Raw genomic sequence first — 288,358 nt, 5'->3', positions numbered from 1 at the left:
GTTTAAGCAGTCTGGATTGAAATAGCAGTAATTAGCTATGTCATGCTATTACTCATTGTCCATAAACTTGCTGTTACCATTCAGATCATGCTTGAATTTACTGGCAGAGCAAAACCTGAAAAACATATCAGACAAAGTACACTTCATAGACCGGTTTTAGTTTTTGCTTATTCTATTTTCAGAGGGAAGACATACTGCAACACTATGAAAAGTTTTTAAGTCTAATATGGAGTAATGAAAGAGAAAGAGGAAGGAGATAGGACCAAATTTTATTTGTTTTGGTTAATATGTAGCTTCGCAACCAGGAATAGTTTCTGGTTTTCTCTGTTTAATAGTCCATATTAAAATTTCTAAATTGACTTCCTGGGTGCACAGAGTTGGTCTTTGCCTTTTACAGACATCCTAGTCCAGCAGTTTACAGGCACAAGATTTACTTTCCTTCTCACAGATGTTTTACTTTGCCTTGCTTTTATATTGACTTTTTTCTTTTTAGCTCTTTTATAATGAGCACATGAACTCAAGAAACACAGAATAGCTTAAATTAAGATTTAGCTAGTTCATTTAAAGCAATACAAAGTCAAACACAGAGGAACTAGTACACCATGCTTACTGTGATTCAAGTTATTTTAAGAAAAAACAAAGCTGAACAAAAATGCCAGTGTTTTATGTTCATTTACACAAACAAGTGCCTATTTTGTGTATAGTATACATTTTTTATTCAAATGAAAAGTCATTTTCTAGTTGTAAAAACCAGGCATTATCAGATCCCTAACCTCATCTAAAAGCAATAACTCTGCTCTTCCCTGATGCTGCTTTGTGCTTCAATGATGCACCAGCTTGCTGCTTTGGTGTGAGCAATTACTGTCATAAGGCATAAATCTGCTTCATAAAGCGACAGTTTAAGCTCAGGATTCTTAATGCTGGGCCGCTTAGCATAATGGTTTCTCAACACTTTCAGAATTACCCATGTGGATCAAAAAGAATTCTTGAGTGAAAGAATTGTTCTGTCTTCCACAGGAGTATCTGATTGGCTTTATACTGATTAGGCATATAAACTACCATTATTATACTAAAATTTGTACTGAGCTCATACAAGAGCCTCATTTAAAGACACCAAGAAGACAGGAAAGAATGAATGTCTGTAGTTTAACAGACTGTCTTCTCCTCTTACACAATGTTTTTATATAAAAAAATAATTAATCAATGGAGAAGCATAACAACAAACAGTAACTCCTCCTTTAAGACATGAGCCTTCTGCATTAGTTGGGAAAGCTTCCATATGTGAGACATGTTGATATGTGTGAAGAATACATTCGGTTAAGCTAGAATCCTCTAGGCCTTCAGTGTGGGAAAAAAAAAAAAAAAAGTAAAGCACTCCACTCACAAAAAGTAGGTGTCACTGAGAAACTTCATTAGTCCTTATGTAGATGATGTAGTGAAGGCAAAAGGGGTGTTTATTGCTCTGTTTTCTTGTTAGGACTGTAGGACATGTAGTTTTTTATCTGTCATTACTGAATCCTGTGGAAATTTCCAGGTGATTGGATGTCATGGTACTCAAATTCTAGTCCCAGTTTGTTTTTTGACTTGCTGATAAGCTTGGCAACCTTCACTGTCCTTCCCTAATCACAAAGGAGAAATATTGGCCTCTTGAGTAGCTGGTGGAATTAATGTCTGATGATTCTACGATTAATGTAATCTTTATGCAGCGATTTCCACTGTTGTCTAATATCCAGGATGAATCTCTTCATAGTGGCTATCAAATATTTTAAGAAATTGTAACTTAGTCAAGAGCATGAGAAACACATCTAATCAGAACTTTCTGAATGTAAATCATATTCGTTCAACGCAGACAGATTTCCTTGGTAAAAGAAGTCAATAACACTAACTAGGAAAAATTCATTCTGTTGAATGTATTGTACTTTTAATGTGGTCCAATTTTGTTGGGTGCTCTTAGACTGTCTTTTTAATTTAGATTTCCAGACACAGCTAAACCGCATCCTGGATGCAAACTGTACCACAGCTATACATAATTTTGATCCAGAAAAATTACTCACAACCATCAAGGGCTACATGGATGTCTTTTTCTAATTTTCTTTCAATACTATTGACATCCAAGTAAGTCTCAGCAAATGTGGTTTAGTCAATAATTTCTACTGGTGTTACTAGTATGGCTTAGAAGAGAGAGAGTGAGTCACCTACCAGACATAATAACTGTATTAGGAAGGATGCTATTTGTCACACTGGTATTTGTCTGCCTGCATAGCAGGAAAGGAGAAGGCAGCTTGCCTGACTTTCAGATATTTTAATATTTTTTTTTCAGTCTCTATGATTTGGCTAAATCTAGTTCTACTGAAGCCAGTGGAAATTCTTTCCTCATCTCACAGAGCCTTGGCCCATGGTAACCTTTCATAAATGTCTATTTTATTTCTAAAACTTGTTTTTAATTCATGAATTGCAGCAAATATTGCAAAATCCCTAGCATTTACACTAAGTTATAAAGGAAACCCTCCATCATTTCAAAAACCTACAAAGCCTGTAGTTAGTATCTGAATAACATGAAGCAGATGTGTCAGGAGAAGATTTTTTGAAAATTCAGATCAAGCCAAGACTCAAAAATCGTAAGGCTGAAAGCAAGAATGTGTTATTTCCTCCCTTACCTTCCACAATTGCTAGTGCTGGTTTGGTATAGATTAGTTGCTGCAGGCTGGCATATAAATTCACAACTTTGTCTCACTGGGAATTAATTTTTTGTATTTCTAGTATATTTTTAAATTAGAATTCTGAATTCTGTGTTCAAAGTTTTTTTTTCTCCTGTTTGTGTTTTTATAGGCTAAACAAGGGAAAAAACCGCAAATACTTGCTTTGGTGAATCATAATCTGTTTTATTACTTTGGTGGTGGAATATAGGGTGGGATGAGATACACAATGGATGAGCTGCCACTTTTTCTACAGCTGAATGTCGGTAAGACGGAGACCTTCCTGCCTCAGGGTCTCAGCATTAGCTAAAGAAAATTTCCTTTAAAATAACACATGAGTTAGAGCAGTATAAACAGTAAGGCTGCCAATTCATTGCTTTAGACTTCTGTCAGGAATCTGAGTGAACTTGGTACTTGATTTTGACATGCATGGTAATTTTACACCACAAGGTTTGCTTTTTCCAATCATACTTCTCCTCGGGGTTTATTTAGTTTTGCCAATACTAACAAAACTATTTGTGTGGTACCTGCTGGATTATTATCAAAGACATCTAGCAAGTCATTCTACACCCTCTTCTTAACGTATTTTTAACTCAATTACATAAACAGTTAACTTATTCCTGAAGTAATTGCCTTCCAAATCCTAAGTCACTTAAGCATTCTCTGATTATGTATTTACTAGATGTCACTTGTTAAATTTTGTTTTCTCAACATTATTAGAATGAAAGGCTCTGGCTATCAGAACGTACTAGGAGTGTTCCATACACTGCAGTCATCCCACACTTGTCTGGGCCTCTCATCCTTCTTGTACTTGTGTACTGCTTTTCTTTGTCAAAATGTTCGTTGAAGACAGTCATTTGCTAAACATTTCATTTGGCATTTGCTGTTTGCCTTTTTTATTTTGGTGGGAGTTGTAATTGGCCACTAACTTTAATATATTTTAGGACTCCTGAGATGGACAAATAGAATGCTTTTTCATCTTGATAAACCAGAAAGACTTGTTTCGTGTCTAACAAGCAACAGCCTATTTGCATGCTCTTTCTCCTTTAGGATATTCTAAATTTACCAGCTCTCCAAAGTAATCTCATTTTGAGCTTAATATATTTAACAGTTTATACTGTCTCTGCGTTACTTTCTGCTGGCTATCATCGATCAGTGTTGAGAATTCCTACAGACACTTGTGTATTTTAGAATTTTTCTATTATGATTATGCATTGTGTTTCCCAGGGACAAATTCACATGGGATTGGTGAGCCAATGCTTTCTGCCAAATTTCATGAGTGTTTGGCAAAGTGACAGTATTAAGTGAAAAAACCTGCTGGCGGTTCAAGCATGCTAATGTAAACAGGGGCACCTTTTGTTTCCAGCCATGTATTCTAGCCATTTAGTGGCAGGACTTTAATCCCTAGTCATATGAAAGCTCTCACGCTGAATGGCAGGTAAATCTTCCTTCAGGAAGAATATTATTTCTATTCCAGATGAAAACAGATGCGGTCAGCTGAAGTTGTTCCCCTTCTTGAGAAGACTGAGTTTGATTCTGTGATTTGGGAGGGATCTGAGAGAAAGTAGAGTAGGTAAGTTTTCCATTGAGGTCTTCATCTCCAGGAAAATTAAATGTGTGAGAAGACATATAATTTTCCATCACTAGACCTTGAACAGGGTTTCTCAGATCTTCAGTGTTGGTGTTCCTGCATCATCTGCTTAGAGGACAAGTGCAGGCCTATATACCATCTTAGGCTTAAGTGATTTACAAGGTGTAGGATAACAAATTGTTGTTGAAATTCTCTTGAGCTGGCTACAACTGCAGTCTCTCCTTAAGTTGATAAGCAGGTTTCTATTCTGCTATAAAGGTGTGCTGTTATTTCTAGTTGATAGAATATTTAAATTCAGGTTTGAAAATAACAGACCATTTATTATGAAGAGTATGATCGTCACATGAGAGAATTAAGAGCCTGCATAAAGACTTGTATTTTCCTTGCTACAAGTGCAAATTCTCATCTGTTAGCATCTGCTGTGTTTGCTGGGACAGATGTTGATGTGCAGCTGCGATGTGGTCCTCCTTTCCCCTGCAATTCTAGGGAGAAAAAATCACCACTAGGCGAGTCCGGGGCTCTGCCTATTTACCTACTTTGGCACCATTAGCCTCCAGGCCCTGATACTTGTACTCTGCTCTCCAACTGAGTAGACTTTCTTGCAAGCGAGGAGGCAACATTTAGAGCCAAGCAACCTCACCAGAATATTTTAATATTTAGCACTGAAAAGCTATTTCTAGTTCAGAGCGGGATTCTAATTTAAAGTAGCCCTGCTGGTTTTGATGGGACAGGGAAAACACTTAAGCGCTGCTTTAATCCAGTTAGTCAGTCCAGATATCAATGAGAAAGTTCCAGCCAGGACGCAGGATAATTAGGCTATGTATTTATGTGATGCTTTTTTCCTTTTGCTAATACCTGAGCTAGATGTCTTCAATTCATCCTGGGTAAGGATACATTTGCTGCAGCCATGCTTCTGACTGTGGTGTAGACATAGCCTATGACTCTCATTTCTCAAGGGAAATAGGCAAGCTTTCCTGCCATAAATAGAAAAAACTAATTACTGCATCTACTTTTCTTCATTATCTGCATCATTTTGCTGCTGCTGTTAGGGAACATGTCAGCATTTAACCATAAACATCTCTGCCATGTAAAAGATGTATGCTGACTTACAAACATCACACTATATTGCAAGCACACATACTATTTGAGTGTTTGGGTTTTTTTCCTTCATGACTGCAGGGTTATTTCTGTGGGTGAGATTACTTATGGGTCTGCACCCCTATGTTCTTCTACTTTTACTAATTGGCCCTTGCCGTAGAAATAAATCAAGCTGCACAGATTTATTTCGGATTTAAACAGTGAGTATTTCTGGGAACAAAAGCTACTGTTTGTGAATTTATGTGCTCAAAAAGAGAGAAGCACAGAATTGTTATTATGACAATTTGATTTGATGTAAATTGATGTGAATCTTTATGAATCCTACTAAGAAGGAAGAAGGTAACAAGACTTGACTTGTTTGTATAGAATCCCTGTTTGTGAATAAGTTTTCAAAAACTAATGAAAACTTGATCCTTTTAATTAAGCTGGAACTTAGCAACTGAAGCTAAAAATTGTTTGGAATTAATTGATTAAAAATGTAGAAAGGGCTATTATGGAATTTTCCCTGAACTTAAATCTTATGATGTATTTGAGTCAAATCGTTATGTGCCACATTCACAATTTATACCAGCTGACTTTAAGTATACTTCATTAGTGTAATACCAGCGAGAATTTTCCACTTACTGAAAACCTAAGGAATGTAGAAGAAGATTTAACAAGCTTTTAATCCACATTGATCTAAAACATGAAGAATCAAAAATAACAATGAAGTTTTCACTTACAATGCAATTGATCATGTTAGTGATCCACATAGCCTAGAATTCTGGTATCATTTTGAGATCTTAAGCACGTTAAGCATAAGAAATTTGTATAAGACATATTCCTTGCAATGTTTCTGATAGGAAACTCAAGCCTGGCTCTGTTCATAAGCTACCTACTTAGAACCTAACCATTAGTTATTACAGCACCGCTAAAATCCATCTTAAAAACAGCAACGAATCTCTACAAAATAAATTCTAGTGCTTCAATACATCAGTCCTTAAGATCAGTTTTGCGTGATCTTGAATAAGCTTGTGCTTTGTAGAGGCAATATGCTTATTTTATGCAATGCCAATAGTAAGTCGTTTTTCTGTAAAATGTAAATGGATTCAGTTTTTGTTTTATTGCTGTCTCTGGTAATGATTTATTCTTTGTTTGTGTTAGCAGTGAAAGACTTCTGAAACTGAGACTCTTAAACTGAAAGTTTCCTTTTAACCTTTCTAGATAAATGGGCTGATTCTGATCTCATACTTTTTGTACTTGAGTGGCTTCAATGTTGCTGCTATTGTTTTTATGTCATCCAAAGTCATGATGTGGCTCAGCGGGAAGCTGGAGACCCAAGGTTCAAATCATTAACATTAGTTGAACATTATTTGGGGATTGGTAGTATTTCAGACTAAGATTTTTTAATCTTATTAATCAATTAATTAAATTTCATAGAGAGACACAATGAATACAGGAGTAGATAGTCCTGTTATGTTATGTGCCTGCATTCAGCTTTAAAGCCAAGTTTGAAATTGTTTCCTGTTTGCAACTTTTTTAGCAGTCAGACTGGGTTAAGCTGGTTGAATAAACCCACAAATGTCAATAAGTAATGATAGCTTACCATAATCGTTAAAAAATCCTAATATCGCCAAAAAGGAAAGTCATACGCAATGGACACAGAAATCACAGAAATTAGGATACTCTTTGAAAAGCTTCTGAAGTTTCTTTACAGCTCTGACACTACAAATCCATGAATATGTAATCAATTTTTTTCATTAACATAAATCTTTATGTAATGAATAAATGACGTAATGTCAAATGACTGATTCCACAGATGAGTTTTAAGCATTTTGTGAGAGAAGTGATTTAAAAAGGGATGATCTGGTGACAGAGACAGGAATCTCAGTCTACACTCCATTAATCTGAGGCAGTATCTTAGGCAGTATAATAATATAAATCTAGTGACAGGGAGAGCCAAATGCAGGATTCTTTTTCCATGAAGGAATATTGAGAGGTTTCAGCTGTTTTCTGTCATAAGCTAAGTTAAAATGTTGAAATTTTTAAATTGTAATTATTTCTGTAGAATATTCTATTTATTTCCAAATTGTAACATTATTGATTATATATATATACTTATAAAAGAAATTTGATTTTTAGGGAGTGATTCAACTGGCAAATCGCAGTGGTCTGGCATTGCCTTAGAAGCACTGCACAATTACATCTGGGCTTCAAGTGCTGCTGCTCCAGAAGGGTGGAGCCTCTCAACCATGCATGCTGGCACAATATGAGTGTGTTATACACCTTAGAGGATCTACAATAACGTTAGATGTGTATGTTTAGGCAGCTGAATACCATCATTATAATCACATGTGTAACATACTTATCATTTCTATTGCTTTGTTTTCATATCTTGCGAAAGGATAAATTCTTAAGCTATAAAATTGATTCTATAAAGAACTTAATGAAATAGAGCATTTGATTATTTAACTCACAGTTGGTTTCACTTAGAACAGTTTGCTGTAGGAAATTTTTTTAATCTTTAAAAGCTCTTCGTATTTCCTTAGATACTTCAAATGACAAACACAACAGTAGATATCAACCAATTAGGTAGTTTAAATTTATGGGAAGTTTAATATAAGTAGTAGTTCAAGAAATGAAATTCAGCCATGACTGAAATTTGTACTTAACCATTTTCAGACAGAATGTTTAGCACTGTACAGATGATACTATACGATGAGCATACAAGACACATAGATGTTTAGTTTCATATAGGTAGGAAAATGAGGATATTTATGAAGAAAATGAACACTGAAACGAAAATCAGGAAAAAATTGGAAATACGTTATGCAGAAAAGATCTAATAGAGACGTCCAGTCCTATGAAGACGCAAGTACAATAAACATACATTTGAACATTTGTGTGACTTCCATCAACATGTTGTTTGGCTGACAGCAAAAGGGTTGCAAAAACTTCCTATAAGAGATCAATTTTATGGCCTTCACTTTGGCTATGGTTAAGGAGAAGATATGGAGTCAGACTTAATGACTGTGAACATATGTTACTGGCAATATGAAAACAGAGGCAAGTTATGTGAGTCAAAAATTTCTTATGGAGCCAGGGAGCAAGTCAAGCCTACAGCGTAGTCGTAGAGCCCCACAGCCATGTGGGCAACAGCCACCTCAAACCAGCTGTAAATGTAAGCCAAGACCTCAGAAAAGTATTTTCTACTGCCTGGTGTTGTAAGAAAAATCTGGAGAGCTGGTGGAGAATCCTTCATTACTCTGGCAGCCTGCCACTGTGCCTGGGAGTGATGACTGCAGACAGGCTTGTGCGTGTGGAATCATGCTGTCACTGTTCCATGGCCTTCAAAGGCTTTCTGTCAGTGTTGGCCTACTGCACCTGCTCCCTGTGGTTCTGTGTCAAGTAGTTTGTATTGTCTTAGTCAAGTTGACAACTCCTGCAAATTTGGGTCCAGTCCCCCTCTGTGGTGACTTGCATATGACATGGGGACAACCCAAGACAGTACTAGTAGTTTACCTCAGAGGGATGTTGCAATGTTCAACATCTACAATAGGCTACGTGTGTAGACTTACCTGATTAGAGAAGTTTCCACTGCAGCTTTTAATTTTTGAAGCATTTTACAAGCCTTACATGAGGTTACCCTCCCTCTTTTATACTGGAAGAGATGGCCTGGCTGGTGATGTATCATATGTGATGTAATACATCCTACTGGAACAAGAACAAAAAGACAATGTGAATAAAGGAGAAGCCTATTCAGAGATTAATTCCCATGAGAAAAATCAATGTTTTAGCACAGGAAGGAGAAAATCAAGAACTGGTTCTCCAGTACACGGAAGTGAAATCTTGACAGAAGAAGGTGTATAAACACAGATGGAGTCACTTTATTTTTCTTAAAATTGTGGACAGTAGTTTTCATAGATAAAGCATTAAAATTAGAATGTAGTAAAGGCAGAGAAGGTAAATGTACGGGTATATACAGCTGCTGTATTTAATCTTTCACATGGAGAACACAATAAGGAGAGTACATTGTGAAAAGATCTTTGTTGAGCATTGCTGATAGAAGATGTAGCAGAAAAAGCCGATAAACTTAACATGCAAATAGAGGCTTTCATGAATCAGCCCAGTCTCCTGTTTGTCAGTGCAAAAGAAATACAGTATGGTAGGCATAGGAAATCAATGCTACTGCCACGCTTTAAATACTCTGAGCTTCTAAAGGTCAGACCAGCGTGGCTATTCTGCATTCACTCACTTCTGTTACAGTTCCCTTCTCCCTCTGCTGAGTTTGTCTTAAAAAAAAAAAAAGAAAATTCCTTAACCTTATGTGGGTTTTGTCCCTCCCTCAATTTTTGTAATGCTGATACTTACAGCAGCTCAGTAAATAACTTTTGTCAGAAATATACGATGCAATCTTTTTTTATTTTTCCCTTAAGAAATCTTGTACTCAGGGAATTTTTGGGAAACTATGCCAAAGGGTCATCTTTTTGTGGAGTGTTTGTACAGCACCTGCTACTGCATCTGTATGTAGGGGTTGCACAGATATCGAGATATGCATTCTTGATACTATGGCTATATTAATAATAGAGAGGCAGAACTGAGTTGGCAGTTGGATTTAAGCAGCGATCATCATTGGAGGTCCAACCTAGCAACTCTGCTTAATTTTTGAGGGAACCACTTGTGTTTCAGTCAGGCCACGGTCATGCAGTTGACAAAAGGATTGGGAGTGTCTTAATATTTGTACAAGGGCGTCCTTGACAAGCATGAAAAGAGAAATCTTATTGTGGACAAGGGTGTTTAGACAGGAAAATCATGCTGCACTAGAAAAGAGAGCAGAGGAGATGTGATGTCAACTTCTAGTTCACATATGAGACTGATTTCATAACATACAATCATGGAAGAGTTGGCTGGAAGGGACCTATGAAGGTCGAACCATATGCTCAATGCAGAACTGTCACCAATGATTAGCTCAGCTGTGGCTTTGTCTAGCTGAGCCTCAAAAATATCTAAGAATGGAGATTCCAGTATCTCTCTGGGCACAAAAATAAACAACAAAAGTGCTCTATAAATCCAACTAAATCCAGGTGATTCTGATTAGTCGTTTCTTTGTGCAAACTGGAAAGAACATGTACAATTAAAAGTGAGAATTTGTTCATTCTGTTTGTTTTAATTTTCACAGATACATGGGGATCCATAATATGTTCCTGAAGACATGCACGTTTTTTGACACAACTATGTTGCTTCACTAGCATCAGAGTAATCTATGCATAGCAGTAGAAGGCATTGTCAGTAAGGCATAGGTACAATTCGGATGAGTAGGTGAAAGTTTGGTAGAGAGCAATCCTTTATGCATGCAACTGCCATTTGCTGAAAGGGGCTATATTCATACATTGTTGTGGGCTGCAGAGAATAGACGTCAATATATAGAAGAGAAATATGACAAATGTGAGTTTACTTGTACTTTTCAACCGGACAACAGACTGATCAGAAGGAGCTGTGTATGGCAGTGTGGCCGTGTGTGCAGTGATCCATGTTGCAGGTTCTGTTGGATCATTTTCCTCTTTTGCAGCAGTGACAGTTATCTGGGTGGGTGAGTGTGTGCTGTTCACGTAGCTCAAGGATTTTATTGATTTATGCTGCTGGTAAGAAGCAAAATGTGGGGTTTTTTTCCCTTACCTCGTGCAAAAAGTATGCAATATATGAGTACCTCTACTCAAATTCTGGGGTTTCCTGAAGACATAGGAGCTAAAAACAAGGTTTAAAAATGTGGTTGTGGAGAATAGAATAGGAACATGTATGCTTCAATGTCACTTAGCAAATATTTTTCAATCATGTTATTACTTTTCTGTTTTGGATCTGAAACCTTGTTTCTACTTGCTGTATCTGAATGCTGTGAAATTTTTGTTGCACAACAAGACAGTTAATTTAAATGACTGTTAATAGTATTTCTACACAACTCGGTATGAGCTTTAAGAGCTACGTGGATGATAATTACTAATTTCACATCACTCTTACAAGATGTGTGCAATAAAAAGAGAACCATAGTGCTGCAGTTATGAGAGTAAACTAGAGTATGTTGCTGAAGCAAATTGATAAAGTTGAGGTTTCCTGATATAGTACTGGTGTATTACTTTGTCTTGCTTTACTTTTGTAAACTAGGAAAAATACTTATTCAGGTATGGATTCTGATGTTGTTTGCAAAAGAGACCATCCAGTTCCCATAAGATTAGAAAGATATGAAGAGCAGAACGAGACCAAATTGTCACCAGGGAATTCAAATTCAGAAGCTGGGGCTTTTATACCATCACATCTTGCAAACACTACTTAGCAAACCACAGTAATATTTAGCTGTACGCGCCCTAACCAATCTTGCTGAGTTTTGGATAAAATAATTACTGGAGAGCTATTTGTAAGTTTTCTCACATTTCTAAGGATGTCAGTATTCTCAAGCTAATTGCAGAGGGCCATAAGAATTACTGAGTTTTTGATGCTAAACCAGAAACAAAAGCCACTTTAAAGAAACAAAACAAAAGCACAACAAAAAAACCCTTGGTCCATGGAAGACAGGAAATACTAATTCTGGTATCTTTATCACTTCCATGATGTTTGTGAGTATCATAGGACATAGAAATATGAATAAAGAATGAAGAACACGAATAAAGAATGAAGAACCACCCACTGTAGGAGAGGATCAGGATTGAGACCAGCTAAGGAAGCTGAAGGGGCACGAGTCCATGGAACCTGATGTGATGCATCTGCGGATCCTGAGGGAACTGGCAGATGAAATTGCTAAGGCGCTATCTATCATATTTGAGAAGTCATGGCAGACTTGAGAAGTTCCCGGTGACTGGAAAAGAGGAAACATAACCCCCATATTTAAAAAGAGAAAAATGAAAGATCTGGGGAATTAGAGGCCAGTCAGTCTCACCTCTGCACCTGGCAAGAACATGGAGTGGATCCTCCTGGAACTATGCGAAGGGAAATACACACGGGAAATAAGGAGGTGACTGGTGACAGCCAACATGGCTTCACCAAGGGCAAATCATGCCTGACAAATTTGGTGGCTTTCTACAACGGAGTTACAGCAATAGTGGATAAGGGAAGAGCAACCAACATCATCTACCTGGACTTGTGTAAGGCTTTTGACACTGTCCCACATGACATCCTTGTCTCTAAACTGAAGAGACATGGATTTGATGGATGGACCACTCAGCGGATCAGGAATTGGCTAGGTCGCACTCAAAAAGTCACAGTCAACAGCCGATGTCTGAGTGGAGATCAGTGACTAGTGGTGTTCCTCAAGGGTCAGTATTGGGACTGGTGTTATTTAACATCTTGTTGGCAACATCGACAATGGGATTGAGTGCACCCTCAGCAAGTTTGCCAATGACACCAAGCTGTGTGATGTGGTTGACAAACTGGAGGGAAGGGAGGACATTCAGAGGGACCTGGACAGGCTGGAGAGGTGGGCCCATGCAAACCTTGTGAGGTTCAACAGGGCCAAGTGCAAGGTCCTGCACATGGGCCAGGGCAATCCCAAGCACAGATACAGGCTGGGCAATGAGTGGGTTGAGAGCAGCCCTGTGGAGAAGGACTTGGGGATGCTGGTAGATGAAAAACTGAATATAAGCCAGCAATGTGTGCTTGCAGCCTGGAAAGCCAATCACATCTTGGGCTGCATCGAAAGAAGTGTGACCAGCAAGTTGAGGGAGATGATTCTTCTCCTCTGCTCTGCTCTGGTGAAAGCCCACCTGCAGTATCGCCTCTAGCTCTGGGTCCCCCAGCATAAGACAGACATGGACCTGCCCAAGCGGGTCCAGAGGAGGGCCACGAAGACGATCAGGGGGCTGGAGCACCTTCCTTACGAGGACAGGCTGAAAGAGTTGGGGTTCAGCCTGAAGAAGAGAAGGCTCCAGGGAGACCCTACAGCTGCCTTCCAGTACTTAAAGGGGGCCTACAGGAAAGGTGGGGAGGGACTCTTGATCAGGGAGTGTAGTGATAGGATGAGGGGTAATGGTTTCAAACTGAAAGAGGGGAGATTTAGATTAGATATTATGAAGAAATTCTTTACTGTGAGGGTGGCGAGACACAGGTACAGGTTGCCCAGAGAAGCTGTGGCTGCTCCCTCCCTGGCAGTGTCCAAGGCCAGGTTGGATGGGGCTTTGAGCAACCTGGTCTAGTGGGAGGTGTCCCTGCCCATGGCAGGGGGTTGGAACTGGGTGATCTTTAAGGTCCTTTCCAACCCAAACCATTCTATGAATATTCTGCATCCTATTACCTTGCAATAGTCAAGTGATACTATCCTCAGCCTAAAGATGGAAACTGAGGTAAAGTACAGAAGCTGCTAGTTTTAACTATGTTTGATTTTTTAGAGTAGTGTTTTCAAACATTCAAGTCATATGCATGCTTTGGAATTTCACTTTCAGCATTTTTGAAGTTCCCGATTCACAATCGAAGTTATCCTTTAGTGCTCCCAAAACCAAGAGAATTTATATAAGTGTGAGGGTATTCCCACATCCTTGACTGCTTTAGTCTTTTATCTTCCTGATTGAGATGTTAAATTCAGAAATATTTTTCTAAAAATGTATTTTACATAGTTAAAGCTGGTGTAAATTCTACAGAATTGCTACTCTAGACTAGTTTGAAAATTGTAATCTACAGGTAAAATGATATTCCCAAATTGCTTCATATTTGTCTTTGGTAATGGGATTTTATATAAGTGAATACTTAGAGCTCTGCTCTGTATTTGCTCCAAGTTGGACTAAAAATCTCACATGAAAAGAACTGGCTCTGCTTGTGTTTTGTTGGGAGAAAGAATGCATGGTTTTGCTTGATCTGGTTGTATTTAGGTTCATTAAGTCTGAAAAAAAAAATCTGGTAAACATAGTCATGTGTAGTTTTGTTCGTTTATTTGTCTTCTGCCCAAAAATGCCTGTAGCAGGATTTTGTCTATCTGAAACTCTCTCAAAACTGGGTTTTCTCTTGTAAAGTGTGCAGAAGTTACATTTTCTCTTCCTTGATTTTTGTTCTTCAGATTTTACAACATTCTTTCTGGTTGAATAGCTGAATAGCAAAGCAGAAAGTCAGACATTTATAACATGTAATTAAGCTCTTTATGTGCTGAACATTTGTCATTAGTGTAGGAAAAAATGTTTGCATCTCTTGTGTAGTGTCCTGACAGCAAATACTGTGAATACTTTTCTTTCATTACTACAGGTGGATTTTTGAGACACCAACATTTTAAACAGAGCTTTGCTTTTCTTTGTAAAGGAAACAGCTGAAGTATAAAAGAAGAAGCTGCAAATTAGAAGTGATCTCTAATGCAAGGAACGTAACAAAAATCACACTTTCATTGCACATCTTCACAGAACGCTGTGTGTTACAATTTATGACAATCAGTGCAAATCGAGTACCATGCACCATGCTGAGCTTGGAATCGGCATTCACATGCAGCCCTCAGGACAGAAATAGGGGGTACTGGTGGGGATGAAAACTGGTTTGGATGAAAACTATGAAAAGTAGAAAAGCAGATCTCCTAATGACAAAATCACACCTGGTGTTAAAGCCTAGCCTTTCATTAAGCAATGATTATTGCCTGCTGAGTATAAAAATAGCCAACACAAATAGCACAGCTTAGCAGTGCTAATTTAATAGTTGAATGTGCTTATGGGTGTTCAGTGGAGCAGAGCGAATAATCCGGCAGGAGTCGTATGTTGAATGATTTTAGTCCCTCTTTTCTACTTATGGAATAATCACAAACAGATCACAATTTCCTTGAGTTCGTCTCTTCAAATATTTTTTGTTAACAGCTTTTCCCAGATATATTTTACTGAGTTGATTGATCATGAATATTCTGAATTTAAATCACAGTGCATGCTTGTGGTTAATCAGATAAGTCACATTTTATCATTCTTGTTTTCTGACTGGGTGAGTACATAACAGCCTTCAGAGAGCTCAACCCAGGCATATGTAAAAAGAAACAAATGTACAAAAGAACACATGTCTAAAGTATGTTATTTCCTAAAAGACATTTGCATTATTTATCTTCAATATAAGCAGAATAGAATCTTCACTGTATGCATTAACTATAAAGTAGAACGGGACCCATAACTTTGTGCTTAATGAAATGTTATGTTTTGCTGTTGCATATGTGTATTCCAGTGGGCAATGTACATGCTACGTTTCCTTCACAGAGTAAGGTGAAACAAGACTTATCCACTGGCTTTCCAATGTGGGAAGGAAACGTCACACTGGTAAGGCATAGAAGACAAAATTTAAATACTGTCTCTTTAAATAGAATGTGAAACTCATCTACCAGCTGATAACCTGCGTGCCCAACGATGAATCACAGCCAAGAGAATAAGATGATGCAGGGCCGCAACATGCTGGGATTCGCTTGAGAGAGTGTTAAGTCAGCAAGGAATATTGTGCGATTAACGGCGCTGAAAGCAATGGTGAGGACCCTGTGCAGAAAAAGAGGTCTGCTGGTAGGTTAGAAGGGCCCCATGGCAGATCACAGGGCATCTATATGGTCCCATTCTCTTCATTTCTTCTGCTTTAACTTTAGGTGTGTCGTTCCACCTCCAAGTACATACTTCATAAAGTTTTATAAAAGCTAACCCACTTGGACTTGGTGAGCAGTTCAGCTTGTGCCTTAGAACGTGTTCACATATTATGAATTTACATGGTGCTTAGACCTACAGGGACCCAGTCCCATTTGAGTTTTTGGATGCAATCAACTGATGCTATAGCCACTAAAACATAGCACAGGTTGGGGCTTTGCAGATCATTTATGTGATTTATGTATAGTGCGTATCACAGAAGGGCAAGGCTTTTTTAATACTCTTTTTCTCAGTGCTTGAGCCAATGTGGAAACCTGGGAGGTATTTTCCTGTGAAAATTCACTGTACCTCAGCTATACACAACTTGCACATAATTAGTGCTAAATTTTATCACTTGTAACTGCTACTTCTACGCCCAGCAGATGTTCAAGCATATTTTCCATAATGAGTATAAAACAAAATCATGGATACATCATATATTCTTCTCTGTTTAAAAGGGGAAATCTCCAAGCTCTTGATCCTAGTTTTACCTGGGTTACTTGAAATCTCAGAACGATTACTGCATTGAATATTTCTGTTGTATGCTCTGACTTCTGCCAGAGCAATACTACAAACAGTTAACAAATGTACTGTTATGTATATGTTATCCCACAGTCATGCTTTCATCTGAGGCTGTTGGAATAAAGTAAAGATGAAATAAGTGAAAATAATCTTGAAATGTAGCTAGTATTGATTGTTTCATTTAATGTTTTTACAACTCTTTCTACCTCCAGAAGTTGCTCATAATTTATCATTACAAAAGGCAGGAGGTACACGTACAATAATTTGGAAATAGTTTCTTCTTTCAAGCATCCTTTTAACGTATTATCAGGGTTGTTGTAATATTTAAAGAAACAAATTTGAAGCATCACTATAGACCTCTGTTTTGGCACATAAGGATTGTTTTAATTTAGCTTTCCAGTGTCTTCCTAAGTTCTTTAGGTAGTTATTCAGCTGTAGGAATATAGTTTATTTCAAAGGGTCAGGAAGGGGAAAAAGAAGCCAGGAAGCTCCTAGGACATTGGAAATCGATGGTGCTGATTTTATAGATACTAAAGGTAAAAGGTGTTGTCTGCTTTCATGTAGTGCATAACTGTAGACCATTTAAACTCTTTGGCTTGTTAGGCTGATTAAGTGTTAGATGTGGCTCTGCAGTGACTAGAATGAGACTTAGATCTGTAACTGTGTAATATTTAAATTTTAATTTATAAAACTGGGAATACTTACTCTGAAATCAAGCTAAACACATTTTTCTGGGAACATTTCTTTACTGATAGTGTTCCCTTCCACTTTCCTCCACTTGTATCCCCTTCCCCCTTTAAAAAAAAAATAAATAAAATATTGCAAAATAATTTTTTCACAGCCACGTGCATTTGCTGATCCAATTTGCTTCAGAGTGAACTGTGTTAGCCCAGCAGGAAAGAACAAGCATCAGAAGATGCTTCATCTGGTTTAAAGTTATTTGCACAGCCCTTTTCCCAAATGTATGACCCAAATGAAACCACAACTCCAGCATCTTTTGACACAAGGTAACATAAGAAAGAGTACCATCAAATGAACGGCTTCCTCTGTCACAAGTAGGACAAAAATTGAATTTTTATATCAAGAGGTGGCCAGCAGTTTCTGTATTAAGTGATTCACTGACAAATATTTGCATTCCATGCTTCCTAATCCCAAGTTGCTTTTATTTGCAGATTTAAGTTTGAATTTAACATTCATTTCACTGCAGGCTGAAAATGAACACTGAGATTTGCCACTAAGTAGAACTTCAGTTCCAATTACGGCAAGTGAGTCTTTAAAACATGTCTAAATAGAACCACCACTGACTAGAGATTTAGTACTTCAAATTTCTCTTGCTTATTTAGACAACTGATATGCTTTTCAAAATGTGGATAACAAGGGATAGGCACAGCTGACTTTGCTGTAGCAGAAATGAAATGAAGGAATCTTGAAACTGATCTGTATCAAAGGTACAGTTTCACATAAAAAAATAATACTCTGAATTAAATAATATTAGCTCGAATTACTGTATGATTTAAAATACAACCATAAGTGTAGGAAAGTCTCTGTCTCAGTGAGCTCAGCCGTATGTATGCACCATCTTTTCTCAGATGCCCCCTAGTCATTAATTAGCAGCTGGTCTCTTTCAGCTAAATCTGGTGGGAACTTTGGGAGTGAACCGCAAAATCCTCTCTCCATTCCTATCCTCCTTATTTGAAAATGATTAAAACCCATTCATTCAGAGGATGCTACAAAGCTTGCTCTCCCATTTACCCTTAGGAGAAAAATGCTTTCTAAGGGTGGGTGACAGATCATATTGTCTGTTTCCTGGTTTTGGAGAGACTTTAAGTTTATTTACGTAGCTTTCCTTTAAAACACAAACACATTTAGAGTTAGATAGGTGCCTTTTTAAGTGAATGTGCTACAGAGGCAGATATTTGATACAACTGCTCGAGTCTGGGTTTACAGTACATTGTAATTTCCCATTCCCTTCCTCCCACTAGTATCCCTGCATTGTTTATGCTACTTTTTCTCACCTTTTCCCCCCCTCACTTTTCTCCCTTCCTTCTCCATTATCCTCTTTTAAAATCTCCTAACTTCACAGGTACCAAATAACTCTAACTTTACTCAGAAAAGTCACAGCTTTTATTTATCTTAGCTTTGTCTTTTCTCTTTTGCCCCGTATTTGCCTTTGAATACGTTGCATCTATTAAAGACCGGAAGAAACCTGACTAATTTTCCTAACTGCATCTGTTGGCCTTATAAAGATTTTTCTTCTATCTTCAAATCTATTAAGTACTGAATTTATCCACATGAATTTGTATCATGCATATACTCTCCTTCTTCAGGAAGATAACATCAAGGTTAGAGGCACGTCTTTAAAACTTAATTACAAGTATCAAGAGGAAGATGGAATGATCAAGACTTTCAGCTGGCTAGGCCATAGGTAAGATGTGATATATGACAAACATTAAAACTGGAGATGATTCACAGTTCATTCAGGAAAATTTAAACACTATAGGATGATGTATACACAGATGACTGTTTTCTAGAGCTGTGATTTATTAACTTAGTGATTTCTAAAATAAGAAATGAGAAGCTTTCATGGAAAGCTGTCTTTACTCTTCTGAATGAATAACTGACAAATGAAATAAGCCAAAGAGGTCTGCTGTCAACACAGGTATGGGTTTACCTGAACTTGTGTTGTAGTGGACAAAACAAAAAACCCTTAATATTATTTTAGAGTGCTTTATGCTGCACTTATTACATCACTCCTATTTAATTTGCCTGAACTAACTGAGAGCTCATCGGTGAAGTTCTAAAATTGTGCTTCATTGTCTTTTCTAATTATCTATGTAGATAGCTATTGTTAATTTGGCTAAAACTGAATTTCATTACATGTGGAGGAATAACATTAATAGAAGAATGAACTCTGGTTTTGGTTTTGGTTTTTTTTAATATGTATTAAATTTCTAGATTGGCTCAAATAAGACTTTTCTTAGAATTGGGAAAAAGAAATCTGAAACAATACAGCTTTGACTAGTTTTACTTGATCTGAAATCATCATTTCATCCTGCTCTGTAGACTTTGTATAATTTGACCTTGAGTGAAAGAATTTTCATTCTTGATAGAAACTAATTGTATGTGTGGTGTTCAAATCATAGTGTTAAGATTAAATTAGTACTGCACAGAAGGGGATAATACAAAGAAAAACATACTGTCTTAATGGGCTATAAACCTTCTGAGTGAAGCACTGTTTTCAAACCAATGAGATAGCTGTAAAGTCATCTTTACTATCTATGATTCAAGTATACCCCTGAAAGTTATAATTTATACCTTAAATAAAAAGACTGTGGAGACTGAAAACTACGCTCTGAAGCTGCAAAATTTCTTCCCCTGGGTCAGCACAGTCAGGCAACGTTTTTGGGCTGCTCAGGAACTGCAAAAGCTTCCTAGAAAAATTAGGTAGGAACACACATACCTTGTGTCACGGCATTTGCTAATAACCTCCTTGCAGCCAATTCTCTGGTGCAGAAAGACGCTGTAAGGTTCTGGGCAATGCGCATGCTTCCGTAACACGACAATAAGCCTTAGAGAATCCATGACAGTATGGATTACAGTTGAGATAAATTAAGTATTTTACCAAATTTTAGTACCAAGGATTGATGTGTAAAGTTTTTAATATGATCTTTGAAGGAAAGTCAGATTTCATTATATTAATATAAATCTTTGAGTTGTGCTCTTTTTTTCCTCAAGAGCACATATTGTAAATCAATGTGGTTTCCGTCTTCCTTTTTTTTTTTTACAGCACTCTTCACTTTCACAGTGTACACAGTGATCTGATCTCAGCTTGTTTGCTCTGAAGATAATGTAAGTTTTGCCAATGACTTTGACAAAGAAAAGCACTTTGCCCAGTAATTGCTTGTAATATGCAGATATAACTATCTATAATAATACGTGCTGTATTTCAAAAATAGAAGGAACAAGAAATGTAAAGTCATAATACTGAAGAACTCTGGGGCTTTGGTTCTCATTTGCACTACACCCGCCTTTTATACTGGTTAGCTCTGGGAATGCAAAGCACTCTTGAAATGGTACAATTATCAATTTGGATCACTTCAAGGTTGCTTTACTGTGACACGACGTAAAGAAGCCTTTGCATATTAGGGGAGGAACACCTAGGAACAACTGTTGCCCCATCCCTTCCTTAGTGTACCTATCAATAGATTTTTAGAACATATTCTTTAGGCTCAGTGCACTTCAGGTAGTTGCACTTCCCGTTGCAGTGATATCTTAGGTAAAGTGATAGAACAGGAAAGTACAAGAAAAATAAGTTTTAAAGATTTTTTCAAAATTTGGAAATAATTTAGATATTGTCTTCAAACTCTCTTCATCTGTAAATAGCAATGTGATACTGAAGACTGTGTATTACAGAAAAAGCGCTGTCTCCACATCGCAGAAGCCCTTGTGCTAGTGAGTCTATTCTGTGCTCTTGCATCAGGTCAAGATGGTCTTTCCTTACCTAACTGCCACCCTCATCCAGAAGAGTCTGCTGCTATTTCAGTACTTATTGCCCTTTGGATGGGCTTGACTCAAACAGTAGTAAACCGTAGTGGACAGTAACTAAAAATCCATTGGTTTAAAAGAAAAAAATATCTGAGCTGTAGACCACTGCTGCTTCCACACTGACGAAAGGAGACTTCAGAGGATACACAGAAGCATTACCTCCTCCATCGGGAAGTAGCATGCCCAGCCCTCCTGCTTTCCAGTCACTTACGCTGAAGCACAGTTTGGTGGAGGATAGCTGCTCCTTGTGACTGAATTGCTGACTGTGGTAGTGTGTAGTGAGCACTATCACCACATCTCACTGTATTTTAACTAGAGTGGATATCATCCTAGACAGGGCTCATGGTCAGCTGGAAAAAAGCATCGGCTGAGATGTTCAAAAACAAGCAGCAGGTGTATGTAAACTGAAATTATTGTTTGGTAAACCCCATAAATGAGTATGAAGATCTTTACTAGTTTAGGGATGGGAATAAGAACCTAAACTGACATGTCCTTTGTGTTTTCCATCCTCTGTTTTGGAAATATTACTCAGCAGACTGAAACAGGATGAAGATTGTACTGCTTCTGAAAACAAATTCTAATGTGCAGTGTAAAGGTAGCTTTCTAGAAAGGTTAAAATACCAGATATGATATCCTGCCCTCTGGAATATTCAAAGACATCTAGAAAGACTACTGTACAAGAATTATACCTGTTGCCACTACTGTGCTGTGCATTTAGTGAGGATTTTTTCCCCCCTTTAACAGCATATTTCTGAGTCCAATTGTTAAGTGGAAAAAGTATCAGCTTTTATTAGAACAAACTAACATATCTTCAGAGAAAGATTTGCAAGTGTAAAAGCAAACTGAAGGCAAGAAAACTAAAATTCTTGTCTTGGACTTTTGTGTAGTGTGTTTCAGTTTAAGCCGGTCTCAATATTTGTGCATGCTTAAGGCTGACAATACTGATTAGGCATAGTCCTGAGACTGTAGAAAACAGACATGACTGTTTGTTTTGGGTCCTTCCCCTTATCTTACTTTATTGCAGAGAAAGAGCAAGAGAAATGATAACAAAATTACTTCCTAAAATGTGGCTCTGGCAGACACACCACCTCTGCAGAGTTTCTGATCCAAACCCGCTAATCTGATTGCTGGAAAGGACGGGATCCCAAGGCCGCCTTGCTGGTATGTCAGTACACTTGCTCCCTTTTTGATTCTACTTTTTCCCTTCCTTGACACCCCAAGTGGAGAAATCTGGCAAGATGGCTAACCCAGGGAAATCAGTATCATTTTCCCTTGTAAGTTTAGTAAAGGAGGGAATCTGCTCACCAATGAATTATTTGGATGCCCTTTTTCACCCAAGTAACATCCATTTATTGTCTGAGAGTAAGAAAGCACACAAAGTAAATTAAAGAGTTGATGGCATGAAATTAAGGTATCCACATCCATTTACACCCATGTTTTTAATAAATGAAGCAAATTAGGATCCTCTTTCTACTTCTCTGTTGTGAAATTCTGCTGTTGCAAATGTATTTAAGAAAGAGCTTGGACTAAGTGCTTCTTATCAGGAAAGCCCTGATCCTGCAAACTTCTCCTGAATGACTAATCCCTTCATTCTCTTGGGTTCTTTGTAGCTCGTTCAGATTGAATAAAAATGTCTGGACAGGTCTTTAAAAATGTAGTCTCTCTCCCACATACTTTCCCATTTCTTTGGTTTCTCTCATTCGGGGGAGATGTTCAGAGATTTTGATTAAAACTTAAAATACATACTATTAATATACAATTTCTAACAGGAAAAGTGTTGCTAAAGTACAAACTGTACCGGTTCACATCTCTGGACTCTTGTTTCTAATTTATTTCTTGTCAACAGCACAAAATATATTTGGCATCTTTGTTTAATATTCACACATCTGAAACTGCTGCTGTGGCTCTTTCCAACAGGCACTGGAGTTACGCTCCAGTGAAATTAAAGGGATTTCATTTGCTTATATCTTTGGCAACTGGACAAGAGAGTTGATAAGACACAGTCTTTGCCAATTGTATAATAACTTAGTAGTGATACAGGATAGTGTATGTGAGGTACATCTGTGAATCAGCAAATGATTGAATGAAGTGTATTTGTCTGTATTAGAAAAAAAGAAACAATGTATTTTTTTTTTAAATTAACGAAATTATACAGGATCTTTTGGATGAAAGAAGACGATTTCATTTCCATATTGTAATTGTCAATTTACAGTTGAAGGAATTTTTGTTAGCACTGACTAATAACTATAAAAAAGAAATACAGCAGCTTTAAGTGATACTTTCCTTTCTCAATATTCAATCGTTATTCTTCTAAAAACAAGAATTGTTTTGTAATCTACAGATGCAAAAACATCACTGTTAGTAAACAAATCATTAACATCAAATGTCACATTTTGAAAAGCCATAAAAATAATAGTCATTGTTTCAAACTAAAGGTTTTCTTAACTTTCACAATGCTGTGAACTGTCATTAACTCCAATGGGATCTGAATGTATTTTTTTGTTGTTACTTTGCATTTCAGAGTACCCGAAGTGAATTGCAATCAGTGTTCATGTTGAGAGGAAAATTGGCTAAAAGCGAGGATATAATCAAAGTGCAGTATTTTCAAACAAAGGTGGGTTTATTCCACAGAAAATGGTGGAAGTATGTAATATTTAATTATATGTAAGAAACACTTATTTTTTTTACTCTTTAATCAAATAAGGACTACTGTAAAATCATTTAGGATCTTGAAAAATAACATTGGCATGTTATGAAAAGTATCTTAAGAAACATTTGGAAAAGGTAGTTCTATTCCTTTAAAAACAAGTGAACTACAAATAATGGGTTTGATATAGGTTGACAAATTACTTCAGCTGATCTGAGCATGAATGTTGGTGTGGGCAAACAGCTGGACTGTACAAAAATGAAAATGTGCGTATTTTCAATTTTAAAAGAGATCTGGAGAACGTAGATACCCTCTAGACTGAAGTGCATAAGATGAAATTTAAAACATATTTATGGAAAAATGCAAATATTTTGCGCATGAATTATAATGTAGCTGTAACTCTATTGTTTATAGCTGAAATTTAAGATATGTGATATACCCAAAGTGAAAACAGTTGTGTGTGAATGGAAGATTTTTCTTCATTCTGCAGAAGTATTAGATAGATACTGACAGTCAGCAAAGGAAGTCCTTGAGTTTCCAATCCATGTCTAGAGCCATTAGCTCAAGTCAGATTCCACCAAGCTGTTTTACCATGGTCAAGGGCCACACAAAACGTCACTTTCAATAGCGGAGCCTAAAGATTTCTGTTATATAGCAACACCCCAAGGGTAATTGAAACACAAAAAGGATACACATTTCTATTTCAATTGTTGGAGAAAATTTTAGGAGGATTAAAACAATTGTACTTAGTGAAATTAGCTGGAATTAAAGCCATGTTAATTTATTCAGTTAATTCTGAATTCATTGAAACCTATGGACAGCACTTTCTGGGAGACCTGCAAATAGCAATGCACAAGCTAGGAGAGGTTTTCTCTTTCTAGTCTAAGCAGTGGTCTTAGCTAAAAACCTCAAAAAGAACAACTCTACACTTTTAACACTGTATTTTGATTTTTGTGATGATTTGAGAGTAATCTAACATCCAAATTGGCTTCACATTTTTCTACAGGCAATCCATGATTAAAAAAAAGGAAACTAAGGAGATAGGAGCGTTACCTAAATGATATGAGAAAAAACAGTGGGACATCCAAAGGAATCACATTTACCCACATCAATAATCAGAGCAGTAGTATTTATGATTGGCATATGTTAACCTGGTTTCAGAGCATAACTCAGCACATATTTTGTTTCCTTTCTAAAAGGAACAGAAAATCTTTACCAGTGTTAATTTAGTTATAGTACAGTGTGAACTTTTAGAGACGGAAATACGTCAAAAAGTTTTGAGAGTTCTCAAAAGGGAAATATTCATGACAGTTCCAAATTTTTTTTTTTTAATAATCTTATTATGTAGAAGTGAGAGATTTCTGAAAACAACATTTTCCCTTAAAAAGGAAAAAAATGTGGTCACTTTCTCTTACAGATGGGAGGTATCAGGGAAGCAGCCTTTACCATGGAAAGCGGATGGGTTTGCTCCAAGGGGTAACATAAGTCAGATGTGTCTTCAAGATTAATTCCACTACAATTTTCTGCCACTAGTTTCAGAATCTAGGAAATATAACCCATAAATAAATGAAAAAGCGGTTGGTTTGTACCTTGAGGATATAGAACAGATTAAATTAATTTAATTAGATTAATCTGCTGCTTAAGTGGAAAACATCTTCTTGGCAGAGTAAACAGACAGGAAGGCTAAACTTCTGAAACTTTGTTAAAGTCCAAGTTAAGCTACCTCAAATAAGTTTCCTTTCAATTCCTCAAGAAAGAAGGAAAATTAAAAAAAAGAACACAGAATATTTGCCATTCTCCATGACCACAGAAATTAATTTTTCTTAATTGTACAGAGCTGTTACCCTTTCACGTCTTTTTGTCTTCAGATTCAGTATGTATTCAGTTTTACATTTTACTTTTTTCAATAACACAGTCACGTCAACTATTGACCCTCTCTCTCCAGTAGAGACATGCAAGATAGTGATGAATGTCAATATTTACCGTGACTTAAGGTTTTTCAGACAGGAGAAAATGCTATTGGAATGCCTGTTATGACTATATCATAAAATTATTACTTTTTCATTAAAGCAAAATGGGAAAAATGTAACAACAGAGACATCATTATGTATCAAAACTTTCTCTCTGTGAAACCTACTTATTTCTTATTTCTGATGTTGAGACATTATCCAGAATAAGAGTCTTGCATTGGCTGCAATTTTTGTGTATGATTGCAGTTTAAAGTTTTGTGTTCTTTTAGTGCTAATGAGAAACAAATGATGAAACAAGTTTTGTGCTCACACAAAAGATTTCATCTCTTAAAGCAGAATTAGGGTGAATTTCATTCTCTTAACCACTATAGATCTTTGGTTTGTCTGTATACTTGATTTTGCCTGCTTGAAATCAGCTCTAAAAGAAACTTACTGTGTTCTATCTTCACCGTTAAATCTGGCACAGAGTATGGAAACAATGCTGGGAAAGATTATTTCTTGCAGAAATAATGAAGCATTAGGAACGTTGCGCTTTTTTTTTTTTTTTTTTTTTTTCCTTCTTTTAAAGTGGATTTTAATATATCCAGTGGTTTGAAAAGATCATATGCTGAAGTTTCCATGAAAAGTCCCATGAGAAATTAGGTGCTTATTCTTGGATTTATTTGAAAATGCCAGCTCAAGTTCATAAATCTGATCTATGGATAAGAAATCATATCAAAGGCAGAATAATTTCACTCAGGACAGCAAGAAGTGTCCACACCTAACTCAGGAGATACAAAAGAGGAAATATAGTTAGTGATTCAAACTTATCATTTAGGAGTATTGATGGTACTGCCTGCTTAAGAAACAGTTCTGAACAATTTCTATGAGAGTCCTTTCACATTCAGTATTTCTCGATAGATTAGTCACAGTCCCACTCCTGTTATTTAGTCCATTATTTCATCTCTCTTTCCTCCTTTTTTTCATCTCCTTTACTCTGAATAAGTTTCTCTTGGACTTCCCTTTTTAGCAAGGATTAATTTATGCTCTTTTTCAGAATAATTCTATCTCTTTACAAAATTTGTTTAATCATGCCTGCCAAGTCCCTACCAGCTATTTCACAGGGCTTAGGGTTACCTGGATCCACCTCAGCGTGTAGAAGCTGTTTTGATTTCAAGGAGTCTTAAAGTCCTAAAAAGCCTTTGCAGATCTTCATCAAAGGTACTTCTGTGTAACTAAAAGTTAGATTTAAATTGACTATCACAGAATAATAAGCATTGCCACTGTGGAAATGTGCATCTCAGCACAAATCCATCTGTTCTTCTACACAAAGTGTCTTGACATTGGCACAATGTCTGTGAAATCAGTTATTGATCAGTTCTGGGTGACTTCAACTTGCTGCCATGTGAACCCTCCATCAGCACTGTTAGATCATCATTCTTCTAAACCACATGAATTGTATGTGATAGTGTTGGCCCATGGTATCAGTAATGTTAGTTAAATAACATTCTGATAATCTTTTCAAATGGGTTCATTTTGATTCACAGAGAAAACAGTACTGTTGAAGAAACATTGTTTGCACCTCACATGGCTGATGCTTTTCTGACTGAGCAACATGGATGATCAAAATCCACTGCTTATTCTACATTCCTCTTAAATGCTATGTTATTTTTGTACTTTTTATTTAAAATCTTGAAGTAAATTTATATTAAAAAAAATATTGCTGGAGAAAACTCTGAAAACTCTTCTACTAACTTCCATAATGTAAAAAACTCTGAGACAGATGTTGCAAGCTCCCACCTTTATCTAAGAAAATTAAAAAAAAAAAAAAATCTAAGGTGTCCTGTGGAAATTCTGGAAGTGCAACTGAAGACTTGTGATATTAGCAATACTGCACACAGTCCTAGAAAAGCTCTGAAATAGTTACTCAGAACAGTACGTAAGTAAAGATGGAGAATTGAAAGACTGAGGTGGAGTGATGAAGAAAATGTCTTGGCAAAACCTACTGGTGTCACCATGGTTTTGTGAGGAAGCAAGTCTTGCAATTGTCCAAAGCAGATGAGGAAAACTTGTAAATGTGCTTTAAAGCAATGAGGAATTATAACACGTAAAAGGTGTTTGACCTCTCAGAGCAAGATGACATTTAGATCCTTCACAGTCTTCCTTGTTGGTATCGTTTGGGTTAAGGATATTATGGGGCAAGAAAGATCCTTAAAACCTCTCTTCCCTCTCAGCATGGTATGAAGAAGTCAGAGCTAATAACAAATTCAGTGGCTTTGCAGCAGACTCTAGATGTAACGTGTAAAATATGTGACATAATTATCTGTATATATCTCCTAAGCATATGTGTTTTCTCATTTCTCTCTTGTCAATTGCTAATTTAATTGTGAGCCACGGTATAGGGAATGAAATCTTCTTGAGGTCAATGCAAATGTACTTTTGAGTGACTAAATGCCCTAATTGAGTATGAAGTACCCTGCTTTTGTTTGGGTTCTGTGTCTGATCTAACTCAAGGCGTAGAAAGGCAAATGAGGTCATTCTGTTCCTCATTGCTGCACAATACTGGTGGGAGGTGTTTGACAACAGAGCTCTAAGGGCATGTTTGACTTCACTGTGTTGACAAGGGTCATGACTTAACTGTGAATCAACCTAGTTACACAGGTAGCTTGTTCATCTATATAAAACAGGAAGGAAAGCACAATTGCTTTCCAGTGTACTGCAGAGAACAATAAATGCAGCTTTAAAGAGATAAAAATGCAACTAATGTGTTTATGAAAATACTGAACTGCCCTGATTAGTGTTTAGAAGGTTGAAAATTATTTAGGGCCTGCCTGATGAAAATATATTTAGCAATTTCTTTGCAAAGCAGTATGTATTATCTAAATATTGCAATCAGAATATTCTGCCATTCTTGCCAATTTGCTGGGTTCTGTCATGTTGCTGGTGAACAATGACAAAAATAAACCACAGCTTCGTTAAGACTCCTGATATATTTGAGCTTTTGCTTGCTTGAAAGAGGCAGGAGAATAAATCATGTGAATCTTTTTCCAAACGTGGTCATTATGCCCCACAAACATATTCTGTATTTTAATGTACAAATGTTATCCTTTGTGTTGCTGCTGATGGTGACTGGATCAGATGCACCAGCAAAGACAGTTATAGGCGCAAGACTCAGATCTTAACAATGGATCATGTCTTCATTAAACATGAAGTAGCATATGTGATAGGTAGAGACACGGACAATTTAAAGTGTCAAAATCCAATGCGAATTTTATTATATTAGCAAGTGAACAAGAGCAAAGGCAGCGCTGGGCGGCCGGGGAGTCTGCGCTCCGCCAACGGCTCACAACTTCCCGCCTCGTGTAAGCACATTATATACAGTCTCATTTCCTGCATTCGTGATGTCGCAATCAGGTCGATACTCTGCGCATGTTCCTTCTGTTGCTGGGGGGTCTTTCTCTGCCTCCTGGTGATTGTAAAGATGAAGGCTGAAGGTCTTCCTCGTTGCCCTGTGGGTGGACTTATGCAAGAATGTGACTACTCAACCCCCTCAGCTACGGGTCCTGTTGACTTATGCAAGAATGTCCTTCGGTTGGGCTATCAAGCCTTGCGGCCACATAAATCTTCCATCCATACCTTCCCATACAGGTTTAATGAACAAAGCACAATATGTTACTTATTACAGCATATACCTGGTTATCATTTTGTTTACAGCCCGTTCCTAGGTAAAGGATGCCCAACTTTACAACCTTGTTTCAGAATACCAGATTCCCCTGTTTCCCTTAGGGGAGATGTAGAGCAAAGAATTAGGAGACCTATATCTGTGGTTCTCAGAGCCCACAGACCATGTGCTGCCTTGGGATAGCCCTGGATCAGCACTCCAGGTTCATATTTAAGTATGTAGGAATGATTACTTGGTTGCTTACAGTCACATCCTTTAAAGTTGTGGTATCATTGACAAACTTGTCAAGCAGCTCCTGCTTTTTCTGGTACTACAAAGAAGCTAGGAGTCCTGATAGCCCAGTGAAGCTTGGTTTCCCATGAAAATTCTGTTATGGTTCTGCCATTTCAGGTAGTACCATCATGGTCCTACATCTGGGACCTACTGAAGATGAGTCGTGCAGCTTTGCAAGCTGACTACATTGACCTCCACGTTAGTTAAGGTATATCAGTTCTTTCTCTATGCAACCATTTCTTCACTTCAGGCCCCGTTAAGGGAGTGGACATTGCAGTAATAGTGACGCACTTTGAATCGGGGCTGCCTAGCTATGTCATTTGCTTAAGGCAGCCAACCCCTAGACCTGACATAGTTTTTCTATTGCAATCAAATGAAACAGGGAAGTAAACAGCCAAACAGTATGTCAGCAGTCAGAAGTAAATATGACAAACTCGGCTTAGCATATAGAGGTTAGTACAGTTCAGTACTGCTATTCTACGAAGAAACAAATGGGAAGAATAAGTGCAGAACAGTGCAGTTTGTAGTTTGTCACCTGCCTGTATTTGTGAAATGCCACAGCCACTAAAAAGCACAGCAGGGACGTTCCAGGAACATGAAGGAGAGGCAGAAGAAACAGAGCACCTGATAACCGGAAACTAAAGAGCCTGGCAACTGCAGATAAGCAGATGCTTATTACTTAATCTATGGAGAAGTATCATGAGACAGGTAGTAGGGCTGCCACGCTACAGAATTTATTTAATATGTCATTTTTTGTTTCGCTTCCAATTCCTCTTTAGATCTTAGAGCTACATTTTCACAGAGACCTGCCTATTGGTATGGGAATGCACTGACTTTTGTGCACTTGTGTTATGAAGCTTACAGACTTCCTTCACAGCTTGTGGGTTCTGCTGTGTCTGCAAATAAAACCGAAGGCCCAAAAGTTCTTTTTTTTTTATCCAGAGGCACCTACTGAGCCACAACTTTTCTGTCAAAACCGTGGTCCTTGTCAAACAGCCTTAAAGGAAGAAATTCCACACATTTCTATAAATATGCCTTTTTGCAGGACAGCTGCAATGTGGGCAGAAATAGAATCTCCTGTGCCATATAGCTAGAAAATAATGTGCCACATCTGTTTAAAAAAAAAAAAAAAAAAAAAAAAAAGACTCTTACAAACTCTGCTGTCCCTTAATAAATATAAATAGTGATAACAATAAAAAGCTTGATGTAATTACGCTCAATCCTGTTCAAAGCTTCTTTCTGTTGACAGAAACATGAAAGACTTGGTAGCTACAAGAATGCAGGGAGAGAAAGATTCTTTCAAAAGCATTGCAAACGGGGAAGAAATAAGCGAATAAAAAAAGGAGACACATTAAGGATTTCAACCACAGAAGTCAACACTGGAGTATTTAGCCCTGGGAAATCCAAAGAAGGGGGCATCTACTATGAATTTAAGAACACTGTGGTTACACTGTAGTTTGTATCTTGTGTCATTCAAGTAATCCAGTTAGAAACTGTGTTTTCTGTGCTTAGCAAAAAACATAAAAAAAATAATTTCGCTTTGTGCTTTGTAATGTTGAAAGCATTAAGATCCATAAACAATAGCATGGTTTAATCAAGTTTTACAGTTAACTCCTAGAATCATTCCAAAAGTTCCCAAATGTTCTGGCAATGTTTCCCCTTTCTCATCTGCACCCACAATCCTCACAACATTCTCTCTAGTCTCATCTGATGCACACAGGGGTCACCACAGAAATCACTGTCTCTTTGATCACAGTTCTTCACTGGTGAGACTACTTTTTAGTATGAACTTAAGTTTTTGGGTAAATGAATACCTAGTTTCAGCTGTAGCCTTTCAATATCAACAGGAGTTGTTCCACTGAAGTAACTCTGGGATGGTATCTTTTAAAATTCTTGTAGTCTTGAAAGCATCTGTGGTTTTGCCTTTTGTGTTTTTATTGCAAAACCAAAGGTATGCCATAATTTATGTTTCATGTAGAACACATTTGATTCACATAAAGCTAGATGTCAAAATAGCCACATTGTAAGGTTAATAGCACTGTTCTTCAATTTAGATGATACACTCTCATTTCTTCAGTTGTCTTTATCCTGTAACATCTCTAGTGAGTTTCTCTTCTTGAACCTTCTCAGATGCTTTGGTCAGAGGAATTTCCAAACTTTGTCAACACCATTGTCAAGGGCTGGATCTTAAAAAATGTAATTTCATTGTTAAAGTGCTTACAACAAGTACACAGTCCAACAAGTTTATAATAGATCCTATTTTACTGATTTATTTTTTTAAGTTTACATTTAGAAGTAAGGAATTGGTATATTGGGAGACTTACTGCAAACCTTGACTTGCAGCGTTTCCCGGTACACAACAGTATCAAAAGTCAGTTCTGATTTTCTTCTCAAAGTTCTGTCTGTCCGTATGAAATGCTTTACAAGCTTATTTTGTCTTAATGTTGCACATCCCTTTATTGGTCACATGATTCGCTGTTCTACATTTACATGTAAAACACTTAATGTTTGCTAGTATAAACTTCCCTAAAGAATCTGTCTGAGTCTACTAAAGAAAACATTGAGGGGGGGAAACACAAACTTGTGTATTTCTGGTAGAGAGGGTTTTTTTCCCATTGTCTTATATCTCTGTTCTGAAACAGGTGTTCTGAGGGGGTCTAATTCTTTGCTAAATGAGGATAGTATTAGTTATCAGCCCAACCATAGCTTTATTTTTGCTATGATCAACGTAGTTAAATGCTTCTTAAATTTTTTCATTGAGAGAATAATTTAAATATTATTGTTAACAGTTGGTAATTGCTTTATATACTAAAAACATTTTGCTTTCCTTTTTTCAAGTAGTGAATATCAGAAGATGATTTTGAACATGACCAAGAACTTGTATTTTATAGACCAAGTCAGAATAAGTTTGCTTTTGTGCTAATTACAGGATAGTTGCTTGACTCAAAACGATATTTAAAAAATGCAATATTAAGATATAGGAACAGTTCTTCCAGGTGACAGGGCATGTTTTCAAATCAGATGAGCTTAGCATATGTATTCCTTTAATATAAAACAGAAAATACTTGAAAACTTAATTATCCAAAATACACAGAGAAGGTTTGGATACCTTCATTACATAAGTCCTTATATCTATGTCAGTGCATCCTAGAACTCCTTTCTTCCCGAATAAGGTTTCCAAGATCTGAACAAAGAAGAAAATGCCTTCCCTCTCATCTTTCTTCTTGCTCCTACTGTTTTTAATAATGTGTGTCTGACATGCTAACAATCAGGCACATGCTCTTTCATTGTTGTCTCATCTCAGCTGCCTGATAATGGCTTAAGAGGGATGATGAGTGGAACTGCACATCAAGGATCTCCTTTGTTGGTGGAGTAACCAGGAGCGCGCTTCCAATTTGCAGTTTGGCTCTGGGGCTTCAGAAGCACCACAGATGGTTGATATTCACTTGGTTGCTTGCCATCAAACTTGGGGATCAATCACTATGTTGCGAGAGGATGCATAAAAAAAAAATAAAATTAAAAAACATGAAAAGAAAAAAGAAGGAAAACCATGACTTTTATTTTTAAAAATAGTAGGACATCTCACAGATTAAGAACTTTTCTATTACAAAACATGTGGAGGAGCAAGTGTGTGTGTGTGTATGTGAATGAGAGAGAGGGAACATATGTATGTCTGCATTTCTCTTTCATAATATCTCAAAGACAAAATAATTCATAATTTGATACCACGGACTGTTTTTGAGTTAAACCAGGGATTATGCTGAGACATTCTTAGACAACCATTTCCATCTTAGTTCAGGACTCCTTGTGGCAAATCTGCATTCTTCTTTATCACTTGCAGACAGTAAAATTTTAATTTGTCTTTGCCTTCAGCCCTGCAAAGTTTGGGCCTGGAAATCCCTTTGCTTCAAGAATCAAAGAGTATTTTCCCTGTGTATGTCAGGCACACTTATGGAATGCTCTTGTGTGTTTGTTTAGCTCAATGATTATTCCATATTAACAAAACCAGATCAGTTCAGGAATGTTTTTTCAGAACAGACTTTTTGAAATGTTTCTTTGTTGGAATTATGGCATGTCCAGTTCTGTTATGTTCCTTTTGAAATACATTGTAGGAATTCACTACAAAATCTATAAAAACCCCAGTCAGGCTTGAATGGCTTATTCTGCTTCTTATCTTGTTAATCAATATTGTTAACTAGCTGTGATGAACATAATTAATGGAATGACCCTATCACTCCCCCCCTAATTAAAGATAATCACTTTGTTCAGTCACAGTCAGTCTTCAAAATATAGGTGTGTGTGAGCATAAATCTCATAATTTGTTTTGGGCTTTACTATGATCATTACGTATTCCCCTTTCATGTTAACAACTCATTTTAATTTTAGCTCACCCAGCAAAGTTGAAAGCCATAAAATGGCCCTCTTACCTCCCTGAGCCGGATGGTTAAATAACACATTGCTGTATTGCATACTTACAGTCAGAAAGGGTCGATGAGGGTAAAACCAGTATTCCAGAACTTACTGGACTCTGATGCTGGCTTGAATCCATTGCCCAACAGCTTGGTAAGATGCTGCCTGAAGAGATACATGTCTTGGCTTGAAGTTAAATGGCGCTGATATCAGAACAAACCTGCTGGATTTTGTTATGTCTTTCATGTATCCTTTTATCAGCTTTATTATTTGTTATGCTTTTCCTGAGCTTCCTTGAATAAGAACAAAAGGCTACACATTATGCAGCAATTTCATGAAAGCTATTTAAAATAATACTTGAGGAGGAAAAAACAAATCAAAATGAATAAAAGCCTAGGAAACACATGATGAAACAGAATGAATGTCAGAGCTATTAAATTAATAAGCTTGCAAAGCATTATTTATGGCATCTCAATAGAAGTTTAGAAATTGATACTGACTTTCCAAAATTAATTGAGTACCTTTGTTGTATTTCAGGAATACATATTCAAACTCACTGTACTGTTTCCTTTTGGGGAAAATTGTTGCACCTGCCAAAAACCTCATGAGTTTCATCTGATTTTCAGTTTCTCAAGGTAAACAATTGAGGTATTAACTCAGTATGGCATTCATTCAGTGAATCCGTACAGTCTGAGATTTTCTGTAGATAGATGTCCTTGTTTTCTCAAGGCCCATTAAAAGAGTGTTGGAAGCTGTGCAGAAGCAGTAGTCTGAAATAGAGACTTAGCAACCCCACAGCCCCACAAGTTGTCCTATCACAGTGTTTACTTTTGGATACACCCTCCCATAACAAGTACATATGCCGCTCACACAGCGGCAGAAATGCAGATAAAGGATTTGGTATTAAGGACTGATGCGCTCAGGAACACTATGGGCTCAGCTTAGATGTCCAGCCAGATTGAAGCCCACCAGTATGTTCCTGTGGAGCAACTCATATGCCTGGGGCTGGAAGACATTCCTTAGTTGTGTCCCCAGTTCCCAGTGGCCTGCAGAGAAGCACAGGGTCGGGCTCAGCTGCACCCTGCAGTACTGCTACAGGCAGACCTATTGATAGGACTGGAGGGCAAAAGACTGAATAAATGGTCATGGAGCCTCTCAGTACAGGTTTCTTTGGGTATTACCTTTGCAGTATTGACTAGTACTCAGTAGTGCAAATAAGATGTAGATGCAGGTGTTCAGTTCTCTGAAAAATGGGTGTCAATAAACCAGAGCTGTCCCCTGGGAGTTATCTGGCTGCTTTCTGACAGATTTGAGTTGCAAGGACTGGCTGAAATTCTAGTCCTGTTTGCTACAGCTATGAAATCTCCCTGATTACCCACATTTCAAAATTAAAAGTTCATTTCTTAATTTTTCCAGGACAAATTATAATCTGTATGACAATAGTCTGCCCCCGATTTACTAAATTGTCTATTTCTGTTACAGCTTCTCATGCAAGAGGGACAGTTGAAATCACCCACTAAAAAGTGAACAGGGAAGATTTCAGGAGTACTGACAGAAAGAATCCCACACCTGTTGGTTCAGTTTGTTATTCCGTTTCTCTTCCCTTTTTCTTTGCCTCTTCTTTTCTCTGAATGAGTTTCTCTTTCCTTTTATTTCAGTGAGGCCTCTTTTCTATTCTTTTTCAGAAGAATTCTACTGTGTTACAAAATTTGTCTAAATCATGCTTGCCAAGTCCCTAGCAGCTGCATCTCAAAGCTTACAGTAACATAAAAATCCAATGCATAGTGTGCTGCAGTGTAGGTCCTCATTTTGTAGTGTTTAACTATTAATGGAATAGTAGCTTAAGCTTTGCATCATTTTTTCTAAGGCAATTGGGTGCTGTGGTGGATCAGGGAGCTTGGTGTGAGAGTAGCGCACTTGAAGGATTGTTCATTTGAACCTGTTGAAGATGGACACCTTGTGTGCAAGCAAGTGCATTATTGTCTGTGCACTCTTCTTGGCCTCCTTGTGGCTGTTGAAAGAATTAACAGGATTTTCAGGCTGCCGAGGTGCTCAGGCCAGCATTACGTGACTCTATCTCTTTCAGGCAACCTTACACGAGGGCCTTGCAAAACTGGTGTGAAGACTACGCAGGGAACCAGGCTCCCCAAATATGACCTCTAAACAACAAGTTGGATGGGAGCTTATGATTTTCAGAAAACATTCAGGGATATGTAAAAGAAGTAATAGAGTGAATAATAGCACAGGAACAGCCAGTTCCGTATATAATCTTTCATGCAAATCTAATTCTGCAACTATTTGCAATTCTGCCAATAGCTGCAAATGTTATTTGTTAGCGCAAGACATCAGTTCTTAGTAAGCTGTAAAAGTCTTTTGTACATCAAGCTGTTTTTTCTCCCTCATTGTCCCTCTTAAAATAGTGACAGCTTAGTTAAAAACAGTGTTGTTTCCAACCAAAATTTCAGAGCTTTATTTCTTTGATTGGTAGTCATCACCTGAAAGGTGTTATTCACTACCTAGTGACTAGCGCCATCTCCCCGAGTCCTCCACTGCTTAAATGGAGAAGCTTGCAGAAGCCTGCTACAGACAGCTATCAAAGCTCTTGTCTTTGTTTCTTTGTTCTGAGACATTATCGAGGTGGTATCTTTCCCTTTTAATATTGTCTATGCAGCATCATTTTTTCTGTGATGTGTTCCTAACTTGAGCTTCTGAGATTAACTAGTGTTTTAACTGCTTGACGTTGTTGTCCGTAAGGGTGAAGGACCTAGTAATGTTTTGGACTGAAAGAGGCAGAGAATGGATTTTTACAAATCCGGTTTCTATCTGCACACTATCAATGAACAAATGCTTTGTGCTTTTGTTTCTCTTTAATTTCTTGTCTGCACCTTGCATGTCTTATTGGGTTGATACCAAGGACTTTACAGCTAAGGTCTATTCTCACAGATCACAGCTCTAAAGGGTGTTGTTCTTGGTTGGTGTCTCCAGACACTGCTATAATGCAAAAAAAAAATGGGTAGGGTAATTTTATATGCTGTTTATATTCATGCTTGTATATGTAGGGATGTGTTGATAGGGAAATGTGCTGAAATGATAAAAATGTTATGAAAGGCACTTATTTCGTTCTGTGAAATAAGGAAAAATGACGGCACCAATTTAATTCCTGGGAGCACAGTGAAAAGGACAAGGACTATATAAAGGTAGCACAAGAAGGAATTGAAAAATAATAATGGAAAAATCTATATCTAAAGCACTGGCAGGAATATATTTATGCATGAAGAGTATTCCATGATTGATCTACAATAAAACTGAGTGAGGCACAGAAACAACGCATAGATGTTTGTATCACTCCACAGCCTCCACTGGAGATAAATATGAAATATAGTCATATTTCATAGGAGATCTATTTTAAGCCTTCCTCATTCCAACATGCCCTTCACTTTTGTAGTGGATTTGTAACCACTTCCTTGCTTCTGATGGAAGTGTTCATCTTTTTGACCCATGAAATGCTTTTGGAGAATAAGTTTTGTCCTTGATATTGAAATGGTTACCTTAAACTACAAAGACTATAGTTTTCAAAATGCATGTGGAGAGACAGCAGCACTGATTTCTCTTAGTCATATGTCTCTACTCCCCTATTTTATGTTACACAAAGACAACCTTCTGTCACACTGTCACTATACTTGTTTTTCTATTAACCACGAAGTGGAAAAATGTCCAGTGAATTACAGTTGCCTCAGTCTTTCACTGGGGTCATTTTTGTTCAAGTATGGAAAAAAAAGCCCAGATAACTCAGTTTTTCTCCTCTCCTGTGTGTAAAAACAGGAAAGTGAACTAAGTTTTAGTAGATTCAGTAGATTCTTCTTTTAAATTTCAGGAATACTTGGGGATGGTGAGGACTTAAATATTCTCATTATTAATCTACTTTTATTTGAATACACACAAAATTTAATGCACTGAAAGACCTATTAAGCAAAACCACAAGGCTTCTGAAATACAGAAACTGACAGTCAAAACCACCACCACGCCTCCTGAGTTTGAAACGTCGAGGTCATACTCCCAGCCTCAAATTTGACATCACATGCCTTGAAGGTGACATCATATGCTTCTTTAGGAAAAACTTTAAATATTCCATTTCTTGGTAAATACCTGTGCTAAGTATTATTTAGTTAGTTTTTCTAATCAGATACAAAAAGAAGAGATTTGGCTTTTTATCACAAATTTATTTGTGCGTATTCATTTCCTAAACCAGATTACCTGTTCAGGCTAAAGAGGATCTGGTCCAAAAATGAGACATACAGGTCAAAGACAGCTTTGTGTCTCTTAATGTTCAGGGCCTCACAGTATTCTTTAATGGGAAGAAATTAGGCTAGTTTTTCAGCGTGTAGAAAGGAGAGGAGTCTACAGATCAGGAAAAAAATACTTTCCATCCCATCTTTCTTTGATATTTGAAATCAGATCAGTAGAACTACTATTTTCTTTTTCATTTCAGAGCCTATAAAAAATTAATTTAAAAAGGCAGAAATGGACAAGCGAGTTCAAGTGAGACCTGATATGTACACTCCAGGTGGAATGTCCAAAATGAAGAGCTGTGTGATACAATAAATGGCACCCATGATTCATTGTCCAAAATAGCAGCTGACAAAAGAGATGATATTTGAGATCCCCATGAGATAAAAGGAAAACCTTCTGTGATATGATTGGCCTTTGCGTCTAGAAAACAGTGTGATTTATAAAGCATTTTGTATTAAGGCAAGTTTTGGAAGAATCAGGTAAGACAATCAGGTGACAAGGTTTTATGATAGAAATCTATTTTCCATCTAGGCTTTTAAGGTTAACGCTCAAATTTTGTAATATTTACACATAATTACTTTCAGAGAAAACTTAGTAGTTGGTGATGCATAAGAGGAACTGTATTCCCTTTTGAGAATTTGCAGCCCCACAGAAGTCATTGGAGTGTCTGTAGGCTGAGACACACAGTGAGGCAAGTCTCTAGAAGGCAGTATTAGCATAAAGCCTTACATTTAATGCATCATATACCATAAGATTCATGGATTTGTTCAGCATTTAGGGAAAAAAATCACAAATGAGATAATTGTTCTGCAATTATTGATGGAATGGAATACTCAGAAGTAGAAAAACTAATCTAAAATTCAAGTCAGGATAAGGGAAAGTCATTAGCTATGCTGTGTAAAGCAGACATATACAATCAATGTGTGAATGTCACGTTTGTCAGGCCAAAGTGATGGGAAAAGTCTTCTACTAACAGAGAGAAAATTGAACACATCTATAACAGTGGAGGATAGTTCATATCCTGTTGTAATTGCAGTGCACTTGAAGCAGAATGAGAATAGCAAGAAAAAAAAAAAAAACCCTTTCCTGAGCTTTAGCAGCAGCACTGCCTGAATGTGTGATAAAGGTAAAGACTTGAAAGGTGATGTGAAGAAACCTGAAGCCAAGTGAAGAAGCTCGGGGAGATGCTGTGAAAAAAAAGGCGCCAAATCGAGCTTTAGGCAGCTAGGAAGAAAGTAACTGTAAAAGAAGCCCAGATGGTGCCAGGGAGAACTGATAGTTTTGTTCCTTCTGTCTATTAAAATGTGTCAAGCGTGCAGGGTCAGAGTGCATATGATGATTTCATGGCAAACAGAGACATGGCAAAGAATAAAAATACTTTGGAAGTTTGGATATGCATTATTGACATGTGTGTATTGGATAAGATATTTACGTACTGCTGCTCACTGTTGTGGTATGATGTGAATCAGGTGTCACCAAGGTCAATTCTTTACGGAGAAAAAGGCTGAAAACAAGAGGAAATGGAAATAATATTAACTTATTAGAAAGCCATGAATCCCAGGTTTATTTCCATCTGCGTGTGTTAAAAAGTCCAAAAGCCTCTGAGTGTGCACAGAGCAAGGAAAGTTTGAAGGCATGAAATAGTTCTTGCTTGAATTACTGTGATACACTAGAAGCTATAGTCATGGGCAAGGATCCCATTATACAGCAATAATAATAATAACAATAAAAAAACCTGACAATTAAAAGTCCAAAGCACTAAACCACTACATACAAAGCAAGAGAAATAACAAGTACGCACTTGACAGCTGAGTATTAAAAAAAAAAAAACAAAAAACAAAAACCAAAAAATGACAATATTGTTCAACAAGACAGCTGTTTGTCCTCCAGTTGCATCACAATGCACCAACTTATTTTGTGGTTCGTTTTTTTTTTGCTTGCTTAGTAGTTTGTGAGGGTATAGAGCTGGGGACAATTTGATTCACTGCTACCTTTAAGACTCTGCCATTCTCTGAAATCATTGGTGCTGCTGTGGGTTAATCTAATGCTAAAGGTGTTGAGAAGAGGTGCAAGACAGAAGAGCAAGACGCCTGTATTCTGTGCATGAGTTTCTGCAGTTAGTTTGGATAGACTGCTCACTTCCCTGAAATATTCTTTCTTTTCACAGGTTACTTCATTGTCCAGAAACATAAGCAGCAGCTTCTGTGTGTTAAGAGACTGAAACAGTAAATTTTACAGCACAAGTCATCAATGGCGTCAGACAGATTTAAGAGAGCGAGCGTGTTTTTGCAAAACTGCAGAGATTGCTGAAACTGAGGTCAACAGCAAACTCCTAGTGCTTTTAAAAATTGATTTTACTGAAATCTTACTCCATTTTCCTAGTAATAAAGGCCTCCAAGGATTTAAACTGCTGTAACTGAGAGCAGTGTTTGGCCCTGTTCTCTAGTAGGTGCGGTGTAGCTCCATTACAACTCCAGTGCAAATCATAACATCCTTTATAAATGGAATACCCCTCCTAATATTTTAGTAAGCAACTTTTTGTTTTCCCTTGTAAAAGCTAGCAGGTCATAAGCTTAAACTTCTAAAGCTTCCAAGAAACCTATTTATCTCCTTTTTAAAAGGTCTAAAATGAAATAAGAAAATGTATGTGACAGGAAAATAAATAATACATTTGCTTATCTGACAAATCCAGTGCAGATTGCTTCATCAAAAAACTTGGCAAAATCAACATGGCTTGGTTATTTAATTCTAGACAGAACATCTGATACTGTATAAAATAATAGATGTTGCCTTGATTATTCTGGAACTCACAAGAATCTGTCACAGTTTTCTTAAGGAAAGCTAAAGGGCAGGTGCCTCGGCACATATCAATCTGAAATTTATAGAACAGCAAATTATTTAGAAATTAGTAATGTTATAATTTGTATTTAAAAACAAACAAAAAAAAAAACCCAACCCCAATCAGCCCAACTGTCAGGACCCACACTATGAACGATCTGACCCCATCTTCTGGTTTTGAATGAATGTCATCCCCTTTGGGTCATGGATCTCAGGCTCTTGCATTTCTCTGAAGGTATTTGCAGGGTTCTCCATTCTTAAGCAGGGATGGAGGTTACAGTCCTCCTTCCACTTTCCGTGATTTATCTCAGCAGCTCTTACTTCTATACATGCTGCAGTTCTTTTTTTTTCTTCTGGGCGATGGTAATAAGTCACCCAACTGCTGCCTTAAAGCAAAGTATTATTTAAAAGAAAGTCACATCAGAGGAAGCATAACCATAAAACCAGCAGAGTACACTGTTTGCATATGTTGTGTTTCAATAAAGCCTTCTCCTCTGCAGGTCTGGCTAGTCCCTTGAATTTTTTTCACAGACCCTCTGCAGCGCATCTCCTTCTTTCATTTTATGTAACGTTCTCATTTTATGTCATTTTTGATGAGTGTCCTCTTTTCTTTTCTCAAGAAATACTCTTTGACTCCAGTGGGTTTTGGATTTTTAGTTTCGCAACTTGTTAGTGTCAGTTCAGCTTAGAAACTGAATGTGGACTATTTTCTACTAATTGTGCCCAGCTTTTCCAAGTTTTTTTTTTTATTCTTGTCCCTTTTCTGTGTGTGTTTTCTACCGCTGCCTGTTAAGCTAGAACGTTGCATTCATTTAGAAAAATCCTGCAACCATTTGTAATAGATTTCCCCAACCCTATCGTCCAAATTATTTAATTGTCACATCTTTCTATTCATACTGCTATTACTTCCCAGTTCCAAAGCTGATGCAGAAGACATCTGAGTGAAATGGGTGAATACTGGATGGTTTATTTCTCTTACTAAAGCCTCCAGAGAGACAACTAATTTTAATGTTAGTATACCTTTTACTAGCAAATTTTCTTTAGTTTGATAATACAAATGACTAGGAACAAAACAGAGGCTTTCTCCATTTCTGGTACCGTAAAAGTAACATAGACATTCATCCATGTTTCAGTGACGGTTCAAAAAATGAGAAAAGCTATTTATGCAAATGTTTAAGATAACTGTTCCGTTAAGCCTTGGACTACCTACGCCATGAAAAATAACACTGATGAATAAAGATGTTTTAAAGGTCAAAAATTTCATTCAGATAAACTGAATCTGCTGTTACAGTGCGAAACACCGTTTTTTCCATGTTCAAGAAAACAAGAAATCTTTATAAGACATTTTCCTGACATAGATAGCATATCTCCAGCACAGAATAGGAAATGTTTGCATTTATAATGCAATTTGGTGGGCCTTCTGAGTTAGAAAGATGCAGGAGCTCCATCCTTCACTACGAGGAGCCCCGTTCTTCACTGCAGAGATGCTGCTGGCAAAATATCCTGTTTAATGAACAAGATTTGCTTGACCCAAGGTTGACAGACTGTCCTGCTATGGGTGTTTTATTTCCTTTTGGGCTAGGATACAATACTAATGACATATAATTATTTATTGCATGTGTTGTATAATAATTATAACAACGATATTGTAAGGAATAATATTTAGATAATGTTAGCTTAGTCTTTCACAGAAACTGCAATTCTTCATTGCCCGAGTGAATATAGAGGATTAATAAAAAGCTATCTCATCTGTTCTAGCAAGGTGATTACCTCATTATAATTAAGAAGAAAACACTGGAAGACTTAAGAGCACACCCAGGGTCAGCTGGGATGATGGGTCAGGAGGACGGGGATGTTTCATACCCTGTGGCAGAAGCTGAAGGCATTCAGCAATACAGGTGAGACTGCTGACAATTTGTTCTGTGCCCAAATGCTGCTGATTGCAGTTGAGGGCAAGTCTGGTTCAGGGGGCGAGGATGTGGGGTTTCCCTCAACTTTTGTGCTCTTACTCTTGCTGTATTTTAATTGGAGGCTCAGAAATTTGGGTGAAAGCTGGGTGTGTACATTTGCTTCCATGAAGGAATTTCCAAAAGACTTGTACCCTAACAGGGGTTTGTTCTGAATTTACATAGCTCTTATTCATCATACATGATGCTGTTCTCAGTTTCTGAATTAATTACTCTCTCCCCAAAGACCTGAACTGTGCAGTTTTCGAAGCAAATAAGAACTCTTCATCTCCATGCTGTCATTGGAGTTTGTGATGAGTCTCTTGGAAAAGGTTGCCACCTTTTCAGTTCTGATTTTCTTCTTGGCGGGAGGCATTTAGTTGGGAAGTACTAATTATACATACACCATGCAATCAAATACATATTTTGTGATTCTGAGCAAAGGTGTGAAATGATTTCATACCTTTGTGCTAGATGTGAAGTTTAGGCTTCTAAGATAATGCTACTTTATGGCCTTTTACCTGTCTTATTCCATCCTCAGGTGCTTCCTTGGACCATGAATAAAACTCATGGTGCCAATTCCAAGGGGTACAGAGGAGAAAACCCCATCTTTGACTACAAGGGAGGACATAAGAGGATTTGAGAAAAGACAGGAAATGCACACAAACTATAAAAGGACCAAAGTTATGTATGGGATCTCAGATATTTACTACAGCTAAAAAGTATGCAATAAGATAACCAATCAATTGTCAAATGCAAAAAGTGGAAATGAGATTGTTAAGGAGTTTCCACATGTTGTGAACACTGACTCTTCAAATTATTTGCATTATGCTATTTAAACTTGCAGTTTACAATAACTATTTCTGCTGTTAGTTTTTTAGCTAGCAAAAATAGACAACCTATTTTGCTGTCAATGTGCAATCTTGGCTCTGCAAAGACAAGGGAATACTTCCAATCCGGCTCAGCCAGATCATAGAAATACATCTGTGCACTCTCCAAGTGCATTCCCTAAATTGGATCCTGATCCCCAGTATTAGAAGTACTGTGGCATTCATTTTAAAATGTGTCTGCCTATTTATTGTCCAATACTTCCTGACAGTATCTTCTGAAAGGAAAGAAAAAAAATAGTTATTTGAAACACATGAGAATAAATAATTTCATTTCTTGGTATTTTTTTTTACAACGGAATTTTCTTTGAATATTCTTTGTGATCTGCAAGAAAAAAATAAACTAGTCAAACTTGCCATTATGCACTCTGCTGGAGGTTTGCCAGTATCTCCATAATACAGTCTAGTTTTACAGGTTTCATAGATTTCTACTGTAAATGCTCAGTCGAAGCTGAAATTTAACAAGCTTTTTCGTGATATAGTAATACTCTCCCCTGCACATAAATGTTGCTTTTCTCTGCAAACTGGCAGTAATGCTAGTGAAGCTTTTCTTTTATGGCTTCTATAGATTTTTGTTTACAGATAGGTAAATTCAGTCTAAGTGCTTGGAGTGTCACCTTTTTATTGCATACTTAACAAATGATTCACCCTTTATGGGGAAAATTTGCAGCTAAACTGCATTTGCATTTTGCATGCTTTTGTACTGTATTCCGTCTCCATAATAAGTCATGCTTTTTTTTATTATGGAATTGGTGTGCAGTCGTTTCATAATTACAACTGCAGCTATGTTGCTGCTCAAAGCTGAATTTCGTATGCTATCTAGTTAATCCATTTTTCTGGATTTTCACATAATTATTGTGTAAGTATTGATTAGAAAGTGCTATAGCTTAGCTTTAAATAACTGACTTATTTAAAGTAACTTTTCACACTTCATTTATCACTTGTTTTTATTGCATCCTGTCTTTTATTCCTCCGCATTCTGCACTTTCTCATCTGCTTGCATTTTCAGGGCAACGTTGTACATTAGGACACCTTTGGGTTATGAGATAAAATCTCTCCCAAAGAATACCTAAAATAAGTAAGTCTGATTACTTGGTGGCTCGTGGGAGGGTTCTTCCTCCTTGGTCACCATTACCAAGACCGGCCCATGGTGGACTGCTGCCTTATGATGAATCTGAGCAGCAACGCTTCCATTTGTGATATTTGGAGCTCAACACTTAAACAGTTAATCCCAAAAGATATGCATATATTAGGCACTTATTCGGAGGCTGAAATGATCACTGAACGACTTGAAAAGCTGCCGCTGGTATGATTTATGTGGAAACATTGTGTCAGTCCAGATCTCTGTGAAGAAGTGTGGGGGGGATATCAACATCACAAACAAGAACCTTCATATATAAGTACCAGAAATTGAGGAGGAAATGTTCTCACGCCTCTGAACAATCCCATCGAGTCACAGACGAGGCATCTACTGATGAGGAGCATTGTTCTGCTGTGCACGTTGCCTCCTTCCTGGATAAATGGGGGTTTGTCCAGCCACCTTTCTTTATAAGTAGTGAACTTATCATTAATTCTTTTTTGTTTGTTTTTAAGGAAAACATTTTATCTTCAAACATCTAAGATTAGAAGTTTCATGTCATTCAATTAATTAAACAATGCAACTCAAGAGCTGTAAACATTAAAAAGCCTTCTTGGAAGCAGACTGTGGCCCAGTCCATTGGATAAATTGATTGATTACTTCTGTGGCTGTTCCTAATAATCTGTAACATTTTTTCATTAGGCAGAAAGTTGTTTTCCTATTTAGTATGCAAACGTGAGATCTGGAGCGTTCTGCCCATGTGTTATGATTTCTTTTTTCCATTATGTAATCACAGAATGTGTCACTTCCCTGTTTACAAAAGAAAAATGTAAGAGATAAAATTTGTGTTTAGTAAGGATTTTGATCTTCAATATATTAAAGAAATTCAAGTCCAGAGTTGGCAGAAAATCATAAATCATGGTTATGTGTTTTTCTAGAATGATTTTATGGATGCTAGGGCAAAGATATTACCATCTGCACTCTGGATATGTAGAAATGCCACTAGAGGCTACTTTCTTTCTTCAAAGGTGCCCTTTAAGCTCACACAAAATTACTCTTAATAGAGTAAACATGCAATTTGCACAAAACTAACACAATGCGTTCCAGGTTATGTGTCACAGAGAAAAAGCGCAATGAAAAATTTGTAATGAATTTTATCTTTCCTGCTGAGAATTTTTTCCCAGAACCTGCAGTTTTCTAAAGCACATTCTTTATTTCAATTTTTTCCAAATATCTCTGCTATTCATTTTGAGCTTGAAAAGAGTCCTTTGTAAAGGTTTAATACTAAAAATTTGCATTACATGGATAGTGTTGTTGAATATTCTTTTTTTCCTTCTTTTTTTCCTGGGTAGGATGAGTTTTCTGGTGCTAAGATATTTACGAATTCAGAACATGTTTACCATGAGTAACCTCAAAATATTTGTTTAAGGTAGTGCTTCTCCAATCTGCAGGAAAAATTCTGCAGAGTTCAGCTTTAGTATTTGGCCATATTATCTATGTTGCCCATTGTCTCTAACAGCTATTCACAATATGATATGAAAATCTGATCTCTCATGTTTTTCTAAGAGGTGCATTTCTAACCCTTACAAGGAGAAAAGAAGGCTGAAAAATATACTTGAGGCATGGATGGTGAAACTAACCCAAAGTACGTGTATATGCATGTGTGTATGTGCACACTGTCGTGGGGCAGACTGCGGAATTCTCAATCTGTTTTTTACTGTATAGATCTTAATTTCTTTCTCCCTTTCCTCCTTCTATCTCATTTTTTTTAACAAAATCTTTACCTCCTTCTGTCTCCTTTACCTTTACATTGTTTTCATGGAAAAAGTTGCATAGATACTTCTCATACCCATCTTTTGTTTTCCTACAACCAATCAGTGAAGAAGTTAATGGTGACATTAATACTTTGAGCACAATCTCTTGTAACATGTATTCTTTTCCATGATGTTTTCTCACCAGCTCCTTTCTGTCAAGCTTGCTTACCACATTTTTCCTTCTTTTTTTTTTTTTTTCTTTAACTTGGATTTGTACATGTAGAAAATGACATCACAAATTTGTACCTGGAGAAAATGACAGGTACAGACAGATCGAAGTGGTTTCTCTCAAATGTGGGCTTTGTGGGTAAGTTATGAGAACGATCCTGGACCTACAGGTGTAGGCTTGGGAGCAGTTCAAAAGCAGCTACCATGCTGACGTGGTACCATGCCCAGCCTGGAGGGATGCTGGTCAATGCAAGCTTCAGAGAGTGATACAGGGTCGAGTAATGTGGGGGAATGCCGGGAAGGAGCTCTTCTCCTTCCTGGCAAAGGAAGCTGTGCAGTATGCGTCCTGCGACCACCAGCCGTCTGGCAGTGTTAATATGTGTCTCAGAGAGTCAGGAGGATCCCATGAGCTGGCGGAAGGAGAAGGCTGCGCCCCAGCCCTTGGCAAAGTGCTCTGCCCTACTTGTTAGGAACCAGCCAGACAATATTCACCTCTCTGTGGAATCTAAGGAGTTGCCTCTCACCTCTGCTTTTTATGTGTTGTAAAGCTCCTCCTTTACAAAGCAGTAGCATGGGAAGGGAAATGCTGAATGCTGCGGCTCTTCCCAGGAGGAGCAAAACAAGGTTTGGCAGTTGAACGTGGTTGCCTCTCCTTTTTCTCTATTCCTTCTTCAGCAAATCACTGTTGTGTGGTAAAACCATGATGGGTGCTCAGCCTTCCGTTCCCAGAGGGGGAGCAAGAGCAGAATCAGGTGCTGCAGCTGGAAGGTGCAGATGTTTTATACACACACAGCTTGAAAACTGGAAAACAAAAATCCTTTTCTTTGCTTCTTTGAAAATATTTTTTCCCCACTAACTGAAAACAGAAGTACTTCTTTTTAGTCCACAGATTTGTTATCTTTCTTTATCCTTTTTCTTCCAACTTAATAAAAAAATATTTACCTGAAGTAGTGAAAGAAAGATGTGGCTCCACAGAGGGCGAAACTAGTAGTTCTTAGAATCTACTGGTGTTTTAAATAGCAGACTTGCTTCCGCTGTACCAAAGAACTCAAGGAAGACAGCTGTATGTTCTAGAAAAGATTAGGAAAATATCTGAAAAAAAAAAAACCAAACCCAAACCAAAACAGTTTTCATTACTAGGGAGAGTAACATTTTGAGGAAATTAGTGTATATTTCTGGACTTTTTGCTGTGGAAAAGCACCTTTGTCAAATAAATGAAAAGGCATAATGAAACGAGTCTTGAGAAAGACAGAGGTGGGCAGGAGATCCCCTTCTCTGGGTGGTACACTGTTAACCATACAGCCAGACCACCCTGCTCTTCTCTCTGCCCCTGGAGGTGCCTGCTCAAGAGCCCCGGGCATCTCCCTTTCCTTTTGGGGGTTTGACCAGAGAGGAAATAGGTAGGGTAGATGGTAAATACAATTGTAAGTGAAAGGAAGGGTTGGAGACATCAAACAGCAGATGCTATTAGATTTAATGATTCCTTAATCTGATTGATTGAATAATCAAACCTGGAAACAAGAAAGGAAGAGGAACGTAACTCTCATGTCCTCAACTGTACTCCCTTGAAACAAGTACCTGACTGAGACTGACTTCTCATGGCCTTATCTCTCCTTTGGTTTTGCTTAATTACATTTCCAACCCCTTTAGGACAGTGTAAACCTAGTAGAGCTAAACCAGATAGTTTGGGGTATGCAATATTGTGCAGGAGAGACATTGGCACAGGCCCTGACTTGAAATCAGCCCAGCACCTCCTCCTCTGCTGCCAGGGGGCAGGAAAGGTGCGTCACTGCTGAAGAGAGCTGGCGGTACCGGGTTGCAGCGTTGCCCCACAGGCAGCATTACTGTTGATAAACTTGGAGCTTGGATGCAGGCAGCAGTTCTCGGATGTCCTGCTGATACTGGGGACCCCGAGGACACATAGGACAATTCTTTTGTATTCATGGAGAGGAAGGCTGTTCAGGCATTTGACATGCTGGTTTGGGAAACATGGGGGTTCAGTTCCTGTGGTATGAAAGATTTTTGATGTTACTTCTGCACTGTAGTTCCACATCTGTTACTGAAGGCTCCTTTCCTTCCAGCCTGTTGCTTGTTGTCTGTGCAGACAGCATGTGCATTCAGAGCAAGACCCTGCACAACATGGATGCATAACTTTGGAGTAAAACATTTTTTGATCTCAATATTATTGAAACATTTTCCCATTTCCACAGAACCACGCTGGGTGGCTCTGGAGACCTGAGACGAGTCACTTGTGAAGCAAGATACCCATATTCTGAAGAAATGATCCGCAGAAGGGGAAGGTGGGGAAGTGCTGCTCTGCAGTGATTCCCCCTGGGAGTGGTGGAATAGCAGTACTGCATGTCTGCTGCTCTGCCCTCTGCTCTGACAGGTACTCTGGGGCCTGTGATGGGCTGAGAGGACTGGAAGTGAGGTGCACACATGCGGAGAATGCTTCTAAAATACACATTTTATATGGCAGCTTCTAGAGTAAAGCTGCACACCCCTAAGAGAACAGTGTCGGGGATGAGGCCCCTAACACTGCCAAGGCTCCAGTTTGCTTTAGTGAGGTTAAAGTAAGTCTGCTCTTTGGGGTCGGAGTTACGGTCCCACGTGAAGCAGACTGGGATAGAGTCACTGTGGGCAGCAAAGGGATGAATGACATAATTGGCATTTTTGTAGCACGCCTGCTATGGCCGCCGTCTGAAACTCTGAAGGCTTTACCGCTACTTTGCGGTTGTGTTCAGTCTGGGAACGATCGGTAACTGGACGCGATCGGACTGTAGCCGGATAAAACACCCAGCCGAGGCTTCCGAGTCGTGCACCTTATGTCACCCCATGTTGCGGGGACCCTGCCACACTCGCGCCGCACGTAACGGGGCATCTTTTCGGGCTGATGGGCAGGTTCGGCGCTTTGCCCCTTGCTTCGCAGCGTCCAGAATTTGGCACCCGACCCTCCCCGTGAGACGGTGCACGGACGGCGACCTCCGAGCGCGCAAGTCCCGCGGAAAACCCGCTCGGGAGCGCCCCCCCGCCCCGCTCCCCGCGGGCAGGCAGGTGGGCGGGGCGGCGCTAGGGCCCGGGGCGGCGCGGCGGCGGCGGCGGCGGGGCCGGGCCGGGCGGGGGCGGCCCCTCCCGGGCGCAGCGCGGAGGCGGGCGGGCGCGGGGCATGGTCCCGGTCCCGGCGGCGCGGCGCAGCGCGGAGCGGAGCGGGCGCGGAGCGGTGGTGGCATGCGGCGGGAAGACATGCGGCTCTGCCTGCGCGCTGCCCCGCCGACATGGACCGCCGCCGCCTGCCGCCGCCGATGTTGCTGCTGCCGCTGCTGCTCTGCGTTGCCCTCGGCGCCGCCGGGCGTCTGAGCGCCCGCCCCGGCAACGAAGGTGAGCCGCGGCCCGGCCGGGTCCCGCCGGGGACGAGCGGGTGGGGGACCTGCTTCGCGCTCTCCCTTCTCCCCCCACTCCCCCCGCCCTTTCCTACTTATATATTTTTTTTTTTTTTTTTTTCCTCCTCCCCCGTTAAGGTGGTCCCGGGCGGCAGCGGCTGCTCGCCTCGGGACCGCCGGGCTCTCTCTCTCGCGTTGCGCTCTGGCAGCCCCGCCGCGGCCCCGCTCACAGCCGCGCAGGGGCGGCCGCCGCCCGGTGCGATGCGGGGAGGTGGGGGGGGGGGAGTGGGGGGCGCAGCCGCCCCTCCCGCCCCCCGAGGAAAGTTGGCGAGGGAAGGGCAGGCTGTGCAGTCCCCCGGCTCTCCGCCGGCGGGGCGGCAGCGCCAGGGACGAGGTGGGGAGCAAAGGGGGCGGCAGGGAGGGGAAGGGGCCGGGAGCGGCCGCGGTCTCCCCGTGCCGGGGGATCCGGAGCGCCCCAGCCCTGCCGCAGGTACCCTCCGTCCCCGCGGGCGGCCGCTCAGCGGCGAGCCGCCTCCTCGTTCCTAGCCTCAAATAGCGGGCTGGTAGCTGACAGCGGTAGGAATGGGATTCGCTCGTTCATTAGTAAAAATAAGCTATAAAGCCTAACGGGTAGCCACCGTCTCCCTCATCCCAGTGATAATTGAGCTGTGAGCCCTTTTGTACGTGCAGGGGTGGTGGTTTCATTAGTCGTCCTGTGTTTCAAAACTTTTAATTAATACAGAAAGAAGCTTGCTCCCCTGTAAAAAAACTCCTTTTAGTTCCGTAGCAGTTTCGTATCAGGCTTTTTTTAATGTGTTAAAATGGTCTGTGTATATGTGAATGTGTGTAAATTTTAGGGAGCAAAGCATCAGGGGTTTGTTCTTATTTGCTGTGGTATTTTTTAAGATGACATTTGGTGAAAACACACATTACAGAGAAAAATAATGACCTAGACAGCATTTGAAAAAGTAATTTAAAGACTTTTAAGAAAAAGATAAATTGCTCTTTCCCTGTTAAGAAAGAAAAGAAATTCAGCTTTTGCTGACTTGCACAGTGGAGGTGGGTGGCATGACCAAGATGTCCAGTGTAATCGTCTTTAGGGACAAAATCTAGAGGCCAAAGGTTGTGAAGAACTTCTAACATCAACCAACCACATAAAACTTGCGCCTGCTTGAGCTGTAGCATTTCTGTAGAGAAGCAGATATCAGAGCTGTTAGAGCAATCATTTCTCCTGTACGAATAATGCTGATGTACTTGAATAATGCTGATATTCTGGGTGCAGGATAAGGCAGTGAGATAACTACTCTGAATAGTTTCTGGAAGGGAAAAGGAATATAATATAAAACAAGTAAGGAAAGATCCAAACTTTACAAATCCTGGGTAATCTTAGAGCAGTTGGGTTTATTGCTAGCAAGGAAGCTCTAATGCCATCATACCCCAATAGCAGCATGTAATCTCTTTGTACATTTTACGTAAATTTGTTTTGCATGCACGGTGCTTTATAGGATTTTTGAAAGACTGTGTGCTTAGCAGTTGGTCACTTTTAAGCCTTCAGATATATACTATTTTGTAAATACTGACCTCTTTCACAAATGATTTTCAGAAATGAAAACAGGAGTGTTGGTAGGGTTTACTCTTGTCATATTATTAAAAGCTTTTTGGGAACGTATGTAGTTCTGCCAGTCAGCAGAGCAGCTCTGCCTCCATGGCAGTGGTAGACAGATGCAGTCTGTAAACCGAGACTAATTATGCAAAAAAGATATTGGAGCATTCCAGTTCTCAAAAAAACACTTTTTGTTTCTTTGTTTAAAATCACTGATACTGATAGTTGAGAAAGGAGGAAAAAAATTGGTATCGTACAGGATGCGCATGAAGCATACTGGTCCGAGTCAGCTTTCAGCAGATGCTGCTTCCATTCTCTCTTTTCAGCTTCAAGAATGTGTACGATATGGGCAATATTTTCAAAATGGCTAGTGAAAACAACTGTGTAAGTGCAGTTGCCGGACAGTAACCTGCTTTTGCGTGCTTACTTTTTTGAAGTGTCTATTTTGGTATTCCTTTCAAAAAAAGGGATACTGATAGTTTCTTTTAAAAATGAGCTCAACTTTAAAGGACCGATCTCCCCCCCCCCCCCCCCCCTTAAGAAACCTCAGTAATTCTTTTATCTATTTACAGCTTATTTAGGCAGATCCTGCGAATTTAGAAATCTGAATTATTATAATTTGCTGACACACTAATTTGTTTTACGATCAAGTGTTAAGCATGCAGCTTTAAATCATGTTAGAAGATTGTGCTTTCCTCTTTTAAATAATTTTTTTTCTCACCACTTCACTTACTTCTCTCCTGTTGTTACCATAAATTTCCTCCCAAAACTAGAGAGATGTGTCTGCATTTCTGTGGGGTGTTCAGAAAAGTTTTCATTTTACATCACTGAGAGTGAAAAAGATATGCTTTGGACAGAGATTGTTAGTATAGGCTTATAGATAAAAATGTGTACACTTTCCACCCACACTTTATATTAAAGCTACTGTTGAAACTCTCCTTATAGATTGTTTTAACTAACAAAGGATGGAACTAATTTTTGTTGTGTTTATATAGCTTTGTCTAACTTCTAGGGGACATGAATGTTGCAGTAGGCACGTTATAAGAGTATGTTCAGAGCTACTGGTAACATTTCCTAAATTTATTTGACTTGAAAAAATTATTTCTATTTTTTAAATATAGCTTCAGTTGACATTTACAATTAATTAATATTAAAACTGACGACTGTCTGAGTTAACACTAATACTGCAATGGAAGTGGATGGGATGAAGGGAGAAAAGGATGAAAGAGTGACTGAAGGCAAGTTGTTGGCTTACTTCACTTTGTGGTGTTAAATTCAGTCCCTTTTTTCTTTTTCTTGGTGTGCTTAAGTTTTTGTTAATTTGCTTCATCCCAGAGAAGTTTTATTTAGAGTTTTTCCTTGATGAAATGTAAAATTTTCCACTGAGTTTATTTTTAAACTATCTGCTGTTCTATCATGAAGCTGCATGCGTTTTACCTACGTAATCACAGGAGCTCAAGAAGGTTCTCTAAAGTTCAGATTTATCTATGTGCAGTGGTAAGGTGCATGCCATCTTCTGCGAGGCGGGAAAATGTCAGGAAGATTTAGCATCTGACTTTTCCAGTTTGAAGTCACAAACCGAACCCCGTAGGTGCACAGAAACCACATGTTCTCCTATTCCATTCTGTTGGATATTTTCCGCTTAGGGAGGGTTGTGGGGTTTTTTCTTAGAAGGATGCAGTTTCTTTCTGAGTAATTCCTACAGTATCAAGAAATCGAATGAGTTATATAATTATGTAATTTAATAATTTTTCCTCAATCTCTTTTGTAACTGTATTGTCTGCCTGAGGGTACCAGCCACCTTAATTTCACTGTTTTATAACCCACAACAGTTAACACTTGACCTAGGTCATTAACAGGATTATCAGCAAATTTGTTTAAGCTTTTACTGACAACCTGAATTGCTTCAATAATATTTTGACTGTGCAGACAGGAAACTTCTTGTAACCTCTCAATCTAGCATAAAATTAATTTCTTGCGAACACAGCTACCATAAGATCAATACAGTAAATCTGCTTACAGTACTTGGTTTCAAATGATGTCTGTTTTGGTTTACAGCAAGAAGGTTCCAATCAGCCTCTCTTTTCAGTCTGTATTGGATTTGGAGATGCGGTTTCATCTTTTATTCACTGATTACCCTCTCAGAACTTTGCGTAACTGCGCAATTAAATGCACTGTTTTATCTGGGCTGGTCTCTGTTAACACTTAGTCGCTAAAGATGACTTACCGTGCCTTTGTAGTAATGACAGCTCTTGGCGTGGTTTTGAAACACGCGGTGTTTGCACATAGAGCAAAATACCTGCCCAACTTTCTCATGTAATTTTGGAAAAGGCTGGCAATACTGGGAACTTTTCAGTGGAATCAAAAGGGATTGCACGGGGAAATGCTTTTTAGACATCTCGCCTCACTGTATGTCAGGTATCATTAGGTCAGGATAAGTCTTCATTTATTGTGACATAATTCCCGCTGGTGCCTCCAGCTTGCTCCTGAGTGTTTATCTGCAAAAGAAGTTAAAAGTAGGTTTAGAAATCTTAATGTGATACCTTTTAAAATTTAATTTCAGAAAGCTCAAAGTAATGGGGGTCTAGAGGGCTGTTTTTCATACAGCTGTATCTTATCCAGAGTTTCTGATCTTAATCCAAAGCTGTACGATTCGACAAATAATGAACATGCTTTAAAATTCACACCATGTTGTTTTTAAAATCCTGTGCAACAAGAGAAGTAAGTTGGGTAAATTCCTCATTTTCTGTCAACGTTTTTGGTAGCAGGCTGTAATTTATTTTCTTCTCTGGTTGTTGCTGAAGTTTGTCTTGACTTAATGCTGATTTCAATACGGTATATTAAAAAGAAAAATCACTACATTGTCTATAGCAAACTTAAAGCAGATGTTTGAAATACAAGGATGTCCAAATTGGACACAGCAATTAGTTCTTATTGCAGTTAATTTGGATACAGTGCATTTGCTACCCAGCGAAGCAGTCAGGGCATAGAAATGGGTTAAATTGTTCTGTACTCTCAGCCTCTGGAAATTAGGCTTCAGAGGCACTACCAGAAGGGAAAGCATTAAACAGATAATAGGTACGCTAGGTTTAAGAGTTGTTTACATGAAGTTGTTGCAAATCAGGAGTGCATTCTTATTGAGCTTAAATTTTTCACTCCTGTCTGGGAAGATATACAAATTAGGTTTTTTTGGGTTTTTTTTATTATCTGTGGGAGTTAAGGAAATTGCTATTAGTATACTTACTTATGATTCTGTTTGAGAACTTATAAGTTTTCCTCTAGGACCGTATGTAATGGCTCTTGTTCTTGTAATCCTCACTTGATGAAAGTTCAGAAATACGGATGCAGGTGTTCATTTTCTTGTTTTCGGAGCTCTGGATTTTATCACCAGTGAGGGTCACTACAGAGCTGTTACCGAATACAACAGTACTATTTTGCAGATTTTTGTACAGACCCTCAGTTAGTTCCATGAGGTACCTGTAATTCATATAGGTACCACCGCTTTGTAGCTGCTCTTTGATTTTTCTGTTAAAAACCCCATAAATAGCTGGAAATATAATCATGTCCTTACTTTTGTTAAAGTTCAACGCTTTACTCAGTGGGGCTGGTATTGGAATACTGAAAGGTCATTTTGATACCCTAAGGTGCAAAATTGACTGGACTTGTCCAGAGGTGCTAGATAAAACTTCAGAGGTGGGGCAGAGGGCTCTCACTAACCCATCGCCTTTCTAAAAGATAATTCCAGCATCCAAAGAGTTGTTTTTCTGCAGTGAGATGTAGGGATTTTAAAATTTTATTTTTTTAACTTTTCCTTTCTGATGAAAATGTATTGTTTCATTTGTTGCAGCATTGTTGAGAATTGTTGAAAATATATTTATGAGGAGGAAAAGACTTGCAATAAGAAACGACATAGTGAAATGGAAGATTTTTTGTTTACAAATGCATGTGACTACTGTTAAGTGATCCATTTTGCTAAAAATTCACTGCAGTGGTGTAGCCCTTCTTATTTCCATAAACACTTTAAAGCGGTAGCTTTTTTTTTTCTTAATATATTTAAACTGTTCTAAACAAGAACCAAAACTTAGAAGAAAATAATTTAATTCAGAAGAGTAGATTGAACTCCCAATGGTGTAATTTTGCAAACAGAACGTGGTAGTAATTTGCTGGGCTAGGATTGTATTCCCCTCCAATAGTCTTGTGCTCCTTAGTTTCTTGGGCGCTTAATAAATCCTAGCGTAAGTACTTATTTTGCAGTGTAAGTACTCATTTTGCAATGTGAAACTGATATAAGATTAAAATTCAGTCCCTCAGACTAAAGTTTCCTTTTAAATTTCTGCAGTGAATGAATGAAAGAAATAAAGATTTAGAAGTAAAGATAATCCTGCCTGAAAGAAGTCTTGGGATGGTGACAAAAAATTACCAGTCTGTGAGTGTGATGGGTAGCCTGAATGAAACAGACCAGCATGTATAGCCTTAAATTTGCGGAGATGTTATTAAACTAGACGTGCTGTAAGCAGAAACGTTAGTGCTACGCTCCTTTTTTTTTTTTTTTTTTTCATCAAACTACTGTGTCCTGCTGTTTTCAGGGAAAATATGGAGGAAAATCCCATTAATCTGCTGGAAAAATATTGATGAAAGAAGAATAGCAGACCAAACGAACAGTATTTGAAACTTGGTAGCAATTAAGTGAACAATAGGATGAATGTTAAGGTTCAGTCAGGGCAGTTTAGTGTAATAAGGTGTGGGAATGGTGCTTTTTTAAATTTGTAGCTATTTTTTCATACCATTTTTATATCTACATTTGGATGGAAAGGTTTTCTTGCATTGATTCATTTTTTAAAAAAAATAATAATTAAAAAACCCTGCTAAAGCATAGCTGCTTCACATAAGAGGACAATGATTAAAAACTTAAACTCTTAAATTGATGCCTAAGAGAGGAGGGTTTGTATAAAATCCAGAGTGATGAATTACCATTTAAATAACTCATAATTGAAGGACAAAAATATGTTTTAATCTGTGGTAGGCTTCCCAGAAACTTTGTGCAGTCATAAATAGCAACTAGTGATGCTGGGTTTCTTGATTTAGTTGTTGAGAAGCTAGAAGGCAGCTAGAGGTTTTTTGCTCTGGTCGATTTTTTGAGAGACAAGGCTTTTTGAGGGATCTCTTCTGGAGGAGGAGAGGATTAAAGGAAGCGGACAGGTAGTCTGAGATGAAGTGAAAGTTGGACCTGAATCTTAGAAAAATCAGTCCAAATGCCAGACTTTCTCAGATTAATGATAGTGTTAGGAACCCAGAATTTAGTGCTGAGAATGATCTGAACACTGAGCAAAGCACAAATTAAGACATTCCTTGCCTCCCTGAAAGTCTAAGCTTTGTTTACATTAGTAAGCTTCATGACTATGATTTACCAGTGGTGAATTTCAACAGAGGCTGCAGTTAAGACAGGGTACAGGCATTTTGACCGTTCTAGTTAATCTTTCTGTGACAGTGCTTTTTTTTTTTGCTTTTTTTTTTTTTTTGCCTTTTTTTTTTGCTTTTTTTTTTTGCTTTTTTTTTTGCTTTTTTTTTTTGCTTTTTTTTAAAAAAAAAAAAAAATAAAGGCAAGTTATGTCTGTGCAGCCTTAATGTTTGTGACCAGCCATGGAGAACACCCACTGAGGGCATTTATATCAAAACAGATTTCAAGATGGTGAGTGCCTTATCCTGCAGAAACTTTTCTCCCACGAGTGATTTACCTCAGAGAGCAAATGTCCTAGCAATGGTTCAGTCTTCCTCAAGAATGTGGTTACAGCTATGGAAAATGTACAGGGCTCACCCAAACCGTCTAGAGATAACCCAACTGTGGGGAAACCTCATCAGTCTCTTTTGTTCCTGGCACACCCACCCACACTGCCCTGCAGTCTTTTCTGTCATACCTTTGCTTTTTCTTCTTATCTTTTCCTTCCTATAAATCAACATTCAGCCATGAAGAGTAGAAGGCAAAGATCATCTTTTCTTTTCGTTCCTCAGTGACTGGGAGGACCGTGTGTCCGTTCCTTCTTGCTAAATGCCGTTTACGATCCTGTAGATGCCCATAAAAAAAGACACAGGAAAAGAATTATATGTTTGATAGCATTGCTTTTTCCATAGTTAATTGGTTGTGTTGATGTTGAAAGTTGGGTTGAAGCTGGACAGAGGGTGTTCAAGAAATCAAAGCAGAAGTTGTCTGTGTTAACCAAGGAAAGCAATTCTGGAGAAAACGTGTGAGGGACATGCTTAGTTTGTGGAACATAATGGAAACCAGAAAAGTTTGTGGGAAGGTGATGGAAGTAGAGGAATAAGCAGAAGACATGAGTCTGAAAAATTGTCTTGTGGGTAGATGGGAATAGAACAGTCGTTGAGACATTTACCTTTGTTATAAATATTTGTATTTCTCACATATGGAAATAGTGAAAAAAGATGTTAGTGGGGCTTTTGTTGCAAAGGCAGCAAATGAAGTCAGGGGCAATTCCATTTTTCATACGGATAGCTCAGCACACATGTTCTGCATTAATTACCTCCATAAATTCTGTTGACCTGGCAAACAATGAAAATATCATGTTGGTGACATCACTGTACTGGAAAATAAAACTGGTTTTAGCATCTTGATTTTCTCAACATGACGTTTGAGGAGATTTCTTATGCTATTGGCGTTTTACTCCCCCAACTTGCACCAAGACTTTAGTCATTTTCTCTGTGGGTTTATTTTATCTGTGGAGTAGCTGTGTAAGGAACGAAGCATTTCGTAGCCCATGCAAGCTGGAGCTCTTGATTCATGGAAGTAGAGGAGAAAAGTTTGACAAAACTCTGTCTAGGCGCACCTGAACAGGTGGCTTTCTAATTGTAGTACTTGAGGATTCTCAGAAAATTTTTTACAAGTCTTAACTTCTGTGTTTCAAACTTAAAACAAAACACAACCAAAGCCAACACAACTATATTTGCTTGCAAAGGGTTTTGGTTTTCTGTGCCCCATGTGAGGAATTTCTTAAAAGCTGCCAGCTGATTGACTTGGTGGGTGTCACAGCCTTTTTAACAAACGAATGGTCGTTTGCTGGACTTATGCTCTGGTCCCTGTCTCAAAAATTTCTGTCCTCAAAGGCGTATGGATTACTTGCTGTGATTTTTGGCGATTTCAGGACTTCGAATATGTTTGAATTGCAGTAAAATTTGTGGGAACTTAGGAACTTTTAGTCATGGGTGATTCATGTGCCCTGGTGGCTGTTCTGCGACTTTTTGGTGTCTAGAATTCTAGAAACTGAGCATGTCATACTATGTTTTAAATTCTCAATTTACCTTTGGTGAACATGGATACTATGGTGCAACACTTTTTTCCTCTCTTTACTTTGCTAGGAGCCTTTCCAAGGGGTATCTTTGTGACACTCTGGTAGACCCCAAAGCTGTCAGATCCTCTGAGAGCTCAATTCTGCAAACTAGTGAATAATGAATTTTTTTCCCAAGAGAGGAGGAATGGAGAGGTAAAAAGAGTTGTGCAGTGTGCTTAAGCCCTTTTGAGAAGTGCTTTAGAACTTATTAAAATTATTTGAGTAATGTTTGCTGTTGAGTTTTGGCTAGACATAGGCATATGGTGCCATTTTATGTGCCTCAGGATTTGGGTGCTTGATGGGACTGGCAAATACAACACATCCTGTCAGAAACTCACTTCTGTTCTGGGCTGGTGAAAGGCATGGAGTGGCTGGATTTCGGTAACTGCATCTCATCCTTAGTTTATGGTATATATATATATTTTTCCTGAGAAAGGTGAACTTGGGTTTTGCAATTGAAACTCCCTCTTAACACGTTTTGCTGCCATTTTGCATTTGCTTGTTTAGCATGGTGCTTCACTGATGTCATATTTAATGCTATGGTAGTAGAGCAGAGTGAGATTTGCAGGAGTTGGATTTAAATGCGAGTTCAACTGAACAGTAATTCAGTTATCTAATGGTTTATGCCTCTTGTAGGAGGTAGTGGAAAAGAACCAATTGGAACAGTTTTAAAAAAAATGAATGCAAAGAAGTGAAAGCGACACAGTAATTTGGAACCCATTAGGTTAATCCATTTTTAATTTTTGTATCCTTGTCTTAAAGAAAAGAACTGGCACATATCAACTTACAGGAAATAGCCTAATAAAACTGAAAACTTATTAGGCCCCTTTGATAAACATTGCATTCCAGCCCACCAGTCATATGTTTTTGCATACTTGGAAATTGAGCGTTACACCACTTTAACAATATCAAGAGAACTCTCATGTTTCAAACTAATAAAAAAAAGAAATAAAATCTGTTTTGTCTGTTCATTCATGAGAATGGATGGATGTCTGTAACATAATGCAGGTACTCCGAGAAAAAGCAGTGTACAGCTTTGTCACCTCACTCCTACAAAAAGAGCTGCTAGTTCTTATGTCATCATTGGTGCGGAAATGGTTTGTCTTTGTTTTCTCTTTACAGTAGCCAGAATAACTTCTGCAAGGGGCTAAGTTAGGAGGTTTGAGTGTACCTGCATACCTGTATGGGCTCGATACAGACTGACGAGAGGGTAAGATGAAAGCTTTATCTACGCTGCCTTGCCTCAGCTATCACTTGGAGTCCCTCCACAATAGGATGGAGTGGAATGGCTTTTGGTGTTAGGTGAACACTCCTGAGATTTCTAGCAACAAAATGTTTACTTGTTTTCTGTTCCACTTTGAAATCAGTTCCAGTTTTGTTTGCTAAGAACAGCATAGTTCTGCAGTTTTGCTCTCTGAAACCTCTCATGTGAGGCTGCTTTTTTCTGACCTGACTGTCATTGTCCTGTCTGTCTGGGAGACTTAGGATAGCGTTGTCCCTTTTGCGCGTGCAGGCTCCATACTTGGTGAAAGGACGAAGACTGCTGGAGAGCTTCTGCTTGGTGTTGAGCGCAGGTGATGAGAGCCAGGTTGGCTGGGCTGAGGTGCACATACAGCTGTGGCTGCTGGCTGGTAGAGTCTTAGCCACCGTGAAGGGGGCACAGGAGTGCTGCTGATCCCTAGCAGTATTGAAATTCATGCTGTGTGCAGCAAGCAGGGAGAGGGCTGCTATGGTGTTGTAGAGCCTCCCTGCTCGGCTCTGGTTTACAGTTTACAATCCATGCTTTTATTTATGGGCATTCCTGCATTGCTTATTGCTGTCCTGTGTTCCCTCCTTCGTGGCAGCCTTTTGAGAGAAACTTGCAGTAAGGTTCCTGCTTTGCCTACTTCAGTATTCATCTGTAGGAAAAACAGAAGTATCTAAATCCAGTCTCAGATCGTCTTGGGGAGTGTGTTTGATGAGAAGAGTAAAATCTGGGAGGAAAATGAAACTGTTCCTCTTCAAAAGCTGAGGGCAAGTGCCATAAAAATAGAATTTGCCAAATAACACAAATTGATGTAGGAACCTTGTATGTTCTATAGAAGCAATAATCTATAGGGTAACTTTACGTGTATTGCTAGTCTTTTGTCTTTTAATCTGAAATTTGTAATATAATCTCTTAATTTTGGAAATAGTTATTTACTGAACTTTTAAATGAAAATAATGAAGGCTTGGGCTATCCAGTCATCTTTTGTGAAGATTCCTATGTTCAATATTGGAACAAATGTATTTTAATTCATTTTGGTTTTCCCTTGTCTGTTCATCTCCTGCCCCCACCCTGGTGGAGTTCTTCAGTCAGCAATTTAACCACAGATTGAACATGACAGTTGCCAAATTTGGAATGTTCTGCACAAAATCATATTTGTATTGTACAGTATAACAGCACAGGCAAGAAGGGTTGGAAGTGCAGACCTCACAGCATTGTTCCTCTCGAAGGACTGTAGTCTGGCTTTGAGCTGTAGCAGAAATCTCTCTGAGAAATCTTGCATTTGGAAAAGAGTTATGTAGCAAATGAGCCAAACTTTGTTGGCACTTGGGTTGGGTATGCATTACAAAGTATGTTCTATTGACTGTATTTAGGAGACTACTCTGTGTAGCTTAGTGTCGCTTTTGCTTCCTAGGGTGTCCCAGGCTGAAGGGAGACAAAGCTGTAAAAGCAGAGTTAGTAGATGGGGACCTAGAAGATCTCTCTTATGCTAAGGTTGTTTTCTTCAAGCAATAATAATGTCTTCACTACAACACTTGAGGGGAAACGCAGGACCCTAAAGTCACAGGAGACTTGATGTTTGTTAATGGACAAGCAGCAAATCAGGCCCCAGGTCTGCTGCTTAAAACCAGGCTTCACTGTTGGACACCCTTCCATGAAGGCAGTATTGCATTTGTTAGCATTGCTTCATGGAGTGGTTTCTGATCTACTCATTTTACTTATTAATTTATTTATTGTCCCTTCCTGAAGATGTCATGGTCTACCTTAGCAAATTTCAGAGTGATCTCAGCAACATCAGCATGATAGCTGATCCTAATTGGCAGTTATGGTGAATGTACCAAGGTGCAACTTCGGCCTTGCCTGGGCCCAGCCTGTCTGTCTGTAGATGTTGCTTCTACTGTTAGAATAAAGCAAAGACACAAAGCTGGTCTGCTGCTGCTCTTATTTCACTTTTGCCACTGCTGGGGGAAAGAAGAGTTGGGAATACTCAGATCTGCACTCGTAGATGGATGAAAATGCAGGTGCAAGTCCCCTTTGCTGTTAAGACGCCACCACTCTAAAAATGTATGTCAGGGTTTGTGCTGACTCCACTCTGTCCCACCCCAAAACCAAGTTCTGGCTGACTTCCTGCCGCAAAGTATCTTGTTTGCTGCTCAGGATTATATGACACGTTTCAATTATGGGCATTCACTTTTTTTTTTTTGGTTGCATAGCAAATTTAATTTTCCCCATTTGTTGGCATTTTTTTAATAACTAACGTATTTCTAAACTGACAGTTTGATGCCAAACAGGAAAATACAAAACAGTGGTGGTTTCTTCTTCTTTGGTTTATTTTGGGGTTTTTAAAAAACTTTTAATTGGAAATGTTAATTAATTGAAGAAAAAATATTTGGCTATCATTGCCTATTGCTCTGTCCTTTCTTTGTAAAGAATATGATTTGGAAATGCTTTCCAGTGGTGAAGTTGTTTGTGGGTTCTTCAGATATTGCAAGTTGCTTCCTAGCAGGCTTTCCTCACCGTTTCTTAGGCAGTGAGGGGGATCTTGGGGTGGTTCTACCTGGCACAACATTTGTTTGCTTATTTTTTACTGGGGGAGGTATTTATCTTGTGTTCAGTACCTTGTAGCAGTCGTTATTCCACGTGTTTCTGGAAATGCTGCTGCTTCCAGACTGTACTCAGTTGTCTTGTTAGTTTTACAGTTCTCTTTCTTTCAATGACGTTACTCCTGATGAACCTGGCTGTTAGTGAGCCTCGCGGCAGGCCCTCTGCCATCGCTTTCAAACTGGAAGCAGTTTCTGGTAGCATGAGCAGGCCTGTGTGTCAAATTCCACCCAAGCCTTCATTTGTCCTCTGTGATGCCGCGAAAAGGAGAATGAGTGAGCTTTGCATTTCATGTCCACGTCCCTGTTCCAGTTGCTGAAAAGAACATCTTTACAACCTGTGCAGAAGTGCATACTGAGGGAACTAATAATGCTTTCTCTTGCGGTTGTGAATGGGGAAGGCCAGAACAGTTGGGAAGGAGACACCTAAGAAGAGAACATGTTCTTAATCAGCATTTTGCCAGTATGCTTGCTCTTGGCAGGAATAACTACAGTGTACTGTATGATGAGCAAGCGTGTTGTACGGAAGGACCAAGTCACTGATTTTTCAGATCCAGAAGTGATGTTTGCTCAATTTGTATAGCACTGCAGTATTTTAAAACCAGTAAATTCTCCCTCATACCACTAGTTTTAAAGTGAGTTAATTACGTGATGGGAACAGTGCAGCATAGTGAGATTATTAGACAGAACTTCATTTATTTACTTAAAGTTGTTTTATGAGAACTCCATTCTGTCTCCTTAGCTTAACCAGTGATCCTTCTCAAGGCATTCTGTAGGAGTGAATCACTGATAGCAACAGAACTGTTCAGCTAGTTTAAGAGTCATTCTTTTAGTAACCAGCCGGTCAACCTCAGAGATTTCTGTAAGAGCTAGCTGAATGATACTCACACAGTTTTGCAGGAGGAGGAGGTACAAGAAGAGCAAATGAGTTGTGTCAGAAATGCATAAGCTTCAGAAAGAGCTTGGAAATCCTGTTTCTCTTGCATATGGACTGACTTGTAAAACTACCTCTTCACTTTCTTCCAGACAGCAGTAATAGGAGGGAAGAAGAGTTATTAGCTTTATTTTTGGGACATTATATGCCAACCTTTCCTCTTCTGTTCCCCAATACCCCATTTAAGAACATGAGAGTTGTGGGTAATCAGCCTCCAAAGTCAGGACCAGCTTGCACAGCCATGCTCTTCACTGGGCCAGTTGCTTTGGACTACCTGGCTGTTATACTTGCAATGAAAGAAAGTGTGTTGCCACACGAAGTAGCTTGACCTTTTTTTTGTTGTTGTTGTGTTGTTTCGGTTTTGTCTCTTCTTAAGTTGTATGATTCCCTTCATGCTAGTGTGGCTAGGGCTACACACCTCACACTGGACAGTGCCACAAGAGAGGTTAGAATGGTCTTCTCTCCAGTTCCATCTTTCATTTTGTAAACATGTGTCTATAGGCATTTGTACTATGTTTAAATGTCGGCTGTCATTTAACTTTAATTGCATGTGGAAAAATGTGAGGGTCACGCTGATACATGCCTGCTGCTGCTGATCTGACTGAATATGTCTTCATGATACACTTCATGAATGGGTCAGGTCACATTTGTGAAACAAGTGTTGCCTTTTGTTACACTAGAGGATATATCAGGGTTGAAAGAAATTGAAGTGAGTCACTGTATGAATCAAGTGCTTGTGTAAAGTTTCCTTTTTGCATTTTACCTACCCCTACATATCCATGAAAAAAAACCAAACAAACAGACAATGAATATCGAATCCATTCTTTATGTATTTCTTCAGTCTTAGTGTAGGGAAATGCTATTTTCTCCATCAATTTCCAGATTAAGTTGTCATATTTGTTAGGACATACAATGACAATATGTAACACTACCCTTCCCTGTCATTTTTGTCTAGAGACCATGATCATTGCAGCCTGTAAGTTTTGTATTAATTGCTTGCACTCTGTTGAGGTGTACAATTCTCTCTTGAAGTCATAGGAAAAATGACTGTCATAGAAGCTTTTTCCAAGGAGAGGGAAGCAGTTTTTTCAGGTAACTACCGGAAAGGAGGATGTTTTGTATTTTAGATACTATTAAAGAACAGTACCCTTTCGGTGAAAAGCATTTTTTTTCCAAAATTTTAATAGGGAAAAAGTAGTGTATGTGTGAATTTCAGTTGGATTCTAAACAATTTCAGCATTCGGGCAGTCTGCCCTGTGTTGCTGCTTGCCTGTAATATAATTCTTACTAGAGAAATGATAAAGGTATACAAGCAAAGTGACAATTATCTAGTTTTCTTTCTTCTCCCTGCCCCCCCCCCCCCCCCCCCCCCCGTCTTTTATTTCTCGGCATTTCACCAAAAAAACCCACCAAAGAAGAAAAACAAGTCATCTTTATAATCACTGAAGACCATGTGGCTAGATAAGTGAAAGAACTTCAGATTTTCTGATCTTACTGTGCTAGATATTAAATAGTTACTTGACATGACAAGCTTTGTTCCTTCTTGCAGAAATGAAGATGGAGGAAGTCGAAGATTGTGCAGTATGAAAGCGTACAAATATGTTTAGCGCAAAGTTACAGGCCTGGAGCATAGCTTTGCTTTTGATTTTTTTTTTTTGTCAGTAATGGGAGCATTCATACCACTCTTTAGGTACCTACTTGCATTCTCTGACTTGCATCTGAGCTAGAAGCCTACTGTAGTTAGTGTGAAAACCTCCCTTCAAGGATTTCTAAAATGTAGTGAAACATATGTGAGCATGGAAAAGTAGCAGTGCCAGTTTGAAGGAGTTGAGGAACAGAAGGAAGATGGAATGAAGGAGAGAGGCTGAAAATATATTCTTACTGTTGTAGATTTGATCCCAATGTATTGCAACACAAGTTGCCCCATGGCCGAGGCATCTAGCTGTCGTGGGGCACATGTGGCTTGTACTGAGTATGTAGTTGCCTGCCATGGCCCTGTCTGTAATGCCTGTGAGCGCTTCCTGTAGGAGTGCCTGGTAACCTGTTAAACCTGCTCTGAAAGACAGGCAGGCAGCAGGGAGTTGGCCGTTATGGAGTTGGCATAGAGGGATAAGCACAGTGATGCTGAATGCTCATCTTCTGCACCTTGAGGGTGTGCTGTAACTGCTAGGCTGCTTGGCAAGTTTGGAGAAGTAAAGTACCACCAGGTTGTGAGTCTATTGCCTGTTTATTTTTTCCAGATGAGACTTATGAATTTGGACTGAATTAATAAATTTCAAAGTGGCTGCAATTGTGTTTTCAAGAAGCTCATTCTTAAAGAATAAATGTATTACTTAAGTTTACTCCTGAGTGATTTGCCTTAGCAATTTATTGCCAAGTAATTTACCTCAGAAGTCATACTGCCTTCACCACCATGTATTGCAGATGCACAGCAAACATATCTGTCTTATCCCAGGAGATCCATAATCTGTGGGAATTTGTAGTTGCAAAAGCAAGAAGTGTACTTTTTCGTTTTGAATTTTTATTAGTATGTCCTTTTTATAGATGCAAACCTTGCTTCAGATTAGTCTGCCTAGGGCCCTGCGCACTGAATGAAGGGCTGACTGAGTTTTCTTTGTGTAGGTGATTGAGAATTTAATTATTGATGAATTCAGAGCTAAGAAGTATGTAATACTGGATTATGTTATTTCTATAAGATTAGTGAAGAGATTTTGTTTATTGATGTAGGCAGCTCATTCATGGTAGTATAGCACGTCACATATACACATACACAATACAAATGTGTGTGCGCATAAACGTACACAAATTTGTGTATTTCTGGTTGTTTATAACATGATCTTATTTCTAATACTGTACACCTGTTTTACCCTACTGTGTCTCCTTCTTTATAACCCAACAGCAGGAAAAAATATACCTTCATAGCTCTCTTCTTTTTAAAGTGATGTCCAAAATTAAACAGCAATTAAAAGGAGAATGATGAAATAATACAAATAGCTTAACTAAGCAGATTCATATATAATTTCCCTCATTTTTTTTCCCTTCTTAGTCCTATTGTTTTATTTTCTCTGAGCACTAATACCCAGACAATCTGTTTCTGGAGCAGTGACAACCTGTCAGGTTTACAAATAGAAGCTGAAGCTGTTCAGACTACTACAGTGGCCACCTCTAATAGATCTATCATTCTTGGGTGTTAAAATTCCCTTGCATATCATGGGATTTATTTCTTGTCGCATTGTCAGTAATTTCTATATTGAAGGGAAAAAAAAAGGGGACACACACACACATGGACAATGAAAGTAAATCCAAATTGCAGATAATTAATATTGAAGGTGCACAGATTGGTGCAGTTGCGAGCAGCGTTGTCATGTTGTGTGCTAATACTTCATTGGTTTGTATTTATATAGAGGCTTTTTTTTTCTATGATACTTTGTATCAATTCACCTGTTTGGCTTCATGTTAATAAAGAGTTAGGGAACTGTGTGATTAAGCACTTGGAGACTATATGGCCAGGATAATGAACAGAATTTATTTCCGTGCTTGTAAAAACCAAATACGTAAATACAAAGAAAAAACACCTTTCATTTACATTTGTTTGTTTATTTAAATGCTTGTCTTGTTTCAAAATGGGTATAAACCCACTGTGATTTGATTGACTGGAAAATGCCTGTATCAGACTGTTTACAAATAAAATCTTCCTTCTTACTCTGAAAAGTGTTGCATGCCTCTAAAAAAAATAAGATAACAGCAAGATTAGCAATTAATTGATGGCCCTCTTTAAGAGTAGGTTTGTCTGAACTTGTAACATTGTAAATAATTACTTTTGTATCTAATATGTTACACATGACATTTAGAAAACAATTCGCTACTGCAAAACAATTTGAGAACAAATTAGAAGAAAGAACAAACTGCAGGAAAGACTTTAATCAGTGTTCATTATTTATTCCTGTATTCTGAAAAAATTATATATGCCAAATACAGGCCTTTAATCAAATAATGATTAAAATATTCAGATCTCACCTATGTAGTTAGATGCATTGACCCAAATTTCAGGCGTCCAAGGGGAAAACACTGTGGTTTGTGAAGCTGATAGAAGCACTCTGTTCCCACCCCCTGCTGCAATTAATTTGGTCAGGGAGCCATTGTTTGGTTTTTGTCACTTTTTTTTTTTTGTTTTGAAAAGTTCTGTCTGCTGTTCATACCATGTTTTAAGGTAAACAAGAAGATCCTTTTTGTTTGTCTGTCTTTTTCTTCTTTGTAGCTAACTGCCAGGCCACCTGAACAAATCAACTGCTCACGAGGTCGCCAAATAAACACGTCTTTTGGTGCGGGTAACTGAGGTTAACTGGACAGAGGCAAATGAAACTCATTCCTCTTCATTTTATCTTCTTTTGTAGTTAATCTGCTGGATTCAAAAACAATTCAAGGGGAGCTGGGCTGGATCTCCTACCCATCACATGGGGTGAGTTCACTAGACCGTGAAATGGAAAAGTGCTGCTACAGACCAGTGTGCTATTTAACCATTCTTTCCTCTTCAGAGGATACCGTGCAATAGTGCTGGTTCTTTGGAGCTTCAAAAATAGTCTGCTCTAAACTTGCGATATGTAGCTTCCATAGCTACGGTGCCTTCTCTTTAGAACATACATTGCGCTGCATGTAATCCTCAGGAAGAGCTCACCCTTATTGGAGAAAATGAAAGCAAGAGGTGCATTGAACAAAAAAATGATCCTTTTTAGGTACTCTTCCTTCTTCTATAACAATGTGTATTTCTAAAAGATATTATGGGACTGTTTCATAGTGTTACTTGGTAATTTATTTAGATTGAAGTCGTGGAAGGTGAAAAATATGTGGATGTAAGCCGGTGATGTAAGTACTTATTTGGTAACTTTTGTGCTGAATTGTTCAAGTACTGTTCCTTATCAGTTAAAATGTTACTAAAGAAATGTCTAAATAATGTTCTTGAGGGTTGGTTGGTGGTTCGTGTTCTCTTTTTTTTTTTTTTTTGTAATTACTTTGTATCCAGATTAATGAAACTAAACGTTCTATTTGGAGAAGCAGAACTGCAGTCTTAGAGCATCTGTGCTTTCGAACTTGTTAACTCCATCATGTTTACATAGCATTCGCCAACAGTCTCTTTTTAAAATTTTTGATGACTTAATATCAGTGGATAGCTGCCCGGTGGTGCTGATACCTGGTCACTCTTCAACTTCTTGTCTCTGTGGAATGTGTATGTGTGTTTTTGTGTAGGAGCAACCCATTACTCTCTTTCTACATTGCATAGCGCAGATATGCAAGAAGACTCTTGCATTCCTGCATTCTGTCCCCCGAACAAAAAAGGCCACTTGGCAGGCTGAAGCCCTGGTGTCTGGAGCTTCCCTCACCCTCAGAGAAGGCTGTGCCATCAAGTCTTTGCTGGAAGAAGGTGGACAGAGACCTGTGGCTCCTTCTCTTGTTGTCCTGTCACTTGTGCTTACCCTTAAGGGGCTTTGTTTTCTTCCTCTCTGACAGTCTTATTTTCATTTTCTACCTTTAGGGTGACAACTCCTAGAAGTTTTAGTGTGTCTCTGCCTGTGTCTTCTACCCAACGAGTAAACAGCTGCCAGAGAGTACCGCCACTTCAAAGTCTCTGGGAAACGTTGTCTCTAGTCTTGATAAGGGCAAGGAGTTGCTAGCTTAGAGTCCAGCAACTGTCCTTTTTCCAAACCAACTGCATTTTGAGTTCTCAGTGTTGGCAGGTATTTACTTATTGGTCTGTAGTACCGTGAACATCTGCTTTTTGATTCTTTTGTGGCTTTGGGCAAGCTGTTACTTCACCTTTATCACTTTTACAGAGATCAGTGGTAACAGTACTTTTGCACCTCTGCCTTAGGGGATTCAGTTGTTAACATTTAAGTAGTGCCTTCTTGATATTAACTGTTATGCAGGTGTTTTGCAGTATTTAAGGATTAAGGCTTAGTTTATTTTTTTTGAGTTGATACGTGGGTCTCTCTCTATGTCTCTGAACAAATTGTTCCATTCTCATGGGGAAGAAGTGGGAAGAGGGTTCATGTTTCTTTCTAGTGGCTGTTCCTGCTGACTTTTCCCAATAAGAAACCTTTATAAACAGGATGTCCAAGAGGGAACTCTCCAGCAATTCCTAGCTCATCATTTTTTTTTGTCTTTGCTTGCATTTTTTTCTCCTTTTTTTTTTTTTTTTTTTTGCAAAGCCTTTTTTTTTCCTCTCTCTCCCAGCTGCCCTGCTTTCCTCTGCTTTACTCTTCTGCTCTGTTCATCTCCTTGCAGCTGTGCAGATCTGCTGCTCTGCTCCCTGCAGCTGTGCCTGTCTTGCCTTGGATGCCTACAGCAGTTGGTAGGGAATGATACAGGGTATCTTGGGGGCTATAAGAAAAACATATGTGCTACATTACCCCACCAAAAAGGGGCCCTAGATGCCTCAAAGCAATTTTATTAGCTTCTGCAAGTTTTTGTCAGGTAAATCCAGCACAACTTGTTTATGTGTGTCTCTGCATGCTGTTCCTGTTTACTGTAATATCCATGGATATCGAAGGCGAAGTAAATCATGGAATTTTACTGGTGTTCTTACAAGTTAATGAAATTCTTAGTTAAAAATCACATGATAGTAAATTAATGTAGATCATGTATTGTGAATGTTTTTATAAGAAAACTGAGACTCTGAGCTGTAGCCTTCAAAATACTGTGAAATTTTAAGCTTACATATTGAAACATGAATGTAAAGTACAAAATAGTAACATTTATCTTATCTGAATTGGCGTTTTGCTGTAAAATTATGACAACTTTAACTTCTTGTGAGAGAGATGTCTTCTTTTTACAGCCCTTTATTTATAGTGAATTAATTAAACCTGGTAAATACGGCTGCATCTGTCTCTGAGCTAACTAAAATATGAACTTAAACTTTAGCAGAAAAACATTATAATAAAGATGTCACATCATATTGAAAGATTGCTAATAGCGTGGGATGATTTACGAGGTAAAGCTAATAGAGCTACACTTGAGGCTGTGATTCACAAATGAGAATATTGGTGCTGTGCCAGTTCTTCTCCAGCATGCAGCAGTGTTCTCCTCTGAAGCCATAAATATCAGTATACTAAAGCCAATGACTTACAGAATTTTAAAAAATAATTTAGCCAAAGTGTTTAATCAACCTCTTACTAGGTTAATAATTTTATCATATCGATACATGATATTGATTGATTTCTGGAAAAATGACCCAAATTGATTGGTTGACATTTTCAGTGTTCAATGGTTCTTCTTCACTCTTTTAGGTCTTGCCTTGACTTGGACATATATAATAACAGCTTTCCAGAAATTCCTGAATATTCATGTTAAGATTTACAGCTCATTTGTATTCGAAGATTTGTGTCCCACATAACAACACTCTAATGGCAGTGTTTTAGACCATGGTTAATATCACCCTGTAAGAATGTGATCTATCCTTGAACCATCCCACACAGCCACAGTCTTGGCATCAGTAATACCGATCTGGTCAAGCTCATTAAAATCCCTTAAGTACAAAACATTGGCCCCTCTAGATAGCAAGGCAATGGAATTAAAAAATATAATAGCGGGCTTTGCTGATGCTTGAGCATGATTGACAGCAGCCACAAGGCCTGTATCCTGTACTGCCATCTCCAGCACCTGCCTAGGCAACCTTTTTGTAATGCCAATCAGTCAAATACCGGTTCCATTTCTATAGGTTTCATTAAAGAGGAGAGAAAGAAGAGCTGCTTAGTCTGTGCAGAGTATGTTATTGATATGCTGATTAAGCATAACGCAAGTGATCATTAACTGCAATTCACGTAAATTACAGCAGCACAGATGTGGGGGTTGGGAGGATAAAAAAGCAAGTCACTTTAATAATATACAATAGAAATGTTATGGATAATTCATACAGAACAAAAAGAGTACAGTCTAAATCCCGCTCCGCGTATTCATGCGAGTAGTTGTATTGGTTTCAGCATAATTTTTTTTTAGTAAGATGTATCTAATTTGACTCTAGCTCCATGTTCCTTGGGAAGCTTGAAAAAATAATTCGTGAACATAATCACAGTACATCATTCTGCAGTTACCCAACTTGTGACTTGACATGTTTATTACTAGTATTTACAGGCTTGAAATTTTTGGGCACTTTTTTTTTACGTAGTCAGTAGAAAACTAAAAGGGGAACCATGCTTATCTTGCTTTGCTTGTAGCTAGAGAAGAGAATGCTCTGGCATTTATAACTGTCATGTAACAGATAATTATAGAAAAAAAAAAGAGACAAAAAAACCCCAAAAAAATAAAAAAACCCAACTGCAATGTATTCTGCATGTGACCGAATTTAGTAGATTGTGGTCAAAATTTTAAAAGACTGGTTGGGAAATCAAGATACTGTCTTTGATTGTGACACTTTTCTAGGTCCCCAAGTTTCTTCAGAAACATCTGACTTCTTTGAGAGCTGGCCATGTTCAGTACCTTAAACTTTTGGCCGCGAACTTGAGCTGCTGACTATATACTGAAGTGCTTTGAAAAACTGGTGTGAATAACCACTTTTTTGTAGTGGTCACTCTCATGATCATTTGAACAAAGCAAGCTGTTTATCTCAGTAGTGGAAACTGGTTCTTAAGTACTAGAGGAGAGAAGGGTAAAGTTCTCTGCTTCTGTACTATTTTGTGTTGTGCTGGGAAGGCTAGAAGCATGCATGAGAGTTTTTTCCATCAACCAAAATTGGGTTAGAATCCAAAACTCCAATTGAAAATGAGGAAAATGTCTCCTTATATTTCAAAGGCCTGAAAGTAGTTTGTCACGTTAGACTGTATTACTGCCTACCCTTGACAGTGACAGTCTCCCTGGCTGCATTTGTTCTTGTTTCAGTAGTCTGCTAATGTGTAGCACTTATAAACTTTTTGGCCTTTTTTTGTGGGATATCATCACACAGAATGATTTGGGTTGGAAGGGACCTTAAAGGTCACCTCGTCCCATCCCCCCTGCCATGGGCAGGGACACCTTCCACCAGACCAGGCTGCTCCAAGCCCCATCCAGCCTGGCCTTGAACACTTGGCCCCCCAGGGCGGGGGCAGCCACAGCTTCTCTGGGCAACCTGTGCCAGTGTCTCACCACCCTCACAGTAAGGAAATTCTTCCTAAGATCTAATCTAAATCTCCCCTCTTTCAGTTTGAAACTGTTACCCCTGGTCTTGTCACTGCACTCCTCAATCAAGAGTCCCTCCCCACCTTTCCTGTAGGCCCCCTTTAAGCACTGGAAGGCCACTATAAGGTGTCCCCGGAGCCTTCTCCAGGCTGAACGACCCCAGTTCTCTCAGCCTGTCCTCGCAGGGGAGGTGCTCCAGCCCCCTCATCACCTTCATGGCTCTCCTCTGAACCCGCTGGGGCAGGTCCGTGTCTGTCTTATGTTGGGGGCCTCAGCACTGAGTGCAGTACTCACGGACACAGTGACTGCAGAAGAGTCTGACTAAATAAGCATTTGGATATCCCTTGTGACTAGATAAAGGTAGAGCATAACTTCTGCAGTTGCATCTTGCCTGTGGTGAAGGTGCATTCAAGTAAACTGCATTCAGGAGTCAGTTATTCAGGCCACTGTGAAAGGGAAATTTCTCTGTTTATAAGGAAGATGTTTTGAAGATTAATAAGTATTTCCATGAACAGTGGAAATAATGAGGTTTGTTTTCCTGCAGCTTTGTGTCTTGTGGTTAATTGCGTCCTGTGATTGAAGGCTTTTTGCAGTAAATCCTTAATGCCAGTGGGTTTCCTGCTGTCACGCTTCAGTCTTCCCCTCAGCTGGGCCCACAGAGCGTTTCTCTTCCCTACGTGTGTCTCTTACGTTCACACTACTGCCAAATCTTAGAACAGCTGAGCCATCAAAAATTGAAACTGGTCAACAAATACAAAAATTTGTGGAACAACTTAAGTTTAGTTCTCTTTTGATACTGATTGACATCTTAAGTCTGTATTCATTTTTTGTCTGAGACACCAAACTTACCTTGTCACCTTCTAAATGATACTGTATTTGAAGTGGGGAGTATTACCAAAATCACCAGGTGGTTGTAAGAGCTTTAAAGTAAAACAAATGATATCAAACAATCGATATGAGACAAAAGATTGAAACTGAAAGGTATCTTTGTAAAATAAAAAATTAAGTACATTTTTCTAAATGAAAACAGGCATGTTTAGTGTTATGCTATTATACACTTTCTTTTTTACTATTCATTAGCAGTGGAATTTCCTTAGTACTTCTTAAAACAATGCATTCTGTTAAAACCAAGATTTATCTATGTTTTGCCTTAGCTCTGGTCTCCTTAAGTCTTCACATATTTCCTATTGTCACTCTGCCTTTCACGACTTGTGTATCAGGTCTGAAATACAAGCAGACTATTTTGGCGATTGAAAGTCAAATGAACCAGTTGGGATTCTGTTTCTGTGAATTATAGACTTTGTTTCGTTTTAGACTGAATGGCTTAATTGAGAAAGTAATTTTTGTTAATATACTCTTCCCCCCCCCCCCCCCCCCCGTCACTAAGATATTTTCTCTTGGGGTGCACTGAAAGTATATTTGTTTCATTTGATTCTCCTTTTTTTCAAAATAATGAGTTTTAAAAAAAATACAGCTTTTCTAAGTTTTTCTCTTCCCCTCCAATTTTCTGTAATCCAGCATGTGCTATTTCTCATTTTTTGACTTTTTGATTTCTTCCTACTAGAATAAAACTATTTGAATTTATTTTTATTACTGTAAAGTGAATGATTTTGCTTTGTAGAGGGGCATTTAAAAATCTGCCTCCTTTGAACTAAAATATCTTTGTTCACAGAGCCTTGAATCACAATGCAATGGTGGTTTCTTCAGCCTGTGGGTGCTGCTTTTACACGAAATCTGAACATGATGAAAAATATATTTGTACTGTACTCTCCCCCCCCTTTCTGATAGGTATTTCTTTTAGTAATAAAAAGCTGTGAGATATGCCAGATGAGTGTTTTAATTATATGAATATTGTTAAACTGATGACAGCATTGTTTAGTACTGCTTTCTGAATATAATACAAGAGTTTTGTTGTTGTCTTCAGAAGCAGTGTGTGAGTAGTCAAGGGTAGAATGTACTTTTCCTGTACTTTAGCTAGCTTTGACTCGTGTTTCATCCGCTCACTATCTTCAGCTGCTTGCATTAAACATGCATTTGAAATGGAAGTTGTAACTAAAAAAAGGTGTAGTGGACTAAAAAAACGGGGGCAATGATTTGAAAAAATAGAGATCACGTGTATTACTTCAGAATTGTATTTATGCCTGTCTCTTGTTATGAATTGTTACCAGAAAGAAATATCTTTTTAAAATGTGGAGCACTGTGATATTCTTTAGATGTGTTGTTTCGATAATGGTGTCTGCATTGCATTCACCTAAAAAATTCAATATGATCATAATGGTGCTGTGTTTTGGTACATTTTAAAAACAGCTTTTAACTTGACATGAAGTGTGCTAATTTCTACTCAGATCATCACTGAAGGAGAAAGACTTCCCCCCCCCGCCCCCTTTCTTTTGAAACTAGCAGTTTTACTATGTTATTTCAAATGATGAGATTTCTATTAAAAAAAAAAACCTGCAACAACAACAAAAAACCTAAATTCATGATAAGTGCAATGGCCTTGTACCATTTTTTTAATAAAGAAAAATACGGACACCCCCACCTCCCACCCCCGTATTTCATTAGCCTCATCATGCCATTTTACTTTCTGGTAATAGGTTGCTGAAGGTTGGGTATCAGCTTTCTGTGGTTTCAAACTAAAAAAAAAAAAAAAAAAAAAAAAGAGAGAGAGAGACCAAGTTTTGGCTTCTATTCCAAGAGTTAAAGAAAGATCTTATTTAGAGTTGGAATTGCAGATACTTCAGCTTCCAGTTTTTCTTTTTAACTTTCAAAGCTGAGAAACAACATCGTTCTCATTAGCAGAATTTTATTTCTTTCAGCATAAGTCCAGGCCATTTGCAGAGAAGTTCTCAAATGGCTTGATTGCCATGAGATATTTTTCCCTTTGTAAGAAGCGCTTACTTTATAATTTTATTTTCTTTTGTGAAGAATTTATTTGCATAAACCAGAATAGAACAAAGTAAATACAGTAACTGTCATGAAATGCAACATTATTTATCACCGGGGCACACTACAGTCGATTTCAAGACTGTTTTTATAACATCCAAGTTCATAAGAAAAGTAACTACAGTCTCCAGTTAAAAATGCTCGTAGACGTTTTTGCCACGATAGCATTGCTGTGGTTGTGGAATATTTTTTATGGTCTAAATAGTTTTGGTAGGTAACTTATTCTGGCTATATATATTTTTTTTTTCCCCCGATTTCTGAAAATACTCAGTGTGAGATGATTGTCCGTGTAGGACAGTATTTTCTACGATTTAAAATTGTTCTTTTAAAAGGTGTTGGAAAGCAGGCGTATAGGCGCACCGATGGCTTTCTGCCTCTGAAGTAGCGAGACTCAGAAGGCGGTGGTTTCTGGGCAGGAGACCCTCACGTTGCTGAATTTTCCCCCCGGTCTCTCGGAGCTGTTTGTGAAGACAGCCCGAGGATCCTGTTAATTTTTTAATTTTGCCCGCTGGTTTCCCAAGCCCTCCCCTCAGCCTTTCGGAAACGTGGGCAGAAGCAGCCCGCGCTCCACGGGCGGTGTCGGGGGGGCGCGGGTTCCCGGCCCGGCGGCCGGTCGAGGGCCAGCGCTTCTCCTCCCCAATGCCGGCGGCCGCTCGGGCCCGGGCGGCGCTAGGGCTGCGGCCCAGGCCGGGCCTGTCCCGCGGCTGGAGGGCAGGTGAGCAGCGGCGGGGAGGGGCGGGGGGGCACCTGGGCGAAGGCTTGGGCGGGACCGTCCTCCCTCCCTCAGCGCCTGCTGGCTGTTACCGCCCCACGGCGGCCGTTGGGGCGGCGGTCCCCCGCAAAGCTGGCCGGTACGCGGAGGACACCCCCCCCCCCTCCCGCGGGACCCTGGTGGGGTTCGGGGCCTTGCGGCAGCCGCGAACCCGCTCTGAAGTTCGCGGCAGGCGCCCGCCGGGGAGGAGCGCCGCAGGGTTCGGTCGGGCGTGCCCACTGCTCTCCGGGGGGGTCTGTTTGAGGAGGGGTACGGCGGGGCGTCCGACCCGCCTAACCGCTCCCCGAACAGCCCGGCCGGGTGGCCGCGGTCGAACCCCCCCTCCCCAGGCGGCGGTGGGATTCCGCTGGGGTTCCTCCCTGGCCGGGAGGCCGCGAGTTGCTTTGGGGGAGGGTTAAAAGCTTTGGGGGCGGCTAGGACAGCGTTTCAGACAACACTTCGCACTCGTGTGAGGGCCTCCTGTTAGCGGTATCGTTCAAAAGCGAAGCTCCGAGCGAAACGGCCCAGCGCCTCCGACCTCCCCGTCCCGCCCCGTCCCGTCCCGTTCCGTTCCGTCCTGGCGGTGGGGGCGGCCCGGCAGGTGGCGCTGTTCCTTCAGCGCGGCCCCCCGCCGCTCGCCGCGCTGGGCCGGGCCGGGCGTGTGCCCGCCAAATGCCCCCCGGGCCGTGGGGGTGCCTGGGCTAACGGCCGGCTCCTCCGGGCTCCCACGTGGTTAGGCTTGCCACGTCCTTTTGGGCGTTCCGTGCCCCTTAGGTGTGCCGTCCGGCTCCAGAACACAGCAAGCGGCCGGTATTTCAGTTCTTCGTGTACTTGGTTTGGTGTGGAGTGGAAGGTGTTATGGTGCAATGCACATTTCATGCTTGTGTTCTGCTTTTAATCAGTGGTTGAGCTCTATGAAGGATACGCTGGGGTTAAGGGCTCATTGCACTGTGTGTAGATACTATCTTATATGTAATGCGGTGATGAAATCTGTGAGTTTGCCTCTGTGACATTTGGTCCTTGCATCTGTGTGTTAGTTTTCCCTGCCGAGCTGCTATTCCTCGACATCCCTCAGACTAGAACTTTCTTTCCAGCTGTTGGATTTTCAGAGGTCCCAAAGGGTAATTAAGACATGAAGATTGATGGCTAGTTATCTGTTAGCACATGTACGTATGGATGAGTGCTGCGCTGCGATGTGGGTTGTGTGGTGCTATTCCATTAGACAAGTAGGGGCAGTCAACAACATCCTTCCTCAAGGCTCTGACAATTGATTTTAGTTAGACTCCAGGGAAAAAACTGAATCACTCTTTTAATGTTCTTGTTTTTAAACAAAATAAAAACCAAACCCCAAAGTGAATCTTTTAAATCTGCAGGACAGTTACCGTTTACAGTAGCTGAAGCTTAGTTTCTAAATTGGATGTCAACATTCACATACAGTGCTTGCTGTATAGAAAAGCTAGGGAACTGTAGGAACTGGGGGTTTTGTATCCTTTACCAATTGTTTATCTTAGAACATTGCAGATAGATTTTGACCACCAATCCTTTAATTAGTGTCCGCTTAGACTTCATGGATACTGACAAAAAATTTTGGTTAACTAACTTGTTTCAAGTTCTGATGTTCCTTCAAAATCACATCTGATGGGAGAGGTTGATAAAGTTATTGTTGGTTATGGATCAGGCTGCAGAATGGTGTAAATCAGAATCTACTTTTCACTTCAAATCTTTTTTTTTAAAGTTTGTTACTGAAACGTGTCTCAGTTTCGGAGATGTAGGTTGTCAGAGAAATAAAAAAAAATGTTTGGAAGAGTTGCCAGGAGTCTATCTAGTCCATCCAATCTCCTGCTCAGTGCAGACTATTGTTAATGTTGTATCAGGTCAACAGCTAAGGTTTTGGATAGTGGAGTCTAAGAAGCCTCTGAGGATGGAGATACCCCAGCCCCTCCAGGCAGCCTGTTTCCATGCTGCACAGGCTTTTAGTGGACAGAATTGTGCCTGATACCGAATCTGAATCTCTCAAGACACAGTTTCTGGCTGTTTTCTCTTCTGACACCATCTGCTGCTGCTGAGGAGAGTTTGATGGTGTTAAGTCCCTTTCAAGTGGTTGCAATCTGTAATTAGATTGCTCCTCAGCTTTTTCTTTTAGAAGGCTGAACGATCCCTGCTTCCTCACATCATGGGGTTTTGTCCTCTAATTGTCTTGGTGTTGATCAGTCTTACTAGGAATGATGCCATGCTCATTGCCATACTAGCTTCCTTAACTCGGCGAGCTGAACATATGGGAAACCTCTACTAGGATGCCAGAAAAAAATTCAAGAATGGGATGAAGTAAGAATGTAGGTGCCTTATCTCTGCAACTGATCAAATGTTTCAGTCTAGAAACAGTTCACAAGCAACATTATATTTTATTTTACACTCCTTTTACCACCCAGGGATTTGACAAGTAGAAGCTGATGGGTTCTGGAGGAGTTGAAATTTCTTGGAAAGAGAAGGTAACACATCAGTTAAGAAGATAAGCATGGCTTGCTTCCCCCCAGCTCCTAAAAATGAGAAGTCTGGTCCTATACAAGCTTGTTATCCAAAGGCTCTCATAATAGGAGATGTGTTTCTCTAGAATCTGAATACTTTCAAGGTCTTTTCCAATCTTAAGAGCTTTTTCCATGGTAGCAAAAAATCTTAAGCTTGTATTTTCTGCCCGAAGGGGGGATTTTATTTGTTTAAGATTCGATAGCAGAAGTGCCTTTTGGATTTGTGTGTATTCTTATTTCAAAAAAAAAAAAAAAAAAAAAAAAAGGCGAACATGTTTTCTGAGGGTTAATAAGGCACAAAAAAGGAGAAAAGTAATGGCAGCTGAACTGCAGATAAGAAATCTGGTTAGAATGACATTAAACAGTCAAGCCTATATGGAGAGAGGTGTCAGGTGTGAGGGTGAGTGAAGAATCAAGATTGAAATCTGCAGAAATGAACCTGGATTTAAACTGCTTGTGGAGCTATTCCTGCTGCTTTCCAACTGGAAGACTTGGAGCTTCCTTCCCATGTGACAGTAGGGAATAAAGATGCCACAACAACCTTCATGTTCCAGAGGAAAGGCAGGACCCTTTGGCTTCTGCAGGAGGGAGAGAGCTTGGATTAACTCGTAGCTTCCCTCTGACTGACTCCTTCCTTCATGTTGCAGAGATTGATTCAATGATGTTTGTGCCTGTCATCTGTTTGAAACTCTGCCTTCATGAACTCTGTGTAAATAATTACCAGAAGTTCAAACAAACAGGATTCTCGCTTTTCCACTTTTCACTTAATGCAAAATTAAAATCCCAACCAGAACTTCAGACGTTAATTTTCTTCCTGGCATTGTAGTTTGATACATAATGTGTGGTGCATTCCATCAAACTTAAGGGATGTGTAACCTGGCACAGCAAACATTGCTACTGGAACTCAAGCGTTTATATTCCCTGTTAGCCTTGTGTTACCTGTTTAACTTTCACTAATATTTTTGTGACACTTTATTAATAAACATAACATATCCATGACGGCAATTTAATTTTACTCTGAAACCTGGTAATAAATGTTTGAACTGTACAGCATTTGTATACAAGTGTTTTAGCCTAAAGAAATGTTTAGAGGAGAAGCTGAGCTGTGCTTCTCCTGATGGCACTGTAATTTAGCAGCGTATATTCAGCAGTAAATGGTTTTTGGATTAGAACATCCTTTTACAATGAAAACATCCAGAGAGGTGAACATTAGTAAGATTGGTAGAAAGGTACTATGTGGATGTAGGATGGGCAGGGGTGGTGAAGTAGCGCACAAAATAAATGTGCAGCCCAGGTGGAAACTTGCCCTCTACTGAGCGACTGATTTGCCAGGACCACAGGGCTCCTGAATTATGATTCTCTTGCAGACTGGGAACTAGCTGGAGGTATCTCCGAAGTACACGTGACTAAATGGAGTTATTGGCTTTAAAACACAGAGGATGGGATTGGATGGGCAGACAACAGTTGCCAAACCTTGTGACAAACTGCTCACTGAATGTCAGTACTGTCACATCCTTAATTTACACAGAGTTTTAACAGAAGACTGTGCATTGCCCGTCTCATGCTGTAGCAGAGGGTGGATTATGGACTACCCCACTTCAGAGTTCCTGAAGAGTTTGTGATTTTATTTTAAAGTATTGATAAATAAAATGTAAGCAGAAACTTGAGAGAACAGACAACATTTTGGGAATAGAAAGGAAATGCCAATTGTTGGCGTTCTTAAGATTTTAGGAAAACTAATGGATATGTGGTATACTACACCTTGGAAATTCAGTTGTCGCATATGACTGCACTAGTGCAGTGTCTTGAGATAGAAGTTGGGGGGCAGCACTGAACTCATAGAGCTGATTTGCTTGGTTAAACCACTATTAATAGAGATACAAAGTGAAAGATTTACAATTTGTGTTGTATAGGTTGAAATGTAGTGACTTTGAGGACTGAGCAGGGAAAATAGTTGTACTTGACTAGGAGTTGTGTTTTAACCTGAGGAATGTCAGGTCTCCATGTAGAAGGTGTAAAAGAGTAACACAATCTGTTATTCAGTAGATAATCTGTTTGTGTTTACATCCTTTTAAAAACGAAAGGGATTCAACAGTGTAGCAAGGAAGTATCTGAACTGAAGGTAGGCCTCTGGACTCTTGCAGTGAGTGATGTACACAAGTTTGCAGGATACATCTGCCATCGTATTTTATATTAAATATAAAATGTCTATTTAATTGTTTCTGGTGTGTTTGAAAGTGAACTTTTTTAAACCATGTACATTTTAACTGGTGCGTCTTAGAGGTATTTACAAACACTGGTCAAACGTGATGGAGGGTTGTTTAACCTAGTTTACTAGTTGAGTTAAAGGCAATGCTGTGACCAAATGTAAGTGAGTTTTGGCATGACCACTTGCAATGTGTTTTATTTAGAAAACAAGTTCATTTAAACTAGGGCACTGTTTATTTTTTTTTTTTTTCCTCTTTGGTTATGCCTTGTTTAGAAAAACTGATTTAAATATACAGATTCAAATCTTCCTCTGGCATTTTTCTGTAAAACAGAGATTTTGAATTAAAGCATTATAAGTTCTTTTCCTTTTATTTGCCTGTTCAAATTCAGCAAAAGGTACTCATCCAGGAAACACCTAGGAAACGAACAAGAAGTAGTCTGCTTATAATTTCTGTGGGTTTTTTTTTTTAAATAAAAATGTTTTTATTTTTTAAAAAAAAGGCAGGAGGGGGGAAAGAGAAAAGCAAAACTGGAAGTGATAGCATTCCATTCAGCTTCCTTTTTACATTAAATTTCCCTCCTTCACCATTGCAGAAGGAACAGCCCAGTCTTCCTGTCTGTGTGTCTGGCCAGTGAATGCTTTGGTCCAGTTGTTTCCTCTTGTCACCTACCACGAGATGCTCCCAACTGTGTGGGAGGAGTTTGCGGGATAGAGTTGAATGCCAGGGCTGGAGGCTCCTGAAGCCCCTGTAGGGTGGGAACAGTGTAGAGGGCTTCTTCAGTGCTCTGTTATGGATTGTGCAGGATTAACTGTGTAGGTTCTCAATGTCAGGTGTTCTGGAAGAATGTAATTTGTATTGCCCTATACCTCAGCTGTTTTTTTAGGATGCAAGAGTTCTTGAGTTGATTTAGTGACCTTCTGTCAAAGGTTGAAAGGTCCTGTAAGGTGTGTTGTCAGTTGTCAGTCAGAACAAGGATGTTCTTCAGCTGTGGTGTTGGTGCACATCTCTGGAACATGTGTGTATACAGGTACGTGCTGCTGTACACTGCATTGCTAAAAATGGTGGTAATATATAATTGAAAAAAATGTCCATTTACACAGTTATGATACTAGAATTGAATCCTGACGTGTTTAGCATGATCTATTAAGGAAATTTGTTTTCGTAATAGTAAAATAGATATAAATTCTGTTATTTTTCATCCGTCCCTAATAACTTTTGAAGACCATCTGTAATTTCAGCCACATTTGACTGGAGGGGGCCAGGCAGCATAGGTCTCAAACATACTTAATTCCTATGTTTCGTGTAAAAAGGACTTAGTCTTCTGTTGAGTAGCTCTACTCAAGCTGTAGTTATTAACCATTGCAGTATCTGCATAGAGGACAGCCGTTATAAAAGTCCAACTCAGGAAAATCTTTTGGATAAAGCTCTGCATCCCTAAACCTGAAGTCGCATGAGCACCAGATAAAAATCTGTATGAAGCCAGGCTTCCTTAGTTCTCGCATGCAAAGGAATTACTTGTTCTAGTAAGCTTCCTTTTGACTTTGGAGATCTAGGGCGTGGTATGTGAGGTGCAAAGACAAGTGATAGGTATGACCACCCACAGGATGTACATCTCTGTTTTACTGCATAAAACCATAATATGTGGGTAGTGTTTAAAAAGCCTTAGAAATACATGTATGTTTGAAAGTCGATGTTTATATTCCTAGCAATTAAAATCCTTTGGATTCTGCATTTGAGAGAAGTGCCTTAGGGGCAGGTGTGTTCATGCTTACTATGTTTAGCACTGAAATGTTATTCTCTATCCTAGTAAAAAAATTGCACTGAGTATTAATGGTATTTGAAAATTGTGCAAGAACAACAGCTTCTACAATATCTGCTGTTGATGATATAGGAGTAAAATATTGGATGTGGAACAAGTAACCAGCTGCTTCTTCATACATATACATGATGCAAACCTTTTTATCTTAGATACGCCAGATGACAAGGTGATGTTAGGTGGTCTTCGCTCCCTAGCAAGGAATATCAGAACCCTTCCCATAGCTGACATAGTTACTTCTCATCTAAGTGCTTTTAACAGTGTGGAGTATATGAAAAGGTTTGTGTAGAAAAGCAGCAGCAGCAGAAGAATGTAAAGGATGCCTAGAAGAGTTACCCTGATAAATTTCCTAAACTTAATTCTTACTGGGAGACAGAATCACTTTTATCCTAGCAAGCCTCTCACTCTGGACAAAGTGAAGGCTGGACAGAGCTCTAGGGTCCATAGTGTATTAAAGTTTTTGTTAACCTACCTGTGAAGCCATTTTAGGCATAGGAATTATGTTGGATTTACATCGTAACTAAGAGTAAAATATGACTTTATGCAAGCAATGCTCCTGCACTGAACATAACAGAGACTAGTTAATGTAGTCTTCCCCCTGCCGTCATCCTAAATGTGAGCAGTGTCTTGTAAATGTGATGAACTGAAATGAATATAAACTGTTATAGTTTGGCACCACATGTCATGTGTTTGGTAGGATAAAGTCATAGCTGGAAAGGACAGAGGTGAAATAAGTGGCTGAAGAGAAATCATTGTTTCAAAATGGCTGTAGATGCCTTTGTTGTGAAGAGAGAATGAATACAGAAGTGCAATAAGCAATCACTGGTGGCTGGTGTGAGCCATGTATATAGTATACTAGGCAACTGGAAAGGTTATGGAATGGTTAATGATAATATTAAAATGATAATAAAGTAAGAGTGCCAAAAGGCCAAAAAAAATAATAAAGACGTATTGTATTATCTGAGAGAGAATGGGCCAATTGAAAAAAAAAAAAAAAAGTGAAGAATCTTAGAAATAACCCAGAATAATTTAATTAATGTGGAATTTGCATAAAACCAAAATTAGATTAAAGAATTGTTTCAATGTCCACAAATCTCAAAGAATGTGTAAACCAAGAATAATTCAAGAAAGATCATACTGGGCTAGCTGCCAGTGGGAATGGTTTAGTATTAGGGGTTTTTTGTGACACTTGGCATTTTGTGCACTGAAAGGAACAGAGATATGGGGGAAAACAGTAGATAACAATGTAATAGACATCTCCAGCAAATGTTGCACAGAAGGAGATGGAACTAAGAGCAGCTAAAGAGGAAATTCAGGAAGAGGGGAGAAAAAAGAAAAACGAAGGATGCATTCTTTAAAATATATAGCTATGTATGAGCAAGCTGTAAACTGAGAAAGAGTGCCGTGTGGCTTACAGATTAAGTATTTATTTCCTGCTGTTTCTTAAACCAGTAGAAGAGAATCCATGTTTGCTTCGTGCCCTGTGGTCTGTATGGTAGCGCGGTCCTTTCTCTCCAAAGGACTGTCTGTGTGCTCTCTGTGCTCCTGGGGGGTCCCGAAATGTGAAGGTGGGCAATGGGCTGCTCTCAGAGCAGTGACTCCTTCCACAGCAGCCCTCGAATTCTGTCAGGAGCTGTAGGCAGTTTCACTGGGGTGTTACTCTCTGGCTAGTTGCTGCATCCTTTTACTGGACCTGTAAAGTATCTGTGGGGTGAGAATGGAGTGGTGGGGAGTAGGTGGGAGAGACCAGAAGGTGGGGAGACCAGAAGGTCGGCAGGCAGCAGTTGCTGGATCCAGTTGAGTAATGCCTGCCCCAAATGTAACTGCCCTCGTGTCACCTGCATAAAATTTGAGTTTGTTGATAAATTAAAAAAATTACCATCAGCTTTGAATTTTAGTGTTAAGGCACAGTACTTTTGAAAGTTTACCAGTAGCTTTAAAACAGTTGGCATTGCTCTGTATTTGCAAGTCTCTTGTTTCTCTGTTGTTCAATGAAGAGAGTAATTGAAAAAACACCCAACAACTGAGACTGCCTGTGCCATTCCAAAACACTGTTTTTGCTGCTGGGAATTATCTTTTTTTCAAAAATGACTGTTTTCCAAGGTTCAGCAGATACCTTAATGGGTAGAATGAATACAGAGTCCTGGTCAAAAGTATTACAATATAAAGCAAAGTTGTAATAGTTCCTTTCCTTTACTTTTATAATCATAGTATAAATTCCGTGGTCTTATTTTTTTTTGCTATGAAGGTCACCCAAATGCAGATAGCTTTATAGCCATACACACACGGACTCTTTTGCCTGATAAAGCAGTTGAAAAACAGATCATTGTGCAAAGTTGCATATATTTATGCAGCCTTTTTTGTCTATAAACACACACACCTATTTCAAAGCCTTACAGTATGTACTTGCTATCTGTGAGCTGCGTAAGTTTGACATTTTTGGTCTATAATGAGTTTCTTTAATGAATTAATTTTCAAGCACTTTCAGCCATGGCTTCACAGATAGGTTGTCTCTGTAATGCTGAAGAGAAAACCCTAAAAGAAAGTAGTTAATTAGTGTCCTATATACATTGTGAAAATTAAATTTTTGCCCAAATTGACTCTGCTGGAGACAAAAACATGATAATATGGTCACAGCTGTAAAAGGACTGGATGTCAGAACTTGACACTGAACTTTTATGTGCAGTGTACCATGTATCCAGCTGGCCAGCAAGGAACTGACCAAATCCAGTTTGCTGTGGAAAATTGGTATTTTGGCTTTCTTTAAGCAATTTTCAAATTTCTTTCTTGGTTTTTGTATGAGAAGGCTTTTCTGTGGATGTGAGGAAGAAATATAAACCACTTTGTTAATGTAAAAGATACCATGTCTTCCTTTTCCACATGGCTAGGTAGCATCTTTTGTCTGTCAAAACTAACAGCACCTCCCTTTAGGGGTGTTCCTAAACTCTAGTGGTGTGATCTCAGATCTCAGGAGCAGGTCACAGAACCTGGTAAATGTGAAACTAGTTCTCACACTTAACTAAACTCTTTAAATGTCAGCTTGAGTTCTTCTGGATGCAAGTGTTTTTTCTTCCATCCCTTTATTTTTCTACATGTTTCACTTTCCTTGATAAGGTTTCAAACTTCTATGGACATGACATTTTTGAATCAGCTTGCATATTTTGTCATGCAAAGATTTCCAACAGCTCATTGTGAGAGATATTCTTGCTGCATCAATGTGGTTTATGCTGCAGGTAGGAAAGGGTGCTGGGAGCAAAGGCAAAGGACTCCATGTTTATGTAGGATACAATAAACAAGAAGGGAGAGGGAGAACTGAGTATGCAGGGAAGGCATGTGTGCAGTTTGATGACATGCAGGCTGCCTTTTCTACGGAATTTGCAAAAGTGACACTCATGTTTGGATGCTGTGGGAGTTCCTTCTCTGCATATTTTTATGGATATCTGTGGTACATACAAGAATGCTGTACTCCTTTATTAAAAGTATTATTTTAGGATTTTAACCTGGATGATATTGATTGTGTCATGGAGACATAAGTTCTCTTTCCTCCTGTCTTTCTGTTGCATCTACCTAGTCCCCAAGAACATAAATGGAGGTGAGGTTTCTGCTTTTGAATTTATGAAGTAATCAGTACCTTACTGCAAGGGGGTCTTCTGTCATTTTTTTTTTTTTTTTGTGAAATACAGTTTACCAATTTAGAACTTTGGGTTCAAGCATTTAAGACCAATTTTATGGAAGAGGAGTTTGTTCATATGTATTATTTAGTTCCTTTTTTGTTTGGTTGTGATGTGCTAAGCTGGCGAAAGATCTCTCTCAGCTGTGGAATAGGGTCTTGCTTCGTGTTGCGAGGGTGGGAGCACCAGCAGGTATCACAGTTACCATTCAGTAGGAGTCTCAGGTGCCAGCACTTTCAGAATTTGTAAATTTCTTTTGAGAACAGGTCTTTTTGTCTCTCATTTGTGTTTTGACAGTGGTCCATGTCAAGATAGAGTCCTCGTGCTGTCTGTAAATACCTCTGTTCTAGTAATATGTATAAAATAAAAAGCTATTCTCTAAGTTGCTGATTCCCATGACTGGCAGCCAGTAGAAAAAGTCCTGACATCTGCTAGCAGTCGGCAACGGGCAGCTCTATGTAAAGCATTTTAATTTCCAGCTCTGGAAATACAGGTAAGCTTTAGGGAGACTGTACAGTCTTGATTCAGTGATTTTATGAAATCAATAACAAGGAAATAATGTATTTGAATCATTTTCATGACAGAAAGTTGGTCTTAGGAAGTATTTCCTGCTGATCAACTGACCTTTTGGTGCTTGGTGCCAAATGCCAACATGTTAGCTCTACTTTCCTATTAGGAATTTCCCATAGGAAAATGAGCTGTTACTAGTGATTTAAAAAAAAAAACCACTAACATTGCACTCCCCAGCTCTAGAAGCATAGTTATACTTTATAGCATTCAATTAAAAATTACATACTGAATTATCTGGATTATATGGCACAAAACACAGAAGTATCTCACTGTACTGGTTTGACTGGGACAGAATCACAGCCCAGCCATGCTGGGCAGCCTGTTAGCAGTTTCGAGTCAGCCAGGGCAGCTGAGCTGAGTGAGCTACAGGTGTAACCCATCCCATAGAGTCATGGCTGTTGTAAAGCGGGAAGGCTGGCCAAGGAGAGAGAGCTCCTGTGGAATCCCGCTGAGGTTCCTCCTGCTCCTTCTCTGGCTTCTTCTGAGGACTGGTTTCTGGTTGATTGTGAGGACTGGATATTCATTTGGCTGAGTTTAGCTCTGTGTATCTCTGTTGATATTGGTGGTGCTTTCATTAAATCTGTTCCACTTCAACCCATGGGTCTGCTCTCTTTTTTTCTGGATTCCCATCCCCAGGCTAAATGTAGACACTCACAGATCAAGGGGTTTTATCATTGCAGTCTGCCATACAAATCTTGTCTTTTCATCATGCAAATTTGTCCATGTTTTGCGTTATTTTAGTATATACAAACTAATTTTAAAAATAATCTCCTGAAAGAACATGAAGTATGTGTGCTTTTTCATAAACTAATATTTATTACACTAGGACCTCTAACGCCAAGTAGTGTCCCAGTATATCAGAGTAGCCAAATGCAGTGAATGTGAACTTAGGGAAACTGTCAAGTCTTGAAAATCGGATTTTTATTTTACTGGAAATTAAAAAAAACCAAGCCTAACCATAAACCAGAAAAGTCTTAACATTCCCTAAAAAAGCAGTAAGTATTAAAAGAATTCAGTTTAATTCAAATGAAGGGTATATTATTGTATTGATATCTAGTTCTTTATGATTTATGGTACAAGAGTGAATATGAAATTGTCATTGATCCTGTACTGCAATGTATTGACAACGTGCAATGTGATATCTGTCTTCCAGAGTTTGACTGCTTTCTTATTGCTCTTAAAATAAAGGTTATTCCTTATTACTCTACTTCTTACTTTTTTGTTAGTATGAAGGAGAAGAGAGCATTCTGACCTTGCTCTCCTGCTGTTTTGAGTCACTCGTTTGGTTTCACTAGCATTAGATGACTTGGCCTGGACCACTTTCTTTCAAATTTACATTTGAAAAATTAAGTCTTCATTAAATGCCTTGCTCCTGAAGTCTTCATAGCAAAATAAGACTTACTGGGTGTCTATATGTATAAAAGTTTCACCAGGAACGCAGAGTTAAAGTCTTCGGTGATAAATTCCTCTTCCTTGTACTTTGGACCAGTTTACTTGTTCTGTATTCTCTAATCTATCTCCCTTAGGTCTATTGCCTTCATTCCACAGCTCTGAATAGTTTTAAATAGCTTCTTTGAAAAGTCATCAAACCACATAAATATGATTTTATAAACTCTGGAATTTAAGTTGCCGTATAGGCAGCATTTAGACATGAATACAGTGTTGAGTTCAATGTCAGTTTTTCATGTTATTACCTTTGGCTATTTGGTGCTTGTAGGCATAGGAAAACTGTTGTAGATACTAATCAGAGCTTTTGAGTATTCCTTGAATTTTTCAGATTTGCTTTAAGGGCTGGCTGCAAGGAGTAGCCATATAAATATCTCTGAAATATCACTTTGATAGAGAAACAGAAAAAACACAATAGGATCTATCAGGAGTGCAAAGGAAAGTAGTCACATACTGTACAAAATCCTTTAATGATTGGACTTTCTTACTAGAAATAATAGGCATTTCAGGCTACATAACAGTTTCAGGTGAGACATAGGAATGTGGTGTGCAATGGGGGAAAAAAATCAATTTTGTCAGGCTTAGAGTCATAGTATTTATGAGCGTGGCAACTTAATTTTAATAGACAGTGAGTGATGCTCCATATCACAAACCTGGTCAATTCTTAATTTCTGGTAGTCGGATGTAGTAGTACATCTCAATATTTCTTGAGGGAAAAGAAGAAAGTATTACTGTTGTACACTAGTAACTTGTAGTGATATGTGACATCAACTTAACAGCTCTAATCTGAATTGATTCAGAATCGTTCTTTGGTAGGTTCTGGTCTTACTAAAGGTTGGTAGATGGGACTAGGTTCACTGACCATTCTGTGAACTCACAGCACTGAGTTTTCCACTGGTGTTAAAGTAAATCCATATTTAATATGAAAGTCATGAGAACAGAATGTGCCTGTGACTGACAGGTAATTTGCAATGAGCTTTTCTAGGGCTGCAGCATAATTTCAATAGGAGCTATAATCATAGTGTCTGAAGAGTTTTGAATACGTGTGTGTGTGCTTTAGTGATTTTTTTCTCCTTCTTTGTTGATTTAAATATTCATAGTAAATTCTTTGGTTGCAAATCTGATCTCAATTTTACTGTTTTTTACTGTAGCATTAGTGTGCTAATTTCAGAGGAACAGCTCTCATGCTGTGGTTATATCACTGTATAACCAGAATAAATGATTATTTTAGAGTATTGTTAATGAGATCATGTTTTCTTACCAGATAATCACTAAATCTAAGTGAGTGAAAGTGTAGTAACAGCTAGAAACCTAACTTAATGAAGTTTTGGTGGTGTTTTGAAACTTATTTATGTCAGGCTAATCTGAAAGGTTTGATTATTCTTACAACTAAGAACTATATTCCTCCCCCCCGCCCCCTTTTTATTTAAGGTATAGGCACGTAGTTGGTTAACATGAAGCACTGCTGTTTTCTGAAATGAAATGAGTAGGCTGTGTTATTTAGTGATAAATAAAAAGAGAAAATTAGTTCACTGCATGTCTGCTACATGTCTCACTAGCATGTTTTCTTTGAAGAAAAAAAAGAAAGAAAACCACAGCCAGGGGCTGGCAGAAAAAAAATCGCATAAAAATGTAAGTTTTTTTGGGGGTGTGAGAAGCTGAGTAAGAAAGTAATTTTTAATGAGAGAGTAGTTTTCAGTTTCCTGCCAATGATTTGTGCCAGTTCCTGCAGTATAAAATAAGAATTAAAATTAAAGAAATGGTACACAAAGTAAAATTATTGAGGTATGGAGTTTTCATCTGAGCTTTTAAACTTTGAATTGTGACTTTTACTATATCATATCTCAAAATATAGAGAGTCTTGATATTTGGAGATCGATAACTTGTGTAACTTGTTGCTTTACTTCCTGGAGTTGATTTTCAGATTTTCTGTAATGTCATTTTGAGCAGAAGTTCTTTAATCTTCTGTTAATATGGTTTGACACATTCTAAGCTACAAAATAATATTTTATTGTGGAGGTGTTTGTCAGTAGTAAATTGGGTGCTGGTAAAGAGCTTCAGGTAGGCATTTTTGTTCAAAATTAACTAGTAAACTGCTGTTGAAGGGTGCCTCATGAGAATCATTAACTCAGTTTAGTAAGGTATTGGACCTACACTTGCGGATACTTCTTGTGTGAGCTATATCCTTTGACCTCTCCAAAGATCTGTCAAAAGTGTAATTGGAAGCAAAATCCATGGTTTTGAGCTTCTGTGATAAATTGTGATCATTTGTCCACATTATATACAATGTACCATGGGGGTTTGCACAGAGTGGAATGCTATGGTACCTGAAAGCTGGGGATGTGAAAAATAAGTTGCAAACTTCAAAAGACACCACACTGCTTTAGTAGGTATAAGTTTGGCTGGAATTGACAGAAGGTAGAGTTTCAGTTCATCAAATACATGTGTTTGAATTTGGTGGAATTATCCCAGCAAAAAGTAGCAAAATTTAAACATTTTAGTGAGGGAGTGGGATCATTTTAGAAAGAACTGCATTTTATCACTGAGGACTGAGGATTGCTGTCCATTTTTTAAACAGTGTTATGTAACACTTTGGTTTCCTCCACAAAACCACATTTAATTTTAGTTTTCATTTGTGGTATGCGATCTGTATGCCATGACACGTGATATGTTTATGGCTGATACATTTATCAGCTGTCACAGTGACACATCACATTTTTGAGTTTTCACATTTTAATTGGATGTATTGGACTAAAATGCTTATGGATCTCCTTTCATGGTCAAGTTAACTGTATATCATAAATGACAGGAAACCAGAAAAAGCGTCATCTTTGGTGTTGTGTCTTTTATGAATTGGAGTTTGGGACTAAAATAATTTTCTTGCTGTTTTTAAATTTGCATGACCCAGGTGTTACTTGAGTGTAAAGAACAAATGAGAACTTCCATAGAATATTTTGGTAGGAGCAGCGTAGTTAACATTGTGTTTCAATCACATCCATAGCTGTCAAAGTTTATATCATTTGAAAAATCTATGGACAATATATTACAGGGGAGGACTGCAATGTGATAAGAGAGCACAAGATATTAAAACAGATTATATATCAAAAAAAAAAAAGAAAGAAAAAGAGAGACTTACTGTACTCAGAAACTGCAGCATGGATGTGGAAAAATGAAAATGGAAAATTAGCTTGCAGATAACAAAGAAAAAACTTGCAACAATTGAAGGTCAAACACTGACAAATTTTGCATTTGAGTGATAGATGGGGCTTTGTCACTCTCTCCAGTATTCTCCTGCTATCTGTGCTCACTGCATAGCAAATGCTGAGATAAACTTCCTTAGTCCTCTCCTAAGGCAGTCTATAAATATGTTCGTGTCTGTGGCCATGGTAAATAGAGGCAGCAGTGCAATGCAGAATTGGAGTAGAGTTTTCCAGTCTTTCCCAGAAAATGTTGTATGATCATGAAATAAAATAGCCGTCCCTTTTTGGTTTTGGTTGGGTTTTTTTTGGGGGGGTGGGGGGGTGGGGGGAGTGGGGTGGTAGAGTGGTGGTGGTGTAGTCTTTTTGTTTCTTAACGTCAGCCAGTCTTTTTCACCCTAAATTATGTGCATTTCACTATGTTTAACTGACACCATAGTTTGCAGCATCTCTGAGTATGTTCCAGAGTTTGTCATAAATACCTGATACTTCATTGTCCTGTTGTTTTTAGCCTGCTTGAGCAAATGCAATGAACAAGATATTATCTTTTTTCCTATAAATATTGGTTTACTCAAAGCAGATGTTTTGTGGCAAATAATTTGAGGGTGTAGCATTGAAGAGGCGTGAAATAAAGCCACTTGAGAGCAGCATTGTCCGGAGAAAAAATTGAGGCATATGCGGAAAAAATAATCCAGCAGTATTGGTGCCACTGTAGTTGAAAAACTGAATGTGTTTATTACGGTAAAATTTACTGAGAGTAGTTTATTTAAGGTGACTGGTATTATAGGGGAGTTCACAATATAATTTATTGTATTAATCTGTTATGGTAAGATTTCATTAGTTCCTAAACAGTATCTGGATGTAATAAAACATGGATAAAATATTGGAAGGTAACTCTAGTACTAAAAATGAGTGCTGAGAGGACTATAAGAAACAGACTTGAATTGAAAGGCAACAGGTGGATCGGAAACAGGGGAACTTTCTGGAGACCAGTACAAAGGCTCGTTGCTTATGTTCCACCCCCACCCCCCTTCCTTTGGGCTTGGAGTTTTCAGAATTTTGGAACTAGGAGAAATGTGCTTTGTAAGCGCAGAAAAGCAGGAAACACCATGCATTACTGTGGAGGTTTTGCCTGACGTGCTACTGTACGAGTGGTGTGAGACCTCGTAGGTTAGAATAGTGTGAGTGTTTGTGCTTGGATCAACAGCAAGGTATTTCACATACCTGTTCCTGAAAAATGCGACAAAGTAGCTAGTACTTCAGGCAACGGAGTTGTATTTCAATGCTGTTGTAGAAAGTGACAGTATAGAATATGCCTTCAACTTTGCATCTCTCTTGTGTTGCCTGACACATAGAATATATTAAAGAATGCTACAGATAGAACTGAGGCCATAACTGGATATTCCAGCCTTGTAGACCCCCCCACCCTGGGAGGGGAGAATGCAAACAAGCATCAAAACCATTCCTCTAAGGGACTGATCACTGATAGTTCCACCTTATTAATCATAGAGCTACTCCAGCAATATGTAAAAGATCAGTGGAAATTTGGTAAGTATCTATATTTTCAATAGTCCACCTTAACTATTTAAATCTTGCTGTATTTGGCTTCTTGGAGAGAAGCTAATAGGCTTCTAAGAAGTGTGGTCAGGAGGTGCTCTTTATGGTTTAGACTGTTTTCTAGGTGTGTTTTTTTCATAGGGACAGGAATTTGTAGTATGTAACTGCAATAAAAAAGATTGTTCTGTTTAGCAATCAGAACATAAACATGCTGGAATAAGCTGTTTGGTAAAACCTAACTTGGCCTATTCTCTGTTCTTTGAAGTAAAGCAGGTAGTCATACTGCTTGGCTTTCTTCTCAGTATTTTTCTCGTTTCAGACCTTCTAAGCAGGTATCACACAAAGAAGCAAAATAGATCCAACTAAACTGAGGAAGTAGGACACTTGAAAGGGCATCCTTTCATCCCCTAGGTGAGCAGGTTGGATCCCTGAAGTATGTGTTCTTATATGTTGTTCAGCCTAATTTTAAAATTCCAGCTAATGAGGTTACTCTGGGATATCATTTTGCAGCCTGCTTTGTATCTCTTGCTGTTATGAATTATTTACTGATAATGACTGCCCTGTTTCTTAATGTTTTGTGGGTTTTTTTTGGTGTGTTTTTTTTTTTTTTTTTTAATGAAAGCTTTTTGAATTTTACCCTGGTAAATCATATGAAATAATCCTTTTGTATTTGTTCGGTCTTTAAATAGCTGTTATGTGATCATTTTGGTTTTATTCAGTTCAGCAAAAATGTGTAGCTCTCAACTATTTCTTTCGTCAGTCTGCCCAGTTTCCATTTCTGTTTTTTCTTTGGGTTCTCTGCCATTGTTGATCCCTTTCTGTAGCTAACAGTGAAAAGCAAACTCACTGGTCAGTCTCCTAGTTTTGAACTGATGGGAGCATAGGTACCATTTGAAGTAATTAAACAATTTTCCACCTGTAATAAATGATGATCAGCAATGAAGAGAAGATCAAATGACTGTTTATGAGAATGGGAATGTGTGATTTAACAGTGCTTGCAAAGGGACTGCTTGAATGAGTCCAGTGAATCATGTAAAGTGTTTGAAAAGTAATAATTCTCTTTGAAAGTAATAGTTATTTAATTATTTATTTAATGCTTGCATCCAGTGTGTAAAGAAGCTGAAGTTACACTGAACTGTGGTAAATTAGAAATATGGAGATGGTAAAAGGGGGAAAACCCTTTGATTTATACAGTAAGCAGGAATTCTAGGAACTATTTGTCACTTGAAGGGAAAATAACTGATATTTTGATATTGTGGAAGGAAATCCTCCTTGTCAGCGGGACGTAAGAACCCTTCTAACTCTGGGCTTTGACAACTTGGTTATCTCTGACTCTAATAAAATTTCCTGTTGTTCTACAATGCAAGTATGCTAATGTTTTTCGTGAGCATTTTAAAGTAATACTCACTATAATTGTAACCCTGCAATTTAAAAAATGCAATTCCCTATAGAAAAGCAGATTAGGCCAGATTAAGGTTTAAATAACCGATGCTACTTGTTGTCCAATTTAACTTGTAGTTTTTTCATTTTATGAAAACTATATATTTTTAATTTGGTTTTACTGTTTTAAAATCACAATGTGACAAAGAGAAAAAAATACTTCCTACTAAACACGTTTCATTTATTCTTCATACATAATTCTTTGTATTGGTTGAGTGATTAGCATGTGGATGTTTCTAAATTTCATACCACGACTTCTAAAAATTAATATGAATGGACACTAGTTTCTGTGTGTGTATGTCAAGTGTAATTTCATGCATGGTAGTGCGAAAGAAAAATTATGATTATTGGTATTAATACTACCTATTGGTTCTAGTTGTTGTGAAAACTTCACTCATGACAAAGCCTTCAAGTTGTTCATAATAAAAATAAATCTGCTTTGAGGAGCATTTAGCAGTTGATGCCTCGCATTGAAGGGGTGTGTGTGATGGATAGAAAACAGCTGAAAGATGAGTTTATGCCTTTGTTTTCTCTATTCTTCTTTATTTATGGAAAATAAAAATTAAAAAAGATTACTTGAATCCCAAAACTTATTCCACCATGGCTGCATTAATTCAGTCTTGAGGGACCTGGAGACATCTATTCTACAAAGTGTAAAGCACTAACTCTAATCAAACACAAGTAGATTGGCAAATTACAAACTTCAGTAGTATGAGATCCATAATAGTAAATCAGCCACAACTATATTTGACACAGACTTGAGACAGACATTAGCGTTGTTTCTCTCAGCAACAGGAAATTTGTTATGTAAAATGGCAGATGTTCTTAGGATTGGGCCATGACATGGGTAAGATGGCAAGATATGGAAATGAAAGTTCCTGAACATTATTTTCTGATATGAAATATTTTTATAATACTCACTTTATACACGCAAAGTCAAACAAGTTGTATCAATAACATACTCCAGAGACTTTAATGACATGGCGGTTGCGAGGATACCAGACAGAGGGGGTGAATTCACGTTATTCCCTTTTTCTGTATCCATTCTTCAGTATTCCTGCCCTTTTTCAGTTTGCTTTATCTGAGGGTTAGAAATACACAGTTTGCTCCACACAATTCAGCAGGAGATGCCCTAATACAAAATAATGCAGTGCAAAGACATCCAGTGCAGCTATCTTTCTAACTCAGTGGTGATACCAAAGCATCTGATACTCAAAATGGACTTAGTAAGCACCAACTTAAAACACGTCAGCTTGCTTTGTCTGCTGTCAAAAGTCTGTTAATGATGCACAATTGTGCATCAGCTTTAGAACTGATTGGACCAGGTAAACTTCGTCCATTAATATTTTAGGATTATCTGATTTTAATAGGAGAGCTCTTTGTAATTAATGTTTTAAGTAGCTATCCAGAAGAGAGTTTGAATGCATGTTTTCTTGTGTTTGTTTCCTCTCTAATAATACCTTAGATTTTGTTACTGAATGTAACCTTTTTTTAAAAAAATTGTCTCTTGCTTTGGTATGTTTTTGTTGTCTTGAATTGGGAAAGTACATTAGCTTAAACAGCTTCAGAACTTAGCTGGAGTGGTTTCTGATGTCTTACACTGTTCGCTGAACAGTGGTGTATTTGTCATCCCTGTGAGGTCTGATCTTTGTGTATTCGTACCTGAATGGAGGAATTCACAGATGGTTTTCCCTGAGTAAGCAACATTTGTAATTTGTGCATTGATGGCTTTGGCTATTGTTACATTATTTTCTGTTGTCTCCAGAACTGAAACATCTGTATTGTGTTCCCAAACTGGAGTAGTGTCTAGGAATTATCAATGCTATGTACACTTAGTTTTTGGTATGATGGATGTTTCTTCTCCTGGAAATATTTAGAGTGGGTTTACTTTCTTTCAGCTGTTCTTGCTTTAAACCTATAATTTTAATAGCTAAAGCAGCACAACAACATAGAAGTGTATTCATTTTAATGAAGGAAATAAGGCTTTAGTTCTGCAAAACCTTTTACACCTGCATCGCTCACCTCTTTGGATCCCATTGGAATTAATGAGTTTGCTATCTGTGAAATTACACAGATACTTCTGAATTTGCAGTCCCAAGTGTTTTATCAGGTTTTTTTTGTCGGTGGTGTTTGAAAAGTCAGTGTTACGAAAGTTCTCTTCTCCATGGGGAGTTAGAACTGTAATAGGGAAAGTTCTAGGTAAGGACTGAAATGGCTTTAGTTTTGGAGCATCAGAATTTACATTGAGGTTGCAGAAGAGGAATTGTGCTTTTTTAAGAACCTTGTTCCACAGTCTTACAGTTAGGTTGCATGTGCTGACCTTGCCTGTGAAGTTTTTCATGTTGGCAAACTTGTTGTCAGGTTGTGAAATACAAAGGCATTGTTAAAATAGAAGGAAAAGGAGGAACCTTATTGGCATTTAAATGGAAATGTTTAAAGCATCAGAAAATAGGTTAAATGTTGGCATTGTATTAAAAAAAAAAAGTAATCTTGAACTAATTTGAAGTCCACAATTAGCCTGGATCACAGGTGGCAAGAAGAAGTTTTAATGGTAGACTGGCCCAGGTCTTGAGGTAAATTATGCATAATTATTCCTAACTGCTATTTTTGGCTTGCTTGCATTTGTCCTAGACCTCTGCTTGCGGAAACAATTTGAAATAATTAGTCTGCGAGTGCACTGACAATGATGAATGAATCAAATGCATCTGGTGCCAAACATGGATCTTGATAAGAAGCAGATAACTTTGGCAACTGTGGATTTTTTGTTTTTAAATCTCTGAGACTGGGAACAGTTTGTTCATTTTATTTGGCTGACATGCTCAAGGTAGAAAATTACCACTCAGTGGGCCATGATCAAAGTGGGGCTAGGAATTCTAGCATTGCAAACATGAAACAGGTCTGCAGACTGTGTGCGCAAACATTCAGGGCAAAGAAAATGAAGGGGATATTAAGGTGGAACATTTTGAACACAGAGGTCCGAAAACCCAAAAGTTAATGTTCCAACAGCAAAATGCATTGCTTATCTTACACAGGTTGCAGGCACATTCGGCAGCATAAATACAGCTGTATGTCATTACTAAGGGAAAAGCAAAAACAGAAACAAAAAGATTCTGTTTGGATTCATGCACTATAACTTAGTTAAGAACGCTTCTGGAGTCTTCAGGTCTGTTTGTTTGAGTGCTTGGTTTCTTGTCTGTGTAATTGACTTTACGTGGTTCTAGATGCAGATGAATATGAGGCTTCTCTTAAATAAGTCTTTATTGAAGAGGGGAAACAACACATTTCAATTAGTATGCCCAAGACAGCTCATTTTATCTTGTTGGACTAGTGGAAGAACTGTCTATTTTTTGAGTTTGCTCATAACAAATTGAATAAAACAAGAAAGCGGCACAAGATAGCGTTCAGGTCAGTGACTCAGTAACTTAGCTATGACTGAGAGTCTCTGAATGCAGAGGTTATGTGGCTGTGGTAGTAACTATCTTGAAATTATAACCTTGTGAGTGAAGTTCTCTGAAACAAATGTGTCTGTAAAGAAACATTTTTTCAGACTGAAATGCGAGGTATAAATTTGACAGAAGAGCTGATAACTTGGGAGTTGAGCTGTTTGTTCGCTGTTGTCTCTAGATGTTTCAGGTAAAGTTGTTATAATGAGGATTTATATTTTCCAGCTTGTCAACTGCTGCTGCATGTGCTGTCTTTTAAAGGAGTTTCTCGGTGCATACACACATTGTATGGCTTCTGCTTCTATATGTAATGTTTTTCTAGTGATTTATAGTGATTTTTCTAATGAGAATCCCAATGTTGACAGAGAAATTTAACACCTATGTGGGTAGTACCCACTACAGAGCTCTAATGTGTTGTGGATGTTGTTGGCAGAATGTGGATAGAAGGAAATTTTTGGCGTAAGAGAAGTTCTGCTGTGATTATATGTTTGTATGATCAGATATTTTTCTTGTAAACATCTCTTGGGGCCGTGTTCAAATCCCCTAAAATCACTGAAGTTTTTTGTTTGTTTGCTTATTCTTTAATCTCAGTGGTCTCTGGATCTGCTGCTTGATATTAATGTGGGAGGAGGTTAAGGAAAGAAAACATTGTGAATGACTATGTTCAGAGTCTTTAACTGATCAGATCAGAAACTTTAAAAAAATGAGCCCTAGTGTTAAATGCTGACTCACTGCATAGAATGAAGCACCATTCAACTTGTACGCTCAGAGGCAGAACAGATCAGAGACTAGCACGGATCATCTTATATTCTTTTCACTGACAAAGATCCCAGAAACAAAACTCCTCACAGTCCTGAGCCTACCAGGTAACATGCCAAATGAATGCTTGAGCAAAGGCTGTGTCACAGACTGCTGTCATTCCCTTCATGCTGGGTTCTGCCTCTCGCCGTGACTGGTGAGCTTCTGTGTCCAGCTCATGAGGCTGATGCTACTCAGGCATTGTCTCTCTGCAGCCTGGGCTTTCTGCTGAACAGGTGTCCTAGGGAGTATCCACTTAGATACCTCTTAGCCACTGTACCAAGTCCAGAGGCTTCTTGACCTGTGGCCAGAAGTTGGAATACAATTCTTGGTTGCCCTGTGAACTGGCAGGTCTGAGTCCAGACCAGATCTTAACATTCAGCACGATTTCCCGCTCTCCTGGAACACAAAGGCCCTGTGGGGAAAAAAGGTGTATAATCACCTAATTAGGCAGTATCATAACACATATGCACAGTGGAGCACAGTTAGATTTCCATGTCTCAAAGAGCATACAATTGGTTGACATTTCAGTGGCTCTGTGAAGAATGAGAGGAAATTATGTTATTTTCTGCATTCCTGTCTTTTTGAGGATCTAGTGGGGAAGCTTTCTTTCAGAAGATGTTACCAGCATTTTAGTAAAAAGTTTGCAGCTCTGGAATCAGCCCACCGTTTGTCTTCTGCACTGTCAGAATCTTTTGACCTGCAAGGCAAACCCAGCATCTTGTTTCATTCCTGCTTCCCATTACCACTCTGTTCCATGGGACATCGGGCAAGGACAGTGTTTCTTGGTAGGCAAAAGTGTTAGCTGATAGTACAGTAGTTTTTGAAATGTGATGGTTGGAGCACTGGATGTCTTCTTTCAAACTAGCAGGACTAAGATAATTCAAAAATAGATTTTGATCACTTGTGAGTTATTAAAGCTGTTCATAATCACAAAGTTTATGTAGGTTTTTACTTTCTTGGAAACCTTGCTACATTTTGGAAAATAGTAATGCCTGCTCCAGTTCATTCAGCTGTGCTTCCTTATGTGCTGTGGCTTAAAATGTAATGAAATTCAGATTATTTTGTCATTGTTACTGAATTATATCTGAACAATTAAATATAGTGTCTTGTTCTACAAGCAGCAGAACAAAGCCATTTTTAATTTCTCTAGATTGATGTCCTAACCCAAGCTTGCCCGCAAACGCCCTGTGGCTTCCCTCCTTCATAGCAGTGCCATTACTCTAGCATCCATTGTCATCCTTTTCATGGAGTTTCAAATGGAGTCCTGTGTACACTGGCTTTCTCACTTTGCACTTGTCATCTTCTTTCACTGCCCCCTAAACTCCCATGGGCAACTGTCAGTCCTCTTATGTTGGCCTTAGCTCCTGAAAGTGTGTGTGTGCATGCATGTATGCTTGTGAATGTGAACTGGATGACAGGCTAAGCAGCTGTTAAGTTACACCATAGCCTTGCCCTTCAAAATGGGCATTGTATTTCTTTACCCATCCACTGGCTTTTACAAGGCCCATAGAAATCCTTTGAGACCCCAGTCTTCTAAAATTTAGTTGAAATTGGCCAGTAGTTTCTAAAGTTAATGGGAGCAGTGTGGGTGGGAGAGGGGAGAAAAAAAAATTGGTTGGCATAATTCTGTAAGCCTTGTGTCTTGAGGAGCCCGGACTATATATCTGCCTTTGGCAGAGGAAGTCATGTGTGATTAGCTGAATCTTATCTGTTAGTTTGCCATCTTAAAGTTCTACAAAGTGTGTTATGTATCTGTCTGATACCATAAAGTGTTGAATTTGCATGCAGATCTGACTAGAACTGAAAGACGTGTGAAATCGCTTGTGGTAGTGAGCTGCGTAATCTCTGAATGCCTGATGAGTTCATGTAGGGTGTTGTGGTGGGTTGACCCTGGACAAAATGCCAGGTGCCCACCAAAGCCACTCTATCACTCCTCCTCCTTAACTGGACAGGAGAGAGGAGAGGAAAAAAAATAACAACAGGCTTGTGGGGTTGAAATAAGGACAGGGAGATCACTCAGCATTTACCGTCACGGGCAAAACAGACTCCATTAAAGGAAAAATGTAATTTATTGCCAGTTAACTCAGAGAGGAGTAATGAGAAATAAAACCAAATCTTAAAACACCTTCCCCCCACCCCTCCCTCCTTTCCTGGGCATAACTTTGATCCCGACTTTCCTCCCTCCTCCCCCCAGCGGCACAGGGGGAAATCAGGGAATGGGGGTTGGGGTGAGTTCATCACACTTGTTTTCTGCCGCTTCTTCCTCCTCAGGGGGAGGATTCCTCACACGTTTCCCCTGCTCCAGTGTGGAGTCCCCCTCACGGGAGAATGTCCTACATGACTTCTCCAGCATGAGTCTTCCCACAGGTTCAGTCCTTCATGAACTGCTCCAGCGTGGGTCTCCTCCATGATGTGCAGTCCTTCAGGAACCGACTGCTCCAGCGTGAGCCCCCCTCACGGGGTCTCCAGCAGCAAACCTGCTCCAGCGTGGGCTTCTCTCTCTCCACGGGCCACAGCTCCTGCCAGGAGCCTGCTCCGGTGCAGGCTTCCCACGGGGTCACAGCTTCCTTCAGGTATCCACCTACTCCAGCGTGGGGGCCCTCCACGGGGTGTAGGCAGTCATCTGCTCCACCGCCCATGGGCTGCAGGGGGACAGCCTGCCTCACCATGGTCTTCACCACAGGCTGCAGGGGAATCGCTGCTCCGGCGCCTGGAGCATCTCCTCCCCCCCCTTCTTCACTGACCTTGGTGTCTGCAGAATGTCTCTCTCACATATTCTCACTCCTCTCACTCCCTGCAATTACTGCTGCGCAACAACGTCTTAAACACGTTATCACAGAGGCGAAAAACGCTGTCGCTGATTGGCTTGGCCTTGGCCAGCGGCAGGTCCATCTTACAGCCAGCTGGCATTGGCTATATCTGACATAGGGGAAACTTCTAGCAGCTTCGTAAAGAAGCCACCCCTGTAACCCCCCCCCTACCAAAACCTTGCCACGCAGACCCATTACAGGTGTGTATACGGAGTTGCATGGAGTATATTTTATTAGTGGAATGTCATCTCTCTAGACACCCTAATTTTTCTGCTGAGTTTGGATGGCATGCAAATACCTTGTGAAAAAGCTTAAAAGCCTTTGCTTTGAGTGCGTTCTTTGGAGAAATTCTTGAGAAAATTTGTGTGCCTTCAACATAAGCAAATACTGGAGCAAATACCACTGCCAGTATTATGTGCATAAGAATCTTTGTGAAACATACAGTTTGCCTGACAAAAGGATGTTTTGGGGGTTTAAGAAATTCAAACTTGTTCCGTTACCTTTGTTTTATAACAATTCAATCCTGCTGTTCTTTGACCCAGCTTCTAAAAGGAAACACTTAAGAAATTTTTGATTGTAGGTAGATGTGTGTTTCTGTCAAGTTCCTCTGTTCAGATGTTCATAGCAGGCTTGCCTGCTGCCCAAAGAGGTGAGTCTTGGTGAATATTTCTCTTGTCTGTGGGTTCAAATCATGCAAATATGGATTTCTGAGTTGGTGGTTAATAAGACCAATTGATACTTCTGGTAATTAAAGCATGAAAATGATATCGGGAGTGCCTGCTGTCCTGAGTAATGTATTTGCAGGTGGAAGCCTGGTAGGCTTGATTTCATGGTGTCTCAATGTGAGTCCATCTGTGGAAGAAGAATCAACTGCTGAAAATGATCAAATGTGAACTAATCAAGATGAGCGATGTTTTCTGAGGGAAAGAAGTGAGTGCTGTCACGCTGAATAGGAAGAGCCAGTTTGGGATTTTTTGGTGTGTTTTTTGAACTCACCATAATTGATGTTTGATTCTTCAGGGTTTTTTTTTTTCTTATGGAAGGAGTGATACTGTGAGGATTTGATAGCTTAGAGGCCTAATTTGCTTTCTGGAGAAAAGGACTGAACCCTGAGTTCAGGGGAAATTACTATTTCTCTTTTACAGCAATTAAAAAAAAAAAAAAGTAGAATTTTCAATGTAATGAAAATGGGAAGATTAACAGACTTTAAGAAAATAGTTTAGCCTTCAAAGGCTACTCAGTGGTCCTAAAACTAACTAGATTTTTACTTGGTCCTAGAAACAAGAGTAATTTACTCTTTACCTGTAAAATGACTCTTCCCAAGTCACATCTACATACAGTATTTCACATGGGTTTTGTTTTGCTGTTGGCAAATATTTTGGTGTAGGTTTTCATGTAATTTGAAGTTACTAGATAATTTTTTATTTTACAGTATACTGATTTCCCAAAAAGCAAAATGAGAAGGATAATTTATCTGAGGCAACAGAATCAGACTGTGTACTGTTTTTTTTTTTTTCCAGATGGAAGTGTACTGTAAATAAGAAACTTCTTTGAGGAGGAGAATATGAAAAGGTTTTCTTTGTAGTGGATAAACCTATCTTATTTTTTGTGTCTGAAGCTGTCACTGTCAGTCTGTGGACTGAGTACAGTAATAGCTAGCTTGAAGGTTATTAGCATCATCTTATAGATGCTGACAGCTGCACAGACATTGAGGATGGTGGTGGGTGGGTGCGTTTTTTTGGTAGTAGTGGTTTTTGGTGGTTGGTTTTTTTCATTTTGTTTTGGGTTTTGGTTTTTAATATGAGCCTAAGCTCATCCTGTATCCCTGCTCTTTGTTGCCCTGTCAGGAGCCTACCGCAGGGCTAACCACACTCACCTATCACTAGCTGCCTAATCACCTCAGCTTGGTGTAACAGTTGAACCTAACTCAGCTGCACCATGCTGCACCGGCAGGCCTGTACAACAAAAGGCACACATGTGTCCTTCATAAGCTTCATTAACTCTTTTAGAAGAGAGGGTGCTACTTTAACATATTAATTAGTTGCCATGCTTGCTTTTACTCTAAGTTAACCTTTGCTTTGGTCACTTGATTCAAATTACTGATAATTGCAAGGCTGCTAGAGGTCTGTTTATGCAAAGTGTACTTAAAGGGGCTTTGCTGTCTGGGTGAACAGGCAAATGTTTCATATCACTTGAGGGCTGCTGGGTTTTGCTTGCCCCACACTTCTTGAAAAGAGAAAGAGTGACCAAGGAGAAACAAAGCAAAGATAAACCAACAGAATACCAGAAGAAGTTATTGCTAAGGAAACCAGTTCTTCTTCAGTGGAAAAGAAATGGAATAGTGAAAGAGTGGTCTGATACTAAGTTGTTAGACAAAATATTTCCTATGTTATTTCCTGTGTTACTGTGCTCAGGAGTTACTGACTTTCAGAAAGTTCAATGCATTTTTTAAATTTTTTATGTTAGTGCTGAATAATGTATTTTACTCCCACAGAAAAAGAGTAAGATATTGGATTGTTTGCTTGAAACTTTCTGGTTAAAGACCAAAAAAAATGTACAAATTAACGTAAACTGGTTTAGTTTCATGGATCTCAATTTTTTTTTTTTTGTTTGTATAAATGTTTAACGTTGTGCCATGTTTAATATTTTCCTTAACAGGTGTAAGATAAAAAACAATGACCATTTATTGTAACATACTTTTTTTTTTTTTTTTTTTTTTAAACAATGCTTTTGACACTTCTGTTTCAACTTTTTTCCCTGATTTTGGTCAAAGCTAGTGCCTAAAATCTCTATATGGTTTTGATTGCTCGCAAACAGGATCAGATTTTTGGTTTTATTGATAAGTTATTCAAGTGGAAAATTTCACTCTGACCTAATTTCTGAGTTTATTTGCAATGTGTATTTTCTGTTAGCTGAATATTGGTTGATGAGTGCTGGTAGCACAAAGAGAAAGATGGTTTTATCCAAACTCTGTCCAATTATGTCTTCTTGGCTAAGGTCTCCATTTTCAGAAAATAGTGGCATAAAAGTTGACTCTATCTGTTTGTATGTACAAACATTTGCATTCAATTGTTACAGAAATGTCTGCTTGAGCTTTCTGATTTGTAATTCCTTTTAAACCAGGACATTACAGTTACTGTAAACGAGGACACAGACTGATAAAAGGCGAACTTCTGTTTTGAGATGTGCTATATTCTTCTTGCTGTGATAATTAGCTGTAAAAAGGCGTGGGACCTTCTTTCTCAAATCTGTGCTATAAAATAGCATCTACCATTCAGACTGGAAGCTTTTTTCTGGACAGAGATGAGTCATTCTTAGGTATTCCTATTATGCCTTACACAATGGGATTGTTCCTTCTTAGTACTACCGCTTTTCAAGTAATAAATGTAGCAGTAAAAATACTTTTCCCTAAGCTTACCTCCCACAAAAAAGTGCCATTACCTTGCTGTCAGGAACATTAAAGTGGTTGTGGTTTATTTTTCTTTAGGTGACCTATTTTGTAGGGTAGATGCTTCTTAGAGTTCTTCCTTTTTCCACAACCGATCTGTCTGTATTTTACTGTGTAAATCTCAGTTTCTTTGTCATTTAGTATATTGTAAATAATTTTAATTCTAGATTCAGCACTAACTTAAATTTTAAGATTTATTTCATGATCATAAAACAGGAATACTAACATGGATCTTGGGAAATTACTGTGAGACAGGTGGTTTTAATACAAATGTGTATTTAAGATTATCAATGTAGAGAATAAGATTGTTTTGAAAATTTAGAAATTAAATTTTAACTAGCAGAGTTTTATGCTAGGGTATTTACATTGTTCATTGTAGGAGATGTGGTTGATTGTTATTCTGACTGTTAAAAGATGTAAAGCCCAGGAGCAGGTGTTATATGCCGAAAGAAATGTTGTTTGAGTACCTAAAAATAATGTACTGCAGCATTCTAAAGTGGAAAAACTCTTCCAATCTCTTCATGATCTGCTGCTCTTCCAGAAGACCTGCAATAAAGGGAAAGTGACCTCCAAATGGTTCAGTAGTGATATGGGAAAATAAGGGCTTTTTATAGTGACAAGACGGCCTGAACTAAAATGGCATAGGCTCCTTTCCTGCTAGCAGATTTAGCTGCTGGTTTTGTGCTGTGATTTCCCCCAAGCTTGGTAGGAGGTAGGTAATTCAAACTACTTTTCTGCCATTACACATTTTCAATATTGCAGTAACTCAGCAAGGCCTCTTTTCATGTAACTGTATAGTGTTCAGTGTTGTGTTCTAACATTTGATGCAAAGGATCATTTTGGCACAGGTATAGCATAGCCCTCCACAGATACATATGCTATGGGTGATGGCAATTAGTCTTCACTGTAAGGAGTTAGACGATATTCCTTATGATTCTTGAAATTACTTGTTGGATGCTTATTCTTCAGGGCCGAGATCTGTTGAGTATTGCTTTTCATTTCATGTGCTGTCTGTGAAACAATTAGCCCAACCTTATAAACGAAACATGTGATAATAGGGCGTGTGTTCGCATGCAGTTGTCTTACATGACCATCATTCATATGTTCTGACCCCTCAACTTGTCACACTTCTGTTTTATTGAGGGGCATTCTGTCACACTGTGGTAAAGTTATCATCTTTCTCTCCCCCCAGTTAAAAAAGAAAAAAAAAAAGGTCTGCCCATTGCTGCAGGGCACTCTCAGTCTTTGTCTCTTACACTTTTCTCTGTCAAAGCAGGTGGCTGTCTATACTGTTGATGTCATGAGTTTGGCCACCCCCAAAAGTGATGTGTTTTTTTATCTCTGGTATTATGCAGAGAATGTCTTTCTATTTGTAAAAGATACTTGATCTGTTCTTTTTTTAGAAACCCTTTCTTACATCTCTCAATTACCTTGTATGGGCCAATGACTACAGAAATCTGTTAAAAACCAAATTGTCTTAATTAGGAGAACAGCTGGACGTACTTTCTCGTACTGCTCTTTAGAGTCATGAATGAGAACTTTTTAAATGCAATCTAACTTACATTCTTCCCTACTTGGATCACACATGTGCAGTCACCCCCAAATTGCTGTCATGACTGAATTGGCACTGTTTAAATAAATGCCTGCCAAGCATAGCCTGGAAAGAGTTAACAGAAAATGTATTCTTACTATGAAGTGAGAATACCTTCCCTGCTGATGAAGGGGATGGTGCCCTTAGGGTACAGATTTGTAGAACAGAAAATGTTGTTGATTGGGTCTGAGGGATCATAGAAGAAAGCGCCTGTGAAACGGCTTTTATATAAGAACAAAAGACCTTGCACAAGTATTCTGTACAGACTCTTGTTTCTCATCCTTGATTTAGATGACCATTCTCTCATCACCATTTAAAGAAGCAACTTGGTGACCTGTATGCATACAGATGCTATAAAGTGCAGTTACCAGCTTACTGATTTAACCTTAAATCACCTGCTAGCTGGTGCTGTTTTCCTGAGGTTTGTGCTGTACTTGCTGGTACTATTGCTGAGATGGACATCTTCACTTGCACGCTCAAATGGTTTGTGCCAGACACAGGTTGCTCTTCTGAGAATCAGAATGAGGTCGCTCTGTAAATTATGCAGGAAACCAGCAGTGCTGGACCCATTATAAACTCTTTGCTGCAGTGTATAGAGTGGTATCAGAGTGGAAAGGGAAGTAATCTAGAAAGAAATATGTGGATCTAGGTGTCTTTTTACCAAAGCTAGCTGCTTATGTTTGGGTCATGGTGAACTGATGATGTGCTTGTGGTCAGGGAAATCCAGTTTTCCTAGGCAAAAGTTTCAAGTATGTTGTTCCCAGGTACAGGACTTGGAACTTCCCTTTGTTGAACTTCATGAGGTTCCTGTCAGCCCATTTCTCCAGTCCAACCTGTCAAGGTCCCCCTGAATGGCAGCACAAACCTCTGGCATATTAGCCATTCCTCCCAGTTTTGCGTCATCATCCAGATCATTAATGAAGGTGTTGAACAGGATTGGACTCGTTATTGACGCTTGGGGTACACTGCTGGTTACTAGCCTCTGGCTAGCCTTTGTGCCACTGATCACAGTCTTCTGAACTTGGCTGTTCAGGCAGTTTCAGTCCACCTCACTGTCTACTCATCTAGCATATGCTTCATCAGATTTTCTGTGAGCATGTTGTAGGAGAAAGTGTCAAAAGTTTTACTGCAGTCCAGGTAGACAATCTCCACTGCTCTCCCCTCATCTACTAGGCTGGTCTTTTCATCATAAAAGTTTATCAAGTCAAGCGTGGCTTCCCCTTGGTGAAGCCATGCTGACTCTTCCTGATGATGTTCTTGTCCTTTGTGTGCTTGGAAATGGTTCCCAGGATTAATTGTTCAATCACCTTCCCAGGGAGGGAGGCTGACCAGCTTGTGGTTCCCCCAGGTCTTCCTTACTCCCCATCACTGTTCCTGCCCCAACCTTGGAATTGGCATTAATACTTTGTGGTCATTGATCATAGTAGCCACTCTTGTGGCTTTATTTAGGGGTTGGTTTCTTTTTTTCCTTTGGTCTGTTTTTGATATGTTTTTGCCGGGTTGACATTCAGACGGATTTTTCCCTTATCAGCTCACTGCATTGCCACTTTAAAACTAATGCAGGGAGCAGAAGAGAAGGTAAGAGTAGGGCAGAGCAGAATCAGCAGTTATGCTGTTGTAGAGCCATGGCTTTACTTACTGTGCAAGTTCAGTCAGTTTTCCGTGTGGTGATTAGGGGTCACAGGCACATTTCTGTACTCTTCACAAGAAAAAGATATCAGAGAGTATTTTGGCAAGGTATTTTATTTGTGGTATTTCAATTTCAGCTTGGTGTTGCAGTAGTCAGGTGGTGGTTATTTCTGAAGGACAGTGTCTTGGCAGTATGTGAATTTTAAATTATGCCTTAGAACATTGTGTTAGACAGTCTTGAAAAACACAAAGTCATGTCTAAAATGTCCCATCTTTAATATTGCAAAATTGTCACTCTTGCCGCGCTCTGCGTGTGGAGGTGTCCAGTTTGCTGTAGTCAGAGTACAGTTTGGCTGCAAAGAACATGAATATATTGCCTCCATTTTATGTCACCTTCACAGCCTTCTGATTTAATTAGGAGTTGTCTTCCTAGCTTTTGGAAAGCTGCATGAATTTGCTCCACCCTCTTTCTTTGTCTCTGGCCTTCATAATGTCTATTTGCTAATACAGACCTTGGTGTCTCTGCTTCTTCCCTACACTTCCAACAAGCGGCTGGGAATAGTTCTTGTACAAACTACCACCTTTATGTTTACAATGATGAATTTTTTCCCCAACTTTCATTCTTTGTTTGGTTCTAAGTAATTCACTTGATTAAATTACAGCTTGCTTTCCTCGACTCCTTTGCCCATAGGTTCTGAATTATACCCGCTTTTGCATTAGATTTTATATCCTCAGTTATCCTTTTCCCTTTTCTGATTGCGGCAGCATTCTTCTTTCCTCATTTCTTGTCTTTTTCTGTCCTCTTTGTTGCCTGTTCTTGTAAGCTTCACATCCTTTTGTCCCTTCTTTTTCTCTCCTACCTAGGCTTCTGATACTTTTATCTTTCTTTTTTTTTTCTTTTGTATTTCTCTAAAATCTGTATTTTTGTTTTCTTTCTGCTTGGAAAAAAATATCATTGGCTTTTAAGATTGAGCAGTACAAACAATTTATAATTTTGTTCTGTGCGTATAGGATTCTTCTGTAAAAAGAGTTTGTTCAGACTGGGATAATTCATAAGTGTTATTTAAATGTTTTGTGTGAACAAATTTCAGCTATGAGAGGCTCATGATGAGCCTTTCTGTACATTGCATGCTGATATTTCTGGGGTTTTTTTAAGATTACAAAACTTCGTCAAACACCTACCTAGAAGAATGTTTTGCTTGCTTTTCTTGTCTTTCCTACACCTCTAGGAAATAAAACAAAACCATTGCTAAAGCCATGTAACCACAGCAGCAAGAGTAAACACAGACTAAGTTTGGGCTTTTTTCTAAATACTATTTGCCTGCTAGTGCAAAAAGGAAAGAAAAAAACCCCACCCTCAAGAATAAAATTACAATTTTATACTTGAATTCAAGAACCTGCATGTGTGAAAGGTAGCATAAATCATAACTAAATTGTGCTTTTACTGTTGTCACCCTTTTTCAGAGCAGAAGGCTTTTGTCTTTTCTTGTCAGTCCAGCATTTTTTGTGGCAAACAGTTTTCATAGAGTTCAAAAATGCATTAATTAAAAGAGAAATTACAGTACAAAGTAGGTGTATGTGGGATATATATTATGTCCTTTATAATGAAAAATGATGCTTGATTATTTAAAAAAAGAAAAAAGTTCCTGTATTATTTTTAGCTACTTGGACTCTCTGTCCACAAAGTTAACATTTAGTGATACTTCTACGTCTTAGCAATGCCTTCTAAGACTGTTGTGTAAGTAGGCATGCAAATAATATTTTACTATTTTCTTTCCAAAATCTCATGTAGTGAATGAAATGTTAAATCTGGATAAACTATATTCAGGCTTGGGAAGCATGATTTTTCAGTATTTTTACTGACTTTTTATATTCAGTTTAAGTAAATAATTGTTGATTTATCAATAATGGCAACAGTGATTTTCGTGTTGGAAGTATTCATGTTTATGGAGTGAAATAGGTGCAGTGTAATTACAGAAAACACAGTTTTTCATTTACTATGAGAGAATATTGCATTTAAAATTAGTAGACCAGAATATTCCAGAATGATTAAAGCATAAATTATAAAACTTCTGGGCATAAAGTGTGTATTTAGCATCAGCTGCATAAAATACTTCCATCAATTCAAAGGCATGTTGTTGGGTTTTTTTAGTTATAAAACCTGCCTTTTTTTTTTTTAATATCAGTTCTTTTGTTGTGTTTTTTTTTTGTTTGTTCTGTTTGTTTGTTGTGGTGTTTTTTGTTTTTTTGTTTTTTGTTTTTTTTATTCCTGATGAAATAGAGACAAACATTTGTATTTTGGGGCTGTTTTGGGGGGGCAAATTACTGTTTCATGACTGTTAGTCTTACCACTTGTTATTTTGGTACATGAAACACGAGTTTTGGTGCCATCAAAGATAATGTGTGTATTTAACATTTTATTTTTTTGCCTAATTGCTTTGGTTTTGGGTATTGCACCACGGAGCTTTCATCGGTAATAATTTTGTTCATTATAGTTTTAAAATGGCATTCTATGTGTTTTGGTTATCGGCTTCCTACATTCTCCATCTCATTTTCTGCTGTTGTAAGCTGTAAGTGGCGTATAGGGTTCAAATTGTAGTTCTTATTTCCCAAAACATTGCCAGTTAGGATGTTGACGGGACATGTGAATATAAAACAACTATGAAATGCACTTTTGAACTTTATTGCATATCAGTAAATCTGTATTACTAGCTGTATTTCATGGTTATAAATCAGTAGCGATACCGAATTCTTCTTGTTTCCTGTGGCTTGAAGCACATTCCAAGTATTTTCATGTGACGGGTTTCTCACTAGGTCCCATCCATCCTGTAAGAGAGAGTTCTGATTCCATCAATGGCAAGGATTCTTGACAGCTCAGATTCTCAGTTAGAAATGTGTGGGCTTTGAATTTTGTTCACACAATATGTTCAGATGGACACTGAGAAGCAAGTGAGTAAGGCACTGATCTGAAAGACAGTTACCTACATATGGCAGCTTTCCTAACCAAGTATATTAAAAAGTAATTTTTATCTTCTGGTTTATGGGACTTTAAAGACTTAACTTGCATAGAAAGTGCGTGATGGGTTTATTTGAGAGTCCTGAGATGGAGTAGTCTTTATCAGAAGCGTAAATAACTTGACACAATTGCTGACCTTTGGGCAGAAAGAGCCCAGGGGAATGAGGCAACATGAAGGTTAGTTCATCTCTTATCCTTGGAGTGGCGATTCACCCATTACTGTTGAGGTCATTGTCAGGACAATATGGAAGACCACATGGTTACTACTGCAGGGCTACGTTGTGGGCAAATAGAGGGTCTTGTTGTATTATGGTTCTGCATAAACTTAACCTCTGGAGCCACAATTCCTCAAAATAAATAAACGGTGAAATCCTTGTCTGATCCCCACCCCCAACCCCAGCTTCTCCTGGCCCCCATGCAGTCACAAATGCGGAGGATGGAGTCAAACACATTCTTATTTATGGATACACATTCCAGCAGGCTTTCATTTATGTTTAGTGTTGTAGTTTGTGGAAAAAAATCCGTTCTTCTCTGCAGTTGTTTTCATTTTTAGCTTTTCACAGTATGTAATCAGTGTCTTACTGAGAGCAGTACAAGGTTAACTTTCTTTTTTTAACCATAGGACATAGCAGTGAGGCAATTTGAATGTGTGAATACAAAAGCTGCAGTGCTGTACTATTGAGTATGTTTATAGTTCAGGTAGTTATGGCAAAGAAATGAAGCTTGAGTAAATAAAAGTAAGCTGTAGAAACATTTTCAGCTGTAATGCTTATGAGCCTTGTTTAGCTTTAGAGTAATTCTCTGAACCATGTTTAATCTTTGCAGTAAGGTATTGATAGTACTGATAATAATTGGTGTAGCGTATTTCCTGAAGCACGTTGTGCTCCCCTGTACCATATTAAGCTAGAAAATGAAGTGTAAGCCTCATATTTACATACAAGGTCTTATGATGGAATTTTGTAAGTAGAGTTATAGGTCAGGAGTTTGTGTTCCTGCTAATGTCTGTCAACCTCCCACATAGTAAGTATACAAATAAACTTACATAAAGAGATTTGAATTTGAGCTTCTACGTAAGACTTCTCTAAAATATGACAATACTTCTAGTATTGCATGTATCCTATTCCCGGGAGAAATTTGACTTCTCCTTGGGCTTACAATAACCTATGACCTAGGTCTATGGCAAAGATGCTGTGCAAGATAAAGGTAATATGGTGTGAACAACAGATTTCTTTAAAGGTTTTTTTTGTGTGTATGTGTTTTTGGGCTATTTTATCTAATGAGCTGCTGTTTACCTAAGACTGAAACTGATTGAATCCGAAAGCTGCCCAATGGCTATAGGACTATGGTTAACTTTTTTTTTCCTACATGTAAAACTACTAATTTCTGTGACATGCTTGCCTTTTTTTTTTTTTTTTTTTTCCCTTCAGTTGCCAGTGAGTACAATTTCTCGAATAATGAAGGGTATTTAGAAAATGATGCATCTTCAACTTACTGCTATAGTATAGAACTGTGAAGATTAGCTAATGCCGTTTCTTCTCAAGAGTCTTTGGTTAAAGTCCTGATTGAGTTACTCCTGTTTATTTATCTCATATTAAATTAGGCATGAGTTCCTCTTTCATCCCTAGCTTGACATATGAAAAGTAATTGTTTAATAATGTTTCAGAGCCTTGAGAAATTAAGAGCAACTTAGCCAGAGGTTGAGAAGATATCTGGACTATCTCCAAAATTCCCAGTATAAATGCTTTCTTCTTGTTGAACTGAAGTGAATTTATCTTTAGAAAATGTGAAATGTCAAAGCTATGAGTTTCTGCATTAAACATATTTTTCAATTAAAATAACGATGGAAATATGTGCATAGAACTAAATTTTTCTAATTGCATGATGAGAAAATAATTTTCGTAGAATTACAGTAAAAATATAATAATTATCATTACTCTTTTGACCCAGCAGTTGACAAAAGAATAATAACCTTTTTAGAGGTATTTTTAACTTAGCCTTTTAAGCATAATGACTCTTCTCCGATTTCAACACACGCTTAGGTTTCAAGATCCTATGTGATAGTTAGTACGAGTATTTCCTTTTAAATCTATTTTTATTTATGACCATTTTTGCAGTACTTCCCAAGCAAGGAATTGGAGGAAACAGTGTTACGCTTTTCAGCTACGTCTCATAACTATTTCTGGGCTATCCCCATAAAGCGAAAGTGTGAAGGCAGAGGCAGGCTTTCAGATGATGCTTCCTTTAGGAAAAGAGTGGGTGTGTTGTCTTGTACAGGAATAAAGAGGCAATCTTGGGAGGAAGAATGTTGAGTTTTATTGATGACTTACAGGAGGATCATAGTAGTAAGTACTTCACATACTTTGTCAGCTGTAGAGCTGCTGATGTTACAGCTGGTGTCACAGGTTCAGTCAGTTGATTCTGAGCTGATGTAGGGAGGTGGGGGCCATATTAGTCCTTAGATAAGACCTTTTGTGTACCAGATCGAAAGCCATTCTGTGTGGGGAAGGATGCTGGTTCTGAATACAAGCCTTCCTCAGTGCCTGAATAAACAGATTGAAAGATAAAGCTCTCAGTGTACAGCTAAGGTAAGGTAGACAGTGTAGGCGGTGGCTGTTGCTACAGCTGAAATGTGTGGCAGGGATGTAGGAGAGGTAAGTCTGGACTCTGGATGAAGAAAGAGAGCATCTAGGCGATGGAATGCCGTAGCTGTTTGCATCACCTGAGCTGAAGAAGTGGTGGTTGGTGATTAACATTAGTGTATGGCTGTTTAACATTTTTCTCTTGGTAGTCATGACAGTGGACTTTGTGGTTTAAGTAACTATACTTAATAATGCAGTTTTAAATGAAGGTGTGAAATGATGAATATAAAGAATGGCTCTTCAAGTTGTTATTAAGGTATGATGCTGAAGATGGGAGCATGGAGATGTGTGAGTGTGGAACTCTGCTTAGCTGAGGAATATCCAAAAAGAGCATTGCCATGTAAAAACAAAACATTCCAAATGCCTCTAAATGATGATAATTACACTGAGCAGCCTTTTATGGGTTTGTCTGTGGGCTCCATCTGTCATGGAAGTTGTTTGAGTTTTCAGATTAAATTGTTCTCTCGTATGAAGTTATGAAGCATTAACTATGCCTCACTCACACAAGTTAAACCTTCCCATTTCTAGATTAGTTCTCCATCTAGGTTGTACCAGGGAGTTGAAGAAGGTTTTGAGGGAATCAAGGTCTTACAGAAAGGAAGGTGTTACAGTACTTGCCTTCCACTGTCTGCTGTGTAGGATTACATCCAGTGGTGTGATCTTAAAGGTGGTTATCATGTCAGAGGCCACAGATCCTCAAGCTGTTCTCAGAGTCTGTGAAGCTGCTTGTAATGGGGCCCAACTCTCTGGATTTGCTGAACCTCTTGAGTTGGAGGGAAGACTGCTGTATTCAGCAGTAATCTGCTGCACAGGTATTTTGGCAACAACGTAGTGGCCTTGCCAACATCAAGTCTGCCAGAGAGCTGGAAATGGGGACACAAGTCTTAGAGCATGTCCGTGGGGCAACTCTGTTATGTTTGCATTCTCAGGTGCATTGTACTCTCCTTCCACTCAACGTGGAGTTAATCTGCTTGTGAGAGGTAAAGTTGTCCAGCACATGCATGGAAGAATTGATGGTGGGAAAAGTATTGCTTCTGGACTGGCTGGTGCTGTCTAATTGCTTTCTGGAGTGATCCCACACTTTCTCTGGGATAACGTCCCCCACTTGTGCTGTGTCCTGTCTCTGTACCTCGGCACACTGTCCTTGACATTTTCTGTTTATTCATGGTTTGTGGAAAACACTGGTTGAAGGCTACGTTGGTCTCAGAGCAACTGGCATAAAGATGCCTGGTGTTTTTTTCTGTTCAGTTTTGTGCTTAAAAAAACAATCAAATATTGTTTGGATTAAAGAAAAAAGGCAGCTCTCTAAAATTTGCTCAGAACTCTGCATCCGTCTTTGGTTTAATCATCTAAGAACAAATCAGACTTTTCTGTTGGGGAGTATGTATTTGTGTTACTTGTCCTTGTGCGGTACTACTGCCAATTAAATTTATTAGCTCTAAATATTAAACAGCTGGCAGGATTCCATTGTATATAAATAAGACATTTGAGACCTGGAAGAATGCCATTTCTAATATAGCCAGCTGGTGCTTTTTACAGTTACATTCAGCATAACACTACTGAATTTCACTGTACATTCAGTATTGTGTTAATGACAATAGGAGAACATTGGGTGGTTTGGGATTTCTGTAGGAAATGCCATTGTGTAAAAATACATTGTTTTGAAAGACTAACTGTACCACAGAAATGCTATATTATGCACCTGTTTTGTGCATTTTGATGTAAACACTTTTGTGTTTATGTGTTTTGCTAGGAAATACAAAGCAACAAACTGCAGAGGCTTTTCAAGTGTGAATTTTTAAGTATTCCTGTGCCACAAATGTTTTTCACTTTCTCTACTGTGACGGTTCCTATTTAAGTAATGTTTTCATGCTTAAAAATTCCTGCTTGCTGCTGCTTCTGAGACTGTTTGCTAATGGTTCTTTTTTTTTTTTTTTTAAATTAAGTCATGATTGACTGTTTGTTGGAGTCCAAGTAATAACTAAAATAGTAACAAATATATCTCCCCACTATTAATTTGTTCCTACTATATGTATTAGAAAACTGAGGCAAAATGTGGACAAAGGGGTATCTTCAGATCTTATCTAACTAGCAGATAGTTTCGAGAACTGTCTTTTTTTCTCCTCTTGAATGACTATGCCATGATCATTTATTTTCTAAAGGTTTGCCATCAGTACTAGTCTGGCTACATCCGGAGGTAGTGCTTTAGGTGAAGCAGAAGATAATGATGGAGAACCTGATGCTTTTTGTTTGTATTATTGTTAAATATTAATAGGAGCTTATTGTTATGAGCCATATAGCTGGAAGTGTTATGTCTAGCATGAAGTGTGAAATCATCTCTAATTGCAATTACTGAAGACACAACTTTTCACTAGATTGCCATGTCCACGGCCTTGGGTGAGTTCCATCTTGGATAAAATTCTGCTTCCTGAAGTACCCGTTGTACTAAACAGCTGCTTATTTCCATCTCTGAAACAGCTACACTTAAAAGCTGAATCTTACCTAGTTCGTACAATACTCATGGATGAAAGGCACTTTTATGTGAGTGGGTAGTTCAGTACAGATTTTAACCGTGGGGACTGTTGTGTTGAGAACTTCCCATAAAATCTACTTAACCTGTAAGATAAATAAGTTTGAAGGCTGTTTCTCAAGGAGACATGCAGCCTAGAGAAAAATAAAGCTGTAAATGTTTTGCTTGTCCATGCTCTGAATGGACATTTGAATGCTGGATTCGGTTGTCTGTCAGAAAGTCAGATGTTTTCCTCATTTTAGTGACCTTTTTACCTCACTGTGATTTAGAGGATTTTGCTTGCAGAAGGGTGAGAATCAGCTGTCCTTACAAGTTTGATGATGAGGTACTCGGCTGTCTAGCAACTGGAGATGGGGAAAAAGGATGGCTTTACTTATCTTTCTGCAGTTTGGTTTAATTATTAGTCTAGTATTCCTATGACATCTCTTGTTATTTTCTCAAATATTGTGTGTTTATGTGTGCTTAGTACCTATAACACAGTTGCACTTCACTTTTTTTTTAACCCTATTTATTGCAGTATTTATGTTGTTTTACTTTCCAGGTGAAAGTTCTTAAAAAACTTAAGAGGCATTAGTGCATCCAACACTTTTGTTGTTTTTGTTTTGAGAGAGGAAGATAGTCAAGATTTATATTAAATTATGTATGTATTTGTTATGCCGTGATGAGATTAGGTTGATTTACTTTGAAAGATATTCAGATCACTGTGGAAGTATTTATTGTGCTGTAGGTAGCAGAGGATGATGCAGCTATAGTAGATAGAGGGAGGAGGTTCTTGTCCTTTCCACCTTTTTCCATGTCTGGTCTTATTTTTCTTATGTGGCTATGATTCTATGATCACAGCATGGGACATGGTTTCTCCTCAGTCTCCTGTCAGGTCACGTGCTAGGAACCACATGTTCTTGTGCCCCGTTTTGTTTTTTTTTTTAAAGAAAAGGAAAATTATCTCCCTCCCCGCTGCCCTCCCCCCCCCCGCATTTCACTGATACAGCTTTACTTGTAGAGAAAGAAGAAAACGTGGAAAAAAATACCAAAACAAGCAAAAGGTTAGATAGGAATTTTCAATTAGATCTGGTTGTTTTGGATAATTTGGAGCTATGTGTTTTATGACAAATTGCTATATCTCAGTTGGCCGAATTTAATATCTGGATGCTCTTAATGAGTTTCTAATTTCACCTGAGCTCTCATCAGACAAGAAATTAAGATTTTCTCTTGGTCGTAATTCTGAAACTGTTTTGCTTAGTTATGAAGAAAACCCAACTTTTAGGTTGAGGCAATGAACAAAGTCTCTTGAATACAATGACATGCCATCAGATGTGTTCCATCTGCTCCCACAAATGTGAAGACTTCAGTGGATAACTGAACAGAGAGAGAGAAGAACGTAGTGGTAATACTTAGACTGAATGTTGTTGTATGTAATTTTATACCAATATATCCTCCTTTCAACCTTCCATTCTCTCTTAATATGCTTATTTTCTGTCACAGTAGAGCTTTTTCAGTTATGATTGGTTGATGTGAAATCATAGATTCGTAAAACAGCGTTAGGAGAAAGTATACCAAAGTCTGTCTCTTAGAAGGGTTTATCAATGGTAATGGTAGTTTAATTGTGTGTGTAACTTACCTGGAAAACTCTTGCAATGCAATGTCATCTTTGTTCATTTACAACTTAGAAAAAAATAAAAATAAAAACTGGGGGGAGACCCAGTACCAGCAGGTAATTTCATTGACTTTTGGAAGCCAAATGTAGAAGAAAATTTCCGTGGTACTTCCTAAGTTTCTTAAACTCCCAAATCGGATCATTTTCTGTCCTCTGATCTCAGATGATTGGTATTTATGGGCTTTGCATCAATGCCTTTGACGATGTTATGAGGAAAGTGTTTTCATATTGATGAGCTGGTCTGGAACGCATTCTTCTGTGATACGGTCATTACAGGGTTTTTGTTAATAGCAAGCTTTCAGAGCTCTTGCATCCCACTTGCATTACTGATCTGTTAAACTTTTGTATAGGATGTGGGAAGGTTCTGCTTTTGATTCAGATTTGAATTATTTTAGTTCTAGTCTCAAGTTGTCCTAAAATGTGTGCTAATTCTCTCTCCTCCTCAGAATTTTGGCTGTTGTTTATAGAAGTCTTTCCTTTAATACGTTTTTACTTTCAAGTAACTGAAAAAGTTATTTTTCTCTGTGTATTGGCTATGAAGTTGAATAGGATATATCAGAATCATGTTCAACATATGTGAAAGCTTGATTCTCTTCCTGTTCTGAATTTGGACATATTTAACGTTACAGTAAAAAAGTCAACAGACGATCTAAGTACTAAAACAAAGGAGGCATCGAAGTTATTCATCTTGTCTTAAATCCTGCAACCTGTTTCCCAAATGTGTGCTTCAGCACAATGGAAATGTTTGAAATATTGGACAGTGCACGATAGAGAAAGAAAGTGTTAGACTGAAATATATGTATGTATGTTTACTTATCATACTGAAAGATTTTTAGGACAAATTCTCTTATGCAAAGTTATTTTTATGTCTTTTTTTTTTTTTTTTTTTCCTAAAAAAAACCCAGAGTACAAATATTATTTAGGCAAGTGGTGAATATTCCCATGCGTGAGACTTCAGATCTTGGCCTGTTATGTTGCTGTGTTATAAAGTATGTCCCATGTTTAATACTTAACATGAATTATATTTTCAGTTAATTAAGATGACAAGCACAAAGTTGTCAGAAAATGACTTGTAGGTCTTTTGGGTTCTTTTATAAAGATACAAATGTCTGTGATGGTTCATCTTTTCTATTGTGCTGTATTTTTGCTCAATACTATTTGTTCATTTTTTGGTCCTTTCTGAACATCTTGCCTACTGCAAGGCAACTTTCTTAGAAGATGGAGTTTTATTTCAACATTTCAACTTGGGCTGTGCTCATGCTCTTATTGAAGTTAATGGCAGATGTCCCTTGAGAGCAAGACCAAGGATTCTTAGGCAAGTGTCAGATATACACTGAAAAGTAAATGAAAGTTTTATATCAGTGAGGATTAGTTTCCCACACTTAAGATAAACAGAGAGCGTTATGTAATGCTGAAGGATGGTTAACTATTACAGCAACAAATATATAAAACAATTTGTTGTAATATCAACTTGACAAGGATGTTGTTGGAACTGAATTGCTTTGGTGAACAATGTTTATTAGTAGCACTTCCATTTTCCAAAATAAGAAAACTAACTTAATGTTTATACATTTCTGGCACAAATATCATTCTGGAAAACTGGGAAGAAAATAAGTCAAATACTACTTTTTTTTAAATGTTGATTTCTTATTTCCAATAGAATGAACTTTTCACCAAGAGTGTCTGTTTTGTGCTTCTACTCAGGACTGCCAGTTGTAGCTTTTTTCCTTTTGTTAAAAAATTATTAATTTCATATAACATTACTCACTGAGGAAAATACTAATTCTAAATGGTATTGGTATAATACAGAGTTACGTCTCAAATGCTTGCTGCTCAGTGATCTCAGTATCTATAGGAATTGAATGTATATTATGCAGCTTTGGAATATTTCAGTATTTTCCAAGTGCTGCATGAAACCCTCATATGCCTAACTTTAAGCTCATAATAGAACATTTTGACTACTTTAATTTTCTGCTTGCAAATACAGTTTTTTTTTTTCTTATTAAAAGCCTTAATAGAAATGCATAGTGTCTACCCTAATTTTAGCAGTTTTCAATACTATGCTTGTCTTGTATGTGAAGCCATTGCCTTCTTTTTAGAATAATCTCTGGAGAAAATGGAAACTATGCAGGCATGTATGCACTTAGGTGTGTATATACACAAAGGAAAGGAAGATCCCACTTAATATTGTTTTTGAACTCGGAGGTGAATTTTAACAGTTTCACAGAGGAGCAGAAGTCTCCAAAGGCTGAAGTCCTTACAAGATTGATGAATTCAAGCAGTTAGGAGGAGGGGAAGAGGGAGAGAGACAAAGATGGCATTAGTGCTCCCAATGAGGAATAGGCATTTTTGTTCTCACCTTTTATTAAGACTCCCTGTTGGAGACCAGGCATGAGACACAGATTTGTAGGAAACTAGGCTTCGTGAATTCTGTTCCTTGTAGTGTGGCTTGTTTGTTTACCTCTTGTTATTGTAATTGCCTGGCAACCAAGGAAGGAAAAAAGAAGGGAAAGATTATTAGCCAGTTGGTATTCTGTCAGTGAAATGTTGAAAAGTTGCATGCACTGACTATCTGAAATGTGAGATTCCTATCGTAATGATCTTTCTGTTTGGGAAGGGAATTGCTTGAATAAATAGCAGAAGGCAGAAAGTGTGCATACACAGGAATGTATACTTTTCTGTCATGGCTCAGGCATAATAAAGGTGATTTTTTTTTTTTTTTCCCCTTGCTGAAAAATGTACTGAATACTAAGTGCCAGTAGATGAGAGCATGGTCAGTTTTCAGTATTAGTGTTTTTCAGGTAGAATTTGAATAGTGGTTCTGTAGAGGCTAGTGTGAACACTTCACAGATAGTGGAAAAGCAATTACACTGACAAGAATACACAATCATTTTTTAAAATTAGTTTTGAAATAAGCCATGATTTGACTACATGGGTGGGACATCCTAGCACATTCGTGAGGTTTCAAAGTCATTTCACTCAGTTACTATTTTCCTTCTTATTTCTCAGCACCGTATTCCTAGTCTGTGTTCTAGTGTGCAGAGTGGTTATGTCATTTAAGATATGTTCCATCTAGCCACTATTAGAATTATTAATTTATGTTAGAGGACAGCTGGGCATTGCCTGAAATGATGCTCATACCAAATACATCATCATACAAAATTTCTTAGAAGAAAATAAAATTGTAAATAACTATTGTTAGACTGTTGCCTGAGATTATCAGCGGAGTCTGGGTTCCATAGGGGCCTTGAAAAATCATCGAACTCCATTTTTAGTAGGAGTTTTATAGTTTAGGAGTTTTATAGCAATGTGACAGTGAAAGATAAAATGTAGTTTGTTGGAATCATGCAGTTGCGTAAATCACAAAACAGTCTTCAATTTCTTAATGTAAACTTAAGATTTTTGATATAAAGGATAAAAAGCCACGAAACCTGAAGTATACCACAAAGGATGACAGAATTGAGGAGATCACTCATCCTAGATTCCCACATTGAGAAGAAACTTTTTAGTGAGACTGCTCATGGCAACTTAGGAAGTGGCCTACATTCACTTCTGTACATTCTGTTTTGTGAAGAAAATGGAAAAAAACCCAAAGCAAAACAAAAAAAAAAAACCCAACCACCAACAAAATATCAAACCCCCAAAAAATCACCAAAGCCTGATGTCCAGTACACTCTGCTAGATCTGTTCTGGAAAAGAAAATCCTTTCTGTCCCAACTTTGTCAGTCAATATGACTGAAGCATATGAGTTAGGCGCTTTCACTGGGGATCTTGGAGATTTTTCTCTACCACTGAAAATGCTCTGAAATTAGTTTCCTGCCATTAGGAGTATCTGAAGAAGATTTAAAAAATGAAAAGCAAACAAAAGAACACTTTTTCCAAAAGCCAAATCATGTGCTGGGGAGGGAGTGGTGCTGTGGTACTTCTCCTGGACATGTTTCAAAAGTGTTGAAGATGCATGAGGGCATTAGAGTAATATGCTGTAAGTGCTGTATAACAATGTGATTTCAGAGATGGTGGTCACACCTCTGCTCCTTTACTCTTCACAGTAGGAATAAATCCAGCACCCAAAGCCTTGTATCACAGCCTCAGATTTCCAGATACCCCATCATGCTGTTATGAAATCCCTGATAAAATTTTATAAGTTTCTTTTGTAGAAAAATTCGGATTTATCATGCCTATTGGACTGCTTGGAAGATAGTCCTGTTGCTCAATTCTTCCAGTATTTGGAACCCAGCTATTAATTTCCAGTCTAACCATAACTAGGACTGATAAATGTCCATCAGTTCTATAGCTGCACAGTACTGAAAGAAAGAAATGCCAGCTGGGACACCTTTGAAGTGTAAGGCCCCATGGACCAGAGGTATCCAAGTAATTTCATGTAATTGAGGTGAGAATTAGGTTTGAGTCCCATCGTTGTCTGATTTATACAGTATAAGTACAGATCTTTCATACATTTGTTCTGGTGGCATCTCAACAGGTTTTACTTAAGGTCTTATCCTAGCTCCCACCAGCACCCTTCCTCCTCAATATTACATAGTGCCAGTGCCTTCCTTCCTGTCTCAGATGACCTTCTCTAGGTCTTTCCTAACTCCTGGGAAAGTGCCTATGCCCAGACTCTCTGCAGTATTTCTTTGCTGTCACTGCTGTTCAGTCTGTCTGTCTGCTTGTGACAGCTTCTTCTTCATCTTTCTGCTTATTCCTCTTATACCTTCTGGTTTATTTTTTCTATCTACCTGGATGTCGAAAACATAAACTGTTCTTACTTTCTCTTAGCAAAGCCTCAACAAGATGAAATTTTGTATGGGAAAATGCAGTATCCTCGCAAACAGTTCTATCTTGTTTTGAGTTCCAAGTGGGTTTCCGTGGTAACTAAGTTAGGATGGCCATACTTTCTTGCTGGATGCTTTCTTGCCCCTTGCATTACATTCTTGTTCCTGTAGGAATACTAGTGGCTTCATGGTTGCATGGTGTACTGTTTAGGAGAGCTGATTAACAGAATGGTAGAAATTAGCCCCCCACCCCATGCTAGTTTTCCATGGAACAGGAATAGTTCTGGGAAGCTGGAGGTGGGAGGAGGGGAAGCCGAGACAGCAGCAGACTGGACTCTGTGCATAAGGTGAAAAGAGGCGTGCCCCTTTCTGCCATCTGGTTGCTCTATGTAAAGTAAGTATCTACCTTACATCTGAGATTTTCTTTCAATGTGTCTCATATCTCTGTTGCATTATTGTCTTTGCATTTATTGTCTCATTTCCATTTTGGCTGAATTCCTCTTTATGACTTTTCAGTCTCCTAATATTTATTATATCTACCTGCCTTTTGACCTGTTCAAGCCCTAGCTATGCTGGTTCCTGCATACTCAGAATGCTGTTCTTTTTGTTCTACACCCTAAGATACAAAGACTCATTTTAATTATAACACAGTAATTCTGGACTCTTCTTTTAACTGATTTATCCCCCAGCCCCTGGCAGATCAGAATTTTCCTCATGTGTTTAAAATACCTTAGATACTTTTTGTTTCTAATTCTTTTTCTTGTCTCTCTGCATCTCGTTTGTTCCCTTCAGTAAGGGCACCTTTTCTGTAGCTTTTATTGTAAGAAAGATCTGTGTCTTCTATTATAAGGAAGATCTTAGGGGTTTTACACTCTGTTTTTCTGTAAGATTTGACAATAAACTTTATCCCATACTTATTCCTGTTTATATATCTCTTGCTTTACTTTTTAACTCCTACCATGTTGTTCTGTTATCGCAGCTAGCTGTTTGGGAATATAGGTCAGAATGATGCCTGTACAAAGTAAAATTGCACTGAATACTGTAATACTGAAGAGGCTGTGTGGCGATGCCACACAGGAGGCTTGCTTCCTATTGCCCATAGCCTCTTAATAGCCAGCGTGTTTTTGTGACAATACCTCTCTATGAAGCTAAAGTATATATTCTCAACTACTGAACATTGTTTGCTTGTTGATTTTTACCCTCCTTGAATTGATAATGGACTTTGACAGCATTTCTTCTCAGCACTAAGAGGCATATCTTGTTTGGGTACTATTTGACACTTTGTTCAAAAACAGCAGAGCTCAAGTGCATCACAAGGTGGAGGTGGTTCTACAAGAGCAATATCGGGAAAAGAACAAGAGATACTAAATCAGCAGGACTTGGCATTAAAGAGGATATGCATAGTCTCTCCCTGATCTGAAGTGAGCATGAGTTTAGCATTTTGCAGCAGTAAAACAATATGGAACTTTTTGATTGTATGTGTTCAGACCAGGTTTGGGCTGAGAAGTCCTTATAAAAGGTGTCTCAAAAGATCTATGTTGTCGGATGCCCTATGAATGTAACGTATAAGGATTTACAGTGAAAGACTGCTTGTCTTTATTTGAGCCCCTGAAATTAACACAGGAGTAATTGACAATAGTGATTAAGTAAGAAAACAGTCAATATTTTATTAACTAACATGTGTTTTGTTTTATGTTTTTCTCTCCTTAATTCTGTCCCTGGAATAAGAATCTCTCTCTCTCTCTCTCTCTGAAGACATGATACAGAAATAAAAATTATAACTACAACAAATACAAATGTTTGAGAAACCTCACTTAATAGAAAAAGCTCATGGGCCATTGAAGGGAAATTGTCTTGATATTCTTGATAATTGTTTAGAATTAAGATCACTTGAGGATGGCAATATGATAGCTTACTGGAAAAAGTTGCCATGTATGAGCAATGCAAATATACCACTTGGTTTTTAGTTTGATCATAATAATTATTGAAGTTGCAAATCTACTGGAATCTGCTCCATGTTCTGATTTGGACACTCCTCCCGTAATTTCAGTGACTTATTTCCCCTTAACTCTTTCTAAAGCAAGGGCTGCAGTCTCCTTAATTTTATAACAGTTAAAGTATTTTGGTCAAGTTAGGATCTGAGACTGGTGCTTCCATTCAGCAATGCGGCAGGGAACTAACATAGACTACAATTGTTTCTAAGCAATTTGGTCTTCATGGCAAATTAGTGAAGGGATAATCACATGTTGCAATTTCCATGTGAAGAACATTGTAGTGGTGTTACCTTTCTTGCGCAATTTATGCATCTACATTCAACCGTCTGTGTAAGCATGTTAGATAAGAAACTTCTGAAAAAAAATGCAGAGAGACTTGTTCAGAAAAATAACATCTGCTGTGGAGATGTTTTAAATTCTGCAAGTTCCTGGTTTTATTTCTGTCTCCCACTGGACATGTAAAATATGTTGAACTGATTAGAAATTATATGGAAGAGATAATAAGTAGATCACTTATGAATCGGTGTGAGCTGCTTTAAATGTCCATAAAATTATGTTTCATTATATAACCTTACCTAGTTTCATCCAGTTGTTGTAACTGAATTTGTATTTGTCTGGATAAGGCCTGTAGTTAAGCAGGTACATCTAGCTTCATGGGAGGCAATTAGGGCATCTGAATGGCTTTTTGGAACAGGATTAGATTATTGGCTCAGGGGCTGTACTTGTGCAAGGACCTATGTCAAGAGAGGGCCCTCCACTCAGTTTTGGGAACTTGGCAGAGGCTGGGGGCCAGGGTCCAGCTGCTTCTTATGCAGGCAAGAGCTCGTCCTTGTATGATGGGCTGCCACATGGTGCCCAGCTCTCAAGTGGCCATGAGCTCTAATGCAGTAACTCAGAAGGTCCCTGTACTGCTAGCTCTCCTTGGCAACATAGCATGTTATGGCTTGCTGCAGCATTTCAGCTGCTGTATACACATCCAAGATTGTGTTTTTAACTCTGTTGAACTAGTCAGGAAGAGATAAAACTTGTGTATAGTCAGATCTGTAAAGTGAACTAAAATAAACTTTGTTTCAATTAAAGGAGGAGTATTTATACTGCTTTTATCTTCTGGTTTAATAATATGATTTAAAAATCACATCTTCAATGGTGCGTGGACAATTTCACTGTGCAGACTAGCTCTTAGTCACATCAAAACTTCGTTAAGTCAGTGCATTGCGAGTGAGAACTCTCAGATGTTACTCTGTGGCCACTTTTTTTTTTCCTTTTCTTTCTTTGTGTGTGTGTGTATGTGTGTGATGCATGTATTGTAAAACCAGGCAGTTAAGACTTCTGCATTTGAGTTTCTTTGTTGGTCCAGTGGGAATAGTACTTTTTAATGTTTGCTCTGCAGTTCATTAAGGTCCTGCAGCAAAAGATGCTTATGTAAAATGAATAATTGTTAGAATGAGATCTTAAGTATAACATTGATGTAACTTGATTTTTGAGGGAAGATGTTTTTCTGGTAGCAGTTCGTCTTTGTCTCTCTCCCCCAACACCGGCAGTGATTTCTCACAACATATTTAATTCTGTCTACTTTACATCTCCAGGTTTTGTACCATGCAGCAGCAGCTCTGTTTGAAGCTCTGCTGCTCCCCAGCTTTACCATGTCCGAGTTGCATGGGGCACAACTTGTGGTTTTTGCAGAGGCTGCATATGTGGGTGACAGCAAAGCAAGGATTTTTGTGGCTGCTGTGCTAGTGTGCACTTCATTGTCACAGTAGGAGTTTACCTCTTTTGTTTATGTGATTAACTTTGACGCATAGAACAGAAGATGATAAGGCTCAGGAGGATCTTACCGGTGTGTGTGAATGCCTGATGGGAGGTTATAGAGAATACAGACCCAGTCTCTTCACTTTGGTGCCCATTGAAAGGCCAAGAGGCAATGGATACAATCGGAAATACAGGAAATTCCATTTAAACATAAGGACTGACCTTTTTTAACTCTGAATACAATCAAACATGGGCACAGACTGCCCAGAGAGGCTGTGAAGTCTCCATGCTTGGAGATATTCAGAAGCCAGACTGAACAGGTTCCTGAGCAACTTGCTCTGGCTGACTTTGCATGAGCAGGGAGTTGGGCTAGAAGATCTGGAAGGGTTTCTTTCAACTTCAGTGGAGTTGTGATTCCATAACAGCTATTCTTCATTGTGATGAGTTTTAATTCCAGAGCTTTAATGGTGAGGCTCTTAATTTTGTATTTTAAGACTTGAAATAGAGAACAGCTGCAGTTTTTGTGTGGATAAAAGCTGAAGAATGATGACCTTAAAAAAACAAAAAAAAAAAACAACAAAAAAAACCCAAACCCCAAAACCCAAAAACAAACCCAAAACAAAAATTGGTCCTAGTCATCCATTCAGGGAGAAAATGAAGAGAGATGCATCTTAAGTCGCTTAGTTGTGTATGGTAAATGACTAATAGTAAATATTTTCTTTAAGTACCCCTGTAGGATTTCTTTTTTCCTGTGATTGGTAAATATTCTTCCCTGGTTAAGTGTGACTTCAGAAATTGGGTGGGACTGGTACATGAGTAATTCACAAATAGGAAACGCATTCCTTCCTTGTCTAGGTCAAGTTTGTCAGCTGATGACTGATGTAAAAACAAATTATGACTATGTATTCTTCAAAGAACATTTTAGCATCATAGCCTATATAGTCCACAGAATTAAGTAACCAGGATACTTACGGTAAGTTGGCAGTAATTTTTACTAATGCTGGAAACTGGGCTGAGCTTGACTGTTTGTCCAGAGGACATATATCCCAAGCAAAATCAATTGTCATGGTTTGAATAAACTTTTAACTGTAATATTTTATTATGACTATATGGAATTTCAGTGGGAGCCGCTGGCTTTTGTTTGTAAGATTTTAAATCTTGTTTAATCTTTGAAGTACAACATGATTCTAACAGTGAAAATGTGATCTTGTCCTAGCAAACCTCTTCTGTTTGAGGTGAGTGTCGTTGTAGTAAAGACATATTTGGTTCACAATTGAAAGGACAGTACTGCATAAGAAATCACAGGTTTTTAATAATGCAAAACAGCTGTAGCATCTCTTTCATGCCACCTTGAAATAACTTGATAAAAACTGAGTTCTTGATGGTAAATTCTGTGTTCATCTAAGATGTTTATATGTTTTAATAGGAAAAAATTATATGCAAGTTTGACCAGACTTTAATGTCTATTTTGTAGTCATGTCCAAGCAAAGTGATTTTTGCTTTTTCACAACATTTTTCTCTAAATGATATTTTTATTGGTATAATAATCTATATTAAAAGATTTCCTTTTTCTTTTTTCTTTTTTTTTATTTTTTTACAGTGGGAAGAGATTAGTGGTGTTGATGAGCATTATACTCCAATCAGAACTTACCAAGTGTGCAATGTTATGGATCACAGTCAAAACAATTGGCTGCGAACAAACTGGATTCCACGCAATTCAGCTCAGAAGATATATGTGGAGCTCAAGTTTACCTTGAGGGACTGTAATAGTATCCCTCTAGTTCTGGGCACTTGCAAAGAGACCTTCAATCTGTATTATATGGAGTCTGATGATGACCATTTGGTAAAGTTCAGAGAGCATCAGTTTACAAAGATCGACACAATTGCAGCTGATGAGAGCTTCACCCAAATGGATCTTGGGGACCGAATTCTCAAGCTGAACACAGAAGTCCGCGAGGTGGGACCTGTCAGCAGGAAAGGCTTTTACTTGGCTTTTCAAGATGTAGGTGCATGTGTTGCCTTAGTCTCAGTGCGAGTGTACTTCAAAAAGTGCCCTTTTACTGTAAAGAACCTCGCCATGTTTCCAGATACGGTACCCATGGACTCCCAGTCACTGGTGGAGGTGCGGGGTTCTTGTGTCAATCACTCCAAGGAGGAAGAGCCACCCAAGATGTATTGCAGTACAGAAGGAGAATGGCTAGTGCCCATAGGGAAGTGCTTGTGTAATGCTGGCTATGAAGAAAGAGGCTTTGCGTGCCAAGGTAACAGTGCCCTCCATGTTCATAGTTCAATTACTAACAGGGGCTTCACTTTATGTCCTTACTCCGTGTATTGGGTCGTGTTAATTTTCTCTACATTCTTGAGAGAAATAAATTAGTTCATAAAATCGCCATGAAAATGGGGTTTATTTAACCTGTAAATAATGTAATTTGTTAAAAATATTTGATAAGGGTCAACAATTGAGTTTTAGTTAATTCAGTGTGTAGCAAATCTAGCCTCTCTTACCACTCTTGGACTTCCTTTCAGTAGATTATTGTTTTCCCCAAATGCATTGTTGGTGTCAAAATATTTGATTTTTTTGTGTGATTTTCTTTTTTTTAAAAAAAAAAAAACCCACAATAATTGTGGCTTGATGTATGATTTTTGTTACTGAGCTTTATTGATAAATTGGGCTTGGTCAGAAAAAACAGATAGCGTTGTTTTGGGTAGTGTAGTTCCTAAATACAGATACATTTGGAAAATTAATATTTGAACTTCAGAATTGCGTTTTCATGAATACTCATGTATTTAACTGAAAATAATTTTCTCCAGACTTTTGGTTTCTGCAAACTGTGGTTATGTGAATGCTCCCAAGAACAAGACTACCCCTGGGATTTTGAGTTTCTCCGGAAAGGGTCTTTTAAACATAGAGAAATGCATATTATATTTACCTAAGTTTAATGTCAACTAAAATGATGGTGGTCTACATTTTACTCTTTATAAAATACATTTTGAAGTTTTGTTCTAATTGAATCTTAAACCACTTTTCACAGGGTGCCTTAAAGGGTGCTGGCTGTGGCAAAGGGTCTTCCATTAAATAAATAAGTAAAAGTTAAACAGTAATATCTAGAAATACCAGGGATGGAAGGAGTAGTAGCTGAGATACTTACTGTGGGATGTGTGTATGTATGTTTGCGTGCATGTGGCTATGCACGTATCCATAAGAATAGACATTTAAAAGTATTCTGAACCTGGCTGAGAGAGTGCCTATTCATTTTTCAGCAGTCCTACAGCAATCTTTATGTTAAACAAGTAAGTCATGGGTGTCTACTAGGAGCCCACCAAACCAGAGCCCACCAAACCATAGCCAGCCACGTAGTTGCGAAAACTATTGCTGTAGTTAAGATGACTTTTTCCTCAGAAAATGCCAGGGAGGTGTGGGAGGAAAGGGGGAAGAGTGTGTTTTGTTTGGTTTTGCTTTTAAGTAGATGTTAAATTGGTTTTGCTCTCAAAATGAATAAATTGGAGAGCTGGGTCTTTTGAGTATGCTTTTCTGCAGTTAGATACTGATATTAAGAAAACCAAGTTAAACTCTTCTGTTAAGAGCTGAATCCAGGAGAGGGTATTTTATTATTCAGAAATGCTTTATCCTGGGCCTCCTATAGTTACACTTAAAAATGCTAAAATGTTAGTGATACTTTAACCACTGTATATAGACTTGCTTGCTATAGAGCCTGTGTCATTGCAAGTGGTTGAAAGCAGTTGGTTTAGAATTTGCTACACATGAGCACTAAAAGACAATCACTCCAGAAAGTGTCAGACTACAACTGAGCAAAAGTTGAGCTAAATAAAGTAAAATAAAATAAATAGTTTTATTAAAAACAGGTTCTCAAATGCCTGGGGTAGGCAAGGCAGCTCCTACTGAATTCTACAGAGATTAGAAGTGAATTCACATCCGTATGTGAATATATCATACATGATTTGGAAGGCATAAAATCAGACCATAGGACTACTATCTTTTTTTTTTTTTATTCCCTGACCTTTTTTTTTCACTTCCTCACCAGCTGTTGATCAAGGGGGTGATATATGATGAAACCATTAACAATAGCGACAGGTCCTTTTGGTTTATTCTGAATTTAACATACAATGTTCTACAAACTTTTATTGGAAGTCATATTTATGAAATATTTTCGGTGTGGTGTGATTGAAGTGGCACTCTAAAAGCAGTCAGTAATTTAAAACCTCCCATTTGTCGGCATCGGTAACTCAGCAGGAGTTGGAAAGCTCAGAAAGAGAGTTCAGCTTTGACCTCAGCCTCAAGGCTGCTCCTGCACCTTTCTTTTTTTTTTTTTTTTTTCTCTCCTTCTCTTGCCCCTTCTTTTAGGGTGTTGAGGTTTAAGGTGTGTTTTGTTTTTTGGTGGTTGTTGTTTTGTCAACAAAAGGGCAGTAGAGTCATGATTGTAGAGACTGGAGAAGATCCAAAATGATGTTAAAAGCATGGACTGTAATGAGGACATAAATTTAGGAAAAAAAAATATTTCAGTTGAAGTTTGAAAGAGAAATAAATAATAGAAATTATTGTCTTCCCAGTAGCTGAAAGCATTCAACAACTTAGTGTCTGTCACTACTTGGTCCTACATTCAGACTGTTTCTGCTTTTGTTTGTTTGTTTCCATAATGCTGTTTTCAGAAACAGTGTCCTTTTGCATTAGGAGGAGATTATCGCTGGTGATTAAAATGAAGGATCCTAACGGTACAGGATCAGTCTATTTAAATTTCATTCAGAACAGCTTTTTTTGGTACTTGGAAAAATATTAAGGCACAGTCATGCCCCCAAATAACACAAATTGTACCATTTTTCACAACTGCTTCCCTTTCTCTGCATAAAAAGGCTCAAGCCAATTGACCTAAGGCTTAAGCCAATTTTTGTTGGTGATGTACATGTATATGTAAAAACATACATGTTTTTATAACGCATTTGTCTCTGAACTCTGAAAAATCTAAGATCGGAATATTGGCTTTTCTCAGTGTATTAGTTCTTGTTGGAAAGGTCATTGTTTTGTTCTGGGTCTTACCAGCTTATACATGTACAGCAGTACAATACCTACTTGTCAGTTAAAGAATCAGGACCAATTTTGCTGGGGCCATCCTTGTCCTCAATATTGCATGTGTGTGGAGAAATAATTTATCTAAAGCAAATTGTATACCTCACCTTGAGGAATTCTGTTCTTCATGGTATACTTCAGGTTAAGATTTAACACCTCCTCTGGCAAAGACTTCTGCACCTGGTCAGTATTTTGGAGGGATTAGGTTTGCATAATGTAGGGTAAGATGTGTCAGGGAGCATGTTGGAAAAGCCACTCTTTTGTACCTTTTTTTTTTTTTCCCCCTTAACTAATATGTATATTAGTTAACTAAATGCGGTATATGTAATCCACTGTAGACTGTTATTACAGCTTTGTTAGCGCTTGCATTGTAGTCATCCTGTCTATTTAATCTTATTGTAATGTTTCATGGTTGAATGGGACATTTTCCTCACAATGTCTTTTCTAAATTATGTCCTCATGCCACTTTGGCCAAACTGCATCTTTATAACAACATCTCTCTTAGAATTAGTGTGTTTTAGTTTGTTTTAATTAGGGAAAAAACCCCAACTGTTTGGAACTGCACACTAAACCTAATTGCTTTCTGATAGTTTCCATCCTATTCTCCCCAGTCAACAGGGATAACTCATATTTTTCATTTGTTTCCTATTGAACAGTCTAGTAGATCAGATTAGAGGTGTGTCTGTCTTAGTATATTTTCTCTGACAGCGGCCAACAGTAAATTCCTAAGAAAAAGTATGAGAAACTCTATAAAGCGCTACTTTACTGCATATACCTTTCAGCTCTGCCAATTTACTGTTGAATTTCTAAGACTAAAGAAATATCTTGTGAGAAAGACTATGCATAATAGGAATCCATGTCCTGTTAGCTGTTAATTTGTCTAGTTTTTTGCTAATATTTTTAGTCTCTGTAAGCTTTTATGGCAATGAATGCCGTATCTTGTCTTGTGTGGAAAGGATCTTCTTGCTGTGTTTAAGCCTTCTTTTTAAAGTCAGTTGGGTAAGGTTTTCCATGTCTTTGTATAGTGGGAAAATAACTGCTCCCATTTCAACTTCCGTATTAACAGTTTTAAAGGTCTCTTTCATGTCTAATATCTCATCTTTAATACCTATTTTCTCAACTTTCCTTCTTTACTAGTGCCTTCTTATTTGGAGGACAGGCTAACTGCTCCATACCTCAACTCATCCTATTTGACTATCTCTGTACGTATTCAAAGTAAACAATTTGTTTTTTGTGAAAAGGACAACGAGGCTTGCATGTGCTACTTAAGGTGCAAGTACATCAGGGGATGATACAGTGGCACAATGTTTGAAACAGCCCAAAGATCAGTAAAAGAAAAGGAGCATTCACATCACCTGCCCAGGGAGTGATTTGTATGTGGAGAATCTAGGCTCAGTTTTGTTTTGAATGCTACAGAGAAGAAATAGATCTCATGATGAGAAGGTTGGTTAGTTGGGGTAATAGTATCAAAATAAATGGGAAAATGTAGGATAAATGTTAGAAAAAAAATGTCTTTAGTTCTGTAATGATCTGGAAGTCTCCTCAGAGAAATAATGGAAGCCTTATTTCAGGAGCTGTTTTTTAAAAATGCAGTAACCAGATGATAAAGGAAGTCCTGCACTGGCAGGCTTCGACTAATAAATCTTTTCCATCCTGAATGTGTCTGTTCTGTTGTTGGTTTATTTCATGCACTTCAGAAAGACTAGCTGGACATGGAGAAGGGTATTTTTCATGATGATATACTTAATTAGCAAACATCCAGTGGGCAATTGTTTATCCATGTTGGGAGTACGAGTGAGCTTGAATGTTCTTTTGAATGCTTCCAACAGGTGACCCTTTAGACCAAAAACAGGCTTTGTGGCTCCAGTTATCAAAGGGAAAGTTAAATCGGTGGGCCTGAACAGAATGACTCGAAAAGCACGGAATTACATTTTCTGCATGCTATCATTTCAAGGTATAGTTCTAAATTTTAGTTGCTGGAATTGAGTGAGTCTGAATTGTAAATTTCCTATGTAATACTATGTAATAAAATTCAAAGTTTTAACCACAAGAGACTGACACATTTTAAGTCAAAAAGCCAGAAGAAAAAAGATAAGGTAATGCAACAGTCCTTCCTTCTGTATGTAATTTTTAGCTATTAATCAGGTGGATTGAATGGGAGAAAAGGGAGTGAGGAGTAAAGGAGGGAGAGGTGAAGTTCACCCACTGTGCCTGGTTATTGCAAAAATGACTTCACAAAATTTCTCCTAGCACTAAATTATTCAGCGCTTCCAGTTGTACAGTGTGCATATCCTAAATCATATTTCTCTCTCTGAGTTTATGGAAACATGAAAGGAATGCCATCTGTGGCTGCTAAATCTGAACCGTTGCATGCATTGCTTAATTCTTTCAGTAGAATGAGTGCTGTACTTGAGATAAAAATGTGTAGAACATGTTAGTACTAAGGATGAAAAAATTTCTCTAGATTTCTTTTTTTTTTCCCCTGTGCTTTAAATAACTGTTTTGTCTCTGCATAAGTAAATATACTTTTTACTTGCGTATATCAGTAGATAAAAGATAACTTTACCTATAAAGAAGACAGTTACTGTGAGGAACTACTCAACTTTGTGCAAGTGAAAACAGATGGAAGGTGCACGTGCTTGCTGCAATTACAAAGATGATAACATTTTCCCTTGGAAATAGCTGAATGACTTGGATGTGTTGCTTACACTACAAATGTGCATGGTTTTAACTCTTGGGATCTGTATAGGAACTATTATGTTTAATAAAATGTAGGAACTGATCATATGAAGATCATATCGTATAATAATGGAACTACTAAGAGAGTTTCCTTTTATGCGAAATCTGAAAACACTAGGGATTCACGTTTTTTAAAGCAGAGGTTTGAGGTGGATTTTTTTTCCTTTAGTTTGAAGTATTGTTTTGATTTTAAAAAGGAAGAGATATGCTTTTTAAAAGGGATTCTTAATCTTTCAAGCTAGTAAACTAAAATGACAGCAGCTATAAATTATGAATCACTTTATTTGTAAAATATTCATTGTTTTTATCCACTTTATATTCTGTAAGTACATAAACAGAGCACACAATGAAGGATTTACCTTCCTGCTTAGAATTTATTTAACTCTTATGAAAGTTATGTCAGAGATATCGAGGTGATTTTTCTTAGGGAAAGAATTATGTTGCACTGAATACTTTGGAAAGATGACAGCCAACTTTTTATGTAATATTTTCTGAGTGTTACAAATTTGGAAAATATTCTCCAATTTGTACATCATAAGCAGTAGATTTAAAATGGAAGTTTTTAAGGCAGAATTTCTTTGGCATGATCTTATGTGAGCATGTTTGTCGTGTGTCCTAAAGAAGCAAAAATTAGAGAAATGTTCTGAAATTACTAGAAAAGATGGGGTTTTGATACAACACTATACAGATTGCCAAGTTAGAAGAGTATTGTTTCAGTACTCCGTGGTTACTTGAGAAGAATCTTTACTAAATTTGTTGGAGACTGTGATAGAAATATTTAAAGAAAAACATGATTATAAATACTTGTATTCATTTTTTTGTTGTTCAATGATTAGGTACCTAGTGTTAGTGTTCTTTATAAAGAGCTTACTAGTACATCTCTCCAAGTTGTTCAGTACTACAAGGTCAACATATGATATAATTAGGTAACTCAGAATTTAATTTTTGTATGTGTAGGTGGGAAATGGAAAGGTTCACTCAGAAAATGAAATACTTGCAAAAGTCTTAATAACTCACAAAATGCAACTTAATACAGTTGCAGTGTACTTTTATTCAATCCAGACCTCTTACCAATTTAGAGGTGGTGCTTCCTATGCCACACTGTGCGTATTTTGGCAATTTCTTACTTGTCTCCCTCATCTGCTTTTCAAGCAACAAAAAGACACCCCTTGTGTCAAACCCCAACAACTCCTCCCCAAAGTAGTGGAATATACTGGATATTGACCCAGACTCTCTACAGTTTAACTGTAGTATGTGGAAGACATTTGCTTCCTCTTTTTAGTATAGAAATTTTCACCTTCGTTCTCTGACACTTCGTTCTCAAGACCACTACTGTTGAATTTTTGTGCAGGATTTTACTGCAAATACCTTATGGATATCTATCACAGAGAATCCAAAGGGATCTTGCTGGCATTTCCTTAACCTTTTCATTTTGATGGTTTTGCTTCTTTGGATGTTTTCAAAAGATTAAAAACTAAATTAATGGTATCATCCTGAGTGTGTTTTGCTTGTACTGTCTTTTGTGACTTTCAATATCAGCTTAGCTCAGAGTTGCACAAAGATTGTATTGTCAGTGTGGATTCATTGAACACACTCTTTTTCCATCGGTTTCTCTGCCACTTGTGCCTGTGTATAGAGCTATCTGACAATCCCTTATTAGTTCCAGAGTGGAACTTATAAGGGCTAACAGGGGTTTGCATTACAACTGACAGCTGGTACTAGACTTTAATAGAGAGCAATTGTCGTGAGAGCTGTAAGTTTTGATAATGTTCAGCGAAAATAATCTTAAAGTAAGAACCATCTTGAAACATGAGTACAAGACAACAAGAATCTTCTCTATGTCTGCCTCTGTGTGAAGCACAAGATGTTGTCAAAACATGCTGTTGGCAGACATCTAAATAACCAGTAATTGATATCAGACTATTGAAACACTGAGGCTGCAGGAGAAGTATCAGAATTGACTGTGTATTTGGATTACAAACTGAATAACAAGGGTTGCATTTGTAACGTCACATTTTCTTTGCATTTGAAATTGCAGTTTTATTCTTGATAGCACAACAGAAACATAATAACTTGGACTTTGCACAGTCTTTTCAGGGAGAGAAGCTAAGTTCACTGCCTGGAATTTGTTTGTAGCTTCAGCTTTAGGTACCTGCTGCCTCGGATACCCTGACAATTGGTCTGTATCTGTTGTGCTAGGGCAGAAATAGACCTAAACAATGACAAATCCTTCATAGGTCAAGGAGACAAACTATTTCACTGTCATGAATCTGTGGGTTCAGTGACTGTCTACTGTAAGGTTAAAATTTGATGTGATAATTTAGAACAGCTGCTCTTTGACAGAAAGATTCACTTTCAGCAAGGGAAGGAAAAGCCATATGGTAAAAGTTGACACTGTGCCAAGCCTGAATAACTGCCGAAGTGATACAGGACAGTTCTGTTCAATAACATGGTTGAAGTAATGCGGTTTTGCTTGCCTTAGGTATTTCCAATCTGTATGCTTTTTTTCTGAGTTTTACTGTATCCCATGATACTTTTGGAGTTATTTTTAAATAGTATTTTTTCTATTAATAACAGTGATTAAGTGACAGAAAAGGGTTATGGGCTTTAAAAATACACAGTTTGTTCATAACCCGGTCCAGGCCACTCTTTGTCCTATAAAAACATATCAAAGTTTCATAGAATGATTGCTTTGAAAACTTCAACCAAAATGACATGCGTTGTTAGGAGGGATGTCTAGTACATATGCTTTTAGCAGAGTATTTAAGAATTCACTTATGTCTTTATACGCATACTTAAATTATGTCTTTATACGCATACTTAAATTCTAGTAAATTGAGCATGTGAATAGCATGAAACCTAATGAAAGTAGTAATTTACTGTGCTCAGCCTAAGCAGTAGTGGTCAGTTTACATGTAGGAGTAAGGTGGTCATCAGGAGGTCAAAACCCGAGGAAGAATTCATTTGTACTCCAATTGGAGGAACCATTTTCAAAACAATTAGTTCTAGGTTAAAAATACACAGACTCTCTTCTTTCTTCTGTTGGATTTGGCAGACATTTTTTAATGGAAGGAGAATAACAGAAGAAATTACTTGGAAGTACCCAGCTCTTATCTCTAAGAAATGCCAATAAACAAGTGACCAAAAACTTTCCACCACCAGTGTACTTACCTCTAAGAACGTGTCTCTTTTTTGTTCTCCAACACCCTCTATACAATGAGGCACGAAAATGTTGTTTAAGGAAGAGAAACATTCTTTTGTTCTTGTAGAAAAAAAGGAGAAAACTGCTAGGGTAATTACTATAAAGCAGTAAAATATTTTGAAGCACAAATACAGGCTGGACAATGAGGGGATCAAGAGCAGCCCTCCAGAGAAAGACTTGGGGGTGCTGGTGGATGAAAAACTGAATATGAGCCAGCAACGTGCGCTTGAACACCAGAAAGCCGACTGTATCCTGGGCTGCATCAAAATAAGTGTGACCAGCAGGTTGAGGGAGGTGATTCCTCACCTCTGCTATACTCTGGTGGGAGCCCACCTGTAGGACTGTGTCCAGCTCTGGGACCCCCAGCACAAGGCAGACATGGACCTGCTTGAGCGGGTCCAGAGGAGGGCCATGAAGATGATGGGGGGGCTGGAGCACCTTCCCTACGAGTACAGACTGAGAGAGTTAGGGTTGTTCAGCCTGGAGAAGAGAGGACTCGGGACAGCTTATAGCAGCCTTCCAGTACTTACAGAGGGCCTACAGGAGAGGTGGGGAGGGACTCTTTGTCAGGGAGTGTAGTGATAGGATGAGGGGTAATGTTTTTAGGCTGAACGAGGGTAGATTTAGGTTAGCTATTAGGAAGAAGTTCTTTACTGTGGGGGTGGTGAGACATTGGCACAGGTTGCCCAGAGAAGCTGTGGCTGCCCCCTCCCTGGCAGTGTTCAAGGCCAGGCTGGATGGGGCTTGGAGCAGCCTGGTCTGGTGGAAGGTGTCCCTGCCTATGGCAGGGGGAGTAGAACTAGACGATCTCTAAGGTCCCTTCCAACCCAAACCATTCTATGAAATGGTCATCTGCTACCCAGCTGAAGTAAGAAAAGACATAAAGTTTGGCAAACATATTAAAGTCACATATTAAACGTGTTCTTTGATGTTTTGCAACCTTATAGAGAGTTCACTCATACAGGATTTGCCCTAACCTGAACAGTCCCTTAATCTCTGTAGAGGTAATTCTAAAGTTTAGGTATGCACACATAGAAATGTTTTGTTTGTAAACCGATTCTGTAGCATTTTTTTAATGTCATTTTAATAGTAGGAGGCTGTAGGATACAATATATAAGAATCGCTTCTTTGGTTTTATATCGCGTGGCAGAATATAGTCATTATTATTATATAAAGAAATACAAGAGAATTATTCAATAGCATGTAGTTCACTTTAACAGGGGCATCTCCAGCTGCTTTAATGTGCTTCTTTATATTGCAAAACCATTTGAACTCTCTGAAGATCTAACAGGACGTTTTCGTATTTTGGTAATGTGATCCTAATACTGAGATGACAGGTATGGGCAGTTATTTTAACAAGCTGCTCTTCAAATCTGTTCTAGGAATGTCCAGGTTTTGCTCCCAAAAGAATAGTATGAAAAATTAAAGCAGGGCTGAGGGATTGTGACTTGAAGCAAAGTCAAGGTGTATTAACCATGAACATGAGATCCCTGTTCCAGCTGTAAAACTGGTATTCATCCTGAAAAAAAACCAAAACAAACCAAAAAAACCTAAACAAAAACAAGTTGGCTAGGAAGCAGGACATATTAGCAGAAGTTTCAGTTAACTACGGTTGCTGAAACTTATGTTTCATGAATAAATAGTCCATTTGTTAAGCTGCCATTTTTATACAATGTATGATGTCTCTGATTTTTTTGACTGTGAAGATGGGGTGTCCAGAGCTTTCGCCTCAAGGCCATAAGACTATGTATTTGCTAACACAGGGCATGGAATTAAAGACGTACAGTTGTTACTTGTGCATGATATTTAATAAGCAATGATGGTCTTGTTTCTCATACTCTGTGTGTGTATGGGTATTTAACAGTAAAAGGGGAATCAGCTTCTGTATCTTTTCTCTACCCACACTAACCACAGCAGATGGTGGAAAAAAAAGAAAGCTAAAGACTTTTTTTAAAAGGGTTAGATCAGGAAAGAGAACAGGAGGAGAGAGAAGAATAGATGGAAAAATTTACTATGGTAAGTAAAATACCCTGTGTAATTGTTTCACTGAAACCTAAATGCAATAGTTAGTATTTTATAAAAAAGCAGAACAGTTAAAAAGTAAGAGGCTCTCATGAGAAAGGGCAGGATATTGATTTGAGTTGAGACAGGAGTATGGTTTGATGGTGTCTTTAAAGGAAGATGAATATCTCTGTGCAAGTTTGCTCTGTGCCTAGCTGCTAAAAAAGATATCCAAGTTTCAGGGGGGGAAAAATGTGGTGACTGGTTGAAGTCATGTTTGGATATATGGTAGGTCTTGCATGGAATTGGTCTGCAAATAACGATAATAAAACTGTATTTATGAGTGGTTATACTGAGAGCTTTAAAGCTGATCTGAACTACAGTAAACAGGGACACATCTCCTGTGTTTCCAAGAGCACTGTCTAAATGAAGTTGCAGTCTAGAAAAGATTTGTTGTATTCTCAAAGCCTTCCCCTCAGAGGAAGGCGGTGTGTAAATGGTCTTTCTGATTCCCTTCTGGCCAGTATTTTAAGTACATTTCCTTGATGTTTCTTTACATTGCTGAATTTTCAAGAGCTCTGAGTATGTACTTAGCAGTGTTTCTAGAAATTATGGAAAAAACTTCAAAGCAAGAGGACTAAATTTTGTCCTGAACTCAGTGGACTCTTTTTTTTTTTTTTTCCTGGTACAGTGATTCAAAGAGCTTTCTGTCCTGTGGGCTTAGCCCTGCTCTGCAGAGTGCTTAAGAGAGGGACATGAGATAAAACGCCAGTGGTCGTGTATATCTATCTATCTATCTATCTATCTATCTATCTGCTCTTTGTAAGTATGATTTGGAGGTGCAGTTTATCATCTGCATCTTTTGGGAACAGCTGCTTTATGCTGTGTTCATAGGCAAACAGCTGCTGTGGCCAGGGATGAGGTGTGTGGAGCAGGTTGGTGACAGGAGAAGTCCTGAGTCCTCCCAGTGTCTGCCCTCTTTAGCCACTTGCTTGCAGCAGTGATGAAGAGGATATCAGGTGATGAGTCCCTGAGAGGGCTGGAGGAAGAGGGTAACAGAGGTTTTTGGGCTGAGTAGGAGTTAATCCTTGTTCGCCCCCACACTGCAGCCATGCTACTGATCCATTCTAATCCACAGCGAATCTGAAATGTGATTGTAGTATGGATCGCATTAGTTGTCACTCAATCGGATTTCTAGTTTTACATCTGTTTCACATCTGCGGTGTGATAACAACCTAACCTTTTAATTCTTCATCTCTTCTCTGAACAAGTAGACTCTGCTGTTCCCCCAAAAAGTTAAATATTAGTCTCTTAAATTGAAAAACACACAAAACCCCCCAAATCCTGTGGTAAAAGCAGGTGTTCAGGCACAAATCTGTTTAGTATAGAGTTTATTTAAACATGGATTAAGGGCTTGTTTGGAACAGAGTACTTTGTTTTCTGTGCAATAATTACTTTCCAGCCAGTGTGTTTAATTACTGCCTTAAAACCAAGCATTCTATCTATCCCAAATTCTCTTACAGTTAGGGATTATCTTATAGCCTGTCAGTTATCCAGCTGTTGGGAAGCTTCCTTGTCTGTCTTGCAATCGTAACAGTCAGGCTGTTACCTCACACTTGCATGTTAGCATCAGATCCCCAGATGTGCATCCCCAGATTGTATATCCACCAGGTTGAAACAATCATCCAATCTACAGGCGTTCTCTTTTTGTATGGCAGGAAATATTCTAATATATTACTCATGAATGCAATATAATATATTGCATATATTATATTGCATTCATAAGTGCCTATGTGGTGATATAAGTAGTTTCTATCTACTAGAGAAAAAAGTCCCAAGTTATAATTCTCTCAAAAAGCAGAATAAAAAGCATACTGGGTTGATGATTTGTCATAAATTACTGTCTATGTGTAGTCTATATAGTTTTCATACCATGCTTTAAAATTTCCACTATTTGGAAGGACTTTTTTGTACTGTAACATAGAAATTTGACTTTTGAGTTGTTGCATCTTTCGTTTTCCTCTGAAGCATTGGATTGGCCACAGCTAGCGATCAGATGTAGCTCGAGGATACTGATGCTTCTCCAAGTTGACTAGGCACCTTGGATACCATGTTCTGCTCCTGCCTCTTACATTAATCTTTTGTTAGATTTGAGGTTTGAGGGCAGGAAGGGGATTTTTCCCTGAATCAGTTTGGTCAAGTCTATCAGATTCCCAACCCTGCTGTCTAAACACATGTGAACATGAGCTTATGCGTTCGTTGTACTATGTACAAAATCAGTACAATACATAGTACTGATTTTGTAGGATGATTTGGGAGGCTGAAAAAAAAAGTTCTTCGCTATTGCTGTGCACTAGGACTTTGGAAATGCTCTTGACGTGTTAGAGATTGATACGGTTGTGGCTTTTTGTCTTTTGTTACAGATTGTAAATCTGATTTGGGGCATTGCAAGTTGTTTTGTGGTGCTTGATGATGTGTTTTGCTGGTTTTCTGTGGACTCTTGCCATGAGTTGAAAATCTGGCTGTATCCAAAGATTGATTTAAAAACAAACCAAGGAATAAATAGAAGATTGCTTACCGTCTCGGCAACCAATTTGGAAACACCCTTTTTGAATAAGAGTTTTGTCTTGAAGTAATGTGAGGAAGTTTGAAGTTGAAGAAAATGCATTATTCTTACCTTCCTATAGTAATTATGGAGAAGTTTGGAGTCAGATGAACTTAACTGTTACATACTGGAGACTCTTGTATGTAAGCAGAGTCATTTATGCCAGGTCCCCTTAGGAGTTTCCTTTAAGTTAAGTTGAAAACATGAAGACCTGTGACAATTGCAATTTTGTATAGAGATTGTGAATAAAAGTTTATGAAGACAACTATTGATAAGAGGTATAAAACATTTTTTACACTCCCGTTAGAGAGACTTCAAGAGTATGCTTGCAAGGCTTTCATTACTTCTTATAATTTTTTTCCTAAAAAATAAAGGCTTGTTCATTCTGAAGGATTTCAACTGAAGAGAAACTAGTAAAAATGACCAATGGCTCTGGGGCTACTTTTCCCTGAGGAGCAGGGACACGTGCAGAGAAGGCAGGAGGGGTTATGGTGCATGCAGCATGCCTCACCTTCTGCATCAGTAGCTGTTCATAGCATCAAAGCATTTGTTTTTTCTTTGTTGTTGTTGACATAACTTTTTACTTCACCTTCTCATGCTGTGATGGACCTGCAGACCTTTGCACAGACTACTTTTTTATCTTTGTCTATTGTGTTCCTGTTTTGGTAAGGGAGAGTGGGTGGGTAGAGAAAGCCAGTTTTCCTATCTCAAATAGCTGGCAGGCTGTTTGACTGAGGATTGATGCTCGTTGCTGCTGCTCAGTAGGAGTCAGTGGAACCCGTGACAGAGACAGATGATGGCACGCTGGAGTCTGTCAGCTGAAAATGGTAGTGGCCTGAGTGAGAAGGAACGCTTTCTTCATCAGCAAAGCTTGCTTTCACCTTCTTTAAAGGTGGGACATGGGGAAATGGCTGCCTGGTGGAGCGTATTTTTTTCTTTTGTCTTTGTACTTTACACACAAAGTCTCTGACTGCATATAGGAGTTGTTCATGCTGTCTCGGAAATCAGTTGCAAAGTTCCCATTGATTTGATAGGAACAAGCCAAGCATTTCAAACAGTAAATTCTTGTATAGATGAGAACTTGTGGCTTTTTGATAAAGTGCTATTCCTCTTAAATAGCAGCATATCACTCTACAGTTAGGGAAGGCAGTACAATAAATCAGTGAATAAATTTATTTTTGTATTTGTGAAATACCTTACAAATCAGATTATGAAATTTGCAAAATTAGGAATGAATCAATTGTTTAGCCACTTTACTCAGTGAAGATCTTTAGCTCTGTGAGTCATTCAAAAAATGCTTTGTATTACATTGTAGTTTAAAATACAAGACAGTTGGTGTGCTAATAATATTAGTAAAGTGGTATTCTTTTAGATTCCAGTTGGCTAGGCTCTGTAACTAACATCAATGTGAACATATAAACATTTCAATGAAGTATGTAACATTTGTGTGATACTGATTTAAGTGCATATTATAGAGTTAGAAACCCAAAGCAATTGTCTGTGTGATTTTACTAATAGATGGAGTCAACTTTCAAATGATCAATTTAATAAACATGTATGTATTTAAAGAGGTTTTTAGCACATATTTAATCTTGTCTTACAAAAAAAAAGCAGCAGCTGAGCTTCTGTACAGTACATTGTACCAGTACAAATATTTGCAATAATTGTGTATTCGTGGATGTAATTTGGTCCAACTGAAACTTAGGTTAGACTATAGATAGCTATGTACACACTGATGTTTTTACAACTCTCATTATTCAGCATCCAATTCTGCCGGCTTTATGTATACTAGGTAATTGTAAGAAACTTAATGGAATGTTTGTACATCAAGGCTTTTTTAAAAATAAATATTTGTTATCAGTTACAAAAAATATCACCAGTTGCCCACATTTGTCTTGTTACAGAAGAATTACGATAACCTGAAGGCTTTGTTTTTATTGCTTTTAGTTTTGTATTTTACAGAGTCCTCATGATCAGTTTCATTATAGCTATGTGCATGAAAAATGCCTCAATTAGCAATATATTGAAATGGTTTGCAATTGTCATGCTTCTTCCTATAATTTAGAAATTTGCATAAATTACTGTGTTCGCAGGACTGAACTTTCAGCATGCCTGAGGGCTTCGGGTCTGGTCTTCTGGTTCAAATAAGTTCTTTGAATGCTTTAAAAGAAAACCTGTCCTTTTCCCCCTGTTTTTGTCTTGATAGATATTTTCTCTCTGTCATACCTATACATAAATCTCTCTACAGATATGTATAAATAGATAGATACATCCCACAAAGAGAACTGTAAGTCTGGCCTTTACTCGCTTTGCATGTCTTGAGAGAGTAATTTATAAAATACAGGACAGGGAGATTTATTTGAAAACATATGGAAACCATGGGGGTGAAGCCTGAAGAGCCTGTTTGTCCCAGCATGGGGTGCTCCATCTTAACCTGAACAGAAGCTGCTGGATCAGTCTAGATGACCCCATGCTGGGGCTGGCAGTCTCCATGAACTAAGCTTAGAGTGGCCGGGGGACATATTTGGCTCGCAAGCCACTGCTGCCACCTAATACATTGCCCTGTTGGTAATGCCAAGTAACAAAATTTCCAATAGAGGAATTTCACCAAATGCAAGACATGTTAAAAAGCTACTAATAAGCGTTACACATTTAAAACCACATAGTGATAATGCTATAAGAAACTGAATTTATGTGATTTTAACTGAATTGATGGAGAGACAAACTTTGGCGTACTGATTACTATTAACACTTTTAAATCACACAGACATAGAATGTGAGAAGTCTGTTTTAAAACTCTGTTTTGAAGACTTAACTGCCAAGGCATATGCTGCAAAAAGAATCAAAACTTAGTGTGGAAACTAAGTATTAATGTTACTAAAACCCCCTAGCAGCTCTAGTGTCTGTAGCCAAAAAAATCTTTGTTTGCCTGGCTTAATCAGAAATGTGATTCAGTTACTTGTTTTTAATAGCTTTTTTAGTCTGGTTTACCCTGAGGAAAGTGCATAATTCATTATAAAGCACTGTTTAATTATTCAAATAATGCAGTAAATTATTACGATCCAAATGGTTGCCTTTTGTTAATACTTTGTAGTTCGTATCTTCTCAACTTTGTTTGCAAATGTATTTGTTATGAGAGCCTTTTTAAGTTGCAGTCTCTTGCTTGCTCTCTTCTTTGAAGTTCTGAATCACAGAATCACAGAGTGGTAGGGGTTGGAAGGGGCCTCTGGAGATCATCTAGTCCAAATGCCTGCCAAAGCAGGTTCACCTGGAGCAGGTTACACAGGACTGTGTCCATGAGGGTTTTGAATATCTCGAGAGGGAGACTCCAGAACCTCCCTGGGCAGCCTGTTCCAGTGCTCTGCCACCCTCAACATAAAGGATTTTTTCCTCATGTTCAGGCAGAACTTCCTGTGCTCCAGTTTGTGTCCATTGCCCCTTGTCCTGTCACTGGGCACTACTGAAAAGAGCCTGGCCCCCATCCTCTTGACACCTGCCTTCTAGATATTTATAGGCATTGATAAGGTCCCCTTTCAGTCTTCTCTTCTTCAGCCTAAAGAGCCCCAGGTCTCTCAGCCTTTCCTCGTAGGAGAGATGCTCCAGTCTCCTCATCATCTTTGCAGCCCTCAGCTGGACTCTCTCATGTAGTTTCTTGTCTTTCTTGAACTGGTGGGCCCAGAACTGGACACAGTACTCTAGAGGTGACCTCACCAGGGCAGAGTAGAGGGGAGGAATAACCTCCCTGGACCTGCTGGCCCCACTCTTCTTAATGCACCCCAGGATAGGAGTTTTTTCCCTCAGATGCCAGTTCCTGGTAGATTTATTGAGTTGAGGTGTTCACCCTGCAGTTCTGTCCCCTCCAGTGCTGTGACGCTTCTGAGATAGCAGCAGGCACAAAGCTGCCCCATTGTCTTCTGGGAAGGCAGGTTGGTGGCAGTGAGGTGAGTGTGGGCGGCCACATCCCCAGGACTGCTGATTGCACAGGTGGAAGGCATTGCTTTCCCTATCACAATGTAGGGGTGAAAGCAAGTCTTATACAGGATTTCATCCATTTTTGGAAGGGGGAAAAATGAAGGCTCTTTCTAATACTTTGTATGCATGTAGCCATTGTGGGTCACAGTGCAGCTGGAGGTGATGGCTCCAGCCAGCCGCAGGTGCTGTGCTCCCATGCTGTACCATGTCTGCTCCTGCTCCACACCTGAATTCCCACCTTAGCCTCAGGGTGGATCTTCTGGGCTCTCCTGCAAGCTCCTCTGTGTCTTGCTCTCATAATGTACTTTTTATTTGCTTCGTGCCTTCTTTCTTGTGTTCGTAACCAGTTTCCTTCCACTTCGCCCCGCTTTTCTTTTTTCAGTGTCCACTGGTTGTATAGCTCACCCATACTGCATAGTTTTTCTTGACTGTTGGTACGACCTTTTCTTATCACCTGGATTCAAACAATGCTCAGGATCTGGCTTGGTACAGCTCATCCTCTTTGCTTAGGAAAATCATTGCTTCTAGCATTTTGGATGGAGCCTTGAGCAACCTGGTCTAGTGGGAGGTGCCTCTGCCATAGCAGGGGAGTTGGAACTAGATGATCTTTGAGGTCCCTTCCAACCCAAACCATTCTATGATTTCTGGTAAATATAGCCCCAGGGGCTTTTCTAGGGGAAGATGTCTCTCCAAAACTAGTGCTGAATACTATTCTCTGACCTCCTCCAGAATGTGTTATTCTTGTTTAAAGTGTGTTAAAAAGATTAACTTAGTTCAACTTCTGTCAGTGTTCAGAGAGCAGGTCCTTCCTGGTATAGAAACAGCCTCAGCTATTTGCAGTTTGCCTGCTGTGGGTTTCACAGATGTGTGCTAGAGAAGTCACTTCCCACTTTCAGGAGCAGTTTTTTGATGTGCTGCCCTGCTGCGCTGTCCTGTGTTGGGCTTGCCTCGGTCCCAGGCACACTGGGGCTCTGCCAGGGAGAGGATTGAGACTGGGATGATACCAGCATGGCCCCCTCGGAGGGGCGGGCAGCAGGCATGCCATACAGGTGCTGCTAAAGCAAAACCATCTGTAAGCTCAAAGGACTTGAGGTACGTGGCCGCTCAAAGAGAATGCCCCAAAAGGGTCCTGAGAGGCTACATCCCTGTGAGGGCTCAAGATACCTATACAGTTCTTTTCTTTTCTTTCTCTATTTGGTAAAATTGGCCTCCCATATAAGGGGCACAAAATTTGACAATTGTAGAAAATGTTTTTTTAGTGAAGGTGGACTATAACACAACTCGATCTTATGGAAATACTTTAGCTCTGTTAAATGAGAGATTTTCTGCTTCTACTGCATCTCATTGTATAGTGTCTCATTCTGCTGATGATTATATTTGCAAAGAAGTCTCTGTTTAATGATCAATCAGGGAATTTAATTTATTAATCTAAAAGCACTCTGCAGCATAATAAAATATCATCTACAATTTACAAATAGAGTATTAAAATAGGAAAAGATGCAGTTGTTTGGTCACATAAATCTGTTGCCCAATGAGAAACAGAACCCAGATTTCTTGAGTCTCATCTCTCTGCTTATTTCATGAACCATGGCCACCTCATCACTGTCTGACAATGATAAATGCCTCCCATTTATAAGCACATATGTATGTTCTTGTAATACAGTAAACAATGAAGCCTTTCAGTACTAAGTGAAAGTATTTGCAAGAGGCCAAGCCTGTGGTCCTTATGCAGACGAAGCTCTTGTAGTCTTGAGTCAGAATTTTGCTTTGCATGATTAGTAGAACAAGCTCATGTGAGGGTTTTTTTTTGTTTTTGTTTTTTCCCCTGTGGAATGAAAGAAAATAAATGTAATATCACTATGGATGAGATAATATGAGAAAGCCCCTTGCAACAGAAGTGAGCTGACTTTTGCTGTTCCTAAAATGGCTTTTGTGGAGGTCAGTTAATACATTCACCTTTCATAGTTCATCTGTCTAGTGACTTACAGAAGAGGTGTGGCTTTTATATGCTCAGTAAATTATGTATGAATGAAATGGCTGCTATTCTTAATTAACATTCTACAAAATAAGATAAAAGTTTAGTGAAAGGTCTCACATTTTGCGTTTTTGCAGACACATCAGTTGGACTTCAGTTTTGAATGTTGTTTCAAATGAAAGGTATTATTTCTTAAAGGTCTTTTCTGACCTAAATAATTCTATGATGCTATCATTAATTCAGCTATTGTGTTTTCCAGGCTGCTACACTTTAAACATATAGAGATGAAAAAATTTATTGTGGACAGTTGTTTTTTAAAACAACAGCTACCACCCAAAGCACCCAGGCTTTACCAGGAAAGCATTCTGGAGGTGAAGGTACCTTAAAGTACTTTGGTAATACAAAGTATAATAATAATTATTTTCATCTTCCCTTCTCCCTCACATAAGTGGACATCTGTATTCTGAGACTGACAAGTGGCTGAATATGAGTCAGCAGTGTGTCCAGGTGGTAAATAAACCAATGGCCTCCTGGCTTCTATTAGGAAGAGCGTGGCCAGCAGGAGTAGGGAGATGATCGTCCCCCTCTACTCGGCATTGATGAGGCCACACCTCGAGTCCTGTGTTCAGTTTTGGGCACCTCACTACAAGAAAGACATTGAGGTGCTGGAGAGAGTGCAGAGAAGAGCAACAAAGATGGTGAAAGGCCTAGAGAATAAGTCTTATGAAGAGCAGCTGAGGGAACCAGGGCTATTTAGTCTTAAGAAAAGGAGGCTGAGGGGAGACCTTCTTGCTCTCTACAGCTACCTGAGAGGACATTGTAGAGGTAGGTGCTGGTCTCTTCTCAGAGGTAATTAATGATAGAACAAGAGGGAATGGACTCAGGCTGCACCAGGGTAGGTTTAGGCTCAACATTAGGAAAAAATTTTTCACTGAAGGGGTTGTCAGGCATTGGAATAGGCTGCCCAGGGAGGTGGTGGAGTCACCATCCTTTAATGTGTTTAAATGTCGTTTAGATGTAGTGCTTGGAGATGTGGTTTAGAGGTGTGCTTGGTAGAGTAGGGTTGATGTTTGGACCCTATCTCAATGTTCTTTTCCAACCTGAATGATTCTATGATTAAATAATCTCTTCCTCTCGTCCTAATGGCAGGTTCATAGCTACTTGTAAGAAACCATAGTGTTTACATTTCTGTGTTTTCCTTTGACAATATAGTCTGTCTTTCATTCCTATAGCCTTTGTCTTTAACTTTTCTACATTTATTGTTAGGTATTTTGCACAAAGAAAAATCAGTCATTCAAGAGGAAATGGAACAGAAAAAATAAAATTGAACATAAAAGTTAGGCCATATACCACAAAGTACTTACAAAGCCGATATTGAAAAAGGTTAATTCTTATTCCTAATTTTTTTTGTTACTTCTTGTCATAGTGAATTTGCTAAGGAATTGCCAAGTAGCTAAATACAAGCGTTCAGTGGTGGGCTGCGGCACTTAAATGGGTCCCCAGCTCAGTGATCTTTTCCGATCTTGCTCCTCCCAGGAGCTTGTTGGCAGCAGTGGGGGTTCTTTAAGTGTCAAAATTTTCTTGTATGTATGCGTTTCAGAGCACAGCTTTTTAGCAGTTTGTATCAATCTTGACTGTTTGTGCCCATATTTACATGCATGTAGCATACACATGCATAATTGGCATGGCCGTGAAATGCACTTGCACACATTTGCACAGGGCTGTTTATAACGGTAGCAGAGCACAATTATTTTATGGAAATATTACATGCAGCCATGAACAGTCTTTCAACTATCCTTTCCTATCCATCGAGAAGGTTTGTGCCTCATGTGTCTACTGTCAAAACAGCTCAATGTTATTTTCCAGTGGACAATGTAGGGCTAGTGTATGTTTGGAATATGAAACAGGTTAGAATATCAGAGTCTGTGATTTAAACACACTCAAAAATGAGTATTTTTGAAATACCAGATGGTAAGCTTCCAGTAACACTGTTTTTTAGGATTACATTCTTGGATTTGTATGCTTAAGCATACATTGCTCATTTACTTTCTCACAGTCTCCCAAATATGTACACACATGCACACACCCTGTCAGTTTTGAGAAGGGATTTCAATCTTGATGTAACAATGTATTTGAGCAGAAAATTCTTTGGTGAAGGATTTTCCAATCAGCTATAATCGTATATGTCTGAGTAGCTTTGAAGTCATTCTGATTTTGGAAAAGAAATAAATTTCCTGCTTCAGATATTGAATCCTACTACTGAAACCATCTCTGTCCAAAAATGAAGGGGAGCAAAGTTCAATCAGGTTAACGTCCCTATTCTTAAAAGTATCACAGTTTTAAACTGGCATAATTGGTACCATTAATAAAGATTACATTGATTTTTGAATTTACAATTAAACACTAATGCCAACAAAGCTTGATGTAAGAATTTTATCTCCTGGGAGAGAGGAAGTTCCCACCATTCAATTGAACCTTCTGTTTCTATCCTAGGAGGACCAGAGTTAAGATTGTAAAGCTGCCACATTTCTTTTACATATAGTAAAAAAAGAAAAGTCAGATTCTTTTCCAAGTATATGTGCTAAAGTGCTGGACGGCCATATAGTGACCTTGATTTTTAGAAGTTTTTGATGTTTTCAAGCAATTTAGATTCTCAGTAATGAATACTCTTAGTTTTGCAGGTGACATGATAAGTAAGATAAATATTTTACACACCTCCAACTTCCTACACTACCAACTAGTGTAAATGATGCATAATATGTTAGGCTGTGGGACAGTGTTTTTTATCCTCGCATTTCTAGAGGCATCTGTAGTTATTTTTTTACTTTAACCTGTATTATCATTGTCTTACTGCACTTTATGTTACAGGACTGCTTGCCATGAGACACTGTGGATGCCGAAAATGTACACAGAGTTATTTTTTGGCTGTGTAAAAAATGATGGAAGAAAAAAAGGATCTATCAAAGGATATTAAATACAAAGGCGCCTTCTCTGGCTCAGGAAGTCCCTTTACCATAAATAGCTGGAGTCTAGGGAAATATTCTGAGAAAGGATCAAAACTTTTGTCTTGTTGCTAAACTCTTGTCAGGCATAGGCAGTTAGAGAGATGGTCTCTAATGACAGAAGTCTCTGTGAACATCTGGTCTTCCTTGGCAGAATACTTATTGTAGTAGTTGTTACACTTATAAGGATATTGGCTATGAAATTTTAACCTGAAGAAGCAAAGTAACCTTATTTGCAGCAAACTTGCATGGAAAATAAGTAAGTGAATGCAAAGTGCTTGTTGAGTAGAGAAAGAAAGTAGTAGTATAGGAGGTCTCCAGACTCAGTCCCATTTTGTCTGTTTATCTAAAATTTACTGGTATTTTACATGTACACTGAATGCATCATGTTCAGTGCCTATTACTTACACTATTGCTTAGTGGTGCCCAATACATGAATATTAAAACAGTAGTATTTGGACCAACTGAGGTTTATACTCTGAGTTTATGGAAGTAATTACTCTTCCATTTACTCCAGTGGGGTCTAATCAAGGTTTGAATTCATACTTCCAACACGATAAGTCTGAACTTTATAAACCAGAAAGCAAGCACCACCACCCCCACCATCCCCCAGTTTTGTTGATGAGAGGAGGTGATGTATCTTGCATGAGATTTAATTCTGACAGAACTGAAACATGCTCCTGTTGTGGAGAGATATTTGATGAATAACTGCTTCATGTTAACAAAGCATCAGAAGGCAGAAGGAAGGATATCAAGTGAATCTTTATCAAACCTGTCAATATTTCAAAGGAAGATTATTTCATTTTCCCTGGAGCTGTGGCAGAGAAGTCTGAGGACAGCGACAGAAACATCTATGAAGAGCCTAGATATTACTGTCATAGATACAGGGATGTTAATATTTTGGTTGGTTTTGGGGTGGGTTTTTTTTTTTCATTATTGTGTAAAAGGAGTCTTACTGCTTTATTTGAAAAAAAAATTTTTAAACCCCCAGATTTTTAAAAAATGGATTTTCCAGGTGATTAAACCATTCAACAGACTCTAATACCAGACACAAACTTACAGAGCTCAGAATTGGTATATTTTTTTCCTTTTGTGCCCTTTCTGAAACAGCAGAATTAATCAAGGCAATATTTTTCTAATAATTTCTGTAAAAAGTAATTTGCTTCCTCCTTGTCTCTCAAGTGACAGATTGCTGCAGTTGAACCTGTGATCAAGGGCCTGTTCCACAGACAGTTTCATGTTTCAGTGAATGTTTCCTTGGCCTGGTTGGCTTGATTTATAATAGCTGAAGTTAGTGTGAAATTAAAAATTAATTAATTTCAATGAATTTGTAATCAAGCAGACTAGCCTGAGCTGGGGAGGTGCTAATAGGTCTCCTGTCTGTCCCCCTCCTGCCAGCTGATCCCTCAGAGCACAGAGCAGCTGCACAGGCAAAACTGACATCTGAACATAGACAAAGGGTCGGGGTCTGTCTGCCAGCCCTGCTGGGGCCGGGCTTCCTCCTGACGCTTCATATTAAGGAAGAAAATCTAGCAGCTTGTTAAAATAACACATTAGCAGAACGGTCATGAAGGAAGCCTCTGCAAGTTGTCTTTGGTGTTAATCTTTGGTATCTGCTGTTGCCCTCTGGGGTGCAGATGTCTTAAATACTTCAGGGACAACGTCATTGTTTTGGAGACTTAGGGGTGACATACTAGGTTATATGCTGATCAGGAAGGCGGAAAAATTTGAAAAAATAATCGGCTTTTTGAAATGAATAATTTGGTCCTTACTGTGGCTTGTGGGTGGTGTATCTCACTTCAGAAGCCTCTTCAGGAAAGGTATGTTTATGTAGGTCAGGTAAGTCATTTACACAAGCCACAAGCAGAGATTTGGATGCTGTAGAGAGCTCACTTTTATCCTGTGCAAGCTACAAACTCTTCCATGGCAAACAAACTAAAAACAGTCCAGTCAACAGTAAAAGGACCCCTAAATGCTCAGTGATGTGAAGTATTCTGTAGAGGGATATGTCATAAATCTGACACGACTGAATCCATCATGTAATTAAAAAAAAAAAAAACAAAACAAAACCCCAAACAAAAAAACCCCACCACACACACACAAAAAAAACCCAACAAAAAAACATCTCCACAGCAATTCTTGTATTGTAGGGAGGTCGATTTCTGGAAACTGTTCTTGTCAATTGGAAACATGCAAGACATGATGCGCTAGTTCTTCATCAGCTCCTCTCTATTTTTGTTCTGAGAGAAGAAGAAAATGGTAGAAACAGATACCACAGCACATTGCTTGTCTCAGTTGCTTTCTGAAACACATTTGTGATGTATTTAAATGCAAGATGAGCAATTAGACGCCAAAACAGTAAGATAAAAAGTGTTTCCAACCTCCACTGAAACAGTAGGTTAAAGAGGCAAAACCATATGATACTACCCTGATAAACATCCTTTTCTTCCACCTTGCTGTTCATCATACTTTTTTTCTGGTGTCTTGGATTCTGATGATATATAGCTTTAGAATCTAGCTGTCCCACTCTGTTCAAAAAAAAAAAAGCTTCAAGAAGAGATGGTTGTATTTTTTGAATACAAAAATTTCAATGAAGTGTAGTAGCATAGTTAAGCTATGGAATATTTATTAAAATTTTAATTTAAAAAAGCCCACTTTTTTTTTTTTTTAGATATTTTAATTTAGGTACTTAGTGAAATTTTCAGGTTTGCACCTGACTGAGGATAAAACAGAAGGGATGATTTAACGTGAGACTGATTTGTCCAACTGAAAAGGTACAACTGGCTTTGAAACAAACCTATCGTTGTAACATTGAACTAGATATTGACTAATTGACTAAATGATTCCCTGATAAAAAAAAGTACTGGCATTAGTCTGTATCAGGCTACAGATATTAGGCAATTATGAGTTATACATAAATGTTTCACCTATCTTTTCATGAATGGATTTCCATTGGCTTTTGCTTCTCCTGGAGGACCATGGTTTGGCTCTCTTGAATAATATTTAAATTGATCTGTTTGGGGACTCAGTTCATACCTAATAACAGAGTCATATAGTGTATTTCTGATCTAAACTGAAGTGGAAAGAGTAGGTCTAACTCACAGGGATGCTAAACTTTCATTACTGGTTCTGTGACTAGTAGGAATACAACCATGGCTCTATCTGATAGGCTTTGAAGGTCACTTTAATTCTTTGAAGGCTTAGGACAAAAGTATGCATTAATAAGCATCTCTCCCATCTTCACACTATACTGCATTCGTTTATTTATTTAAGAATCTGAACAGAGCAAGAAGAGCAAAGGATTGGTCTCATGTAGCATCCCTTTAGAAATATCTTAATTGCCTAAATATCATCCTGTGGGTGCCCATGTGTGTGAGAGTACATATGTAGATGTTTATATGTATGCACATATAACAATTTCTGTGAAACTGTTGCAAGATTTCCTTTCTGTTGAAGCAAGGTATGTTAGCTGGAGCAAAGCTGGTAACAAAGATGTTTTACCTTCTCTAGAGCTGTTGCATGAAAAACAGAAAGACACTTTAAAACGTCAGTACAAAGCATTTTCTGACATGTTATACCATAAATGCTGGCTCTACTGTAATAAAGTGTGGCAAATATAAATCCATACATTTGAAATTTTAGCTGAAATTTAGCTGAAGTTATTCGGCTCAGCTAGAGCTGAATATGCAATCATCAGCAAATACTCAAATGAGGTATCAATATGTGAGATGGGAGGTAGCTAAAAAATAAAGATGAATGGATTCACTTGTTCCCCGTGAGCATACTCATGATGACCCAAAACTGTTTGGTGCATAGTTTGTTTAAATGTTGGATTTGAATTTGTCCAAGTGGAATTGATGTGTCCTCAGCCATCAGTTTAGGGAACTATAGAAATGTGGCACGGCTGGGCTAGGAATGACATTTGGGATGGACATGTGACATACAGGAATAGATCAGTGCTGCTTCTAGAGGAACATTCGGTGGACAGAATAACAAAGGGTAGCCTTCCCGGCTTCTGCCTGCTTATCGCAGTTATAAGAAAATATACTTACTGAACCTAAATAAAAATGAAAAATAAGACCAGCAATGCACGCACAGGGCATTCTTGAAGGCCCAGTAAGTGTCTGTCACAGGTTTAACAGAGTGGTTTACAAGTATGTGAAGATGAGTGTTTGTACTTGAAATGTCACCATATATTATTATTATTATTTAAATGTAAATGTCATATCTTTGATCTATAGATTAGATATATAAATTGGAATTTCAGGTCCATTGGAAAAGCATGTATCTGTATAGTGAATTTAAGCTTGGCTGTGGGCTTCCTTTTCTTAAGCAACTTTTGCAGAGTATCTTAGAAGTGGTCCAAGAGCTATAGGTTGAAAACAAAATGCATAAAATACATAAATGTTTTTATTTTAGATCTTTCATTCCAAAAGTTTGATAGCTGTCACTGAGATTATGATACCCTTAGGTTTTGACTGTGTGTTTATCATATATTCCTGAGAACAGAATTTTGTTATAGTTTAATTATATTGTCCTAGGTAGTGACAAAAATTCAAATAACCAGGGTTTTTTGCAAGAGTGAAGAAAGCTGCCTGATCTGATTGTTTAGGATGGATATATGGATGAGATTTCAGATATAATCTCAATAGTTTGGGTGCATTCTTCCCACAAAGCATGGTTCAGATGTTACATTGGGAAGAAGATTGAACCATGCCATGAAATTGCTGTTCCTAAATTGTTTACTATCCTAAACATTAATCCAGTAAACTCCACAGCAGTACCAGCCTATCTAGCAGTTACTGCCTCTAATAAATCACCAGAGTGAACCTGAAGTCTCGTTTTTGAAACCCAATGAGTTTTATCTCTTCTTATTTAGAAATAGAGTTAAAATATATTTTGATGTGAGTGTCATGATTTCTGTGCGTGTGGGCTCTCAGTGTCACTAATGAAATATTCAATCCATATTAATTACAATACTGTGTCCGTCAACTGTAGGGCGTGGACTTCTTTATCTCTTGCCCCATTTCAAGAATGCTCTGGACATAAAATGGATATATTCAAGTTAAGCCTGGACATGATATTTTGGATAAATTTCCTCTCAAATTCATCTGGTTTAAGGAAATGTGGGTGTATTTAGGGTGTTGTTTCATCCTCCTTCAATACTGTTCCCAGGTGTCATTCAGTTATTCCCAGCGATAATGAAAGATTTATGCATTGACAAGTGTGGAGGTGAAACAGTGGTTAAAGCAGTGCTTCAAGTGATACTCCTGATCCCAGCAGGAGTTGCTGGCACGCTTGCATTTTTGAAAGATTTTGCAAAGTTTCCCCTTGTGAATAACTATAAATTATTTTCTGGAGACTTTTCTTGTGGAAGCTTATGTCACCTCTTCTGGCCTAGAGATTCCTGAGGTGCATAATTGTAATACATTTGTGCTCAGAGGGTCTGAAAAGGTTTTAGTATATGAAAAAAGAGGATTTTCAAGCTTACAAAATAAGAACAATTACAATCACATAATGGTTTGAATACTTATTCCTTTCACCCACCACTTTCTTTAAGAAAGAAAGGAATTAAAAAACCTTATCCAAACAAAGAGATGGGGAACCCCAAAACTTTCAAGGACTCAGAGTAAGCCTTAGTTGCTATGATCCTGCTCTAACTGCAGTTAGTCTCTGGAGAGCTGTAATATGGATCAAATTCATCAAAAAGAGAATGTGTGTCAGAAATAACCCTATGTATAAGAGGAAGAGATCAGGTCCTGGTTTCATGGTGTGTTAAAAACAAAGGCCAGTTTCAGGTCTCACACATAAAGAAAAGCAGAGGCTTTTGGGGAGATTAGAGTCAAGAAGTGATGTTATAAATAAACGTTTGTCTTGATTAGTAGAGCACAGGCTGCACTTCCAAATAGTTGTGGTTTTGAACAAGCTTCAAAAGCCCTTGCTGATTGCAGGGAGATTCTCAGAACTAAAAGACACTGTAAAGTGCAAATTTGGTCTATCTGTTTAGGGAATGAGGGTTTGGGTGGGTATCTTTAAGAAATAGTTGAATCTCAGCTGTTCTTACCAGAACCATTTAAAAACAAGTGGCTGTCTTCCTCCACTGCATCACAGTTGATTGAAAGGCAAGGCTGTCCTCAAAGAGAGCCTGCATGTAGTATATCTATTTTGTTTGGTTTTAACAGTCGGGGAAATTGAATTTATGATAATCTGAACTGCACAGGGCCTTTCATCCACAGATTTCGTTAACAAAAAAAAGAAGGAAGTCTAGCTCACTGTATGCAATAAGAGCATCCCAAATCATGGACTTGGGGCTTAAAGATTTTCAAATTTTGAAGTGAAAAAGCCTGTAAACTTGGAGGGTTGGGTATTGGTGTTTCAAAAATATCATTAGAAAATGCTAGTGAAGATCACAAGGGCTTGTGGATTCCCCCTCCTATCATCAAACAGCGGCTGTGTTATTGCCACCCTCCCAAACCCTCCAGATGTGCTTTCTTAAGTGCATTTACAGTCAGAGGCACACTAATGTATAGCAGTTTGCAGGATTAAGACTAGGCAGCTTCAGAGCTGGATTTGAAAGTTCTTTAAGGCATTTGAGTGAAACAAGCCTATGAAGTGTTCAAGGTCAGGTTTGATGGGGCTTTGAGCGACCTGGTCTACTGGAGGGTGTCCCTGCCCATGGCGGGGGGTTGGAACTAGGTGATCTTTAAGGCCCCTTCAGACCCAAACCATTTTGTGAAGGTTTAGATGCCTTGAGGAGGTCTTTGAGGTATCAAAGTATTTTGTACACCTGATTGGCAGTAAGATTTTTTTTTTTTAACCTGTCACTGGCCTGTATGCAAACCTATGCTCATAACGCTTTTCTTGATACAAAATGAAAATAAGACCAAGACATAGGTCAATGTATATGTGTTCTATCAGTCTTTTTGGGGAAAGTATTGGTCCAAACCTAATTTACTGTTAGCTGTTTCTCCTTTGGAGGTTTGAAGGACATGGCAGAAGACATAGGTTATTTTAATGAGAAGTAGACCAGACCCCAATTCACAAAAGGAGGTGCTTATTTTGAGAGACATGATATCCAAAGAGGAGTGTTGAGAACAGGCCTTTTCCTAACACTACTGGAACTGGTCTGTTAACCTACTGTCAGTCAGCCTACTGTTGTCTCTTTTTCCCTATGCATTATGATTTATTTCATACAGATTTTATCCCATGTGGCTTAAAGGAAGAGTTTGTACGTGAAGCAAATTTTTGTTTAGTATTGCAAACAGAATGAAGCATGCCTTCTTGAGAGCACTCTGATTGTTCTTCAGGTTACTTGTACATTCCCTCAGGTTGCTGGACTGTGAGAAGCTTTCGCAACATCTGTGCAAGTCCGTCCTCTTGTTCAGAGGGTTATCTACTTGTTTCCTCAGAAAATGAACCACAAGCTGAAATGTAAGAGAGAATGAGATGGATATTAATTTTTTTTTACTCTCTCATATACTTCAGTTTACCTGCTTGTTTTCATGCGGTCTTAGAGTTAGATTCAGGAGCCTGGCGAGGGAAAAAGCAGGAAAGAAGGCAAATGCTGACAGAGGAAATCACGCAAGAAAGTCAAGAAGCAGAATGAGACTTGTGGGCAGCTATTAACTGGGAAATTCTCCATTAACTCCAGGCAGAGTTGGCAGTTCCAGGTCAGCACTAATGGATTTGTTTCCCCAAGGCTGGAATGAAAATTACCCCAATGATTAAAAAATGCTTATTTAGGACCAAAAGCAGGGCCTGGGCACGCATTGCTGGACATGGAAGAGTGCATCAGTGCAGTCTGTGTCTTCTGGTCTGACCAGGTAATACCTATGCTGAACAGAGGTTGCTGAAAATGTAGCATGCAGGTAGGTGTTTGCTGTTTTGCTTCACTTTACAGTTCTTCTGTTGTACCCTTGAGGGATGGAAAGAATTCTCTCTCAAGAAAGCCAGGGGTACCTTTGGGAGCAAACACAGGTGAGTCAAAAAATACTGTGGCTTTGGTAGTCCTGACCAATATATATATGGGAGGGGAGAGAGAGGACTGTGTGTGAAGCAGCAAAAAGAAACATGAGAAAACTTGTGTATTTTTTGCAACATGGAACATCAATATTAAGTGCAAAAATGAAGCAGGTGAAGTATGATGATCACGGACCTTGTAATTTGTCAAACTCCCCATGCATAACATTGTTGCATTGCTTCACTACCTTATGATATATTCTGTTTTGCTCAGATACTGAGATCCTTCTACTCAACCTTTAAAGTCCTTCAAGAGTAGTTGACCTTTAAAAAAATATTTAAAACAAAATGCCAAGTGAGTTTTCTTAAGTGAAACTCCTTTTCCCTATATCATTTTCCTTAGATATTATTCACTGCTTAGACACATTTTATGCTCTTTTGCTATTACAACACAGCCAGGCTTGCTTGTAGAAGCTGAGGAGAAGGACAAAAAAACCAGCCAACGAAACAAAAACCCCAAAACACCCAGACTGAGAGTGCTTTTTGTCTTTGGTAACTAAATTATAAACAAAACAGAGTAAAACATGTAGCAGAAAATTGGTAGAAATCAAACTGGATCAGTGGGAAAAAGTAACCTTACCCTCTGAAAGTTACAGAAAATGTTTCAAGGCCTCCAGAAGTAATTTAAGGAGCTGGTGAGCAACTTTATTGTTTGCTTTGTAAATGAATTCACTCGGCTGTCTGCTGGTGTGGGAGCTTGAGTTCTGGGTAGGCAGTTTGCTGTGTATTCACTGAAGGCATGTAATTAATTATCTGCGGTTACTTTATGCAGTGGATAAATCAGACATTACTGGGCCGGCAAACAGGAGAGAAATACGTTGTAGGAAACAATCACATACTGGCCAAGAGGGGAAGCGAAGGCATGGGCTGGATGACCTTGGTCTTTTCCATCGCCAGCTTCTGTGAATCTATGAAATAGGCTTACTGAGGCCCTGGGATATTCTCATTAAAAAAATGAGGTATCAGCAAATGCTTCTGAGGTGCACAGCATGAGTGACCACACTGCAATTCCTGATGGAAATCAGAAAGGGAAATGATAGAAGAGGAAATAAATGTCAGGAACTGCTGGGCTCAGGCCTTGGTGCACCAGTCACAGGGAGGGTATCAGCTAGACAGTGTTGCTTAACCTGTATTGGTTAAATTCGAAATGCTTTCAAAAGTTTTCATGACTAATAACGAAAATACTGTGCTTGTGATTGTGACGTGACAACCTGAAGATCTGCTTTGTGATTGACATTTTGTGTTTAGCAAGCATACCACGTTCTGTTTGTCTCTGCCTGTTTTACGGGGTTTGATTCATCCTCTGCAGCTTTGGTGAAACTTTCCTTGCTGTTACCTTGGACCTTTCATGAGGCTTGTGTACTTTTTAAAGCTTCTTAGGTCTGACCTGTAGATGTAGGTCTGTACTCATTTCTGATTAGAGAGTGGTCTAAACAGATCACCCTGGGAAAGCAAAGCAGGTGCAGCACTGTGCTTGGTTACTGTCCTTTCTCCTCCTCTTGCCTCAGCCTCACATTCCTTCTGTCTGTCTCCAAGCTCTGGGACACAGAGTCACGGCTACCCCCATCCTTCCATTCCTCTGGGGGACACATGGCTGCAGGGAGAGGGGGGTGTTCTGCCTGCCATTTGGAGGCAGCTGCTGGGCTACCTGTTGGACTGTGGCACCTGCCAATGAGGGAGGAGGGCTGGCTCCTGGAACTGTCCTTTTCACCTGAGCTCTGTGTTTGTCCTAAGTGCAAAACCGAGAGGCCTCCTGGACTCAATCTGGTTTCTTTTTACAGATAAAACGAAGTGCCCAAAGCCTCATCAGTCAAGAATGTGAAAAAGTCAAAGTGTTCAGGTTTCACTGCTTGTACACATTGATTCTGCACCTCTATCACACTTTGTCTTCAGTGGTTTTGCAGAAGCATTGGTATGAAAGTAGAGCACAATTTCGATATGAAGTCATTTATTATACTTGTTTCAAGATCTTTCATAAACCTGGTTCAAATCTTTGAATAAAACCAGAAACCAGGTTAGAGAAAATCTCTGATGGCATGAGAGTTATGTGGTCTGCATTTCAACAGAAGCATTTTACACAGCCTTATTTCTAACTGCTACTCGGGGCCGAACCAGATCCTCTAAAGATCAGCTTTCCTCTTTGTTAAAACAGGTGAGGAATGTTCCTCAGAGGGATTTATTTATTTTACTGTGCTAAGAATTTTCTAAAGAAGCATTGTCAAGATTTTATTTTGATTAGATACATTTGTAGAGACTGTGTTTAGGCATTTCAGTATTTTCCTAAAGGAAATGAAGCTATGAAGACTGTTCAAAAACAGGCCAGCATGTTTATACCATTAAGGATTTCACTTTCAGTTGCTTCATAGTCATTCTAATGATGGGGGAAAAAAAAAAAAAAAAAAAAAAAAAAAAAGAAGGAAATCCGTAGCAAAAGTTTCTAATGACAAATTTAGAAATGTCTAAGCTAAAGATGAAAGAAGACCTACTCGTTCTGTCTTTCTCTTTCGATGTTGGTTGTTCCCTGCAGTACAGGGTTTTTTGTGCTTTGCTTGATCCTGTCTTAAATAGATCCAAAGTAGTGGATTCCATTGTTTCTTTTGAGAACTTATTCTGGGGTCTAAGAGATGTCAGTCTTATGTACGTGTTTCTTTCTCCTGGAACTCATTAAATGTTTTTCCCTGTAGTTTCAACCGCTTTTGCTTCCAGTTGATACAACCTTTTTCGTTTCTGTTCATTTTCTTGGTGTCTGATATTCTTTAGAAACATTAGATACATACTGAGCGTCTCCAGCTGTAATAAAGCAGAGTGGGAAGAAAATGTGATATTGCAAAACTTTTACATGACATGGATGGTCAGATCATGGCACGATCAATGCTTTTGTTTCACAGTAGTGTTTCTGTGTGTTTTGAGTAGTGTATTCGCTGTCTCTATCATTCTTCTTTCGCCTTCGTACTTACCTTCTCATGACTGCTCCATTTGTTTTAGTTTTCAGGGCCTGGGGAGTCTGTGTGATAGAATGGAAGAATAGAGGAAGGCCATATAAATGAGATACTTGCTATTGTAAGAAGGTGTTTGAATGTCATACGGCTGGGCAGTAGTTCAGAGTATGGGATACCAAATCAAACACATTTGCATTGTACTGTAGACAAGCTCTCATTTTATAGTTAGAGCTGCCATTAATTTGCTGGTTTTCCAGTATAACTATGGTGAAGGAGAGTTCTGCTGACATCTGTCCTAACAAAGCTGTTCAGAGGATTCAGGGAAGCAATGGTTTTAATAAACTATTATGGGTGGTTTTTCTGTAAGATTGATATATCTTTGTTGTTGTCTGTGTTGTTTCCTTCCCCATTTCTTGTCCGGTCAATGTCGGTCTCTGTTCTGTGGCCTTTCCCCCTCATCCCTTTTTGATGTTTTGTTGAAGCGTCCTTTAGCATCTTAGTCTGTCGCTCCTCAGACTGAGTGTCTTCGCCTATTGACTGCATTCCTATCTCTTCCAGTGAGTGCACTGTGTTGATGTGTAATCCATACTCCTGAGGCTGGAACGGGGCAGGTTTAAGGCAGGAGGTTGTCAACTTTTCTGCCAACAGAATCACTGTAGTTCTGGAAGGAAAACACTTGAATCCCTTCCACTGCGGGTATATACTGGGCTGAGTCAGAAAAAACACTGCCAGAAACTGCTGCCTCTCACTCCAGAATGATGCATTTTTGCTTGTGCAGAAGTGCTAATAACCAAGCCACAGTTGTTTCGGAAGAAAAGTGCTTTATTATCAAAGATTTTGACCAACTCTACCAGATCCCTTTCCAATAGTCTACAGATGGTTTTGGTGACTCTTTTTTTGGCCTCAATATTCCATCTCTAAAAAGGAGCTAATGTTCCCTATTCTTGTGAGTCCACTGTGATAACAAGTTGGTTTCTGTTTGTTATACCCAGATGTTGTGATTGGCTCACATAAGTGTAGAGAACAGAAGGAGCTCCATCAGCCTTCCTAGGTGACAATGCTGTGTCTTGCCTTATACCTTTTGCTGGACCATCTTGCATCATGGCCCAAGCTATTTTCTTCCTGGTTAGTAGAATGTTTGTCTGCTGCTCCTTTTTCCTTTGTGGTTGTTTGTTTTGTTTTGTTTTGATTATTTTCTGTACAAAAATTTTGGGGTTAGGCGTATGCCTTAGTAAGTAATCACTGAGATAACACAGGAAATCTGAGCAGTGTTCCTGGGCCTTGAATTCAAGAAAATAAACCTATTTTAATGTTTTTACAGGTGACCCCTTTAATTTTAACAAGTAGTGTTCCCCTGGAAGAAAACCTGTTTTCTAACCTGACGTTTTCCAAAAGGACCGACAAAGCTTATGAATAGGCTGCTACTGTGGCTATCTATGTGTAGTACCTTTTTGATGTTTTCTTCATCCATGTAGCCATGTCTTCTGTTCCTGAAAATACTGACTGTGATCTGTTCTGTGGGAGGGAGTGTGGAATAAATTATAAGGGCCCTTCTTTGGGAACATGATGTTCTAAAGTAAAAATTGTACAATGACTTGTACTAAATAATGAAAGCTTTGGCTCCCTCCAAGGTTTAAGGAAAGCATTTTTTGGAGTGAGAAGAAAAAGTGTTTCCTATCATAAACAAATTAAATGCATTCTTTACCAGTTTTGTCAACCGTGTTTGTAGAGCAATTCTTGAGATTTCTAAGTGAAATAGGAATATGGCGATTGTTCTAGGTAGCTTTAGCCTTTGCACAGTGATGCTTGCATGTAACCACAAAATCTTCTGTTTGAAGTCCTAACAGGCCTTCCAAAGCCTTCCAAGCTAATAGGGTACTTTCACTGTATTGTAAATGGGTTATTGTCTTACATGTAGTCACATGAAAATTCCCTTGAGAACCACTGGACATGAGGATGAAATCTCTTAGCCCTCCCTTTTTTTTAATATTGTTTATAATGAGTTATAGATTACCTTTTTATTTAAGGGACTTGAAAAGCTCAGCAAAGCTACAAGCTCTGTTTCATGCCTCATTTAGAGAAGATTAAATGTAGTATTAGAAATTTGTTCTTGTATGTCTCTTACAGCACTGTACCTTATTTAGGCAACTACTATTGACTAATAGACTCTGTCATTGTTCTGAGCAAAATCAGTTTGAATTGCTTGAAAGGAAAAAGTTTTCTGATACTCTCACATGATTTCTTGCTCGGTGGTATACATTTGAATTGTTTAAAGCTGTTTTTAAATATATTTGTTTATTTAAGCTATGTTCACAGTTTTCCTATGTAATATTGATTTCAGTTGATTCAGCTTGTACCTCACAAAACAGGGCAAAATATTCTTCATACTTTACGAATTTTGATGGAGGGCTGAATGGACTCAGAGACTGACCCTCTCATTTCTTAATGCTAAGTGTCTTATTCCAGGTTACAGTGCTTTGCTGAAATAGTGCTGGAAAATTTGCATCTGGAATAAAGCTTTGTTTCTTCGTCAACAGTGCTGTGAGCTGTCTGCCATAAATTTCTTTCGGAATCCAGCTTCACTTCTGCAAATTCCAAGTCGCTTCTGTGATTTGGCCACCTTTGTCTAAGTTACAAATTAGTAGGAATAGGATTTTATGATGGTAATGGTGACACAACCCGATCTATAGCAAAGTTATTTGAAAGGCTCTTTAATTTTCTACTGAGTTCTCGATGTGAGGAAAGAGCCATGTGCTATGCTGAGACTTCACATCCAGCCTTCATGGATTATTGATCATTCTACCTGCCACAAGCTGGGACATATGGGCAGGGCAAAAAGTGACTGAAAGGAAGAGAATTTTTTAAGTGGTTGCCTGCCTGTGAGGAGAATAGTATTGTGTATCCTTTATACCATGTGCCTAATTAAAGCCTGAATAATACGTATACTAAGGTAACTTTCCCTTTTATTTTTGATACAGCAGTTTCACATGGGCATATGTACTAAAAAACACGGGAGCTGAAAGTGAACAGTAGAGGGGTAGTTTAACTACTTAGATTTTGTTTGAAAAAAGCCTTATTTTACAAGTTCGATTAAGTAAGACAGTGATTTTTACTGAGCTTTCTGCATTTGGTAGGAAGACTTATGAGAATAAGCTAAACAGTGCTTTGAGGAAGCCAAAGTTCCCACAGAACACAGGAAATCACATATTTTTTCTGTAGCACTAAAGAAGGCATTCCGCATTAAAAAGCATATCTGTGAGTCACTGATGTTCTGAGGGAGTGCAGCTGTGATACTAATCCAGACCACTGTAATTTTGCTTCCATTTAAAAAAAATAAAATAACCAAAGATGGCTTTACATACGTCTGGCAAAATCTTAACGTGAAGATTCAAACAAGACAATTAGTTTTAATCTGTAACCTTAAATACTATTTCTCCTTGCTTCCCCACTTCACATTGTTTCCAAATAAGTGTTAGAGCTCACTTCCAGCATGAATATTTCAAAAGCCTTGTTCTTCTTCTTTTCTGCCATCTGACAGCTCTTTTTTTCTTTGTGCTTTTTTTTTTTTTTACCGAAGTACAGTATTTGGTCTGAGAAATTTATTTCTTTTTCTCAAACAATTACTGTTTGAGTTGTTACTGGGTACACTTGTGATGGTGTTGCAGTTGATAGCCACGTTCTGTCCCTGATGTTTGACAAAGTGTGAGCACTCCAAGTGAAATGGAAACTCTAATTTATGTTATTTCAAGCTTGCTTTCATAGTTACTGTTTAATTTACAAGATGTGAACACAGATTGTTACAGAAATTCCAGAAGATCATGTTTTTGCTAAAACCTTAACAGTAGGTTTTTTTCTGTATGTGCTCTCACTGCTTATGTTTAGTGAGAATGGCATTGAAGGATTAAACTTCTAGCTTTTAATGCAAAAATTATTTTTTTTAACTAATTGTCCTATGAAATAACCTTTCTTCCCTTAAAATTTTATAGATTGGAATTTGTTGTACAGCATGAAATCAACATGCTTGAAGCTGAGGGAATTTTTTAAGTGAAGCTCTTCCTGGGAAGATCAGGCTTTCATGTTTAAAGAGAAGTCCCATTGTGGATTTTCTAGCTGAGGTATTTTTGTCATTGAAGGAAGGCTTGAAATTTAAATAATACTTAAGAAGGTGGATATAAAAGATCAGGGATGAGTTCTTGAGCTACAATCCTGGGCTATGTTTAATACCAGAGAATTCTGAAAAGAATGTTTTTACACAAAAAAAAAATAAAAATCAAACTTCTCAAAGTTTCAGGTATTCAAGCAACTTTTTTTTTTTTTTTTTTTTTGGTAGTAGATAAACCACACCTGTTTTCTTTACAAAGATACAGAATTGAACATCATAAAATGAGCAGACAAACCATATGTAATAGAGATGTAGATGAGTATCCATTGCTTTAGCAGAAACGACAGGACGAGCTGTCCAGAGTGGTATTTGACACACATCAGAGAAGCCAAGCATTTGTCCTTTGTAGTAAGGTTCTGATTAGATGATGAAATAAGAATAGTTGATGAAATAAGAATATGTACCAAAAATTTTTTAAAATAAATGTTTGCATTAATATGCTCATCAGGGTAATGTGATTGCATCTCAGAAAGTGTTAATATTGCTAGCAAATAGTTGCATCTCCTGACTCTGCTTAAATTATAGAAGCATTTCCACGTACCTTTTAGATTTTCTAACAGAACTTTGTACTGTTTTGCAGTAGTGAGTTGTCAGCTTTTTACAATGTCTTACCACTTCAGATTTCAACATGGATCTTTATTTTCCTAGATTCTAGGGACCCAAGATCAAAAAGGGCTTCTTTTAACAATGAATGTTCAGTGCTGTTTACCTTAATTCCCAACTGTGTAAGATCAGAAGTTCAAAACATGTTTAGTTCATCTACATTTAGTACTAATCTGCAGTAACAACATGATAGAGGACAACAGTTTTTAATCAGTAAGGGGTTTAAAATTGTCTTGATCCATTCTGAGTAAACCCTAAATTAGTGGGATTAACACAATCAGATCTGTGTTTTACCTGGTAAAGACCCTCTAGGGGATAAAAATGACAGAGAGGAGGGAAAAAGTGCATTCATCTAGAATAGCACTTAAGAATATGCCTCACTCCATAAGGTGTAGGTACATGCTTAAATTATACTTTAAACACACTTCCTGAATCAGAGCTGTAGGCAGCAAGAGCTCCTGGAGTATGTACAATAAAGATTGAAAAATAAGGAGACAATGAAGTCAAGCAAGGAAAGAGAACAGAATTCAGAACTTTTTTAAAGTATGAATACTATCTGTTATAGAAAGAACAGCCGGTCATGCCAGTTCATATTTTCAAACCTTTGATCTAACTTCAGGGCATGACATTTCTATCTGTCTTTTTCTAACGGGGAAGAAAGTGACTTGTCATTGAAAGGTACGTTGGAGTTGAGGAGAAGGTTACAAACCTGAACTTCTGATAAATCTAAACACAAATTTAAGAAATTTGCAGCATCTTGATTTTCGCTAGCTAAATACAATTGATATTCAAACAATGCTGTTTCCAGATATTTTGTGTGAAGTATCAACTCAGCTTAGAAAGTTTTTAATCTTTATGAGAAGTGCGGCAACATCTTATTTTACTAGGTAGCTGGTCATGCTTCACTGCTAAAAAAAAAAAAAATATATAAAAAATTCGCAGATGATATTTGTCTTTGCTTTTACAAGCTTTATAATGGGTTTGTACTTTTTACAATATGTCTTTGAAATAAGACCTTTTTAATTTGCCTGAAACCTTTTAAAATGGACTTTGGTAGGTTTGCTGCTGAATGAAGATTACCCTGAAGACAGATTTGTGATAAAGTTTCTTGGTCACCTTTCCCTTTTTGAAGATGTATTTCTAATCCCAAGCACACTGGAGCATGAGTCAAGGCACATTGCTTGATTTTATTCCAGTGCTCTGTTGGTTCCCTATCAGTCTCCAAGTATGTCATATCTCTTGAATAAAGGCAGCAGCAAACATGTGGTTAGCTCTGTAGGTGGTTTCAGGTCGAAGAAGCTGCCTTCTTTCAGGTGGGAAATCAACCTGTCAGACTGAGTTATAGAAACATGATTAGTTTACAGAGTTCCTTAAATGAAAACTTTTGCAGCTCTGGGTTCCCATTGCTCACTGTGTTTGTTACAGTGAAACAATCCAGTTTTTCATTCACTGAGTAGAAACCATGTGTAGACCCAGCAGGAGGACATTCTTGATTCCCCGTTGATTTCCTGTACCAGAAAGTTGATTTGTGACCTAGTTGGTGTCACGTATAGTGTCGGTATTATCAGTTCTCTTTTGTCTTGCTCTCTTGCCTTTGTGTGTATGCACAAACTAGTGTTTAGATAAAATGTGGAAGACCAGCATGTAACAGAGTATCTCAATCAGGCTATTACAATTGGCTTTAAAATATTTTGCTCAGTACAGAAGATGTGTATTGATACCCACTTAGATGTGGGACATTTGCAATCTAAAAGGATTGTGTCCTCACAAGGAATCTTTAACACAGAGTATGGTACACCATTTCAACATTTGATAAAGAAGGGTCTCTCTAGCTCCAGATGTTACTCTCCTTCACGATTTTGAGCTGGTGAGGAGCTCCTCAGGTTAGACACCGTGATAAATTTCACTTACTGTTGGCAAGGAACTGAAATGTGGTACCCGTTTACTTTTGTCGTAGGTTCACTGCTATTTGCTGCTCTCATTCATGAACTAGTCCTTCCTCTGGATGGGACTACTTGGGAATAGAAAGGGCTGCAAGATCTGACATCAGCCTGCCGTGGTTTAGCCCTTGTGAGGCTCTGTAACGGCAAGAACACGGTCTGGCAAGTCATTCCTTTTGTAAGTGTTGTCACATGTAGTTTTCATATTTCCAGTTTGTTATCAGCAGTATTATTGAAAATAAAACTGAACAAACTGGAACTATGCTGGCTTTCAAGGGCGCTTTCAAGGTGTTTATCTGACATCAACATTCATTAGGAGTGAGTTGTCTTCATTCCATTTTGCTTCTCTTAAAAATCATCCCTTAAAAGGTTTTTGAAGAGGGGCAGGGTGCCTTCCATTGTTATTTATTTATATGTTTGTAACCAGAAAGAGTAGCCTTCTTCCTAATGAAACATATGTTCTGTTAAGCTAAAAGTGGCCATTTCTTACTTAAAATGAAACTGTTATCAGTCATTTATAGATTCTTCTCTAAGCAGTAAGTAATATGCTTAAAAGGTTGTGCAGTCCTGGCTAATACAATAGCTGCACTCTGCTTGTCTTTCAGGGAGAAGAGGGAAAAGGTCAATGAGGTACAATTGCTGTACTATAATATTTACAGATAAACTACCAGATAAGACCTAATTTATAAAAGAAACATCGTAAGCTATCCTTCATTAATTAATTTTATACTTTCCTTCTAAGCAGCTGTGTATAGATAATTGGTTAAGGGCTTAAACATTTGTTTAATAAATGCCGAGGGAAAATGGATCTGAAAATTCAGAGAAATGGCTCAATTTGCTCAGTATTCAGTGAAATAAGCTGGTGTGTCAGCCAGTTGTATGCATAGAATTTTGACTAATTGATCACAAGTGACATCCCACTGTTTCTTAAATGAGGGCATTCATCTTCGATAGTGTCCTATAAAAGTGCATAGTTGGTACAACTTCTACAGTGTACCTAAGTTAAACATACATTATGCCTTTTAGGTGCTGTACCTTGTCCTCATTAATTTTTAGCTTAAGCTAGGGTTAAAGCCTTTTAAAACTAGATAAGAAGCCAACACATGAGTACTGAGTATAGAGACCATCAGGAGTACCGTTTAGCATCTCCAGCATAATTACATGCAAGACTGAAAAATATCCTCTTTTCAATCTCAATAACCACTGGTTTTTTCATTCCCTAAAGAAAACTTTTTTCCCTCCTCAGTATATATTATGTGGAGTTAATAAAACCCAAAAAAACTAGTAAGACAAGAACTGCAAACCTAGATGTCTGGACCTATTATGATCTGTTCTTTGTGAGGTACAGGGCAAACTAAAAAAGTACAAAGGGTGCCCATGATCTGTGAATGCATGTAGTGGTATTCAGTGCATCACTTTTACTCATGTTATTAATTTTTCAGTTTCTCAAAAACCCTATGGAATTCTTTCAGTACAACATTATATTTGACAAAAGTCTCAGTCAGTTGTTCCTTAGAAATTGAGAAAAATAAGTCTAGAAAACTGAGACCTTTTTACATAGACTAAGGGTAAGTGTTGCATTAGCACGTCTGCATCCTCATGACAGTGGTGTAAGGGAGAGCTTCTCAGATTTAGCACTAGATCAATATGAAGGCTGCCAGGGTCTGGTGAAGCAAGCTGGGGACGCATTGTCATCTTGTCTCTGCTGCCTGTTGTACAGCTCATACAAATCAAAGCGCTTCAGCGGTGACAAGTGATGTTTCTATTCCTATCGATCTCAGCTGAGTGAACTATATCCTGGAGGGAATGACTGTTTTTCAGAGTGTCAGATGTCCTGTATTTGGGTTTTAGACATATTATGAGCCCCATCAGTATAGCTTTTAGAAATTGTTGGAGTTCATGTTGATACCTACCTCGCTCTGCGTAGTCGCATGTATGTAATGCACATGTGCTGTGAAAGTGGTAGAGTGCTTCCTCTATGTTTTTTTTATCCAGTTGATCAACAACCTGAAAAATGAACCAAGTAAAATTATGTGGGAATTGGGTAGAAGCCACTGGTATATTTGCAGAGTTGGTGAGCCTGGCCTGTTGGTTCTTCCAGGTGCCCTGACGGCAGACATGCCACACACAGCCAACAGAGCCAAACTTTGAAAAGTTTAAAGGTGTGGCCCCAAAAGCAACACGTGCAAATTGACAATGAAAATTAAAGGGAAACAGTGAAGCTGTGTTGGCTTCGGAAGTAGGATGCTGGCTTATATCAGCTGGTCATTTCATCATATGTTACTTTTTCAACAGAGGTCTTCTGGCCTATCATGGTCTTCTAGACCAGTTAGTAAACTCTTTCAGATTTTAAGTAAAATGAATATACCTCCAGAACTTCTCCCAGCAGAAGGACACACACAGCAGGAGATTAGCCTCCAAAGATCAGCTGGCCTTGTCTTTGGAGGAATTTAGGCATAACTTTATTTTTCCAGGACGAGATGACAAAGAAAACCAAACATTGCTTCAGCTGATTTTTCACTTTCTCAAACAAAAATTGAGTTAAAACAGCTTGAGTCAAAGCTGAGGCTGAACAGCAACTGAATCAAATACTTATTGGAACAGTTACCTATTTTCAGCACTCTGACATATCTGATCGTATGGGATTCAGATTTAGCTGTTGGAATCCTTTGCAGCTACAGCACAAAATGAAGGTAGCTAGGCACTTGTGCTCACTGTGTCGGCTTTGAAGAAGTTTTGTCAGTGGGGAATGAGTTTCTAACCCACAGAGCAAAAGAAGTCTGTAATTGAATATTTGCCTTTTATCTTAATATATTTTCTGTTCGAATTGCTACCTGCAATTTTGATGCTCAGTTTCTGGTGGTTTGACAAGGAAAAATGTTGAGTGTTGTAACGTGTTGGTGAGGAAGTCAGAAAGATTCACTCTTCTATTTTCTTGCTTGGTGGCAGCCAGGAAGATTGGAGTTCTGTATTGATTTAAGGTTTTTAACTAATACTCCATAGACAGTATTGGTGAAATTTTCCCACACTGGTGTCTTCAAATAGAAATCAGTACAATTTTATGTCTATTTGATTTTTACCAGTGTCCATGAGCACTGTTGTCGAAAGTGTTGATATGTTCTGCAGCATGGAAACTCGGCCTCTTGAGATAAAGAGAAGTTTGCCAGATATTTCTGTGGTGGTATTGGCCCACTGGGGCAACAGTAAGTAATGTGCGAATGTCAGATCTGTTGTTGAAGATTGTTCTGCTCAATCATCTGGTGACTAAGTCATCAGGATTTTCATTCACTGTAAATGCTGCTTTAAGGGAAATGAAAGGAAAAAAAAAAAAAAAAAAAGCATTGTTAACCTATAGAGATCTAGGTGGGAGGGTGATGTTCACATACCATGAGTTTTACATTGTTATTAAGTCCAGGAAGAAAAGAGTAAAGAGTATGACACTGCTAGTATTTTATACTGCTTTGCATTTGCTTTGCACTGGTTTCAATTGCTATGTGTCATACAGCACAGGAAATCCAGCTGAGCAGCACTAGACAGAAATGATCCTGTGGCATATGGTTTTAGAAACTGATAGTCATATGTTGTGCAAGTTTTACAATAGCTGAAATGGAGTGTTTGATTGACACGATTTCTTCTTCACTCCTTATCATGGAATTGCATGTAGGAACTGTTGAATTTTGAAGCATATAAGGACATCTGTCAAAGTAAATCTATTTTTGAACAAAGCCTCTGTGACAAAAACTACAAAATTCTGTCAAAGTATATTTCTAATAAGTTACATGGTCTGTACCTTTAATAATGACTATTTTGATGGGTGGTAGTAGTAAATGTTGCCTACAGGTCAGGGACATTAAAGCCGCTTTTGGTTTTTCTTTCTTTCTTTCCACCTTCCAAGGTCAGTGTGTTACATTTCTAGCCAGAAAGCAGAGGCATTCCTTTATTTACTTATTTATTTACTGATTTTATGCAAGCACTTAAATTCTGCTGGAGATATGCATTAAATGCATATACTGTTTGGCTATTCCTATGTACAGCAAGCTAATTTTTATAAGATATTCAGATATCTGAAGTTAGGTTGTTGGCAGTGGTTAGTGTAGCTAGCTTTGAGTGCCTCCAGAAACCCAGTTTTAGCTCTAGCACATAGAAGTGATAAAGAAGAGAAGGCAGTAAAAAGATAGGTTGCAGCTGGCAAGTGGGAATAGAGGCGTCTTGGCTCCTTGCTCCATCTTTAACTTACTGCATAACTTTAGACACATTATTCATCCACACGGTGTCTCAGCTACCACAGATACACAATAAGTCCAAACCCCCTTGTATAAATGTCTCTTAAGATGGGTAGATGAAAAATCACAGAAAATGCAAAGTAATATTGTTTACATTCTTCTCATTTCTTTATCCCTGGCCTTGTTGCAGGTTTTGAAGCCTTATCCAAGCCCCAGGGTGCTTACCATCCAAGACAGCATACCATACTGTCTTCAGTGCAAAAACCTTTATGATGGGCTCTTTATTCTTTACTGACAAGTAACTAGAAGTATTGCTTCTTCATTGATGTTCTGTAATGACAACTCAAATCATTCTGTCTCTGACCTTCCATTAAATTTATGCGCCTTAAAATATCTATTGAGGCAGCAGAAGTTTGTTTGTTTGGGTTTTTTTTTCTGCAAAAAGCAGAAGATAATAAATCACCCAGTCAACAGAAATTTGAGAGAGACAGCAGGTGACCCTTTACAAAATGTTCTGTATGGCACAAAGTCGCTGATGATTTAGAGGGAGCAATGGAGATATCATGTGAATGGACATGCCCAGGACTGCAGCTGTGGATGTTAAAACCTTGTCTTCTGGGCGTTGCCTCAGTACAGTATGTCTGAATATCACTCTATTACAATACATTCATAAACATTTGTTATGTATGCTAATAAGATGATATTTAGACATTAAGTTTGTACACATACATTGTTTTATCTTTCTTAAATAACTAGCAGAGCAGGATTTACTTGCTAATAAATGGAGCTCCTAAGGATTATGACGCTTAGTTTTTCTGGTTTTTATTTTAATGAAAAATGTCTATTCCAAAATTATATATGGAATACAGTATGCCTGTAAGATATTTATTTGAAGTGTATTTACTTGTTCTTCCCAAATTTATTTCTGAATTATATAATAAAATACCTTAGGATTTCAATATCTTAATAAATTTTCAGTGAATGTCTTGTGAAGAATGACTAGGATTGACTAGTAATTGATGCTTAATTTTAAAATTAGAAAGTTAAAAAGCTTAGAGGACAGTCTCCATTTTTGTATCCAACATACCCTTTTGGGAGCCATGTTTCTTGATAGAGTTTCAGTCTGACTTTGTTGTTTGGGTTTTTTTCCCTTATTAAAAAGAGGGTGGTTACAATGACTTGTGTCACCTTGCGTCGGAGTTGTCCTACCTTAGACAAAGTTTGGTGACTGAACATACTGTGAAAACTCAGGAGAAAGGAGCTAGCTAGAGAGAACAGAATTGTTGCTTTTTTTCTGGTTGGTTTGTTACTTGGTGTGCCAAGATTAGTTTTATGTTCTATTTTCTAGACTACCAACCAAAAAGAAAGTTTCTTGTTCCCAAGTCTACCAGTAGGCTCTCTTTGACAGATGACGTTCTCAAGCTAAAAGCTGTGAGATGACTAACATGTGCATGAGAGGACTATGTTATTGACGTGCGATGAACCATAGTCTAGCTTTCATGAATTTCTGAGTACCCAGTGTAGCTCCTTTTTACATATGCCTTCCAGTACCTTCTCCAGTTAGGTTCAACAGACTTTAATGGTTTGAAATTCAAAAAAGTAATTTATATAAATGCTATTAAAATATTTTAAGCTTATAACTGTGTCTGTAAACAAGAACATCTAACTAGTTAGAAAATTGTTACCTCCTGCTCTTGTTCTTGGGCAATATCTCTTTACTGTTTTCAGTAAGTCATCACATTGATAGAATACTCCAGAAGAGTGAGGAGGGTACCTCCTAAGTCAGTTGGAGTTGGGTTTTTGTTGTTTGCTTTTTTGTGGGTTTTTGGGGTTTTTGGGGGTTTTTTTTGTTGTTGTTTTTTTTTTTCTTGTTAGGTCCTGCTTTTAGTTTTTTGACAGCCAGACCTCTGAAATTGTAAATAATAGTTGAGTTGAACAATAATAATTTTTAATTAATGGTAAAATCTCGATATAGTTGATTTTCAGCATGCATTCCAGAATCTTCCCAACTTAATTCCCAGGTTATCCTGCAGTAGTTGAAAAGAAAAAGCTTAACAGGAAGTAGTTTCTATGGTTGTCTAATTGTAAACTTCTTAAGGCTTTTCTTGGAATGTGGGAAAGTTGAGTTAACATCTCTCTAGATGTTTTTTATGGTAAATTTAAGTATTTAGTTCTGGCATCTTGCTTGATGTAAGAGCATCCTTTGTAATTTAATATGGTTGGGATTAGTGTTTTTCCATTCATGGAAGAGAAAATGTTTTGTGTTTTGTTTCTCTGAAGTGGTTTATGCAAGATTCTAATATAAAGTGATGTTTTTTGGGGGAGGGTGGGGAATTTATTTTTGTTATGGCTGTGTAGGTGATCGATGTAATGGCTTTATTATATCTTTCATTTTTTCTTTAATTTTTCCTTTTAAAGGTGAGAAGTAGTAGTCTCATGGATAAGTCTCTGAGGTTTGTGTGGTTGAGTTTCTGGCTGTCTTGGATCCTTTCAAGAGCTGAATCCCTTGGCTCTTCCTTAGTTCCCTGACTGCGATACTAAGCTCTTATATCTGATGGCTAGCAATGGCTTTGACACTAATTTTAATTGTGGTGTGACTGAATTCCATTTAATGTAATGTATAATGATGATGAGTTGTGGTTTTTTTTTTTTTCTTTTTCTGTGGATGTGCAAGCATATTCTTAGCACAAGTGGTTTGCATGAAATGCAAGCGCGCCAGTTTTCCTGGCACTAGCTACCTTGCATAAGCTTACCTTCTTAAAATGGCTGTAATTCTAGAAAGAGCTATGACTGTGCAGGTGTTACATGTGTTTTCAGAAGCCAAAATGTTAAAGGATTTGTTATGCTGATGAGAAATCATTCTTCTAACTTTGAATTGAGACAAATTACAGGTTTTCAAACTTGTATGCTTGTATGATTTACTATAAACCATCTTTATTCTTTACAGGAAGTTTGGCATGACTGGTATTAGTCAATAGAAGTTAAAAGGCTCTACCTTTGGTAATTGGGCTTCAAACCGTAATGTTTTTTGTATGCCTGACAAGATATCAATATCTTCAATTGACAGCTTCGATGCTTTAGCTCTGAGAGGAGTAGCCAAGCAGTTTGTTTCTCCTAGACCTGATCAATACAAGTAGATAGCATTAGGTTACAGGTTAGGGAGGGTTAGGGAGTGACCTCTCATGTGAAGTAATGGGGCATGGACTCATGTTTTAACAAGCTGATACTTACGTGGAACAGGGTGATTGCCTTGCTGGGTAGAAAGCTGGAACAGTGTGCTGAAGAGAGATCCGACTGGAACCAAGCAGAATATATGCCCAAACCGTACCTCTGCAACACCAGAAAAGCACTTTGGCTGTGCCCAAACCTTGCTCAGGAACCACAGTGGGGTATGCCAGGATCCTTTCCTTTGCTCCCTGAGCTAAGATATATCAGACAACCTCTGTGCTTGAAGGGTCAAAGGATCCAGTATTTGTGTGGTTTTGCAGATTCCTATCCTTCCGAAGGAGATCATACTCAAGAGCTGGTCAAAAGTCCCAAAGTTACCCTGTATAAATTAGTGATAAAACTGTTTCTTAACCACCTCTAACTATAAATATGAATGTGAAGAGGCTTACAAAAGCAGTAGTTAGTAGCAAACAGTAGGATGTTATTTCAGGCTTTGTGATACAAGGGCATTGTTCGATTACAGATGTAGGTCTTTGCCACTGGAATTGCATTAAGTGCAAGTTTTTGTTTGTGTCTCAGTTCCTTGTAGAATAAACATTACTAGCGCAACATTCGTTAATATAATGCTGATCATCGTATAAAGACCACTGTATGTGCCTACATACAAGTGCTTCAGTACCGTAGACTTCATATTCTTTACAGCTACTTAAGATAGTCTATGAAAAGGGCTGCAAATGCCAACATGGTACGGCACCATAGTACTTTGTTTGTGTCAGAGAAGGCATGTTACCAGTTAAATATTTAACCTACCCAGAAATTGTATTTGGCATCCATTTAGGCAGATGTTTAGAACGAAAAGCATATTATGAGTAAGATGTCTCTCAGTACATGACTGGCTATGAAAAATGTGTCAGTCATTAATGGTAGAAAAATGCTATCATTTTATAAATCTGACAAAGTTAGGGTGGTATTTTGATGTAGAGTATGTACATGTCAGTGTCTGTGCATGGTATAGTTTAAGATCTGTGGCAGTGGTAATAGGGACCTGAGGGGAGCAAAAAACAAGAAAAAAAAATCATCTTTTTGTGGGGGTCTTTTTCTTAACACATATTGTTTCATTCCTTTCAGCATCAAAGCCTTTTTCCTCTCAGCATCAAAGGCTGAAATTTTACTATATTGTGTGATTTGTTGAATTGGCAGCCTCACTGCTGTAGTGCGTACAGGAGCAGCAGTGCATTTTATCTGCTCACTGGACTACCTCAATTTAGAATGGATGTCTTTAGGGTACAGTTTAGTGGGATTCCCTTTGAGTGGCCTAATGGGGTGAAAACTCTATTTTAATAGCTGATAAATAGTTGGAACATTCATGCATTCTCCTTGAGGTTGTCATTGCATACCTTTTCCCAAGAAGATGACATTGGTTAAAAAAATGAATTTCCAAAAAGTAGCTCACCGTGCAATGGGTTATTTTGAAAACGATCTCTGCAGTCTCCTATGGGAGAGAGGACTGTTGAGCTGCTCTCTCTGTGCACATGCAAAGTGCCCCACAACCACACACAGAGGTGGTATCACACAGGTATATATGCAGCAGCAAAACCCAAGACGAAACCTTTGAAATGAAATTATGGTGGTTTAGAACCTTTGAATGTATGTTTTACATGGCCTTGCTCCAGCTGACTCCTTAGAGAGCTTCAGGGGCTTTCTGATGTAAATACTTGATGGAAAATTAAGGCCTCAGCTGAAACATCAGAAGACTTTTCATTATGTCAGATGTAAAATACATGGTATCGAGAGGTCTGTAGTGGTTTCTACCTTTGACAGTTGGTATTAAATAGGGAAAGCTTTTAACCTCTTCTTTTATTTTAAAGTGTTTATAAAAATATGTTGATGGTACCTAGATACCATCTTAGAAAGGTAATTCTTAGAAAGAATTTTAAGGATTTCGATCAGTTTGGTCCTGCATATGAATACCCCAAAAAGAAAAAGATGTGCCCATGCTGAGCTGTGAGTCCTGTTTGGTTTGATGATAAGGATTTTCTGTTTCCTGCTGAAAGGCAACGTTGCCTTTACAAGGCCAAGTATATATGTCTCCTTATTAGAAAGGGTATGGGCATAGGATAGGAACTCAGCGAGAAATCAAACGTGGACTGTTAACATCTGTGCAATACATAGAGTGCATTTTCTTCACATAGGACTAGCAAAGCTGTGGAAATGCATACATGGCAACATAGGTGTAACTTTTTTTCGGAGAGATATGGCTGCTGCTGGTTAGAAACAGTATTCTAGAGCTCGGTTACACCATGAAAATATTTTTCTTGGTAGAAAATTTGATGATAAATGTCTGCTCTGAATGGAACTCTTCAACTTTTTAATGCAAAACTGAGCACTTTAAATTGGTAAAATTGTTTTTTCAATTCAGACAGAAAGTCTTGATTAGAAAATGATATTTTGTGACTGTAATATGAATTCCTTTAATTCTCTGTTAGGCTGCCTGTGTAGTAGACTGCATCTCATTAAAGCACTACGTTGTTGAAGGTTTTTTTTGATCCTGAAAGTCCCTTGTTAAAGTAGTTTTCTTGAACAGCTCTGAATAAAGAAATGTGTTTAACCTCACTTTTCTCTTAATAAGTCTTTAGTCTGGTCTTGGAGGAGAGGTTGGTTTGTTAAGCTTAACTTTAAACATTGTCTGGCAGAAATTAGGAGCTTCCATCTGCACACAGAGAGCCACCTTCTCAGAAATACCTTGTCTGGTTTGGCTGCCAAGTATGTCAGGGAAACAATGCATTTATAAACAAAAACTAGTTTATAAGGAAGAGTTCTCTCTTATCCCCAAGTAAAGCTGAATTCTAGATTTCAGTGAACTGATCCTGTAAGTTTTGAAGTCATGTTTCTTGGAGAGAGGGGGGTAGATTTCCTTTTCTGCACCTAAGTATAACTTACAACATTTTATCTGTAAATTTTGTAAAATATATTTCAGCATTTTTGAGCATACGTGTATCATCAAATGGTTTCAATAAAGTTATTTTGTATAAAAGGATAATGTCTTCTCTCAAAGTTCAGCTTCTGGCCCCATGAAGTTTGTAATGCTTTTGCTTTTTAAGGAATATAATGTGAGATAGAATGTAGTTTACCGGCACAAGTTTTTGCTTTGGAAGCTAAATTTTTGGAAGCCTGGCTGATGTTCTGTGACCCAGGATGCTACACATTTCTGTAACTTTGCAAAGTGATAAAAAGCGAAAGGAATATATCCTTTTTGCATCATCCATGAGAATATCCAATTTGTGGCACTTGACCATTTAAGTAAAAGTAATTCAGTGTATAAAGGTTAGTAGAGTTAAAATAAATTGAACTGTTTCTTGTAAAAGTTAATAGCTTAACAAGCAGCTTATGCACAAGAAGGGATTTTCACAGATAAACTCTTTCAATATTTCAATAGGAAATAGTAAAGCCTTCTGCTAACAGGCCACGATGTCTCAGAGGCTTCTGAATGCCTTAGTTCAAAGCTGGGAAAATGAATGAAACTGGGTGGCATACTCAGGGACTCAGACTTGAGTCAGTGACAAAGATGGACTCACTTTTGTTGGTTTTGTAGTTTTTTGTTTGGGAGGCAAAATGTTTGGTACAGCAAGCGAATCAACCCCCTAACTCCCATGATAGTGAGTAGATACCTTTAGCAGTTTATCTCTAATGTTCAATTATTAGCACTTCTCACTGGGCACGTCGTTCTGAGAAGACTAATCCTCACCTTTCCTGAAGGAAAAGGCATTTGCAAACATCTGAGTTATATGAGAAACTGCTTTCTTTAGCATTTCTGAGGCGTGCGAGGGGTGCCTGGCTTGGAGAAAAATCGTGATGTTCTAAACCTGCAGAACCTAATTATGTAGAACAGCTTGATGTATATGCAGAGATGCTTAAGGAAAGTTAATAAATGTACTTTTAGTCCTGCACAAAAGCCCAAGCCTGGAAGAAAGGGGAGGAAACGAGAATTTTTTACAGAATATTTGAATAATGAGATCAGTACAAGATTGCACGTTGAAGATACTTTTTAGGCAATTTGGGTACTTAGGCTGAAGAGTTATTATTAAACCACTGAGGACCTTGAAGTGCAATGTTGCATGAGATTATGTGCAAGGATCATCTCCTGCCCTTTATAACTCTGTCACTTACTGACAGCTAAAAGAAAGAAACTTTGTTGTGCATGGCTAAAAGTTTGGGCTGACTTATGTGATATGGGTGCCCAACTGGCATGATATATGAAAACATCTCTTCTCCTGATGAACTACTTGTTGTTTCGCAAGAGGTTTGATGTATTTTGAGCAGGTTTACAATCTGCCCTATGACAGTTTCAGTGCCCAGTCAGTGGAGATAAATTGGAGATGGCTGGCAGTGAAATCTTAACAAATGTGCTGACATCCCAGCTGAACCACAGACACATGATTTGATTGATTTATTTTTTTTCTTCCTTAGTGGATGCAGAGCCTTGCTGTCACTTGAGGTCCCTCTGCTTTGTAAACCTCAGGAAATGAACATTTTTAATTGATGTATGCTGAAATAAATCAGTGTGTGCTCTTTTCACTCAGCACTACTGCTTCTGATAGAAACTTTGCTAGTTTTCTCTGGCTGTTGTACACAACAGGCTGGGCAGCTTTTTGGTGTAGTGTGATCTCAGATGTTGTAATGCATAGTCAGCACTTACTCATCTGTTTCCGTCTAGTGTAATTAAAAAGCCTTTGCAGCCTGTGCTATTGCTTCTTTTCAACTTTGTTTAGTCAGTCTTATTTCTGAAACTAAAGGAGAAGGAACTGAAGAATACTGGCACCTGCCAGTGCTTGAGTTAATGGGCCATATGAAGTAAAGCCTTGTGAAATTTCCTTTTTTTTTTTTTTCTGTTTTAATTATTCTGGTTATCCTATAGCACCAGTCAGCACTCAAAGCAGTGTTAATTTCCACAAGAAATCCCATAGAAAGAGCTACTTCCATGTGTAATTTCAACCCTTACATTTTCCTAACATCTGATACAATTAAGGAGGAAGCCTAAGCCTGGTATTTCTGTCTCTTACAAAAGCAGAGCTTCAGAATGAGATGTTTCTCCGCTGTATGCTGAGCCAGGAAATGTGAAGGCAGTAACTGACCCCTTAGTTTTTAACTGACCCTCTTCATTGCAGCTATCTGACTCCACTCATACATGTTTCTGACCATCTGAGTACCAGACTTAACCTTGTGCTAGTTGCTGCTTTTGGCTGTTGCATAGAAAGGGATATTTGAACCCCAAATCCTACAGAGGATCCAGCTAAGCCAATTTGGAAGGGACAAGTCCTGCAGCGCTCCTGTGCTGAGTATTCAGCAGCAACTTTGTAACTTGCAAAGTATTTATTTGTTGGTGTTTTTTTTTAAATTTTTCATATGACTGATATTTGGGGAAAAAAAAAAAGGTTAAATGACACATGGTAAGGTGAACTGTGTTTCTGACTCACTGATGACCGACACTGTGTTTCTGTGTAGACTGGACAGTAGTAGGCAGTGACTCATTACTGTTTCATCCAAGTTAGTGACTCTCATCAAAATGTCTCTTGCCTGCTACGTTTAAGCATTCAGTTACTGCGGCTTTTTATAAGTGAAAGCAGCAGCACCATATTTGTGAAGCCTTTGCTCTTAGATTAAAATAGTGTGAGGGTGAAACTCAGCGTGTGAGGGTGAAACTCAGAATGGTGTGCTGGTTTTGGAAAGGTGACACAGGAAACAAGAAATATCTAAAGAGTATTTTTGTCCAGATATTCATCAAATGGTGGCTTCATCAATCCAAAGGCAATGCAGACATCAAGAGGATGCTACTTATTAGCAGAGGAAAACCGCCTAATTAAAGAAAGACATCAGTATAGCATGTAAAAGCCTCAAAATGACTGTTTATCTGAATTGCCAGCTAACTCTTCATAAATATCAAAAAATCTTCTTATGGTGGAGTGTTTGCCTAACTTTCTAAGTATAAAGGCAGAACATTTAACTTCCAGATTCTGTATTTCTAAATGTTTAGTGTAACTACGGTGTAAGTACAAGAAGAGGTTCTGTTTCCCATATATAAAAGGTAACATGCCTCCATTTTTTGGAGAAATTGTTCATTTTTTTAGTAGGACAAAGGAGACACTGCATAATTTCTGAGAAAACTAGCTATATACTTGTCATGTGGCAGTGACAAGTAAATAAATGGCTTTATTTAACACTTCATTTTAAAAATGGGAATTGCATCTTCAGCTTTCTAATAGTATTTCTTTTTTGCTGAAGATTGCTGTTCTCTCCTTTGGGGGTGGTTGAGCTTTTAACTTACTCTTTTTTGCTTTCTGCCACTGTTTTTCTTCTGTTTGCAAGAATTGCATCCCACCTGCCTTATACATTACTGGTCCAAAAGTAGTCCTGTTATAGTAGCTGCAATGTAGCAGCCTCTTCCTAAAGTACAGTGGCAATGTAATAAGGAATTACTATGTAAAAAAGGAAATTAATTTTCTCTGTCTTTACTGAGAACGTTTACTTAAAATGAAATAATTTAATTTTTGAAAGATTGGATTGTTTGTGATATAGCCCTAAATAAAAGATTTGGGGTTGCTTGTGCTGCTACCTTGATACCTTTCTTCAGGATTACCAAACACACACACACACTAAATAAATAATCAGAGAAAGGGAGAGAATTTCTCCAAACTTTCCACAGACAGATAAAGAAAACGTTTCTGGTGTAATTCACTTAGCTCTATCACAGTATTTATTTTTTTTGTTCTTTTAACTTTTTTTTTCCCCCTCTTGTTTTTGTCTAATTTAGTATTAGTAGTTAAGATTTTGAAGGATCTTGCTGTCCTCTCTGTAAGTATGAACAGTGGACTGTAGATAATGCTTTGCTTAGTCTGAAATCTACCTTTAAAATCTTCCTCTTTTTTACTATGCATTTAAATCTGTTTCTTTTTTTTGGCAAGAGTCCAGAGTATCTTATTTATGAGAATATTAGGATTAAAAGGCATAATTGAAGGATATTAACTTTCAGTGCACTTGCATCACTTGGGCAAAAGGAGGGCCCCTCATCTCCCTGTGCATGCATGAATAGCACCAGTTCAGCATCTGCCATGACTATTTAAAATAATAATGAATTTAGTTCTTAGGAAAGCAAGGATTAACATCAGTAGCTCGTGCCAGGATTAGAGTAGGGAAGTGCTGCAGCAACGTTTCTCAACCGCTCTGCCAAGACACTTGAGTTTTAGCTGGTAAGAACTAAGCTGTTCAATTTAAATTATACTTTGCAAGAGGAGACTCCAAGGTCCCAGAGCACGTGTTCTCAAGATGTGGGTCATAACTGTGTTTCAGTGTTTGGTGCTCACATTTGCTTGTCTAATGGCTGGCAGGGAGCAAGGTCATTATGCTTCTTTGTTTATAACAAAATCATGTCATGGCAAAGGTTGAAAGTAAAAATCTGAGATATTAGGGCTGAAAAAGAGCTTCTGGAGTAATTTTGTACTTAGTTTTGCATTATTACATGATAGTACTGCTAGTTTTCTACAGTAGTTCTTTGTCACATCCAACCTTGAAACCTCTGTTTGAAATGGTGATCTCAGAATCTCCTTTGCCAAATCATTACGCTATTTGTTTTCAGTAGTTTCCTTTTCATCTTTTTAGATGTTAGCTTTAGTTTCTTGACTACAGGCGTTTTTCCTTTGCACTTGCCTCACTTTTTATGAGTATCTCCTGGGCTTTTATGAATAATGTTAAGTTTTTAGCATTTTTTCTTTTCCTCTGGTTAGCTTTTGAAACAACTTTTTAAAAAAATGAATGTTCCAAACTAATACAGCGTTTTGTTTCCTGGCACTTTCTTGATGCTTCTCTGGACAGAGTTCGTTGGCATTTTTAGTGTAAACGCTGTACACATGCACTTCAGCACCAGGTAACAGGTAGATGGACCAAATTTTTCCAGCATACTGGGTGAAAGTTTGGATGTATTTGGGTATGATATTCTTTCCTCGACTCAAACCAGAAATTTCAGTGTTATCTCCCTAAAACATAATGTTTTTTAAAGTTTCAATGAGAATGTAAGATGCTCTGGTTGTAGCTTCATTCTTGCTATTGCATGCAGTTCAAAAGTACAATCTTGAAGCAACACATCATTCTACATACCAACCCTATATTGGCTTTTTTCTGCAGAAGTGTCCCATTGTACAGCTATTTATGGCCTTAGTTTAGTACTGTCTGCTTTTGGTTAGCTTTTCTTCTCTGTGCAGCCTTGATTTCTGTGAAATGCCCCATATGGACTGACTGAAGATTTAAATCCATTTATCTAGTCTTGTCAACTGCATTTGCCACATCTGCAATAGCATTAGCCCAGGACGTTTTATGGGGATGGGTGATATCCATGGGGTTGCCTAGTGGTCCTTGGAGAATTCAAATACTGCCTTGATGATGTTCAAGTATGTCTCTGAATGTGGTTTTATTTATTTTCACATTAGTCAATGCATGTGCTTGTTCTGCCAGCTTACCGCTTTATCTCAGGAAGTATTTTCCTTGCAGATTCTTACACTGTGTTTTGGCAGTGCTGTTCCAAAGACTGTTTTCTTTTTTATTCGATGGCTCACACACATCAAATCCTTTCTATTTGGGTAAAAGTTTTTCTATTTGAATAAAAGCGACTTATTATAACTGACCATTTTTCTCTTTTACTCTCTTTTTTGTTTTTTGTTTTTTTTTTTTTAAATTCTCTCATTCATTGTGAATACTAAAGTTCAGTAAAATAAACCAGAGGATGTTGTTGTTACCTTTCTTCTGTGCTAGGTCCTAATCTCTGTGGCAGAAACTTAGTAGGTGGGATAATGAAGGGACTTTGCTTTGCTTGTGCCCAGCTCCAGTCATGTGTAGCAGCAACCTGCGGCCTCAGGAATTGTATAAGGAGGAGTTGTATAATGAATCAATATCTCTGAAGAGATGGAACAGGCTGGAACTCAGTAGGCCATTTCTCCGAGTGCAGAATAATAGAAATCTTGAACTCCAACAAAGCATTATTCTGAAATACGAATATGTTTGGTATTCTGCAGCGTGAATCAGCTTTATGTGTAAGAGAGCCTGAATTTCTGCACAGTACCACAGGTTGTTCTTAGTAATGTCTGGCAACACTGTATCTCAGATATTCAAACAGCTATTTAATTAAACAGCAGATAGCTAAAGGAAATCAACATACTAACACTGAAAATAATTGTGTTATGTTTCTAATATTTTTATGTTTAGGAATATAAAACAATAAATAATGGAATATATGCGTTGGTCTTCCTGATAAATTCTGACAACTAATGTTACTGCATTTATTTTTTAATGCTTATACATTTCCCTTCACATATATCTATATAAAACCCACGTATTTATATATATATATATATATTCATATTTGTCTGGGTGAATATCAGTTAACAAGAACCATTTGAATCACCATAAATCAAGCTAACAGAAATCAATCATTTTCCGAATTGGAAGTTATCCTAGAAACAGCTGCATTCACCAAACTTCATGTTAAAGGAAACAGAGCGCTAAGTAAAACAGCTTCAAAATAAGAATGCTGAATGGGTGACTTGCACTTTAGAGGCAACTGTGGAGATTAAAGTGCCATTTGTAGGACAACTGGGAAATCCTTCCTAGCCACCACCTCTAAAGAAAATTAAAAATTATTCTTCAGAATATTAGGGAAATATTCTGCTCTAGGTGATATTAGGCCTTTAGGAAATCATAGAAAGTAATTTTTATAATATAATTGCACAGGTGAAAGAACACAACTATGGTGTTTTGGTATGGTTTATTTTGCACAGTAGGGTTACCAGCTGGGACAGACCAAATGTGTGAGAGCTGTCACAGGAGTTACAATGATGGCATGGCTCTGAGCTGAGGAAGAAGACTCAAGAAATGTTCAAATAGAGAAAGCAAAGTGAAAAAGTGGAGAAGTCCTGGAATACTATTGTGGAAAGACAATGAGAACGGAAAAACAGGACAAGATGCGACTCAGCAGTCCTGTCCTAAAATTTGGGAATTAAATAATTAAACTACTGCTGTAGAATTTGTATGGTTTTGGTCTCTTTCCAGTGTGCGGTGGGATTTTCCCACAGAAATTTTAGAAACCATAGAATCAGTCATTTTGTAATATGTATTTTTGCATAGATTTTTGATCTATGTTTATCAAGAAATCTTGTGGGCTCACATCCAGGTTTTCCCATTAGATGTGCTGATGTCCTGTGAGAACAGTGTGATTAGATAATTGTAAACATACATGTGGATATCATTCTGATTTAAGAAGCTCTTACTTGGATTTAGTGTTTATTTCTTGTTCAGAGCGTCAACAAGCTGTGTAGCTTTAGATGAGGTTGTTGTTTGAAATTGATTTATTTAAGCTAGTGCTACTCTTGTATAGATCCTGGCTTAATTTCAGGTTAATTTTGTTTTAACCGGAATTGATTAAGAACCTATTTAAGATAAGCTGATACTTAAGTAAAAGATGTTCAGAGGGAATTACAGTCATGGAACTAAAATAAGTTAATACACATATTTAGGTGGTCCATCTTTCTTTAGTAGTTGCCTAAAATGTGATTAGCATCAGCAAACCAAAATAAAATTGCATTAAGTGTTTCCACACAGAGCACAGACAATGGTTGAATTACTTTGGATCTCCTGAAACCTCTCCCAATGGTTTAATACAGGTTGCAGTTGTTCTCGTAGAGCTTAGCTGTGCACAGGAGCTACTGCAGCAGGGTAAGATAAGGTGTGGAGGAAGGGTAAGGATCTGCCATGCCTGTAGCCCATGGAAAACAGTGAAGGAAGTTTACACAAGTGCATTTTACAGTCTCTCCTATTTGCACCAGGTGCACAATGCAGTTACTATTGCTCATGATACCCTCTTATGATGTGGCTAGTCAGTCATGTTTGAACTCTGTCTACTTCTAAATATAGCCCAAGCCAAAAAAAAAAAAAAAAAAAAAGGTCAAAACAAAAGAGGATTTTGAGATGAGTTTTTGAAAGATTTTTTTAAAAATTTTTTATGTGTACTTCTTATTATGTGTCTATTAGGAATGTGTTTCAGCTGCTGCAAAGGAGGAGTGGGCTTATCTTATTACTGGTTATAAAAATGCAAAGCTTTGGATTAAAGTATGAAGATATAGCCAAGAAAACTATTGATACTCAGAAGTTTTGATAGTAATTGCTGAAAGAGAAAAACATACCTTAGCCAGTTATACAAGTGTAATTCTATGAAATCTAAAGACTACCATGTAGAATGGATGGGGATGAGCGGTGTTCTAGTCATGTCCTCTTTCTGACAGTGGTCAGTCCTAGGTGCTTGTTGTTTGTGGTCTGAATATTTGACGGTGTAGAAGTGGTTCTTTCTTTGGGGTTTTAAAGGCCATCCAAGAAGTTCCTGGCCCTGTTGTGAGGTGGGAAAGAGTAAGGAAAGACCTTACTGCAGTGCCATCAAAGTGGGCAGGCAGGGATCTTGAGACGACTCTCATTCTCTCCCCAGAGGCAAGATCAACCTTACCTACTGTTCCCATGCTGACTAGTTATTTATTGTTTATAACCTGATCATTCTCACTTTCACTGGTGTCACCCCTGGCGACAACCTTTTGCATTTTCCAAAAGAGAGGTGATGGTTTTTCCCCCACTGTATCTTTTTATGTTTTCTGTTCGCTTTATCTACCCCTGAATTAAGTCACTGCTTCAGTAACTGATCAGTCATTTGGGGTCTCTCGGACGCTGTTTTGCACATATGGGCAAAAGACTGGCCTGTATAATAACTTTTTAATAACTTTTCCATTATTTTGTATGCTTATTTTCCCAATCTTGAGTGTATAATTAGAGAGATAAAGTCTATAGACAAAGCCAAACCCCTACTAATCTGTTTTCACCACTCAACATTCCTGCAGTCAAAATCAGGCTAGGTAGAAGCAAATGCAATTCTAATTTATTTTAAAAGGAATTCAGGATTTTCAGATCGTGGCTGATTACAAGCGCTCTGTATACCAATTTGTTGTGAATTATTCTTGTTTTTTATAACCCCCAAACATATTAATATGCTACTTAAATCCGCTGCTGCCTGCTGCTAACAATTAGATAACCAGGTTGTCACTCCAAGTTTTTCACCACTGAACTTGGCAGAGTCTAGCTGGCCGCCTTCTGTCTCGTCTCTGGGAGTCCTTCCCCAAAGAGCCAGTGTTAAATTTAGCGAACATGAAGACTGATTAATCATATGGACTCCTAACTGCTCCTTCAGGCCAACTCTTCTCTTGCTTAAGTTGGAACTGTTTCAATAGCTCTTATAAAACAGTTATTTTAGTAACCTGGAATTCACAGAATATTTGGCTGTGAAAAATCATATTAACTTTTTCCTGTATATTAGGGAGAATACTATTTAGGTATTGCACACAGCTTATACTTTTTAGTTGGACTGTGGTATCTTAGTGCAAATGAGCGTTGAGGTAATAAATAGGCTTATTTGAAAATATTTGAAATTAGATGGGTAAAATGCTAATTAGAAATATTTAGTCTCTTCTCCTCTTGCTCTTTATGATTGTTTTCTTTATGCCCTTAAATAATTCCTTCCCTCTGTTTATGGTCCAGTAGAAAATACAACTTGACATTTGCTTACAGGCTTCATTTTGAAATGGTTTTGGCTGTACAGATATTTTCTTGGACAGAAATTATCTAATCAAAAGCAGCCCCAGAAAGGGCCACACGTTTCTATTTTTAAACCTTTTCTCAGAGAAAGTTCCCTCTGTAAGAAAACCTGAAGTAGTCAAAGGGTAGAGAAAAATGGAGAGGGAGCTCCACTCTATCCTTTCCCACATTTCAGATGCAAGGGGAAAATGAGTTGGTGTTGCTGGGTGATAGCTGCTGTTACAGCTTTCTTAGAGTAGTTGCACATTAGCCATACACAATGAAACTGCCATGGATAAGCATTCCTAATGTCTGAGAGTTTTGTTTTCCTTCCCCCACCACTTTGAATATCTTGTTATGTAGTTGGAGGGGTTGGAATCATGTTGCCTTGACCTTGGTGAGGTGAGCACGTTGCAACCCAGGAGTTTCAGGAGAAAGATGGCTTTTATAGAATGCTTTTCTGCTGGTTGAGCTCTAACTCCTATTCTGACTTTGTTGTGCCACAGTTGTAAGAGATGGAGAAAAGACTCTGTAAGAAGAATGAGAGAAAAATAAAGTCCAAACCTTATTGGAGACTATGAGGAGTGCATGGAGAGGGGGGCAGGGAAGGATTTTGAGTATTAAATGCAAATCTACGGTTTGGTAATGTGATATTAACAACTGATATTTTCAAGAGGGTAGAAAAAATTGATAACAGGAGTTTAAATTCTCTGAGAAGTCATGTGTCTGTGAGATTAGCTTTCATTTCAGAACTGTCAGTAGTGCAGCTATACAGAGACTGATAGGTATAAGTCATTCTACAAGCTAGAAGTCTAGAACTTCTGCCCCTGGCCACTAGGCAGCTGGATGTTTCCTTCTGGTGAATTTTAGATAATTATTTTTCACCCCTGCAGATTCAGAGTGAAAGAATTGTAGGATGTGCAGAAAGTGTTGCACGTGTCCCTCTGTTCATTAGAAGAGCCAGGTCTGGAAAGTGCTGTTCCTTCTTCCCTGTAATGATCCATTGATTTTAATCTTTGCTTCTGAACTTCGGAAGTGGTCACCTGTTGAGTGAGAGTCTCATACTGAATTGATCATGGCGGTATCAGTCTCTGAGTAACTTTTGTGAAGTTGAGAATAGGAGTCAGAGAACTATTCCTCAGGTAAAGCAAAACAAAAGGAGGGTGCCACTGAGCAGGCAGGGCAGTAACTTTTCCAACTGCTTGCAGGGTAGCAGCGGGGATTAATATGATTCAAGACAAATTTACAAGGATTGCATCACTCTTTTCTAAAGTTGGACTGTTGGCAGCTATTAAATCAGTAAATTGTAAGTATTACAGCTCTTAAGTTACATTATTCATCAAGAATAACAAGACTGGCTGCTGCTAGCCTGTTTCAAGTATTTGCTGTATATACATTTAACCCAATGTTCACTGTGTAACCAAGGAAAGAAGTGGGAAAAGAGCAAAACGTTCCTTAACAGTCAGCCCTACCCTAACGTAGAAACAAAGTTTTCCTTGTTAGAAAAGAGAAAGTCAACCATCGATGTATCTGAACATGACTGGCTTCCCAGTCAGTGCACATCAGTATCCCTGTTCATAGCTGGACCTGAACACAGCAGCTCATAATCCCCGTCCCAGCTGGCACAGAGCAGCAGAGAAAATTGTGACAGTACCGGAGTAAGCTACCTGCCCTTACATCTCTGGCCATGCATTGTTCAGACGAGGGCATTTTGTCAGTAGTGAAGGCAGTCCAAAGGAGGTTCACTGCATGGTTAATTTCTAAGGTGGGAACAAGCCAAAACAAAGGGCTGTGCGTCCCATTTTCTTGGCACCAGGTAGGGATGTGAGTGCTTAATCAGTTGCTACGGCATGATGTTGGATCTGCAGTGCCAGGTTTGTAACTGTGGAAAGCTGTCTTAGTCTTATTTCATGATGTCAGTACAGCAGACTACAGTATTAGTGACATACATGTTAGTGGAATATCATTTCAGATTAGTTATGCTACAATATGGCATTTCACTAATGCGTTTTGACAATACCTTCAAAATACCGTTATACTTGCCTATCATAATCGCTTGTTGTATGCCTGTAATCCAACATAGAGCACAGGCAGCGAGGAGAGGAGCAAGAAAAAAAAAAACATATAAAATCTTTTCTGACTTACATGGGCACTGAGGTTTATGTTGGCCACAAAGCATGTTTATGAACATTTTTGCATTTATTGTTACAAGGTTTCTGTTATACTTCAATTAACTGGATTCATCTGTCTGAAGAACAGAGCCACTCATATAGGAGGAAAAACTGCATATGGGATACTTGCAACTGATGTACATGCTTATTCTTTGGTTTTGATGGTGAAATGAGAGTTCATGATGTGCTGAACCACAGCTTTGCAGAAAGTTACAGTTTAAGTAACCTCTTCTGTTAGTCCAATGTTGTTCTAGGCTGAATCCTTCTTTACCTCAGGTGTAGATTTCGATGTATCAGTCCTGAGTTCTCAGAAATGTGCATGGTTAGCAATGGATGAGAGACTGTAACCACTTACTGAGTCAGAGAGGAACCTATTTCCTATTCTCCTCCCCACGTCGGCTTGGGAGAGCAGCAGAGATTTCTAAGATCTCATTTGTCTCTATACCTTGTTCGTTGAAAAAAACCCCACATTTAAAGTATGTTGTGTACCTCAGGATCTTTTCTGCTAAGCAAGGCAATGGTATTGCCTTCGTTTTATCTGTCTCAGTATGGTTCTGCATTAAGAATCAGGGTCTGGAAGGGGAGTTTCTTGTCCGATGCCCAGTGTTGTCTACTGCTGGATATTCAATTGACAATTTTTTCAAATGTAGTACTTAGTGACAAAAAGCTCACAATGTTGTGTATGCTGGAAACCATTTGTCCCAATCGAAGATATTTTAATAATCAGAAAATTGTTATAACTTCATTTTCAAGGATAGACTTTCTTTACTTGATTGTTTTCACTGGAGACATTAGCTACTCTGTTCAACAGCGGAATCCTTGGTGGTGTTAGAAACATGCTACGTACCCTATGTTAAATAACGTTGGGGTCTTCCATTCTTTACTATCTATTGCTATGGGTAGGACTGCTGAGAGCATGTTTAGAAATGTGCTCCGAGGTGGGGGATACTGTGGTCACTGAGGTTCTGTGCCATTGCAAGCTCCACCTGCTTTTTCTTGAACCTCTGGATGCCCCAGGCTTTGCAAGGAAGTTTATGAGAATCAGAGCAGGGAGAGAGTTTCTTGCTGTATGGCATGCAAAGTGGTGGAAGAAAAAAAGAATAGAGGACTTGTGTATGCTTTTCTTACAGCTTTGCCAGAAGCAATGTGAGAATAATATTTTTCAGTTATCTGAACGGATTTGTTTAACTTGACTTTTCAGTTAGCAATAAAACAAACAAATATTTTGTGTCCAGTCTCTTGGACACAACAAACCTCATGTCGTTTGGGTTTATGTGCTATTTTGTACTATTTGTCTGTATGTATGTTTAGAGTGTGCAGAGTGCTTTCTTCTAGAGGCTTTTTATTCTTTAAAATAATATAAATAAATAGAAATACTGAATATGTGACTTAGCCAAGAAAGAAGAAAACCTTTTTCATTGTCTTGAGACTTGCTCTAGTTTCTATGGCTGTAACTTGTTTTAGTTTTTGCACATAATAGAAGATTTAAAAGGCTTTATTAAATTATAAAATATAGGCCTTTCACTACAGTTACAACCAGATCAAAATATGTCTGTGCTTAAATATATTGGCTATTCTTCAGAGGGCTGATTAAACTACTATTCTATTAATATGCAACAACTTCCTGTGTTTTATATACATCACCGTGACGGTATGTCACTTATAATCTAGACAGAAATGGACTGCCCTGACCCAGTAAGATTCAATTTTGGTTCAATATCCTACCGTATAATTTACCTCATTATCAAACGTACCATCAGGTTTTATGACCTAATTTGGTCAGTGGTAGTGAAATATGTCTTTTAGAAACAGATGTCTATCAGAGTTTTGCTAAGCGAAGTAACCAGCCATAACTTGACTTCCCTATTTCAAAGATGAAGCAGAAAAAGAATTATTTCAGCTCAACTGCAAATGTGTGGCTCAACTCTTAGTCAATTCCAAAGCATTCCAGTGGGAGTAGGTGGGCATATTCCCAGCAGGAAAAAAACCCACCACAACCCTCCTTCTGCATCAGTTGATACTGATAGATGCAGAATTTCATATCTTGTGGTGGATTTGCCTACATGCTTTCAGCTTTTGAGAGATTTGTGTGTCCTTTCAGCCTCCTTGGTTTCTGCTTCTGAATTGTTGAAGCAAGTGGAAAAACGAAAATAAAACCAATGGTGTAGTTAAATCTTTTGTGTTTACAATATTCTTTCTTCAGTCAGAAAATGGTATGATGTCGATACGGCAAAAGCTTTTGTATGAAACAACGCGGAGTCATGAAATATATTTTAATGGTGTTCTCCAGTTCTTTTTGCCATAAAATGCAGTGATGTTAACTTGCTGCTAGTGTTGAGCTTCAGTGGAATTGAAAACTGTTAATTGAACATGTGGCATTTTATACTAGCACACAGTATCATTTGTTAGAGACCATATATACAGAGTGCAATAGTGGAAACTTAGTTTCCTCTCCCTTCTGATGAATTTTCTGCATTGCAAAGTGAATGCTGTTGGAGAATATTGAGTTGTTGTTGCTGTAACTGTTTGTAATACAAACTTCTCCACTACAAGGAGAGATTTAATTCTGTAGCAAATACCCTGTAAAATGCAATACATCAGATTCTTTGTTTTCTAAACAATTGAGATTCTACCCCCCTTGAATTCACACAGGTATCAGGTTAGTGAATAAAAATGCTGAACTGTGGGGGGTTTTTTAATCTCCATTTAATTGGGTTTTTGTTCAGCAGATAATTGCTTACCCTAGAAAGCTAGACATTTTTAATACATGCATAGAAAATGTGTGTTAAATAATTAAGAGTTCTCTTTTAAAAAGGCAAAATACCAAGGAAGTCCAGATAAAAGGTAAAGCATACAATGTATAAATACTGCACTTGAGTGGTTAGACAGCTTTGCAAAAGCCTTGAGCTTTTCCTTTCAGCTGTGAGAAGAAGATTGTCAGTGCACAGATGTCTCCAGAGGCTGTAACTGTTTAGTTTTCAGGCTTTCCACTGAAAGGATGAAAATACAGTCAGTGAAAAAGGCACATGAAGAAGAGACGTTATTATGACAATGATGAAACTGTAATATTTTGGTCTTCTGGTTAAAGCCTTTCTTTAATAATCACTGAAACCTTTCTTTGTGCCTGTTCCACATCCTATTAAGTATGTTAGAATACAGACAATAATGTCTATTTATTTGTGGTTATATGTTTAATGGCTTTACAATAATAAAATCACCCTCTTTTTACATGACTAGGGCTTTTTGAATCTTTGTTCTTATGGAAATATCTAACAACTTTAGCAGTGCTGACTGCACTGAGATATTCAAATGCTCATAATCGTGAGTTAGGTCTACGTTTGCAAGTAGTGTGGCCAAGTAGGAGCAGACCAGTAGCATTAAGCAGTTGGAGTGAAGTAACCTGTGCCAATACCATAACCATTTCAGTGCGTTTTACTCCAGAATATCTATGGTCATGTCCAGTAGACTCCCTGCAGCAGGAAGTGCCTCCTCCAGTGTCTCTATCTTCTGGTGTACATATTTGTGTGCTCTGGAGACACTTTACATTGTGAAACAAATCATGGCAGGAGTGGAGAACTGGGATTCTTGCTTTAAAAGTGCTTTCCAGATCTGAAACTACATTTCTGTAGATGCACCCATTAAGTGGTGTTAACAGCATCGCTAGCAAAGCAACGGTTGTTTCTGGTACTATGTTACAAATTATGACCATGTTCCGATACACTAATTTACATCCCAGACTTATGTCAGCAAGTAATGATAGCACCTTAAAACCATAGGAATTTTTTCCATACAGGTTTAAGCACCTGCCATTTCAGCACCATTTCGCTTCTTAAGAGCTTCCCTTTCACTGCATCACCTCTCAGTGAATTCAAGCAGCTATATGTCAATGACTGGCTGTGAAACTAGCAGTAAGGGATTCAGTAGCCCTTGTCAAATGAGGTATAGCCACACAATTTTAGCTTTTCATCTTCTGTTAATCTGAGTGCTTAAAAATATTAACTTTTTTTTTTTTTTTTTTGAGGACAGTATATTATCTCCAGTGCTTGCTTCCTAAACCATAAGGCTTATATGCATCTAGCCATGTCTTGCCTCCAGTGGTGAATTCAAAAATATCTTAAAATTGGGGAAACAGTGCACTATCTTTTGGATACTTCTGCAAATTAGAGATAAACTGAAAGATCTAACTTTGACATGTGAAAAAGTGAGAGTTCAAGAAAAATGAATGTGTAGATATTCTAGCCACTGGCCATTAATTGAGCCTTTTTATTGGTTTTTGTTGTGGTTTTATTTTAACAGCAGCTGGAATATTTCAGTGTTAGAAAACTGATTGTCTTTTATGTCAGTGGGCTGCTTGTGACAGGTACTGGATTAACAGCTCCAGAAACCAAAGTACTCTCTTTTTATCAATAAACAGGTTCAGTGAGGACATAAGGACCATAAGCTTCTACCCAGACTGCTTAAGCAATATGCCTCAACCCTGTCCCGAAAGAGAATATCTCAAAGGCATTTGTTAAATTTCTTTTCCAATTAATTTGACAGCTCTGCTGAGACTACTAACAAAAGTACTAATTCATGCTAATTGCAGTAGTGGACCTATGTCATTGGGGAGCTGGGCTGAGCTCTTCGTAACTTCACACAACCCACCAGGCAGCATTTTGATTAGGAGGTGTCACTGGAAGAAAGAACACTGGATTTGGAGCCTGTTCTGCATTAATTTTTTCACCCACAGAATGGGAACAGCAACACCCTTCTGTATGCGTTAACAAGGATGGAAAGTTGCAAAAGAACATTCAGCCTCGGTAAATGCAAAATCATCTGCCCTCCCTCCCAGAGAGAAAATGTAGACTTTTTGTACGTCTGAATTAACTGTTTTGGCTTGGGGTATGTACATTGACACAGACAACTGGGAGAGGTAAGCCTGGTCAATCGATTGCTAGAAATAAAAAAGAAAACAAAGCCCCAAATGTGTTAGAAACATAGGGTAAGAGAGAAAATCTAGTCCAATATATAAATCAATCGCTTTCATCAGGAGCGTTATGAAAAGAATAAGACCATTTTCCACCTGATAAATGACACTGCAGAACTAGGGATTAGTGTAGTCAAAGGCACAGAAGATACTCATATGAAAACTGATTGTATGTTTGTTCATCACGGAGAAGATAAGTTCATGATAGATCTTTGTAAGGCAAGGAATGGCTTAGAGGATACATCAGGAGCAGCTGATCTCCCTGTCTCCTAATAAAAACCAAGGATACATTGATTTGGCTAAAAAGCTGCCAAATCTGAAGGCAAACTGAAGGATGGATGTATTTTTTTCACTTCACATTGACTACCTAGACTGGAGAGGAATGTCAGAAAAATTAATTGAGACCAAAACTTAGCAAAAAAATTTGGATATTCTGCATGAAGGACAGTACAATGGAGGATTATCATAATTAAACTTTGTCAAAAAATAAATTAGCAGATACAGTGAACCTTGGATTTCCAGGTTTTTGAAATAATATCTAGGTTGTAGGGATGAGGGTGAAATAATGAGGAATGGCAAATGATCATCCCCTATGGGCCTTTCTCTTGCAGTTTCGTATGGTGCTACCATTAGATGCAAGATAGGCACCAGGGTAAGTGCTAGGGCTGAATGTAATCTGTATGACCATTCATTTGTTGTTCTTTATTTATATTGCCTTTCGTGTTATTAACCTGTTAATCTGGCCTGGTTCAGACACAGGGAAATTATATAAACATCACCAAGTTATGAAAGTGGTTTTTCACTTATTAGCTAAATCTAGCTGGGGAGGATTACCAGACACTATCTTGATTTTCCCCCTGTGCTGGAAAGGAAACATCTTTCCAAGAGCTTGTGTCCCATGGAACAGAGGCTACCATGTCTACCAGGTCTGTTTGGTTTGTTTTGGGGGTGGGAGGGTTGGTTGGTTGTTCTTGTTTGTGGTTTTGGTTTTTTAAAAGTTCTGACATAGAGAGAGGAGGTTGAGGAAAGTCTAAACCAGAGCAGTACCACGTTTATACCTTTGAGGCACTACTGGCCTGATGGTAGAAAACATTTATTGTTTGAAGAGGTCAGGATCCTATGTCTAGTTTGCTTTTAAGGAGTCCGTAGTATAATTTTAGTTCAAGGAAAAACTATCTCTTTACATTTTATCCTTGCCAAATAGTAATTTAAAACTCCTTGTGTGTGTGTTTTTACAAGCTTTTTTTTTTTTTAGTCCTGTTCAAGTTGATGCTGGTGGGTTTTTTTTCTGGTATTTCTTTTATTTAGATTCTTTTTTGCAATGTTGCTTGAATTAGGAAGTTATTTTTCACCTCTGTGTGTATTAAATTAGGTTTTAATGAAACAGAACATGGAATTTCTTTGTTTGAAAGCATGATAGCTTAATATATCTCAGTGTGTCCAGACTGCTTCAGGAAAATGTCTTGTTTAGGGAAATTGAAAGATGGTCCTTATAAACATGGCTTTATTAAATTCCCTGTTTAGATACTTAAGTGATTCACTATGCATGGGTGGAATTAAGGTAGAACTTTGTTTGTTTTGCTTTAATTCTGAATCAAGGCTGTAGTTCTCAATGTTTTCTCATTAATGAAAGATTTATTTTCCCCAAAACTGCCTGCAAAAAGGCTGAAATGCCTTATGCATTTTGAAACAAGGTATTTGTTTACCCACAAGTGAGAACATCTTTGCTGTAATGCTGTGTTTTAGACCTACTGTGTCTCACATTGCACTTTCAATAGTATTGCTGGTACCAATCATGGCTGTAATGCACTTCATAAAAAGAGATACAGAAGCCTGCAAGGCATAACGTGGAGCTATTACAGACTGCAGTTGAAAGGTGCAGTGTTATTCCCTCAGGATAAAGTTATCTCTTATGTACATATAATTAATACATCTGCCAGTAACAGTTATTAAACAAAGAACAGGAATTGTTTCTGCTGAATGACTTGACCTGGGAGTAAAGCCAATTTAAAAAGCATCTGATTAAAATATGTTAAGGTCACAGATCACTATGAAATATGAAGTGGGGAAGAAAAAGCAGAAATTTACTCATGAGTAAGATTAAATACTACTGAATATGGTTTTTTTGTGCTAGCAGCAGCTTTCAGGTGTAAAAAATGAAAAGTGCTCATTCCAAAGAGGCATTTCAGTGTCACATTGCACTGAATCCTTGCCCCATGCATACCTCACAGTCCATCGTGCTGGCACAAAGGCTGGAGGGGTAGGAGAGAGATGGAGAGAAGAGAGATTATTTCCTGAGCCCTCAGATTATTACTGAGGCCTCTTAATGCTGGAGGAGGCCTACTGATAGGAAAGAAATTGCACCAGTTTTAACTGTAGATTTTTTTCTAGCAGTGGACAGCTGAAATAGTTCTTCAGTTCTGTCAGCAGCTTTGATTACTGTATTTTCCAGTCTAGAGATGCAAAAGTGCACATGATGCATGTTTACTTCTGCAGTAGTTCCCCCCCTAAAGATAAGTTACAGTAATAAACAGTTGCACGTTTCCAGCGCTATTGCACAGCTAATAATGAAATGAATGGTGGGAATGCACTTTAGTGTTTAAAAATCCAACTTTTAGTTTTATGCCTGTGTTTTCAGAGTAAAAAGTATGTCTTGTGCACAGAAAAGACAATACAAGATTTTATTGATTTGCTTGCAACGCTTTATCAAAAATGGTTAGGTTGCATCTGCTGCTGGTTCCAGCGCTACCTGTTTTGTGATTATTTCAGGTATTATGTATAGTGTGCTGAAGACTACCATGAAGACAGTGTAAGAATACAAGGAACGATTGTGAGTTTATATTTCCACAACAAACACAGTAGAATCCTATGGGCAGTGAGAGAAAGCCAATGTCCTTACCTCCTCCTGGAGATAGTCTTACCTTGGCGGTAGTGGGGTCCATCCCCACCAGAGCTTTTAGCCCTCACTAAAGTCTTTCTCAATCTTATTTCCCTCCTCCCCTGAGCATAGACAGTGCACATGCCAGCACCACAAACCAGCAAACAGAAAGCATTCTCTGCCTGTGCAGCAGTAGCCTTTAGTGGGGAACCCCACCTGCTGACAAGTGTTGGGGCTGCCCCTGCCTCCTCCTCATCTTCCTCCTTCCCAGCAGGTACAGAGAATTGTCAAAGTGTGGCAGTGACATTCAGGCCTGTACCTCTGTTTCTACTCTAAGAAGTAGTACTTAGCTTTGAGACCTTCTCCCTTAAGTGGTGTCTTACTGTTTATTTGGATCTGGTGACAAAAAGCATGCCTAAGTTCAATGGAAATAATAAAAAATACACTGTAATTTTTAGAAGCCTATTTGGGCTAGGTGGGCATGCAAGAAGGTACCTAGAGGCCCAGGAGAGAGAGGGGTTATGCACATATGTAATGCTATAGATTATGTGGCTTTTCATATACTAATGGACGATGAGAGCTGCTGCTGATGGTTTGTTTCCCTGCTCTGAGGGATTTTGGGGGAGACCTACATGATAAGGCATTGTTTCCTACTGAGCAGGTTGCTGTAGTGAAGAAGGGAGTCAAAAATGAGACATTTTCCATGTTGTGAATGACATGTGATACAAACTGAGGGCGGGATGACTCAGGGCAGAATTCTACCTTTATTTCCTACATTTCATGTATCTAAGCCGAAGCTATACCATATCTATATAGTGTTATTTTTCATATAGCAAGGCTAACACGTATGGCTGGATATAATTTGTGACAGAAGTGTGAAATTAACAGTTTTGAAATCTTCATTTAAAGTTAATCACAATTTTCACCTTTTTGCAATTTCTCAAAGGTATAAACAAGCACAGAAAGGGAAAGAAATGATGTGCCCAAAGAAAATAAAATGGTCTTGAAAGGTTTATAAGGTTAATTTACACTGCTTGTTAGGCCATCCATTTTCACAAGCTGACAGCTGTGTTACATCTCATTTTGCATGTGTGGACGTATGTAAGGGTGTGTGAGCGTGCATTTCTGTTACTGGTGATAAACGTAGTGCTATGGGCATCTCCAGAGCATGACCATAATAGAGTGAGAAAAGTGAGCAATGTAAATGCTTTTAAAAGGGACTTGAGAACATTGCAAAGATGCAAGGCTGTAGATGGGCATCAGGGTAAGCCAGTCGGTAGCATTTACTTCCCAGCACACCTGCACAGCCAAAGGTCATCCTGGGGCTTCAGGTCCAGCATAAGGACCTCTGCTGCTGCTCGTTGGCATGCCGTTTCCACAGGTGACAGTGGGAGTGGTTTGCAAAGCCCCTCTAACTCGGACCACATGTGTGGGGGATGCTTCCCTTGTCTTCTCTGCAGGGGACAGGAGACTTGTCCCAGAGTTGCTGCATCCTCCTTGATAACACACACTATGAGGAAATGTTAAGGTATCCATGAGCCGTACAGGTTTATGACTGGATTCCCTTCTTTTCTAAATGCTGTAGTTTAATGCCACAGTGGCATTTTGCCCCCGGGCTGTTTTATTGAAGAGCAGAGGAAGAAAGGAAGGAAACACTCGATCACTTGGTGGATGCTGCCCATTGCACACCCCGTGTCATGGCTGCGTATATCTGCTTCCAGTGCCTTGCAAGGCTTGAGCCTTGCCCTGAAGCACCGCACCTCTGTTCGGAGCACAAAAAGCAGAGTCCCTGTAGGACCGGGGAATGCAGCTCATTTTGCAAATAAAGAGTTGCTTTGACCTTGTGCAGGGAAATGGGCCCTGCCAGGCCTGGAGTGCCAGAGCTGAGAAGTCATCTGCTCAGGCAGTGCAGGCTCAGGCTGCTAGCTGGTATTTACAGATGGGAATTGGTGATATTGCTCTGTGTATAGGGGGCTGCAGGGTCTGAATACTAAAATGCTCCTTTTTACTAACAGCTTTGTATTTTAATTTTAAATTAATACAAATTGAAATTAGTCATTTAACCCTTAATTATGACCATATTTTCGTAATTTCTTTTTCTTTCACTGAAATAACTTTCGTCACTCTGTCTCCAAGACAGACTCATCAGTTATGGCTTAAGGAAATTCATTGTCATACAGTAACAAGGACAACTGCAGCCCTGAAATTCTTACCAGTAGGTGACTTCAGTAACATCAGTGGGCTCGCAGTCAAATAAAAGAGATCGAAATCAGACTGCATACAGTTTTAAAATAATATTGCACTTTGGAGTTCTCACAGGAGTCACTGGGGACAACATATATCAGGCAACTGACTTGAGGAGGCCTTGCTGTACAGTTTGTATCATGTGTGTAGAATATCTCAAGGTTTCCTTTACTCACTTCTAGTGTGCCAAGAGGTCTTTCTTTCCAGCCCATTGCATCTACTTCCTCTCACACTGTTCCCTCTTGTGAGCGAAAGGAAAATTTCTTAGCTTCTAGAGGAAGATGTTGAGAAAAAGCAACTGCTGTTCATTGCTGAAATTACATGATTCTGTGGAGACGTCCTATGCTAGTGCTTTTAGTTTCAGTCTGAAACCAAAGCACAGTATTCACCTCAAAAAGCCAAACATTCTTCCGTTTGTGTAATCTGATTTTTTTTACATAAAAAAATGAACACATTTGAAGTAAAGGCTTCATTATTTTCTCTCATATATCAGAATTTAAAAATTACTATGAAAAGAATAATAATAGTAAGTACATTGACAACATTTTCTTTTGGCACCCCCCTTTCCAAGCTTTAATTTCAAGTATAATTGCCTTTTTTTTTTTTTTTTTTTTTTTTTTTTTCCCTTTGGGCTGCAGTTGTGAATAATCTTAAATTGGTCTGACAGACAAAGACAGAAAACACGAGACAGCCTGAGGGGAAGACACGAGATTGGGTTGCCCTCGCTAGGGCATACCGGGTCAGCAGGGATCCGACTGGCTCATCCCCCCACCCCAGCTTCTCACTCTGACTGTAGTAGCAGAAGTGCAAAATGGTGAAATCCCTGTCCCTCTGGAAAAGAAAAGGCCTGATCTCGTGTTTCCAGGGTGCTTCCTACATGCTCCTCTTTCTTCTTTTTTTTTTTTCCTCTGGCCCCACACCACCACCACCTTTTCGTAAATGAGGTCTGAGAGTTTTCACCTGAGAGATGAAAGAGACGTTTATTAATGGAGCAGTTTGATTCCTTCCTTTCTTCTTCACCCCATAAAATCTGTCTATTTCTTATGCAAGCTTGTGTACGTTTGCTAAATTTGTTGCTATATTAAAATGTTGGTGGTAGGTGCTTTGAAAGTGTCCCAAATAAACAGTCTTACTGTAGTTTCATCCTGTAAATGAATGCTGATGTATGCTATGAATAAATTATGCTTAATAAGCAGTGGAAATTGTGTCTTTTAAGAAGACCAACCACATGACAAAGACTCAGTTTTAGGTTATTAGCCTTTTTCCAATCTTTACATTAAACTAGTATAGAAAAATAAAAAAGTATACTGTATGTATTCCTAAATACATCTTTGTCTTGTGTGTGCCTGCCTATATATATAAAAATGTCCCTTCAAGCTGAGTAGACGTAAGTGAAACCATTTGAGTTTGATACCTGGCAGTAAGTTTCCATGGGAAGTTTTGGTGAAAGTGCTGTGTAATTAGCTGGACAAATGTAGTGTGATGTTTATTCCTTAATGTGTGTGTTTAGTTACTGGTGCTGGTAAGAGTGGGATTGGCATCCATTCTTTTCTGCCTGACTTGTTGTCTTAGGGCCAGAATGGACATACCGTGCCCAGAGACATAAAATAATTTGAGGGTCCTCTGCCAGCCAGAGGGAGACCAAAGAGACTCGCTCTAGGTACAGCACATGTATCATGGGGCAGTGTTTGGGAAGGAATGAGATTTCAGTCTTACAACGGCTACAACAGTAACAACCACAAAACCAAAGAAGCCAACTTTGTTCCCTGCTGCATTTTCTCCTAGTGGAGTGTTTAAGAGGGGCTTAAGTTTCCTTTATTTCCTCAGGTTAAACAGAAATCCCCAAATACCCTTGTAGCCTTTGAGGAGACGGAAATACAAGAAACGCCGTCTGAAGGAGAACAGGCTGTGCCAGCTCAGGAGGGTTGGTGTTAAGTTCTGTGAACTTCTCCACAAGGTCATTATTAGCAATTCTACTTTCATGGATTGCCTGTTGTGCTCACGTCTCTGAGGCTCAAACTCGGAATTGTTTCCTCAGGGTTTGCAGGAGAGAACTTGGAGCCGGAGGTGTCATTCCCAGCTGCTTTGCTAGCATGGAAGTTGGAGGCAGCAGCTGCAGCCAGGCGCCTTGATTCGCAAGGACTGTGAAGTGCTGAAGAGTGGCTGAGATTAGCGCTTCCTCGTGAAATGTTTCATGCTTCTCACATTGTGTTCAATGCAGTGTGAGAAGGGTTTTCTTTATTAAGATGTTTTGGAGTAGGACAGATGACTGTACAGGGGTTTGTTCTCTCACTAGTTACCAGGGCGTTTTACTCATGTGTTTGGCAACAGGGACTAATCTAAGTTTGCCTAACCCAGATACTCGGTTAGGTTTTGGTTATGGGCGATAACATGGAAGCTGAACATCCAGTTTAACGCTGCAGCTTCCCTCTCTCCTCTGTCATTTACAAAGATGCTGGGATTTTTATTCTGACTTTTTTTCCACCTCAGGCTGCCCATCCAAACACTTTTCTATTTGGGCAGTGCATGAATGAACACAAAAGACCACATAGTCTTGTATCTTGAATTTTATACTATGTTTATGAATCAGTTCATAAGCAAAACTAAAAAGTGTCCCTGTTTAGGCTTACACTAAGACTGGTGAACCCATTCTTTTTACTTCAAATTAGCATTTAATTCAGTGACAGGTCCCAGGCAATTTTATCTGAGCTTAACTGTCTGGGCTTCAGACACAAAAAGAAGTAATGTTTTTCTTTGTATTACACTTTATTTACATTATATTTGTAATGAAAATGTATTGGGATTTTCCAAGTGTGCTTGTGCATTAAGCAGTGTTTACTGTGGGACAAAAATGCAGCAAAAGGTGAATGCATTTTAAGATGTACTCCCTTTTGTTACGTTGTCTGTTTGTGTATGGTTGTTGTAGGTATGCATACGGACCTGCGGGTGACGAGTGTCAGCCAGAATGTTTTTACTTGGTAAATTCCATTTGGAGAAGATCTTGAGGGGGAAGCAGCAGCTGAACAGTAGAGTCTGCTGATCCTTACCTGGTTTTGGTTTCTCTTTTTTTTTTTTTAATTTTTATTTTCGGATGGTGATATCATCTTTGTGGAAAGAAATCAACAGTGTTATTTCACTGCATGCATTTTTCATAAAAATCTATTTGCTATATTGTTCATTTCTGTAACTAACTTCAAAGGCTGTTTTGTTCTAAGGCAAACATGGCCCTGAACCAGTCTAAAATGCAACAGGAGTCAAAACAGAGGGGGTGTGCCAGTATTAATGAAACACCACCACCCAGAGTTTTCAGAAGCATAATTTTTCTTTTTTTCAGAAAGCTTGAACTTTGTGGGTCCAAGCACCATCCGTAGAGGACTGAGTTAGTGTAAAAAACATCTTCCTTGAACAGACCATGTGAGTTTCTGATAGTATTAGAGGCAGCTTATTGGGCCTGATGCATGGTCCTTCAGAGATGGAATAGGTCTTTTACTGTTTGGGTCATTTTCTTGGCTTTAGCTTGCTTAGTCCTGCTGAACTGAAGAGCCCTAGCTTATAGTTAGTGTGCCCTTGTAAGCAAACCTTGGCAGCAGAGAGAGAACAAAGTTATCTCCTTCTGCAGAATAGGGCCAATGTTTTGGTAAATTAACCAGAAGAGAAGCAAATTAAGTGAAGTTCTCAAGCTGGGGATCTTAATGCTTATAAATATCTAAAGGGCAGGTGTCAAGAGGATGGGGTCAGACTCTTTTCAGTGGTGCCCAGTGACAGGACAAGGGGAAATGGGCACAAACTGGAGCACGGGAAGTTCCACCTGAACATGAGGAAAAATATCTTTACTTTGAGGGTGACGGAGCACTGGAACAGGCTGCCAGAGAGGCTGTGGAGTTTCCTTCTCTAGAGATACTCAGAATGCACCTGGACACAGTCCTGTGCAACCTGCCCTAGGTGAACCTGCTCTCAGTGAACCTGCTTTAGCAGGTTCCAGACGTCCCTTCCAACCGCCACCCTTTTGTGATTCTGTGAAAATTCAAATATAGAAAATGTTTCTTCTTAGTGGTGCAATACACTATTTGTTTTCCAGGCAAAATTAAATGCAAATCCAAGTTGATGCATGAAGAGCTGTGTTCTGCCAAGAGGTTTTATTTCCATCAGCTTTCTCATTATGAGAAAAATCTGTATTTCTAGTCCAAAAACATCTGCAAAACGTGATCTATATATGGATAGGTCCCAGGGCAGTGACAAAGTCGCATGTTAAAATCGAGGAGATGTCCATGGAATTTAAAACTATACTCCTTTGCTTTGCAGCTTGTCGACCTGGGTTCTACAAAGCCTCTGCAGGCAATGTGAAGTGTGCCAAGTGCCCACCTCACAGTTCTACCTATGAAGAAGCGTCTCTGACCTGCAGGTGTGAAAAGAATTACTTTCGCTCTGAGAAAGACCCTCCATCCATGGCTTGCACCAGTGAGTAGCATCCTTATGCTCGGGGCTGTCATTCTTGCTCCTCCATCTGTTTCTCAGCAGCTTGCTTGCTTCCTCTCATGTCCCATTGCAGTCAGCCATCCACTGCCTCCCATGTTTTCTTACATGTTGGACAGGCTACCAAAAATTGGTGGTCTGGATTTATGTCTTTCTATTTTCATTTTCTCCTCCTTGTTCTGTGTCAGACTCAAGAAGGAGAGCTAGGATTTTTAAATTACTACCAATATTTTCAGCCCAGAGGGTACTGTCTATCTATAAAAAAACATGGTCCTTGATAGTCTAGGTCTGTAGTCCAGTGAAATATTTCAGGATTCTCTGCAGGAAATAACTAGAAGAGTTTGGTTATTTATGTTTTTGACTTCTGTATTTTTGCGCCCTCTTTACTGTCATCTTAGAGCACTGCAGAAAATCTCATCCCTCTGATTTCCTGTTTCCTTTTATAGGACCACCATCTGCTCCAAGAAACGTTATCTCTAACATCAACGAGACGTCTGTTATCCTGGACTGGAGCTGGCCTCTTGACACTGGAGGTCGCAAAGATGTCACTTTCAATATCATTTGCAAAAAATGTGGAGGAAACGTCAAGATGTGTGAGCCGTGTAGCGACAATGTACGATTCTTACCCCGTCAGACTGGACTCACCAACACCACAGTGACAGTAGTGGACCTTTTGGCACATACCAATTACACTTTTGAGATTGATGCAGTCAATGGGGTATCTGACTTGAGTACGCTTGCCAGACAATTTGCTGCTGTCAGCATCACAACTAATCAGGCTGGTGAGTCTCTTTCTGATTACCCTTTCTTTGTTCAAAACTACTGAGATGTATGTACCTTTGTTTCCTTTCCCTATTTTCCAGGAGTTACCCTGACCGCTCATGTGCTAGGGTAACTAATTGACTTGAATATGCTTGTAAAAGGAAAAGCAGAAACAAACGCAGTGTGTGTTGCTGTCAAAGGACCTGGCAGTATGACTGTTATGATTAACTCCCAGTTCCCAGTTAATAGTCTCTAATAGCAGACTCTCATGATTCCTTCTCCAGAATGTGTTTTATTAATAAAACCAGATTTTAATAAAACACTCATTTCAATAATCTCCAACATAAATTACTGTAGTAATCTTAGTGATTAATTTTGATTAAATAGAAGTGAAAAAATGCTTTGATGTTAGACACATAAAAAGCTAACATTAAATTAGAGACGTTTAAAACACTGCTGCTTTTTTTTTTTTTTTCTTTACAAGTTGTCTCACCAACTCTGAATTATTGCCAACATGATGGGGAATAATGAATTAGGTCCTGGTGTCGTAGTTGATAGTGTACAAAGGGACTGCCCTGCTTCTGTGGAGACTTGCTAAAGTCATTGAGACCCTGCATGAGCACGGCAGTATGCCCTGACTGTTGGATCAGAGCTTTTGTCACTGCTGCGCTATTCTACCATTTGCTTCTCATTTGATGAGGTTCCATTTGTCTGAAAGATTTGAAGAATCTAGGCTCTCCTCTAGCATTTGTTTAGGTACTGGGTTTTTTAGGAGTGATGTTTACTAGTGAAGTTAAAGACTAAATCCTGATATTTCTGTACTTCTGCTCCATGCGGTTCACCATCAGGGAGCTTTGTATTGGAAGCATGCATGCGTGCAGTAAGTCTTCTCCCACCTCCTCCCATCCCACACTCCATCCTCAAAATACCTACATTTCTGTCTTCCTCAAAGCATGAACAAACTTGACATTGTTCTAAGTAGAAGTTCTCCTGGTGAGATACATCATTGCAATGTTTTTCACTGTAGAGGATATATGTCTTCTCCTCAGATCACGGATCAGCTTTAGTGGGAGGCGTAAAAATGTGAGAACAGACTGTTTCCTGACAGCAGTCACTACATTTCAAAATGATCTGGAGGACTGTCTAACTATGCAGTAGGCAGACAGAGGTGCTTCTACCCAACTGAAACATCTTCTTATGATCTCTTTCTCATCTAGGCATTGACTTCAGCTCTGAAACTTGCATTTTATGTCCATTCCAAACAATTTGCTACTGTTATAGTTAAATTTTTTGGATATTTGTGTCTGCAACTTAAGCAGCATTCGTTTAGTTGCTCTCTTTTCTTTTCTTTTTTATGTTGGAGATACTGCCTTTCAGCCTGTTCATCACCGTAGCAGTTAGAAATCACCTGGAGACACTCCATAGAATGAACTGTCTAGGATCAGTGAAAGGTATTTCTCTGCAGAGGCCTGCTTTGCATGTGCTTCTCCAGAGCCCAGAGCTGGCTGCCTTTGCACTGCGATGCAAGGTGGATTTTGATTTTGGTTTTGAACGCACAGTTCCTGTGATGTGGCAGAGTCAATGCATTTCTGGCAATAGTAACTTCGATGCAACCCACAGGCTGCTTAAGCAAATTGCATAGCCCATTTTTGCTTTAAGTACATTCAGGTGAGTGGGTTACTACAGGTTTAATTGTGCTGTCTCTTGATCATGCCGATTGGTTTGCTATATTAGAATTCCCCTAGAAGTTCTGCAAGTTGCTAAAATTAGACCTTAAATATGTACGTAAGTAATCTTTTAAAGCGTAATTACAAAAATGCAATTTCTCTTGCATTCCTTTCCTGGTTAGATCACAAAAGGGACACACCAAAATCGTATTTTTAGTAAATGTCATACTGAAACACCTGGGCAGGGGGTGGGGGGAGAAACTCTGAACATCTTAGATTACATTATAATTAAGGGTTTAAGCAGGGGACATTTCAAAAAAGAATTAAAGCACCGTTGAGATGGATCTAGAAGAGACCAGAAGACTCCAAAACCCAGTCATGACTCTAGGGCTATTATTTGTGCTGACTGACTTCAAATACATTCCTTCAAGGACAGAGGTATCCTCTAGTTGTATAAAGGTTTGGTTAAATGACTGAGCTCTATGGGACTCAAGGAAGTAGGAGAGGATATTGCTTCGGGAGGTTGTTCTGTGGATGGGTATCACATGGGTGATACAGTTCAGTATGGCTGGACAGATCCTAGGGACAGAGCCCCTGGCAAGACAGCAGAATGAACAATGTCAGTCAGTAGGCTGTGAGTTTTGGGGAGAGGATTGGAATATAGAAGGTCCCTGCAGCCAGATCTCCTCAGTCTCCCGTGAATCCAGGCTATTTCACTTCTGCCAACTTTGATTTGAGAGGCCTGTACCCTTGCAATGGGTATGATGAAGTTGCAGGGGATTTTCAGTATCCATGAGCTTTTTTCAAGCGCTGTCAGAGCCCGTCCCAGCTTTTCTGAAGAATGTTCCTTGCCCACCCAAAACACTGCTTTTCAAGTATGTGAGTTTCCAAGAGTCTGAGGCAGAACTGCAGAATGTTTTATATTTTCTAATGACAAAAATGTGATTTTTTTTTTTTGGTGGCAGTTATCTTGGTGGTAAAAATCAGGCATCGTACATCTTTACTACAGATGAACTCGGTTCAAGACAGGCATTGGTTGGTGTTATGTTTGCTGGGTCTCTGAGCTCCAAAGGCCTGCTGAAAATTGAACAAACATTTCTTTCCATGTTTCTCACCATACACATGGGTATTTCTGCCTATGAATCCATCACCAGCCTAGTACATCAGAAGGTGCATAGCACTAATTTTCTGTAATGCAGCAATTGGGAGATTTGCCAGAGTCTGTTAAAATAAATTCAGCTGATATATGTTAGGAGTCAGTCAGTTTGCACAGCAGCTCCATTTTTGTACATAAATAGATCATGTATCACATGCATACACATATTTGCAATTTACGTATACGCATAGATGTATACACACACAAAAAGGGTCACTTTAAATGTTGCTGAAAAATTCACTCATACCTTTACAGTGACTCTGAGTCCTAGAGTCTATAATTAACAATCTCAGTAAGATTATCCTGGGGAGTTTTCAGACCTGGTGTAGAAGTAAAGGAAGGGTGTGCTTCATTGTCACTTGTAAGGTTTGAAACATCCAGACTTTGATTCTGCTATTACTGTGAATGCAAGAAGAATAATAAATTTTACAGTAGAAAACTGTTGTAAAGCCAAGATCCAGTCCCCTGAATTGAGGGAAATTCAGAATCAATTCAGAAAATTGATTGGTTTTTTTTATTTCCAACTGAGTTTTGCTGCATTTTTATTGCTCTTTGTTTTCCTTTCCTTCCAGCAAAGGTTAATGAGCATCTCTGGAAAAAAAAAAAAAAAAAAGGTCTCTTACAAAATATGGCTAGACAAGTATGACACTGTAGTATTTCTCATTCCTGTAAGTCTTTTTGTCTTTGGTGTGGAAGTAAAAGAGAAAGGGCACACGTTTCTATCTAATTTAGTTTGTTGATTATCCTCTTGATTTCACTGTAATACATGCCTTCAGTTGCCGCCTGATACAGCTTCCTCCGAATTATATTCAAGCATGCTGCTGCTTCCCGAAGAAAGCTCTCACCTCATGTCAATATGCTGCACCACACAGATGTTATATCCTAATAACACCAATCAACCCCATTTAGAAAGGGTCACTGGCTGCTACAAGAGAGGATACAGAATTCAGTACCCCTGGAGGTGGAGTGCTAATTGTGAATGTGCCAAGAAGAGGCTGACAGCCATGCTGCATTCCCTGGCCTGTTGCTAGTATGATCAGGTGTCTGGGCACAGATATTCTAGGTTTGCTGGGTTTCTGAACACAGTTTATGGACTTTTTAAAATGCATTTGTCTGTAAAGACCAGAAAGTTGTCTGTTCCTTGGAGCTTTATAAGTAACCCAGAGGGAAGAGACATCCAGTCCAAGTCAGGGCGGTTCTGCATTTACTGCCTTTGGGCTGTAGCAAGCAGAAAACACACTGGAGCCCAAGGAGTTTTTGAATGGAGATAGGGTGTAGAATTCGCTGAAGAAAGACTGATTTGGTAGGGACAGCATAATCATGCTACTGGGTAATCAGTTTACAAAAATGAGGGGTGAGTTTTTCCAATGAGAAACACAGCTTTTGGATCAGGGACATGTAGGAGTTGAATATGTTTTGCAGATGCTGCATGAGAAAGTAACAGTTTTTCTGCCCTGTCACTGCTTTTATGGTGTCACACGTTGTCATACAGGTTGTAAGGTATGAGTCAAGAATGCTGAGCAAAAAGATTAATATTTTAACCAAGGACCCAATTAATTGACTTAACAGCACTTTAAATATACATATTCTCTGCAGTGATTTTTGCAAACTAGAGGAGACAAGGAGAACTTTCAGAACTTTCAGAAATCTATACCATTAGCAGATATTGATCTATCAGGTACGTCTTAGGAAGCCTTGGCTATTCCACTGGTATTGCAGCACACACAGTGCTGTCCCCATCCTTTCCTTCTGACAGATCTGGTGAGAAAATTCGCCATCCCAGAAGCGGTTCTGTTTGTTTGATCTAAAATCTGTTTGCTTTGTTTTGTTTAGCTTTGTACTTGTTAGTTCTACCAACTATAAACTCATGCAAACAATATGATAGTGGCATGTCTAATAAATAATATATACAGTTCTCACTGTATTTATTGTGTAAAACAAAACAAGTACTCAAAGCATCCTCAGCCTGTTAAAACTTGGGAAACTCCCAAAGTGAGCAATAACAAATAAAACTTGCTGTGTCCCTGAAGGTGGCTGCACTTTCTGTCTAACAAAAAATGTGCCATCTGTGTAAGTACAATCCATATAAGACTGTTCGATATAAGCATATACCTAATGATAAAAATTTATTTAACTGCTTAAGAGCTAAGTCAGAAACAACTAGCATTCACTGGCCTTTACCTTTAAAGTCTCTAGTTTTACCTGGAGAAGGTGTTAGAGTTGGTTTGTAAAGAATTCTTATTCTAAGTCTGTGTCCTAGAGTTGAATAAGATGATGTATAAAACTGATAGAGAACATTTCCTCAACAGTCGCGTATTTGGCCCTCTTGAGAAGCTTAGAGGCTTTGTATTTTCCTAACTTTCCCGTATGTAATTCTGGTGAGCTTCCTCCAGCATGCTATTTTCAATGTCAATCTTTAGCATTCCTGTAGCTGAGTACATCCTGCACCTGGGGAAGACTAACCCCATGTGCCAGTACATGCTGGAGGCCAACGGGCTGGAAAGCAGCTTTGCAGAAAAGGACCTTGAGGTCCTGGTGGAGCATCTAGGACTGCAGTAGGAAGAGCATGACCAGCAGGTCGTGGGTGGTGATCTTTCCCCTCTACTCAGCACTGGTGGGTCCACATGTGTGTCCAGCTTAGCCCTGGCCCAGTACAAGAGACATGGATATACTGAGGCAAGACCAGTGAAGGGTCACTAAGATGATTAAGGGAGAGAAACATCTGTCATGTGAGGAGAAGCTGAGAAAGGTGAGACTGCCCAGCTTGGAGGAGAAGAGACTCAGGTGGAACTTATCAGTCTATATGAAGGCCTGATGGGAGGCTGTAAAGATGACCAGAGCAAGATTCTCCTCAGTGGTACTTAGTGACAGGACAAGAGGCAATGGTCACCAACTGAAATACAAGGAGTTCTGTTTAAACATAGGGAAAAAATGGTTTACTCTAAGTAAGATTGAGCACTGGAACAGGTAGCCCAAAGAGATTGTGGCATGTCCATCTGTGGTGGTATTCAAAACCCAGTTAACAAAGATCCCAAGCAACCTGCTCTGGGTGACTGCTGAAAGCAGGGAGTTGGACCAGGTGATCTGCAGAGGCCCCTTTCCACCTCAATCCATGTGTGATGATTGTGTGCAAAGAGGATAGCAGCAACTGTAAGGAGACCAGGTAAGGGACTGATCAGTAATTACTATCCTCTTTTATCTCTGACCTCTTTTATCTCTGACCTTTTCATCCACATAGCAAGGCCTCCTTAATGAAATTTGTGGGAGTAAACTCATGCACTTACTCAAGTTGGAGAGAGAGTAAACCTATGGGTGTAGAGGGGCTGTAAACTTCAATATCCGTACCTCAAAGAAATTCAGGAGAGTATTGCTGAATCTTTTTTTGGGGGTTGGGTTTTTTTTTTTTTGTATTTAGCAATGATAACCTCAAAACTCTTACCATTTGTCAGAGCACATAAGGTTTATTCATACATAAATATGGAAAACTGCAGTAGGATCGGCTTATTTTACAGAGTACCTTCATAAGACTAGGTGGCTTTACAGGGAGAGATTTGATTTAGTTAAATTGCCTGTGGGTTACCGCCTCCTTCGTAAGCTCTTTCATCCAAAAGCCTGCGGGATCCAGTCTTATTCATCTGTGTATTGTACAGCATTATTGTATGCTATCGTACTCCAGCAAACAGCTATGGTACTTCCCCTTAGAGTCAGCAAGGAGTAAACTGAGATCTACTTTCCGCTAACTAGCTTTCCCCATGTGAATATTAGGGTGCCTGATTACAGGGGGAAGTGGTTTTAAATTGCATGTGAGCATTTCAGTTAAACTACTGCAAACCTTTGCATAGTCACACTTGTGTTACTCTAAGAATTAGTTTTTTCTATTGTTAATGTTAAATTACTTGGGACACTCTAAAGGAAAAGTGCCTGTTTGGGGATTTGAACTGATCTAAACAAATTAGTTTATAAACAAGTTTATGTTACACTAGTACAGTTTTACTACGGAGAGAGATAATTAATGTTTGAAGATGTCTTTGGGCTTCCTTGCTGTAAGAACTGTGTAAGCTCTAGAATATTAACTGCTGTCCCAAGAGAGCTTGTCTGCAGTTTTATCTTTCATTTCCATGTACCATATTCAAATGGGTCTGAGTCACCATGTAGGGTAGCAAATCCATTTGTCCAGGTTAGACTGGAGGGGCCCCAGGGGCAAAGAAAAGAGAATGAGCAAAATCAAAACCTTGTACATGGTAGGTGGGAACAAGAGGGTTAAGTCTGCGACCATCTTTTTGTGACAGCGTTTTCCTGGATAGAGTAGCTACTCTGTGTTGGGCTAAATATTCTGTCTCCAAACCCCAGCTTTGCACGTGCGTCTTCCTGAGCTCTTACCTGTTCTATTATTTCCAATATGATACAGTGTCCACGGTTCCAGCAAAATAACTATTATCAACAAAGGTCAGTGAAAATAATTAAATTTTCTGTATTTTCCAAGTATACCCGTGCTGATGCCCAAGTCTTTTTTTTTTTTTTTTTCATTTTTTTATACCTCAGGTCTTTAAAGCATTCCTGCTTGATAATAAAATAGACTGTTTTCTTTTAATCACCAAAAGCACAGTGTGGCAGCTTTAAATGTGGTTTTATGTTTGATTAGTTCTTAAGGACTTAAGGCCTTGTAAACCAAGGTCTCAACAGTGCAGCTGCGAATGGTGGCAGCAACTGAGTTCAGCTACAATAAGCCAGTGTCAGTACTAGATCGATTCCAAAGATTTCTGTGCTGTCACATATCCTGGTGTCAGGAGAGGAACAAAGGGGACATGTTGTAACAAGAGACTTCCTCAAACTCTGCTCTCAGTTCAACCCAGCTCTTCTGCAAAATCCACACAGGATTCAGATACTTGCAAAGAAAAAAAAAAAAACAACCTACAACCAAAAAAATTGGAGTATAAATAGGAATCTCCACTTACCTGCTGTAGAAAGAAATGCAAAAGAAACACTGGAGGCTTTTTGTGGGCTAAATTCTACCTAGAAATGTCAGTCTTTTCCTAATAACTATGGCAAGTGATTATGTTACTCAATTAAGTGCGTAAACCTGAGTTTTGGTCCCCCCACAACTCATTTGTGCACTTCTAAATTGTTGATTCCTTTCTCTGTATGGCTTTTCTCATACAAGAAGCTTAGAGAGAAAACCACCCCTGGATCCAAACCAAGGCATCTATGCACAGCTGTAGTATAAAGAATAACAAAAAAAACAGATATACCCTATATAATCTCTGATTATCAGGAGTCTACTCCTTTTATCTTTTGTATTTCTAAAAGCTGTAAAGCAGAACATTTCATGTAGCCTGTTTAATTGTCTTGCTTAGTCATTTAACCCATGCGTGTAAAGGTGTAGGGAAATAGATGACTGCAGTAGTAGATGTGCATGTGCACCTACATGTGGTAGTATTAGGTCTGAAAGTTGACTCTCTAATCTGTTTTTCTCTCTTATTTTTTTCTGGATTAATGAATAACAATGTGATAAAGACGCATCAACCAGATATTTTCTTCAGGTGTAAACACACAGCCCAATCTATTATATACATTGAATCAAATTTATTTTTACTCCTCTTTCTGTGTCTTTCTTAAATGTATTAGCTGTCAAATCTAACAGTTTTGAAACACAGAAGGGATAGGTTTGTTTAAGGAGAAGGTAACCAATAAGGCACTATGGAGTTTTTGCAAGAGGCTAGGATGACAATTGTTAAAAAAGCGCTTGAGAACAAAATTGAGCACTAGGTACAGAAAACAGGATCATTGGGAGGAGAGTCTTAAAGGGCAGATGTAGCTGGTTTGTAATATCTTGATCTGCATGTGTCATTTGCAAGTTGAAAATTTCAAGCCATCCTTTAGTTTCAGCTTGGGGGATAAACATTTAAAATGGAGAAAGAATCAGTAATTTTTTTCCGTGCCATTGTAAGCAAAGACTCACTTGGCTTCCAGGAAAAGTTGTTAAAAACTCCTCAGAACTAGAATTTTATATGCCTGAAATCTGTGGCTTCAAGGGAATAAATTCAGCACCAAGTTGAGCACCAAGATTTATTTCAATATATGTCTTTGATTACTTGCGGGAACTGTGATGCTGTTTATGTGTTCAGCCTTTATTCTGTTAAGCTAGACTGCACTGTCTTCAGCAACTTGCAAATGACGTGTGGTGCTCCCTGTTTGAATAAAATCCATATTTAGAAAGGTTTGTGTGCACTTTAAAATCTATGTCCCAAGACAGGTCTCTTAAGTAGATCTATCTTCTAAGAGAGACAATTTGAGAAAGCCACAGATGTTTGGTGCATGATATATTTCTTTCTTTCCCTATGGTCCTTATAAAAAGGACAAGAAGATAGACTTATTAAAAGTGAGTTAATGACATGATGTAGGGAGTCTCTGGTTCACTGACTGTTTTTACAGCTGTGCCCCATTACATACTGAATACCTAGGACATGCTTGGTTTTTTGAATGACATTTATCTTTTGTGTTTCAAACATTCCTGGCATAAATAAAGATTTTACGCTTTTCAAATGTGTTTTACAGTTCAGCCCAGGAGCTATTCAAGGATCATTTTAACTCAATAAAACTCCTCCTTTAGGGATATAAAAGGGAAGTGTTTTAACAGCGTCACTCCATGCATAGCCTGTTATTAGTTAGAGACATTCTGCCTGCAAAGCCTTTGATCCCATTTCCCCTGAACGTCAAGGAAGCTCTGCTGAGGCTTCAAAGTCATTGACATACATTGGTCTCTTCTGTGTGCACACAGTCCTCACGTGAATGCTCATGACCTTAGTGAAAGTTTGCAGGTGAAGTTTGTGGCTCAGCCAGTGTTTTCACTTCCAATGCTTTTAGCTACCTTTTCCAGAGGTCATAGAGAAGTTGTATTCAGCAATCAGTGGATAATCATTTTCTCTACTGTCTCTATTTCAGTCTTTAACATAATGCTATGTATGAATTCTCATTTAATACCTTGGTTTGGTAAAACAGTAAAAATAAAGAAATGTAGGTGTGCTGTGTGCTTAGCGTTCAGTTAAATAATATTCCTTAGAGTTCTGGCTCCCCTTCCCCTATGTGTGCTAGCGTTCTCAGTAATCACTGAGGGAAATTGTCTGTGTTCCGATTGTAAACAAAGCTATCAACTTGCCTTGCTTCTTGAAGCTCTTCCATCTAGACAATATGCAGGCTGGGGACAGCTGGGAAAAAAATGTTTCTTTGGGTTTGGGGACTACTCCTGTCAATGGGCATTATTAATGAAATAGTTATTTTAAAATGTTTTAATATAAAACCAAATTATAGTTTCAAAGTTATGCACCCCTGTGTGTTGCAGTCTTCACATACAGGAAGCCTTGGTTTTACTCAAGGCCAACTACATAAGCTGATCTGAGCCTGAGGATGTGTCATCCCACTCGTGAAGACAGGTACCCTCTGAAGCCAGTAGACCTTCTTCTGAAAAATAAAGGCTTTGCTTCTTCTCACTAGTGCCAACTTTCCAGTCTTGAGAAGTGAGCGTCCTCAGAATTTGTAAGCTTGACACCAGAAATCCCTGAAGGCAGTTATATTTCTTTGCTTCTTTTTATCTTTCTTGCAATGTCTAATTGTACAGTAGAATATGTATTTTCTTTCCAGCATTCCTTCTAGAAAACTATGCTTCTATATATAAAGAAATTGTTTAAAACCAAACAAAAAATAAAAGTTAAATCACCCCAAAATCCAAAAGAAAGTGAAAGGAGGTGTGATCACCTTTCAGGTCTGTTCCATCAGAGATTCTCCTGTCCTGGTTAACCTTTCCAAAAGCAATTGGTCCAAAGCCATCCAAAGAACGACAGGGCAAGAAGTATGAGAAATATTGTTTCCATTCACAATATTTTCTGACCAGGATGAAAAGACTGTGATTGAACTTCCTGACAGATCAATTCAGGAGCTTTTGGTGATTACTTAAGACAAGAGAAATAATTTATATCATAAACTACTTATCTGAGGGCAGTTGTCTTCTCCAGTTTTGGATATTGGCATTTCTAGAGATGGTTCTTAAGTATACTTAAATTATGAATGGGATTTCTCTGGTTGAGGTAATAACTAAACTTTCACAGAAAGGGAAAGCCTACTCAGCACCTGAGAGTTGACATTATGGGTATGTTGAATAAATTCTTCTTTCTGAAGACTTCACACCAGGAATCCTGAGGCTCTAACGTCCTGTAAAGTAATGTAACAATGGGGTAGGAAAAGCAAAGAAAAACTGTTTATTTTTAACCGATACGGTCTTAAACACATTCAGTGAAAAATACGAAGTATTGTGAAGCTCCCACCATCACTATCTCAAACAGAACAGAAAGAATAACATTTGTGTTATGAGTACCTTTGGGCTGAATCCTTATGAAAGCATATACGGCATTTGTCTCTTCTCGGAAGTAACAGCTGTGAATGCCATGGCACCATAATTTTCAGCTTCTGAAGCGAGTGCCTTGTGCAGCCTGATACTTCCCAAGTGGACATAGCGTTTCCATGATTTATTACACACATGTTAAACATATGAGCAAGTCTAATGTTTTATCTGTAGAAGGCACTTGCTATCTCTTTTAATAGAAAGAGGGAGAAATGAGAACATGAATGTGCAACGCTTAATGAAGTTTGCTTTTAATTTGGAATTTATTTGTAAGAGTGAGAAATGAGCTCTGATAATCACTTGTCCAGTGACAGCTGCTGCCCAGAAGGTTGCCTTTCTCCGTACTTGAGAGCAAAATCAAGCAGCTGCCTTTTAGTGTAATTTCTGCTGAAGCTGCTTGTTTTCCCCTTTCCAGTTCCCTGCTGCCTTTCCTTCACAGCACCTGTGCAATGATTACAGCCGCTCTGGAGTCCGTGACCACAGCCAGGAGTTCACCAGCTTCCAGATGCATTTGGGTCCTTCTGTCATAGTGCAGGCAGTCATCCAGTAAAATAGCCATGAACAAATCAGTCTCTGAAATTGTCCTGTTTCTGGAAGGAACATACACAGCTCCCACAGACAGCTTTGTTTCATCCGAAGTTAGCCTGCTTCTATTTGTTCTTAAAGTTTTGTCCTATTTCTTTTGTTCCACATTTTGATGTGTGTAAATGCTCAGATCTTGATAGCCCTCTCCTAGAAACTGGGAATGTTTTCACCCACTTCCTTACGATTGCATCTAGATGATCTTTCAAAGTCCCTTCCAACCCTTAACATTCTGTGATTTTGTAATTCAGCCAGGATCCAGTGTGACTTGTACACTGACATGGGCCTCTTGCTGTTGGAATGACTAGACTCCCTGATGCCTGGTCCCTGGTGACATGAAAGCACAGGGAAGGTGCGTTGCTTTCTACCTGACAGTCTCCTAATGATGTTACAGAATCAGATGATTTTTTACAGCCCAAGTCGTAAAAATATATTGAGCCTGCTTCAGCTCAAGGAAAAGGTGCAGGAACACAAACACAAGTACTGTGCTAGTTTAACTACATGTCCTGGAGATTAAAGGGCAAAGGACTGTGTCTGCCTGCACATTGAAGAGGTGGGTAATTGTATCTGGAAGAGGAGCGTGTAGGGTTTAGCAAGTTTCCGAAGTGTTGTGAAAGTGTAACTGTTTCCTCCTCCCCCTGCCTCCTGGGAGGCATCTGGGGACCCAGCACTGACTGAGCCTTCTTGGAATGTGCCTGTGGGATCAGCCTTGCTCCAGCACAACCCCATAGAGGGAGGCAGCACCTTTTACTGCACTTAATGGTGAAAGTAAATAGTAATGCCATCAGAGGAGGCTTGAAGTAATGCAACTCCTGCTTTCTGTGAGTGGGCTTCTATAATAAACTCCTTAGATGTTAATCCACAGATTAGATGTTGGAGATGCAAAGGATCCAAGGGCAAGCGTAGCAGTTCACAGAGACATCATATTAATATGATCATGTCATGCAGATGTCAATATACCAATTTGCAAGTCAATACTTAGGACTCTGTCATGAATTGAATGCTGCTTGGTAGTCGAATAGTTGAATAAACCTAAAGATAGAAAAGCTGGTTGACAAAAACCCAGATCTTGGGTTGTTGTTACATGAGTATATTGTGCTTGTGCAGCATTCTGAGCCGTGCCAGACCAAGCCATGTGTGGGCGCCTAATGCTTGCTCCAGCATAGGTTCTGTCCTGTATCCTGACTCTGTGGATGTGACTCTCATTTAAAGGCAGAGAAACTGCCTCTAAGCTAGAGATCAGCTTATTCATTCAAACTTTGGTATTTCCATTTTGACTTGTATGATAGTTTTGTGGTTTGGACACTGGTCCTATAAGACTTACAGATTTGGGGTTGGGTCCCAGCAGATCCTACTGTCAGAGGCTGCAAATCTAATTTTCAGATTATGATCTTTATTTACGACTCTCATTCTACATTGCCTCCTATGGGCATCACAGGCATTAAAAAAATTTATACATTATATCAGATGACATTACTATGATTCGATAATAAAATCATCAGTTTTCTAAAGAAAGAATAAGGAACAAGCCTTCCATTTATTCAGCAGCACAGAAGAAGTTGCAATTTGGGTAATACAGTCAGTTCTGCTGGCTCAGATATGTTCTTGATCACCATCTTGCAGGACAGTATGGAACATTTTACTCTCTGATACTGATAGCTGCTTGCAAGCAAAAGCTAGAAGTAAGGAGGCCATAATCATTTCAGAATGAAATCCTTCCCTAAAATATAATTTGTGATCTAGAGACCTAAGCAAGAAACAATGGTGCTCTAAATGTTTCAGCAGTTGTACACACATGGCTTCCCAAAGTTAATACTGAGTTCTCTCTGTCACAGGACAGGGAATTTTCTTCCAATCTATATATATACATCTGTAAGCCAGTCACATATGAAAACAATAACCAAGGAATAAGGAAAAAGTCAATAAGGAGATTTATATACCGCTGCTATTAAACTGGAGGAAAACAAATGATCTGTTGGGGTCAGTTTCAATGGGAAATCAATTTGAGCAGAGTTTTATTGTCGTCTCTGCTAGATTCTTCATGTTATTTGCTTGCACCTTTAATAGTCATGACTGAGGAGGTTTTTACACTTGTGAGTCTAAGCTCCCTGGATCATTCTGTTCGTTACCTTTTCAACATCCACATTCCCACTTGTCACAAATGCTACCTAACAACATTGAGTGCTCAAAGTACATTTCCTCTTGTAACTCTAGGGAGTTCTGAATGTTCATATTAACTGCTTAAACTAGTCATAAACCAGTTAGACTGTAGTACCAGGCAAATATTAACTATCTAATGCATAAAAATGTCTCTATATGCATTGCATGTGACTATTGAGACTAAACCTTTTAATGCATGGCCACACAAGCCTGAAGTTAATTACAAAAAACCCCACTCTTATTCAGTGAAGAAGTTAAGGGTACTATTATGTTAATTGAAACAGCCATAAAAATGTAAATACATACAGATATATGAGCCACAGGGCTTATCCAAAAATTACTGAAACAGCATTTATTCAACCTCTTAGTCTAAAAAAGTACCCTCCTTAAGTTTTACCATGAAATGTATGTTTTCTAAATGATAAATTAACTTAACTTTGTGTTGCTATTGATGCTTTAATGTAATTTGAAAAACTTGAATTTATCCTAAAAAACTTCATAATGTGTCATTATTTGCTAACCCATACTAAAAAATGTTTTTTATCAGTGGGAGCTGCAGATGTTTAAAATATTTGTTATAGTATTCTCTTGTTGTGCAATCTAATTGTCTTTTAATTTAAGAAAGGAAAATCCTGGAACTGCAATGAAAAATGACTGTTCTAAATATGAAGTACTTCTCTTCCTTTTCATAGCCTGATTTTTAATTTGGTCTGGTGTAGTTGTGTAGTTATTTAATGTTTTTCAGGAAACAGGAAGCTCTTGGTTCCTTCTTCCTCGTACAGAAGACTAAGGACTATATGCATTGCTGCTTATGGTGATGCCTTCGTTATTTAATGGTTTATAATGTTAACTTCCTTTCCTGCAGTTTCTTTCTGCTGGGTTTTCAGACTCTTTTAAGTAAATAGTAAAATACAGTAACTGAGCTACTCTGGTGAGAAGGGAGGATTAGTTGTGTTACAAAATGGAAATTAAGGCTGACTTCTGCTTAGACACTTTTTAGAACATCATTTATAAGTTTTCGTTTATTACATTGTATTCTAGGGATGCACGCAAAAATAAATTATATCGTCCAAACATCAAGTTGTTCCTCCCAACTGCACCCCAGCCCTGGGCTGTGGCCATAGGTCAGGAAGGCACCTCTGTTGTCACATGACTGTCCCTGTGCAAGACAATACATACTTACATGTTACCTTAACTCTTACCGTACCTTAACTCCATTGATTGCAATAGATTTAAGTGTGAACTTAGAAGTCATCTGAACAAGGTGTTTTCTTAAATTAAGGTTTAAGGACTTTTAACACTTTTCGAATTTGCCTACCTTAAAGGTATAGCAGAAAAACAAAGAAGATTGCATTAAGATTTAAAATGTTAACAGTCTAGCTTCTTGCAGACCAGCAAAGAAAGGTTATGCCATGTGCTGTGCTGATAATTTTTTCATTTTATCTCATCTTGGTCAAACCATTTTATCTCATCTTGATCAAACCAAAGTGCGGCATGTGTTCATCAGTCAATCCTGTGTGTTAGTAGAGGAGACAGTTCTGGATGCAGGCAAAGAAAAAATTTAGAAGAGAGAGACATGCATTAATTTCAGTTGTACAGGGCAGCAGGCACAGCAGAAAAGCCAGGCCACCTCTGTCTCTTGGTGTACAGCGTAGTCTGGTTTGGGGAAAGCTGGGTTGCTGCTGCTCCTGTGACAGACCGTACAGGGTGGCAACCCCTCCAGGCACAGGTCCTGACTCCTTTGCCCCTGTCCACGAAGGATCTGCAAAGCTGGCTGTCAGGGATGCTCACTTCAAGATTTATGCTTATATCCCTCTACTCCACTTTTTGCAGAAGGAGGGTCCCGGTGCTAAAATCGTCCCAAGAGCAGCACAGTTTGGTTTCATCTGTGCTTTGAAGAGCTGTAGGCATGACATAGTGCCAGGAGAGGAGCTGCTGGAAGAGGTTCTTGTGAGAGCTGTCCTCTCTAGCACTCTCTTTTGTCAACAGAAATACAGAGGGGGATCAAAGTCAACTATTGCTTGTAAAGTCCAATGTGAATATATGGAGATGAGGGGAACAAGCAGGAAAATTATTAAATCCGTACCCAGATATTGAGTCTTTATTTTTAACATCCTGTGTGCTTCAAAATTAAAATGTTTAGATGATATGGAAGGTAATTTAACAAGATAAAAAAATATACAAGATTAAAAATTAAAATTTTTACAAATACATATCTTCCCTCCGAACACAAATAGTGTGGTTTATCCTCTGGAAATAAATAGTTGACCAGTGAAATATGTGGAGACACTGTTCCTTTATGCGCTGTAGATTAATGTCTTAGAACTAGGTAACTTTTGTAATCTACATAGTTAAAATAAGATGATGATTTAAACAGATTTGGAATACATGAATTCCATAGCTCAGAGGTTCAGTAGCTGTTGGAGCGGCCTGGCGTGCAGCGCTGTGTTGCAGAACTCAGACCTGTTCTGTGCGTGGGATTAAAGGTGCCTGAAACTTTGTGTTCACCATGATTATCCATCTCCCCTCCGTTTGCCCATGGGGTGGGATGCTGTCTCTTCCAGATGCTCTGTATGTGTAATTTCTAAGCAGCTTTGGGAACCCCAGGGATTAGAAAAGGTATATGAATGTTTTATAATGTTATTGATAACTGCAGAGCAGACGCTTTTCTAATAAACTGCTGAGAGATAAGTTACTGGTAGCATCTGCAGAGATGTGTGTAAATGAGATCAAAATAATTAATACTGTGTTAGAAGAAAGCTTTTTTTAAAGCACATCTGTATTGGAGCGTATAAGATTATTTCAGCCTGCTCTGAGAATGCGTAATAGCACAAATTACCATAATTTATTAGGGGAAAAGCCATTTCTGTTAATCATATATTAATTATTTATAAAATCTGTATTAATGCTACCTTAATGGGAAGTGTTACCAGCTGGGGCACTGGGCTTGGCAATCTATTCATATACAGAAAAAGATGAATAGCTTGACTTAAAAAGAAGACATAAAAACGACTTACAAGAACATAAAAGCAGCACGCATGGGTATATGAGTGATCATAGAGCTGGCTATGGTAGAACAGTCCAGCCAGCTAACCACTTTGTATTTTGGCTCTAGCGCTGGTTTGTGCCTGAGTGGAATCCAATTGGAATTACTGGAGGTTGTTCATTACAAACCAGTCCCATATACCTTGCCCTAGAGCTTTTCAAGCTCTTCAGCAAGTATAAATCCGGTCAGTCTGAGTGAAATAGAAAGAGACTCTTTCCCATTCTACTTTAAAAAAACCCAAGCAACCAACCCTTCAAAATCTGATTTCAGTAATTTAAATTCATGACAAATTCTTCCTGCTTGGGAAAAAAAGGAAAATAAAAAAAAAAAAAAAAAGAAAAAGGATTTTTGCTACTTTTTAATCTTCTCAGAAAGCTATTGTGAACCATGCAACATGTGAAAATGCTGCTCAGAGGATGTGTTTTAACCCAGAGTGAACGTGGAAGTGTGTATATACAGATGTACAGGTGTATGTAGTTTTCTAGATGCTGTACTCAGAGGAGTAGATTATGAGTCAGGACTAAAAGGCATGTTTTGATGGCGGTTTAGCAAAATCAAACACAGAATGAATTTTCCAAAATTTATTTTAAATAAAACTTTTTTCTGGCTTTTAAAGTTCCCTTGCAGGAATGAAAACCCAACAGAAATGGCACTGGCTAATGCATGCAAATGTGTAATGCCTGTAAAGTGCAACTAGTTTTATATGAACAGTAAAAGCTTCATAGGATTCAGCTGAAATTAAACTGTTTAGATCAGCTAGAGCCTTTTTATTAGGATAGCACAATGTTGAACTTACAAACACGTTTGGTTTACATGTTAAGATAAAAGGCTGTTTATTCGTAAATTTTTTTTTTTTTAAGTGACAGTTGTGTCCTTTAGTGTGTGATCTGTAAGCTATCATCTGAGGAATTTTGGCCAAAGCCATGGAAGAGAAGAATTTGGATTGGGAAGCCACCCCAAAAGAAACTGAAAAATTAATTCTAAAGTTTGCATAGCTTTCAGTGAGTTCAGGAAACCTAGGCCTGGTCTTGGAACAACGGGTAGAGCTGGGTGGTCTAAAGCTGAGCTGATGTTCAAGAATCTTAGGTAATTATGATTTTTTTCTGTAACATTGATAGTACTTCCAAGTTTTGGATAGTGATTCTGTGGCATGCAATCAATTGTCAGATCAGATCAATTAATACAGATCAGAAATAAGGTTATTTTGTAGTTTATATTTTTTTCTTCAAATTTCATTTTCAAAGAAATGTGGTAAAGGAGAAGTGTATATGGATGCAATTTGTATCTGGAGAGCATACCAAATAATGTTATAAAGGAGGCTGTATTCTTCAGTGTGCTGGTGGTTATTACTAGCCATGGATAACAGGAGCTCCTTGTATGTAATGCATCCCAGTACCATTTTACACTTGCATATGAAATTGTTATCAGAGTTCTGCAGAGTCTGCTAATGATAATACTTCAGCATTATAACAGATAGGTAGTACTGTTATTTTGTTCTCTGTTTTAGTATATCAAATGTATTTCATTGCTTATGTTGTAGTAGCAGATTGAAACCATCTGCTGTCTTGCCACTGGTGTGCTAGTCTAACAGAAAATTTTCCTTGAGGCCAATGTGCTTTAAGGCATGTGTACTAGGACTATAATCCAGCTGCCGAATGTTGATACAAGTCCACACCTAATGTTCATGAGTCTTTTAAATGGAAACAATACTCTTTGCCAAGGATTGGAACAGAGATAAACTCAGTTTGCTTTTCTCTCTTCCCTCCTCCCCCCCATCCCCTTTACAGCTCCTTCCCCCATCACAGTCATAAGGAAAGACAGGACATCCAGGAACAGCGTGTCTCTGTCTTGGCAAGAACCTGAACATCCAAATGGGATAATCTTGGACTACGAGGTCAAATACTATGAAAAGGTGGGAAGACAGATTGAAGGGGAGGTTTCTGTGCTGGTAATACTGTAATGAAATTACTGAATCTTGCCTATCTTAAGTATTCAGAGACACACCTGTTTGCTCAGTGTCTGCCTCAATGACTCCAAGTGTTGGAACTGTTCCATTTTTGGTAAGGAGAACATCATGAAAATATGAGTGAAATTGTTGTGTTGTCTACCAAGTCTATCCTCAAACACATCAGAACAAATATAGAAAGTAATGCAGACAAGCTGTAATACTGTTTCTTTTTTTCTTGAGTGCGGTTTACTTGGTTCTGTTATGCTGTCGGTGTTGATACATTTGTTTGTCAGCATCCATGTGTAGCTGCTTCCCTGTGGCGCAAGCATCTTTTACACAAAAATGATTTGAAAAGAGATAGGCAATCCTTTTAGTGACTGGTTTGCACTATGAAAGTTCCCACTTCTCCTGAATAAGTGAATTCTTCATAAATGTTATGTAAATAACTACAAAGAAAATCTGCAATTAAATAGATTGTGCTTTATATTGACATTTTCATGTATTTGCGGTTGTTGATTTCTACATCCTGTATAGATCTGTATTTAGGGAAAAAATAAATCTTCCTAACAGAATGGGTTATTTTAGTAAATCTTACTAGTAGAATTGAAAAGACCATAAATTGTTGTGAAGATTGTGAAGAGCAGTACTAGCCATTTTTAGATTGGTCAGAGCAACCCTTTGATAGAATATATTGCTACTGAAGTTGACAAACTTTTAAAAAATATCATAAAGAAGGATTTAATTTAGCATTTACTAATGCTGTTTGTGTCTAGAAACCAGGCTTATATTTCATACATACCAGTGAAGACATGGGGCTAATATCCACTTAACTGCTCTTAAAAAGACTCCATGGGTATTCAGTTAATTTTTAGAAAGTTTTGTCATGGAGCTTACCAGTGGGACAATGTGGTATTCATAGGCCATGCCTGATCTCCAGCTGAAGAATGGGAATTGGAAGGCCATATTCTGAAAAGGTTCCTCCCAAATTAATATGTCGTCTGATTTTGGGTGGGTTTTTTTGGTCAGTACTTGAACCTTCAAAGACCTTGGTAAAAATCTGAACATACATAGTACTACTGGTAAAAGGGGAAAAAGAAAGCTTCCTAAACGTTTCAATTCAGTCTCACCTTACAGAGCAGTATAGACTTTCACTTTGTTTTTTTTTCTGTTGCCTCAGTGGTGTCAGGATCAAGTCTGGATCCTGGGCTTGAGAAGTAACAGAGAACAAGCTCATAGATCTGGTTGTCTTTATTTGTACATCTTCAGCACCGAAGTGATGCAGGAATTATTTAGACTCCAGTGTTTCCAATTTTTTTGTTTTGAAGAAAAGAAAATAGATACTGCCTTCTAGTAAGGCTTAGAAGAGCTGTTTACCTCACAAAGAGCCTACACTTGAAAGATCACAGAACTTAGACTGTTTTGCACAGGCCACATAATATATCTGCATAATTAACTTGTGATTCATTTGAGACCTACCTGGCCGCTCTTGCGGCCGTTGGCCGTACCTTTGTTTTCCAAGAGCTGTGGCAGCCCCAGCTCAGCTCCACCTCCAGTCTCCCCAAGTGGAAGTCATTGCCTGAAGGGCTCTGTGCCAGTACTGCAGGGTGTAACACGTGGGCGTGTTGCACATCGTGGCATTAGGGTGATCTCTCAGGTTTTATTTGCTCCAAAGGGAGAGATTTTTTCCTCTTGTGTGCATTTAATTCACTGTAGTTGAACAACTGAGAAGTTTTATTTGTATTTGTTTTGGGTTTTTTTTTGTGGTGCTTTGATCATCGTTCTACACTGAAATTGTTTTACTTTATTCAAGAAAATTGTCCTCTTCCATTATTGTTGTATGCCCAGACTGAGCATGCGGCTGCTATTCCCACTGAGTATATCCAGTCTTGTGGAGCAACTGGTTGTCATAAGACAGCTCCATAAGACAACCAGTCTTATGAGACTGATCTTGCACATGTGTTTCTTCCCTTTGAAGTCTGTGATCAAGTGTTCATATGCACCAGACAGCTTTCTTAAACCAAAGAGCCAACTGCTTGACAATAGGAGCCAGACCATTTAGAGCAAAGGGTTTTTAAAAAACAACTTTCTGACACCAGTGTTTTTAATGGGTGGTCTGCAGCCCCTTGAAGAGTCAGAAGCCTATTCCTCAGGGTTTATGAAAGGTAACTAAGAAAAGCAAATCTGTTGTCAGGAGGCTTTAATCCATTGCCCTTTTTAGGGCTGCAAATTGAAGAAGGTTGAAAACTACTACTCTGTACATGTTAAACTTACTTGAGGTCAGAGCAGCCTATGCTGGACTGTTACTCTTCATTTCTTCTCCAAACACCTTTGGAAGATGCTGCTTTTCAGTCTGAGATCTCTAAACAGCCCCCCTCCCCTCCTCTCTTGAAAAGAGAGCTTTCTTTTTAAGCGGGTCCAGTCCATTTGATTTTCTGCTTCTGAAATCATCTTGGTTGTGCTCATCAAAAAACCCACTGCTGTTAAGTGGCAGCTGCTAGGAAATAAACCCTTCACAGTTAGCAACCTGGGTATTTCTCCTGACAAGTCATACCTGATTGCTGGTAGATGATTTATGTGGAGCCTTTCTTTTCTCTCCTGCTTCTTTTTACAGGCCATACCTTTTGTAATCTCTTAGAAATTAAGTACAACATTAATAGAGCAATACAGATCAGCGCAATTCTGTCATATGCCTTGTCCATGCAAATGTGTGGTTTTTACTTTGTTAAATTGTTCTTAAATTTCAGAGAATATGTGATATTTATGGGCAACTGCATGTTACTGATATTCAGGATGTTAGAATAGATTTCAAATAAAAATAGAATGTCCTGTCTCTAAATTATGATATCATGTAGTTTTTCTAATGCATTATTGGCATAAAGTATGTGGAAAACATTTATTTTCTGCGAGGACAATTAACCTGTTCAAGTGGTTTTTCACCAGTGATTTCACTTTTGTAACCAAGAGAGAATAGAGCTTTATGTGATGTTTCTAGAGAAATTAGGAGCTACAGTTATGGGAAACTGTTTTAACTTTTTGGAATGAACCTATGGGGTTTTGATGCATAACATTATGAACTAAGAGTGACAGTTTTTCAGACTCACTGTTTGGAATGGAATTGTATTTTCTGTAAAAAATCTGTAGGACCTGGTTCTGAGTCCCCAGTTACTATTTTTTCCAAACATTCAAAAGAAATAAAATCCTTTTTCAGAGGAATGCTGTATGGAACTTCTAGGCATTTATTTTATGGTAGGGCATAACATTTTATGTTAAGTTAACAGTACCAAGTGACACCCCAGCTTAGTCCATCCATTCGGCTGTGCTGGATTTTAACTGTCTCAGCCCTCAAAGTGCCCATATTACAAAAGTCAGGCATTTTTTCTTACACAAACAGATGCTTTCTTTCCTCCTTGCCCTTGCACACATAATTATATTCTCTGGAAGGAATATCTTGTCATGCAAAAAAAGCCGTCTCCTAAATACCACACATAAACTATTAATTGCTTCATTTAAATTTGTGGCTTACAATTATGATAACTAAATCCCACACACTTTATTAAGATGAAGTCTGCTGCAAACAATGAGTGAAATTTAATTGCAGTCTCACATCACTAAAATAGATTTGCCTTTGCTATCATTGAAATTGTGTGCTCCGTAGACTGGTTAAAGCCACAAATAAATAATGAAATCTAGTTTGTGCTCTTTCTGAGACTGAAAGACTAAATTATATGCAAATGCATTTAGTTACTTTTAAACTCTTATTATTCTGGTATTGAGGATAGGTGGGCTACATGTGCTTCGTGAGGTTTGTAGGAACTGTCGTATTGACAAACAGTTCACGCCTGGTAATAAGGGGAAGCAGTACTGGGACTGTGGGTTCCTCCCAAAGATGTGTAGTCTGGTTTTGGCCTCTCAAGTGTACGTGCAGCTGATGGAGAAAATGTTCTTCCTCGTGTAATAAACATTTACCGTGCTTATCTGAAAAACGACATACCGGTCACTCTCACTAGCACTGCCACTATAAATTTTAAATGCATCCAAAATATGTCTTTTGTAAAACATAGTTTAAAATATAAAATGTCATTTGCAAATGAGACACTAACACTAGTGGGATTTGCTTCCCAGTAAAGTTTGTGTCTGGTAAACTATGCAGAATTATTCAGGAAGAATACGCTTTGTGCATCCAAGTTCAAATTTGATCATCAAACAGAGTGTTTGATTAAAGTTCTGCTTGGCAAAGACTGACTCTCCTTCTTGTATCTTCCTTCTTCTTATGGCAACTGTACTGCTGTATCTCTGAAGTTTTACTTCATCCCCAGGAAAGATAAACTTGGGCTTTTATGTGGTGTTTCACTGATTTGATTACTAGTAACATAAAAAATTACTTACAAAATACGTGTGTAAAAAGCTTACCATAAACTAAGATACTATGACATCCTCCATACCATTGTTTTAAACGTTTATTTTCCAAGTTCCATTGTGGATTATTAACAGACAGGGCCATGCCTATATCGTCCCTTGCACGTATGTATCTGCACAAGAAGGAAATGTTTGCATTTCATAAAAGCAGCCTGAAGTGAGATCGAAATGAATGTCCAGTCATAGCATACACAAAAGATTTTATGTTTTAAAGACAAGATTATTATGTCTTTGAAATTAAAATAGTTGCCTACATTCAACTTAATGATGAGATAAGGAAAGCCTGCAAAATATTATACTAGCCCTTTGTTAATTCAAAATGAAGTAATTTTATGCAAACCTGTTAGCTACTTAGAATGTCTTCCTCTAAATTTTCTCCCCTGAATTTAGAACAGAAAACTTTTTCAGGGAAGTATCGGGAAATTAGGAGGAGGTCTGATGCTGATTTCCTTTTTTTTTTTTTTTTTTTAGTGTGCAAAGAAAATGTGCCATAGTACACATTTTCATAGCCATTCTTTGAAGACTAGGTCCAGCTCACCCTATCTGAGGTTTTGATTCTGGATGGTAATTTTTAGGGAGAGGCTTAGCTGCTTTTTCTTTTTTTCTCCCCCCCCCCCCCATCCCCCCTCCCCACTCCCCTTCACTGTGATTACTCATGTGCATAATGTGGAATGTTACGTGGAGATTCTGGCAGTTTCCATAGCTGTGGTGTAAACGTTTCTGTTTCTGTATCAAAGACTGCTGAGAACAGGGTAGTTAGGCTTCTATACCACCAGAGTGAACAGTTTCTGACATCCACCTACTAACTTAGAGTAAACCTAACTTTCTTACTCTGGACAGCACTGCAGAGCAAATGCACTCAAACAACTCTAGTCACTTGAACTTTTCATGTGAAGGTGAGTTGGCTTTAACAATGAGTGTGTTGAGTATTTTCCAACTTCTGTTCTTGTGCATCAGCACTCTAGTGTTGTCCAAGTTAAAATGTGAGTATGTTGCAAGCTAGTGCAATGCCATAAGCATAGTGGGAATTAGGTAAGATTGTTTACATCTGACATACATTCTCTTAACTCAGTTTCTGCTTTCAACCAGGTGAAACTTAATTGTTTTAGTGTATTTCAGAGCATTCAAAGTATCAAGGGCAGCGTATGAAATCCCCATCACCTCCAGGATAAAAAAGATTGTGGTTGAGAACCTAAACAACTGAGATGCTCACAGTTCCCCACATGTGTGGCTGCTGTTCAAGATTTTTTTCTGAGGCAGTTCCAGCTGCCATTTTTAGGAAGATAAAAATGCTCTTTCAGTACAGGATGGCTTTAGTAACGTCTAAGTTGGCCTGTTACAACTTCCAGTTAAGTGCAGTAGGCAAATCTGGTTTATATTTTTTAAATAACATTTTAATCTTCATTTTCTCATTGTGTTACATATTATGGACAAAATGATGCAAAGCCATTTAATGAAATGTCATATACTCAGCATGTCTAGTTTTTGATTTATAGCACAAGGCCATAGAAGCTCTAATGATTTAGATTTCTTGCTAATCAAAAGATTTTTACTGATTGAAAATGAATGGCTGTACAAGCATTTGTCAGGCTTATAAATACTCAAAACACATGCTCTCCAGGTGATTTGTAGGAATTTTGTACCAATCAGCTCTTGTTTCTCTTTTTTAGGGTGTGGTTTTAATCTGATAATTTCTCTATTCAAAAGCAGGAACAAGAGACAAGCTATACTATTCTGAGAGCCAAAGGCACCAATGTTACCATCAGCGGCCTCAAACCTGATACCACCTACGTCTTCCAAATTCGAGCCCGAACTGCAGCTGGATATGGGACAAACAGCCGCAAGTTTGAATTTGAAACCAGTCCAGATTGTATGTATTTGTTCAAATGGTTTATACTGACATCCTGCCCAATTTCTGAACTGATTTGAATAGCTGCTTTCACTCCTTTTCTAGTTTAGTAAATGCAACTTATAACTATTTATGATGTGTCTTTTTGGGTAGAATTACTATATAACTTTATATTTTTATCATTAAACTTGAAACATGCTATAAAGACTATACCATGATTATCACAGGTGATATTTTCTACCCTACCCAATCTCTGCCTCGTGCCAGAATCAGTACCTTGCTAGACCATGGCTCTTACTAAGGGAGGAAGTTTGATAGAAAAACAGATTCATAGCCTTGTGCTGCTCCAAGTTTGTGGCATGGACCCTATGGACTATAAACCCCTGCTTCTAGAGAATTAACATTATATTGATCTGTTACTTCTGTGGGTCACTGTATAATTCTCCATGCTACTGCAGAGCATTGCTGATGCCTTCTACATAGCTTTGAGATGAAACTGATATGCACATGCTGGGAAGGATGGTCATGCAGTTGAGTAGCTGGTTAGGGAGATGGGCTGTTTGGGTCCCTTCTTCTCTCTGTCACTACATTTCTGGGTGGCCTTGGGGAACTTATTTACTGGTCTGGCACTCCTTTTTCTTTCTTTAATGCCTAGATAATATTATTATTTAATTGATGACCTTATAGATATTCTTTGCAAGCTCTGTTCTTACATCAGAAACACTCTTAATAGAGTTTATTATCTTAAATGTTACTTTCTCATCAGTTGGTACTATATAGTAGATCAGACCTTCTGTTTGCTAGAAGATGAAAGTGACTTAATGCATCACAAAGTCAGCCTTTGCTTAGGTACCCAGTTACCAATGTAGACTGATGATACATAATCAAAGATTGTTTGCTTTTTAGCAGGTTGGGTTTTCACAGAAGACTCATGTCTCCTGTTCAGAGTTACAGCACAACTAAGGACTATAATTCTGATACGCTTGCATAAGGCTTATTCATGTACTCATGGTAAAGCTTGAGAACCCATGATGTAAGAATTGCTCTGTTAAAAGCAACAAAATTTTGACCAAGAAAAGTAGCATCAAGCCAATTGGTCCTTCACTTGGCATCTCTGTATTTTTGAGATATGTTATGTATTTCACCCCTACTTCTTCCTCCCCCACCTCAGCTTTAATTCTGAAAAGCAAACAAGCTTCTTGTTTAATAAAATAGTTACAAATCACTGTCACAGTGACATGCAGCTTTGGCGTACTAGATGAAACAGGAACTCAAGATAGGACAAATAGGTACAGCAAGGAGAAAAAGATCAATGGCACCGATAACAAATTTCTTAATTTAGAGGTTAACGAGTTTTCTCTGCAAAGTAATATTTAAAAAAAAAAAGAAAAAAGAAAATGTGAAAAGTGACAGGAGACAGTGGTGCGCATCCCAATAACGAGCATACAAGTTACACAGATAGACCACAAATCGCATAACTTCGTTCCTGTTGACAAGTTATCATAACTACGTGAGTGCAGCTGTAGGTCTGTAATAGCCAGAGGCTTCTTCCCTAGGGTAATGGTGTGACTCCGATTTAATTTGCGGGGACCAGGAGTGCTAGCTTTCAGCTCAGTTTGGACAGCTAAGTGGAAGCATAGTGCTGAGGAGCTTAATTCTGCTATGCTCAGTGAAGTTTGATAGGTATCTGCTGAAGATTGCTCATAACACCTGAGATATAAAGGTGTCATGTCATTATATAAGCAGTCTAGCACACAAAAGCTCCATGCTTGAGGACAACAGGGAAGCATCCAACATAAGGCAGAAAATAGCCATTCTTTTTCTGTAGACATTGATTAACCAAGGATAGTCCTTCTATGTGCTTCTGCGTGCCCAGGCTTTTCACAAGCTTCACAGGGATACTGTCAAGCTTAACTGGGAAGCCTAATTCATTAAAGCACTTTCCATCATACAGAAGTGAGAGTGAGGGTGATGATTATTGACTGGCTGGGATTTCTTGCCAAGGAAAAATTCCTTACTGACCACGACAAAAATGATTGTGTGTCATGGTACGTATGTTTGTATTTACATGTATGTTTATGTATAAGTATCTGTTTAACAGCAGTTACTACAATTAGCAATGGTAAAAATCAGCAATAGTAGAAATACCTTTGGTAAATTGTCAAAGATGTCTGGAGTCTTGTTCTCTTTCCTTGTATTTGTTTGTTTGACGAAAAATTACTTAATAGTTTAAATATTTGGCAGGAGACCAAATGCTATATAGTGATGACTTAATCTGGCTGTTCCCTATATGAGTGTCAACTGTGATGTAATCAATATTATGTGTGGGGCGTTATTTATATATTTTTGTGTTAACTTTCCAGCATTCTCCATTTCCAGTGAGAATAGCCAGGTCGTAATGATTGCCATTTCAGCGGCCGTAGCCATTATTCTCCTCACAGTTGTGGTGTACGTCTTGATTGGGAGGTTAGTTTATTGTCTGGTTTGCACATTTAGTCCCGCTTGCATTTCCCCAAGGGGCCTTGATGAGCATGGCAAATTGGGTGGCGTCGGGCAGTAGCGTGGCTGGTTTGCTCCTTCTCCTTTGTCTGCTGCCCAGGAGCTCCAAATACTGTTTCATGCTCGGTAATGAGCCCACTAACGTTAGCAGCCCCAGTCATGCAGCAGTTGTTAAAAAATGCTATAAACACATTCTTAGGCAATTGTAAAATTAAACTGTAGGGGTCAAAAATCAACAAATCCACTCATTAGCCAATTTCCTCAAATTCCCTGAGAACATAACATGCCTCTATAGGGCACAGAGAATGTAAATATCATTAAACTTTCAAACAGGCATTTAATTGTGGAGGAAAAACATTTTATTCTGTTTTCACCTACAGTTAACATAAAAAATTCCCTGTGTTAATTTTTTTTCTCTGTTGCTTGTAGATTCTGTGGATACAAGAAGTCTAAACATGGCACTGATGAAAAAAGACTACATTTTGGGAATGGCCATTGTAAGTTACTGAAGCCTTTTAATGCTTCCAGATCTGTAGAATTCATCCCCTAGATAATTGATATTTTTCATTTAAAAAAAAAAAAGTTCTACCTCATTTAAACCAAGGTGAAATTGGCAAGAGAATTTTCTCTTCTCTTGTGGGTAAGGAGATTTTCCCCAAAAAATTATTCTTTGTTTCAAATTCTTTCATCTGTGTTCAGGTTAGTAATGAGCAAAACATTGCCGTCTGTGTTCAAACAACGCATGTGGTTAGCAATATGATATTGGTTCTGCTGTGCATTATTGAAATGCAGAGTGTAACATCAACTTCCTCATTATCAACTGTATAAAGTCTAAGAAATTACTTTTTTTTTTTTTTCCCCAAAACAAAATATAAAATCAATGAAACCTGTCTTGATGACTACTGAAGGGACTGTGAAAATTTCTTGCTTGACAAAGTTGAGTCACTAATAATTTAGTTTGGAATTATTCTAAGGGTAAGCTGAAAAGTGTTTTGGAGTAGTTTAATTAAGAACAACTACTAAACAAGTGTCTCAAGTTGATGGAATTTTTTTAATCCAGCTCTGTTTACAAACATGTTTTGTTCAAGTCCTGATTCCCTACTTGCAAGAATGAATATCTCTGTGCTTTCTTTGGGTATCATCTAGGACTAAGAAGAGGGTCTTGCTATTGATTTACGTTATCTTGTATCACAAAAATTGTATATAGTTAAGGATGTGAGATTTTGCTCGTCCTCAGGAATCCGGGCTATATTTGAAACATGTTCAAAAGCCAAACCCAAAGCCTATGTATTTCTGTTGTTTGCATACCTATTTTTAACAAGACTAAATGGGACTTTATTCATGGCTACTCTGGGTCATTTGGCTGTGCCCTGCGAAAGGAATGGTGTGGAGCAAGATCCCATCGAGGAGACGCTCAGCCTGGGTGTGTCTCCTGGCTGCTAGGAAAAAGTAGCTTGCTATGGCCTGTGGCTGGAGGGGAATGGCGTCCTGCAGTATTTCAGCTCCTCTCTGATCCTGGATCCTCTCTGCAATGCGCATAACCCCACAGCACTTTTCCACAACAGAGGAGCTGTGGATCGTGAAGACTAGATCACAGTCAAAGCTCCATCTATACCTTGTTTAAAATAGAAATAAAGTAGTCTTGGAACAGGAGAAGGTGAGGGGGAGGAAGGTGATGGTTTAACATTCCTGATCAGGAGTGCAGGGGGGTGCTTTTCTTGGGTTTTTTATCATTGCACTTTAGATATTTTTCATCCTTACAGGGCGAAGATAATGCCCTTCATAAACACCAAGACTGGAAATTCCTTTTTTTCACCCACAGAATTCTTGGTGTCTATCAGTAAGAAGCAGTAGTTTGTCTTTGAAACTGTTTCAGCTCGAGATAAATACCCCACTACACCATGTAAATGCTTAGCATGTTGTAAGGTTAATGTATGCGAGTGTTTTGCGCACAACAGCAGCGCTGTTCCATCTGCAAGAAAAGAGCCGTTGGTACCATAATCGGATGCCTCCTCACCAAATATAATTGAATTAACATTTTAATGAGGGATTTACCTGCAGTAGTTGGAAAATAGAACTGCTTCCTAATCCCTGTGACAATGGAGTAACTGTTCATATTATTATTATTTTAAGTTTGAAGCTCCTCAGTATCTCCAGAGAGCCGTGAGCATGCATATCCACAACACGTGTGCTCCTTCCCCTGCACTGTCAGGGGACATACAAGGTGCAACAGTGGGTTTGCTTCATGCAGCCCAACAACTCCTAACCAGCTAGTCTCAAAAAAAATCTATATGGTTACATGTGGCCCATAGACTTAATGCTTCATCATCCAAATTTAATGAGGTTATAAAATAAAAGCAGCCAGTAAAAAAAGTGTCACAGACAAATAACAGGTCAGAATTTGCTCTCCTTACTCCCACACAATGGAAAGTTGCAATCACTATTCTTAAACATGTTGGTGCTGTTAAGTTCCTGTGGATTAAATTGCTTTTAATTTGGCTTTAGATATTTATGTACTGTTTTCTGAGTAGTGCCATGCTGATTCATTGTGTAGTGAGAACAGAGCCAATCGTGGACCTGGTATTTCTGTTAGAAATTCTTGAAAATGATTTGTTGACTTTGCAGATATTTGTCTGTTAGGATTTGTATGTATGTACGTGTGTGGCTGTTGACACTTTAGTCTACTAAATTACAGTCTTTCTCCAAGAATAAGAAAATTGCTCCTATGAAATAAAAAAGGATAAAGTCACTTCCATGGCTGTCATAAACTTTTAGCATCTTAAATACAACAGCTGTTTTATTTCAGTCAGTTTATTCTGAATTACTTTAAAAAAGGCTCTAGCCATGAACTATTCCCTGCAGCCTTATTACAAATCCTGTAATATTACTTCAAAGGAGCAAAAATGTTTCCCCACCTCAGATCCTCTCCCTTTGCCTTCTTTGGCTAGCCTCTTTTTATTTTTTGCTACCTTTAGGGCAATTCATGCTGTTAAAATGAAAATGTAAATTATTATGTTTGCACAGAATGAGCTGTAAAGTAGTACAGCTTAACACATGTGCATGTGTTTATTATCTGTTTTTCATGACAGAACCCAGTTACTATACAAGCTGCCTTTAATTATTGGTGTGAAGGGATTATTCTCCTTGCAGTCAGCATCACCTGATCTTGAGAACCTCTGGGGTCAGCATTAAAAATCTGCAGCTAAAAACCCCACAGTGCAGAAGCTTTTAATTGTTGTTATTTTTATTGTGGGGTATGAAGGAGCCTGTAATGTATATTCAGCATGGACGGAAAGGAGCATTTACAAGATTTTTAACCAACAGCAATATACAGCCAATTACTTTTTGTTTTACTTGCAAGTAATTCTGTAATCATCAGGCTCTTGAAGGAAACACAGTCGGCATTTAATGCCACGCACACGCAGCCCTTGTTAAGAGCATGGCTCTTAGTTTTCATTGTTTTCGAGGCAATTAGCTTGGTAACTCAGTTTTATCATTTCTTTGTCAATTCTGAGGTCAATAAATCTCCGTAAAATTGATTATTATTTTTTTTTACATACACTTGGGATTGTTTGACAAAACAATGGTGTGCTCTAACTAATGGTCCAAAGGCATTTTTTCCCATCTGTGTAACCCCAGCAAAAAAGGTTTAACTATTCTAGCAGTCAACAAATTGATGCAATATAATAATGCTAAGCTGGAAATGATATTCCCGAGTGGGTTAAGGCAGTGTTTGTAGAAGAAGTTAGTATCTCTTACAGGATAAACTGGCACAGGTAGGAAAAGTTAGAATACATGTCCAGGAATGCAGAAACAGAAAACTTCAAGATAGATGTAATGGTTATTTCACTTTTTTGTTAACAAAACATCTTGATGTTCTAAAATGAATACAGAGGCAGGCGCACTAGGTACCAGGTACAAGGACAACCAGGGCCTTGAGCTGGGGAGGGGGAGTGAGGCTATGCTTTGCCTTCATCATCTTTGCTGGATAGAAAGGTTGGGAGTGATAATCTGTTCCTCCCAGCCACAGTCCTGCTGGAGGAAGAGGTGTGGAAAGCTTGAAACTGCCCTTAAAATCGTTCAGTCGTTTGAACTAGCTCTTACCCCAGGCAAACAGAACAAGCCCTTGCCAGGAAACTGTAGGGGGGGGAACAAAATAATAACGTGGATGTTAAGGTAACTGAGCACTAGAACCAGACTTCTAGCTGCCATCCTCCTATGTACTAGAAATGGATTGAGGCAGAGGCACATTTGTTCGTGTATAATTTTCTTTTCTTACGCATCTTGTTGGAGGGCTCTGAAATAAAAAGTTTGAGTTAATGTTCTCTGCTTAATATATTTCTAAGAACTTTTCAGGTTGATTGTAGCATCGCACATTTCTTGCATTTCCTTTTTGTTGTTACCTTAAAAGGGACAATATAAGGCAGCATCTAAAAGTAGCAAGCTGGGAGGGGTGGGTAGTATTTTAATATTTGATAAGCAGTTAAATATGGCAAGTGCAGATATATTTAAAATTGGTTTTCAGACTTCTGTGCAATAACTACATTAGTGTCTCTGGTTTCACTCTATTTTAAGATTCCTGGAGATCCATCAAAAGCACTTTGATTTGAAGAAGCAGTATACCTTTTTCTTCTATTGATTTGATTTCTGTTGTCTCACGACCTTTCTTCAGAAGGATTAATTAAGTCTAAGTAACATTTTCTCTCTGAATTTGTTTTTACACAGTAAAACTCCCAGGCCTGAGAACTTACGTAGATCCGCATACATATGAGGATCCCAATCAAGCTGTGCATGAGTTTGCCAAGGAACTAGATGCTTCTAATATATCCATCGATAAAGTAGTTGGAGCAGGTAATGACCATCAGATATATTGAACCAAAGATAGTTTTTTGCTGTATATACTATTTTACATCTGTGGGTTTGTACTTGTGGCTGGAAAGAAAACTAAAGTCTTCAAAGTTCTAAAGTCTTCAAGTCAGTAGGTCTTATTTACAGCTGACAATGGTCATATGAAATGTTAAGGGCACAAAGTCCTATTTTCTTCACCAAAGAAAGCAGAGAGCAAGACAGTTTTTCAGAGGACACCCCATCAGCCCACGCTTGGACACAGTGCTGTTGGGAGTGAAAAGAGAGTTCATCCTCACTTCTATGCTTCTCTTTAAAATCTGTGAGCACAGAAAATGGTATCAACTCTAAAGACGTTTTCTTTTTTCCCCCCTTGAAAGGACTGTTGACTATTATGCCTTGAGTGAAACCATAAACTCATTTCATACCAGTCACCACGCATCTATCAGACTGCAGTGACCTTTGGTCATTGGATTGACTTTCGTCACTGCTTTGGATTTGAATTATCGATTTAGGAGGAAAGGGCTGTCTTTCTGATAATTGATTGTCTGAGCCATACAGACACCATAGATTGTTGGGTTTACAGAAAACAAATTGTCCAAATGAGCAGATTTTGTAGCAGAGGAGCCAGATTACAGAAAGTCTCATAACAGAGTTGCCCATGTTGCATTGCAGCATGTAGTTCCTGATAGGAAGTGTGCTTGCTCCGTGAAGTGGCAGATTGTCTCGTTGAGTCAGAAGGTAATGAAGTGTTAGCTTTCCTGCTAAATTAAAGCATTTGTGAGAAGTACTATTGATTTTTAATCCATTGAAAATTACCAGTTCTTTTGTTATTGATTTTTTGTTTCTCTCCAAGTTTACTATTTGAATTAAAATCATGAGATGTGAGAGAGACAGACTCCTAGTGCACAGCGAAAGATTTTCATTTGGAAAAAAGATGAAGAACCAAGCTACTGTACTCAGTGCATCTCCTGAATCACCCAGTAAAAAACCCAAGCAGTCTTTTACTGCAGCTACTCCACTGCTTGTATGGAGCTAGGTTATTTACTGCAAAGGTAGAATTTTTGTTCTTGCTGGTTTTAATTTTGCCCCACAAGAGTGCACTGTTCTCCATCATCTTCAGTCAAGGCAGCAAAATTCTATTTACTGCACATAATAGAGAATTAATACGGGGATAGAGAAGGGGGGTTACTGAAAAGCTATGTCCAAGAGCAGTATTTTTCCTTATAAGACTTTCGGGAGCCTTTGTTCGTAAATACAAACTTTCTAAACTTGATCTGTCTGCAGTGTACAAATCTAGAAAACAAGTCATAAGGATCAATGATATGTCATTTTATAGGTCGTTGTTCTGACCTATTTTTAGTCAGAATGCACATGAGAATAAGAGGTAAACATTTGCCAAATATGCCCTCTGAAAATGGAGGAAGAGTTTTCTGAGAGGCTTCAAAAAAGGGATATGTTCTACGAGAGTCAGGTGGTTTAAAAATAAGTCCCTTTGCTCCACTCCAGTGAAAGTGACAGTAGGTTCCTGCAGGTCCTCTACATTGAAGCTTAGACTCAAGATATAGTAAAGCCATTTGTTGGAGACTGTGACTTAGATCCATGTAGCCTAAACTACATATGGCATTACAGTGGCATTTCCTATTAGCAGTTGCCAGAGATGCCAACAGAAAGAGCCAGGCAGGGAAGAACACGTGAAAATCAGGCTATAGAGTGCTGGGAGCTTTCAAAATGCATTTGTAACATCGCTTTACACTGCTGTCACATTCAGCACGTGATAGCTTTTGCATTTGGAGTGAATGCCTCCAAGGCTGCTTCTGCAGGAACACTTCTTCCCTCCCCAAAAGCAGAAAGGCATTTCTGGTCTCTTACTTGAGTCAATGACTTATTTGAGTGAATGACTTGGTCTTTTCCTGCCCTTCTCCTTTACAAATGCAAGTGTGAATGAAATTATAAAAAGACAGTGATTTAAGAAGAAAGGATTCATTTAACTGCATTGAAGTGTGACATAAGTAATGAGACCTTCAAGTCAGGCAAGTAATCTTGATATTCTGAGGTACTTTTACAAGCAGTTTTTCACAGCTTCATCCAGAAGTCTCCAAGAATTAAGAGCAGCTTACATAGCTTTGAAAACATACCCAAATGCAATAAGGAAATACTCTTGTCCAAAAGAACCTCAAGAAAAACACAAGGGATTTTAGTGGGAGGCTAAGCATAAGAAAATTGAGGTCAGGAGCCACTTTTTCAGTACAGTTTCTTTACAGTAATTCTTTCTTTTAAAACAACTCACTTGTTTTTATGGATCCAGTTCAGCAAACCACTTAAAAAGTTTAAATCCGATTGGATAGCAAGAGAATACTACAGAAGTACTTTCTTGATTTGGGATAGATTTAAGTATGTGCTTTGCTGAACATGAAAGCAAGCATTTGCTTTTCTTTCAAAGTTTAAACATACTTGTAGTATAACATCTTGTTGATCAAAGTATTTCTAAAATTTAGGGGCTACCTATCCATGAACTTACTGTGAAGTTTTCAGTGTCTCAGTGAGTGCCTGTAGAACATTGCTGAGGTTCATGAGGTTTTTTGAAATATTCAGCTTGGGTACCTCTCCAAATCCGAGGGAGTTCTGTGCACAGTGGTATAGTTGTGGTTTAAAACACAGCAACGTAAAGGGAGTAGCTAATTTCACAGAGTCATCTTTTAACTGTCCCCTGGGTCTAAATGCACAGTAAATGCCATTCACTAATGCACTAAGTAGCTTATTTAAAAAGAAATTAAGATTTCCTGAAGAGAGATCTTTATATCATGAACAGCCCTCCTAATATCTATTTGCTTTCCACGTGTAAATAGACATATCAGTCTGCAGGGCAGGTTATACAATGTTTATGTGTGTAGCATAATTAAAAATAAACACTTCAGAAAGGCTTTACATGAAAAGCCATCAACTTCCTCTCTTAAAATCAGTGCCAGGTTTTCCACCTTCACGCTCAAACACAAGTCCTTATTCTTCCTAAACAATAGCTGGTGTGATCCAGTCCATTTCTTACTGGGACCGTATAATAATGATTTGCAGGAAAAAGATGTAGTGTAACTGTGTGTCACTATGGGTGTTGACCAGATAGATTTATGTAGCATCCATACTACCCTGCATATGAAAGAACAAAAGGTTAATGTAGTTGGGCTGCCCAGTGAGCTTTTTCCAACAACATTGTTTCCCAAGAAAGTAAACCCATTTTATATTCACAGACACCAGCGAGCTCCGTTGCTATGAAGGGTCCAACTTTTAGTCTCTTGCAGCATCCACTGGCCTCGAGGCATTTGTGGAAACCGATTAATCACCCGGGTTCTAAATTGTGCAGCCATGGGACTGTGTTGATCAACATTAGCCGGAACATTTTCCTTTCCAAAAGTCAAACAAATTTCAGGTATATGATTCCAGTCAGAAATGAAGGATTGATTGCTGAACTGCTTGCTGAAATCATAGCTATAGCCTCCATTGACAGTAACTGAACAATATTTTTAAGAGGTTAGCTTGTAACAGTTTTTTTGACTTTTAAAACATAGAGAAAAGGAAATAGGAAGCTGGACATTACAAGATTTATTTCAAATGCTTTTTTCCCTTCCTTCTGTTGTCAAGGTGTGCTTTGGCCTTCCTCTTTATGGTGCTCTGACAGTATTGAGCTGGGGTTAGTATTTGAAATGAGGCAATGTTTGCAGTTGGTGTGGTATACTAGTCATTTTGGCTTGCAGAGGTTGAATATTTTTAATTAAGTTTGAACAGAACTCAACACTCATTAGTTACTAGTAATAGGTTTTACAATTCATTTTTTGAGCTGCTGCATGTCTTGGCAGCCTGAAACACAAATACTGTTAAAAGCAATGGATGTAACGTAAGTGCTATTTTAGTAGTATATATAGGTATGCCCTGTTTTTAATTTTTTTTTGTTATTACATTAATAGTACAGTACCGTGCTTAGAGTATGAAGCAGCTCAGCACCTGGTGATAAGATACAGTGACATTCACTTCTATGTTGTTGATTCAAATCTAGCTTAGGTTAGCAACAGAGAAAGGTCATTGCCCTATGACACATTTGTTCAGATTTTTTTGTTAAATTGGCTGTCTAACAGAGTAATGTTAGAAAACAAAGCTGGAAAGTGACCTTAAGAGGTCAGTAAGTCCACACTCGTGCCCAAAACAGAACTTGTAAGGTACCGTTCTTGACAGATGCTTATTCTTTACGATCTCCAAGATAAAAGAGTTTATATCCTCCCTAAAAAATCTTTTGTACTGTCCAAGTGTCCTTACTGTTAGACTTTTTTTTTTCTGATCTAACTGACTGTTATTGTAAATTGCAACTATTCTTTGGTTTGCCTCTTGTGGTAGAAAAAGGAGCCGGTGTCCATCTTATTTATAACCATAATTTTGATAAGCCAAAACTACTGTCATGTCTCTCTCTTCTCATTCCTTGTTGTGTACAGATAACACCAATTTCTTGAGCTTTGAACATGAACATACAGCTCTGACTTTTAAGATTCTGGTCATTGTTATTAATCCCTTTATCGTTCCTGAATTGCAGTGCCATAAATGTGAGATGAACTCTAATGCCATAAAGGTGGCAAGTTGATGAAAGAATACTTCCAATTTGCAGATAAATGGGCTGAATGTAACATCTAAAATGTATCCCATGTGGTATCACGTCTGAAGTCAATGGTGAAGGGCTGTCAATCCATCATGCCTTTCTGAGCATTGAATCTATGAAGAGCAACATGATTTACATTTGCATATTAAAAATACCCTATTTCTGTGGGTTTTGGTCATTTTTAGTTTTCACAGATATTGCATAACGTGAACAATCAGCTGCAGAGATAAAGATAGAATCATTGTGGGCAAATGAGCTCCAAAAGCCTTTGCTCTTTAGAGGCATAGTGATGCTACTGCGTTTAGGATTATTACATATTGGGAAAAGCTCATATGTAAGCAGTATAAACACTCTTTCCATGATGTTTCACAAATAAAAATAAATTCCCAGTTTGCAAAAAAAATTATGCTAGCTAGACTTACATTGATAGGGTTGGTTTGTTTCCAAGTCAAACATTCTAGACAAGTCCATTTGACAAAATATGGCATATGAGGGGATATTTATATTTAGATCTCATATATTTTGACAAAAGAACCTGAATAGGCCTGTATTGTGGGAAAATGAGTGTTAAAGCCTCCAGCAACACCCTCTAGTTTCTTGATAGAAAAAAAAAAAGAAAACCCACATAAAACATCTTTCTTCTGTATTCAGTAAAATACTTTCCTTGTCTTTAAATATAAATAATCATGTAGGGCAATTCTTGCCATCATATTTCTTGTGTATTTTATCCATTTCCTGTATTTATTATATTTTTCATTATTTCAATTACATTGTCATTAAAACAAGGAGACAAAAAGTTGCTACTGTAATTTTAAGCAGGATGTTGTATGTACAGTTTATTATATCATATGAAATCTAAGATAGGGGATTGGCTAATTGGGAATCAAAAGTCAGTTGCTGCTCAGATGTTCTTTACGATACTGAAACTTCCTTATATGCAGTGGGCACAATATTCATGGTGGACTACCAGGTCCCATAGTCCCATAGTGATAGTATATATTTGCTTGATTAGATCCTTCTGAATAATGACAGAACAAAGATAATCTGTATGGATTTCTTTATTCTTTGCAGCTGTATGGATAAGGTCCATCTTTTATGAATTGTCTTCTTACTTTAATTGAAATAAGTAAAATAATTGGGAACTTAACTGTCTCTGGTAGAAATGAAGAGTATAACGTTCACGAGGATGCATGACTATTCTGATACTTGTGCATTAATCAGTTAGCCCTCCTACTAGTGTCTCAAAGTGAATCACTGGAAACAAAAAGGGAATTTTCTGCTGATATTTATACATTCCTCTGTTCTGCAGTCATCTGATATGCAGCGTAAATAAGTGACATTGTCCAGTTTGACACTTGGAGAACCCAAGCATGGAAATGTTAAGTAGTTGTCCAAAGGCCTCCTTTGGAGCTCCAGTCTGTGTCCCACCAGTAAACGTCACACTTCAGGGACTTTTGCTGAATGCTAAGTCTTCTTTCTTGAATCCCCATGAAATAATTATATTTCATCATTTGTCATTTTTCCACTTTTCCAGGGGAATTTGGAGAAGTATGCAGTGGGCGCCTAAAGCTGCCTTCTAAAAAGGAAATTTCAGTGGCTATCAAAACCCTGAAAGTTGGCTACACAGAAAAACAGAGAAGGGACTTCCTGGGAGAAGCAAGCATCATGGGACAGTTTGACCACCCTAATATCATTCGGTTAGAGGGAGTCGTCACTAAAAGTAAGATATGATGGGGGCATCTGCTGTGCATGGGAAGTGTCACTGGAGGTCCCTTCCAACCTAAATTATTCTGCGATTTGCTGATCTTCCAAGGACTAGCAAAAGCAAATAAAAAACTGTTTCATCCATCTTTATGCTCTGCAAAGCCTTCCAGAAATGTTATGTTATAACCCTGTCAATATGTACCAAATGTCCTTCAAAAGAGATGACAGCAGAAACACATAGCTTGGTTTTTGCAATATATATTGTATTTCCCTAAAAGCAGGAAAAACAATAAAGAAGTGAAGACACTAGCTAAACCCACACTGGTGGATCCAATGAAGAATAGTGACGGAGGTAATTGCCCACAGTGCAGCTGCAGGACCTTCACTGTCTTGCTACTCTCAGGCTGCTGAGAACTTAGAAACAGTACCCTGAGTTGATGAGCTGGGAAAAATTGGGGAATAAAAATAGTCTGCTTGAAAAAAAATAGAAAATAGAGAAAAAGGAGCATTTCTGAAGAACACTGCATCTCGGTAATAAACTGTCAGGTTTAATAAACTCCATAGCTACAAATTGCTACAAAGTGGCCAGGAGGCACTTGCTGATAATCTGTTAGGAGTCATGGAGTCTGATGTCCTAGCTTTCCTAATTGCACTGAAGCAACATCTTCTGTTTTCAACTACATCATTAGATTTTATCATTAGCACAAATTAATGAGCAGCCTACCTCGCTACAGCGACTCATACTAGTAAATTGATAAATAAGTACAGACTTTTTCCTGCACAGCTTTCATGCAGGCAAAATACTCTATGTGATATTCAGTATGTACCAGTGTGAGGCATTTTAAAGACCCTGATCCTCCAGAGTTTATACCTCTTAATAAAAATCTCAAAAAAGCCCAAAACTTGGAGCTTCAAGCTCTCTGTAGTAACATTGATTTTATTTCTTTGATAATCTGTATTTTTTTATTAATAGACATTTTCTAAATCTACCTTTGGGTATTTGTGTTATGGGTTTGGTTAGAGCATATTTTTGTCTATGTTTATGATAACAAATACGATAACCTTTCTTTTTGAGACAAAAAAAGTAATTGAAAGCTCCATCTACATGCGGTACCTTCCAGGAAAAGTAACATGGTTGAAGAAACCCTCTGCAGCTCTACTTCTGTTAAGATAACAGCAAGTTGTTACAGGTATTCCTGAACGGTGGTGTCAGTCTTAGAGCTCTTACCCAGCTTTCCCATGACAGCTACAGTGGCCTTCTCAAAGCCACCCAGATCATGCATGCTCTTCTCCTTAGGAGCAGCTGGTGGGATTTGCTGCTGGTGGTGCTGTCTCATTTAGGCAAGTTCTGGCTCTCGTTGCTGCCAATTGTCCTCTGCCTTGAGGTGAAAAGGCACAAATAGTTGATGGTAGAGAAGAGAGATTGCATGAAGTACCAAACCCAGCTTGCTCTGCAGGACATAAATTCAGAGATTTCAGCTACCTTTTCTAAATTTCCATTGCAGCATAAGGTGATAAATTTAATGATCAAATTTATCTACCTGCAGTAGTTATTAGGTGAGAGATCAATAAGATTTTGTATGAGGTATTCTTAAAAAAAAATCAGGAATGCTCTGAGATTTTTCAGGGGAGCAGAAAAAAATTGGTAGGGTGTTTCCTAGTTCATCCTAGCAGACTCTGCTGGCAAAGCAGCTCCTTGCCATTTCAGTGAGCTGCTTGGAATGTGCTGAGGACATTTCCAGTTTAACTGGGTAGAAGATACCGAATACTTTGTTGTTAAGTAGATGGCTTTGTTAGTTTTAAGGAATCTTTTTTTTAAATTGCATAATTCAATGTTTCAGAAACATAGACAGGTATGAAAGAGTTTTGCAGCTTACTGCAACAAATTATATGAAATAAACCACAACGATGTGTCTAAAAATAACTGGTGAAAGGTATGTAAACTGCTATATGTTATGAACAGGCGTAATTACAATAATAATGCTTTCCTCTAGGTGTGATTCATGAAAGTCTATTTTGCTGATTTAAATAACAAAGAAGTTATTTTTCAGCTTAGGTCTCGCAGTCCCGTTAGGAAAGGGCTGCCAGGTCTGCCTGTATAAATCCAAGTTATCTCCTGCTTTTTAATGACACACTCTTTATACAGTCAGAATAAGATTTGCAGTCCCAAAATTACTTGCAACGCCAGCATCAGTCAGTACACAGCTGAGCTAAAATCTATTTTGTTACATTTTGTGTTCCTGTGGCACTTGAGAAAATAATTTAATTGCTGTGCGTGCAGGAATTTGTGCACTGCTTTTGAATGTGCATTACTAATTCTGCCTGTATTCTGTATAAGTGACTATTAGTAAGTTTGCTACTCAGCTGTATTCACTGCTGTCTGTTTTGGGGGGGTTGGGGGTGCAGCTGCCTATCACATTTAAGTATGAGAGAGCAATCTCTGAATATTCCCAGCTGAAGTCAGTAAAAGCCTCAGGGAAACAACACCCTCTCCAGCTAGCTTGAATATGGGAGTTGAGAAAACTGCTCTGGAGCTGTTTGTATCCTTTTTACTGGGTAAAATGGTAATGGTGCAAATGCAAATAAAAACATTAATTTATTTTCTTTAACATTCTGTAGGGTGATAGAAGGTTGTGGAGTGGTTTGTTTGTTTGTTTGTTTTTTAAACCAAACCAATATACTGTAATAACAAATTAGCAAGTGTTCGTATTTTTTGATAGCTGTGAAATCACACTCGAAAGTGTTAGTTAATGTACAGTCAGTAGAGAGCCTGTGGAGTATTTGCTGGATCACTGTCAGTACAGGTAATGCATGATAAACAGGCAATATCACCTTTTCTTCATTAACCAAATGCCTTTTGACAGGTGGCCCTTAGCAATGATCTAGCTTTTCATACTAAGCAGATCTTCTGAAGCAACTCCTAATAACTGCAGTTGTCACTATCCCTGTAACAGCACCATTCAGTATGAGAAGTTCTCAAGCTGGGGTGGCTCTGGTTTGCCAGTGGGACAACCCACCGGCAGCGTGAAGGACATGCACCCACTAGATAAGGCTTCAGTCCTTTGCTCCAGTGCCGTTGTTCCCCTGCTTCACGTTGATTCCTGTTCTGCATTTTCCTGCTGCTATACCAGTCTCCTGGGTGTGCTGTAGGCAGTACTCTTAATAACCAGTGCACACGTTCTGCTTAGTTTCTTAATAATTTACAGCAATTTGTAGCCTGTTAGAATAATAAATTTCGGCAACACTGTTGACACAAGTTGTTACCATGTATAAGCAGCTGTGCTTTGACAAATGAATGCAGAATGTTCTTTTAAAAGTGCACGGTGTTGCTTCAGAGCGTATGCTTCTTATTATGGACATGTTTCTGTCTGAATGAGAGTGAAACCCTGCACTTGGGACTTTCTGAGTATGGGTGAGCAAGGCAGGAAGATGCTCTCTTAATAATTTGAAAGACGTATCTTCTTACTCTAATTTCAGTCTTCTGATGTGTCATAAAATTGACTGAGTTTATACAGAAACCAGGCAACTGTCTCCTGGTTTCAGAGTACATGGATTTATCACATAAGGTTTCAGATAGCCCCATCTGTGTGCTGCCCTTTCCTTGAAAGATCCAGCAGTGTTTTCTGTGCGTTACCAGAAATGCCTTTGGGTTAGCATTACACACAGTATAAGTTAGGTACTTTTCCTTGCACTGCTGGCTAACAGGAGTAAGCAAGCAACATTTTTATTTTATTTTATTTTTAGATTTTACATTGTTAGGTCTTTTCTCTCTGCCATATCCTATGTAAGTCAAGATTGATTTTTTGGATGAAGAGTTTGTTCCTACTAGTTAATAGATGACAGAGTTGATTACTCATTAGTGTGACTCCCACAGTAGAACACATCATTTGCACAGCAGAAAGAAGATATTTTAACTCATTAATCCATGCAAAGAGTACAAAGGATGTTCTTGTTATTATATTAAACTCATTCTTTGAAATTAATATTTCTCTTCTAAGAATTTCTATTTGGTAGAAGTAGTATTTGCTGAAAAACAAACAAAAAAGTAGTTGTTAGCGTTTACTTTTTTTTAATGGCTTTCATGCTTTTAATTATACCGAGTACCTCTTTCAAGCCTCATGCTGTTCAATTTTAAAAGCTAAAAATATCATCATGCCTGATATACAGTATGCAGGCCTTTGTCATGCTTCTATGGTCAGATGCCTTCCTGTATTATATGTGAAATAATAATTCATCTCCTTGAATAACTTCATGCTCTTACCCACCTTTCTCTCTACCACAAAGAGAAAATAAACAAAGCTTCCGAAAATATTGTGAAATAATAAAATCCATATGATGGTAAAATATTAGCAGGGCTGTGACCTTTGTCTGGAAACTTCACTGTTATCACATTAATTTTTGCATTCATTTCTCTCCAACATGTCAGAGTTGCGTATAAAATCTTAATTATGTTACAAAATACCTTAGGGTAGAAAGAATGGTTTCACAATCTGATCTGAATCTACACAGACAAGTTTTAAAAGATAATAGAGGCTTTTCAAGGATGCAGGGCTCGCTCTTTAGGGCATGCCGCTGCCCCATGGATGCAGAATGTTCGCCCCCCAGCTGAGCTGTGCTTGGTGGGAGGGGAGGTTCGTGGTTTTGGTGATCTCACAGCAGAGGGAGGCAGGACTGCCTGGAAAGAGGACTAACCCCCAGCAGTGGAAAGTGGCTGTGTTACTGCTCTGCTTATCTTTCCAATGCCCCGTATTGCATTTATTCTGCACTTTCCCTTCCATCTCTGACCCCGCCCCAACATTTTCTTCAGCTTATACTAGGAAAATACCAAAGCTCTACAATTTAAATGCATTGTAAATACCCTGTGAGGGAGAGGGGTTTTTTGCTGTTGCCTCCGTGTGTGCTATTTAAGCTCTTCCTTACTGTGGTATCTGAGAAACATATTGACTGTGCTGGTGCAGTGAGCACTGCTTCACAGTCCTTGCACCTCTGTTGTGCAGACCAGGGCACCTCTGGAGAAACTGCAACTCCCTCCACAGCAGGTGCCCAGTTCCCTTCCAGAGGGAACCTGAGGACAAATGCATGGCAGAATCCACCTACTCCATTGCATAACTTCAAAGGTTGTGTGAAGGATTATTATATTCAGCAGTGAGGGGTAAGGCACTGAAAATGCAGGATGCTTCACTTTGTTTCTTGGGACTTGAGCTGCTAAAAATCATATCGGTTTATGCTGAAATGACTGTATTTCTGTTGATGTCAATGGAATCACAATTACGTTGGGGACAGAGCTGGGTTTGCACTTGCATCTTTTACTTTCTTTCTAAATGTAAAATCCTCCTTGGGATTTGGAAGAATTGGGCACGTTTCTGAAATGCCTGTTCTTACTGATCATTATGTATTCGTTTTAAGTGCCTGACCCCTGTAATATATTTGCAGGTAAACCAGTTATGATTGTTACTGAATATATGGAAAATGGTTCCTTGGACAGCTTCCTACGGGTAAGTGCAATAGAGAACTACATGGTGCAGGACTGACTCTTGTTCTGAATTTGTTATAGATTTGCTACCACTGCACTGTGATTCATCAGTTGCTTTTGTTGCCTGATATTTCATTATTTCCATTTGGGTTTGTGTGCATTGTGATGTGCTCAGAAAGCCAGGTAGGGATCTGCTAGTCCATTTTGACTGCTTGCAGTAAGTATTATTCCAAAATGAAAAACATTTTCATTTTTTTAGTATGTCACATCAATTAAAAAAAAAAAAAAAAAAAAGCAAGCAATATACTGGCACCAAAAAATGGATTATTTTTTTTTTCTGAGGGCTGAATTACTGCTGTAATGCAGTTACGCTTATTGGTTGGCAGCCTGTATAGCTTACCAAGCGATTTCCAAAGTGAACGGATTTATGGAAATTTTATCAGTAAACCAATAGTACCGAGGCTAGAGCCATTTCTCTGAATGTGAAAAGTTTAGGGAATAACCCCATACCTGAGGATGTTTGAAATGGTTTGCAAGCAAAGTTTCTTTCCCCAACCTTAGACATTCTAATACTGTTGTTGATTTATCTTTGTTTTCTGTCAAAGTTGGTAGTGAGCCTAAAAAAATTTGAATGCTCCTTGTGTCACCAAGATTTACTTGTGGCAAAACAAGAAGTGTAGGAGAAATGAAATCCCCTCTGAGGCGAAACGCTAGTTTAATTTTAATTTGTTAGGGCAAACTCACCCATGGCTGGGAGACTGCTTTGGTTCTGCCACGGTTGAATGACATTATCCCCCAAATTCATAATACTGAACAAGATGTTTAACCCCAAAAGGGGATATACTATCAACCTGAACTATATATGTTATGATGTTCACTGGAGCATGTAAAATACGTATAAATAATGTGTCAGTATATCTGAATGAAATAGATCTGTACTGAACTATATATATATTGTTTAGGTTGAAAATCCTTGAAGAAAGCTCTGAGGAAAGGAGAATGATTTCTGACTGTACAAACAGTTGTTCAGCTTGTTTGTTCATTTCAGTGTGATTTTTTTTTAAATTTTTTTTTACTAATGTTGTGTAGAAACACAAATAAGGACCTTGTGACTCATTAATATCAGAGGCAACTCAGGCTGTATAAGCCTTTCTATAAATGCCGTTAAAACTAGTTAGTTTGCTTTCCCCATTGCCATTGAAAGGCTATCTGAGCATCTCATTCCTTTCATGGTTAGAAACCTTCTGATTTTTAGCTAAATCTTTTCCAGGGTCTATATAGATCCTCTTGTGTTGGCTCTTGTTAAAGAAGGTTTCATAACAGGGAACTGCTAAGGGTCTTTTGTAATAATTAATTTCTTCATGAAAGGAAATTCTGAGAGGCTCTTTAAGCATCTGCTGTGCCATATATTTGTCTAATATTTACAGTACTAATATTGCCCGTAAGTATATTAATCAAAAATTAAATGAATGCAATCAGTCTTGCCGACTGATTCATGTCTGTTCACCCCATATGGCAGAGCCAGCTCCCATGTATTTAATAAATTCTGGAAGAAGCAGCAGGAAGAGCTGGAGAGTTGCCCATGATGATACATTTACAGCACTGAGGGATTCATTTGAGAGTTGTGCTAGGATGTACTGTTGTCCTGTCGTCTATGTGTCCATATATCAATATCAAAGCTAGATGTTAACAAACAGCATTAGTAAGGGCTGGGAGATTTAAAACATGTGTCTAGAAGTAGACAATTAGAAATATATGCAACTATTGGTTTCTAGGCTAAGTCACAGTGTGTTTAAGTGATTTTTGTGTTCCTGAAGTTGAAGATTTTGAGGAAGGAGTTTAAATTTAATGGAATTTGAAAGCCACTGAATCAGATCAGCATTTGCTTTTGCTAAAAAATGCTCGCGTAATAGAAAACTTTCATTAGTCTTTTGGATAAGACTGGGATTTTCACTAACAATTCCTGTGCCCTTTCAGGGAGGCTGGACATCTGTTTCCCTAATGTCCTGACACTCCAGTCTCCTGAGCACACAAAACTTAGATTTATGTGCCGTTTTGACAGAGGTCCCATCTAGGAAATTAAAATTCTGATAACAGCAAGAATGGGGAAAATAGATTTTTATCTGAATTAAAAATCTATCCCCTACCCTCAGCTGGCTGGGAGATTATCCTCTGCAGATCAAAGCAGTTCCACGAGTGGCATTTAAGTCACAACCCTTGATTCACAAGCTCTTTATTTGAGGACCTTCCAGGGTCCTTATCAAAAATTCTGTGCAGGAGGAGCATGAACAACCTCTGAAATGACATTTCAAATGTTTTGCAGAAACATGATGCCCAGTTCACTGTTATCCAGCTAGTAGGCATGCTTCGAGGGATCGCATCTGGCATGAAATATTTGTCAGATATGGGTTATGTCCATCGAGATCTAGCTGCTCGTAATATTCTCATCAATAGTAACTTGGTATGCAAAGTCTCAGATTTTGGTCTCTCCCGTGTACTGGAAGATGACCCAGAAGCTGCTTACACCACAAGGGTGAGTTTCTGTGTTTGTTTATCCTTTTAAAATTTTTGTTGGTTGTGACAAAGTTTGACTGAAATCTGAGGGAGTCCCTGAGGCTTATACTCTGCATTGCAGAGGCCGTACAGTCTTGTATGCCCAGAGTTGGTCAATAAACCATAAATTCATCACAGATATTTTTTAGTTCGTGTCTTAAAAACAGAAGGTAAAAAATATGTTTTCTGTTGGTAGATTATTTTTCTTAAAGTATGCAAAATTCATGGTTCTGTTTCTTTCTGCTGGGTGCGTAACAAAGTGAATACCACAATTAAGGCCTGAGTTGGTTTGGCACACTGATGTAAGACTTCATGTGTACTCTCAGCAGGTTTTGTTACACTGCTGATTTAGCTCCCACCCAGTAAAAAAAAAAAATCATACCCAGCAATAATTATTTTTTTTTAACTTTTTATGCCTCCTAGTATGGTGGGACATATGTCCGTTTGGGGCGTACTGATATCACTGTTCTGCAAAGGTCTATCAGTTATACCTGCTGTTGTGCCCTTAACTGAGTAAAAACTTGAGTAAAAGAAAAAAAAAGAAAGAAATCTTGCTTAACAATGTAATAAACCTCCTGTACTTTCTCCTTCTTCTGTCATGTATATAAAATGGTACGTGTCTTTTGGAGATGTAATGATATCGACGTGGAGACTTACCTCTGATTGTTTCATCCTGAGATGGAGAAGCTTTTATCTGATAGAGGACTGCCCATAGTGTAGGCTGCTGCTTGTTTCTTTTCTGGATTTCATCCTGCCTGAAAAGCTACTGGGAAGCTATGCAGTTGGCTTAGAGCCTTAGAAAAGCCATGGTGTCTTCTAAATAGAGCTTTGCTGCACCTCTTGTTCTCATTTGACTAACACTTCTGTTTTATTGTGGGAACCTTGAGGGCATACATTTAGCTTTGCGTATGTAGATATTACACTGGGATGTCTAGTTATTCACTTCAATCCTATTGCAAATGGATTTTATTAACTTTAGAAAAACGGGCATTAATATCCAGTGTCTTAGTCAAGTGTAATTTGCAGTGATGCCTAGTAATCATCTCCTCTTCACTGTACAAACCAGATTAGAGTAGAATGTACCAGCAAAGTCTTAATGTGGGTTTTCTAAGGCTTCCTTCAACCTGATCACCGACAGGAGCAATCAATTATTGCGGTAGTTTGCATGCTATCTTCTTCATGATTGAAATAAAATAACCTGTGACAAATGAGTAAAGAAATCCTAGCTGTTTTCTTATGCAGTATATGTACATTATATACCCATACATTTATAGATGCACATTTCTCAGTCATACCTTCATAACGTACCAGGCATAAAGACACTATTCTTTACTTGACCTTTCAGTGCTTTCTTTGCCCACTGACAAGCTTTGCCATGTTGTTAGAAATATGCAATACGTATCACTTTAGAAAACTGTCTGCAGAGTTCTGTCATGGTTAATATAAAGAGACATTAATACGAGAAAGCAGTTTTCATGCTCAGTATAGGTGCAGCATTTGTAAGAAAATATTAATATAATGCAAGATTTCCTCAAGAGAAAATTGTCTGTAGTTCAACCAGAGGTGTATTACCTTGTCAGATATGCTTGCCTGCCCTCTTCTTAAAAACTCCTGTGAAAGTAATGGCTGTTACTGTCCCCAAGGTAAACAGTTTTAGATATAGTGTTTATCTAGTCTCATATTTAACCTCCCTCCCCCAGGATGTACTCTTGCAAGCTAAAGCAATTACTCTGTGTCCTACCACCACTGCCCATAAGCAGGTGATCGATCTGCCCTTTAAAGCAGCTTCTTACATGCATGGAGATTGCTGTCCTCTTCACACACACATGCCCGTTCTTTTATTTTCTAAGCAATTTTTCCAAACTTACTATTCTCTGGTCTCCTTGAGATTCTTTTCAACTTAACTACGTTTTCCTTAAATGTGAATGCCCAAAATGGGATAGTAATCCCCAACACCAAGCATAGTATATTTATCTCGTGTTTCTTACACATGCCCTTTCTGGTAATATCTCCATGAGCGGGAAGTCTCTGTTTCTCCTTCCCACCTCCAACACAGCTTTGCCACACGGTTGGCTCTTGTCCTTCTGTTCGGACACATACTTCTGCCAGGCTTTGAAGTTCAGTTCTCTTATTCCAAAATTCATCTGGGCATGGAAACTAATCTGTAATTTAGTAATGGCATTTTGTTTACTTGCATTGAGAGCTGAAGATACCCTTGAATCCTAGTTAATGTGAATGAAAAAGTTGTACAGGAAGGAAAAATTAGCTCCGCATCATACTGCATAGCACACAGCTTTATAAGGGAAGCACAATTCCCTGAAAATGAAGGGTACGTCACTGAGTTGTACCTGCAGGTGGCTAGGGCAAACCCAGGTGCACAGGGTGCCAGTGTTTCCAGACAGTGTTACATGTGAATTTCCTATGGCCAAGTGCAGTATTAATTTTTTTTTTTTTCTTCCTCTCCTTCTGCCACCTGTTTTCTAAGTCTACCTGCCTATTTACATTTAGATGGTGAAATCAGATGGAAAGACATGATTTTGTGAAGTGTAATCATCTGTGTTCGGTAAACTCCATCAGGCATTTATGGTGTATATGCAAACTGCTGCAGGAAGATGCTCAGATAATTAAAACCTTCAAACCTAGGACAAATCTAATTTCCTTCAAAACTAGTTGCTGGATATACCTCTGCCACATCTTGACTCTGAGAGAAGGACAAAGCTATTTGCTATTCATCTTTTTGCTTGTTTCCTTTGAAGTGAATCTTTTATACATATCCAGGTAGTTTCTCCCTGGGGTATGTTTGATCACCAGCTGGGGTATGTTTGATCACCACAACTGTGGACCATGAGTGTGAAACAGAGCTCCAGTCCACTGGCAGAAAGCTGGGCAGTTCATATTCCTGCTGCTTAGCCACATTACAGCAGAGGACTGTTTCCTAGGCTACTCCTAGTGCATTTCGCAAGCACTAGGTACAGAATCATAGGTTAGTTGGGGCTGGAAGGGACCTTTTAAGGCCATCTAATCCAACGCCCCTGCAGTGAGCAGGGACATCTTTAGCCAGATCAGGCTGCTCAGAGCCCCGTCCAACCTGACCTTGAATGTTTCCAGGAATGGGGCTTCTACCACCTCTCTGGGCAGCCTGTTCCAGTGTTTCACCACCCTCATTGTAAAAAAATTCTTCCCTATATCTAGTCTGAAACTGCCCTCTTTTAGTTTAAAACCATTACCCCTTGTCCTGTCGCTACAGGCCTGGACAAAAGGTCCCTCCCCACCTTTCCTGTAGGCCCCCTTTAAGTACTGGAAGGCCACAATAAGGAGTCCCTGAAGCCTTCTCTTCTCCAGGCTGAACAACCCCAGCTCTCTTGGTCTGTCCTCGCAGGGGAGGTGCTCCAGCCCCATGATCTTCTTTGTGGCCTCCTCTGGACCCACTCAAGCAGGGCCATGTCTTTCTTATGCTGGGAGCCTCAGAGCTACTCCAGGAGGGGTCTCACCAGAGCAGAGTAGAAGGGCAGAATCACCTCCTTAGACCTGCTGGCCATGCTTCTCTTGATGCAGCCCAGGATGCGATCAGCTTTCTGGGCTGCGAGGGCACACTGTCAGCTCATGTCCAGCTTTTCATCCACCAGTACCCCCCATATGACAAAAACAGACACAAAAATAGTGCCACTTTTTAAAATGATGCCATCATCCCAAACAATTTCATGTCTTTACAACTAAAGGGTGACAACTACTCAGTAAGATCTTTGAAAAGACAAAAAAAAAAAAATAAAAATCCAGATTATAACTGCTATTCCAAACATTCAAACAGTGAAGATTGTATTTTATATTAATGGGTAGAGACTTTTGCTTCGCCTCCACCTCTTCCCACTACCAGTTTTCCGTTTAGTATCAGTGGTACCAGGGAAATTTATAGTTAGCTGCAAACATAGATGTTTTATCTATTTAGCCTCCTCTTCTACCTCTGTTTTCCACCTGTAAATTTCAAAGCCTGAGAATAATTCTATTGCTTTAATTCATAAGTGCAATTCAGGATTGGTTTATGCCCAAGAAGCGTAGTCAGCCCTTCAGGCTTTCAGTACACACCACTCACTGGATGACGTTTTGTGTTGTTTGTCTGAAGCTTCATATCAAGGGTATAAACATGTATCCTTTTCTATACCAATAACGTATGTATCCCTTTATATAATCTGTGATATTTGTGCTGTTGTTCAAGAGCTCTCAAGGATAATTCAAAGATCACAGTGAAATACAGCGAATCAGGAGCTGTAAGAAAACTTTGCTACCTGACAGGGCCATTTTTTACCTCCTGAATTATTGTCGCTGACTTGATACCACAAAAGGCCTTTGGCAGCCTGTGGTCTGCCTGCTTATGGAAGCAGAAGCCAGCATGTGAATCAGGCTGAGTGAGTGTTTGGATTATTTTTTTCCTGAGCCTTTGTGCCAGAGGCAATGTACTGTAATTATCTACTCCGTACCTATTCACTTTTAATTGAAAGGCCAAGAGTGTATTAAAATTATCATTGTCAAATTGATCTTTTTTATTCTCATTATTTTTAGATGTCTGTATGACAAGTGAGTGGACTAATGACGCAGTATGAACTGGAAGTAGATTTAAGCCATCACACATGTAGAGGGACCGTAATTATGTCTCTCAAAGGGCATAATATTTGGGTAATCAGTAGATGAACTTTGACTATTTAAGCATATAGTTGGATACATCACTGGTGTTCATGGCATTTCATGGTAAAACACTGTCCAGTTATTACATGTGCAAGGATAATTTCTCATTAAATCTACATCACTTCAAATAATAGTGTGCTTTGATGGCAATTATTCTGATAGCTTGTGCCTCAGGGTAACGGTGCCAGAGCAGGGAGGGCACGGCAAGGCACTGTTCCGTTGTGTGCCACAGGGAAGGGCACACAGGTCCTTCCTGTTATGCGCATGTTGTTGCAAAACTGGTGCTTGATAGAAATTTGTTATGGTTCCTCTGTTCCCTATATATGCAAAAACACAGTAATACAGTCTGAGTGTGTTGAAGGGTGTGGTAAAAAAGGAAACAAAAACCCACAAAATCTCTTGCCTGATAAGCACAAGGGAGAGAACAATGTTCTGTTATCATTTACCAGTCAAGAAAGAGATAATTTCAAGATTAAATATTCATTAGTAAGTAGCATCAGGTAAGTTTCAGGTGCTCAAGAGGGTAAGTCAGACTCATCTCACTCATGTGAAACCGTCTTGTTCTGTACCAGTAAGATATCTCCTAAGTCCTCATGGAATGAATTAGTGTCAGGCTTTTACCTGCAGATTTTCCTGCAACGTTCTTCTAATAATTCTGTTAGAATCCATTTTTCTTGGTTCTCCTCTCCCCAGGCCTGTGGCTTAGGTGCCTGTGGCAGTCACCCTGTAACAGATGATAAATCAGAATATTGGAATGGGTTATGAAGGCCTGGAAACAGCTGCCTTGTGCTGGAGTGCCAGACGTGCTAGAAATAAATTGAGGACTTAATTGACTATAGATGAATTATGCTGAACAGCCAGATACTGTAAGAATCACAGCTCCATCTAGAGCAGATAAAACTTTCGGTTACTGCTGGTTTACTAATTTCGAACCCCAACAGTGGTTCTCTGACCTAGACTGCCTGGGATTTTGAACTGCAATAATAAACTCCTACAATTTCTAATACTAATTCTTTTTTTCTAATCAGATCCAGGCAGCTTATTTGGCTTCATGACTCGCATGCCCTTAAAGGGAGACTGTGACAAAAATACATAAAACTTCTATTTCTCTTCAGAAAATAATCAGTAAAATGTATTACCAGTACCTAGTGATGCGTGCACATGTAGATTTCTCTTTATAAGCCTGTTTCAAATAAATTTGGGCAAACCTTTTTCCTAGGCCTATCTATAATGATTTTTCATTTAGCAAGTTCGTTTTACATGTTCAGTCCCGATAGTACTAATTTTGAAGGGTAGGAGCCCAATAATACCAGCCGTAATATTAGAACTTCAGATTTTCCAGGGAAGGATAAGCAACAGAGATAGCAAATAAAGAAGATGAAGTAGCATGAAAGCCTAACAGATGTACAATACATAATTTACAAAAAGAACAGGTAGGATTTCAGGGCACTTGGACATCACAGCCGTTTACAGACCAGGTATCGTTATACTCATTTTAAATACCGTGAGACTGCGGAAAGGCGGTAAAAAACAAGAGACAAGTAACAAAACAGGTATGGGAGCTTAGTTTTCCCAGCTTCAACTCTGTGGTCTAGGAGAAAGTGTTTCGTTTCATTTAGGTAAAGTGTTTGGTTTAATTTGTGTAATTCATGTAAATTATGTGAGATGTCTTTGATCCTGGCAAAGAATACTGGAAGGAATATCATGATTTCGGCAAAGCAGAAAATTGGAGAGGTGATATGTGTTCAAATGAGATACGTATTTTTCAAAAATGGTGAAGAGAAGTGAAAAGGGATTTTCTAATCATGGTTTTGGTATTTCAAAATAGATGTTTTGAATTACAGCAAGCCTTATAATTTTTGAAGGTAATAGAGGTAATAACAATAGAAAACCATGCATTTCGTTTGAAATTACTCTTCAGATTTTCTGCATATATTGATATTTGGACATCTGCTAAAATGTGAATGTTGCATAATCCCGTGGGGGGAATTGTTTTTGTGTTAAAATGCTTATTTGTCTAAAAATATTTACCAGAACTTTGGGGTTTTGCTGTTCTTGCTCCTAAATTGTTCAAAAAGCAAGCCAATGAAGTCCCATTTTAAATACAAAGATAAGATTGACAGTTTTATGACAAATTGGAGAGCAGAATAGCAAAATTGTTGTTTTACACTCTATTCAGTGGCAGTTGATTTCTTTTTTATCTACATTTTAGTGCTCTCCTTATTTTACTCTCATTTATGGTAATGTTGTCCCAGAAGCTGTGTCTGGTACCACATATGTGTACCTACATGTTACATGCAGCTGTAGGCTTGCATAAAGTTATAACTGAGACTTAGCAAATAAATTTGTTTCCTTGCAATTGAATCTAAGGTTGATGTACCTTCTTTTTTCACTAAAACAAACCCAGAAGAACTTTGTTTCACTGAATTTATAATCTTATTTACCCTGCAATAAAGCAGTCCCAAAATCTTAGGGGACTAATTAATGTCATTTTGTGACATTAAATACGTTTTTCCAATTTTATAAATTACTTGTTCCATAAGATTATAAAGGTAAAGACCTTCTATCAAATATGATATTTCCTTCCTTTGCCTAAGCAAGTTCTAGCCATGAGCACATTTTTCCATGTGACATCTGGCAATTATTTCTGTAGGCTTCGGCAAGAAGGGCTCCATTTTCATATCTTGACATGAAATTTAAAAAGTGAACTTGAAGCCACCCACAGAAATTCAGATTTTTTAGAGTAATATTCTGAAAACTCCAAAATGATACTTCTGTGTTTCACAGAACCAGCCATTATGCTGATGCAAGAAAAACAACATAACTACCCCCTGCCTCAAGGGCTTTCTTCTGTGGCACGTTGTAGGTGTACGTTCTGCCATCCCCCTATTAAAAATGTAGCCAAAGCAATGGCTGCAGAGTGAGGCCCAGCCTGGCTGGGTGGTTTCCACGAGACCACTGACAACACCTGGCTCTCCATCTTGGCGGCTTTTCGATCAGATGACACAATCTCTTTCCAAGTAGCGCTGATGCCTCCAGGCACAAGGGGTAGGGATCAGTAGGGGTGAGAGAGGCTTGGGGCTTGTCTGAGGTAGCAGTGCTACCAAAGAAGCAGCCAGGGTCAACAAGAAGCTATCAGAAGCAGCCAGGATCAACAGTTCCCTCTCTTACACTTCTACCTGGCCAGGAATTTGAAACATTTTGTCTTGAACAAAACACCAGTGTTGGTCTGGCTTCGTCCCCGCAGGACACACCAGCCTGTGGGAGCACTGGCAAGGGAATGAAGCTCGGAAGGTCCTGTGAGCCATGCAGCATGGTGGTGGCCCCTCGTGCCTTGACTCCAGCAGCCCCACGATCTGCACATTCCTTTCCAAATGTGGTCCACTGGGTTGGGTTTAATCTGCAAAAGTTCTTTGCAGTTTACGTCTCCGGTAGCATAGAGACAGTTTTGTCCTGGCAGTTGGGATGGGCTGGGGTGGGTGAGCAGCCTGTGGCAGGGCTTCTGGTGTCCTCAGTGTTCAGCCCGGGCTGCCCCCTGCCCGCTCCTCTGTGCCGACAGCGGTGAGGCGCCTTGGCTTTGCAGCTGTGCTGTGAGTCCACTCAGTTTTGTGGGAGACTTCTGCACCTGTGGGACGAGTGGGAGATGTTTGATTAGGAAGCTCTTTCTGTTCGTGGTGGTGGGGTTTTGTTTGTGTAAATTTAGGGTATAGCTTTTCCCCAGCATTGACACTCTTTAGCAGAAATTGAAGTTCATTCTGCTAGTATATGTAGAAAAAAAAGTTGAAAAAGTGGGGTTGATTTCTTTATCATGCTCACATCTAGAAGTTTAAGTGGATTTGTTGTGAAAACACTAGGACACAGGAGAGCTTTCCTTGTTTCTTGGCTGTGCCTTGGACTCACTGAGGGACCCTGGGCATTTGTAAAGGGAGTACAGTGTTGCTTATCAATAGAGCATGAGAAAAACAAGATCATTTTTATGTTCTCAGTGCTGTTATGGAGCAGCACTGGGAATTGTAAATAAACTGATAATGAACAGAAAATATGATGTACTTTTTGTGATTGAAGAATATCATCTGATAGATTTCAGAGAGAAAGAGAGACAGACAGACATCAGGCTCTCAAGTCTGGCTTCTGTGATGAAACAGTGGTTTCAAATACTGCTATTTATTTTCTATGTCCCATTTGGTGGTCCACAAGTAGTGTCAAAATTCAGTGTTTACCTAATTTTAAGGGTTGTGTGTGAAATGAAAGTTTGTCTTTTGGTTAAAGTAGGGAGACTGGTAAATAGGATGGGATCCATAAAATCCGTATGCCAAGACAGATTCACTTTCTGACCTTTGCCAAGCCTCTGAGACATATCTAGTGATGTTTTGGAAATCTAAATAGTAGCCTGAGTCAGGCCTGCCTGTGTTGCTTATATTTAATCTAATTTGTGCAATATTAGCTATGAAATTGCAGATGTATTTAGGCCCCAGTGTATTTAGGCTGTATTTAGGTTTCTAATTAACACTAATGTCCGCATTTCTATTGTTAACCAAACTAGTTAATCTAAAGCTGGTGAGTGTATGGCTGCCTTCAGTGCAGGTACACTTTATGTAAACGTAGGCAAAACATTAGTATCTTTACATTTTATTTCTTGTTGGTTATTTAGTGGAATAAGAGCACTCCCTTCCCACACAGGTAATTGTGAGGGTAGGTGTATGACTGTAGTATAATGGGGGCTGCAGAAGTACCTCAAATAGCTAGTCTAGTGTGAAGTCTTCCAAATGTATCCCTGTACATACTGTGCATCCCTGGAACTAGAAGCAACTTTAAGCTCTCACAGTCTTCTGTATTCAAATATATTCCCTCCAGAACTACTTTAAGTAAAAAGTTTTGCACGGCTGTCTTTTAGAACTTTGTTTTCTCATGTGTGACTCAGAAATCAGAGTCTTAAAAACCTCTGTCAAAGCTGGCACCGTTGGAAATTGTCTCTTTCCTCTAATGCTCGTCTTGCAGAAACTCAGCCTGAGGCTGCTTGTGTGCATTTTACTAATTTGACCCATGGCACCAAGTGGCACCAACAATCAGAGAGAGATGTTCCCCCTAACTGCTATATTATTTGTAATGATAGCTTTATTTCTTTTCAAGTTTACACCATTTAATGATGGCTTGCTTCTCTTGTGACTATAAAAAATGTTTAAGACCACTTCCTCAGATGACATTTTTGCACTCTTGTCGCTGCACAGGTGACCCCATCCAAATCTGTCTTTCTGTGACTGTCTCTGATGGCTTTGGAATGGAAAGTTTGTGCATGTGGTCACAGGCACTGCCTTGTGCAGTTGGAGGCTTGGTGTTAGTGAAACAGAGCAACATTATAGCCCCTCATTTTCCTTGAATGTCCTAGAAAACATGGGGTGAAAACGTGATGAAACTATGCAGGTTTCACACCAACAGGGAATTCATTTGAAATGCCTTACAAATAGACAAATCCAGCCCTCTTGTGCTGTGCAGAGGGATCTAGGATATAAGCAAGGACCTTGTACTAGCTTTTTCATCCTTAATGCCATACGACTGTCTTGCCAGTTTCCAAACATTTTATAAATTAAAATCAACCACACTTAACTTACCATTATTAACTGTAAATATTATGCATAAATATGTGTGCATAAATATATATATGTGCATATATGTATAGATATGCACATGCATATGGTATGTATACTATACTATATATCCAGATCTTCAGTAGATTTTGCGCTGTAATGCATTTTACTCTCTATGGTGTACAAGATGCTTTCCTGACAAATGGCAGTAGATTTTCCATCTTACGCTGTTTTTTACACCAATATGATGATAATTGAAAATCTCAGAGATCAAGTAATCAATGATGCAAAGTTCTATTCATTGTATTACAGTCAAGTGGACTGGTTTATTTTGTTTTGCTCCTAGGGGGGCAAGATTCCGATCCGATGGACATCACCAGAAGCCATTGCGTATCGGAAGTTCACATCAGCCAGTGACGCATGGAGCTATGGGATTGTTCTCTGGGAAGTGATGTCTTATGGAGAGAGACCATACTGGGAGATGTCCAACCAGGATGTGAGTATATCATTACCCGAGTTATGTGCTCAAATAAAGGATCAAGCTGTGAAAGGAAGCGAAGCGTAATGAAACCAGGTGGCTCTGAGTTTTTGACATTGAATAAGATGCAAAAATGAAACTCTCCAAGTCTTCCAGCTCAAGTAAAAGTTCTAATGAACTTAACAAAAAGCCAACATCTTTATAGCAGGGTATTTTGGACCTCTGAAGGAACATATTAGTGAATTTTATTGCACTGGTGGTTTTCTGTAGGATGATTCAAACAATTCCACTGCAATGAGATCATTGCCTTTTACATTCCTTGGCTTATTGTTAGAAAACCCTCCTAAATTTCTGTAGATCTCCTTTGGTTCCACTTGTATAACATACTGTAGAAGTTCTCTGTAAATGTCAAATACACAGAATAAATTGCTCTTGGCACTTGTGAAAAAGAGAAGCGAAGCAGTGCATTTCTATGAAGAGTTTAAGGAAACCAAAATATTTATGGAAATAATCAATGGATAAAATAGAGAAGTAGAGTGATCCGATTAGAAGATTTCCAATACAGGCTTCTTTGCAACGTTAGTAAACTATCCAAGCCTGCAATCCAAATGATTAATGGATCTCCCCCAGTATTCTAGTAAGAAGCGTAACATTTCCCAAATAAGATTTTTGTGATATCTATTTTGGGTTATTCTTCTGTTGTCTTATTAATCCTAGATTTATTCCACAGGAGGTACTTATGAACAGAATTTTCTGAAGTACAGTTACTAACACAAGTAGATTTTCCAAGGGCTTGGTATATATTGTTACTGGTACTAAATTAAAAAAAGTCAGTAACATGGTGGTAGTCAGACATTTTCTGTACTACTTTTATGTTTGTGAAGATTAGTGAGTTGTGTTACATAGACTGATATACTAGTGGAATGCCTTTAATAATATCACATTAAAATCAGAAAGAGAAGGATTAACCTATTTACATGCCTCTGCTTCATAGCTGCTTAAACCATGGACTGTTTTCCTATCCCTGTTCTGACTCAAAATAGTTTGTCCTGCTTTTGAATTAACTGATCCAGATAAAATGGAAAGATTAACAGAAAATGGCTTTATCATTTTCTACTTAAAACACATTGGGTTTTTTGTTCATGGTGCAATAGATACTGTAGGACTGATCCAGAGATACTCTAGTGAAAAGGTTGTATTAAAAAGCTTCATAATGGTGTAAATTCTGGGCTTTTTTTTTTTTTATCAATCTAGCAAATGATAGACAATTTAGACAAATTTTGTCAATCTAGACAAATGATGAAAGAATTGAGCCTGCACTGCTTAGTAGGAAGTGTACAGTTATCCTCGTGGTAAGTTTTAAAAATATTTTCTGGCCCTATGAGATCATCCCCAGACCTTCTGTCTATCGGTTCAGAATGTCCCGTGAGAGGGTAGGTTGGTTTTCAGTGTCCACTGGAGAGTTTGGAAAGTGTGTGTGGCTAAGGGTGATCAGATGAGAGGTATTCAAGACCTTTTGCAATCTGGCATAGTTAAGCAAGCAGCTTACTGACTGTAGCTTTTGTTTATGGATTTAATTCATTCAAGTGTGAGTTTTGGAGATCCTTTCTAGACTCTCACCTTTCTCAAAGTCACATACTGTATCTTAACTCCCCTTTCTGTATGCCTAATTTGCTGCCTGGTTTACTTTGCAGATAAACCAGAGGCATTGCACGACAAGACAATTAGTGGATAAACACATTTGTTTAAACACAGAATGTCCATGTTAACGTGGTTCACGGAACTGATAAAAACAAGTTGATTTAAGTGCCTTTAAGTTTCCAAAAACTTTTATCCTTATGCAGGTGATTAAGGCTGTTGATGAAGGGTACCGCTTGCCACCTCCTATGGACTGCCCAGCTGCCTTGTATCAGCTGATGCTGGACTGTTGGCAGAAAGACAGAAACAACAGACCCAAGTTTGAGCAGATTGTCAGCATCCTGGATAAACTGATCCGTAATCCCAGCAGTCTGAAAATAATCACCAATGCAGCGGCAAGGTGACATTAGATCTTACATTGCGCATAAATAAATGTCTTTGATTTCTTCATCTTCCATAATTAGAATTTGTTTACTCTGTTCACCTGCTTTTTCAACTTCTAACTGTAGCCGTTTGTAATCTTGTAGGCTAGAGAAAGCTTCCTGACTATCCTTTCGGGAGAAGGATTTAATAGTATTTTTATTATTGCTGTTATTTTTATTAACGATATGCTATTTTTTATTCAAATTGTGAAAAGCTGTTATGCTAGGGTTACGAAATGTATTGTAAGATTGAGCAGAGGTTTGGGAGAAAAACACAAATGGCAGATTTGGCCATCATGTGATCTTCCTTTTCCTCCTGACTTTATGTGGTGTTTTAAGTGCTTAGTGTTTCATAGGTTACAGCTAGCCATGTTCCTAAGTAACTTTCTGAATTGGGTCCAAACGCATGTCCTACAGTCTTATGCTCTGCTCTGACAACTCACCTTAGCTTTAATCATATGAACAATAATTTTGCTTTCAGCAGGACTCACAAAGTTAAAAATGCAGTTACGTTCTCTGTTAGATCAGTGCCTGGACTAGGAATTCGTTTCCAACCTGTGCAATATTCCTGATTGTTCTGAAAACATTCATATATAATCGTGGTTATTCAGCACACCCTGGAACATCACTATGATGAGATAAGAATTATCTCACTGAGAGTAACCAGAGAGTGTGTGATATCTAAGGACATAATGAGGATGTGGCAAAATAAGAGCTTTGGTTAAGTAGGGTTTAAGCGAATTGGTTTATATAATTCACAAAATGTTGTACTCTCACTGAGGTTGTCTGAAAGGATGAAAAATTACTTCTAGCATGAATGCTGGTGCAAAATCCTCTGTCTGCAAAGCAGGCAGAGTCAGGGAGAAATGTACTCTGCTGCTTCACACCCAGGTCTTGGAGAGTGTTTCACTGGGCAAGAGACCAGAGCGTGCCATGAGGCAAGCTTCAAAAAGGTACACGTCAAAACATTCCTCTTAGGCCTTTGATGTAACACAGCACACCTCTTGCCATAGCTATCGAATGAGAAGGCGCAGAAGGGAAATCGAACAAAGGCAGTGGGAAGAACTATCCTGAGCTCGAGGATGGCCATCCTAGTTACCTCCTACTGCCACTCCAGAGACGTGAAGAAGAAAGCAGGAATGGGAGGAGGAAGGCAACCATACTAATGGGCTGTGCTTTTAAAAATATATGAGAGAAGGCTGTTTGCACAGTAATTATGTTTCAATAATTTAATTGGTGAGTGTTTAACCAGCATTCTTACTAAAGCGATTATTTCTGTTACCTGCCAGGTAACAAAATCACAACAAAAAAGTCCCCAATTTTTGGAAAAAAAACCCAAACTGTTTATCTTCTCAGTCAAGCACATTTCTTCTAGGCATCTTGCACCCCTATTTTGCAAATAATTTGTGCAAATAATTATGTTGTAGGGATATACAGCAGCAATTGCTAAATCGGGGAGCTGGGAATCAAGACTATTATGTTTTGGGTTGGGGATTTGATTGCAGAAACCAGTGCTGCATATTTTGCTTTCCAAACAGAAGCAAGATGTTCCCTGTTTACTGTCCTTCCAATTAGCGAACCACAGCAGAGCTGAAAAGAATGTTGAACCATCGTTTCCAGTTACCTGTACATAGCCAGTAAAAGCTGCTATCCTCTAATGGAGACCAAATTCAGTCTGAGTAGTTTGCACCTGCTGGGTTCTGCGCAGGAGCACCACAGCGCAGTATTGCTCTCTCCTGTCTCTTGCTTACTCTCTTTGCTCCTATTTCATTATACGCTTTACTGGTGTGGGCAGCAGGGTTTGGACATCCATACCACGATGCCGTGCTCTCCCCTTATGGCACAGCATGGGGAAGGAAGGAGGCTGCTAACATGGTATAGGACTTCTCACAGCTGCTTTAGGTGAGCTCTCAGTAAAATGCTCTTCACGGCAGGCTGCTGCCTTGGCTTTGACACAGAGCACGTTTCTGAGGGGGGAAATGTCAAAGGTAATTTTTATTCCCTCCTTCCCAATTACCTTTCCACTGCTACGTCCTTGCACCCCTTGCATTCCCAAGCAGTGCAGTATCTCTCCCTCTCTGCAGCTCCTCACTCCCTGGTGACAGACGGGGGCTGTGGGGTCCGGGTGGCAGGCATAATGGCATGGGTGAGCCCAAGCCCCTCCCCTCTGGGAAGGCATTTGTTGCAGTTGAGGGAATGTGTGATCCGTGATCTCTCCATCTCACTGTCCTCCGGTTGGTGTCTGCAGACCAACCCAGGCTATTCTTAAACTTGAGTGCAGCCAAGAATTAGGTATGACTACGTGAGGGGTGCTGGGCAGTCCTATGCAGATTTGGAAATCCGTGATCACCCCCATGTAACCATTGCCAAAACCGACTAATCTCAAACCTCAGGCCCGGCTGAAAAGCTGCAGCGAGCCCTGCACCCCCTTTGTGTCCTGCAGAGAGGCGCTGCTGGCAGGTAACGTGCGCTCCTTCTGCAGTGGGAGCTGGTGGTGCTGCTGGCCAGGGACTGAGCGCTGGAGGTCCGGCATTGCTTTCTTGATAGAGTGACAGAGAAAAATGAGAAACCAGACTCAAAATGGTTTTGTGTCTTGCTGTGGCCTTATGTGCAGAAACTTGTAACTGATATGAAACAGCGGTGAGTCAGGGCAGCTCCTCGAGAAGGAGACAATCAGTTGGATCCCTGTCAGGATCCTCATACTGTCAGCAGCCAGAGAGGGACAGGCATCGCTGCAGAGGTAAAGCACTCCGTGACTCAGCCCCAAGGCCTCCGTGGATTACATCGACTCAAATGGCTGCTCTCAGTTGTTATTTGAGGCTGTAGTACTCCCACAGCACCTCTCCTCATACCCATAATAAGCGATTAATTTAAATTATAGAGATCCCAGCTCTCTTTTAGCCATGTCTGTGGTGCTACTGGAAGAATGCTGAAGCTTTATGCCCACCATATGCTCATAGGTGTTCAGAATATACTCAGTCAAGAAAAACGTTTAATCCGGTGATGTCTGTTGCAGATGCAAAGCCTGTCTCTTCTTACAGATTTTAGAGCTGATGTTTGTTTAAAATAGTCACAGCACTGTTGTATCCTATTTAAAAGCACATTGCTGGAGGTGCATAGGATATCCCTGTCCTCTGGTACATTACTGTTAACTGACTTCAGTTGAAGGATGTGTTTGACTGTACGTCTGATTCCAGGCCATAGTCCAGGCACATTTTACAGTAATACCTCATAGGAATACAGGAGAGAAGTCAAAGCCTTCAATTCTGTATTTCCTTTTCAGTTTTCTATCCCTTCTGGCCACTCCATGGCATCTAATAATTTCTTGATACCCAAGGGGATGTTTTTATCCTTACTGATCATCTCTTCACAGACCATTCTATGTGGTTGTGAACTTTACATTGACAAACGTTTTTTGTAACCTCAGCACAGCAAACGTTTCATAATGCCTTTCCTGGTCTTGTGTTTCAGCTTGGTTCATCCTGAATTCACGTGAAAATTCCTTTCCTGTTCCTTGTAAAGTACAGAGTATGGCTGATTTCTTTCTCACCTGTCAAAATTCACTTTTTAAGCAAGTGGCCACCTTGAGCTCTTACTAACAAGACCTGCACTGGTTAAGGACACATCAAGTGTGTGTTTTGTGTCCTTTAGGCTGCCTGGAGTTATCTAGCTCTGTAAAGGGCTGTAGGAACAGAACTCAGTACACAAACAATTGTACGAGTCATGCTGTTTTCTAAAGCCCACGGTCATGATATTTTTATTTGATTTATGTCTTGCTGTTCTTTCCTGTTTTCTAAGCATTATGTTCATTTTTATAACAGAGTCCTTAGGTTGTTTGGATATCTTTAGGATGGAAGTGAGTTCATAGTTCTTCCAATTTTGATCAAGTTCGTTATTTTTCTTCTTGAGCTTATTATTTTTTAGTCCACTGTGTATTACTTCACATTTGTGAATATTTCATGCAGATCCAAAGCAGATGGAAAGTTTTCTCAACTTAAGTAGGAGAGACAGAATCACTTCACCCACCTGCTAGCTGGTTGGTGAGAGTGTGGTCTGAAAGGGCTTATTAGTTGTTTTTTCATTTGCGTGGGGAAAAATATGTAACCCAAGAGTTTGGGTTTGTGTACTTTGTGTTACGCTACAAATCTTAAATGGACTCATAACATTTCATTTTCTTTATCTGTTTAATTTTTTCCACTTATTTTTTATTTTTTTTGGGTTTATATTTCTGATTCTGATCTTTTATGTGTAGATATATATGATGGCTCTCTAGAGTTATAATGTGCATTATCGTTTTATGTATATGAATCTTACTCTTACACAGCTATTTGAAAAAATGTGTTTAAAACATAGTGTATAATGAGAACTATATTTAAAGTATTTCTGTGTCCCAAAGTGGATTAAGCTGTTGGAGAATAGTGTGACCTTGAGGTATAAGGGTTGTGATGTGGGATTGAGGCAACCCAAGTATTATGGCAGCTTTCCTGTAGTCGCTGTGTATGTTCACATCTGTGATGTAGGTGTGACTAAAGGCACTTCGTCTTCATGGACCTGCTAGAAAACAGGAATAGCCGAGTTAATCCACAACCTCTGCCAAGAAAAAGCATTTGAAAAAAATTGAAAAATGTTTCTGATTCCAATATATGATTTTTAGAAATTCTGAATTTCTGCCAATTCTGTGATTGATCTCTAAACTGACAAGGAATCCACACAAGAAAGCAACCTGCTTCTGAAGTTGCTTTTGTTTCTTTTGGTAACCTTTTGGTAAAATGAAAGTCAGTGTCAAGTATTGCTGCTGTTGTTTCTTTATGCTGCAAGCGCATATTTAGGAGAGGAGGAAAGAATTATATTGCAAATACGGGGAGAAAAACACCTGAGAATTCAGGATGTTTCTAGATGTACTAATAGCTATATCTAAGTGTAAGAATTGCCAGAATTTGTCTCGTATATCAAAAGCGGAAAATAAACATCTGATAGTCTTCCTTGTAAAAAAGATCATTATTTTACAAGTTGCTCAGAGTTAACAGCTGACAATTTGTTAGTTTCTTTGGGTCTTCACAGAAAGTGCTACTTATTTTGCATTGCAAATTGAGAGGAGGATCTCAGAGGAAGTAGATTTTAGTGGGACATTTATCATTCAGTATCTTTATTCTCAGTTCATATCTAGCCCAGCCATCTAAGATGGAAAGTCATTATCACATCTTACTGCTTGTGGGGAGTTCTGTAAAATTACCTGGTGATTTTTGTCCACTTATTAATAAGATGCCGGTAGTGTGGTTTCAAAAACATTTGTGAAACAGTTTTCAATTTGGAAATGCAGCTGACAAATGTTTTGCAAAATCTGTTGGTCCTCATTTTGTTTTGGAACATGTCAAAACATCATCAATTTCAAAGGCAGCTGCCTTATTGGGACTTTTAAAATTATTTTGTTTAGCTAACTTCTCTGTCTCTCTGAAAATTTAAATTACTTTCCTCATGGGAGGATTGATTAGCAAGTTTGCCCCAAATCTTTGAAATTTAAGGTGTTACAGGCTAACTAGCAGTCGTTAATAGGATTCAGCATCTGTTTCTTCTGGCATGGAGCTACCTTTAGCATGAAATACGTCGAAAAGACAGAACATGTTCAGCAAAGGCAGTAAGCTTCAGTAAAGCCATTTGATTTCATAAACAGAGACAGGACGCAAGGCTGGCTCTCTTGCACTTTGTAGACTCCTCTCTGCTCTCCAAGCACTGCTTGTAGCATCAGCCAGCCAAACTGCTTTCCAGTCACTCCTTGGTTTTAAGATGCTTTCAAAGAATTGAAAAACTTATTCTGTGTTCTTATGTATGGAAGCTAATGAAGCAAAGTTTTCTTTTGTAATTGCAATTATTCATTTCAGTCCACTAGGTTGCTCTGGGTAACATGATAACTGTTACGTGTTGCAGAATGTAGGATTTCTGAATAGACATACAAGGTGAAAAGCTGATTGAAAATAGGGAAACCAAACCAGAATTTTAAAGAAATAACGCTGCTTACCAAATTAAAAAGACATTTAAAATTATATTTACGCTAATTTAAAAATGAAGACTGTTATCCATGTTAACTATGCACTTTTAAAATAAAATTTAACCCCCAAATTTCTTTTTTCCAGAATGAGGTACCTCATCAAGCTCAGTCAAGTTATTCTTGATTTACAATAATGAATATGTAGCTTGAACTTATTCTTTGTGTTTATGAATGATAATTTAAGGTACATGGATAAAACCTCTTAAGATTTTATTGAAGGCTCTGGAACTGAAATTTACAAAATGTGTAGTTGCCTCCTTGGAACTCCACTGAGAGGTCTGAGACTGTATATCCCATATTATTATATAAATTTCACGTCTTCCATTGATTTCCAAGTTCAATTCTGTGATGAGGAAGCAGCATTCCTGACTATAGAAATAAAACGTTATTAAAAAAAAAAATCATCTATGAACAGTTATATGAATTCCTCTTTAATCACCAAAATACATCTTTTGTTTTTTCCACTGTATTGGAAAAAAAACCCACATTGTTTCTGGACTGTATTGCAGCATTGGAAGATTTGGTTTCAGATCTCTTTTATGTGTTAGAAGTTCTTCTTTTAAAATAGGAGTTCTACCACTATTGTTATAGCTAAGGCTAGAAAAACAAGAAAGCCGCTTATTTTCAGAAAAAGCATAGCTGAAATTCTTTTAATATAGTCCAGGAAATTTAGGGGGTTAGGGTCAGTCACTCTTCCTGATGAAAATACTGAAGTGTTTGAAAATGTGTATGAATAAATCCTCATACATTCTTTCATGTATTAGCAAGTTGTTTACAACCCTATCCTAATGTTCTTGAATTTAATGTGTTGTTTGAATTATTCACTGGAGTAATTTCCTTGAGCAATTTTTGGAAGTCCTGTTATTTGTAAGTAGTTGATTGCAAGTGTTCGCTGTTAAACATGTGCTTTGTTGTCCATCATTGTGGTGCTCTCACTGTGATGTCGAGAATCACATTTGCCCTCCAAAGTCCACAGGCATCATTTGCAATTTAAAATTTGAAGTTTGCTTCTCACAAAGTTTATTTCCACTTAAAATCTGATGATAAAATGGAAACTCTAGTATACTAGCTTGGTAGGATATTTATGAAAATTAAACTCAATAGGAGCAGTGAACAGGTCAAATAAAAAATTCAGACTGCTCCATTATGCAGCATAATTCAAGCCCTGTTTTTACAATTGTGTTTGCAGCATAACAACTACTTGTGTTGGCTGAACATTTTGCTGAAAAGTTCCCCTTTTTTGCCATTCGGGTCAGAAGGTTTCAGATGCTTGACATGTATTGACAACTGTAATATTGCTTGTTTGCTTCTCCCTGTTAAGAGCTTTCAGGCTGGAGGGCTGAAGGAAGCAGGCTGCAGTTTTACTTGGAGCATTTCAGAGAGGGCTTATGCTTTGTGGTTGTCCAGGCAGTAACAACAGGGTCTGGGTTTGGCCAAATGCTGCATAATGCAAGCCTACGTGTGAATTTTTAGCTTTGTTCAAAACCCAGCAACGATATAATCCGTGTCCTAAAATGGACAGCTGGCTCTAAAAGAATTCAAGTAATGTAAGCCTACAACACCAGCTCTCTTTCTGAAGTCTGTTAACCATAAAACAGTGAATTTATGGATGGGTAGGGGAACTTAACTACATATCACAAAGAGAAAGATTACAGTAAATTATACTCCTTGATGTCTAATCATAGTTTGAGTTGTGCAGGGAATCCGGGAGTTAGGCTGAGGAGATTTTTAGGGACTTCAGTTAGCTAGCATGCTAGAGACAGAAAAGCCCTATTTTCACCTGATTTTTCCAGGAGTCTTTAATACCGTGCCTGAGGCAGACACGAATTGGCCTTCAAAGTTGAAAGTTGCCGGGGCTCACTGTTAGCAGAGACAGTAAAACATCTATTTGCAGTTTTGCACCTCTAATTTGACTCTGCTGGTGAAACTCTGACAAAAATTCACAGCAGACCAGGTTGGGTACTGTGTGGTTTAAGTAGTAACACAGCCCGATCAGTGGGTGGCCTGATTGTGAGTGTTTGCTGTTTACTGTGATTCCAAGGGATTTTGGTCTGCTGTTCTCGGCTCGATGTGCCGGGTTTACAACGTGAAGCCCTCGTTAGCATTAATAGCAATTCTGTGCTGGATATCTTGGAAGAAGAAACTGCACGGAGCCGTTGCCTGATGCCGTGAATGTGTTAGCAAAAGTCTGTCAAAATTTACAGTGCAGCCAAATGTGAGCTACGAGGACAAGTCGTAAACAGCAAATGGTAGACACAAAGAGCCAGAGAAGCATTTTAAGAGCTCTCTGAGGCATTTTTCTCTCCCTCTTGTAAAGAGCCTGTAGACTGTCCTAACAATAATGACTGGTTGCCGTTAAGGGTCTGTCTCTGGGACAGCTATGCATCCCAGGAAATGGCCACTGACGTTACTGCTGCAGCTTAAAAGCACAGCTTAAGCTGTGTTATGAGAAAAAGAAGACCATTTCAGCAACATGCTGGTATTTTTTGCCTTCAGTGGTTTGGCGGTGGGAAAAGGGAAACTGAGGAGCATTAATACACCCAGGCATAAGATTTATTGCACCACCAGGATGCTGAAAAGACAGAAGCCCCTTGAAAAGCATGTTCTGAGAGGCAGCTAAAGGAATAGAGAAGACTGGAGGACTGACCTGTGGGGCGGTTTAAATCTTGTTTCCTCATTATCCTAGAGGAAGCCGTGGTACGTTTTTTTGCCAACAGGCGACATGGAACTAGAAAAGTAGTCCAGGATGACATTTAGAGAGATGTATCATTTTGCAGCAAGCTGCCAGCCTCAGCTGCATTCTTTTCCCCATTGGTTATTTGTATTACCCCTCTCGTTTCTCCAGCTCTCTTTTGACTTCAAAGAGAGCCTGCAAGCGTGATATGAAGCCCCTTGGGAAAAGCAAATGTGCCACCCTAAGAGGTCAATTGTATTTTAGAGACTAAGTTACAAATTTTGCTAAGAGTATCTTAAACATGGGCATGAAGAGGTAGAGCTCCAGAGATTCTTCTCTTTTAGGTCCAGGGATAATCAAGTAAACTCACCAATTCTTACTTCTCCTGAGCATGTCATTTATTTACTAGTCGCCTCTTGAAACACATGTATACTTATGATTCTGTATACTTATGATTCTGTTTGCAGTAGAAGATAAAACTAGGATTTGCTTTCTATGCCACCTGTTGGGTTTTGGTTTATTTTTCTCTTGAAATAGGAGATATCCTTCTTGCTAGACCTGAGTTTTGTGCTTCAGCTTGCCATAATCATAAAATACACAGGATTTGTGTTCAAACCAGACCTGGCTCCCTCCTAGGAAGCAATTTCACTTTACAAAATCAGCTTATAATTACCTAAAATTTGCCACAGGAAATTACTTTATGGTTTTTAAATGCTTTCCCCTTTAAAAGAAACTGACTGTGAAAGGGGAAGTCCATATTTAAAAACTGAAGGTTGGTTGTATTGTTTGGAGGAAGGAATGGAAAGAGAGAGGCTAGTGCAATACAAAGTCTGGGATTGTGTCTGCACACCTCTTCTGTGTATTTGCAGAATACCACCCTTCATACAGAAGAAGTGGCAGGACATCTTCCTTTTATTTGTCTTGGTTCCTAGGTTTTACAAGTTAATGTATCCCTTTCTCGCCAAGCAGCAGCTGGCCAGGGATGAGATTTTCATGCTGTGTTGGGAAGGGTTCTAATGGCATTTTCTGTGGTCTTTTTCATTACTATGTGGTGCAGCAAACGTTTCCCTGTGTTGTGACAAAAAGCTGCACTAATGATAACAAAGTGCCCTCGCCACTGCAGGTGACTCAAAGGTTAATTCCAACTGTTAACATAATGGGCACAGCCAGAGAAAGCTTTCAGCAACAGGACATTTTGTAACTGGCATCTTGCTGTTAAATTTGTCTCTCTAACCTGAGTCTTGCTGATTTTTTTTCCGGGCACCACATGTCAGTAAATACAACTCCATAGATAGACGCAGAGTCAGGATGAACAGGGTAGAAAGTCTTTCCATGACTGTCAGAAGATGACACAATGGGGTATATCATAGTTGGTCAAAGCAACAAAGTAAAGAGAATTCCAAAAAAAAGGGAGAGAAGAAAAGAAAAGACATAGGGAAATGTTCTATATAATTTCCCCTGAGCAAACATGTAATTTCCATGATTTCTTTTTAATGACTCTTTTCTGAAGCTAGTAGGTACTGATTTATGAAAAGCTGTAAAAGATCAGGTGGAACCCTGCAGGACATCGTTTACAGCTGCACGGATTGCAACCCGTCTAATTTGTCTAGTAAAGTGTGAGCTCATGGCGCACATCACCCAGGCCATAAATTTCATGGTCAGACCTTCTGTCTAGGGGCTGGGTCAGGGGGAAAAAAAACTGCCGATGTGTGCAGATGCTCTGAAAGCCCAGCTTTCCCTTGGTGCATGTGAGGAGACATCACAGACTCTTCACAGTGAGACAAATTCCTGTTCATTGATAAACTGTCCAGATGTCCTCTCTGAGGAGGAAAGTAACTAATTTTTGTTTGGAATCCTACAAGGGGAAAAATGATACAGTGCTGGTTATTCTGAGGTCACTTGCATTAAAATTAGGTCATATTTTTTGTCCTGATGATACTTTGATCCAAGTAATAAACATAAAAGCTCTTTTGGGCCACTCTAATTCCTAATCCTAGAGACCTGTTCTATTTCAACTTGTTTATACTTTTTTTCTTCATTAGTGATTCTTGAGTCAGACTTTGTTTTATTAGCTTTAAGTTAAAAAGACATACTAGGCTGGAAAAAAAAAATATTCTCCGTGCTTTATCACTAAGAACACTTCATAAATACTCTTAATAAATGTCTTGGGATTCCAGACACTATACACAGAAAACTATAAATAAAAAGCATTGGCTCTTCATGGGATGAACAGTAGTCAGGGAGATGCAGGCTGTTCAGCTACTGAATCAAAATACCTTGGGCCTGATTATCAAACCTGAGCCTTTAACTGGAGGACATTTAAAGCTGTGTATCACGTAGGTGCCTAAGAACTCTTTTTAGCATGAGGTACTTGATTTAAAATGGAGCACATATTTCTGAGTGGGGACTAAAAAGCTGGCCGGTACCAACACATATTTGTCAGTGGAGGGAAAAATGCAGAGACAGAGTTGATGTCTCCAATAACATCTGACTAGTCAAGAAAGTCATTATCGTACTAATTAGCACTGAGAGAGGAAGGTAACTAGAATTAGTAAGATGTCTTGTCAGTAGAAAGAAATTACTGATCATGTTATTCAGGGGCTTCTCACACCTTTTAGAATACAATAGCAAGCCAGTGAGGAGGAATTGCTGAGAGCAGGTTCGCCTCTCCGAGAGCTGGGTGTCACCTCCAAGCTGGTTTGCCTGGAAGACCCGTTTCAGAGAGGACAAACGCCCTGCCTGGCAATGCATGCGTGCGTCTGTGGACTGCAGCAGTAGCTCAGGAAACTAGCTGGGCCTATTTGTGATATTTTTAGATGGCTAAAATGAGGTGTGCTAGAGCCTGACTCAAGAGACTTCATGGGGAAGGAAGGCTGGTATTTATTTTCAGTCTTGATGCTCTCAAATAAGAAGCTACAGTATGCCACAAGACCATGAAAATAAGAGTATTTGTACCAGATGGAATTGAACTTCTGGGTGAATATGGGAGCAGCCATTTTTGCCATTTTCAATATGCAAAGTCCAGGGTCAGCTGCAATATATTCCTTCTTGATAAAAAATTACACATTTAATCATTATTTTGAGAAGAAGCTTACAGATAGACTTATGCAGATGGAAAAAGGTTTAAATAGGCAAAGAAACATGGATATGTGTTTTGTTTGATTCACTGTGTTGGTTTTGTTTGTTTCTTACTAGTTTCTTCCTTGTTTTCTAAGTAGAGAACTTAGATGCAAATCATGTCAGTTCAGCGTCCTCATGAGCACCAAGTTAATTTCAAAGGCAGGAGATGATTCCGTTCTCACTTCTAAATTATTTGTATGGAGGTTTCAGTCTTACAGTGAGCATCAATTTTAAACTGGGCGTGGCAATTGCATTTTACATTTGGCTAAGTGTATTTAATAACAAATTTCCTCATTTCTGCCTCTCTGCATTGCAGAATGAGTCTTGTGCAGTTACTTTCCTCTCACAAATTGACTTAACATTTGATTTTTAGACTTGATACAATTTTTTTAAAGCCACTAGTGTCTTATTATTTGTGCTTCTAACTTAGTAGCAGCATTTAGGATTTGTCAGTGGGCTGCAATACTCTGAGCACTTGATATGTGTAAATTCTACCGACACGCTCAACTTGGGCGTCTAGACTGTGCTTCATTTGTGTGTTGTTTGGGACTAGGTGAATCACATAGGTATAATCTAAATTGGGCTTGTCTTTGCTAATGCTTTACACATTAAATTGTAAGGTAATAATAAACTTCATGAATTGGTGATGCTTCAGTGATTTAAACAAGGGCCTGAGAAGCTGGTGCTCTTAAGCAAGATGATTATACATTCGTCACAGCTGCCAGCGTGAGTACATGTGGTGGCCTCAGCAGGAGATAGCATCCACAGAAAAACAGAAAAGCCACATCTAGCCTGCAAGCTCCTGCTGATGCCAGTGCAAAGTTTAGACACAAAATAAATCCATAGGTATCCCTGCCTCTCTAACTTTCATCATGTTCTTTTTTATTTCAGGCCATCAAATCTTCTCCTGGACCAAAGTAACATTGACATTTCAGCCTTCCGCACGACAGGTGATTGGCTCAATGGCTTTCGGACAGGACAGTGCAAAGACATTTTCACGGGCGTGGAGTACAGTACCTGTGATACAATAGCCAAGATTTCTACAGAGTAAGTTTGAACTGATCACAGCTCTTCATCATTGCTTGTGGCTGGAGGTACAAGTTTACACATAAGCATAAGAGTAATGTTTTTATATGGAGTTTCAAGTTTTTAGCTAAAATATTCTTACATTTAAAGAGACAAATGTAAATTATTGTTATAGGGCAATACACATGCAGGACACCTAGATGCTGTGGTGACTGTGTGAAGGCCACAGTCCCATAGCTTTTTCTCACTGATGACAAGGAAATTTCCAATTTGTTCTGATACAGTAGCACATTGCCTCAACTGGTTACACCAGCATCACTTTCTTTCACTCACAGTTCAGGAGTTTCTGTGTTGATTCTTTATATTCTGCCTTTTATATGGGGGCTTCCCCACAGCTGGTGTGTGTGTGCCCATCTTTTCCTTTATTGCCCATCCCATATTCCATCAAACCAGGTGAGACAGAGCAAGCTCTTTCTAGCTGCTCTCCTCCTGAATGATTATAATCAGTCAGGGTCTGAACTCCCTCCTGCCTCCAGTTTTGACATTTAAACATGCTAAACTTGGAATATTACAGCTTGCAAGTTTATTACATTTACATGCAAGCCGTCTTTGTTCTTGTGATAAGGCAGAGTAGGGTAATGTTCTTTCTGCACCTGAAAAGGCATCAAGTACAGTTATGAACTTACTGGCAAAGGAAACCTTGATTCCCTGTTGGGCTAGCTGGAAACAGGACAAGTTACGAAGAAGTAAGCAGCAGCTGTGGTACCGACAAATAAACACATCAATGCCATTAATTAGTGAATTATTACAACAGTAAAAAGGCTGCTAATGGCTTTTTATAACAATTACCCTCTGGGGACAGTCCAGAAATCCTCTAGGAATGCCCAATTTCCTGTGAGCCACTGGTTAATTAGCCCTTCACAAGGGTTAAACCACTTCTGTGTCCCACAAGAAACAAAGAGACTGGACAGCCTGGAGAAACGAGATGTGAAAAACAGGGTAAGCACTGGGAGCTTGGCCATGTAGCCATTAATCTCAATGCTGATACCAGAGTTAAGACGACCATTCAGGGGGCTCAGCACATAACAGCGCTATGTCAGCACTGCCCAGGAAAAGCCATCAGGCTGATAGGGGAATGGAGATGTTAGAGAAGCTCAAGGTTGCAGCTGGCCCAGAAGTGACCCACTTGCCCCTAAATGCCAGTGCATGTATCACTGGAGAACAGTTTCATTGTCTTTTCTTCCAGGTAAGCAAACACAACAAGGCTAAATGAGTTTTCGCGCTTTTTTTTTTTTTTTTTTTTTTTTTTTTGCGGCCTCCTGCTGTTTTCATACAGTGGCTCTCAGTATTTTTTGTACCAGGGCTTGTGCTTCAGCAGTATGACCGTACCTGGAGGCTCCTCCAATGCAGCAATAGAAGATGAGCGAATTAATTGCTGTTTGCTAACCTCGGCACACAGAGACAGTATGCTCACTCACCCGATGCATTTTCTCTTTTTTCCAGTGACATGAAGAAAGTTGGTGTTACGGTCGTGGGACCTCAAAAGAAGATTGTTAGCAGTATCAAAGCTCTAGAAACTCATACAAAGAACAATCCTGTTCCTGTGTAAGGTACCAAAATGATGTTGCTCAGGAGAGGACAAAAAGAGAAAAGTTGCATCACAGGGCAAAAATGATGGCTGATAAACAGCAGAATTTAAAGGAGTCCTTTGCAACAGCTTTGGAAACATAATGGTTGAAATTTCAAACCCACTAAGACACTCAAATATTGAGTATAAATGCCTTAAAAATAGGAGTGAACTTGTTTTCTATCTGTTAATCTTAAATGGTGGGTGCTCTTGACTGACTGTTAATGCAGATAGTAAATTTCAAAAGGAAAAAAAAATTGTAAAAAATCCTTCCAAGTAAAAACCAGTGTTACTAAAACCTAGAGCCATTTGAATATTAAGTGACTGAATAACATGAAAAACCCATGGACATGAAAGCTGTGTATTTGATCTATACAGCAAACAAGAAGAAAGAAAGACTCACAGTATTTTTATACAGAAGAGATCTGTAACAGGTATTTTATTTCTTTAAAAGCAAGGAAAATAGAGGACTATACCTCACAACCTGTCTGGCCATATTTACTATAATGTCATTGTAACATGCTCTGTCAACTTCAGAAAGGAACACAGAAATAAGTTTGTAGTGACTGAGTTAGTTGACAAAAGATTTTTGCCATTATGTTAGCTTCCGTAATTGTGTTCATTTAAACAAGTCTTAATTTTTAAAAGACTTATTTATTTCCTTTGGTTTTTCCATTATTGTTTATATTTATGCTTAAATACCTTAACCTGGCTGTATTATTGCCAAGTGCCAAATGTTATCAAAACTTAATTGGTTCAGCCTGAGAAATTGTCTGAGGGTTAATTACTAGATTATTTTATACTCATCATATATGAAACATAGAAGGAAAGAAAGATGGGGTTTTTTTCCAGCTCTGACACAAGACAAAGCATCTGGACTTCTTGAGATTCCTTCCATTTGCTCAGAGTGGTATTTTAACTCGGGCCTGAGTTTTGGCAGAGTTGTGTGCATACCAATCTCTAGATCAGTATGCCCTGGTCAAGCACATACATCTCATTTACTTCCCAGAGGCCTGCTTTCCTGTCAAAATAAGGACCCCTATTCTCAGGTGGTGTTCAGGTGAGAGATTTGCCTAGCAGACATTAAAAAGAGTCAGGGTTGCATCCTGCATTAACTGAGGATGCTTACTGAGTTCACTGGGGAGTGGTCCATTTGTGGCTTCTGCCTGGCAGGCTCTGCTCCCGATGCTGGGAACTGGGAGGTGTACTACCGTGTGGGCAGCCGCTGGTAGTTACGCCGAGATGGTGGCTTGCAGCCAAGGATGAGTAGATTGTTTAAAAAAGATGACTTAAGCTGTGAAATGGAGCTTTGGTGTGTAATTTTAACTAAGTCTGAGCTAGAAGACCTCTGTCCAGACTCTGCCATACTGTAGGGAACTGGAGTTCTTGGCACAGGTTCCTTAGTCACCTGTTCCTTGAAAGAAAGCAGAAAGAAGCCTGTCTTTAGGAGAGCACTCACATTTCCCAGAGGAAAAAGGAGCCTGGAAGGTGGGATTTGAGAGCCCTCCCCCACCTTCAGCATCTTCCCAATAGTGAGCTCTTAAGCCGTTGCTCTGGAGCACGTCAGTCCCGGTTCTGAGCAAATGCTTCGCCTTGAAAATGAGTGGTTTAAATCGCACTTCTTGTGCTACACGCAGGCGAACTTCTTAACGCTTTAGGTGTGATGCCAGGCATGCAGATTCAGGCTTTGGGCACTAGTGGAAACCACTCTGATTCCCAGCTTGCCATGCTGGAATCTAAACCTGACTCTGATGAATAACAGCGAGTCCCTGAAAGTCCAAGACTCTGTGGGAGGCAGATGACCATATGGCACGCCGCCTTCCTCTGTGTGCAAAAGTGGGTAACTAGTCGTGCTTCCTTTCTTTCATTGGTTTGGGTTTTGAAGCTCCTTGTAGCATAGGGCACATAAGTAAGGGAAGAACTGGTTCCTAGGATTTGTGTGGCTGAATCAGCTTTTAAATTGTTCTTCATGGGTCCAGAACTTACAAAATGTAGAGACATGATGTTTATCACACATTGCTAAATAGAAGCAGAATGAGAGACTTATTAATGAGTGCTAGCAGTGAGCATGCTGTAAAAGACTGGATTTGAAACACACTCACAGGATAATACTTAGTTATATTTTCTGAAAGAAAAATGAATGGGTTTTTAAGTGAGTTGAAATAAAAAAATGAAAGATGGAAGAAAATGCCAACGAAGCACTTAAGGTGTAAAGAACACTTCTCCTTATATGCCACAATCTATCGTGAAATGCAGGATGCTGAATAGAAAAGCTGTATTTTCTGTTGCTTAGTTCATTCAGAATCTTTCTTTTCTTCAGTTTGAGATTGCTCTAAATCAGACATTGTTAGTGAATTTAAGTCACCAAAATCCATTTGCAGACATTGTCTATGTGGGGGCAGCTTTTTATAACATATCCCTCATGAAGTTTCTCTTCAGCTTCATTCCACTGCTGGTGAGGGGGCTGGAGTGGGGAGAAAACATCTGTGAAATGCCTCTGAAAACACAGAACCAGTTCTTAGAGCTTTAGATGATGACTGAAAACTTCACAGCAACCACCCTCAATTTTCTCTTAGTATCACGTCATGTTCCTTGCTCACTGTTTGAGCATGCTCAGCATAAAAGATTAAATCTCACTGATGCTTGGGAAAAAAAGAAACTCAGTTTTATTTTTCTTTGCTATTAGGAGTAGAGAGTTTTAAAATAAGTTTCGTTTTCCCTCCCTGCCAAAAGTTGATTTGTACTGTAAGTGGCCTCTGTTGCAAGCATCCTATACTCCCTGTCCCCGTGTACATATGTATACATAGCAGTGTACAATTCTTCATTGTGGAGTAGAAATACTAGAATTCGTGTGGCCATCTTCCTGTACAGGACTTGCATTGGTTATCGACATCAAGCAAAATGCAACCACTCATGAAATGACATGCCATATTATTGGGTTTGTATCTTTAAATATAGTTTCCATTTTATTTATTTCTGTTAACATATCTAGTTTTGTGCTGTTACTTAGCATTCAATAAGCAATGTATAGATGTGATTTGATTGACAATATGTATTTACTTTAACTTGTATTTCAAAGCATTACTTACTCGTTTAGATTATATATTGTGCAATTGTAGATGGCCTCTTACTAATGTAAAATGATTTGTAGTGGAAACATTTATATTTTTATAATAAACATAATGAAAGTATTTTTTACATACTGGAATACTGAGGTGATTGCTTGGAGGACAAAGTAAATTTATTTGATTAGAGAAGTGTGATGAAATTGTAATTAAATATGGATAAATTCTGAGTGTTAAAGCATGGGTTCAGAGTGAAAGCTAGATATTACCTATATTATCTATTAAAAGAAACAAGCAGTGCAGGTTTTAACTAGACAGACCAGCATTTGTGCTGAAGTGACTTACATCAGTCAAAGACTTTACTTTTTCCATGAATACGGGAAAACATCATCTACTACAGCCTGCCTGTGGGATATTGAAAAAGCTGTTGTTTATTTGAGTTGTGTCAAGCATTTCCAAACTTTTGCGTTTTTTCCTCCCTTGCCAGTGGACCTCTTTTCATCTTATTACTATGTTGAATCCAGTAAAAGATGTACTTTTCAACAAAATAAAAAAGCCCACCGCTTACTGTAATTTAACCCCACGACCATTTCTTGCCTCTGAGTATCTGTATTAGACAATATTTTGCTCCTGTTTCGTTATGTCCCTACCAAGTTGTTTCTGTATGCTTTGCTGAAGTATGGTGTCTTTGAAAATGCCAACATATAACTCAACTTTGCATCTCAGGAATTATCTTCCTAGAAAAATGGAGTGATTTGAATGTTCGCCAGTTACTTGAGGAGTGAAGTTACAGGATCTTTCTGTACCATAAATGATTTTGCATGCTTTTGTATATTACTGTGCTTACTGGTGCAAAACAATGAATGATATACCTGCCCTGGAGCCTGTAACTTGATAAACTTTATGGACGTGGATGTAGCACACTTTTTTTTTTTTTTGCATTTTGTCTTGGTATCTTCAATAGAAAGGGGAATCACAGAAAAGAGCTACCCAGAATTGGACTTAACTTTAAATGACAACAGCTGGACTGAAATCCACTTTTTCTTCACAACAGCAGTATGCCTCATGTGCTACAGTGGGTACATATGGTGTCATTTTAACTTCTAATGAGTGGATTTCGATGCTGTATTTGAATGACAGGGAAGCAGCTCTATTGGTCTAACCTATGGAAACTACATTGTGAATAGGTGTCACTTCAGCAATTGTGTTACAGTGACTTGTGTCTATTGTGTTTATTGTAAAATGGTATTAATACTCACGGCCAGTTCTGGAACGGCAGTAGGATGCATTCATATGAAGAGCAGCAGAACAAGCAAATGCCTTGCAGCCCACCACCATGTCAAATCTGGAGGGATAAATTGCTGATGATCAGCTCCAAATTCGATATGCCTTTTTTTTTTTTTTTTTTTTTTTGGTAAAGTTCAAGTTGCTTTTTCTACTCCACATTCCTTCTTGAGGATGATGCCCAGACCTAGATATCTGTACCAGTAGAAGCCTAAGTAGTGCCAAGTGGAATCAGACAATTACTTCTGCTGTCTCACATATGCCACTGCTGTTAATTCAGACACAATCCACACTATTGACTTTCCTTCATTTTCTGAGCCACTATAATTCCTCAGATTCTTTCCGAAGCAGCACTGCCTGGTTAGTAATTCCCCATTTATATGTCCTTTTTCAGTCCTCAGTCCAATTCTTTGTGTGTTTCTTAATGAACCTTACTTTCCTAATTTAAAAATATTTCTTCTATAAATACTTGTCTCAGCCTTGATTCATTCACACGTATGCATGCTCATCATCCAGGTTACTGATGCAAACAGTGAGCAGCATGAAACATGAAGGACAGTATTCTCTTGGCTTCTTTGTTAGGCTTTTCAGATGGCCAGAGAACCTCTGATAAATGAAGACTACTCAGTACACAAGACTTTTCAGCTCGCTCTGCTTTCACATTACAATGATTTCATAATAGCCCATATTTCCCCAGTTAGCTCATAAGAATATCATGTGGGACAGCACCAGAAGTCTTACTAAAGACAAGATAAATCACATCTACTACTTTTTAGATTATCCTGTCACAGAAAAAAATTAGATGAGTTTGACATGATTTGTTTATTCTTGACAAATCTTAGTTGGTTTCTTAAGAACTTGTAATCCTCCAGCTGCATAGAAATACATTGTGTGATATATATATAGATATATATATATATAAAAAAAAATCTTTCTGGTTATTTGAGGTTAGCACACCTATTGTGTAATTGCCTGGCTTTGCTTTTCTCCCCTTTTTAAAGCTCAGGGTGATCTTTGTTTTTCTCCAGTTGCCTGAACTCCAGGACTTCTCCAAGAGAATAGCCAGTGGCTACCCTTGGACTTCAGTTGTCCTTACGTTGCTATAGTAAATTTCACAAACCGTGCAAACCTGAATACCTTGATCCGTTGTTCTGACTCCTAGGATTCTTAATTGTAAAATAAAATAATTATAGGGGTTTTCAGCTTACGTCTTGAATTTTTGCAAGCAAGCAACTACTAAGAGTCACCATTAAAGAAGCATGGAGTAACATCTGTTTGGTTAGCAAATTTCATTATTAGTTTTTAGTTAGATTGAACAACTGAGGTTCATCACTAGTGTATGACTTTGAATTTGGATGATAAGGTCAAACATCTTATGAAGGTAGTTGAGATCCACTGTCTGAGATCGTTAGAAATCTTTTAATTCACTTTGCTGCTATCTACATAAAGGGGGAAGCATCCTTTATCTACACTCCTCTTCCATCCAGTTTATCCTGATATTATTGGAAATCTCAATTTTTAAATCTCTCCAGTAAAGTGAGCCACTTGAGTTTACCCACCATGGATTCGTAATTAATAGTGACTTTCATTTCCAGCCCTTTCAAAAGTGTATGTTTGCAAGACAGCGTGAAATAACCAGAGCTTTATTTGGGGATTTAGGGAAGCAGATGTTGAGCTTGTGTCTGAACTGATTCATTGCTAAGCCGTGATACATAGCAGAGATTTCAGTTTCACACATCTGGGCATAAAGCATCACACATGAGGTCTTAGGCACCTGTAGATATCGTTGTCCTGTGTATGTAAGGTGCCTGTGGCTTGCTACTTTAATAAATATTACATATCCTTCCCAGAAGAAACCGTGCTGTAGCTATACATGGAGGCTGCTTCTCAAAGGGCAAAGTACATGTGCCTCCACGTTGCTGAGGAGCGGTGCATGCTGTGAAGGCACTGCCTCTTCAACACCTTGGCCAAAGCAGCATCCACCTTAGGAGGGCTGCGGGCCTCACCCCAAAATGCTGTGCAGGCCCCAGCCCAGCCCTCCCCATGGGGCTGGATTTCTCCTCCTGGCACAAGGCCTACAAGGACGGAAACTGAGCATTTAGTCTCACTGCATTTGTGTGAGCACAGAGTATAATGTTTAATTTTAAGGCACTGAGCTGAAATGAAGCCAGAAGAAACATATATGCTAAAAATTATTTGTTTGAATGAAAAAGAAAATGGAGGTCTGGTAGCTTTGTGCCATAGTCTGACCAGGGATTCAAAAAAGGATCTCTAAGGCTAATTTTCCTGTCATCCCTCGTCCCCAATCAGCAGAAATGAGTCCTTGGGTGTAGTTTACAACTTGAAGTGATTTATTTTCACAGGGTGGTTCACTCTTTTTACTTTCATTACTCTTAGAGCTCCCATCTTCCCTCACACAGTTCAACAGGCCCCCAAATTAGTCTCAAACCACAAAAGTTCTGTGTGTCGCAGCACCCCTTCCTCCCACAGACTTTCCTTGGTACCTGCCGTCCCCTGCCGTGCCCACCAAGCATTGTCCT

General features: G+C 38.6%; 1 protein-coding gene across 1 annotated transcript; it reads left to right on the top strand.

The window, feature by feature from the left end:
* Positions 1-68,516: 68,516 nt before the first annotated feature.
* Positions 68,517-281,451, top strand: EPHA3 (EPH receptor A3). Its single transcript, XM_086463339.1, has 16 exons — positions 68,517-68,576; positions 129,064-129,724; positions 206,309-206,464; positions 206,926-207,261; positions 226,035-226,159; positions 232,319-232,481; positions 234,824-234,926; positions 235,389-235,456; positions 239,685-239,810; positions 245,978-246,163; positions 251,581-251,642; positions 253,944-254,153; positions 264,785-264,934; positions 266,761-266,954; positions 279,708-279,863; positions 281,346-281,451. The coding sequence occupies exons 2-16, from the start codon at positions 129,130-129,132 to the stop codon at positions 281,449-281,451; spliced, it is 2,736 nt and encodes a 911-aa protein (XP_086319465.1). The 5' UTR covers positions 68,517-68,576; positions 129,064-129,129.
* The last annotated feature ends 6,907 nt before the right edge of the window (positions 281,452-288,358 follow it).

This window comes from Leptosomus discolor, chromosome 1 (genome assembly GCF_034619465.1).
Source record: "Leptosomus discolor isolate bLepDis1 chromosome 1, bLepDis1.hap2, whole genome shotgun sequence".
In the NCBI taxonomy this organism is placed as follows: Eukaryota; Metazoa; Chordata; class Aves; order Leptosomiformes; family Leptosomidae; genus Leptosomus; species Leptosomus discolor.
Note: the sequence above shows the minus strand (reverse complement) of the source record. Positions and strands in the feature narration are given on the sequence as shown.

What these genes read in the sequence shown, in the direction of transcription:
- EPHA3 (XM_086463339.1), top strand. Translation starts at nt 129,130, where the DNA reads ATGGATCACAGTCAAAACAATTGGCTGCGAACAAACTGGATTCCACGC. An exon ending in AGGTCAAATACTATGAAAAG is followed by an intron (nt 226,160 to 232,318) that starts GTGGGAAGACAG and finishes TCTATTCAAAAG; the next exon opens with CAGGAACAAGAGACAAGCTA. An exon ending in ATAGCCAAGATTTCTACAGA is followed by an intron (nt 279,864 to 281,345) that starts GTAAGTTTGAAC and finishes TCTTTTTTCCAG; the next exon opens with TGACATGAAGAAAGTTGGTG.